Source organism: Grus americana, chromosome 2 (genome assembly GCF_028858705.1).
Source record: "Grus americana isolate bGruAme1 chromosome 2, bGruAme1.mat, whole genome shotgun sequence".
Taxonomy (NCBI): domain Eukaryota; kingdom Metazoa; phylum Chordata; class Aves; order Gruiformes; family Gruidae; genus Grus; species Grus americana.
The window spans coordinates 49,660,380-49,948,737 of NC_072853.1; the positions used below are offsets into that span (position 1 = coordinate 49,660,380).

Consider the following 288,358-nt stretch of genomic DNA (forward strand, 5'->3'; position numbering starts at 1 on the left):
GACATGAGGCAGAGCAATATGCATGGACAAAACTCCAAGTCAACCCAAAGCCTGGCAGTTAGTGCAGGCAACGCAAAGGTACAGCAATGGATCATATCGGTTGTGGGTTGTATGGATAACTAACCACCACATAATTCTTTGGTTTGATGCAACCACGATCCAGCTGTGCATAGCTGTGGCACACCCAGTATCAGCAGTCCTGTTCTGGTCCCCTCACTCTTCAGCTCCTCTGCTGCCACTTCTTAGCCATTGACACAAGGCCCAGATTCGGAGGGATTTCTTCGCCAGTTCCAAAAATCTCATATGTGTTTACAACTTACTGACTCATCTTCAGATAGGATTACACATGCTTCTCTTCAGAAGCCTCGGACATGTTCAAGCAGAATCAATGGGGACATGGCTGCTTTAATGGATGTGGAAACTTGCTATTACTTAGCAGTGGAGTGGGGCACTCCTGGCTTCCCAAGGGCATTTATTTGTAGCGGCAATCTGGTCATGATTACTCCAAATCAGTGGCGAGGAGAGGATATGGACAAATGCAAACTGATGAGCGTGGGATGGAAGCGGAAGACTGCCAGAAGTGGAGCTGCAGAGAACGTATTTACAAAAGCTTCAGCATGAAGGAAAATGAGGATTCTTCCTGGAAAAGTCAGATGCCTGGGAACAAATACTGCAGGGTGTGTCTCAGGGCAAGGAATGCTATTTTGGGAAGCGATGGTTCTGGCTGGGGAGTCGACTGATAACCAAAGCAACAGTGCACCGAAAGAGTTAATGTGATCATTGTATTTGTTAACATGGGAGCATTGAGTAGGAATCTGGTATGTGTATCACTTCTGTTTTTCAAATAAATGCAGCGTGTAGTTCTAGCACCAATATTTCAAGCAGCATGTTAAAAATTAAAGGGTCAGGGAAGAACTGGAACATTTATTAAATGATTGGGGATTATGTGTTTTAATGAAATACTCAAGGACTTTGATTTAGTTAGCTTAATGAGAAAAAGCTTTGACTTATCAAAGGTAACCGGTCTATAGTTCCAAAACAGGGAACAGGCATATGAAAAAGCAACTCTTCAGCTTAGTGCTGAAAGAAGTAACAAGAGTGTGTGCCTGGAAATTAGACAAGTTAGATAAATGCAGCCTACTCACGGCAGACTATTTTAAAGAGAAGGGTAACCATCCACTGGAACAACTTAGTACAGGTGACATTAGACTCTCCATCACCAGTAATTTTTAAATGAAAATTGGATTTTTTTTTTTTTAAAGAAATCTAGTTCAAGCAGCAACTACTTCAGCAGTGTTTCATAACCACTATTACATCAAAGGTCAGCCTATAGTCTTTTGTTCATTTAATCTAGGATATATAATATTTCCAATCTAACAATTTTAAGGTAAATTACAAGCACGCATAAAGAATGCCTGACTACAAACCCTGTGAGGCATATAAGCATTTTCAATGTTTACTTGTTTTTCTCCAAAAACTATTCTTGTCTGTGCAATAACTGCTGTGCAATGTAGATACTACTGTAGTAGCATCAGACCAGGTAGCAGCAGCACAAAGCTCAATACTGGATGCAAAATCCTTCTGCAAATCAAAGTGAATACTTGGGTGTTTAGCCCATGCTGAGCTCCCTGCTGCTGCCTGCAGCTCAGGAACTGTGAACAGACTGGGTTATAGCAGCAGCTGATATTGCATCCTCTCCAAAGTGGTTCAAAGAAAGGACTAGGTGGAAAAAGTGTCTGTCCCTGACTTGTGAAGTAAGACTTTCCACAGAAGAACCGTATTCACTGAGAAAATTTAACCGTAACAAGACTTGTGGTAGATTCTGTCACTCTAAATCAGCTTCCATGTCTCCCTCAAAAACACCTCCTTGCTCTGCACAAGTTCTTGGCCTTGCTAGGAAAATTACTAGGTAATATTCTTAAGCCTGTTGTTTTTGATGAGGTCAAAATAAATGATTAAAACGGTCCCTTCTGACTTCAGAAAATGTAAAAAACAGTGGATATGATCCATTAGCAGTGGAGAAGAAGTAAGAGATTTTAATTTACAGCCAAAGAACTAAAGTAATTTATCTATCTATCTATTTATCTATTTATTTTCAGAATCTGCACGTGTACTGAATTGTGCTCCTTGACACAGAAACAAATGTGGGGCTATGATTTAAAAAATAAAAAATCCTTAATTTCAACTCCCAAATAGTTCTGTTAAAACTCTGGGGAAAAAAAATGGACAAGCTTTCAAACATGATGAGCACGCAGCAACTGCTGTTGATCCTAACGTCAGAAGCAGAAAAACGGGGTTTGTAAGGAGGAATGACCTAGATTTCAGGCTTCGACAAAGGAGCCCTGGCTCATCTTGCCATGGCAGTTGTTAACACCTTAATCCAAACAACCCTCTTGCCCCTTTGCCTCAGAGTCACCGTGCTTTTTTTTTAATCCGCTGCCTGGTAGCTACCTGGGGGCACTGCTCAGCTGTTTAGCTCACACTGCTGATGAAGATGAGTTCGAACTAATGTGGTGGACTGCAAATAGGTGAAGAGGGATACAAGCATGTCTTCCCCTCAGCTCTGGGGATGGAGACCTCTTGAGAAGAGACAAGGTGGGCAGCTGTGAACAGTAGCAAAGCACAGTGCCACAGGAAAAAGCTTTTTTGTGTGTTTGAAGAGCTTAGTATCAGACACAGCTGTACCCACAGAGATCAGCCTTTCCACAGGATGTTCCTGGCACTGTGAGGACAAAACCCCAAGTCTCCGGGCTGCCAGGGTCTAATGTAACAAAAGGAGAGTATTCTTCTGTTGTGAATAGATGTATAGAGGGTCCTGCCCCTAGGGAAGAACAACCCCAGGCACCAGTACAGGTTAGAGGTTGACCTGCTGGGAAGCAGCTCTGCAGAGAAGGACCTGGGAGTCCTGGTGGACAACAAGGTCTCCATGAGCCAGCAGTGTGCCCTCATGGCCAAGAAGGCCAATGGTGTCCTGGGGTGCATTAACAAGACCGTGGCCAGCAGGTGGAGGGAGGTTATCCTCCCCCTCTACTCTGCCCTGGTGAGGCCACATCTGGAGGACTGTGTCCAGTTCTGGACTCCCCCGTTCAAGAAAGACAGGGAACTACTGGAGAGAGTCCAGCGGAGGGCTACAAGGATGATGAGGGGACTGGAGCATCTCTCATATGGGGAAAGGCTGAGAGAGCTGGGTCTGTTCAGCTTGGAGAAGAGAAGACTGAGAGGGGATCTCATCAACGCTTATAAATATCTAAAGGGTGGGTGGCAAGAGGATGGGACCAGACTCTTTTCAGTGGTGCCCAGCAACAGGACAAGGGGCAATGGGCACAAACTGGAACACAGGAAGTTCCATCTGAATATGATGAAAAACTTCTTCATTGTGAGGGTGACCGAGCACTGGCACAGGCTGCCCAGAGAGGCTGTGGAGTCTCCTTCTCTGGAGATATTCAAAACCCACCTGGACGTGATCCTGTGCAACCTGCTCTACGTGATCCTGCTCTAGCAGGGGGGTTGGACTGGATGATCTCCAGAGGTCCCTTCCAACCCCTATTCTGTGATTCTGTGATTCCTAAAGTTCAGGTTAATGATCCAGTCATGCAAATTCAGATAGCATTTGGGGATATTTTAGGCTTGCATTACTAGAAACCAGAAAGAAGACATCTAAAATGTCATTTCAGATATGAAAGCCATTTTGAAGTCCTAATAATGTAAAAATGATTCAGTAAGGAGGAAGATTGTTTTTAATCATCAGATTTTTCTGAAAGTGTGTAATATATTTCTGCATGGCCACTTCACTCTGTGTCAAATTTTAACTTGGACTGAATTTCTGCAGACAAATTGTAAATGCTTTTAATAAGAGCACTACTATTATTAATCTACTTGTCAATAAAAACGATTTTTCAGATGCTTGAATCCACAATTTCCTAACTTTACAAATGCTCTAAAGTTTTTGAATCCTTGGAACAAACCATGTAATAAATTTATTTTAATCTGCAATTTTTTGGGAACATTGACTGTGATCTAAAACTCAGTTTTTGTAATTGTGTTTTCTCTCCTTGAAGCAGAAAAGAGTATCAACAGCATATCAATTACATTATCATGCTGGGGTATTTTATATTCTACCTTCATGTTTCCTACGGAAAACATAATTATCACTATTATAATCCACAACAAAGGAAGGTATCTGTGAAGTGTAACTACAGCTTATATTGACAACAGCTTCTTCACTGGAGGAAGCCATATGTTTCTGTTGGTTCGTGACCAAGGAAATCTTAAAGCACTACAATATTTTTCCCAGTACTGCATCCAAGAGAAGTATTGTCTCAACCCTTTCCTTCAGCTTACCCTCTGATACATGTCAGACCCAGCTCCTCCTCCATGCTGTCGGGGCCTTTCAAGAGGAGCAACAAGCTCATAAAAACAGATGGTCTCTACTATCTCTCTGGTGCTTAATGCAACAGAAAGCATTCGAAACTCCAGAGCAGCTCTTACAGTCTCCAAACAGGGGATGTTGACTTGTTCTATGAAGATGGCTTGTTTGCAGAATTTTTGCAACACAGCAGTTGTTGGGGGAATAACAGGTATATTAGTTGCAGACAGATCCGTCAGGGGATAGAGCTGTGAAACTCGTCTGAACTATAACAACATCATTTTCAGATCTGTAACAATGCCAGATTTTGGTCAACTTTAACAGTGACTGAAAAAGGCGCAACACCAACTTAAGAACCGTGCTCTTCCCAAAATTAAAGTCTATGCTCCAGAGCCTGGAATAAAATCCCTCAGTGAGATGGCAGTAAGAATTTTATAACAAAAATAAAATGACATATATTCCTTGATCTCATTCTTCAAAAAGGACAAAGGATTTTTCTGAAGTTTTCAAAAAGCACTTGGCTTGAAACAGCCAACCAGCCCAGAGAATTCAATCTGATTAACTAAAAAAAAAGGGAAATATTATAGTAAATGAAAATAAGATTTGGGGATAGAAAACATTAGGCAAATCTAACTATAGGTATTAAAAAATCTGTTTAATAATGAAAGTGGCAATCCACATGACAGCTCTTACAATTTCATTAATTACAATTTAATTAAAGTAAATTATTAACTATGCTGGTTTACCATAAACAATTAGGGTTCTTAATTTTTATTACCTAGAAGTCAGGAGTAGTAAGATTGGTCTTCTGGAAATTTCCAGTGTTTCTTTTTTGTAGGTGTTACATACACACACTTTTCGAGAAGGCAACAGGTTCATTCACACCAGTGAATTCTGGCTGTGGCTAAGGAGGGAGTCTGGGACTCCACAGACTACATGAGTCAGGAAAAAGTGACACTTCTGATCCCAAGACAATAAAATGATTACTTGATTTCATTGGAAAGCCAATCAAGAAAAAGCAAATACTTCACTTCAACAAAGTTAATTATCAGCAAATTTTTTAAAAATGATAATAATAAAAAAGACTTATTTACAGAAACTAGCTTTTTAAGAGGCAAGTCCACCTCTTTCTACTGGCTTATTCTATATGAAGTAGTTCTATGAAACTGTAAAACTTTCTTTTGTGGTGATTAGAAATTATCATAGGCCCTTGTTATAAGTCATCATCCTTTCAGCCCTTTATGATTAAGGTCTTGTTCTGGAAAAGAATTTTTTTTTTTTTTGTTAAAGATATCTGACTGAATAGAGATGCTATGCTGATCAGAAGATCTTTTTCACTATCTTGATTTTCAATAGAAACTCTCCAGGCCAAAGAGCTTGCAGGCACTGGGCAGTGATGCTGAATGAGATCCCTGGAAGAATGAATTACAAGCACTTAGCTTGACTATGTTGATTGCTAAATCATTGCACTGAGGGTATAGACATAAAGCCAATTATACAATATGCAAATATATTGTATCACATCTGGATTACATATGCTCAGCTTCTTCTCCACAGAGAAATCCTTTGCAAAAGTTACTAGCAATTAACAGAAATATAACTATGGTGACAGATACGATTTAGCTATCAGAAAAAGGAAAAAAAAAAATCCTCCTCCACCAAATCATATATATATACGCACACATGTATATATACATACATAGCAATAGAAAGAGATTGATGTGGCTGAGCGTCGCTAAAGCAGAAACAGAACTGCTGTAAACAACATTCTTCCATCCTCACCCAGCTGATTTTCAAATTTGAGCAGAACAGCCCACTAACTGCTGCAGCTGTAGTTACCTTTCCATGCCTTACATTGTCTTGATGTAAGAAACAGGCTGGAGAAACATGCAGGGCTATGCATGTTAGGTAATGACAGTACCAGAAAAGCCCACGAGGATAACGTGGTTAAGTTCTGTAACAAATTATGAGATATAGTCAAGTAAATATTACTTACTGCTGGGATTGCCTTTTTTTCTTTTTTTGTCCTAAAGAAAAGGACAGTTAGAGGTTTTTTAGTTCACACAGGTGATCAACACGAAAAAGGATATTTAGAAAAAAACACTCAGACCAGGTAATTCAAAAGGTCATACTTACTTTACTGAAGCAAGAGAATGACAGCAGCACTAACAACAATGTTTTAATTATCCCAATCTTTTAAATGAGCTGTTTTGGCATCTGTGCCTCTCAGTTTTTCTTTCCCACTTGACGCTATGTACGTAAAACTGCATTCTCCCTGGCCATGCATGATTATCTACTTCCTAAACTAGTCATTTTCAAGTGTTGCCAATGACTAACAATCTTACAATTCAGAAAAATCTGCCCCCCCTTAGGAATTTTACACATGTGAAATTGCTATATAGAATATACAAATTTGCTTTTTCCCCATTGCCTGTCACAGACTACTCAGAATAAGTCTGGGGTCTCAAGGGGTCCATAGAGCTCAAGTTGAAAACCACTGTCCTAAAAAGTCACATTTTTTGTTTTGCTGGTGTTTCTTTCTCTTCTGTTAAAAAAAAATCCCAAGGAATCTTGGTTAGCTGACAGTGTGTGCTGCCTTCACGTCATAGTAAAAAACAACCAGTGTTTCTTCCACTGTTGTGATAAAGCTCAGTACTAAGCCCTTAGACCCATTAATTAGGTGGAGTTGTTTTTTTAACAAATAAAAATATTTCCTCATATGTAATGTAGAATACAGGGAAACTGGGTAAACTAATATGCTCGTAGTACTTTTGATCAGTACATTTATCCTTCCATCTTGTAAATACTTAGGCATAGTGGTATGCCTGTGTGCAGTGTGACTCAATTTGCTGAGATCACAAGTATAAATGTTTGTCAGATCAAGGCCTAAACGGTCAGTAAAGTGCTTAATTTGCATCATTTGAATTGAGAAGAGTAGTAGTGGCAGTACCTGGCAGACTAAATGTAAGAATAGGCCCATAAGGGAAAAGGCCTTTTTTTTCTTTTTTCTTTTTCCCCAAATGTTTGAAGCCATGAACAATCTAGTATGTTCCAAATTGAAAACATTATTTTTTTACAGAATTTTTATGAACCCTAGAAATGAAAATTAATTTGGACAAGTTGAAAGAGAGACTCAACTCCATGACTAACATGGGAATTACCCTAATCCTCTCTTCAACTTAATCATGGAATTTTAACAAGGTTTTTCTGGAAGCCCTTGAGATCTCCTAGGTTGAACATTAACGTATGTACTTTTAAACTACTTAAAACACACTCATAAATGCAATCTGTGGCTGAGTTATGAGATAAACCCTTTGAGTTCTAAATCACTTGTTTGAATCTTGGCCAGAAATTGCCACCATTTGCTGGCTGTTGCATGATATATGTGAAAAGGGTTGATGATCTCAATCCAGTATCAGTTCTAACTCTGAATCTCCAGTGATGCCTACTTATTGCTAGATTATTTGGGGGTGGGGGGGGAAGGTGTCCTCTTGGGCTTATGCTAGAGATGAATAGCGTAAGTCCTGAGGAGTCATCCATGTCCAGAAGCAATGCACAAGTTTATCCTCTGCTTTGCTCTCCCAAACATATGCCTCACCCACAAAGAGATGTGGTGCAGAGATTATACCTCAAAAAGTATAAGCCATCCCTGCTCCCTTAGTTTTTCTTTATCACAGTACCCAGAACTAGGAAACTCCATGAGCCAGAGGAAACTTGTGGTTACAACTGTGTAAATGAGGGAAGCCAACTGCTTGCTATAAACTTGTTCAAGGCTAAAAGATTCAGTAAAATAGTGTTGGCGAGAGCAATTTTTCTGCCAGTGTTACTATTTCTGCTAAATAAATTTAAAGGCAGCAGCAAAATTGTAAGAAGCATCAGCCAGAGCTCAGATCTGGTAACCTTTCAGATATACTGCAGAGCCTTTTATTTTTTTCAGACCTTTAGGGATGGATGGGCTGAGGGATATGAGGGGCCAGGCTCAATTTAGATGATAGGTAATTACTCTCATTGGACAGTTGGTTGATGGAGTTGTTTATATTGTGTGCTTTGCATTTTGTAGAACACTTGTAAGAGGGAATAAATGATCAAATGCAGTAATTAGTAAATGTTAATATTATGTCTACCTACCAGAAAATACAAATAGAAATATGTTACTCGGGAAAAGTCACGATTTCATAAGCAAATTCAAGCAAAGACGTTAGAATTGCTGAAGAGACCGAACACATGCTCTGTCAGGTGCAAACCCGGGAAAGTCTTCTTTGTAACAGTATATAAACATCAGCTGTGCCCTTCTTGCTTCCCTCCCCTCAGTCCTAGGCTAGATTTTAATGCAGAAACTCATTACCAGGCGTTGTTTCCCTCATTTATTGTTCTTCACAACTGTTGGCTTCGCTACAATTTCATGGGCTACAACTTTAAAAAGGGCGCGGGGGGGGTAGGGGAGGCTATTTTTCTAGCCGGGGCCGCTTCCCCTCGCCTGAGTCTCGTCTGGCTTTCAGCGCTAGCAGGTGGTGCCTGGCTTGCCCGCTGCCCGGGCCCGGCCCGACCCTGCCCTGCCCCGCGGAGGCGGCGGGGCTCCGGGGCTCCGGCTGCGGCGGGCGCGCATCTTTCCCCCGCCGCTTACTGGCCTTTTCTCCCTCTCCCCTGACTTGAGTAAACAGCTGCATCGCAGGCTCGCACGCTGACCGGTATTTTCAATTTCGAAGCTAATGAAATCAGCATCGTACAAGCATGTACTTACCCCGCCTTTCCCCGACAAAATATAAAAGCAAAGCCGCTGTTTCCTTTCAAAACATGAGTATGGCGTTTTGCGCTCTTTTCTAAAGCAGGGGAAGGAGACAAAAAAAGAAAAAAACCACAAAACACCCAGAGTATTTTTCTTGCAAGTTCAAGTGTAAAATAAGATGCTTTAAAATAAATAATACACCATTTTGAATCAACGCTTCATGAGATTGTCTAGGGGCCAATGCCTACAAATCCTCCCCTTATTATGTCCCAGGATGGGAGCTCTGATGCATGGACACAAAACAACTTTGCTCAGTGACCTGTGGGCGAGAGAAAATCCTTGCCAGCTCTGCAAATGACCCAGCACTGATACTTGCTTCTGTAACTGTTCACTCAGCAACACTCCCCAATTCCGTTATGCACGCTGACATTTTTGGACCCGCGGACTGCGGCTCCGGCCAAGCCTTTGGAAACATTTGCTGATAAAATTCAGCAGGTAGTTTGGGGGGAAAAAAAAAACCAAACCCAAACAAACCAAAAACACGGAGACGAGGAGGGTGTGGGGGAGTAAAAACTGCAGGGGGGGGAAAAAAAAAAAAGCTAACCCGCTAAGCAGTAACGGTTGAGGGAAACTTGCCGTGCCGCCAGCACCCGGGTGACGGCAGGGACGTCCCGGGGCCCCCGGGCTGGGCACCGCCGGCGCCCCCGCAGCTTCTCGCTGCATCGACCGTCCGCTACCGAGCACGGCGGAGACGGGTCCTTCCTTCCTTCCTCTACAAGTTCTCCCCTGGCCCCCAAACAACTGCAGCACACCAAGTTGGTGGGTTGGGATTTTGCGGTTTTTTTTCCCCCCCTCTTAGCTGTCGGCGTTGCTGGGTGAATTGGCGTTGGCGCCTGGCCCGCTGCTCCCAGCGCCGGCTCTCTGGGGACCGAGGAGGGGCAGCACTATTCGCGGGCAGCAGCGATCCCCGGCGCTTGCCGCGCCGTGCCGTTCCCATTGGCCGTGCGGCCGACAGGGAGCGACGGGAGGCGGAGGGGGAGCTGCCAGCAGCAGGCAGGGAGGGAGGGAGGCAGGCAGGCAGGCAGGCACCGGGCGAGCGCATATACACACGCACGGCAGGCAGAGGCTGCTGGGGTATTGTTATCATTGTGCTTCAGCGGAGGGTTTTGCGTGCAGGGGGAGGGGTGGAGGGAGGAGAAGAAAGAGGGAGAGAGAAAGTGCGGGGCGAGCATGCAGCAGGGCTAGGGCCGGAGCAGCGGCTGTGCTGGCGCGCCCGGGCTGAGGCACTGAGAGGAGCCGCCTGCCCGAGCTCGCTGGGGGGCACCGGCGGGAGGAGCGAGGCGGGCACGATCCGGGCGTGGGGAAGGCAGCCAGCCGAGGGGAGCAGCCGCACCGGCCTCGCAGCAGCAGCAGCGACTACTTCTTTCTTATCTCCCAGCCTTTTGTTCGCCCATCCTCCTCTTCCCTGCCCACCCTCTGCACCGCGGAGGGGGCTCGGCAGAGAGAAAAGCAGCCTGACCCAGAGCCGAGTTTCACCCATCCTCCGCCCCTCTCTCTCTCTCTGCCTCTCTCTTCCCCCGCTGCATCGTTGCCCATGAGCTAGAGCGGCAGTCGGCAGCCAGCGCCGCGGCAGCCGGCTCCGGCAGGCCGGGGCAGACGCCGTCCGCAGCCCCCGGCAGCTGCCGCTGCCCGACCCTCCCCGCTGCTCCCCTCGCCCCGCTCCGCGGGTTCCAGCCGCGCTCCGGGACTGCTGGGGGCCGCCCTGCCGCCGCCCCTCCTCGCCTCCATGTGCCGGGTAGCGGGAGCGCCGCCGCGGATCCTGCCGCCGCTGGCGCTGATGCTGCTGGCGGCCCTGCAGCAGGTAAGCACCGCCGGCGGGGAGCGGGGCCGGGCTGCGTCTCTTTGTTCCCCTGCGGGCGGAGGTGCCCGGAGAAGGCGGGAGAGCTGGGGGGGGGGGGGGCGGGGGGCTCTGCCGCCGAGGTGTGGGTCTCGGGGGAGAGGGTTAAGGGAAGGCAGCAGCCGACGCTGCCCCCGCGGCCGGGGTACCCCGGGGTGGCTTGCGGCCGCTTGTGCGGAGCCACCTGCTCGGGGGCAGCCACGCCGCCGGGCGCCGCGCTCCGGGGAGGGGGGAGCTTGTGCCCGGGGCCGGCTGAGAGGGAGAGTGGGGGTTCCCGGAACATGGAGGAGTGGCGGCACCGCCGCTAAGGGGACGCGGATTCCCCCCCTCGCTCCTGGGAGAGCAGGTGCCGGGGGGGGTGGGGGAGCGGGAGAACGGGCTGTCCGCTATCCGCCCGGCCGGCAGGAACACGGGATCTCGGCCCCGCGGCGAGCGCGGAGGACAAAGTACCGGAGTGAAAGGACTGAGCGGATCTCTCCCCCTTCGCCTGCGTGGAGACGAGGGGGGGGCGAGAGTGCCAGAGAGGTGCCGGGTGGGGGACAGCCCCCGCGCCCCCTCCTCGGGCGGCTGTGGGCCCCTGCGGGCCGCGCCTCGGCCACCCCTGGCTCCCGTGTCCGCTAATCCCTTCCCGGGAAGAATTTAATCAGCCTCCGCCTGGGCGCCGGGCTTCCCCACCCCCTGCCGTTAACGGGAATTTCCACTGGGACGGGCTCGGGCTCCGAAGTGTTTAATTTATTATTATCGAAGTCCTGCTGCTGCCTCCCCCGGGCGGCCTCGCCGGGGCGGCCCGGATGGGCTCCCCACCTGCCCCGAGCAGCGAGGTCCCGGGCTGGTAGCCCCGGGGCGTGGGGCAGCACCGGGTACTACCGGCCAGGGTGCCCTGGAGGGGGTCTGTCCGTGGAGAAAGTAGGGGTCTGCGGGCCGGTGCCCCTGCGAGGGGGAGTCTGGGGCGATATGGGACTGACGGGACGCTGGGGGGGGGGGGGGAGGAGGACGGGGACGACAAAATGGATCCCGGTTGGGGCAGCGAGGGCAGTGCCCTGCGGGGCGGTGGTTGGGCTAGGCTCCCCTCCGGCGGCGCGGGGTGTCCGGAACGAGCGAGGAGCCAGGGGGACCCCGAGCGGAGGCCGGGGGTAGGTGGGGAGGGTGGCGGTGGGTTCTGCCCTCGCTTTGTGCTCGCTGAACTCCTATCCAGCGCGGCGCCGGGGGTGGCGAGGGCGGTAAGTCTGAGGGACAGATGGCGCAGATCATCGCCTCTTAATGGTATTTACGGTTGGGGCGTTTCTGGCGGGCCGGGGGAGCGGGTTGAAGCGAGGCCGGCGGTGGGGACGGGGTGCCGGGGCGCCCGCGGCGCCCTCCCGCCGCGCCCGCAGCGGCTGGCGCAGGGCAGGGGGAGGTGGCGGCGGCAGCCACTGTCCATGGTGCAGCGCACCCGCTGCCCCCGCCCGCTCCGCCGCAACGGGGGCAGGAGGAGCCCGCTCGTCCTCCCGTTTCCTCTTCTCCCTGTCTCTGACTCCCCCGTCCCCTCACGGGGTCCGCGGGCGGTTGAGTCCTTCCCCGCAGTTTCTCAAGCCACTCTCGGGGGCTGATGACTTGCACCAGGCGAGCGAGGTGCTGAAACGCTGCTCCTCGGCAGCCGGGGGTTTTCCCTTGAGTCCTAAGAGGACACGGGGCGGGCTGGCGTGACACAGGAGTGTCCGCTGGGCTTGAGCCTCTTCCTCGTGAAAGCAGCCGCCCTGTTCAGAAACTTGTGATATGCCACTTCCAGACTGTTGGTGGGTTGGGGTGGGTCGTGTTGTTGCTGGTTTTTGTACTGATTGATTTTTGGTTGAGTTTGGGTTTTGACTTCCCCCCCCCCCCCCATAGCCTAGTATCTCGGCAGATCTGTACATGCAGCTTTTTTCCTTTTTTTTTTTTTTTGAAGTCCTTATGTGCTGTTTATTGTATGTGCTTTCAGTTCTGTTTAGTCTTCCTATCTCAATAAATCTTTAAAGCACAAATTCTGCAGTAAGCTTTTATTCCATCTTTTTTTTCTACCCAGGGCAGGTTTGAAATTAAAGCACAAGCTATGAATTAAGGACAGGAACTAGCCATATTGCTTTTATGTATCACTCAGTGTCACTGGCACGTTACGGTTGGGGAATCCAATTTCCCCCTTGTTTGGGTATCCATTAAATCAGGTTAGGGTTGATTTTTAATAGTGTGTAACAAAATTGGAACTTGGGTATGAAATCAGATTTATAGACCTGTGTCTGTACAACACTTTCATTTAAAAAGCTTTACTTCCCTCCCCCATCTCCTTTCATGCATACTGCAAAGAACCCTCACAAGCTAGATGCAGTGCTAACTTTTTTTTTCTTCTCTCTGTCATCATACCTGCTACTTTTGGTTTCTAGAAGGTTATATGTTTCAGGTTCTTTTGAAATGTTGAACCTTTCTACTTAGTTTTTCCTCTACAACGCGAGAGCTATGTGCCTTTATTTTCTGGAATCATTGATCACTTAGTTGTTTGCCAGTGATGTAGAAAAGCTGTTATTATGGAATTAGTTGAAAGATCGTAACTGGAAGCAGGTTTTAAGGCAGACCTGTGGGTGCTGTTTATGTTCAGGAAATAGGGCTTTAGATTTTTGGCAATATGTAAGTGTATGGGACATAAGAGAATGAAAACTATGCTTTATTTTGCTGGTTAACAGATCAGTATGAGTCTGAAAGTATTATGTGGAAAAAAAAAAAAAAAACCCAAACCTGACAGAAGAGAGGAAAAAAGGAGCGAAGCTTACTCTTCTTGGCCAACAGTTCCAGTTTTTGGAACCTGGGGTAACAACAGGATTGAAGAAGGAATGGGAAAGCTTTACAGGAATGAAACTACTGTTAGTTAGAAATGAACTGGAAAGGAGAGGAGAAATTGCTCAAAAAGGGATTTTTTTTTTTAATGTATAAGGTGATTGGATCACTCTGAGGATGTTGTCCATTTCTAAATCAGAAACAAGTAAACAGTAAAGCAGTTTTGGAGCCTTTTGGCTGAGGTGACTGGTTTGAATTTGAATTGCGATGGCAGAGGATGTAAGTTATTACTCTCTGCAGGCACTTTTGGTCTTATTCCAGGTCTTGGTGAATGTATCCAGGTGATAAAGCTACTACCCTAAATGACATTCCTGTTAAGCTGCCTCTGCTGAGAATCTGGCGATGGCATTTCTTGCCAACTACACCCCTCTCGTAATCACCCCCAGCAGCAGTTGCTGGCAGAATCAGGGGTGAGGCATATTAACGTGGGTTTGTGCAGAAGTGGCAGTGAGATCTCCTATTGTGTATGTATCTTCTGTCTTTCATAATACACCTGGGTCTTACATTATTATTTCTTGAAAATCAGTCTATTTTAAGTAATATAGTAAATATGTGATTGTATAAGTACAAAAATGAGTTTCAGGATGTCTCTAACAAATCAGACTCCAACATCATTAACTCCTGTCAAAGTGAACGGAATGCATTTTACGATGCTTTTCATAAGCCCCGGAACAGGATAGTTATGTGAGCGGCTCAGCCTTTCTGGATGTGGATCCTTCTGTTCTGGTTTTGCTTTGTCTTCAAAGAATCTATCTGAAAAGTTAAATGTGGGATATTGCAGCAGAGAGCTCTCTAATCCTTGTCTGTCTGGTGTAGGTGATAGTGATACCACTGACACATTCTCAAAATTCAGATAATTGCAGAACTGAAGAAAAAAAAAATTAGAAGTATCTCTTTGGATATTAAACTGGAGATATTATTTTAGAAATTATTTTGTGAAAATAAATTTTTTTAACTGCTTTTTACATCTATTATAGGACAGATAAGGTCGCGTAAGTCGACAATGAATTTTTGGAATTGAAATCGGTTGACAAAACAGATAATTTTGTGTATTAAACAAGTTCTGATTATCTGAGCAGATATTGTAGCAAGCTCAGAAATATTTATGCTGATGATGTAACAGAAGGTATATATTCTCTTGTATTGTCAATTTATGTATTTTTAATAAATGTTATGTGTTTTCTAGAAAGCCTTCTACTGCTCTCTCTCTTTGTAGGTAGTACTGCTACCCAGGCATGCAGCTTAATGTGCTAGAAGGATGAATGTATAGATTTTATGATACCAGTTTTTAAAATATTGCCCAAAGTGATATTTTTGAACTACATCTAGTCAAGAGCATGTAATTCAAAAACTTCCCATCTATTATATTTCTTTCTGCTCCCAGAAATTGGAGGAACTCCCAGAAACATCACTGGAAAAGCCCTGTCATGTCCCATCTTAATTAGCTTCAATGATGCTTTTATGTCAATAATTTCATTTATTAGTTTGGGTTTTTTAATAACTGAACGCTGTAACACATAAATCAGTTTAGTTGTGACAGAAGTGCATGTGTGTATTTAAAAATAGCTTGAGGAAATTGTGAGTAAAGTTATTTTTACTCAATACAGTCTTGCGTAAGGGACTTCTTGTCATGTGGTAAGGAGCAGGAATTATTGAATGGCTTTTCTTGCCTGATTAAGAGGATCATTTACCAGTTAAACTCTCTTTCTGTCTCTCACTGTTTTTTGTAAATGCTTTTTTAGGTTAAAAACCAAAAAGTTTAGAAAACTTGCAGTCGTTTAAGTAGTTCACCAGCGCTCCCATTAGGATGAAAATTTAATTTATTATTTCAAACAGTGTACACATACAAAACACGAGTCTGGTCCCCAAAGGCTATGTAACCTCTAATGTTCCTGGGCATTTTTATTTTAAATTGCTTTTTGTTATACAGCGTAGGAGGAACTCATAGTTTCCTTACTGAATATCCTGTGTACTTCTGCTAACCAGCCCAGTGGCACTAGTTGTGCATAAGATGCGATGAGACTTATCAGGGGTGGAGAGTGATGAAAGCAGAAGGAATACTTAACATCTTTTGCAATAGCAGTTATAATTCTAACAGTGTTGCTGCTTAACCACCACTGGACCGAGACTCACTGGTTGGCCGAATTAATACTGGTGTATGTAGAGGTGAGTTTTGAGAGGAAAAAAGGTGGTGTACCTTATCGCAGGACGAGTTTAGGGAGGATTTGTGTTTTGCCAAAGCATGTTTGTAGTTCGTGAGTGATCTAAGAGGGACATTTTTCACCTGGGTGTTGGGCCGCGCTGCTGTTCACCTTGAGAGCTATATAACCAACTCTGCGTGATTCATCATTTGATTCGATCCTGCAGTTCTCACTGAAAGATCATGGGAGCTCCGTCTGAGTAAAGAAGGGAAATTAGGCTTTCTATTTTTAAATGGCTTATGAAAACAGATACGGGGTCAGCAACCTCCAAGATGGACGGTGTATCACTGCCAAATCTTTTCAACGTTTCACTTAAGCTATTGGGTTTTAGTCAGTATTCGTGTAGTTAATTAAATAACACGTTTCCAAAAGGCGCGTTTATCGTCTCCTCTAGGCGCTCCTTGACATATTTAAAAATATATTTTTATCAACAGACTCCTCTAGGGACTCCTCCATTCCTTATAATTAGCATATAATTATCACCCACCAGCTGAAGACATAGTTAAAATTTTGTGATCCCCCAAAAGAGTTCTTCCAGATAGGCCTTGCAAGGGCTCCCCCAAAGGTTGGGAAAACGCGGCATCCTCCTGTATGCATTAGCAGCCGTTTCCATGGGCAGAGATGTTCAGCGTGAGCAATACAATGGCTATTATCAAAGTAGAGAGAGGTCGTTTCCTCTCTTAGAGAAGTGAGAATGTATAGTCAAGCAGACTTGAGGGTTTTTTATGTTAAGAAATGTGACTTAGATTTACAGATATTCCATTTGGTTTTGTTATTGCAGTTGGAACTTAAGGATGTCCTTCTCTGATAGGAGCTGTGGCTTATCTGGAGAACTACATGTCTTCGAAGATGTTCTCCTAGTTGGGGGAAGGGGAAAGTCCAGAGCGGGTTACGGCTTTGTGCTATGTCAGATATGCCAATACATGTCTCTGTGTTTTGTAAAGCAAGTGAATGGAGTCCATGTTGTCTCTCAGTTGCAGTTAACAGAAGAGGTTATGAACATGGTTTGTGAGACGCTCTAATTTGTAAAGCTACGGTAACCTGTGGTAACCAGTGATGGTTTAAGGCAACTCATTTGAAACCAGATGGTGGCGTAAAAGTTGCAGATCTTGCTATTTTGGGAAAGTGTTGGAGAACTTTAAGTGTTAAAGCAGCTGGATTTTCTGATCTGAAATCTCCTGGCTCATGAAGTAGAGCACTAATTAGGAGTGAAGATAGCATACCGAAAGCCCTTTCTGGTGTAACTGAATGACCTCTGGGAGGACATAGCCTGGCACCCACTTTGGAAGCTTTTGGCTTCCAGAACAATTTGAATGAAAGGCACTTTTCTTCTTCTCCAGTTGCAGTCTATGGTTGAAAACAAATTGTACTTGACTACATTTGCTGGAGTATTAAGTACCATGAGGGTATAAACTGTTGCAGCTCTTCTTTGCAGCAAGTCAGAGATTAAGAGGGAGTTGCTGAATGTTTTCAAGTTTAGCATCTAAAGCATTTCAGACATGTCTATCGCCCTGCAGAGTATCTTTCATGTGCCTTATGGTAGTAAGTAGAAGCTCATCATAAAATAAGACCCACCTTGCATAGCATATCCGGCTGTGTCAGATGATGTATGTACACAAAATTAAAAATGAATACAATGATCCCTAGAGTTACCGAAGTTGTGAATGAGTATTGGGTACCATCTTGGCCTTTAAATTAAGGAGGAAACACCCAGTCTTTAAACACAGTCAGAAGTGTTTCTGTGATCTGGGCTTAAGTTGAATATTACTGTCATAATTGCAAATTAATGTTGGTTATTAAGGAGGGAGAGCTCAAATACCCCGTTCCTGTTTTGTCATACATATAATTATGTCGGATCTTGTTTTGAGCTTCGCACAATAATGCCCTGTGAATTGGCTGGACTTGGCAACTAGCAGCTTTACGATGTCCAATTATAACTGTATAGTATGATATTTTCTCAGATGCTTACCCCTCCATTTCTCATTTTACTACTTAGGCTTGTTTTCCTATAGGAGTAAGCTACATTGTGCATAAAAGAAAGCAGTTTTTCAAAAACAACTTGCCTTGCATTTTGCTACAATCAATATTAAGAAATCTAATGTTGTACATGCAGATGCAAACAGTGGAAAAACAGAGACTTTGATATTTTGGATTAATAGCTGCTAGTGAACTCCACTGGTGTATGGCGTATGCAGAGAGAACAAGATCAGCCCTGTTTGAAAGGTGTGTTTAAGAGCCTAATTCTGCAAATTTAGGATGCACGTTGTAATACCAAGTTGCTTCTACAGTTGTGTGGTGAGCTTGCATTTTAAAATAGATGTTTCTTTACAGATTTGCATTCTAAATGTGGCTACTTTTTAGAAAGTATGGAAATTGGAAAGAGGTGTTAGTCCAGAACTGTCAACACTGGTGAAGCAATCCTGTCTGGCTTTATTCTTGTTTTAATTTGCAATCTTTTCACAAGTGCGAGGCCTATATTGTTGGAAGACTCTTACTGGTGGTGTTTAGAAAAAGATGTAAACATGAATCCATTAGAATTGTGACGTTGAGGTTGTCAACAGGTTTTTGTTTGGTTGTTTTGTTTCTGGGGTTTTCTGTTGGGTTTTTTTTTTTTTTTTTGTTGAGGTGGAATACAACCTTGACATTAAACTGTGGTTTTCTAGATACTCAGATACGAAACTAAAGTAACTGAGGAGCAGGGTATGAAAACTGCAGGCTTAACTGCCACAAGTATGTCGAAACGGCCAATTCTTTTAATTGATTGAATAATAACTTTGACAGAGGACCTCTAATTTACATCATGTTGCTTCATAATTGCACTTTGACTATTGCATTTAAACTCAGTACTGTAGATCTCAGATTATATGCATGATCTGACACCATGTTTGACTAGGTGTTAGCTCTTTAGCATCTGGAGATAGTAATGCTTGTTACTCATTTTGCAGTTAAAAATGACTAAGTAAGCCATAAAGGAGGAGGAAAGCAGAATAGTTTTTCAGTAGTAACCCTATTTTGCTTTAGTGAAGTCTGTTAGTACTTGAGAGGAGAATTTTCCAAGAGCTGAGCTTGTTCAAAGCTTTGTAACTCCATTAAGTAGGTTTTATATGGGTACAAGCTAAGGTAATTGCTTTCCATCTTAAAAAACAGGTTTTTTAAGTAGTGTCCTTCTGTAGATGAATGTACAAGTAATATTATCTTATGTTTGAAATAGTCTTGGGAATTGTACTAATCACACAAAATCCTATAAATTACAATAATGTGCCCCATAATCTTCACTAGCTTTCCCCTTTTGCCCCAGATAAGGGGATAAAAATATTTCAGCATCCTCTTTTGCTTAGAGTTAAAATGGTTTAAATCTTGCAGTACTCTCAGGCTGAACTTGATATGACCCAGTGCATCTGAAGCTACAACTTCTACTTAATTCAAAACGCTTAACATAGGGCGATTAAGAATTGCTGAAAATTTGAATTCTTCCTTCCCTTGTGTTTTTATTCTCAAACAATCTTTACAAAGGGCTGTTTTTGGAGAGCAGAGTACAGTCTTTTGTTTCTGGATAAAATTGATGGCTGCAAATAAAAGAATAAAGAAGGCTCTCTATTCATGTCCCCCAGCCTTTGTTTCAGTGGGCATTGTTTCAGTTTATAAGAACTGTTTAGTACATATAGATTGCTAGAAAGGCTGAAAGATTCCCAGGCGCATCAGTGCAGACTTGTTAAAAATCCTGCTATCTCCTCAGCTGCCCACCCAGGACCTTTTTGTTTCAAAGATACCATGAAAGACTATTTTTTTTCTCCATCACATTTGAGGTCACCTTTTGTACAGTAGTTTAAATGAGTCGTACTATTTTTCTTTCAAATTATGGAAACCTTATCAAACCTGTGATTTGAGTTCTAAAGCTGAGGAAACTGGCAGTTGGAATTGTAAGTATTTTTGATTTACCATTCTTTTATCTTAAAAACTCAATGTGTAAATGGACTGTTGGGGCTTAGCTACAGATCCAAGTTCCAGCTTTGCAGGTAACATAGCCCTGGAGTAGCTTGAACTGTTGTTTTATGTTTGCTTTCTCTTTAGGGTCCCCCATATAAACGTTTTCAAGTACATGAGTAATTGTACACAGGTGGGATACTTGTGTAATACGTAAGTCACAAATAAGTCCACACCACAGTTTAAGTTAACCTGACGCTTGATAATTACAACCTCTCTTACTGGTTGCTCACCTGGATAGCGCATTAACTTGAGAGTTAGATAGTAAATTAAAAAAAATTTTTTTTTTTTTTTTGCTAGCATCAGTGTTGAGCTGCTTAGTTAGGACCATATTGGTGTAAGTGCAGCACAATGTGTTAGGAATGCCTCCTTGTATTAGTGATAAAGTTATTCTAATAGGGGTTGGCGTGCCAGTCTTGGCCGTGCATGTCACAGAAGCGATTACACTTCTGCCCCATCCCGCTTCCCTCAGGAAACCCCTGTGGTTTCAGATGCTCCTGTCCCACCTCTGCTCTAATGCTCTCTTTCCCTGCGGTTACTGTCATAAACGGGTACAACACCATCGTCTCCTCTTTCTCCATCCCTTTTTTTTACTTCTTCCTGTAGGGCTTTCTTTGCCAAGTGTATGCAGACATGCTTACATGGTCTTGAATAGGTCTACTTGATGGAAGCCCATCTGGGAAAGTAAAAAGGAAAATATAATTTAAGTCTTGATCAGATTTAGGTATGATATAGCAGCACAGTTGCTCGTGCTGTCAAAGACCATATACTACATCTGGGCATGCACATGGGCAGCCTTTACTTGGCATGTAGGCGTGTTTGAGATTTGTGCGAGGGCTCTCAATTTCTCGGATGTATCTCAGCCCAGGTTGGCGTGGGAGCTGGCCTCTCCGCATTGTGCAGCGTGAAAGGGGTTTTGCCATGTATGGTCACTTAGCCACATGTAAGGTGGGCTGTTGTCTTGTGCAGCACTGAAACGAGACAAAACCAATCTACTGAAAAGAAATCTTTGTCCTTTGCCACAGAAAATTAGATTTTTTTTTTTTTTTCCCAACTAGGCAACAAACTGTCCTGGAAATGAGTTTAGCTATCAGAAGTATCTTCTGAACATGGAACACTACAGAACAAACAAGTTTCCAAATGCTGTATTATATTTCTTAATAAAAAGGCATTTATGAAACTCTTTAAGAATGTGATTTGAGGGGAAACTTTCTTAACAAGTGAGAGAACAAACAGTTTCAGTGGCTGGCTCTTCCCTTGTTGTGCAAATTTAATAATGAGCTGCTCTCCTTTTAACTTAACATCCCTTTGAAATAGAAAGAGATTGTATTGGAAACATTTGGCTTTATATGGTATCCGTTTGAATGCTAACGCAAATGTACGTTCTGCAAAGTTACTGCAAATGTAGCCTTTTATCTTAGTTTACTTGTTCTGGTGCAGCCTCCTATAGAAGTACTCTAAATAAAGCATTTTAAATCAGCAGTTGAAGTCATTCCTCTCAAGTAATCTGGCTATGAAAAAGTTGCCGATGGGTTTTGTGCAACATTTATTTCCAGAGGAAGGAATGTTTTTGTTCCCCCTATGATTCCCCTCCAGTCTTGATGGCTGGTTTAGTGGAAATGTTCAGTTGTCAGAAGAATCAAGATTGTGTATTATTTAGATCTTACCAGACAAGTGGGATTTGTTCCTTCCATTCCAGTTATCAGAGAGATTAACCCTTTGCCCTCGCAGTCCTAATTGCAGTCGTTCTGAAACAAAGACGCTGCTTGTACAAGACCGCAGCAAAATGGAGTATGTGCCAACTGGAATGTTTCTCTGGTGAATGAGGGTTGCGAGTATTACATAAATTTTGTCTTGCATTTCAGGCACCGATAAAAGCAACCTGTGAAGATATGTCATGCAAGACTGGATTTCCTGAAGATGTGCACAGTGCAGTGGTGTCAAGGAGCGTACATGGAGGACAGCCTCTTCTCAACGGTATGGTTAGAAAAGATGTTTTGATTTTTTTTTTTTTTTTTTTTTTACTTCCTCTAGCTGTAACCATAAATCATTCTGGAGTATTTTCATCCTTAAATAGGCCACAGACTCTTGCAGGAAAGAACATCAGCTGCTCTGTGATTATTTTTTCATTACTGTCATAGGACTTGGAAAATCTGTTGGCATTAGTGGTAGCACATGCACCTCTGTTGACCGTAATTTGAAAATACTGAGCGTTGCGAACCTTCCTGTGATTGTCCACTACTTCTCTTTCTCAGCACAGCATTCACACTGTTTCTTATTACCACTGACAATACGTGCCATCAGTCTATACTTAGAGCCCATATATGAATGACAAGATAAAGAAAATTTCCTGTTACATTTCCCATAGATGTCCTGCACTTACACCCAGTCCTAGCGCTCACGTTAATGCAGAGGTAGTTCCCTTACTGCTTTTTCTTGGTGACCTGAGGAGAGATGCCTGTGGAAAGCAAGACAGGACAGGCAGCAACACGAGAGAGCGGTTGCCTGTGAGCCCTCGGTCGGTGATCAAGAGAGGCAGGACAGTGCCCGTGCTGTCTTGTGGGTGGCATGCTGCTCTCACCCTGGCACATACCTGCATCAGAGTGGCATGGTGCCCAGGCCGAGGATGACCCTTTCCTGAGCTCACGGTGTGCTCAGCTAGTGCAAGCCCTTGCCTCTGCTGGGGATGTGCTGCGGTCAGTACATCTGTCCATGTGTCATCCTGGTTGGGAATTTGGTTTGCTGCTCTTTCTGGGCCTATTTGTCAGGGATAGAGTAATCATCTGTAGGACACAGAGGCATATGCTCTGAATCTTCCCTAGATTTTTCCAACTAGTTAAGTTTCAGTATACAAATTTGTAGAAGTAGAACATTTTTTAAAATGTGTATTAACTTGGCTGTTTTCTAAACTGCTAACATAGTCAGTTCCACAATTTCCAAATTAGATGGAAAAAAAATTTAAGAACATCAGTTTTAGACGGTTTCAAATACATCTTAAATAAAGACTAATTTAATTTGTTGGTTTTTTCACATATAAATATGGTTACACAGATCAAGACATTTGAATGAAAAAAATTCTAATGAGTCTGCAAAACAAATGAAGTGAAAGCTGTAGTCCTGATTTTACATGCTGTATGTAGCAGTCTCTCTTCTTAATTATATTTTTACAGACCTGTTTTTCTTTTTTTTAGAAGTATAATGGAAACATGAATGCAGGATGAATTGATTAGCTTTAGTGTATTTAAAGTTGAGTTATTAAAGCTTTTTCTGTTCAGTTTCAAGGAAGTATATTCTCCTACCACAGACTTCTCTTTTATTAAAGAATAGCTTAGAAATTCACGTATTAAAGTAAATGTTCTGCCAATTGAGAAAATAATAAAAGAGGAAAGAGAATTTCTGTTACTTTCCCACCAAATGGGAGTTAATAGATGACTCTGCTGTAGACACCTGCAATAGCCGTCGGCACTGGGAACTCCTTTGGTAGGTGACGCACAAACCTGGAGAGAGGGCCAGAGACAGAGAGCTCAGCAGGCAAGTGCTTTCCAAAAGTGCTGCCTTGAAACCACCAAATGTTTGTTACTGGTTAATTATCATTCTGTCGGTTCATCTTAAAACAGAGATCACACAAGTTTTGAGATCTACCCTGCCCCATGAAATTTCTCTTCACTCTTCATCAAATTTCTGTAATTTCTCCTTCTTCCCCGCCCCCCCCCCACAGCTAGGACTGCCCACTGATTCCGTGTCAGCATTGCTCATACGAGTCTGATGATAATGACTGACCATCCTTAACTGGTTGTGAACTAGTAATGTAGGATGGCAGACTGACTTCCTTTCTCATTACTCATTGCATTCACACAGTCCCTTGTCTTGCTTCTCAGGAATGAGTGAAGCATGACTGTTGGTTTGCCCTTGAATGGTATTAAAATGCACAGCATTTTAGGGAAGTAGGAATTGGAAAAACTGTATGAGGCATGCAGTATGGATCAAATCGTGTCATCTGGTTGAGAAATGACCTGGGGCAGTTTTGTTTCCTACCACTTTTTCATCAGTTGAATTACTGCAATGGTTAATTCTTTTGAAAATTCTGACATGCTTAAAAGCATATAATTTGCTGGTTACACATAAACATACGGTCCGTCATTGCACGGCTTTGACTTAAATTTAATTACACTGTCATTTTGAAATACTATTGTTGTCAAAAGCCTATTTTCTGGTTATTAAACTAGATTCAGATGACGCTGCAATTTAAGTATAGTTGTGTGACATTTGCTTCTTAGGGATAACCATGGGCCTGATTCTGATCTCGGTTGCCTTGCCTGTCTAGCCGCATGCTTATATCAGTATGAATTCAGAAGTGAGCCATGTAACTGTAGGTTTTCTATATGGTTTGGAAGTGAAAGCTTTAATTTTCTTTGATTTTTGTGCATTGATACCACAAGCACAGAGGCTTTATGGTTCTCTCAGACAGCTGCGGAATAATTTGAACCTGACTAAATGCTTTCCTGACAAGTTAGTTCTTAAAATACTGACCCAGAAAATGACCATATGTTTATTATCTGCCTTGTTCATTTGCTTTTACCTTGCATGGTGGGCGACAAACCTCTTAAGGTCTTCATTTTCCATCTTACCAAAAAAATAAAATTAGAGTTATCATATGACTTGTTGATCTGTGCCTTTCAGTTGTTACAGTAATACAGGATAGCTGAGTTTTAAAGTATTATCATGAGACATAGTTACCTTAGAGTATGGGGCAGGGTTCCACCATGCGCTGCAGGATACTCTTGTTTTCTGGAGACGTTTCTATTTCTGTATTCAGGTGGTGCTTGTTTTTGAGGGAGGGTAGGACTTGTTCCTATGACATTAAAAGAAAAAAAGTCTTTACAGTCAATAATGGCTTTGTCTTTTCATTCATATGGCTAGGATAATATGTCAGCCTCCACTAGTATCTCCTTCTGTACATGAGGGCATGAGAGGCCACTACATGTTCAGTTGTCACAATATGTGAAAAATTGGTGGAGCAATACGTTCAGAGTAACATGAATTGGAAAAGGAGAAAAACCTCACCTTTATTAATGAGGGTAGAGGGAAGGAAAAAGAAAGATAGCTGCCCTTGGTCTCAGGATGAGGAAACAGGGACCCCTTTGTAGGGAAGAGATGCAGTTAGTTGGGAAGGCACAGCAAAAGAAGTTGGAAACTACTCCTTCAGTAGGTTGAGACTGAGCTGTGTAGGAGGTAGCCTGCAGCATAGGCTATGTCCTGTTGCCTCCTCCTGGCATAGTGTCACCATTGTCCCATGTTCCCTGGTGCAGACTTCACCCATCGTAGCCTTGGAGACTCTTCAAAGCTGATGTCTTACACTTTGTCTTCTACAAAGTCTGGCAAGTCTGACTTGAAGATGCAATACGTTCAGGTAACTAGACACATGTAAACTAAGTATTCTAGGTCTGAATTTGGATTTATTTGTAATGTTTTACATGTTGTTCCACTTAGTACGAGTCACTTCAGTGAAGTTATGGTAATGTTTACCAAGGAACTAGGTGAGCTCAGAACTACTACCTTCATTCCTGTAAAGGGAGGAATAAGAAAGTAATAATCTCTGAAACTAAAAGAAACTTCATACAACTCTAAAAAGTGTCTTACTGATAAAACTGTGGAGTTATTTGGGCCTCCACATCTTTTAGAATTTAATAGACTTCTAGATATTTTAGGACTAAATGTTCCAACATTAAAAAATCCAAAAATAAATCATATGCAAATATCTCACCAGCTATCACCTCGTAGAAGTAGATACCGAACCCAAATTTACAGGCACAGCTCTTCTGAATTGCTTCTGTAAAATAAAATGTGAGGACCATAAGTAAGATGTAGTATTTGGAGAAGAAGAGGTTAAGTTGAAGAGGGAGTTATTTTTAATATCTTAAATGCCCTTGCTTGTGCTGGTTTTATCGCAGTTTTGTAGTTCATCCAGGAAAAAGTACTTGTGGCAGTTTGATATGTATGTCCAGCCTGTTTATCTAATCTTTGTTCTATATCCTGCAAATTTTAAGATACAAATAATGCATTTCTGCTAAAATCATTCACCTAGGAAGGTTACTTGAATGGTTATTTGCAGAATCATATCTTAAAATTAGAGATTCTTACTCTGATAATTTATTTTAGTGGTTTCTTATCTTTCAAAGACTTTATTTTAACATTGTCCTGTTACTAAATGCATATTAGTTCTGTGCTGAGCAAATTCATTGCCTAGACAAGATTCTTAAATGTATCCTTTGAGTGTTGTGTAGGTATAAAATATTTCTAAGTTTTTTGAGTTGCACAATGATAAAGAAAAAAAAATGTTTTGGTGTTGATCACCGAGATAAGCGGTGATTATGGATGAGTAACAGTGCAGTTTCATGAGCCATTTGAGCTGGAGCGAGCTGACAGCGTTGCCAAAAGAGGCACGCTTACGCTTTCCCTCCTCTTTGAGCCTGGTACCAAGTGTTCATGAAACCATAAAATGAATGGGGTTAGCCAATTTATCTGGGGTAAACTCCCACTCCCACTCCTTGGGTTCTTGCTGAAAGATGTTGTATGCTTCAACAGAGCCACGGTGTCCCTGCTGCCTTTTCTCTTCTAGCAGTGAAATGCTTAGAAAATAATATTTGTTTTGATGCTTTCAAACTGAGTGACAAAACTTGATTTTGGCATTCCCACTGACTTATTTTGTAGTTTACCACTGAAAATACCAGTTGGTCTGAAACAATCTAGAAACGCGTTGCTGGGAATGTGGTGCTGGGGAATTGCCTGGCATTTAAAAGTAACCAATGTTTCTTCGTGACGTAGGAGGTTACATGGGTGCTGCCTGTCCCAAGTGAAGCTGCTCGGCTTTTTTCTGTGCTGCTAGTGGTGGTTTATCATTCTATGTATAAAAATGCCCATCATCAGCTAAGAATAAAATTCCTTTTAAAAAAAGTTGTCATGCTTAAAGCTGAAGTCAGCAGCGTATCTTTTAAGATTTATGTCTTGTTCCTTTCCATAAATAATTTTTATACAATTATATTCTTACTATGGTAGCTTTGATATTCCCATACACATTACCAGTAGAGCCAGGGAAAGTATTTTTAGCAGAATCATATTTTCCAAGAGGGAAATTTAGTCTTTCCCCATAAAAAAAAAAAGTTAGACTTTTTTTTTTCCCCTCCATGAAAAAAATGAAAATGGTAACCACTTTGTTTGAAGTCTCCTTGCCTTAAGCAAAAAGACGATTTGACAAGTTCCTTCCAGGCAGACAGCCAAAGAATCTCAGATGGATGGGGTCTCTCTATGAGCTGCTGGCAAGCTGGAAAAAAATGTTTCAATTCTTCGCAAATGTACCGTTTTCTAAAATTCTCTTCCCGCACCCCCCCCCCCCAAACCCAAACAAAAAACCCCAAGAAGACAACCTAGCAACCCCTAAACACCATCCTTCTAGTTATTCTTTTAAGCCTTAGTGGGAGTGAGAATTATTTTTTTTTTTCCAAGAAGATTATGTTGGGAATATATTTACATTTTTGCCCCAGTCCTGCTTAACATTTAGTAGGTTTAGTTTTGCCCTCTTCTATGTGAAGCAGAGTAAATTTTAATGCCGTTACTTGGTGATGCTGTGCCTTGTAGAGTTACTTTATGTTACAGTTGTATTCCAATTCTCAGTCTCTTGCTTTTTTAATCCTTTTCCTCTTTTCTCAAACAGCTTTGCTGTTTGTCCTCTTTCCGTACCCCACTGCATCCTAAATTCTCCTGTGTCAGTATTGAGCTCACTACCCTGGATTGGAAGAGCTGCTTCTGTTTGCTTTTAACTACACCAGCACAGTGCCTGTTTTATGATGTCTGTTGTCTATTCACGTACCAAGCTCTTAATGTATTCTCAGATACTTGTCCCCTGAAAATTGGAGCTTTCTTTTGCTGAAGCAAGAGATTGCTTTTCTTGAGATGTGGTTTCCTACCTCCCTTTTCCCAATTCCTTAATTAAACATAGAATATATCCTAGAGTATACGTAACATATGTTCACCTTACTGAACCATGGTAAAATAATTATTTGAACGGTGACTCTTTTTTTTCCTCACTTTAATTTCTATAAAGTTCTATCTGATTTTTACATGATTTTACTTTTTAGTATTAAGATACTGATTAATGTTGGTATTTTATGATTGTAAGCAAAACATTACATATATAAAACGGAGAATAAAGGTAAATAATGAAATTCACCTATGTTTTGGATGTGGGCAAAGGACAAACATTTCAGAAATGTAACTCCATTATTCCTTGCTAGACCCTCAATCTATTGTGGAATGGTAGTATTTGGATCAAGTTGTATATCCAGTATAAAGGAATTTATCACCTGAGTTCTAGATAAGAAGCCATTCATTTTAAAAGAAACATGTTAACATCTACTAAACTAAATGTTTTCCTTTTATGGAATATTTGGATTAGAGGTGGAAATATATTTTGTAGTTAAAAAACTCCTAAATGTATTATTCTGTTAACTTTTTCCAGAGAAGAAACTTGACTTACCTTTGTTCCGTGCAAAAGGAACACTGCTTCTGTTTCCGGTGTTGACTCTTTATAAATACATCTTGATAAAGAGAAAAATACACTTACCGGGAAATTATACAAATCCTGAATGGTTGCGGTGTTCTGGGATGTGTAAATTACTATCTATCTTAGCTAATTAGTCCAGCTCTGCTAGTCATTTCTGTTTATGGTGCATTTACTTGGAATGCACTGAATTAATTAGTACTTATTCCCTTTTTCTGCATTCAGCTAGCTACTTCCAAGGATCTCAAACGTAGTGTCCTTTTTCTGTGCAGAAATATGAATTATGAGAGCGGAGTTGTCAGCTGCCCCCGTAAGCTCTGGGTATGGCTGAATGGGGGACGGCAAAGGAGATGTTTGTTTCTGCCTCTGAAGCTGGGTCTAGCTTTATACTATTTCTAACACCATTTAGTGCAGCCTTAGCTCAGTTTTAAGCTATGCCATCTGGCCTTGATTCCCAAGGGACCATTATTTCTCCTGGAATTGCTATAGTTAGAGCCTTCTCCAAGGCTGACCCCTTCTCTAGGGGAGTCTGGCAGTTGCAAAGCTGTGCGGAAAGCCTCCTCAGCAAAGGTGCCCTTAGCTATGGGAGATCTATTCAGTGATAGAAGAAATGTCGCTGTCGCTTTCAACAGCTCCATTAAAATATATATTAATATTTGTTTATGTGGGTGGATCAGTATATGGAATACATGGAGCAAAAACTCAGGTGAGGCCATCTCTGTTAGTAATAAGGTGAGACACATGGTATGTATAATTAAGCATTCAAATTCTCACTTGAGACTACAATACATCTTTTGTTGACTTGTCATCTTTCTAACAATCCAGAAGACAAATTTACCAGAGCATCCTATTGAACTGATATTATAGGAGAATGCCCTTTATTACAGAACATATTACCATGTTAAATAGAGATAAATTTCAGTAGTATTTAAACACTTAATAACTGCATTAAACCAAATACTACTGTATGAAGACTCAGATGTCAATCAGCAAATCCAAGTACAGTTTGAACTGCTCTGATTTTGGTTGAGTGCAGTGAAGCAGATTCATTGCTTTTGGTTGAGCCTGTGACACTCAACATGGGGGCATTTTTTAATCTGGAAATGGTAACTTTTGGGAGAGTTCACTTCCAGACTTTCAGGGCATGTCCTAGGTACGCATCAGAGGCAGTCCTGCTGAACTGAGAAGACAGGAGGGGCAGAAGGAAGGTAGAAGGGAACCATGTCAGATTTTGGATGAAAGGGAAATGACTAGAGTTGCTATTATCTTTTAATTAGTCTGTAGAAGGAGTAACTGGCCTTTGGTACCCTTTAAATCTCTTTCCAATTTAACGCAGCACAGGTGTTTTTCCACTCCTCTCTGTATAGCCCAGCTGGGTGATTTGCCCTCCAGAGGGCAAGGAGAATAATGTTGGGAGATGAGTGGGGGGAAACTCTGGAGTGGAGAATGGGGCTGAGGCTGGGGAGAGGATGGAAGCAGAAGAATCTGGGTCATGAAGGATGCTGGAATGCATGGAGGAATGAATAGAGACCCTGGTGTAGTTCAAGGGGGAAAGGAAAGCACAGGTTTTCCACAGCTCTAGAAAGAACAGAGAAACTTGGCATTGGTTGAAAAAAGAAGGCAGAAGCGACCTAAGGTAGGAAGGAAAGTATCCTGGAGTACTTTCAGATTTCCTCATGACAACCAGTTGGGCATCTGATACCCATCCTAAAGGAAATGCCAGGGACCCAGTGGAGCTCACCAAAGAGAATTAAGCGAGCGGATAGTGCTGAAGAGCTTTTCTAGAAGAAACTGCTAGGCCTTTTTGATGTCAGAATGACAACATGATGCCCACATCTCCCATTTTTTTGCAATTTACACTAATGCCAAGAAAATTATCTGAGTATTCAGCCAAGATCAGAACATGCACAAGGAAGAGCCTTTTGAAGATAACTGATCTTACAGCCAGAGTATGGAGGTTCACTAAAGAAGTACCCATAGCTGCACATCATGGCTTGTCCACTGTTCTGGAGGTAGCGTTGGGTTTGAGTGCTCCGAGTCCATCAGTGTCTGTAGAGTGGTCTGGAAACCCACTGCTGCTTCTTGCTGTGAGTGAATTGGTACCAGTAATGTTTTGGGGTTTTTTTTCATTGTTTCTCACCTTGACTATAGATGGACAGTTTAAGTGCATGTAAAAATACTAGCCTTAAGTAAAGCTAGGAGAGGATGTACCAAAAATGCAACTTTATTTCCTTGAGTTATAAATACATCACAGTGATGTGGCTGCAGGATGAGTGAGTTATGTCAGCAACCTGATCTGACACAAAACTACGCAGGCTTTTTGCGGTGGGCTAGTTCTCACCTGGGTCAGCTTGCTTTGTTGATTTACTGGGACCTGCTGTGGAAAAGGAGTTAAGTTAATGAGAAAAGGAGTCTGTTAGGGGTGGTGGGAGAAAAGGAAGTCATAGCTGAATGAGACTCCCTTGTGTTAGATTCTCCATCAGGCATTTTGTTTCTTCCCTTTTCTCCCTCTAGTGCAACCGGGAGCTTTCTTCCTGCTGTTTCAATTTTTTCCAGGGTTGGGCAGCTGAGGATCAGGTCCCTGCCTGTTCCCTGCTGCATCCCAGCCCCATCCAGGCATAGTAGCGAATTGCGCTGGCGGTTCTTAGCTGGGTTGCAGATGACAGCGAGCAATCCCATTAACCCGCCAGCCTGGCTCCAGATAATCCCAGAGAACCAGGACACCCAGTGCTGCTGCCCACGGCTGCCGTCCCTCGCCCTGCTGCAGGCCCTGCCTGCCCATGGGCACTGATGCTCCGGGCAGAGGAGCGGCACAATGCGGCTCGGGTCCATCTCCTCCTTCTCCGAGCTGCCCACAGAGCTTCAGAAACTGGCCCATTTTGCATTTTTCCTCTTCCCTGTTTTACTGTCTGCTGCGTTTTGGCAGATCTGTGAGCAGTGGCAGATGATATGATCTTGTCTGCTTGCCTGCAGGAGCAAGCTCTTTCTTGTGCACTGTGCTGCCTTTTAAGAAGTAGGTTTTGTTTGGTTTTGAAAGTTAATGGCACATGCCTCTCAGGTTGTAGAGAAGAGGAATTATTTAAGACCCTCTGTGAGTTCCAGTTTAACATTCTCTTAAATAGGAAAGTTACGAATTCCTAAAAGCATAATTTGTTACATAAAAGCTATTAAAATAGCAGTGCAATCTGTTAAAGTGCTTAAAATTTTGATTCTCTGCAGTTTAAAATGTGAAATAAATGTACACTAATTGTTTTGAATGGAGATGAAGATGGTGTTTGAAGCCAGTCTTTAAAGAAATTAGTGAGATAGCACTGCAGTTAATGGTAGAGCACTATTTTTCTGTAATGGGCTCAGCAATGTTCTTTAATTAGCTTGCAAATTGATATTCAAATACAAGTAAACTGGCAATCAAATACAAGCAAAACATCTATGTAAATAGACTTTGGTTTCTGCATTTAGCATACCTGTATCAAAATTAAGTGTGGGTAGAGGGGTAGCTCTTAGTTGTTTTTCAGCATGGAGCTTTTATTAATGATGGCTCACTGGCTGTATTAGGTCAATAGTTTGGTTAAAGCACATGAAAAGAGGAAAAAAAATCGCCTTTCTTCCACAAGTGAGTGGCTTTTAAGCATTAGTAATATAATACTGAGCATGTATGAGGATTTTTCCCCATCTTCATTTCTTTCAGGTTTTGTCAACTAGTTGTACACATAGAATTTGATGCGTAGCTGAGTCAGTGGAAATTATTCTGTTGGCTTTCCTAGATTTGGATCATGTTTATGTTCATGATTAAAATTATTGCTGTATGGTACAGCCATTGAACTTTCAAGCCTTGTGACAGAAACTGGATGCATAAAACGTTATTGGTGGTTGTGTTGTAGGTTTTTCTGCTGCATATAGAGTGCAGGTTCTTCAACTTAAATTTAAATTAATGCCTGGCTTACGTAGTTTGTAAGCTTATTTTTCTACAAAGGAGAATCACATAGCTGGTGCATAAGAACTGTTGTGAGGAAAGGTAAATAAAGATCATACATTTTAAATTTGGATTTCAGGGTCTTTTAAAACTCTTTATTTTCTAATCTATAAAACATCTCTCAGTCATTTACACACTGATAACTTGCTAATTACCCTAAGTGTATTGTTTCTTGACAGATGAAAGTGTGACTGCATCAGTGTGTCAGCTATGCATTTTTATCATCCCCCCATAGTATTTGTTGTTCAGCATCATCAAATTCTTATCACTGTGCATTCATTGGTAGGTTATGCAAAAAGAGCCTTGGTTGGTTTGTTCCCTTCTGAAGGTGTTCATGTTGAAAAGGGTACCTATTGCATAAGAGCAGAAATACTGCTGAAATTAGTGGAAACTGGGGCAGCACATGCGGGCAGAGAGCATTTGTGTGTATGAAGGGAGCTGGAGAAGGTCGATATCGCCGTGTTTTCCAGGCTGTCTGGAGGAGAGTAGCAATGGAGTGAAATTTTCACCTCTTGGAGTGCGTTTATGCAGAGCTGAGATATATTAGGGCAGGAGTTTTAACAGCTTGGAGCAAAAAGCACATCTAGCATTTCAGGTGTTGGAGGTGTTGTTGCTTACCTGGGATTGATTCAGCGTGTTTCCCAGAACCAGAATGAAGTCTGTATCACATTGACACTTCAAAAACAAACAACAACAACAAAAACCCCTCTCATTCTTACGCTGCATGTCGCTATCTGCGCTTCTGACTGTGTCAAGTCTCATTTAATTAAAAACTCGTCATTATGCTTGTATGCAAATTAAATATTTAAGAATGATACGTGTCATTATTTGTAAAAATGGATAATTTTCTCCTTAGAGAAGGTGACTTTATCAGTTGTTACAACTGCAAATGATCTGTTAGTTATTTCTTCCTCCTGATTTTTGCAACAAAGGCTCTGTAACTTACAGATACTGAACAACAGCAACAAAAAAAAACCAAAACCAAAGTAGTCACTACAATGGAAGATTTTGTTAGCCTTCAGTGGGTTTGTTATTTAAAGGAAACAAAGCGTGGTGAAATCACAGGTGCACCTGGCTTTGGGGCCCAATTTTGCAAGAGAGAAATGTGTGTTGTGATCTCAGCAAAGCTTCGCATGGCTACTCCGGCCTGCAGGTCATAGCGCCCGGATGAAGTGTGGCTTAAGGTGGCCACCGTCTTGGAGTCTGTGGGTTTTATATTCCAGCTGATTCGATAACTTTGCTTTTCATTTGCAGTCATGCGTGTTCCTCTGAAACCATCAACAAGCTTTTTGTAGGGTAACCAAGAAAGATCTTGGAAAAAGCTGCCTTTGAAGACCGTCCGCTCGAAGGCAGGCAGTTGTGTGACTTCTCTTGCATACCGTAGGAGACTGCTCTGCCTGGGTCGGCCAGGGAGGAAAACGCGTTGTGTCGCTTGTCTTGCGGAGCTGCGCGCCTCGCGTGGCCTGGCAAGCGGCTCGGGGCTCGGCCGGAGCTGGTCGATGGGCGTGGGCCCCGTTGTTTGGTAGATCAGTACGCTGTAATGAACTCGGTGCTCCAGTGCCCTGGTAAGGATCACTGGGGGGGATAGGAAGATGCCTGTTTTTCTGGAATGAATCAAAATGAAAATTATGTTTGAAGATTTTTTTTTTTTTTTCTCTCTCATGTAGGTATTGGATAACCTTTCTTAACTTCCTCCACAAACACTGAAAAATCCCTGCAATATGAACTCCTAGGTTATCTGTGAAGTGGAAGCTATGTGGTTTTTCACGATGACGTTTTTTTGTAAATACCATGAAATAAATTGATAACTGCTTCAGTGTTTAAAAGGAAAGAAATCTAAAAGAGTTTTGGAGTACTTTGTTGTTGATCTGTTTCCTGATTGTTGTTGTTGGAGGTGGTCTGTGTTTATTCCTCTGGGTCAGAGTTGATGTTTTTAATTTGCAAACAAGTAAAATACTGTGGATGTGAGCCGAGCAGAGTCTGGCAAGGGTTTTATGTAGTTCCCTCTATGTATTATTTTAATTGCGATAACTTCTTGTAAAGCGTAGCTTTGTAGAAGGTGTAGAGATAGATAAACGGTTTGATAAGCTGTTACACAAATGTTTTAATAATGTCTGTCAGCCACACGTATTTATGATGCAGAGCATTTTCCAGGCTATACGTAGTGTCAAAATGTCACTGAAGGTCAAAACATGCTGTGTTTGCTTAGAGGTCTTTTGCTTTTATTTGGCACTAGACTTCTCAAGTCTCTGTTTGTATTATTGCTTTAGTAAGAATCTTACTGTCTTTAATTTTAAAATTTTTGCTAGCCATGCAGTGATCAGCCACAGGATAAATTGAATTCTGAGAGTACAGTGCCGTAAACTAAGAGAGGGAAAAGGTCACCTTTGTGTGATAAATGCAAACTGTGTTGATACCATTATTTATCTTATATCACATACTTTAACTTCACTAATTTTACCAGCAACAAAAGTTAAAATGTTTTATTAAGCAAATGGCAGTATTAGACAAGTCTTTAGAAAGAGCTGGAGATGCCCAGAGGACAGTCAGGTCTGTTGTACTCTGTGACAGGCAAGTGATTTTGGGTTGTTTCAGAATGTACATGCCCAGTTTTGATAAAATGACCAGGGGTCAATACTAATTTATACACAGTCTCTTCACTGCCTTCCGAAACCCCTGTGTGTGCAGATGAATGTGGTATTTCTCTTTTTTTTTTTTTAATTGATGCTTCTACAAAACGTTTGAAATAAATTTTCTTTAGTATAGTGAATATGAAAATTAAAGTTTAGCTTATAAAATGTTTTTTGCTGCAGGCTGCAGAATTTTTATTGGTTCCATGATTTGAATCATCAGGTGTCTGAAGCCCTCCGAGATGGATGTTGCAGGTTCCAGGCAGTAGCATGAGTTTTTAAAAAAGGCAGTTAACTCATGTATGATTGAAAGACTTAAAAGATGCTGTCATGTGGGGTATTGACAAGGGCCGGGAAGATTAGGAGGCCAATTTAGGAGATTGATTGCCCCAAGCTCTATCACAGTAAGAGTACAGTTCCCCCAATTTAGAGCATATAAGAATTGCAGAGCAGCAGCAACAGCTCCCAAATAGCAAAGCGTATCTTGCTAGCGAGAGACTAACATAAAACAGATGTGCAGTAAAATAAGGTTTGCTGATACTAGTCCTGCTTGTGCCTCGCTCTCCCAGACCCAAATGCACCACGAGGTTTGGTGCAGAGGCACTTGCATTGCTGTGGGTGAGGTGGCTAAATTAAAGCTTGATCTCTGAAGCTTTGGTATTGTAAAAGGTAGCAGGACCAAAGGGTGGGGGACTGGGAGGTGGTGGGAAAGAGCTGTTTTGATGAGGGACTGAATGGCACTACTTTCCTGATGCAAGTTGCACGTCAAAGACGACAACCCAGTGCATCTTCACTGGTGACGGAGGAGCTTGAGCAGATTTGCCTTCTCATGTCTAGGGCTGAAGTTTTGTATAACAAAATGATCGAAGGGTAAATTACCATTGGAGAGGGCAGTTCCATATCTCTTCCTAGCCCTACCTGGCATTCCAGATGCTTCTTTTGCACTGGGTATAGCAGTTGTGCAGCCTCAGTGCGAATCCATGCGTTGGGCTGATCAAATGGCAGGCTTTCCCTGGAGCAAAAGAGGAATGATATTCCCATGGATTGGCCGGATGAACCAACTTGTCCTGCGGCTGCACTGCAGCGGCTTCTGGGAGACGAGGGAGATGGGATCATGGGCTGCAAGACCACCTCCTTTGGCAGCATCTTCTGCCTAAATCATTTTAATTGTCATACCAGAAGTGCATCCTAGCTGTGTCTGTAAATATTCCTTATCCTCTACAGAGGTCTTCATCCTGCGTCTGGCCAACACTATTGCTTTGCTGTCATTTTAGATCTGCAGAACCAGAGTGGTTGATTTTAGCATCTAGTATGCAAATGACATGACCTTTTCACTGTGATTACATTTTTTTATGAATGTATAAATCATGGATATTTCACCATTAACTCAAGCCCTTCTGTGAAATATGAAAATGATGTGCAGCATTTTAATCTTTTCTCCAGTCTGTCCAGTTTCTCTCCCTCCGCTGTGACAATCCAGCAGTAAACCCCTAAACAAACAGTAGTCTCTAGAGTCATAGGTCTTACTGCAAATCTACGAGAGGAAACAAAGCAAGCAAAGCTGACTGCCATCATTGTAAGTCACTTTTGCGTGCACCCCTTCTTGAAGTCTTTCTTTAGTCACCTGGGGTCATGTAAAATGACAGTCTACCTGAGCTGCCCCAGGGGCTTCAGCGGGGATGCTTGCTCCTCAAACTCTTCTGTGTGAAGAGCTTTGAGGGACGGCTCTGCTGGAGCCTCCTGCTGCAGCTGAGGCTGCTGCTGCCTCCATGTATCCATGCTGGCTCTCTGCTGGAGGCTGCCATCCTGCAGCAAGGATGATCACGCAGGCTTCCTGCCTGGGCTTCGCCTCTGAGGGTCAAAGCCTCCTGTGAATTATCAATAAAGATGTGCTGATGCCAAGGCAGCCACAGAACTAGAGCGGCAAGACAAGGATGCATGTGCCCTTCTGTCAGGTCTTGCCAGGCGGTCCTCAGCAGGGAGGCAAGGTCGGTGGCTGGGGATGGTAGCGTTGCATGGGGGAAGGCAGAAGAACCCCAGGGTTCCACATTTGGTCACGGAGACTTTTGAAGCTGTCTTCAAGAAGTGGTCTACAAGCTGTTTTCTGCATTAAGTTCCTGTGGTGGCAGGGCTTGCTGTTAGCCAGCTCAGGCTGAAGTGTTGTTCCAGGCGTTTTTCCTGTGGCAATTGGGGTTAAAAAAGAAAGAAACATTCCCTGTGACTTGTAATAATCAGTTTGATTAAGTTTGGGTTGAGTACAACAGGAATGCTTCCTTTTAAGCTGAAGACTGTGATTTGTTTTGGACAGCACTTTTAAAGCTTTCCATTAAGGAGAAAAAAAAAAAAAGGCAAGCAGCAACCTTTTAAACTATCTACTCCAAAGATCTTTATATAGCACAATCTACTTCTCTTAAATTAGTGGTCAGGATAAAAGTAATTCATCAAAAGTGGTGGATTTACATAAGTATAAATGTGGTATGAGAAAGAGGAAAATTGGTTCCAGAGTTTCTGAGAATACTTGAAATTCAAGGCAAATCTGGCTAGTCTAAAATCAACCATGAACTTAGTATTTAGAGGTTTTGCTTTTTTGGAATATCTCAAATGGAAAAGGGAGAGTTTGTATAATCTTCGGTAGATCTTACGTTCTGGAAAAGGTTTGCAAGTTATTTTTATGTATGGTATGTGAATGTTACAGGGAATGACACTTAAGCTGGTTTCCTGTTCAGGAATGAATGGGAATAAGGGTGTCTCCAGAGACTAATGATTAGTGCGCTTTTGTGTATGATGAAGAACAGAATGTATCTGATGGCATAGGTGTGTTTCTTCAGTTAAAGATTTTTTGATACCTGATTTTATTTTAAGCTGAACCAGTAGTCAGGAGTTTGCTTGCTTTTTATTATGACATAAATGTTTTCTTAATACGGGTTTTCACTTAAAGTTGAATGTTTGTTAGTACCTTTTTTTTTTTAAATTACTGATGTGCAACTGCATAATCTAATCATTTAAAGTTACATTAGTGTTTTGTGGTGGTTTACATGGATTATTTTTTTTATTTGCCCTTGACTTTTAATGAGCCTATTAGCTACAAGCTATCTCTGTGCCCATGGGCAGATCTTGATTCTAAAAGTAAAAGCTGACAGCTGTGGCCAGAGGGGCCTTTTCAATGCAATACAGCGTGGCTTTGCCAATAATTTTAATTTCCTAAGCAGACTTTAAAAGGGAGGGGAGGACTTTCATTGTCGAGTCAAAAAATTAATGGAAGAGATGTTTCTTTTTTATTATTTTTCTTTTACCTTCAAAATATTTCGTACTTTTATGAGAACGTTGTGAAAATAGCTGTGCAGTATTTAGACAGGAGTATTAGAGAATGATTTTCTCATCTAAATTCAAGGATCGCCTGCCTTGCATGGGTGAATACTTGTCATGGTTCAAAATTTCAGAAGTAGACTGTAATACCAGAAAAAGTAGTGCGATTTTAAGGAGCAGCAGAAACTGGATAATGTTCAGGTTTTCTGGAATCCCGTATAAGACACCGAATGTGAATATTCAAAGATGACAAAAAGCAAAGCATACATTTTAAAAGAAACAGTTTTGATATACTTGCATCTGTGCACCTATTAAGCAGAGATCAGTAAATAGCTCATGATAGTTAACGTGTATCTCAGTCTTACTGTAAGTATTCTAGGGGAGGAAGGAGGAAAGCACAAGGAAAAACAGACTTGACGGACAGTTCTCAATGATTTGATTGACTTCACCACGGGTTTTTCTTTTATTCCAAGTCACAAGTTGGAAAATTTATGGTGAGACAAAATATGGAAATCTGTAGTTTCCTGCATACTTACCATTACAAGTTAAGACTGATAGTTAGACATTAGTTGTGGAATTTTTTTTGTACTTCTGTTGAGCTGCAATAGATGTGAAAACAAGGGGCATCTGTTTTTCTCATGTGATAAATGCAGTACCTCGATGGCAATTAAGTTATAAAGGCTCAGCTCTCGTTAGATACATTGTTTTGTTTCTTCTTATTTACATTCTTGAAGCAGCAGAAAATAGTAAAATGTCATCATTTACAGTCAGCATGGAAGTTGCATTCAAAGCTTAAAATGAATTTTACTTTATAGAAATTCATGGTTAACACTGAAGATGAATCTTACCATGCAGTGCTGAAGAGCAGAACATCTTGTCAGCTGATCCTAGCGTAGGACCTGCAGGGAACTAACTACAGGGAACATCACTCTACTTTTTGGGAATTTCTCCACTTCCCAGTCGCTGTGTCATTAGAAATGCCAAAGGGCTGGAGGTGATTTGGAGGTAGAGTACTTGCTGCGCTTGATGTAGGAGAGTTTGGCTGGGAGGCTGGCACCTGCCAAAAGGTCTCCTCCTTTGTTCAGCCACCCTGCTCCTTCAAGAGTGTTTCCTGCCTGCTTTCTCAATCTCTCCAAAAAGGAGAGCCAAGAACTGCCTGGGTTGGTTTTTGGTTTTCCCTTCCTCTCTCTACTTCATTGCTTCATGCTTAGCCAGGTAAAGCCTTGTAGGAGCGAGGAGAGCGGCAAGCCAGGCTCTGATGATTTTAGCATCTCACCACGTCTGTAAATGATCTGTGGGCTTTGCAGAGTGCATATGCAGTGCTGTTGCTATCACTTACCTTTTCTTCTCAAGAGTTCCTTTGACGGTTAAGGTGTATGTCATTCATAACTGTATAACAAAAAAGAGATAAACTAGTGCAAGTATTCATATTTTTCCCCCGTCACACAAATTCAGCACAGGTATTAGTGTTGTCTGCCTTTATACTTAAATTCCTCACTACCTATATTTCAAAAGCCGGTGGTGGTTGGTATTTGGGAATGCTTTTAAAGCTATATGACATCAACTTACACGGTAAGCACAACTTTGGAGAAGTTGGAGGAACAGGATTTCTAGTGTGGGATGCTAAGAATGACTTAAAAAAATGCAGAGCAGTGCTCACAGTTCAGAGCAGTTATGCCTGAAAACTTCCTAGTAAAAATGCTAAGATATGTGGATGGACTTCTCAATAATGCAATAAAGGTATTATATACTAAAGGCTTTGATCTTAAAAAAAACCAGACAAAAACCCTAAAACCAAACAACCCCCCCCAAATAAACAACCAAAAAAACCCTCCCCTTGGGTTTATATAATCTGCTGTGCAGCCTCTGTCTTTTGTTTCATGCTGTTCAACACCTTAGTATGTAATACTGGTTTTTGACACCTAGTCCAGTCTGCATTTCCTATGGTGCAGTTTTTGCTCTTAAAAAGATACCATTGTGTGTACAGGAGACTACCACGTGGACTTCTCACGGAAGACAGATTTCAGTAACCGCTGACCTTTTACTGTCAGTATTTCCAGTATGGAGAAAGCTGAGGATGATTGTTTAACCTTTTTTCTTTTTCCTCCTCTTTCTTTTTTTGTCTCCTCTAGTTTTTTAGCCTCTGTTTCTCTAGTGTTACACTTTGGAGAAGGAAGTTTTCTGTTGCTACTAGTTAGTGTCTGTTCTTTAATACAGGTCTTACGTTTTTTAAGTCATGGAAAATAAAGACAAATAAACAAGTATTGAGTGAATTCAGAGTGAGACCAGACAGTGCACATGCATTGAACTTCTCTTTGAACGTTGCAGATACCTAGGCTAATTAAAGCAAATGACATAAGAAACGTGGCAGTGAGTTGATGGCCCTTATCTCTAGCGGTCGCCTCAGTGTCAGATCCGATGGGGCTTGTGACACCCAGGCGCATGTGCCATACGCCCGGCTGTCGTCCTGCCACAGCCGCAGGGAGGTCAGATGCTGGAGGCATCTCTGGTCATCTCCAGGCAGCTCCCAGGATGGTAACAGCAGAAAGCGGCTGTGGTTTATTTTGATCCAGTGACTTTGTCTCTGGCCACAGAGCAGAGAGATGAAATAAAAAGGACTGTGTGCCTCCAGGAGCCTGTAGTGAGTGTGATTTAAGAAGTTATCTGCAGGTGACAAAGTTTTCGATAAACTTCAGCATATGGGTATTGGCTGTCCTTTCTGCTAGATCTATTATTAGTTGGTAGTCATTGTTTTGTACATTAAGCAAAGTTAAAATGTAAAAGTGAAATTTTCAGTTGAAAGTGAAGCAGAGAGTAGGACACCAAGGGAAAAAAACAGTGCAGATTTGAGTGCTGAATACTTTTAATAGCACAGTGACTAGCTGAGCATGTTTCTGCAGACATCCTTTACAGCTAAAAGAGGAAGAATTGGGGTCAAATCCTGCCATGCTGGATGGTGAAGTCATTTGTTTCTCCACTGGCACAGTCTGACAATCAAACATGCAAAGGTCATACCAAAAAATACTGTTAAAAGAAATAACGTAATCTTAAGGTGGAAAAAAGAAAAAGAAATAACAATGTGAGCAAAAGTCTTGTGCTTCCCATTTGTTTGTCTGTCTGGCATGTAAAATCATGTAGATCTAGTAATTTAAAGTTACCAGACAGTAATACGAAGAATCTTTGGTCCTTAAGTGGTCAGACCTGACATGTACTCTTTGCCTGCTAAATTAACCCAGTTTTTAAAATGCCCAAAGAAAATATCTAAGGGGAAGAAAGTACTACACTGAGGTGCAGCACACTGGAAGTTATTTTTGATGTAGAAAGAACAGAAAATAGAAATCGCGACAGTTCTGGTAGGGGGATTGAACTTTTTAGCAGTTGGTGACAACTGAAGTTTTTGTGGGTGCAGGGTTTTTTGGTTTATTGTTTTTACAGATCCTGGTTATTGGATTGGAGGGGATGGGCTTTATTAAGTTGCTTCTTATACCAGCTGTACAGTGCTAATTCCGTAGAGCCTGCTTTGATGTTCCCTGCCCTAAAAGAAGACTGAAACCCTCCATTTCCCTGTTAGACCTGTGAACCACTGGCAAGTGTGGTTCAGAGGTTTGATATAGAATTAATACATGAGAGAATTAATGTGCCATTGCATTAAATAAAGATGGTCTTCTGTCATCTTTTACACTCCCTGAGAGCAAAGAGAGTCGAGTTGGCATAGTTATTTGCCAGCTGAAGTCTAAAGAGGGATGTGGTCAAGAAGCGAAGTTGGGAGGAAGATGTCAAGGGTTTAAAGCTCTTTCATATTTTTTCAGGCAAAATTTTGTTAGGAAGGACCTTTGTGATGATGCTTTTTTTTGTTTGCAAAGCTCACTGACAATGAAAGACCTGTGTAGCGCAGGCTATCATTTTCGTTATCCGTGGTCTAACCATTGCACATTACGCATATTTTGTGATGTCTATAATCTTCTGACAGGACAGGGCTGTTGAAATGCCACGTAAAGTTCATTCCATTCTTTTTACTAGTTAGCTAAATTATCTTCAAAAAGCTGGTTTTGCTTTGTGGCGAACCTTGGAAGACTTTCTCTAGTGTTTTCTTTATGTAAGAACTAATGACAGTGTTACAAAAATAGCCCCAAACTCCTCTGATTGAATTGTCTTGCCTCACTTTTCATTTTCAGAGTAGTTGCACGTAGGCTAAACTGACCTTTTTGACTTAAGTTTGCACCATGCAACAAAAGGCTCTGGAGTTATTTGAAGGACTGCCTAATCTGTCTTCTCTATCTTCCCACTATATTCCTCCCTCCCTGAAAGCAGGACCCAGCTCTGCCCCTCTGCACGTTTTCATCCTGCTTTCCTAAATGCCACTGTTCCTGGTGTTGTCCTCCTCCGCATCTCCAACCTGCCAAACCAGAAAGAACTCACCTTTTCAGTGCGTACCTCAAGAGCCAAATGCACCTTTGCTTCAGCATTGTAGGAGCGGTACTCTCCTATGGGAACAGGTTACTGTTGTCGCTTAGCAGCTGGCAACCTCCTTGCACATATGCTGAAGTTGCAGCACATCCAGAAGGTGGGAAACCAAAAGCTACCATCCGTTGCTGGTGTATGCCAAAAACATTTGTAGGTGTAAGGTACGTATTTCTAGTGATATTGGTTCTAACTAGATCATACTGCAAATCTACCTTTCCTTTCTTGTGCAGCCTTCTGATCTCTTGTAGACAGCCCTATGAAGTGTGTGATGTTGGGACATCAGGCCAACGTGACGTTTGTGTGCTAAGAACTGATTCATCTCATAAGGCTCACAGTGGAGTGGGGATTGGTTTTTGTTCTTCCTGAAGAGTTATATGTAAATGATGTATTGAATAGTAGAATTATTATTAACAAGAGATGGCGTGCATTGTTGAGAGTGTAATGAAAGACCAGAAGTGGAGGGGTTACACAGCAAAGAGGCATAAATGGTTCTTCAGGAATAATGAGAAGTTATGCTGCAGTTGTCTCCTGCTCTCTTGGGATGTGGTGCAAGACCACAGTTAATTTATTTTGTCATAAACTCCATAATCTGTCAAATTACTTAAATGTTTGTGGTTTTGCTTTGTAGGAAGCCATTCCACAAGATGCGGTACTCAAGGGGCCGTGTTCATGCTCCAAGTGAGATTATAGGGTGGGGAGAGGTGGTGTCAGCTTAAAAACAGGGAGGGAAATTCACTCCCCTTTTTAACTTTCTTTGTAGCAACAATAAGCCTAACTAGACTTTGAAGTCAGCCTACATTTTAAGCTAGTGGTTTGCTGAGGGCAGAAAGTGTTGACTGGTTGATTTTACTACCGAGGTGACCGAGATGACCAGGATATTACAAGTTTTGAAAAGTTTTTAGATAAACACTGTACTTTTTAGAGTACAAACAAAGCGCAGGAGCTCAACCCTTTTCCTGCTCAGAGCAAACCCAATTTTTAGTAGCTCTGCATTTGGCTTTGCTGCTGAGGTCTCTCCTAATGGGCTGGAAAGAGTCGGGAAGCAGCCGTGGGGTGAAACCCTGAGCACCAGCCCATCGGGGTGCACTGGCAGAGCCCCAAGCGTGGGCAATTGCATTTCAGCTGCTCACTACCACAGCAGCTGGACCTGTTCAGCTGGGTATTTCCCCTCTGTTCTTCAGCACTGGCTGGAAAAAAAATAAATAAAAATCTACTGACTTAGATTGCAATTAGAAGAAAAAGTTAATGAGGGCATATGTTAAGAATGAATAAATGTCCAAAAGAAGTTTATAGTTACAGATGTTTTGAGCAGTCGGTAGCTTGCAGGGCTTTATTTCCTTGCCGGGAAGGGACCTTTTGGTCAAACGCCAAAACTAAAGTGTTAGAAAATGAGTCTGTTTATCTCTTCACCATTTGTCATGCTCACTGAACATCTAGATATTTTTTCTTTAATTAACTGGCTTGTAAGCCCCCTCTCCCCCCCATAGTTCTCACTTCCCAACCCCCTCCCCCTTTCCCCCCGGTGCTCTCCCCGCCAGTTGCGAGTTATTGCTTTGTTTGTCGACCAAAATGGCCCTAGTGGATTTTTAAACAGTTTCAATTAAAAAAAAAAAAAGGATAATTGGGTTTAATTCATGGAAGAATAATATCTGTATTGTAAACAAGGAGTTCTTTCAAGATAAATCTTGCCAGTGGCTACAGGAAGGATACTAAAGGAAAACCTCTCTGTGAAGGTCCAGCATGGGAGGATTTTCTTTTGGTGGACGGTGAAGGGTGAGCTACAGAAGATGTTAACAGTCTGTCTTTATCTTCTCCCTGGTTTGCAAGCTGGCTAATTAAAATGTACGAAGAAAGTTTTTTGCTTAACCTTTTCAAGAAAACGTTGCCTCAGAATGAGGCATTTGCAATTTTCTCTTTTTCTGTGTGGAGGTGAGCTAAAGAAGCAAGTTGTAGGTTGTGTACAATTTTTGGAACATAAATTAATCAATGTACATACATAATTGTGAGGCACATTCTTAGATGCATACAAGAATTAGAAATGTACAAACAAACATGATTTCTAATACTGTAAAAGATCATTTCCTTAAAACTAGTTTCTTTATACTCACTTGTAAAACATTAAATGACCAAAAAGCATTCTTGTTGCGTTTTTATAAATTATTTTGCACAAGTGTATTAATTTGAGAAAAGATAGAGGATTATAATTTCTTTAATGGCTTTGCAAGTATTTGCAAAACTGTTCAAGAGGGTTTTTTAATTGAAGATTATTTGGATTCTGTGATGGTCATTTTCATACCAAACTGTGCTTTCTTCAACATCTACGTCAGCTATTTTGGCATAGGTTACGGCTCCTTGCTTTCCATGAAGACTTGAGATGTTGATCATTTAAAGGCAGAGACTTCATAATCCAAAAAGCAGGTGGCCAAAATGCTGTGCTATGTGGTATTGCAACTACTGATTTTTATTTTCTTTTTCAAAAAGCAAACTTGAAATACATAATGTTAGTGAAGGAAAGCACGGGTCTATTTGACCAAAAAGACCCTCGATGCTTTCTTCCCTTTTCCATTGAGACTCAGATAATCTCGTTTCTGATGCTGCTCAGAGTTCCGTAGCATAATTCTGAGTAGACTAAATGTTCAGCTTCATCTAATGACTTCCGTGTACTTTTGAATTGGCTGCATAAATTATATAGTAGAAGATTCATGCACAAAATATACAAATACCGAGCAGCAGTAAATGGGGTTTGTGGATGAAATTCACTCCATGCAGACAGCTCATTTAAGACACTTCTACTTGACCACCTCTGCCAAAGGTACATTTGCGAAAGGGAGGGAGGGCAGTAAAAGGATGAAATGTAATCCTGGCACCATCTAAAAGGACAAGCTGTAAGTAAGCATCGTGACAGCCTGTCCAGGATTTGGGGATCAGATAAGTTGGGTGCAGTTCTTTCTCTTAGTTTTGTGTTTGTTTTGGAGACTGCAAACAAACATTACTTGAGTAATAGAAAGAAGAGTAAAATAACGTGGTTTTTGCTCAAGAACTTCATTATTAAAGAGAGCAGCAGTCAAATTAAGGAGTGGTCACCTGGTAGTCTGAGTGCCATCCCTCAAACAGGGTAAAATCTAATTGCTATCTGGTGTGCAGAGCCAAGGGACACTATATTGAATAAAGATTTAAAATTAGATTCCAAGAAGGGAAATGTAAATTCTGTAAACTGTGTCTTAGTTACGGGGGAAAAATCAGAGGAAACAAAGACTCTGGGCAGGCTGACGGCAGGGCTGTGGGGGGTGCCCTTTGGGACAGCACCCTGTCCTAAAAGCAGTATGCAAAAATGATTACGTTGCGTTGTTAAAATAAAATTGACCTTAGAAATAAATATTTTTTAAAATTTTTTAATTTTTTTTAAGGAAAAAAGCATCATAAATCTGACATTATTTGAGGCCCTTATTTGTATTTATCAGTATTAACAGATAGCTATCACATTTAGAGGGAAGTAACGATGCTTTTCTCCTTTTGAAAGATAATGACTGTAAGCAGCAAACATCAAAGGTCAGTGTTGCCAGCAAACTCTTGAAGATATTCAAACAAGCTGTTAACCATTTAGGAGGCTATATCCCATACCTAAGAGGTGGGGTTTTTTAATACCTTCCCTTACAGTGGAGGGAAACCTTGTAAAAGGTATTGTAATGTCCTATTATCTAAAATCAGAGGCTCTTACAAGCATAGTAACATTTCATAGAATGGGACTCATTCTAGAAGTTGAATTGAAAGCCATGGTATGTACAGGATTCAGAAAGTGAACAACAAAAACTCATCTGAGGATGCTGTATTCTGTTCTCACACTAAAACATGTGTGTTCTGGAAAGTGTGTCTATAAAAATGGCATTGTACTTCCCAGTGTGTTGTTCATCAGTGAGATTTACATCAAATACGCTTACTATACAAGTTTGTTTATGTTCCCTCTAATTGCTAGCCTTGCATTTTCAGTCTGGAACCTAAGTTTAAAGTGCATTTTTTTCTTTATCGTCTTCAATATTAAAAAATTTGTGGATTCAGCTAAGCCTTTATTTTTGTAGTTCTAGTTCTGGCAAGTTTGTGCAGTGATACTGGTGCAGCCATGTTGTTCATATAGTTATAAATAAACTGCTTTCTCCTGGTACTTAGTCAAAGCACCTCATCACCCTCCAAAAGTAATTTTACTTACACTCTCATAGGTGTATCGGCTTTTTGCATTTGGCTCACACTTTATAATCAATGCATTACTTTGTTTAGGAAAGCATCTTTCTAGAAAGGATGCTGTAATGCCATTCTTTGTCTTTCCTTTTGTGTATATATGTCTCCTTCATCCCTATGAAGTATGTATCCAGTGATGCATTGATGCATTTGTTTAGTTGTTTCAGGTTGGCTGTTTTTTCCTGGGCAATTAGGTAACTTATGGCCAGATATTTTTTGAAAGATTTATTTTTGCATCTTCCTTTCTAGTTTAATAAATTTGAGAACCACAGACCCTTTCAAAAACTAGATGTAAATTTGCTGTCCTGGAGCGTCAGTGTTGCTAACTTTGACCCTTAGCAGACATCTTGTCCTTGATCTTGCAGAGTCGTGTACAGGCTTACATGAGTGAGACATAACCAAAAAAATTGGCTTTTTCTTTTCCAATGACAGTTTTTCTAAACCGATGCCAGTTAGAAAGCCAACGTGAGGAAACTCCTACATAGAAGTACATGAACTGCTGGGATTTAAACCTTTCTGTCATCTGCTCTATCTTATGCTGGTTTGACTTGTGAATTGAATATGCAGGTTCAGCAACCTTACTGGTTTGCCTCTACCCTATTCACTGCTGTCTCTGGAAAGTGGTTCATAAAATGGTTTTATGGATGCTGTTCAGATGTTGATGTAACTGAAAAAAAGACGTGCTAAGATTTAGTAAATCTTACTCAACACCTGAAAAAGGAAAAAGGGATGTGCTTCTCACCCCTTTGTCTGTGCTAAGGTGTTCATCCCTGGAGCATGTCAGACTATTACCTCAAGATTCTTCTGGGGAGGGAAGTAGGTGGGGGTTTTGGTGTTTTGCAGGTTTGATGGGATTTTTTTTTTTATTCAAAGGTTTGGGGTTTTTTAATGTTTGAGAAGGATTCTCTAAGGGCTTTCTTGTTTTGCTATTTCTGCATCCACTTTCCTTATCTAAGGAGGCTGGTGCTCTCACAGCACCCACGTGACTTATGCAGCCTTATAGAATTCCTCCTCCCTGTTCTGTGTCCTTCAAATACTTTGCAGATAATTATCATGACTCTCTCATTTGTTGCTTAGCCCATATATAGTATGTTCAGCTCTTTAATCTTCCAATACGAATCGCTTTTGCCAGGTTCCTTCTTACATTTGTTGTTTAACTTCCTTTGGTTTGTCTTTCAAACTTGGAAAAAACAAAGGATTTGGAAGACTGGTAAGAGAAAATACTAGAGTAGTCTGAGCCTTTATCACTAGCTATCCTGCCTCTAGGCTTCCTGAACAATGTAGCCACAAACCATGTATGCCATATTCCTTTTCTCTTGTCTGTCATTAGAAGAGGAAAGGCGTCTCTAGTATTACTGTATTGACTTAAAAGGGAGCGTCAGTATGAAGTAGATGCAATGAATGTAAGGGTTTTTTGGTGGAGGGAAAAATGATTTAGAGTAGTGTAGCAACTTAGCCATACACCAGTTATGAGAGAGGCCGGAGGTTTGTAGTCCTTTTGTAGCTGTATTTTCTTGACCTGGTAACCCTTAGTCACTTGGTACGTTTGAATGGTGTTTTTAAAACAAAGATCAAGGAGCAGTTGATAGAAAGGAGGGGGTTGTTACAAATGTGTAAATGATGACAGCCTTTATTCTAGTGAGAACTAGTAGAATTTTTACAGCAAGTTACAGAAGAAATATGTATGACAGACGTTTTATGTCAGACAATTAAAATTATTTAGGAAAGCTGGGTATCCGAAACAGAATCGGAAAGCAGATCAGTCTAGGGAATTGTCCCATCTGGCAGCTGGCTGCAGGAGATCACTGCAAGCAAGAATGATCTTTTCTTTCCCCCAAGTAATACATGCTTTCTCAAATTTAACAGCAGCCTTTTAAGAAATATGTGTTTTGAGTTTCATTGCCCCCACTGGGTGCAACTAAGTACCCAGTGAGAAAAGATGGATCTCCAAACTGAAGCAAATAAAAGGATCATTGCCCTCCAGAAGTGTTATCTAATAGGTAAAATCTCTCAATCTCAGATTTTTTCTAGCATAGCAGATTTTATTTTACTTTTTTTTTTTTTAGAAAACGTCTTATGGCAGAGTAAACCAACAAATGTCATAGGATTTGAAATGCATTGAGCAACCATAACTTCCTTGTCTCTGCAGCCAGCTGCCTTGTGTCAGTTCTAGATCTCACTTGTAACGAAGATAGCTATTTAATTACTGTGTTTTCTGTCTGTTGTTTGTAGATCTTGGAAGGTCTGCTAGAGCTGTAATAAGAAGTTCCGCTATCAGTAAGCTGAAGTTTGTTAGATGGAGATGTATGTCCAGTGGAAAATGTTTGGGCCTCCACAAAAGGGAAAAAAAAAAAATCCAACAACTTCTTCTTCCATGTGTTCCTAGCTCTTTTTTGATAGCCTGAGGAAAGAAGTGATGACTCTGCCCATTTCCCCGCACCCCTCCATGGAAACTTGCTTTTGGATTGGGGAGGGGAAAATAAGAAGGACAAAAAGTCATCATTCTGGATATTCTTTATGAATTTTTAACTTTCTTCCTGAAATTAGTGCCTCTCTCCAAATCCTATGTTTCCTTTCTTGTGACTTGAAAGAGGTATTTGAGAATGTATAATCATTGACAGGTAGTCTTCCCTCTGACAAGCTTGAGTGGGTGGTGTAATACTTTACAACCCTATTGGTAGTACGATTTCAAGTGTTGTGTTCATCAGTAAAGAATTGTTGGGGGTTTTAAATGTAAATTGCCAGATACTACAGTTCTATCTGAAGTATTTTTCCCTGTGCTTGGAACAGGCTGCCTGGCTGTTAGATGCTGGATATTTATTCATTACTGAAATAATCCTTATAGATACAGTTTAACAAAGGCTGTTCAGGATAGCAAAGACTTATTTGCAAGCACAACCATTTTCTTTACATGGGAAATATTTTTCCTGTACAACTCATTTGCCATGTTTCGGCTTTCTCCAGCTTGATTACTTCCTTTTGGAAGTCATCAACGTTTTATTGACTACCAGATGTAGAGTAGAATGATCACTTACAGTAAGAAGCTGACTGGTTAGATTTAGAATTATTTCAGCCATAAACCTTGGCTCTGTATAAGTGTATATGATCACACCCAAAAGACTCAGTATTTAGGGAAATAATTTGTATAATAGAGAACTATGGGGGGAAAAAACCTCGCAAGTGGTGGACCAAATAAATTGGTGCAGTTTCTCTGAAAGTTTGTAGTTTTTCAGTATTTTCAAGATGACAGGTTTTCTTTACAATCATGGGCACATCACTTTTTCTCTGCTCTAACAGCATGGAGATGATGTCATACTGTTGTGGTTTAGCCACTGAAGAACTGCAAAGATAGAAACCCTTGGCAGAAGGTTAGGCTATTCTCTGCATTGCAAAGACCGAATTTTAGTATACATAACTAGTCTACCTAACAGCAAGACAAACTGGCTTACCTAATGAAATCAGCACTCTGAGATGCTTTAAAAAAACATGAACGAATAATAATGTAAGCTGGAGAATGATCTTCCTGGAATCCTTTTCCTATAAAATAGCAGTACAGTTTTAGTAGCAGTTTGTTGTATTCCGTTCTTGTTCTCATACTGCTAGAAGTCATGCTTAATTTTGACCAAAATGAAATACTTCCTTTTTTTTGTCTTTTTTTTTCTTTTTTCTTCTGAAATGAGCGCCAGAGAGAACCATGTATTATGCAGTGTGTTTCTCCACCTCAGTCATATACCCAATGTTTGTGCCCTGGCTGTCCCTTCAACACATACTAATGCTGTACTGTGCTCAGTCACATGAGGAATTTTAGCTGTTGTTATGGAGCTATGGGACTCTTTAATTGTGACCCAGGATTTATACTGTGGTCTGCAGTACTATGAAAATGTTATTCAGTGGAGTCCAATACTCATAAAGAAATGTGTGCTGGGATGTGAATTCTGCTCTGAAGGGAACAATACCTTGCTTTTCTGAAAAGGGGTTTTGCTTGTCTCTGTTCGTATAATTATTCAGAAATGAAAAAGAAAAAAAGAACAAAAAGGCAGCCCTTTAGTTCACCATGTCCCAAGGTATTGAAGTAATGTGGTTTTAAATGCCTTTAGTGTTATATTTCAGACTTTTTCCAATTTTAAGTTGGAGTCCCTTCCAAAGTAGAGGAGATTGGATGGCTCAGTGGTCACCATTATGACCTTAATAAAAAACTGAGATGAGCACCTTTAAAGCAATATTTGGTGTTGATATTAACAAAAAGTCCATATTTATTTAAAATATTTTAAATGTAACTGTGATGGTGAACTTCTTTTGATCAAAATTTATTACTGTTTAACTATCCTTGAACTGAGAGATAATGTTTTAAAGTTGGATCTGATATCCAGCTCTTGGATATTGGCTCTTTATTTATTACGACTATGTAAACAGCTGCAAGGTATTATCTTGCAGTGTATAGGAAAAGTGCATATTTCCTTGTTCCCAGAAATGGAAAAATGCATCTGCCAGTGTTGCCCTTCAGAGCATTTGCACATTTTCTGCTGAAACCGTATTATGCAAAGATAAACTCCTAATAACACACACACACACAAAAAAAAAACCAGATAGCCTTTGTCAAACACTTAATTTACTTGAAATTATTTATATTTCCTAAACAGAAGCCTTGTAAAGACAAAAAGTTAAGGAGTTGGGAAACAACGCTGATGTTTCATTGCTAATCCTGTCCTGTAATGTTGTAGTAATAGAAATGCACATGTTTTGCACTGCTGTAAAATGTTGCATACATTATGTTGTGTGAGCTTGGCATCTGTGCAGTTGCATCGGCACACGAACGCAAAAGAAAAGAAAAAACTGACTGAGCAATTAGAAAGACCCTCTGTAGAGACGAGGCCTAAAACTAGTTCTCTCCAGCCTGAATTTTTGTTGCTGTTATTGTTCCTGTTGGGCATTCTCTAAGAATAGGAACAAAAGGGCTTTTATATCTGAGTAAAGAATAGCATTTCTAACAAGGTGGAACCAATAACTGAGAATTAAGAACCTGGTATTTGGAAGAGCCAGAAGAAGGGGGGGCTTCCCGTGAGAGACATCTATTAACAAAACAAAACACATGCAATGCACACACACACACACACACGTTTAATAGCAGTGTTCCAGCCGTCTTTATCCCTGTCTCAAAATCAAATTTCCCATAGATTCACAAGTTTTGCTTTGGCAGGCTGTTAAATGGATGACTACATTGCCACATAAATTAAACAAATTTGAGACTTAAATTGCAAAAATGAATCCTGTCTGGCGTCTTTGTCTAGCATTAAAATTTCGTTGACCACCACTGCTAAATTTTAGGAGTAAATTCTTATTATACTCAAACTTTTATCTACAGGAGGAAGTAGGCTTTTACATTCAGTTTTCATAGTGGAGGAGAAGGTGAGATGCTCTCGGGTCTAGTACAGCACATGCTGAAGCAATCCAAGTTTAGCACAACAATGTCTTCCATACTGTCAGTCAATCATGGTTTTCTTCATAATTAAGTTTACTTAATTCCATAAGTATTTTCCATAAATGGTGTTAAAAATTACTAAAATGGAAGTGTAAAAAATAATGCTAATAAAATGAATGTTAAAGAAGCCAAATTTTATATTATGGAAGACCTTTGCAAGTACTGAAGTAGAAAACTGTGTAGCTTTGTTGGTCAGACTTTTTATTTGTTTTTTTCAGGGAAAGATTCATGTAATACATGATGCACCTTGCATTGTACTTTGTAGATAGAAACGCTGTGTATATTATTTCAAAAGTATCTCTTCCAGGCAGTGGTGCTCTGGGAACTTCTGAGAAAATGTGGTACACATCAGCCTGAACCTTATGCTCTTAGGAAACAAAGTGGTCTCGTCAGCAGATCACTAATTCTATGCTCTAGTTGTGTGCTTATATGGATTATTGGGGGGAAAATGATTATGGAAATAGTTTTTCCTGTTTGGTGTATGTTTTTATTAGCAGTTGCCCTCCCCCTTGTCTTTTTATCTGCCCTGTGTACTCCTCCAGTAAAAATGCATTTTACATGCAAATGGTGATAATCAACCTTTGCAAATCTGTTTGACTCAGTTTTAAAGGAGCAGAACAGGTTTAATTGAAGAAAAAGGAAGAGGATCCTCGACAAACTCACGATACGCGGTTCTTGATATGTCACCTTTTTTCTATGCTTTCGTATAAAGCAAAATAGTATGTGGGGGAAAATGGAAAACTACGTATCTTGCTTAATGTGTTTGGGTTTTAAAGAGACTACAGTAATTTTCTTAGAATATTCATGTTTGATTAACCAATTTTTTAATTGATTGAGAACTCGTATTGCTTCTGAAAGCGGTTCCACTTATGAACTTACTTCATTACTAGTATTTTTTCAAATGAGGATTATTTTTAATATAGTATGATGTACTTAAATTGTTTTCTTTATATGGGAAATTTCTTTGAATACTACATTTAATAAGCCATTAACATGGAAGAGTAGAATAGTACATTAACAAAATGAATGTTTGACAAGCATGATTTTTTAAACGTACATTGTTTTTTCTTCTCATATGATTGTAAAATTAAAAGTGCTTTTAGTGTAATTCAGTTTCAACAAATGGTGCTTTTAACCAATTGAAAAATAGTATTTTTTCTTTCTATTAAGCAATTTAAATATTTTTATCAAGCAACTAGATTATTAGCTTGATATATATCAGTTATTTTGACCAACATGGGGGGGGGGGGGAAAGAGGCTGTGTTGTTCTTACTTAACATATTCAATTTGTTGTAACCAAAAAACCCTGAAAGTTTATGCAGTAAATCACATTGCATTAATTTCCAAGTATAAAAACTATAATTTTGTCTTACTAGCACAAGTTTGCATAAAAAGAATGATGTAAAGGGAGTGTGGAGGTAAGTTAGAACAGTTGAAAACTGTTTAAGCTGTTGTTTGCTCCATGACATTTTTAGAGAGGGTGGCTGCAAAGTTAGAGGCAACAATATGTATGGAAATGCAGGTTGCTTCAGGTAAGGTGACCACACTGTCACAAAGTGTAATCTCTGAATGTTTCCATACTAACGTGATTTCAATATTAATAACTTTAGTCTGAGGTTTTATTTTTGCTGTCACAACTTTGCACTTTTGGTGAACTACAGATAAAAATGAGTAGGTGGATGTATAACTATTTACATGTCAATTGACATCCGGCATGATAGTTTAAAGAAGATATTCTTCTTAAAATTCGTTTGGAAAAAAATGAGGTTTCAAGCTGTTGCAACTAACACATAGAATTACTTTAATGAAGAACGATTAACAAGATCGTTCTGAGTCTTTATCGCATTTGGTAGCCCACAAAATAGTCTTCTGATACAGAGAGTCTGTTATTTGTAATTTTCTGTTTCTCTCTGTAGTTGTGTGGATGTGGGGAGGTATCCGTGCTGTGCAGGTGGAAGGGCTGCTTCTGCTTGACTACTTCTTTTCCAAAGTTCTGGTACCTCACACGGACATGGAAGAAGGAAACTGTCCAAGGTTGTGGGTTGGTCATCTTCCTGGTCCTGCTTAGGGTGGTTCTCGTCTTCCTGCTTATAGTAACGTATTAGTATTTGTGTAATATATGCACCATCAGCTTTATTTATATAACTTAAAACACAATGATGAAAATAGAGTAGTTCAGAAGAACAACTTGGCCTGTCTTTTGGGATGACTGGTCAGTATCTTTAAATATTTTGTTCATTTGTTTTGTATTAATGTGGTTTGAGTCTACTAAATTGGCAACAGTTTCCTCTTTCCTGGCATTAGAAGCTCAGTTTCTTTTCTTGTTATATTTTTGTGCATGCTTTTGTTTCCCCCTTTAGTTAGTTTCTTTGATAGCCTTGATTTACCTCTTGGTGGTTCATCTTGGATCAGCAGCAGAACTGCTTTACCACGCTTTTCTCTGGGCAGACACGCAGCCCTTTGTGCGCCTGCCTTCCAACTTTCATCCCCCTTTTTGTCTCTCTGGTGTGGAAATTGATCCCTCCTGAAAAGCGCTGTCAAATTCAGCCACTGTTAAAAGGATGCCATCTCAAAGCTGGAGGAGAAAATCGACAAGGTCCCAAAGGATGAGCCTGTCTCAACGTGGCTGCTTAGCTAAAATATTAAAGCTGGTGGCGGGCAGCGAAACCCCTCTGTGTGTGCCATCTTAAGAATTTGTCAGTGTGAATAACCCCCGACCCTCCGACTGTATGCAAAGCAAGGAGGCCTGAATAACAGCTTTGTGCTGCAGAAACTTAACACAGGCAGCAGGACTAAAAGCCGGGTTTCACTGGTTATTTTGGACATTTAACATTCAAGTCGAGTGAAAGAAAGAAGCTCCTTATGACTCAGTTCCGTTAATTACTGTCTTTAGTGCCTGAACACAAAGGAAGGTAAGGGGGGTTCTGCAGCACCAGAGGATACAGAAATTGCAATTAGAGGGGGGCATGGGCTGGGAAAGGGTGGCTGAGCACAAGCCCCCCCCGAACTTGGGGAGCTGACACTGAAGTCTGCGTGTGCAGGGACTGAAGTCTCAATAATCACTTTTTAACTTCCACCCAGATTGGTTGTGTTTTAGTCTTAAGACAAACGGTGTGACTGACTCAAAATGATGCAATGAACAGATGTAGTTCATCTAGTAAAGATTGTTATCTACTGCGGAAGGCTTTAAGCAATCTCCCTTTTAAAAAGGAGATTAGCATTTAATTCTTAAAAGTTCAAAGGGAGATCCAAAATATTTCCTGACTTCTCATGGTCCTGGGATAGCCCTGGGCTTCTCATAGTATTTAGCATCTCTTTATCATGTATAGACTAAAAATATTATGCCTATCGTATCGTCTAGCATACCTTGTCCTGAAAAATTTGTTTTAGAAGCAGGAATGTAAAAGCATTAAGGAAATAAATGAATATACTTGTATCTCTATTCCAGAAGAGATAACAGTTTGAGTTGAAGCTAACAATCTGTACATTAAATGCTGGGATTTTTTTTCCATTGCTTGCAAAATTAACAATACATAAAATGTATGACTTAAAAGATGCTTTAATTTACTAAAAAGGATTTCTAAAAAATGTTTTGCAGTTTTGCTTGTTGATTGCTTCACATTCAGAGCTGAAATGATTGTTTTCCATAGTGTAAACACGTGAATGTTTCTTGTCCATCTTAATAATGAATAACAATAGCCACAATCTTCCTTCTTCACTAGGGTTTTGTCCAATGGTAGCACTAACAAGCCTCTGCCTTGTGCACTTAACAGTCATTGTAGTTTTGTCCCCCTCTCTTGAGCAGAATTCAGAAGTAACATGTTAGTGTAACGTCTCAATGATCTGAGGCAAGACAAGTGAGCAGTTGTTTTGAGAGACTAAAAGAAATGAGTACTTAAAGCAGCATTTGATTTGTTTTTGAATGTTGGTATCTAATGAGGAAAAGCTAGTTGTAGAGAAATAATATAAAATGACAGGGAAGACATCACTAGAAGATGGACATGGTGAATATTTTTATGTTGTTGTTATTGTGTTGTTACCTGACTGTTCAATGAATACTTTCTAGGGCCAAACAGTAAATCTATCTGTAACTTTTATGCTCTTTCTCTAAGAATAGTTTTCTGTTCTTAGGATAATAATGTTGGTAAGTAACTAGGCTGGATATATGTAGAGAAACTGGGATTTGTGGTCTTGCCTCCTGATTTTTAGACTTTGTCTGTTCAGTGTTCAGTATTAAAAAAAGAAAATAACAGGTTGCTTGGCACCACTCAGAAGCCAATATAGTGGGGGGAGACAAGGGGAGCACACAGGACAACTTGTAAGTAAATATTAATGAAATGTAAAGTTTCAGGCTTCCGTGGAAAAAAATGGGAAAGAGTTTAAAACCAATAATGAAATGGTCAGTTTGGGCAACTGACACCTAATGTATTACAGACTACATAAAAAGCGTGTACCATTTGGAGTATCATAGTTTGAAATGCAGGAAACACAAATGTTAGGTTTCTCTGAAGGCTGCTGTTAAAGCGAAAGTATGATCTGCTCTGCTCCTAAGAATTACTTTTGGGTTTATCTTTAATTGATACTCATTTTCTAATCCTTAAACTACCTTTGAAGTAACAGCCTAAAAGGACTAAAACAGTTTCACAAACTTTCATACTCAAGAGGCAAATCAAACCCTTGGGCACATACTTATCTGCAGGCATATTTGCTACTGGAAGCATCTGTCTTGCATCTCTGCTATTGTAGAACTATAAAACCTTAACTTGTTCTGAAGTGTCCTAGAAAAAGCAAAGAAAGTGATTTCTTTGAAGAAAGTGAATTCGTTTGTTCTTATATCAAACTGTTAGGCTTGTAAATCCCATTTTAGCCTCATCAGTTACTTGAGCAAGTTGACAGGGAAACATTGTATTCTTCACTGTGGAATCTAGTCGTTAAGTGTGGTCACTGTAAATCATCATCATAGTCGTCATCTGTTAGTGACAGGATGGAAGATACCATGTTTGTCCATGCAGCTGGTAGGCCATAACTGTTACCACTAAAGGTCATTTCTGAATGCAGAAGGAATAGTGGATATTTATTTTAATAACAATTTTTGCATGACCAGTGTTAAATGTTTCATATATCCAGATTGTAAGAATATTTTCTACAGATAGAAAACGCGATTTTTTTTCTCATTGCAATGCTGCCAGCTGAGAATAGCCTTATAGATGTTATTGATGTGATTCTTGTTTTATGCAGAACAGAATTCTGCACTGATTCTTTCTGGTCAATCAATTTACCATGTAGGCCATTTAGTGAACTGCTTATTAAATAAGAACTCTTATGAACTATATAAATCATTTGAGAAGCAAATCTTGGAGTAGACCTAGGAGCCTTGCTGTAACAGCCTATGGCCCTCATGTCCCACCTTCCGCATCATCTGATGCTAATCTAGTATACTGAAGTACATAAAACATAAGCTTAGTTAAGTCTGTAGTTATCAGGTTTCTGTCTGTGGAAGGACCAGCCTGGCACTTACTCCTCTGTCCTGGCACATGTTTTTCTCCCTCATGTTATTCAGTGGAAAGTTGACTTTTGAAGAGGTTGAGTCAAAGTAATTAAAATTAGGAATGGAATAAATGATGAAGTATTCAAACATACATGATTTCTTTCTTAAACTCGAAGCACAAATAGCGGGGACACCTCTCATACCTAACTTGAACGGACCTCCTTCTAAGCAATGGGTCTTCCACAGTTAGATATTTGTTAAGAATAAATATGTGATCTCTTCTGCCAGCTTGTCTGAAGGGCTCAGCTTCCAGCTCCCTTCTGTCTTTGTGCATTTCTTACCTCAAATCTCAGAAATTTTCAGAGAATACAGGCTCCTTCTCTAAAGAAGGAAATGTCTTTCTTGAAGACTGGCTTTGGATGCATAGAGGGGTTTCTAGGAGTGCCAGTTAGTGTATCTTAATTAGCCAGTATTCAGCAGCTGGTAGAATCTAAACCTGGATGGGTCCTGATTGGGAGGTGCCTTGTCATGTTTGTCCAAATTCATGTTTTGGTTGACTGCTTGGGTATTTTGAGAGAAATGATGTGCTTGTGGTAGCTTCAACAGTTGTATAAGATCTTAACAACAGGAAGGGAAGAAATATATCCAAAGGTTCAGACAATTCAAAAAAAGTGTACAGCATCTCTTCCACATCTTACTAGATTTCCCTCTGTATTCACAAATCACTCTTTCCCATAAATGGTAAATCATATAATAGAATTGTTTTGGTTGGACAAGACCTTTAAGATCATCAAGTCCAACCATTGACCTAGCACTGCCAAGTCCACCACTAAACCATGTCCCTAAGCACCACATCTACACGTCATTTAAATACCTCCAGGGATGGTGACTCAACCACTTCCCTGGGTAGCCTGTTCCAGTGCTTGACAACCCTTTTGGTGAATAAATTTTTCCTAATATGCAATCTAAACCTCCCCTGGCCCAAGTTGAGGCCATTTCCTCTTGTCCTATCGCTTGTTACTTGGGAGAAGAGACCAACCCGCACCTGGCTACAACCTCCTTTCAGGTAGTTGTAGAGAACGATCTCCTTTCAGCCTCCTTGTCTCCAGGCTAAACAACCCCAGTTCCCTCATAAGACTTGTTCTCTAGACCCTTCCCCAGCTTTGTTGCCCTTCTTTGGACATGCTCCAGCTCCTCAATATCTTTCTTGTAGTGAGGAGCCCAAAACTGAACACAGGACTCAAGGTGCGGCCTCACCAGTGCCGAGTACAGGGGGACGATCACTTCCCTAGTCCTGCTGGCCACACTGTTTCTGATACAAGCCAGGGTGCTGTTGGCTGCCTTGGCCACCTGGGCACACTGCTGGCTCATATTCAGCTGGCTGTTGACCAACATCCCCAGGTCCTTTTCCACCAGGCAGCTTTCCAGCCACTCTTCCCCAAGCCTGTAGCATTGCATGGGGTTGTTGTGACCCAAGTGCAGGTCCCAGCACTGAGCCTTGTTGAACCTCATACAGCTGGCCTCGGCCCATCGATCCAGCCTGTCCAGATCCCTCTGTAGAGCCTTCCTACCCTCAAGCAGATCAACATCGTGTTGTCTGCAAACTTACTGAGGGTGCACTCGATCCCCTCATCCAGGTCATTGATAAAGCTATTAAAGAGAACTGGCCCCAGTACTGAGCCCTGGGGAACACCACTTGTGACTGGCCGCCAACTGGATGTAACTCCCATTCACCACAACTCTTTGGGCTCAGCCATCCAGCCAGTTTTTTGCCCAGCAAAGAGTACACCCATTCAAGCCATGAGCAGCCAGTTTCTCCAGGAGAATGCTGTAGGAAACGATTTCAAAGGCTTTACTAAAGTCTAGGTAGACAACATCCACAGTCTTTCCCTCATCCACCAAGTGGGTCACCTTGTCATACAAGGAGATCAGGTCAGCCAAGCAGGACCTGCCTTTCACAAACCCATGCTGACTGGGCCTGATCACCAGGCTGTCCTGTACGTACTGCATGCTGGCATTCCAGATGATCAGCTCCATAACCTTCCCCGACACTGAGGTCAGGCTGAGAGGCCTGTAGTTCCCTGATCCTCCTTCCAGCCCTTCTTGTAGATGAGTGTCACGTGGCTAACTTCCAGTCAACTGGTACCTCCCCAGTTAGCCAGGACTGCTGATAAGCAATGGAAAGTGGCTTGGTGAGCACTTCTGCCAGCTCCCTCTAACGTATGAAGTGGAAACTTAGCACTGTTTTCTAACTGAGCTTAGTTCGATGTCCTTTAGTGTACCAAGAGTGAAGCAGAGGGTCTGTGAAGTGTAGGCAATGCTCTTTGTGAACATGTTGCTTCCCAGCCTGTTTGTAGTGCATGATGTCCAGTTCTTAAACCTCAGACTTACGTTTTAGAGATGTATCCTACAGGTTATAGAAAGAGGAGGAAAAGATAAAGCAACCAGCAGTCTGTTTCTGCGTGAGCCTCTGCAAGTTTGAGCGTGGGTTTGTGGGGACCCTTTGTTGGGAGGGGAGCAGAAGCTGGTGGCACAGTGTGCTGCCATCTGCTGAGAATGAGGCAAGGAGCATGGTGAAATGGTGTGGCAGCATCCCTATGTACACGGTGAAGCTAAATGCATCTCAGACTAAACATGATGGGAACCTGGTATTGTTATCTGATTCATTGCTCTAAGAATTGCGTTGTGGTCTCCTCTGTCCAGCGTTAGCTATTTCCTGCTTCCAGCTGGCACATCTTCTCAGATTAGGCCTTATGCCCTTGCTTTGCAATCTTCCGCTATTATTTCTATTGCTGTTTCACACTTAGCTCATCACAGTTTTCTTCAATGGCCTGTTAAAACTTCCCTCTGGATTCTTCCTGCTTAGTTGGGTACCGCTCAACAATTTATGGGAAGCTTTTTGTTTGTGCCCATCAACTGCAGTGCCAACTAGAGAAGTTGTTACTCCTTGTCAAGTGGCAGCGCTAATTGCGACCCACACCGGGAACATCGTCAAGGCTATTTCAGATCCGGTGGTAGAAGCATTTGCCAGGCCAGCTGGTATCCATTCAAGGTCAGGACTTGTGTACGAGTCCCCAAGGGACAAGTACGCAGATATCTAGCTCACTGGAAGGGTTATATCAGATCAGAGATTTCTGAAAGACCAGTCACCCTCAGACACTAATTCTCATCTAGACTATTTACCTGTAGGCAGTCTCAACCTCAGAACAGTAAACAAATTTTTCAGCAATTTTCCCCTCTGGATATCTGTATGTATAAACCACTTCTGATCTGTACTGACTCACTCCTTTTCAGAAACACTGCTGAAAAACAGGCTCTTATTTCAGTCTGGTTAATCTTATTAAGAAAAAATCTGTTTCAGTGTGAGGTTATAATTTTTATTAAAAAAACTCCATGAACAAACAACAAAAAAAACCCCAAAAATCCTTGTTCTGCCTTGCAGATGGCTATTCTTTGACTTTGTGGAAATACTTGCATAGGTGGATTAGACCATTTAAACATACACAGTGTTAGCAGGGCATGGGGTTTTCTTTTAACTTGAACTGGTTTATTTTATTGTCAGTAGCCAATGTATTCATTTGGTGGATGACACCAAAGTACCTTAATGATCTGAATATTCCTTGGAAAAACTCACTTAAGGCATTTTCACAAGTTTCTCTCTGTTCAGCGCAAGCACTCCAGAAGCATCAGAGAAGTGATGTTAGCTGGGGAAGGAGCCCCCCAAATGTACATCCAGGACCACTTGATCTTTGATCTTAGTTTACTGGTGGTTTGCACAGCAGCTGTGGGCAAATCTTTTGACTTTGTACATTCACCTTTCCTCCAGAATAGGAATACTTGCCCAGCTGAGAATAACATTGTGAGGATTTTTGAAACAAAAAAGGGTTTATGCGCCTCAACTCTTCTGTTTTGTTTTTTTTTTTTTAAACTATGCGAGTTGGCCTAATGAAAGTTACTTCTTCATATAAAACTTCTCCTTCATTGATAAACATCTCGTGTATGTTATCTGGCTTCTGGCCTCTCCAGTGGAGAGGGAGTTATTTTTAGATGGCAGTTTGCCCAGCCTGTCTTAACCCTTTAGGAAAGCAATTTGTCTCTCAGTTGAGTACAGAAAGCATCCAGATGATGAGACGCTTGGACTCACTATGAAATGAATTCCACCATCTTCAGCCAGTCATTGCCGTCTTGAAAATGTTTATATTTTATTTGATAAATTGAATAGAAAATGGGGTAAAAGATGTGCCAGATACTTTCTGGAAGTCTGGTTCTTTGGAGGATCAGCTGAAGATATGACCATTTACATGAACGCTAAAACATCAGCAGTATCCCCATATCAAGGATTTAAATATAGAGTTCACTTAGGGATGAGATAAATAGCACTCGGTGTCCTAAGGCATTGAAATGCATCCATATATATTTATTAGTATGTGTGCTTAGAACATGTGTGTATATACACACAATGCAAGTGTTCTAAAATACAGGAAAACCTGTTGCTTTACGTTCTGAGTACACTCTACATTTTTCTGTATCCCTGACTACTAATAGTATCAGTTTTGTTAGGGGTAAGCTGTAATTCTGAAAATAAGCTTGTTGACGGTCCTTTTGAATGTGTGTAAGGTTCTCTTACATATCTAGTACTTGTCTTTGGATAAAGGCTAAAGAAAACATTTTTTAATGGAAACAGGTTAATACAAAAAGTTTCAATTCACTCTTGGTCTTTTAGTCTTTTGTTCTGCTATCAAAATGGAAATGGAGCTTTTAATATCAATTACAGATACAGTCTTTGAAAAATCAGTTTTTCAGCAGTGTTATGAGTAAACTTTGGCTCTTTACCAGAGAATTTCTAATGGAGGAATGTGACCACTTTGGAATAAGTGTAGCAATAACCCATCTATTTTGAAGTCTCAAATGTTGAAATTATTTTAAAAATAAGATTCCTGTCCATCAGAAGCTTGAATGACTCTCCTGTGAGAACTGAAGTGGTTCTGAGTCTATTTAATAACTTCACAGGCAACCAGATCTCTTCTGTGAAGTGTACTTAGCTGTGTCTTTAGCTGAAAAGGAACTTGTCAGACTTGATGTTATGAATTTTGCATTAGAGGGGAAAAACATTTAATTGTTAATGTATAGTTTATTTGACATTACTGAATTTAAGCAATGATTTACCCCCAGCTCCATGAGTTATACACACCTATAATTTGGAAGCAAATTGGAAGACCGTTGATTATAGAGCTAGCACTCCTGTTGCTTCTGCTTAGCAAGCTGTTATGCACGCAGTCAGTGTCTGAAATATTTATTATACACCAGGATTCCCATTTTGCTTCTCTCCCCCATACATATTTTCTGTATGCTAGAGCTTTGCATCTCTTTTCCCTCCTGTACAGTAAGATTCTCCGTGAGCATCAGTGGGAGTAGAGCAGAGCTGACAGTATATAATTCTAGTGAACTTCCTTCTGCTTCAGTGACACAATCCCGCAGCAGGCATACAGGCTCATTTTGCTATTGTGGTGTGGTTTTTTTTTTTTTTTTTTTTTTTTTTTTTTGCATCTGCACAATAGAAAAGGGATTTAGCTGGAGAAAATGGGGAAGGGATATAATAAATACACAGATTTAAAAAAGTAAGGGGAAAATGAGCTAGAGGAAATAATGTTAAAATATAGTATTAAGAGCCTGCTCTGATGGGCTTGCAGTGATTTTTTTTTTTTAAACTTTTTTTTTGCTATTTTCAAAGCAGATAACTAAATAAAGCAATCAGTCATAGATACCTTTTTACTCACATCTCCTACCAAATTTTTTATCCTGCTAGTTTCTACCACAGGAACAGCATGGAGGTAAATACCAGCTGGAGCTATAAAAGTGATCTTAGCAGCAGGAGTATAAAACTTGTACTTCAGCTACTGTATGAATACAGAGATATGTTAACAGTCTAGGACTGCATCTCCACAGGGAATTTACATATGTCCAGTTTGAAGCATGTAAGTAGTCCTGTTGACTGAGGGTATTAATATAAATACAAAAAAGATTTTGCTGGTTTAAGCTTTGCTTTCCAGTCAATCAAGCAGATCCTACAAATGACCTCATGGTGTATGTATTAGCTAGGGCTGCAAAGTACGTTTTTTGATTGTGTGGTGTCATACTGTGTATGTTTACATTACAAACATGTCATTCCTTCATGATCGCCCTTTATCCCTGTGATTCTGACTGTGTCTGTTAAGATGGAGGTTTGGATTTGGAAAATTGGAAACAGACCTGGGTTTAGAATTGTATCATAAACCATGCAAGCACTTAATGCTGAAGTCTAAATAAGGAACAGAATTCCCATAAAACAGAGTAATGGAAGCAAGTGGCTCCTGCTGCAAAGAATGAGAAAACCTGTTCTACTTAGTAATAAAAGTTGCAGTATGTTGGTTTGCAAATACTTATTTTGGGCATCAAATCTTGTGAAAATTTAGTCCATTGGCTGATTATTGCTGATACAGAAAACATACAGAAGTTTATTACCCGTCTGGTAGTAGGTGTGCAGACTTTCATTCTTTCCTATAAGAAAAGGAAGGAAGAAAATACTCCAGGTTCTCGTTTTCACAGTTATGTTCCTTTTTGTTGGTTTTAGGTTTTGTTGTAACAGGACCTAGTAGGTGGGTCAGTGGTAACTTTGAAACTTGACAGTCCATGTACATCAGCCACATGGAACACAGACCCTTACAAAAGGTCTGAGACACTGAGCTGCAATGATACTCTAGATTTTGAGCTGGGGCAGAGGGGAATGCTCTCTAAGGAACTAACCTCTAATTTGCTGTTTCCCAGCTTTGCTATGGTAAAATAATTTTAATAGACGTCTGATATGCTGAGGGCACAATGGAACAATTCAGCTATCAGTAAAAGTATGTTATCTTTTCAACTGTACCTAGCTATAAATAGATGTGGTAGATGATCTTAATTATAGTTTGTCTTAAATGTAGGATTAGAGCTTTCAGGTTTTTTTATGGGAGTCAAGAGGAGGCTTTTGTGTGTGGTTTTTGGTTTTTGAATTGGATGTAGGGAAATACAAAAGGACTTGCTAAAAGTCTCCTTACTATGGATGTACATTATGGTCATGTAATTGTTTTACCAAATGTCCATGGATTCGGTGTGTAAAAACATCTCGTGTGTCCCAATTATGAGCTGCCTTTGAGATCATTCTCTGAGAGAATGAGGTAGGCCATGGACAGGCATCCAACCTGAAATGTGATTTTGATGCAAAAGTGCATGCAAGTGTCTAGCTTGTTCATTCTTCAGCTGCTCTGCCTGCCTGTTGGAATGTGTCTCTAGTGCAACATTTTGAAATAGATGCAATATGAATCTCCTGTAATATTTTTTCTTTTTTTTTTTCTTCACAAAATGGAAGTGGATGGAGAAAGAATGTTGTATAGTGTATTCTGCCTCATGCATCATCCTTAAAATGTACTCCTGTGTTTCTAAGCCTAGTCTTTACTGTTGGGATCAACATACGAAATAGTGACAGCACAGCTTGATTCCTGTAAACTTCCTATAAACTTTTGTGGTGGGTTGACCCTGGCTGGGGGCCAGGTGCCCACCAGAGCCGCTCTCTCACTCCCCTCGTTCACTAGACAGGAGAAAAAGTATAACAAAAAGCTTGTGGGTCGAGATAAGGACAGGGAGACATCACTCACTAATTATCGTCACGAGCAAAAGGGACTGAACTTAGAGAGGGAATTCATCTAATTTATTACCAAGCAAGACAGAGTAGAGGAATGAGAAATAAAATCAAATCTTAAAACACCTCCCCCCACCCCTCCCATCTTCCCGGGCTCAACTTCACTCCCAGCTTCAACCTTCCCCCCCCCAGCGGCACAGGGGGACGGGGAGTGGGGGTTACGGTCAGTTCATCTCACGGTGTTTCTGCCGCTTCTTCATCCTCAGGGGGAGGACTCCTCTCATCGTTCCCCTGCTCCAGCATGGAGTCCCTCTCATGGGGTGCAGACCCTCAGGAGCAAACTGCTCCAGTGTGGGGTCCCCCACAGGGTCACAAGTCCTGCCAGCAAACCTGCCCTGGCGTGGGCTTCTCTCTCCACAGGTCCGCAGGTCCTGCCAGGAGCTTGCTCCAGCGTGGGCTTCCCACGGGCCACAGCCTCCTTCAGGTGCCTCCACCTGCTCCGGCATGGGGTCCTCCACGGGCTGCAGGTGGAATCTCTACACCCCCTCATCCTTCCTCCATGGGCTGCAGGGGGACAGCCTGCTTCACCATGGTCTTCACCACGGGCTGCAGGGGGATCTCTGCTCCGGCGCCTGGAGCACCTCCTCCCCCTCCTTCTGCACTGACCTTGGTGTCTGCAGAGTTTCTTACATCTTCTCACTCCTCTCTCCGGCTGCAAAAGCTCTCTCTAACTGTTTTTTTCCCTTCTTAAATATGTTATCACAGAGGTGCTGATTGGCTTGGCCTTGGCCAGTGCGGGGTCCGTCTTAGAGCCGGCTGGCATTGGCTCTGTCAGACACAGGGGAAGCTTCCAGCAGCTTCTCACAGAAGCCACCCCTGTAGACACACACACACACACACACCCCACCCCCCCCCCCCCCCGCTACCAAAACCTTGCCATGCAAACCCGACACAACTTCACAGCAGGAATCATGATACCATGAACGTGGAATTCACCTGTGTCCATCTTAGAGGCAGGATCTTTCGCTCTACCACTGGTGTTCTCTAATCATCTTGGATAGTTTGGGTTTGAAATTTAGTAACTGAGGGAATAGAATATTTTTTTCTTCATAAATCCTACTGAATTGTACTGTCACGGATGCTTCAGGTACACAAGGTAGCTAAACCAAGGAATAGGTCATCTGTACATAGAGTGTATCGATTTTACTCATTATCAAAGAATCTCTAAATGATGCATCAAAGAGGCATTTTTATTCTGCCAGGTTGGTCCAGTCTGGAAAACCAACACAGTTTTCAAATTTGTACTTGCACTGCTGAATTTTTTTTAAGGCAATAGTAGCAGATTTGCATTATACATAATAGATGTACACAGTATGCACCCCTTTGACTTCAGGATGTTTGACAAATCAAAGACTGCACTTCATAAAGAACAACCAAGCACTGGTCATTAGGATGCTGCAGCCATAAGTAGTCAATCCACATTCCTTGGATTTTTGGCTTGTACCCAAGAAAAAGCTGGGATGTTGGGTAGATCTTGTTTGTATCAAGTACAGACCTATGACATTACAGACATACAAAAAAGAGACTTGTCAGCGTCAACCAGTTAAGTAAGCTTCGCGCTGTGGGTGCAAAGCAGCATAGGCAGTATGGATGGCATTATGTCCTATTCGTGGCATGCCTCTGCAAGACAACATTGCTGCAGGATACTGAAGCCTTAGCAGAAAAGCGAGCACCGCAGGCTGAGCACTGGGAAGGGTACAGTCAAGTGGTGTCCTGAGTGGCGGTTGAGTTATGCTTTCCAGGGGGACAGGATTTCTGTTTGGTTTTTTTTTTTTTTTGTTGGGTTTGTTTGGTTTTTTTAAACCCTGCTGAAATCACAGGCTCTCCAACTGAGGGGAATTCTACCTTGATAACGTTTGGCCTGGCCTGGATATGCCTAAGCTGTGATGCCTGAAATGAGATTCCAAAATCCATATTGTGGCATCTATAAATAGTTTGGTTTTTAGCAGTACCAAAAAGTGCTGCTTTCAGCACTTCAGTTAATATACTGATTTGCATTTAGTGGCAAGACAAATGGGCTGAAATTGAGAGAGATGGTGATCTTAATGCTGCGTTATTGCATAGGCAGATCTGATTCAGAAAGACACCAGCAGCAGTTAATCCCATCAGGTGGAGTGTCTTTTGCATCATTTGACCCAGGCTTTCTGCTGTTGCCAGTCATACTTCTGAGAGGGCAGCAATCATCTACTACAGATGTGTACTTCTACGTAAAGGTGTTGAGAGGTCTTCTAAGGTGTGATGGTGGTGATGCTGATTATTCCAATATCCCTTTGTTAGGTACCTATTATCTTCCATTTTATAACCCTTCAGAACAGACTGGGAAGGCAAAGAGTTAACACCTATCTTTGCGTAGCCTCACTCCTTCCATCCTTTTCAGTCGACTGTACTGACAAAAGAGAGGAGCAGCTCGAAGGAAAAGGAGGTTATGGTGTGGAAAATTATCAATTTTTCCCTGTTCGTCTCATCTTCACCCATCCTACTGTCAGTCAGAACTGAATGTTGATATATCATGCACAATTTTTGGTGTACTCACTGAATTTGAGAGTGGGCATATAAAAGTCAGCAGCCCGTGAAATCAGGAAATTTATAAACATTCATGCAAGCAGACGACCTGTGGCAGGGTGAGACCTTCCATCTTTTTTTGGTGAGAAATAGCTACAACCCCTGTGCTCTCTTTGCAAGTAACAGTCAGTATCACGCCTGTCCTACAAGAGGTTTAGATGTGGAGACAGGGAGCCAGAACCCTTGCAGCATGTATATTTAGACTTGTGTTGTCACACTATCCAGCTAGACCTAAGTGTTAGCACTTAATTCAAGGACTGATAGGTGCGTGTGACAGCTTGTGTCTAAAGCCAGTAGTTACTATTGTTGTCATGGCATCCTCTGATGCAGATCTGAATTACATTACCAATGAGGAGTACTGCAAATTGCAAAGATCCTTGTACACGCTGCACATATTACTGTGCAGCATAGAAGAGGTCCATTCAGACTTAGTGCTGCTTCATGGTAATAGCCTTCCTCTCCAAGCAGGTTAAAGGGGGACAAAATTACATGCTTGGCCTATCTCTTCACAAAGCTAGGATCTGACGGAGTTTGGTATGGGAAGTTATACACATTACAGAGTTACAAGCGTTACTCGGTATTTGGAATAGGAAGGATTCACTATTCATGGCCTCTTTAAAAAATAAACTTCCATGGAAATTCTTTTCTATGCGTATCTCAATTGCAGTGAGACAGAAGTTGCTGTTTTCGTAAGTTACGGCCTAAATGCCACAAACTGTTCCTCTGCTAGCTGCTGGAAACTCTCTGGCTCTGTTACCTCAAAGTATGTTGCCGGATTTCTGCCTATAGTTGGGGAGGAGCCTCACAGAAGACCACTCGGATAAATGGTGAGAGTCCCCAGGGCAGCACCAGAGCCCTTGCACAAACCAGGAGATGCTGCTTGCTTTATTTCTCTTAAAGAGCTAAACTAAACCCTTACGTGGAAGGGTTTAACGCTCGTGCAGAGCTAAACCTTCAAAGTGAGCAAATATGAGTCTCATTTGCTGGAGCTGCTGTGTTGGTGTTCCTAGGGATAAAGGGTGCTGTGGGGCTGCATGAAATGCTGTCCGAAGCAAGCGCGGATTTCTACCTCAGTGAGCTGGTCCTGCTGCCAGCATTCTCCGCATACCCATCCCAGGGAGGCCCTCCGTAAACTACACATGAAAGAGAGCAGACTAAAAAGCCTTAGAAAGTGCATCCAGCTTTTTGTTTCCTTTGTCATCAATACAGTGTGTTCTGGTGTCTCCAAGACAACCATGTCTAAAAGGCTGACTGCATCTTTCACTGCTGCTCTATAGTGAGCTTGCCGAGATGGGCTGTGAAGGCCAACCTCCAGGCAGTTTTTATCCATGAGTTTTCTGGGTAGTACCTAAGTACTTTACGTGCTTCCTTCGGTTTCAGTTTTATTGCAAGAATTAAGCTTTGGTTTGTTAGTTTTACTATTTTGGGATTGTCCCAGCTCATCTTTCTTTGAATAATTGTAACGAGCAGTTAGGATGTTCCCAGTAATGCCTGCAACAATGCTGGCTTTCTTTGCATTTCAGGCCCATTCTGCATCTGATAATAGATGCCTTCCTGCCACTGAATAGAGATGTACTGAATCTTGTGTTCTGCGTGGTCTTTGTTGCCCATGTGTGCCGCCTTCTTGAATGATTGCTGGTTTCAAATTTAAGTTTAGATAGTCAAAATACTTACAGTTCTAGGATTTCTGTATAGTTGTCAGTTTGCAGATTTGCAAATCTGCAGAGTTTGGGGGCAGGGGGAGGGGATCGTTCATGGTGTGTGTTCTCTGAGCAGCAACATTGCATGTCTTTTCCAGTGCTCATCTGCCCCACAACTGTGGCCTCTATATCCCTTCCTGTATAAGGTACTTCTCTGCCACTTGCTTAGAGAAAACTGGTGATGAAATATGGTTTCAAGGGCAGCCCGTGTTGTCTCCCATGAGGTTAGGGGCTTTGGGAATTACGGTTGTTCTGTTTCCTTACAGTTGTCTAGGAGAAGCTGGATCCAAGACTGGTCTCTTGGCTAAAGTGAAGAGTAGTTACAGATAATGTAGCTATCTGTAGTTTATAGCTGCGACAGTCAAGAACACCATGCCATCCCTGCGATGGGCTGTGTCAGGGTAGTTAGCATGGGCATCTGTAGGAGTAAAGCAACTGTTTTTCCTACTGTCGCTTTCAGAAATGGCTGAGACCCATATGCTGAGGCAAAAGGAAAAGACAACTCTCTCATGGCAAATTCCAGCCTGAGCGGCTGCTGTTGTATTCTGCTGGCAACCGGAATGTAATGTAAAAATATAGAGATAAACATCTAAATAGATAATACTTATATATGTTGGGAAATCTTTATTAAGGATCTTTTGTCAATTCTGCTTGTGTTATATATGCCTTCAAATCCACCTGAGATCCTCAAGATGCTGCATCCAGTTAGTGTTTGTTGTAGACCATTAATTTATTTGTATGTCAGAATACAGTATCTTAAAGATAGAATTGATTTCTGCAAGCATTGTGTTGATACAGTTAAAAGGGTTAGTAAGGACTTGCCTGCAGACAGCAAGAAAGGACTGGGCATAAGACAGTATTAGTGGAGCTGTTGTCTGCAGCGGAACAAATGGGAGCAACCCGTGATGTGTATGACCAGGGCCATAACTAACTTGGCAGAAGCATTTCCCCCTTGCTTTGTGCGGCTTTTGAGACCAGTCGTGTATTCCCTTAGCACTGTCTGTTTAGAAACATTTCCTCTGGTTTTCTACCAGGGTCTCTGCAGAGCAGCCTAATTGAGGGACATGGGGATATGCTGTCAAGGAGGGGGGGAGACTGGGACATGCGTCATGTTTTGTCAGCCTTGGGGGTTTTTGTGTTTGGTTTTTTTGTTTGTTTGTTTTTTTGTTTGTTTGTTTCTTTTTTTTTTTTTTTTTTTTTGTGTTAGCCATGAGAAATTTTAGGAGAAGCCACAGGAGCAAATCCTCCCTTCAGTGGAAAGATTCCAAGCATCAGAAACTGTGTCATAGCTCCTTTTCATTTCCCTGGGATGCAATCTTGCAGTTCTCATGCATACTAGACTCTCCCAAATCAACACCAGTGTGTAGTACTGAGAGGTTTCTGGTATCGACTTGTTTCCCTTTAGCACTTTCTTTGCAAACACGATGACTTTATTCTGGAAAAGTTGGTCTTTGGTTGTTGAAGTTTTATTTATTTATTAAGTATCAATGTGAGATGCATGTCCAGGAAGGTTTTCTGTTTAACTTTTAAATGAAATCGCAAGTGAAAACTCAAGCATTTCTTTTTTATGTAGCAGTCTCTTCATTTTTTCCTCTTTCGCCTCATTTAAAGCAAGTATAAATAATACCAAGATTACTTCAACGCTTTCAATCTTTGGGTTTTTTTGGAAAACATGAACTCAAATTTCCAGTAGACACCAGCAACAATTTTAGCAGAGCAGCACAGTAAATAATGCTTAAAAGTTGGAGGTGGAAGGGGAAAGGAGGCTTATTTAATTTTTCTTAATTTTTTTATGGTTTTAGGGTTTTATAGAGACTTTTAAGAACTTAAGTTTGATTTGATTGGACTTACTACATTAACAGGCTATGGCTGGTTGGTTCAGGCTTTTCAGGTTCTGCTTAAATCCACCCTAATATTATGTCTGCCCTCCTTGAGTTGTTCAGTTGCACCATCAATCATTTGTTTCATGTGTATGTAATGTTTTTAGTAAATTGACTGATGTGGGCATTGAGTTACATAATGATGATGACCTTGAAACTATAATTAGTTTTAATCTACTGTGTGCTATCAAAATAACCTAAAAGACAAAGCACTTTTTCCTGAGTTATTGTTAGTAGTTGCGTTTAATAATCACAATTCATAATCTGTTAAATTTTTAATCATTTCAATGTTTCGTGTTAAATGAACATTTTCATTTTGAAAGGTGGATTGTTCCTCTCTGTAAATGGATCAGTATTAGCCAAAGTCACCTTCTTATTCTTCAAAGAATGTAATATTTTACAGTAGACTTCAGTTTTAGGAGTTTTGACAAAAATTGCACTCTTTCCTAGATAAAGGTTGGGGGGAAAGATAAAATGATTGTTCAAGGTTATTACTGAAATTCCCAGTTGTCACCAGTTGTATTGTAATTTCTCATTTAACATGTGATAGCGGTGCAGCATAAACTACGTAATGGTCCATAAATAAGCTTTTAAAATCCATATTTCTGTTTTTATTGTTGGTAATGCCTACTAGTGGGCACTGTCACTTAACTTCTGCCAACCTGTAAATAAATTATTTTTCAGCCATTTTTTGCTTCCTTCAACTTGCCATGGGAATCTTTAGCCTGAGAGAGATTTTTCTCATGAGGAATCTGCATGGCATTGTGTTTTCCTATGAAGATGAGGGCAAATTCTTGTTCGAATTGTAAACCTTTGCAAAAGCAGCTTGCTAAATACTGAGTGTCGGAGGGATTTGTTTGCCTGCTTTTTGTTTGCTTTTTAACTGGCATGCTTAATACTCTTTCTGGACACTTTACGTGGAATAATTGGGGTGGGGGGAAGAGAGAAATAAAGATATAAAAGTGTGCCACATGTAGCGTACTGCTTGACAAACTTGATAAAGAAACAGACCTGGGACTCAGCCTGATTTCCCTAGACACCAGTCAAGAACAAATGCTTTTATAGCTTTCACTGCCCACGGCAAGCTGGAAAGAATTACCACCCCTCCTAGTCAAAAGCCACTTGCACAGTAAACAAAATAGTCACTAAACAATTTGCTGCCCTTGATATTTTGCTGACCTGCGTGACCCCTTGTCCTGGCTGCATGGCAGAGCTGCCCCTGCAGCGGCGTCACTCGAAAACTCAGGGCTATGGCATTTCTGTGTCATTTGATGTTGTGTTCTCGAGCTGTGTGTTTGTGTGTCAGCGCGTTAATTCCTCACCAGAGGAGGAGAGGCTGAGATGGACGGCTTCTCTTGTTGGAAAGACAGAGGTCTGTAGCGATTATAGGAGGAGTAGAAGCTGCTTGTGGTTGGGCTCAGATGGTGCTTGCCATGCACTGTGTGAAACTGCCCGGCTCAGCTCTGTAGCAGTGGATCCTCCTCACCTCTCATCTCTCGACCTCCCTTTTGCTTCTGCAGGGAAACTCCTCTTTGACCAGGGAGAGATGTTCCTTGAGTTACCCAGTAAAACAGCATTGATGGGGGCAGGGGTAGATGCTATGCCCCATTCCTTGCCTCCTTTACTCCACCGTTTTTATTTACCTTAGATCATAGAATGGTTTGGGTTGGAAGGGACCTCAAAGATCATCTAGTTCCAACCCCCCTGCCATGGGCAGGGACACCCTCCACTAGACCACGTTGCCCAAAGCCTCATCCAGCCTGGTCTTAAACACTTCCAGGGAGGGGGCATCCACAACCTCTCTGGGCAACCTGTTCCAGTGCCTCACCACCAGCCTCACAGAGAATTTCTTCCTATTATCTGATCTAAATCAACCCTCCTTCAGCTTAAGGCCATTACCCCTTGTCCTGTCACTACACTCCCTGATAAACAGTCCCTCTCCAGCTTTCCTGTAGGCCCCTTCAGGTACTGGTAAGCCGCAATTAGATCTCCCCGGAGCCTTCTCTTCTCCAGGCTGAACAACCCCAACTCTCTCAGCCTGTCCTCACAGGAGAGGTGCTCCAGCCCTCTGATCAGCTTTGTGGCCCTCCTCTGGACTTGCTCCAACAGCTCCATGTCTCTCCTGTACTGGGGCCCCCAGAGCTGGACGCAGTACTCCAGGTGGGGTCTCACAAGAGCGGAGTAGAGGGGCAGGATCACCTCCCTCGACCTTCTGGTCATGCTTCTTTTGATCATGTTCTGTATTTGATGCATTTGAAGCCACCCAAAAGTTTGTCATTTCTTTTTCTTTGAATTTATCACCCGTGGTAAAGAAAGGAAGTAGTCAAATCATTACTGCATGTGCACAATATGTTTCTGAGCAGATGAGAAATGTAGACTTCTCTATTGGTCCAGTAAATGTAATAAAGTACTATGTTAGGAAACATAAATACACCTTTTAAAAACTTGGTAAATTTAATTTTGGAACACAGCTATATTTTATAGCACAGCATTAAACAGTATCAAAACTGTATTTAGTTTTGATGAGCCAGTCCTCTAATTCAAAGTCATATAAATTTGTTGACTAGGCCTTCTAAATGTATTTCAGACTCAGGTGAAAAAAGTAGAGGACTAAGCCTTCATTCTTACATTAATGAAAAACCCCACATAGCCTTCTACAGTTGATGACCACAACAAAGAAAAGTATCAAATATTATTAATAAATATTTAAAAAAACCCAACAACCTGCTACCTGACTGAAAAGACATTTAGGGAAAGATGGATCATTTCCATTTTCATCTAGACAAATGACAGGTTTTTTGTTCTTAACTATTCGGTTTTCCCTTCAGGTCAGCGAACACCACAGGCTCGACTACGCTTGTGACCTGATGAGGCTACAAAGAGAGAATGGTCCTATTTGACAAGAGAGGAAACATTTATATGAATCATACTAATTTATTTTTTTTAAAATAAGAAGACAAAGATTTCTATCTATACCTTAAGTGATGTCAGGTTTTCAGGACTGTGTTTTTAGAGTGGTGTTTTGTTTTTTCTCATTCATTTTTATGGTTACGCAGAATTACGTTCCAATTTTTCTTTACAGACCTTTGTGCAGATTTCTGATTCCTTTGTGGAAGCCTTCTGAATTCAGGTCTTGCCTGTTTGTTACAATGGCTTTAAGAATTGTTTCTGATAGCATGAGTTACATTCGCTCTTCATCCATCATTAGGTAAGAGTATCTCTAGTTGTGATGGAGAGAATGCATTTGATGGAATAGTGTAAAGAAGCGATATGTCCCACATTGTTATCTCCTAAAATACCGTGTGGTTAGCTGTCCCAGATGAGGGAGATCCATTTCCTAAGGCATTGCTGTTTCTCTTGGCTCTGTCACCCTGCATCAAGATTTTGGGAAGACCATTGTGTCTGCTACCTTTGAATCTGAGACTTTTTTATTCTCTCCCTATCCTTCCCATTTGGGAGAATAATAGAAGAGATCTCACTGGCATCTAAGGGACAAGGATTTATGTAGCCATAGTACTGCCCTGAACAGCATGGACTCATTTTATAGCAAGCACCTCATGGAGGCATCTAGTTGAAAAATGTGAAGGCAGAGACTCTAGTTGTGTCATATGTAGAAGGCAGGTTAAGAAAAGACATGGTTGAGTCAAGATATATTAAGGAAAGGGAGATTAATTAATACTAAACCAAGTTAACATTGCAGTACTTGGCAAAAAAAGCAGAAATCTTATCGAATCTGAAGGTAAGCTAAAGTAAAAACAAAGCTATGCAGCTGTACGTGAGACAGTTGAATGTGATTTGTAAATAGATTGAATGCAGTTACTGGTTTTTATCCTGAGGGCTTTTTGAGTACCACAGATAAATCACAGTTGCATGACTAATATATCAGATGTCTCAAGTTATTCTGTTCCCTTGGTCTTCAAAGAAAAAGTTTAATTGTAGTATTGGACACATCCAGCAACAAAGGAGTTAAGGAAAAAGCGTGTAGATTGGTGATACCAGATTTTTTGAAATGGGTACGTTAGTCTATAATGGGCAAAATGCCAACAGTTGCGCATTAAAAGTGACATCTCTGCATTTAAAAAAAAAAAAAAGCACTGTAATGAACTTTATAAAAATGTTAACTTCTAATGAACAACAGCAGCTATGTTGTGTGCTCGTGATCTAAAAGTCTTTTTAATTTTACCCAAATGCCTTTCTGTATACCCAAGTTACTGTACAAAATTCATTTGTGGCATCACTTATATGTTCCTTGGTAATTTTTCTGATTTATGACACTACTAAGCATAAATCTGTTAAGACCTTTATATGAATATTATTTTATGACATCATAGTCTGTTGTCTTTTGTAATATCCTTAAGTTATGTACACAGTATTACAAGGATTGTTGAAAAATGAACGTGACTTCTAAATGGAGTTCAATTTTCAATGGCTCTTTGCTTTCCCTTGGCAGCATATCAAAGCAAAGTAATAATGTCTCGGTGCCAGTATTTTAAAATGTAGCTCAGATGTTTAGTGTAAGGTCAGATCTGTTCCATTTCACTTGCTGCTTCTTCCTGCTGCTGAAGAGGCTGCTTTTAGTTTGCAGAAAACCCTTTCTCATGGGAAGGTGAGCTTTAGATACCACTATCTGAGCCCTGAGAGGCAAATCAAAATAACGCATCACTCATTTACCGTAGGCATTGCCTAAGTTAGTAAGAGTTATTCTGGACTCAGAGCACTCAACTGAGATGGCTGTTCAAATTGATTATATTCCTTGCTAACTTGTCCGATTACCTCGTCAAAGTGTTAGGCACCAGCCATGTGGACTCTCTCCACTGGGCGGGAAGGTCTGCAGCACCATCCCTGTGAGCAGCCTGTCCAAACAAAGCCGAAGACGCATGATGCCCCATGTTCTGGATAGTGCCTTTCCGACAACTGCCAAGCCTGTGTTTGCGGACGCTCAGGCTGTGTTCGTTGGGAGCCTCCTCCTGAGGGCAACTGAATTCCTCACCTTTAATGTAAAATGAGGTACGGTGATGTGGATATGGGTCCATTCTCCAATTACAGTGTGCACAATTTAATAGAAAGCAGATTGTAGTGGAGAAGACCTGCACTGAAGTTACTTGAATAGAAAACATGGAGCCTTGGGTTTAGTTTTGTTTGATTTTCAGGGCGTGCGTGTTTGAGGAGGGATTGTTTTGTGGGTTTTTTTGTGTTGGGTTCGTTTGGGGTTTTGTTTGTGTTTTGGGGGGGGTTTGGTTTGTTATGTGTGGGGTTTTTTGGTTTGGGGTTTTTTTTTTTTTTTTTTGTTAAACTTCCTAGAACACAGCCCTAAACCCTAGTGAAATAGATCCTAAACAGTGTTGCGGAGTTTGACTCCAGTCCTTGCCTGCAGGACGTAGACTGGCCAGACCTGCATGCAGATGGCTGTCAATTCCCTCAGACATAGGTGGGAGGAGAGGGTGGTTTTAGCTGCCGCTGATGAACATCAGACTCCCAACATCTGATGACAGGTTGCTATTTCACGCTCTACGGTTTTGTTTCAACAGAAATTCAGTATGTTGTCTCGCTGAATGATTTCGTCTTCTCTCGATAGGTGAAACTATTGCGTTTATGGACCGAAAGCATTTTCATATGCATACAAAGACATGTCTTGGTTATAGTAAGTGTCTGAGATTTATTGGAGAGGAACTGCACATCATGCACCAGGAAAGGAAAGAATTTTGCCATGAGTAACTTTCACAGTCATTTAGATAGATCATGAATCTGCTTATATTAGCTATCAAAGTACAGCATTTCGGTGATCTTTGTACAAGATGTTCATGATAATGCTTATCCTAAAAATATCTCTGCATCAGCAGTCATTACTGTAGGCCACACTGGGTAGTATTTTTCTGAAGTACATGGCAAGCGTAGCGTGGCATTCTTTATTCTCTTTGCAAACTGGCATTGTTTTTGGGGAGAGGAAATGAAAAGAGATGTTTGTTCTCATGAGTGAATGCCACAGGTGTCTTTTTGGGGAATTCAAACATTTGAGGAGAATTGAGAGGAATACAGATGGCAGTTGAAATAGCCATTGAAATGTTTATTACAATGGGACTTTTCCACTCAGATTCCTTTTGGAAACAAATATTTAGTATTTTGTTAAGCAAAGCGAGGAATCCCTTCCTCTTGGAATAAGACACTACTTGGGTTTCCAAAGGCAAATTGAGTTTCGTTTTTGTGATGTGTTGATTCTGGAAGTTGCCACTGAATGTTTCCATTATCCAGGTGCTTGGACCTTGTTTGATTCATGTAAATGTTAGAAGTTATTACTATTTTCATCTAGTACCTAGGACTCTCAGTCAAGGATCAGTCCCATTATACTGACTGCTGTAGGGATAATCCCCAGACACTTTCCAGTCTGGGAGCTTGGAAGCTGATGCTGCGTAATCTTTAGTAAGAAACTTAGGATGTCGTGACTAATAATTGAAAAACCAAGACTGCATGGAGTACAATACTTCACTGCTTCTCAGCAAACTAGTCTTGACTCAGACAGTAATAGGTTAATTGCCACATCCAGAAATGAATCCTAATGATTCCCTTTAGGAGCTATTAGCACATGTGGGGTTTTCATTGCGATATTTATAACTGTAATCTTTGGTCTCGAAGCTCAAGTAACTGTTGAACCTAGCAAAAGGGTTCAGAAAGGTAATATCCTACTCTGTCCTTAGGCTTTCCTAAAAGTAGAATTTTCAGTTCTAGTTCAATCAGTCAAGCCTCTGCCATTTTCAGGCATTATTCCAATCTAACACAATTTGAATGTCAAGTGTCTTGTGTTTTGTGCTCACAAGGCCCACAGGAAAGTCTAGACACGCGCACACAAAAAATAAAAAATGCTGCATTTATCATAGGAAGCGTATCTTCAAATATATCAGAAGATCTGTTCTCTTTCTTTTCTGTTCTTCTGTGGCTGGACTGAATCACGATTGTTAAATGAGAGTCTGTTCAGCCAGTTCTGTCTCTGTCTCTTCCCACCTGGAATAAATTGCATAAATTTGCACAACATTGTCTTGGCATAGGATCCTAAAGTATGTCTTAATTTTGCAGTGGTTGTATTGGAAGTTGCCTCTTGAATGCAGTCTGTCTGTACCGCTCTCATTTGTCTGCATGTTGTATCCAAGGATACTTTTTTTTTCCCCTTCCTGTATTAATCCAGGTACCATGTTGTGCTGCTGTCACGCTTGCCTGAGTTTTGCAAAGAAAACAGGTTTTATCAGTGTTTTTTCCTAGCATAACACCTTTTTTATTCCTGTAAATTTTATTACCAGCAATTTGAATTTAAGTGGATTATTTGAGCCTTGTAATTTTGTAATCCCAAGACAAGATATGCAAAGAATGGTAAATGTTCTTAAATGAAAGTAGCATCATTTGAATTTTGACTTAAACTGTGTCAGCTGTACATAAGTGACCTCATGTTGGTCATTTAAAAGAGTTTGCACTGTATAGTGCAGTCAGACGTTATGCAACAATACCACTTCTGCTTGCAACTAGTGTTTCTCCAACTTACCTAGAGCCGGGTGGACCTTACCTGAAATAAAACAGTAATTTGAAAAGACTCAGGTCTGAGGTCCTGAGTCCGTAGCTCAGACCCAAAGCAGCCAGATTTCTCTTCCTCTTTTGTTTTTCCTTTTGTGCTGTTGAGATTTGGAAACGTTGCAATGATGGACAGTTTTCATCTCATTGAGAATATAGTTTAGGTAATCAGCCAAGAAGATGAAAGTAATTAATAATCATCTGTGAGCATTCACTAAGTGCCAGTCACTAAAATGTATTCCAGCACTGGATTATTTTTTTTTCTGATGATTGTACTTATTTTAGCTCAAGAGCAAAAACATGTAAAATATGTACTAATTACTTTTTGCTGCTATGTGTAGGACTGAATACAACTTTAAGGTTTCACTATGGTGTTGCAATGTTTTAGGTGAACTTCCGTGGTCAGCAGTGTCAAATGATTCCGTATATATTTCTAATTCATTTAAACAGGGTAGCTAATATTAGTGGTCCTTTGTTTATTGTTAAGGTGTCCACACACATTTATTGCTTCTAGGGGGAATGAGAGATGCTATAACAAGCTACTGAATTGAAGAACCCAGGTGATAGAGGTACCATCAAATATATGAAATTAGGCATTTTCCTGCCAGTTCTCTTGGTATTTCCTCTCTTTAATGATTAATTAATTAATGATTAATTAGCACATCACCTTTGCCATTTTGAATGATGGTAGCGATACACAGAGGAAGAGAACACCCATTTAGACGTTACTTTCACCCACAGGTACTGCCTTATAATGAGACAGATGTACTGACTTAGCTTTTTGAGTCCTCTGCTTTCTTAGAGGAAGTAGTACCGTGGCCTGGCTGTGAAATACACTGTACTAGCCTGCACCAGTCACCACGTGCTTTTTTGATTTTTAAGATCAGATATCTGTGAACATTAATAATAATAATAATAATAATAATACAACCTGAGGTCTGACTAGATAACATTAAGCTGCCATGGCAACTAGTTTTTTCTGCCTGAGGCCTACTGGACATGATCCAGTGAGAGTATAATCCCTGGGATTTATGATTTTTATTGCTATCTAACACATCAGTGTAAGTACTGTGAGGCTGTCTCTGCTCTTCTTCCACCCCGTTCAGCACCTGGTAGGTTTCTTGCCCCTTTTTTGATAGAAAAGCACGGCATTCAAGCAAATAGGATATTTTTTCGCCATTATCCATTTGCTAAGGCAGTGAGCATCCCTGTATTATAGGGTGTTTCTGCTTTGAGATCGGCTGTGCCCGCTGTTTGCTGTGGGGACATTGGTGCAGTTGTGTCCATGTGTCCATGTCCAGCTCCACTGGCTGGGAGGTTCTCCAGGTTCCCCCCCTGGAGGTAACAGAATTCGTCATTTAGGAAAGAAGCGGCATGCAGAGCTGCCACGGTACCTTGAGGGCAACTAGAGACCTTTTAAAAATCATTAAAAATAATTGCAGCTTTGGAAAACTAGACTGTAGTGTGCCCAGAGGAGTGACCTGTGGGGGAGTGACAAAAGCCACCAGTGCTGGATAGACTAGACAGAGGAAGGAAGGAGAAGAGAGAGGAAAAGCAGCGCTGATGTTTGTGGAGGGTCACCACGCTCAAATGTTTGTAAGGTTAAAGAGCAACTTTAGGGAAAACTGTCCCCTTTCCCCTTGCTGCATCCATAGCCACCTGGGAGGGACCACAAAATGCGCTCCCAAGTGATGTGTGCTGGGTATCCTGGGGTATGCAGCAGAATACAGAATATTAAATGGTCCCCCATGTGTTTGAAGACACTTTTTTTTTTTAATGGAAAACAGGGGTGTTGGCAAGATTGCTGCCATTTTGTAAGAGATTGGAATTTTTGTTTGTTGCAATCCAGTGCAAATACAACACTTGCTTCTGCCTGAGCAGTCCTGTAATTTAATAAGAGAAAATATTTTATTTGGGTTTTTTTATTTCTTTTAATGGTAAGAAGTGACATACAGCCTAAACGTGATATATGCATGCTTCTCCCCTATGTTCTGTTGTTGTTCCTAAACCCCTCTTAGTGTGGGAGCTTAAGCCACCATGGAAAACTGCTGACGGGTTGAATTGGTGAAACAGATCATCAGCTCATTTGAAAGCACACACCCGTTTGGTATTTCAGCAAGTCCTGGTTCTTTACAGAAACTCCAGGAGCCTGCATTATTCTTTATTTAGTTAATTAGTTTATTTTTTTGAAGACAGCCTTCCAGTGACAGGGTCTTTCTGCCTAGGTGTGAGCTGCAGCTGTAATGCTTCGGCACCTCTGCACCTCCAACAGGAGCACAGTTGAAAGAGGGGGCAGGAAAAATGAGAGCATCAGAGAATAAAGTAAGTTTAAAAACATCTAGAAAACAGGAACACCTAGAGAGAGAGGGAGGAGGAGGGATAAAGAAGAAAGAAAGAAGAGCTAGAAAAAAACCGTGAAACCTGAAGCCTAGAAGGACTTTGGGCCAGGAACAGTTAGCAAAGAGAACGTATAAAAGTGTCTGTTCTCTGTTCTTGCTCTCCTTATTGCTAACAAGGAGGGAGGGAGAAAAAAAGAAGCAGCTAACTTTTTTTTGCGTTTTCTAAAGATAGACTAAAAGGTGAAGCTGCTTATCTAGGTTTTACTAGATATTTAAGTCATTACTGTAGCAATAAAACTGCCCTTTAATTGCTGCACCATAATTGTAGGTATTTGTTTCTTACACTGCTTAAGGTCACATAAAAATGAATAGAGGTAAAAATAGGTTTGTGTTAAGTGCCTGAATTTTGAAACTGTTTTCTGCTAGCTATCTGCAGAGACAGTACTTTCCCTTTAGTCTCCTGGTTTGACTGTTCAGTAGATATATTTTTTAATTACCAAATTGGATTTTAGCAGGTGTAGTCAGTTGATGCATTATGGGTATAAGAGATTAGTGTTTAATCCTTCTTTTTATTACTGTGTAGCTTGGTATACTTGGGAAAGTATTAAAGGTGCATTGCGTACTCCAGAGTACAGAAATGACATTTATTACCGAGTTTTCTTTCAGCTAGTATCATTTAGAAAAAAAGCCGGTGCAGAACTCTGCAGGGGCCTATAGACTCATCTATAGTGAAACTGCCTAAACAATACAGAGTAGAGGAAAAGGGAGAGAAACCTTTTTGTGCTTTAAAACAAAAGCAGTTGTCGAAATATAAGTACTTCCCCTTCTCGAAGATGCTTATTCTCTTTTTCTGCATTTTATTTTTTCTAAAATAAAGACAAAGGGCGTGTCAAAGCGCAGAAGATCTTTGTGTCAGTGAGTGGTAGAGGCAAGGACTGAAAAGGATCAGTGAATCAGATATAATTTGGACTCTGTTTGAGATACCAGTCCTGTGTTTTGCTGATGGCTGGTATTCCCGTTCTGAAAAGCTGCGGAGGCATTTCTATCGAATAGAAAGAACATTATCCTCATTTTCATTCTGGCATGCCTGTTACGACTTTGTTCTGTAAACAAAGAGGATTATGGGAACTGGAAACTAGATGGCATTTTATTAAAGACCTGTGAGTGCCTTTCACTATGAATGCAAGAATCGGGCAGTCTGGTGATAGATACCTGTGAAAGAAAATACTTCAAAAATTGACCTTAGTGTTTCAGTTGGATTTATGAGGTGGCAGTCCTCTAATTTAGGACTGAGTATGCACTGGGCTTTAATATTCCCCATTTGCACCCTGCAACAAAATACTTGGGAAAAAAATTTCAAAATGGAATTGTACAAATTAAGAATGCAAAATATATGCTGCAGCAATAGGGAAGGGGAGGTCTATGTCCACTGGCCTGCTGTTGTGTAGACTGCCAGGTTGCTTTGAAAGTATGTTGTTATAGGATATATGTATAGCCATCTATCTTGAGCTAGCAGGCTGAGATGTGGGGCAGGGAGGAGAATTGCATTGAATGAACGTCGGTTGCAATAACCACCACAAATTATTTTTACCAGCATATCATATAACTTTACAGCTTTTCTGCAGTGGACTACTCACTTAGCATCTTAATTCCATAGAGTAAAGTCGTATGTTAGTACTAGGTTTTACCTAATGCCTGCTGCAGATCACTCTGGAACTGCTTTCAGTTAATGAAATAAGTGTACAGTATGAATTAAACCATAACTCTTGGAAATCACTTTTCCTTTTAATTATTGTTTTCCTAACTGAATAGACAAATGATTAAGCAAACAGCGCAGCACGGAAATATGGAAAGTTAAGCTGCAGTGAGTCAGATCATGAAACACTGAAAGTTGGTAAATAGCTTGAATGTATCTCCAGTTTTATCTCAGTTGAAACTTTTTGGTCTGACTGGGTTTTTTTCCCTCTTGCAAGCTTCATAGTCTGGCTTTCACTTGGCACCAGGTTGTAAAGCTTGTGAAGTCAAGTGAAAATGGGAATTAGAAGCAAATGGCCATATTTGGCCCTTAGTAAGTGGCAAAACTCCAGTTGGTTTCGTGTCACCCACTGAAGTAGCCTTCTACTCGGCATGGGCTGGGGTGGCAGAATGCCGTGCTCGGCACAAAGGCAGAGGTTTTCAAAAGCAATTACTGAATTAGCAGGCTTGCTTTTCAGAAAGTGGTAAGCAGCTGCCTTTTGACAGCCGAGCTTTCTTTTTAAGTGTCACAGGTTGGTTACTCTAAAAAGGCTCAAATTGAGTAGCGCTTTGAGATTTTTCTGGATGGTCTGGAGTATGGGATAAACCACAGTGCATGAACAGAAAAGTAGAAAAGAAAAGGGGATTAGAAAAAAGACTAGAAGAACCTATTAGAAACAACACCGGTGTACTGAAGTATCTCTAAAGGATATGATGACAAATTGAATTATAATACAGATAGGAAAATACCGTTGTCTAAAATAACCTGATTATATTCCATATTTATTTTGCATCAGCAATTTCTGTAGCTAATTTTCACAGCTTACAGGTTGAGAACAAGACATTTTCCTGGCTCATGTAGACCACCTATGTATCAAAAAATCAAAAATTAAATAATATTTTTAAGATGGTCTCACGAAGTTCTAAAATCAGACCCACTTCAAAAATGCTGCTGGCGATGGAAAAGACAAGTTAGAATGTAATTCAATTCTGTGTGATTGTAATAGTCCACCATGATGTCAAAACCCCACTTCTCTTGAAGCCTATTTCTAATTGTAGTAAAGGATGTCTCATGGGCATTTCACATGCCACTCCAACAACCCATGAGCTGAAATATGAGCATGTGCATGCTGTTAGTAGGACTAACAGATCATCTTACAGATACAGAAGTAACCAGTCTGAAAAAATGACTAATTCATAAAGTAGTTAATTTTTTTATGTGTGTTAGTGTAGCTTTCTCCAGTTTCTCTCTCTGAAAAGTAGGAAGACTTGTTAAATAGTGTTCTTGGAGAAGGCAGTGTGCAGATAGCTACACAGTTCAAGCAGAATGTTTCCATATTTTCTCATTCTGTCAAAGGTAAAAGTCATATCTGGTAGGTAGTTGTATGTAAGCTACTTTCTTATTCTATTTATTTTATCTGCCACAGAGTGATCCTGAGTGGATTAAACGTACCTCGGTTTTCCATTTTATGATACACACTCTTAACTGGATTGCTGGAGTGCATATGTTGTTGGCACTTGGAATTTGTTGCAATTTCCATAATGTCCTCTAAGTGAGTCTTAGCCTTGAGGTTGATGCCTAGGCATTGAGAATAGCATTCAAGAGGAGTAATACTGTTCCAGCAAATTTACAGGAGGAAGTACACTTTTTTGTTTGTATGCATGTGGATGTTATCTATAAGCGAATTGGATATTTTCAAAGTACAGAAATCCAGATGGCAAACTCAATGCAACTGTCTTGGGAGAAAAGCGAGTAATGAAAATTCTGTATTAATATTCTATATTATACATGAATATTTTAATGAAAAATTGATGTTAATAATATAGCCCATTATATCAATGCTCAGTCCTTCGGTCAGGTAATTCTGGTGTTATTTGCCTAAGATAAAAAGAGCAGAAGTGGGTTGTCAAAGAGTGCAAAACAACATGAGTAGCTGAAAAAGGATTTTATTGTCTGAGAAATGGTTCTAGGTAATTGAAGATTACTAGTAAGGTACATGAGGTTAGACATGTATTTTATATATACTGTGAATCATTCATCTTGTCAGACCTGAGTGTGAGTGATGTAGCTCTCTAGTGCACTCTAAATGAATTTGCATGTTTAGTTCTTAGCATTTTGTACACTACACATTATACATACATTGTAATTACTTCCATGCAAGAGCATTAACTTACTTTAATACCACAGAGCTGTAGATTATTATTTTAGAATGTTGTAGTCACAGAGGTTCTCTCTTTTTCTTTTTTAAGCAATTACACTTGTCTCGGTTTTATGACAAGAAAAGACTCCTAAATTAGGATACTAATGGTCTTTGGTCTTAGGGTCTAATGTTTAATAATATGCTAATACTAAATACAATTTTTATTCTGTTTAAAGACCTTGTTTTTGTAAATACCTGTGCACAGCCTTATTTTGAGCATATGAACTAGTTGCATTTACTCCCATGCACCAAAGCTGGTGTGCATATTATTGTTCTGAAAGGACCAAAGGTATGCTTTTTAAAGCCAAAATAGTTATATTTCAGATTATGATTGAAGGGCTTCCTAGGATTTTCAAATGATATACTTAGAAATCTTTTAAAAAGCAGATAGTTTTCAGAAAGTGCAGAAGATACTCAAAGGAGATATATTTAAAAACCAGCAAGTTATTTTTACAGATTGTGAGATACTCGTACCTGACCACTTTTGTGAAGAGTGTTACTAAAAAGCAGTAGAATAAGATACTTGATTACTCTTTCTATTGCATATAAAGTGACTAGATGCTGTATAGTACATCTGGTTGACCCTTTTAAAAATGAAAAGAATCCATACGATTGATCTGTCAACAGAAAACGATTTTTGGGAAGCATGCCTCCTTTCCATGTGGTTGTTAGAAAGAACATGGTTCGTATAAACAGTCATTATACTCAGTGGAAAAAAAATTTCCTGTTGCATTTTACAAAAAAACTTTGCCTAAAAAGCTACAGTCACAAATCACTCTTCATACCAGTTGAACACTGAAAAATGAAGCAAAGTGATCTCAATCGAATTTACAAGACTGATAACCATGCAACTGGGGGGAGAGTAGCTACTGCACAACCTGTACTCTGTCAAGGTAATTTAATTATGGATGGTTATACTTGAGTATAATTTGTTAATGTGTGCTCTTTGCAAGGGGAGAATAATTCTCACAAAGCATTGACAATTTTATACATTTTTACCAGGATGCTGTCAAAGGAAAGGGATTTCCATTGAATTTCTTAATATACAGTGCCCTGGAGGAGGAATATCAGTGAAGTGGCTAGCAGGGTGGTTTTGTCTTGGGTTTTTTTGTTTGGGGTTTTTTTTTATGGCTACTGGAGCCTATATGTAAGAAGATGGAGGGAAAGAAATCCTCTTCTTTTATGAGTTCAAATATCTAAAAAATGAATATATTATGTTACTGTGCAATAGTTGGGAAATAATTTTTTTATAAAATATCATTGTGGTATCTTAGTCCTTTGGACCATAATGACTGTAATATTAACTTTAAATTTCACCTTTTTTAAAAACAGTAATGATCAAAGTTTAGATTAATATTCATTCTCTTTCCTGCTCCCTGCTTTTCAGAAGTTATTCTGAGGAGAGCCAGAGGTGAATCTTGCTTGCTCTTTGTCCTTTCGGTCAAGACACTCTTTTGAAGAGCCGAATTACAGAGCAGCTGTAGCTGAGATGAGAGGTCAGCAGAGGCACAGAGCTATGGGATATATTGCTGGCTGTGTTTTGGTTTTTTTTCCTTAGTCTCTTAGTATGTCAACTGTTTCTAACGGAGAGTTTTGTTTGTGAACAGAGATGATGCTTGGAGGAGGCCCAGCTTTCTCCATGCCTGGGGTGTGGGTGGTCTGTGCCTCTGAACCCAGTATGAGCAGCACTGTTTGGTAGTCCAGTCATTAAGTTCTTAAATCATTACATGTAGTCACTTCTGAGTAAACTCTGCTTGGACACCTCTTTATATTTGTGCTAAACAATACAAAATATCTAGCTCTGACGGTTGGCTGATGAGAATTACGGAATTAGGACTGTGGTAATGATTTCTGGGTACCAGTATAGTTGTTTTTACTGGTAGTTTTATATCCGTGGCTTAGAATCGTGCATTTTCTCAGTTGACTGTTGCGTTTCAGCGTACCGTCATGGCAAGCTGACTCAAGCCATGAGGCTCGGTGTTGAAAAGAGTGGGATATCAGTGGGATTGTCAACATCTGGGAGGTGGACCTTCTGCCTGTCAATTTTCTCCTCCCATGTGAACAGCAACCAGAGGTTCTGTCACCTTCTCCATATCTTGCAGACCTGTAGTCTGTAGATCCATAGGAAATGAAGCCAGTCATGGAGCAGGTAGGATGGACTTGAGGAGCAATAGGGATTGCCTAGAGAGTAATATATATGGAAGCTTATGCTAGAGGCTGAGTATTAATTAGCATTTCACTGAAGCACTCCACTGCTGATGAGGAAGACTTGAGGCAACATCTACAAGGAGGACCACAGGAGGAGCTGTAGCAGTGAGGCTTCACCATTTTACCCAGGTAGATTTGTTCCTCCTGGGCATGCTCTTCTCCCCAAGGTGAGGCTGGCGTTTCACAGAGGGAGACTTTCAAACTCTGCGAGCTGGAGCTCCTTCAAACTCTACTGGAAAGAGCAGTATCCCTGCCCATTCTGGCAAGAACAGTATTAAGAATGTTAATGTTTTATCATCTGTTTTGAGGAGTGATGTACTTTGTCTCATTTTTGTATATGGTAGACCCTTTTGAAGAAATACTTTGCACAGTCATTTCTGTCAGGAGAGGGCAAATGGGGGATTCTGGATAACTGAAGGGTGCAATAAGGAAACAAGTTTTACATGTCATCTGAACATCGGTTCAGTCCTTGAAGTTCAGATACAAAAAGGTATGATTCTTCTTCTCAGTACCTTCCTGGAAACAGTGCATTACAGAAGAAAGCATATGATGCATGACATTTAGTAGTGATTTTTCTTGAGAGGGACCTTTAGGTTTTGAAGCTAAATAGTTTGTGCATGGTTTAGCACAATATAAAAAGTCCAATAACTGAAATGAGGCATAAAGCCTCATTTCATCTTCATCTTCACTATGTGCATTTCAGCACAACCTTGATAATGATGTTTTGCACTTCTATTGCCCATACAATCGAAATATTTCATAATGCTTTGGAAACATTAAAGAACGATCATTGGTTATAAAAGCACACTTTCATTTTTTACCTACTATTATTTGCAGTAACCCAGAAGATAAGTGGTCATGAAAGTAATTGGGTAAAGAAAGCAGCAACCTGTTATCAGTTCTGTTTTGTGCATTTCACATCATTATCTATACAGTCGGTTTTACGGACTTCTTGTGCCAATGTGCGTCTTTCAGATGGGACAAAATGAAGGAGAGGGAGTATTAAACAAGAATGGATAACTCCTAAGTAGATGAATGGACACATGTGGTACATGAAATAGCTTTTTAAAAAAAAAATAAAAGCGAAGTCTTTAACTTAGATTTTCTCTGTGAGGTAAGTATTTACTGCTGCCTCTGTCTTGTAGATGGGGGATGAGGAAACTGAGACCCAGAGCTCACAAGTGGCTGAGCTGGGCACAGAAGTTAATCTCTTAACAGACTTGGAGATTTCTGCCTTAGTCCCATTGGCAGAGAAGGCTCTGGAAGCACAGTTGTGTTTGTGATTATGGTTGCAATGTAATTAAATTTGTTGAATGTTTTTAATGAATTGACTTGACTGGATCTTTATGAGGCTTGAGGTGCAAATTGAGCCATTCCACTGGAAACTGACTGAAATGTAGTGTAGGACATGGAGGGAAATGGTTTTCTTGCTGGGGGAGCAGGTCTATATAGCATTAAAAACTCTACCTAGCAGTCCACAGAATGATACCGCTGTTATGTGGACTGACCCCTAAAGTACAAGTCTTTAACTCATAATTGCAAGTGATAATAGCAGCAAGTTAAGTCTTTCTGCTTTTGAATATTTGTTCTTAATGTATTTTATGTCACACTGAGTTCAAGTGGGCTTCTTTTTCATTTTTTGGTCTTTATTTTGTGTCTGGTTTACAGTGAGGTTTCGAAGCTGTGATGGAAACAAAAAAATACACTTTGGAAGCAGTGAGCCAGAAGATTTCAGAGTAGGTGAAGATGGTGTGGTCTATGCAGAGAGAAGCTTTCAACTTTCAGCAGAGCCTACAGAGTTTGTTGTGTCTGCTCAAGACAAGGAAACCCAGGAAGAATGGCAAATGAGAGTGAAGCTAACTCCCGAACCAGCCTTCGCAGGGGCTTCAGAAAAGGTAAAAGAACAACTAAATGCTGCCTGTAGAAATGTATCTCTGCAAACAAGCCTAAAAATAGGGATTTGTCATGTACCTCTCCGTGAGGCATTTTATTAATGGACAACTAGTGCATGTAAAGCTGGAGCCTCAGGAAGAATGTTTTTATAGCCTGTTATTCTGTAGCTTTGCTAAGGCATGGAAAGGCATGCCTGTTTAAGTATATAGGATTCATTTATGTTTGAGCTTTTTGTTTGTGTAGTTTGAGATTTATACCTGAATTCAAGTTGGACACGGTCATTTCTTTATTTTAAATTGCTTGAAAGTATTATGGCATTTATTCAAGCAGTTAAATATAACCACAAAATAAACAAATTTGTGCTAGAATGCATCAGTCGCGTTTATTAGATGGAAGCTGTAGATTTACAGCAGTAGTAGGAAAGCATTTCTGGCAGGGAATATTGGCTTTGTCTTGTCCCTTCATAATCAAATTGGAGATTGTAAATTATTCATGATTCCAGCAGTACTTGATAAAGAAGATAGTCTCCCTCTGCTGGAAGCTGCCATAGGATAAACCATGTACTATTAACAAAAATCAAACCTAGCAATATACAAATAACAGCACATTTACTTTAGGAAAACAGTATTAGGTCTACTACCTTTTTCTGTTATGTGACTTGCTGCCTGCTGTTTCTTATCTTCTCTTATAAGGTGCTTAGTTTACAGGTAAATAAACAAAATTTATTCATAGATTTAACATAACTGTAATAGGTACACACTGCAGATTTAAGCGTAATGTCAAAATAGTGTGGTTACGCAAGACATTTTTCCTGAGAACACGCTAGAGACCAAAGCTGTGTAACCCTCATGTTTTTGTTTGCTTACTTGCTGATTGTTTTAAATCTTCTAAGGCATGTTTTTTAACAAAGGAAATGGCTGTCATTTCATCTGTAAAAGTCTAGTAAAAATAGCAGATGCTTAGGTATGCCAGGGCATGTCCTGTTCTTTCCAAAGATCCAGTTCAGGCATCCTTGCCATCAGCAGAGTGTAGAGTAGTAGAATCTGGCCTTCGGTTGGGCATCTGTTTTTACTCTGTGGCATATTTGATTAGATTAAAAAAAAAAAAAAGTAAAGTTTTTCTCTTAAAAGATTTGGAAAAAAAAGGGTTTTGTCGCCCCATTTCCACCCTTAAGCAAGCTAGCATGGCTGTATGCGTGCTGGCATCCGAAGCCTGAATTGAGTGCAGATGTAGAAGGGAATAGGAAGGGAATGTTGACACCCAGCAGAGATTAATGCCCAATGTGTAAAGTGGGTCATCTACTGCATCCATCATGGCTGACATAGGTTTAAAATAATTACAGCATTAATTCTATGGGATTTAATAGGGTCATAAATATTTGAGACATTCCTTACCAGTATGTATTAAACTTCTCTTAGAACTCAAATTATATTTTAGCACACCCAGATCTAAATTTAATGTACAGTAGCACATTACCTGAACTGAAGTTCTAGCTAATGAGAAATACATAAAGGCATACTATTAAATTCTGCAAAATAGTAACTACTTTTCAGAAAGTGCAGAATAGTTTACACAGTAGTGCTATGTTATAAATGGTTTATAATTCCATTTCTCCTCCAACTTGAATAAGGAAAAAAGAAAAGGAGTTCTTTAAATTTTTGCAGTGCAGTTGTAAATAATATTAGTTATTTTCATACTGCACATTGAATGCAAATAAAACAGTTCTACCAACACAGAGGAAAGACAGCCTTTCTGTCAATTACATAATTGTATCTGAGTTATAACTTCTACTAGTAATTCTCCTTCTAACATGTGCTTAATTTTATCTTGTACCTGGGAAAGAACCAAAAGAAAATTGAAGACATCATATTTCCATGGCAACATTACAAGCACAGCAGCCCTCTGAAGAGGCAGAAGAGAGATTGGGTTATTCCTCCAATCAACCTACCAGAAAATTCCAGAGGACCTTTTCCTCAGGAATTAGTTAGGGTAAGGAAGTTAATAGAAATGTGGTTCCAGTGTCCCTTGGAGACCTCTTGAAGGGATTTTGTGTGAGTGATGTCTTGTTCATAGTCTGAACGTTTATAAGTCTTCTGGGCTGTTTTCTGTTGCTACCTCTGTACATAGCAGACTGGTCTGCATTTACTGGGGTTTTTTAAGTTGTCCCTATGCTCCTGTACTGGTGGAAGGTCACCTTGGTTTGGGTGGCAAGTGCTGTGATGACTTCTTGAAGTAGTTCAGGAGAACCTCCACTGGTTCAGGAGTTCTCCAGTCTTTTACACTGGAGTTTTCCACCTGGGCAAGGGTGCAGGGGTGATGGGGAGGAGCAGTGAACCAGGAGGCAGGAGGAAACAGGATGTTGAGGGGTGAGGACACCAGCTCCTCCGCAGGACTCTGCAGCACAGACGTGGCCATTGCCAGGAGTCCAGCACAGAAGAGGGCTTCCAACCATGCTACTGTTTGGTCATGACCAACTTCCATGAGGATTTGTTGGAACTTGGTAGAGCATTAGCCCAAGTTGATAAGATATCATTTTATGCTGTTTTGTTGTTGTGCATGCTGGTGAGTGATTCACCTGCTCCTCACAGATGTACTGCCCTTGAGTTTTTTCCTTGGGAGATGAGAGCAAAGTTCAATCTTTAAACAAAACCAGCCAGTTTCTAAAGGGCTACTGCCAGTAGTGGAAGAGTCTGTAGCTTTGGTCTGGGAAGATACTGGAGGGGTGGGCAGGAAACAACCCAGATTTTTTATTTCTTATGTATTTTTATGGTTGCATACATTTTTTTCCCAGGATCTTAACAATTCTGTTTAAGAATACTTGTTTTGGTTTAATACAATTTATCCTATTATGAGAAATAAGCAGGGATAGTTTTATGTTCCTGAAAATTGACTGACCGACTTTCTGACAAACACAAGATTGCAGTTGAAAACCTCAAAATTTATACTAACTTCCATTTCCATAAAAATTATTTTTACAAGTTTAGCTTAAAGATGGAAAAAAAAAAAAAAGAGCTGCTGCTTGTCTCAGCAGCAGCCTCATCCACTGGTTGTTTGTAGCTAATGTAAACGTTCTCTTTTTTGACACATAGATTAGGTCTGATCGTGATAAAAGCCTCTCGCTACGGTACAGCGTGACTGGCCCAGGAGCTGACCAACCTCCAACAGGCATCTTCATCATCAACCCCATCTCAGGACAGCTGTCTGTAACAAAGCCTTTAGACCGGGAACAGATTGCTTCTTTTCATGTAAGAGTTTAATTTACCATAAATCAGATAATCAAATTGAAGATTAACATCTGTTTCAAACATGACTTGAGCAGCCAGCATTTAGTTTTCTATGAGATATGATTTGAGGAGTTTGTAGCCGATTTGTATTTACTGTACTTACTAAGGCTAACTCTTACTATGTTTAAGCAGCTTAAATACATTAATGTATGTAAACAGTGATTAAATGTATTTAGATAAAGCAATTTTAAAAGATTGAAGTATGGGTACTGTAGCTTATATTTCAAATACAGACCACTGATCACAGTCTCCACTGTATTGTATATTTTTCAAAAGTTTACTTTTAATTCAGCAACTTAAATTAGGACGTGACTGCTATTAGAATTGCAGCAGCTGTGATTTGAGAAATGGATGGGAAGAATAACCTACCAATTTCCAGTTTCGGGGCAAATCTAAGCATTTTAATGGAATTGTAAATTAGGTCTGTCAGCTTATGAAAATGATATTCTTTGCTCTAAAGAAACTGACAAAGTAGACCACGGATTCCAGTATTAGTGGAAAAGAAAGGTTTGAAGGAAGAGGGGAGACCCGGCTGTGACCTAAAAGTTGTCTCTGCTTTTGAGAGACCACGCTGAAATAGTTATAGAAGTCACTCGGCTCCTAGAGAGAGTTTCCAGCGTGTTGTGCATTAAAACACTCCTTGCCTCACACTCTGGGAAGCCCTTGAAGTGCTGCTCCCGAACAGAGGAGGCAGCAGGAGGCATTTGGGGGGTGCAAGGGGAACGTCTCTCACAGGAGCACAACAGCTCCAGCATCCACGAGATTTTTACTGAGAACTTAGCATTGGCAATTCAAGATTTACTGCCTTAGGAATTTACATTTATATGAGTCATTTCCAGACTGGTGAGTTAATATTGCCCTCTTGCTCCTTTATAGTAGGTTTGTAGCCAGAAGATATGTGTGTGTGTGTATATTTAAAATGGGCTTCATCAGGACTGCTATAGGAGAGAGTTGCTCTTTTGCCTAGCAGTTAGCAGGCTCTGGCCTGGATACAAAGGTTTACATTTTCAGAAACAACTGTGTTCCTTTTTTTTTTTGACTGTCCAATTTAAGATGATTTAGGTAAACCTGACTGTCAAAGGTAGTTACTTGGTCCTTTTTGACAATCAGGGCATTAAATTTAAGTGTGTCAGTATCTTTGAAACTCAGTCCATAAACTTTAGCTTAATTTTAGCCTGGAATTTCAATGTGTTTACTGACAGTTATTTATCACAAACCTTACCTTGGTGTTCCAGGTAACACGAATCTATTCTGTACGCTTTTCCTATGAATTCATATTTATTCAATATCCATAACATCAGTAAAGAATTTTTGAAAATGATGCATGTTCATACCGTATGGGTTGTTAAAAGTTGCTATCTGTTTAATATAAATCTGCATATTTCTAGAGTCTGTTTTCTAATAGTCATTATTAAAAACAGACTTATATATGACAGTAAGCATTGGTATTAATCGAAATTAGATGATTCAAAATGATTTTCAGCAAATCAAGTCAAGTACTAAGCCTGCAACTTAGAATAGTTCAGAAGTCTGAACAGCATTTCCATTAGCAGCCTGAAAACTCAAGTGGTCGATATAAGGGAGTAGTGGCAGATAACAAAATACATTGAGCTAAAAATGTCTGGCCCAAAACTTCCTGTCACCATTACTGTATCTGTTTGTGCCTGTATGTCGTGCAAATTCTAATACTTCTAATGATTTTTGCAGCTGAGAGCGCACGCAGTGGATGTAAACGGAAACCAGGTGGAAAATCCTATTGACATTGTTATTAATGTCATTGATATGAATGACAATAGACCTGAATTCTTACACCAGGTTTGGAATGGGACAGTCCCTGAAGGATCAAAGCCAGGTAATACATGGGCTTTCAAACTGGGGGGGAAGGTATGCGGTAACATTTTGAAGGTGATGAAGGGCGTGCCTTCAGACCTTGTAACACTTTCAAAAGTGTCTTATTAGTGTGATGAGCACAGTCTCAGGTACTGTCTTATTTTTTCAGCTTGTTTTTAATTCACTTTTTAGCATGCTAGGATTAATTTCCAAACGAAGAAAGTGTTATGTGCATAAACTAGAACAGAGAAGTCTTTAAGAATCTGACTTTTAAGTTCCTGGTTTTGAAAATCCTATTTATGGTGTGCCCCAGTTCTTACAGTTATGTTCGTAATGGCCATTGACGTTCATTTAGTTGACAGCTCAGGGTATAAGAGACTTCTGAAATATCAGCAGATCCAGTTCTAGTTGTGAATCTCAAAGGCATTGGAAATGCTGGGATTTGAAATCAAACAATTTCATGTGAATTCTCAAGAAAACCCTAAATGTTGTTCATATCTCATTAAAATTCTAATCTGCTTAGACTAGAGTTTGCACTATGGCTGAAACCACTTTCTTAATTTGTCAGTAGTGCAAAATGAATTTTTTAGAAAGGTTAGCACAAGAAATGTATTTTCTCACTTTGCAGCATTGACATAGCATTTGAGATGGAAAGAACATGTGTCTCAAAGACCTTTGAAAGAGTACTATTTACATTGATTTTCAATCACTATCAGTATGTGCACCAATTCTGAAAATTAAGTATATTTCCTTTGGCCCAATTAATAACATTTTTATCTAAACGTGAGGAGTTCTGTTGTTACAGAAATGTTATTAATGGCAGAATTATAGGATTTCATTATTTATTATAAGCAAATCCGATATTTTATAAACACAAAGTATTTTTGTCTCCTCTGTATTTTAATTACTGTGTTGGTGAGTCTTGAGTTTAACCAGTTTGTTTTAAGTAAGAGAAGGAATGTGCAGAGTTTACCAAAAGAAATACATGCTTTGACCGTTGCTTGTAAGTGATCTCGTGTAATCTGAGTAAACTGTATATATAACATCAATTATTTATCCTGCTGCTAGGAACCTACGTGATGACTGTTACTGCCATCGATGCTGATGATCCCAATGCACAGAATGGCATGCTGAGATACAGAATCTTGTCACAGGCCCCGAGCAGCCCCTCTCCAAACATGTTTACAATCAACAACGAGACTGGTGACATTATCACCGTAGCAGCTGGACTTGACAGAGAGGTATGGCAGGTCTTAATCCTGTAGGCTGGGTTGTACTTAATATTGTGAAGAAGCACATTTTTCGCTAGTAACTTACAAATACTTCTCTCCCTCCCCGGTCTGAAGTTTCTCCCTGGAAAAGAGGAAATTAGCATGGGGTAAAAACTGGACCCACGTTTTCTGTATGTGTAATCGTTCTTGGTTCCATGGGATTGTGGAAACGATCTTGTCTTAAAAACCTCTTTGCTTTTAAGGAACAGGTACACACTAAAGCAGAGGGATGCAGATAAGGACCTCAGGTGCTCGGCCTAGTTGCTGAGATGGGAGGTGTTCCTCAGCTCCAGTCCTTTCCTTTTGCTGAGCTCCATAGGCAAAGAGTATATGGAAAATGGAATTGCCTGTATGTTTTATTTATTTTGGAAGCTCCAGCAGAGCTTCTGTCTTCTTCCTTGCTTTTCACAGAGAGGTGTTAAATATTTGAAATCTTCTGGATGCTGTGTTGCTAAATTTGCAGTAATTCCCTGATCTGAATTTTGCTAATCAAAATAAATCAGGAAAAACATTACTAATTTTAAAGTTTTAAAAGCACATTTCTAAGAAATAAACCAGTCAGTATTGGAAATTTCATAGATCGAGACTTGTCTTGAGACCTGGACACACATTCAAAAACTTAAATCTCTGTCAATAATTCATAGAATCATAGAATGGTTTGGGTTGGAAGGGACCTTAAAGATCATCTCGTTCCAACCTCCTCCAGTCCTCTGATCGTCATTGTGGCCCTCCTTAGGACTCGCTCCAACAACTCCATGTCCTTCTTGTACTAGGGAGCCAGAGCGGGATGCAGTACTCCAGGTGGGGTCTCACAAGAGTGGAGTAGAGGGGCAGAATCACCTCCCTTGACCTGCTGGTCATGCTTCTTTTGATGCAGCCCAGGACACGGTTGGCTTTCTGGGCTGCAAGCGTGCATTGTTGAGTCATGTTGAGCTTCTCATCCACCAACATCCCCAAGTCCTTCTCCTCAGGGCTGGTCTCAATCCATTCGCTGCCCAGCCTGTATTGCCCCGACCCACATGCAGGGACCTTGCGCTTGGCCTTGTTGAATTTCACGAGGTTTGCACGGGCCCACTTCTCAAACTTGCCAACGTCTGTCTGGATGGCATCCCTTCCCTCCACTGTGTCGACCACACCACACAGCTTGGTATTGTCAGCAAATTTGCTGCAGGTGCACTCGATCCCACTGTCCACGTCAGCAGCAAAGATGTTAAAACAGTGCCAGTCCCAATACCAACCCCTGAGGAACACCACTTGTCACTGTTCTCCGCTTGGACATTGAGACATTGACTGCAACTCTTAGAGCGCAACCATCCAGCCAGTTCCTTATCCACTGAGCAGTCCATCCTTCAAATCCATGTCTCTTCAATTTAGAGACAAGGGCGGCATAGTGTCAAATGCTTTGTACAAGTCCAGGTAGATGACGTCAGTTGCACTTCCCTTATCCACCAATACTGTAACCCCATCATAGAAGGGGTTAGCCATGTTGGTTGTCACCAATCACCTCCTTATTTTCCATGTGCCTAAGCATAATTTCCAGCAGGATCTGCTCCATGATCTTTGCTGGGCACCGAGGTGAGACTGACTGGCCTGTAGTTCCCCTGGGTCTTCCTTTTTTCCTTTTTTAAAAATGGGGGTTATGTTTCCCCTTTTCTAGTCAGTGGGAGCTTCACTGGGCTGCCACAACTTCTGAAACATGATGGATATTAGCCACTTCATCCACCAGTTCCCTCAGGACCCGTGGATGCATCTCATCAGGTCCCATGGACTTGTGCACCTTCAGGTTCCCTAGATGGTCTCAGACCTGATCTTCCCCTACAGTGGGTGGGTCTTCATTGTCCCAGTCCCTGCCTTTGCCTTCTGTGACTTGGGCGGTGTGGCTAGAGCACTTGGCAGCGAAGACTGAGGCAAAAAGTCATTGAGTACCTCAGCCTTCTCCATATCCCAGGTAACCAGGTTTCCCCTTTCCTTCCAGAGTGGGCCCACATTTTCCCTAGTCTTCCTTTGATCACTGACGTACCTATAGAAGCTTTTCTTGCTGCCCTTGGCGTCCCTGGCCAGATTTAATTCCACTAGGGCTTTAGCTTTCCTAACCTGCTCCCTGGCTGCTCAGACAATTTCTCTGTATTCCGCCCAGGCTACCTGCCCTTGCTTCCAGCCTTTGTAGGCTTCCTTTCTGTGTTTTAGTTTGCCCAGGAGCTCCTTGTTCATCCATGCAGGCCTCTGGGTGTTTTTGCCTGACTTTTTCTTTGTTGGGATGCATTGCTCCTGAGCTTGGAGGAGATGATCCTTGAATACTAACCAGCTATCTTGGGCCCCTCTTCCCTCCAGGGCTTTGTCCCATGGTGTTCTACCAAGCAGGTCCCTGAAGAGGCCAAAGTCTGCTCTCCTGAAGTCCAGGGTAGTGATCTTGCTGTGCACCCTCTTCACTGCCCTAAGGATCTTGATCTCCACCATTTCGTCGTCACTGTAGCCAAGGCTGCCCTCGAGCTTCACATTCTCCTCCAGTCACTCCTTGTTGGTGAGAACAAGGTCCAGCATGGCACCTCTCCTCGTTGGCTCCTCTGTCACTTGGAGGAGGAAGTTATCATCAAAGCATTCCAGGAACCTCCTGGATTGCTTGTGTCCCGCTGTGTTGTCCCTCCAACAGGTATTGGGGTGGTTGAAGTGCCCCGTGAGGACCAGGGCTTGTGAACGTGAGGCTGCTCCTATCTGTCTATAGAGGGCCTCATCCACTTGGTCTTCCTGGTTGGGTAGGCTGTAACAAACTCCCACTATAGTGTCCCCTGTCCCTGCCCTCCCTTTCATCCTGACCCATAAGTTCTCGGTCATCTCCTCACCCATCCCCAGATGGAGCTCCATGTACTCCAGCTGGTCACTGACATAGAGGGCAACACCCCCTCCTTGTCTCCCCTGCCTGTCCTTCCTAAAAAGCCTTCCATCCCAACACTCCAGTCATAGGAGCCATCCTACCACATCTCCCTGATGCCGATGAGATCACAGCCCTGCAGGCGTGCAGACGTCTCCAACTCCTCTTGTTTACTCCCCATGCTACGTGTGTTTGCATAGAGGCGTTTAAGTTGAACCCTGATAAAGCTGAATTACATTCCTTCGTGCTGCACTCCAGGTGCTCTCCTACTGACCTGTGATCCTTCTCCTGGCTCTGGGCATCTGTTGCTGGCACCGGCATCAAACTGGTAGGAGTGGGATGGATTGAGGTTCCCCTCCTGTGGCAACTTTAGTTTAAAAGTCCTTTTTGCCAGCTTGGCAAGCCTGCTACGTTGCATTCCCTGCTACATGCTGGGCAAGTCCCGTTCTGTCTAGACAGTTCTTCGCTGTTCCCACCAGCGGAGAAGGAGGGTGCCAGATCCTCTGCTCTGGTTCACGCATCTGTGAAGTGGGAAATATTTCCCTCCCACGCCAGATCTGTCACATGGACTAACTGTGCTTTTGAACCACTTGAAAACTTCAGAAGAGATAAACGTTATTTTATAAACAAACTATAAAATGCAAACAAACCTTATTTCAACACATCTTGTTTCAACTTCTGTTTTACTAACCTCATTTTAGCTCATTAAATCTGAAGGTGTTTTTTAAACTGGATTTGCTGTTCAGCTTTTAGCTGTTTGCTTATACTTATTTAAAACGGAGAACAAAAATACTTTCTGATGCTCTGGGTTGGCTATTGGTATTCTGATGCATTTCAGTTTGAAAGGGGCAAACAGAAGATTTGAAAAACTAAACAGACTGTTAGTTACTGCAATTAATTTTTAAAGTTTTATTAACATTCATTCTATTTAAGTTGATTTTGAAGAGGATGGATTTGAGGAAAGGAAAACCCTGAACTTTACGATATTGCCCTATTAAATCAAAAGAATGATGGGCAGCTTTGCCCTTGTTTTTAAAATCCCCTGGTCATCTTTGACAGGTGAACTTTCAGAAGGACGTAGCAATAACTCGTGAGTTTTATTACTTAGTGACTATCTGTAGCAGAGTGATTTAACTTGGAAGAAACCAGCTGTCTGTGGAACTTAGATCCTCGCATTAACAGTTGGAAAAGCCTTGTCATTTGCCATCAGTTTTCCTGATGGATCACTGGACTGATACCCAAATGAGTATTTATAAACATTTCTTGCACGTGTTGAATATTAATAATTAATGTTAAATCATTCCGATATTAAATTAGACTAATATGAGACAAAATGGTTTCCTTCCCAAGCCATTGCTCTGCTTCCTTCATTTCCTGAGTCATTTTATGGAAGTCAATTAAATTAAAATGACCAGGAGTCTAGAAAGCCAGATCTGAATCAAGCGGGTCTTCTGACAGTGGGCTGGAGAGTGCCTTGTTGCACCAAGGTTCCTTCTTGTCCAGGAACCTCAGCAGGGCTGCCCATTTCTGCCATTCTGCCCTTTCCTCCAAGTCTTGGCTCTTTAATTAGGCTCATAAAATACTACACAAAATTTTAAATTCTTAAATTATGTGACCCATTATTTATGGGAGCGTGCCGTACGCGTTCCAAAAAAAAAAAAGAAGAGAGTGGTTCCTCTGATAGCATTCCTCATCTGCTAATATTTTAGGTTAACATGCACAATGTGTTATCTGTGCTAAAATACACAGGAGGAGAGTTGCTTAGGCAGGGGACTCGGCTAAAGGCAGAAGAAATCTTTCACCTGCTATCACAAAAGTTGCTTTTTCATGAGATCCAGCTGTTCTTACTTATTCTGCTATTGCTGTGGAATTCACTTCAGCATTAAAACATCTGCCTTACTGCTGGAGGTGCCGAAGAAGTCAGGCAGGGTACTTAAATTTACACCCTGACATTCCTGCCTCACGTGAGGTTAATTCAGTGAAGTGCTCTTTTATTTGGCCTGTGTTGAAGTGGAAAGATGTGACCTGATGAGGTCTGCGTTCTTTCTTGAAGCTGCCGGTTCATTTTCGGATGTGTTGCTGCAAAGTCTCTGTGCAGGCTGCTGACACGCGCTCCGTGGCTTATTCCTGGCTCCTTCTCAACCTGCAGTAAAAAGAGGAGAGCCACCTCCCCCCAGGTCCCCTATGCTTGGAAAGCTGTGTGCTTGTTAATTTCTGAAATTTCATTCCCAGCAGTTGATCTTCTGTATGTGAGTGCTGGGAAGGGGGAAAACCAACCAACCGACCAAACCCACATATACGTTTTTGGGGCACTTTTTGGGGCAGTTCCTAGTGCGCTGCTTCTGTTGGAATTAAATAAGATCATACAGAAGTTGAGTCTCCGTGTAATAATAACGGAGTTTCCTTAATGAAATTTGCTTCTTGGGATCAATGTGTTAAGACCCAGATGAATCAGAAGCACCTGCTCTTTCAATAACGTAGAATCATCTGGCTGCAAGATTTGTTTCAATGGTGCTGTAGATTTTATTGCTTCACAATAAGTAAAGTATATTTTTTTCCTGGATGAAAGTTGTAAAAGTATTTCTTTGATTCCCTTGTGACTGCTTCTCTCATTGGTGTCATGAAGGAAACCTTTCGGTTGTTTATTTAAGCCTTTTGAAGGTCACTTCTGCAAGTACGTTTTCCAAGCCAGAATTTGTATGCATATTTATGTATTATTAAACATATATATTGCAATTTTTTATAAATAATATTAGTCTTCCTTTTTTAAAGATCTATATATAGTAATACATATTTGGAGTGTGTTGTAAGGGTTCCTTTGTGAAAGAGGACATGAGCATCAGCAGGAGATAGAGAGTCATACAGCTTATTTTAAAAAGTTTTTTTATTCAATAGCTCATATTTGCTGCTTGGAAGCGTGCATAACCATTAAATATCTAATGTCTGCCGTAGTGTCTGGCCAAAGTTTGAAAGAAAGTTTGACATCATCAGTGCAATTGTCCTTGCTTATTTTTGGTATTGATATCCATAGTCCCTTTTTGTAAACAGTTTCTATGAGTAGCCATCTGTCATATACCCCAGTCTTTAAGTTGTAGGAGAAAATAAGGTACTGAGTGAAAAGAAAGTATGCTTTTCTTTAAGTATTATTTTGCCAAAATGTTTTTGCCAGCGTTACTAAACCGTTCGTGAAAGTGATATTTCAAAGTAATAGCAACTCCTTATGTTTGTGCATAAGAAAGAAAGAATGGAATGACAACACCTAGCTCTCTCTAAGCTGGGAAACCGAACTGGGAAATGAAACGGCACGCACAATATTTACATTTCACAGTAGAAACTGTGGATGAGTTAAAATCAACTTCTCAGCAACTCTACACAAAAAACAGTGTTGGGGTTTTTGGGTTTTGGTTTTTTTTTTTTGGTTTGTTTGTTTTGTTTTTTTAATACAACCTTGTTAACTTTGTTTTAAACAGCTAACTGGTTTGAGGTCAGGTCTCCGTTGGGCATTTCTTGTGCATGAGGGAGCCCTGGCCCCGCTCCAGCCCTGAGCAGGGGGGAGGCAGCGGCTGCCATCTTCGGCCGGGGTGTTTAACATTTATGGAAATGGCCCGTGTGGCTGCTCCCTCCCCCTTTCTCCCAGTGCCCTTACTCGTCTCTGTTAGCCTTGACATCTTTGGTTTCCATAGCGATCGCAAGAAGTTGCAACAGCGGTTTTATCCTTGGGCTCGGCTGAAACAAAACCTTGGCAGTTGCAGCCGTTTGGCCAACAAACCTACCTTGGCTCAGTTCTCTTAAACGCTTTTGAGAACTTGCCCTGTTTGAGGATAAACTGCACTCTTGTGTTGTGGGTTTTTTTTTTTCCCCCATTTGAAAAGCGTTGTTAAATCTGTGATACTAGCATTAACTGTATAATGTGGTTTTGATTTTGAGAGTAGAAAGCAGGCAGTCTGTCCTCGTCTCAGTGATACTCGAAGAAAATCGAGCAGTAGTTCAATACAGCGAGATGCAACCTGGTGCTGTATTCCTGCGGCACAAACTTTGCTCCTGTCATTTCGGGTGATGCTAACTAGAAGAAACAGTGTGATAGGCTCCGTTGCTTAGCAAAGTGCAATTTCGGAAACACCTGCTGTCCTACAGTAATGTTAGTTTTGTCTAAAACTTATGTTGATGTCATTTTGTGTTTTAGAAAGTACAACAATATACATTAATAATTCAAGCTACGGACATGGAAGGAAACCCAACATACGGTCTTTCAAACACAGCAACTGCTGTCATCACTGTGACAGATGTCAATGACAATCCTCCAGAGTTCACCGCCATGACTGTAAGTACAGGGTAGGAGTAACTGAAGGATGTGCATATTTATAACCATTCCACGCTTTTCTCATTATATTCACAGACGGTAAATATTTATTACTTATTAAATAGCATACTGGCAGGCAGGATTGAAATATGAGCAGAATGTATATCCCTTAGATAATGCTATTCTTCTTAGGCCAACAGGCAAAAGCTGACAAAGGAATCAAAGCGTCAGTTTTCTGGGTGGCCTGAGGTAAACTTCGTCAGATAAATTGTCGGAGCTCCAGTGAAGAGAGATGCATTCCCTAATGTTGATGAACGTTCAGTATGGCATAGCTCTCGTGTGCTTCCGCAGCCGAGGTAAAAGGTTTTCTTCTTTTTTGCAGTTCTATGGGGAAGTACCGGAAAACAGGGTGGATGTGATCGTAGCGAATCTGACGGTAACGGATAAAGATCAGCCCCACACGCCTGCGTGGAATGCGATGTACCGAATGACCGGAGGAGACCCAACAGGTCGATTTACCATCCTGACCGATCCCAATAGCAACGATGGGCTGGTGACTGTTGCGAAGGTAAGAGGTGCTTGCTCTTCAGAGAATTAAGCAGAGATGGAAGAAGTGGAAGAACATTGGGGGGGGGGAACGTGAACTCTTTGAGGCCAGCACAAGGCTAGAAAGTAAAATGGATGGGCACTGCCTGGCTTGTAGAAGCCAGCCATCCATCTTTTGGAAGTGTTTCCTTGCTTACGCTATCAGTAGTATTCCAACTGATCAGTTTTAAAAATCAGGTTAGGTTGTTGAAAATGGCAAGTTTTGAAGCTTTATTTGCCAAGGGATAGGGATTAGTCTGTGAAAAAGCATTTGCTTTGTATTTATTGCTGGTGTAAAGGAACAGCTTCCTACTTCCTGGCCTCCATTAGTAGTCACGCTTGTTGTGTGCGGGTTTTATGTCAACATGTTCCCATTCAGAACAGATGCAGGCAGTCAAGGCACAATCAGAGAGGAAGAAATGGTAGGTGGGAGGCTACTTCTACAAGAGGCTTTTAAAGATTGGCTATTTTTAAAACCTCACTCACATGCCTTTTATGGAATAACCTGTCTGTCTTCGCTCGCTAGCCAACACAGCTCTGTGTTGAGGGGTGACTTATTTCAAGTGATAATAACAATGTGGTTCTATAATTAAACCTGCCAGGCACCTTTCCTCACGGCCCACTGATAAGCGTCTTGTCTCTGAGTTGGCCTGTTCTGGTTTTGGCTGATCTACTTACAAAGTCAAGTGTAGATGCCAGTGTTCTCTTTTAGAAATTAGTACGTTAACTTCACCCTCCACCACATTCTTTTCCTTTTTTTTATTTTTGTTTTTTAATCTTCTTAGCATCTAGGTGAGAAAAAGATACAATTTTTGTACAGCTATGGTGGTAATTCACACTAGGAGGTTTTTTTAAGAACAGTCTCTGTTTTATAACTGCACTTCCCCAGAGGTACCAATTGTTATATTGCAGTCTTCCAGCAAGAATTATGTGAGTGTCTGTGCTTTGTAATTAGGCACATAAGCATTTTTTTTCACATCTAGGAATGGTATCAAACTAAAAATGCCTGGAAAAGTTAACTTAAAAAATGCAGAGATTAAACTATGGTATTATACAGAGAAGCAAGTCTAAGATTCCACATCTCTAACCTGTGTGATACAGCTTTGCTCACTCAGAATTTGTAAAAAAATAAATTTGTATCCCATCTGCTGCTAGAGTATCTCGCTGTTTTGCTACATCTGACCTGGTTTAACAACAGAGTAGCAGCGCATGGGAGCCTCATTGGAAAAGGAACCCTTTCCTACAAATATAAGGGAACGATGGGCCTGTTCAGAAGGGGCCAACCATACTGTCTGAAATCAGAGTCTCTCAAACAGTATAGGAAAATCAGCCTGAGGTGGTAAATGGCAGTTCTGCGGTCTGGCCAGCAGCACTTCTGTAAGCACGCAGACATGGGAAGAGTTGGAAGCCTGCCTGCAATGCACTGCCTGGCACTGCAATGAGTTGATCTGTCAACCTGTAATGAAGATTGTACTGTCTCTTGTCCCTGACTTCATCCTGTCATGCGCCAACTACCCCTGTAAGGTACAGGGTTCCTTCGAGTGTAGAGTCAGTGCAAGTAGTACAGTGCATACTACTAGGATGAGGCAGATCTCAGGGAATGCCTCACCCCTGTGCAGCACGACAGAGGAACTCTAGCCTCAAATGGTTTTTACTCCTCTTTAAATTGGACTTCTGGCTCAGTGAGGAAGTCCCCAAACTGAAGGGTGTCTGTCCCATGAAGATGGGAGCTATAGGTATGCCAGCAGTGGGCATTAGCTGGGACTACAAAGAGCCTTTTTAATGAAACATGTAAGGGCATGGGAATCTCTGATCTGCGGGGGTAGTTATGGTCATGATCTTGTTTGAAGGAAACCTTCGTCCTCATGTCGGAGAGAGGCAGTTATATTTCTCTCCCCAGGAGAGCTCCTCAGGAGGCACATCTGCTCGTGTGAGTGCCTGGCACAAAGCTGTGAGTTTCTACATCACTTTCTGATGAAACTACTTGTTTCCTCAGTTACTGCTAATGGCAGTATCGGAGTAAGTTAAATACAGGAATGACAAGGTTTCTAGTTGCTCTGACTTCCGAACTGCTGCTGGTCTCACGTTGAGGTGTTACATTGATTGTGTTCTCTTCAGGCTCTGTGCTCATTTTTGAGAAAAGCAGTACAAGTAACATTTAAAAATGTGCTTTAAAGTAAAAATATTACTGTGTGTCCATCACTATTGTGAGTACATGTTAACACTTCCTGCTCTTATCTTTTCCCAGCCTATTGACTTCGAGACCAACAGGATGTTTGTACTTACTGTAGCCGCGGAAAATCAAGTGCCTTTGGCTAAGGGGATTCAGCATCCTCCTCAGTCAACAGCAACTGTGTCCATTACAGTCATTGATGTGAATGAGAGCCCATATTTTGTTCCAAACCCTAAGCTTGTACGTCAAGAAGAAGGGCTACTTGCTGGCAGCATATTGACAACTTTCACTGCTCAGGACCCAGATCGTTACATGCAGCAAACCTCTCTAAGGTCTATATAAACATTTTGCAGTTATTTAACTATTGGAATGCCATATCTGTGTTACAGAGTGGGTGGGGAGCAAAGAGACTGCATATGAAATGACCACATTTACCATAGCACACAACTATACCAATACTTCCTGTAGCTTTTGTGCAGCGTTCTCTAAAGGGATTTTTGGCTGTGACCAAGAAAGTGACCTGACCAGCTTTCATAGATCTGTAAACTGGGTCATCTTCTAATGCTAAGTCCCACTTCATCAAGGTAGACTGAAGTTATGCACCTGTGCTAAAGTATACGTGGCATCCCAACAAATTCGGTCAAAGCAGACACATTGCTTGGGTGAACCAAGATGATTTGCGATTTAAATTAACCAGTAATTTTGATATTGCAGCAAAACCATGTCAGATTGTTGACCACATCTTAAGGATTTTCTTCTCATTTTTTACGCAGCAATGCAAAGTGCTGCCACTGTGCATCTGTGAACTTTTGTACTGATGGCTGTGATCATAATTTGATCGTAATTTGCCTAATGTCTAAAACTATACTAAATGAGAAAAGTGAAGAGGATAAAACATGGAAATCTTAAAGCATGCTTTTGCATACTTCATTTAAAACATAGTTACTGACTTGCAAGACTAAGGCACAGTGACTACCCTTGCAACAGGAATCAGATTCCTGGCTTATCCAACAGCTTTTTTTAGCTCATGCAGAGGAAACTCCAGAACTTACTTTCTGTCTTCTCTTCCAAAATCCAGGTTCTTACAGTTTTATTTTCTCTTTGTTTTGGTTAGCTGCTGCTGACATTTTGCTGGTTTCTGGGCATAACCATCATAGACATGATAGCATGAGGACTTAAGGATATATGCATTTTTAATGACCTAAAGTAGCTTGCACTTGATTAATGTCAAAGGGAAAATTTATCAGATAGAAGGATGGCTTTGAAAGACACTCCTCTTTCAAATTAAGATGAGGAGCATGCAGTAAAACTAGGGCCTCTAAAAAATTTTTAAGTGATATTGGAAGTACTAGAATAATGCAAGTTAGTGCTCTAGCACTCTGTTGTTACCTCTCTCCTGCTCTCAGTGCCTTATCAGGTAAAAGTTAGTATGAACAGCTCTGTAGGTATAGAACAAGCAAGGTGGATCCTTAATGAAATATTTTAATTGAATCTGAATATGAATGTTATATAGTTTACAGTAATTGTATGATTTACTCCAGTTACATAATAACTTCCATGGCAGGGCACTTCAAGAATCTAAATGTAGGACTGTTTTTAATAAGTGTTTTCAAGATTTTTAGCAACAAGGCTTAATAAATGGAAACTTGTGAAATATTGTCTCCAAATTTCCACAGTTGTGTTCAGAATACAAGTTAAAATACTAATATTGTCTTTGTTGTCAATATTTATGTTGGCAGATAAATAACACATTTTTGTGATCAACTACACAGGTACTCAAAACTTTCAGATCCTGCAAACTGGCTGAAAATTGACCCTGTTAGTGGACAAATAACTACTACAGCTGTTTTGGACAGAGAATCAATATATGTGCAAAACAATATGTATAATGCAACGTTTCTTGCCTCTGATAATGGTATGTATCAACATTGTATTTGTTTACAAAAACCTTTCTTCTCTGTGGTTCAATGGCATTTGATTTTACTGGGGCAGAAACCAAGATATGCTTAGAATACATCCAGCTGGAATTCTGTATTAGTATCAGACTTTGTACATTTCCCAGCTACTTGGGAAATGGGCTGAAAAATAATTCTACGAGTTTGGAGAAAGGCACTGCCTTAGTTACGATAGTCAAGTTTGCAGAAAACTGAAAAAACCTGCAGAGGCATGCAATAGGCTGAGTGAATGCACAGCGTGAGTGAACTTTATGGGGAGTAACGTGTTGGGGGAGGGATATTGTATTTTTCCACATTCTGGCTACATCAGTGTAGAGAGAAAAGTGTCTTTTCGTTGTCAGTTTAATAATGAAGATCTCTGCTCAGAAATGAGTCCTTTGATTTCGGCTGGAGTGCTGTACTGCTTATTGCTGATACCGGAAAGATGGGCAGGTGTAGTTACGAACATCCTCGCATTAGGGTAGAAAACTGAAACATTGAGGCTATTTACCACAGAGAGAAGACAAATGGTAAAATTTTGTGAACTGATACAGTATAACAAATCTAGAACAACTATTCCTATCCTTTTGGCTCTATTCTGGAGAACAAAATTAAATGGAACTGGAAGATTATGAGAGGGAGTGGAATGAGAACCATTGCTGATTATACTGGGAAATTCAGTGCCACATGCTCATGTAAATGTGTGACTTTAGCAAGGTTTACGGAGGCATCACACATTCAGTATGGATAGCAAGAATGTCTAGAAGTAGTATGCTGAAAATCAATATTAGAAAGAATTTAAATGGCACGCTTGTGGTAAAGGGTGATCATAAGTCTTCAGAGTTACAAAATGATTTCTCCAGAGGATAAACTACCCAAATTTTGCACCTTTCTCTCTGAAGCATTTGATGTGGACTGTCTCCAGACAGGAACTAGCTTGTCTGGTCAGTAAAGTAGTTGAGCCCCTTATCTGTGGATCTGCAGTTATTTGATGAGTTTTGCTGGCTACGGCAGTTTTTCTGAGGACAGACTACATAAGAATTTGTGTGTTAGCAAGAGCAGTGACAGTGTTAGATTGGCTCGGCAAAGGCAGAATCCCAAAACTGAGGTGAACACATGTACATGGTAATTGAAAAGTGTTGGTATAGCTTCATTTAAGTAACTTCCTAATCGGAAACAGGCTCAATACTTTTTTTTTTTTTTTTTTAAGGAATCCCGCCAATGAGTGGAACTGGCACACTTCAGATATACCTGCTGGACATCAATGATAATGCCCCCCAAGTGAATCCGAAAGAAGCCACGACTTGTGAAACACTGCAGCCTAACGCTATTAACATCACTGCTGTAGACCCTGACATAGATCCAAATGCAGGCCCATTTGCCTTTGAGCTGCCTGACATGCCTGCTAGTATTAAGAGGAATTGGACCATTGTTCGAATTAGTGGTAATTAACATTATAGAAATCTTAATCATTTTAAAGAAACTGTTGCATGTGCTTTTGTGTACTTTACTTTGGTGTTATTTTGCAATGTACATGAATTTGGTTAATGTGAATAGGAAAACACCTTAGAGTAAGTTCCCCAAAGAACAAGAAATTTTAAGAAAAGATGTTCACAGTAATAAAGCGGTTTGTTATCCTGAGTGTCATGTAGTGGGTTGAACAACCAGTTAACGCAGAGCTCAGAAATGAGCCATTTTTGCCAATGCTATTTTAAACCCATATGAGCGGTACATTACTTTTTAACAAGTGCCTTGTTTTCACACACAGGCGATCACGCCCAGCTCTCTTTAAGGATCAGGTTCCTGGAGGCTGGTATCTACGATGTGCCCATAGTAATTACAGATTCTGGAAATCCACATGCATCTAGCACTTCCGTGCTGAAAGTGAAAGTTTGCCAATGTGACATAAACGGAGACTGCACTGATGTTGACCGGATCGTTGGTGCAGGGCTGGGCACTGGTGCCATCATTGCAATTCTGCTTTGTATCATCATCTTGCTCAGTGAGTAGATAGATCTCTCAATCCTAACTCTTTTATTCTTGTTAAGTACCATCTTAGGTTTTAGTCCCGTGTACTTTGTCAAAGGCGGGGGCACAGTTAAAGACTCAAGTGCAAGAATTGTTGCTGCTTAGTTTAATGTCTTGGACAAGTATGAAACCTTTCTGATGGTAGAGGATTAGGAGTCTGTGAGACAGATCATAACTAGCACTTGCACGGCAGTCAAGCCCCACAGTGGGTTTGTGGAAGAGTTTTTCCATCTATGCCCACGGGCACTTGTTAGGTTACATCTGAGTGACTGGGTTGAAGATGTGGTTAGCCCCCAGACATCTAGTCTCTCTTGTGCTGCTGGTACTGTGTGATTTGACGCCACCCACAGCAGGTAACAGTGCCTTTAAGGAGCACTCCAGTGTTACTACTGTAGTGCTTCAGGTTAATGTAAGTAGGCTATTTGATGATTTTGGAAAGTAATAGATCACAGCCCTTCATATAAGGCCCGACAAGCAGGCAGCCATGCAAGAACAGAGATGTGTGTGTTTGTTTAAGTACTACATAAAGCTGTGCTAGTATTTCATTTTTGTGTCAAGTGCATTCAGTAAGGGAAATGACTAAACATCATGACTAAGTGTCTGTCCAGTGTAGTAAATTAGATGCTAGCTCCTACACATTATGGTTAACTGATTTCTGATTGTGGTGGAACACAAGGAAGGGATTAACCTGTTCAGAGTATACTGTGCACCAGTGCAGAACATAGAAAATGATGGAAAGGAGTAATTTAAAAAAATAATAAATAAAATAAAGTATTTGAGTCTGGCTAAGCCCATGGCTCTACACAAGCACAGTACAATTACTTTCCTGACATAAGATACTCTTAAAATTTTACGTATTGAATTAACAGAGCCTTATTGAAACTATCAAATCCTTTAAGATATTCTTCATATGTTGACATTCTAGATACACTGGAATTTCTTTCCTTGAAGGTGGTTGTAATTGGAAACACGCCTATTACATTAGAAATTAATTTACATATATTCTGTTTTATTTCTCATTCAGTTTTCTTTAACAGCTTTAGTTTGTAAACAAACAGTATAACATGAAATTGTTGAGATTAAAGATTAAAAATATATAGCTCTAAATACCACTGCGTTTTCCTCAACCTTGGTTCGGGTCCTGTTGCTTCTAAACATAAATTTAAACTTAGACAACAGTATGGTCTGTTCTCATGGACTGTTGAGATATATGCCAAAATGCCCTAAACTTGGTGATGTTCAAACATCAGAACTACCTAAACTATATAAATTGCTATATATTCTTGAGACATAGCAGAAAAAAAAAAAAAAATAATATAATCTTTTAGAATTCTTGCCACTACTGGACAGATTTCCTTCTGATTCCAGTGGTTTATGAAGCTTGGTCTGTCTTACTTCTTTTCACAACAAGTTTATTTTGCAGATGTGGAATGGATTTGTGGCTTATGACCTTGAATATGTGATTGATTTCCAAATCAAATTGCCTATAGTAGCCTGAGTTTAAATATCTCTTGCTTTTGCTGCCTTCCATAAATTTTTTTATTTAAAAAAAAAAGAACCAAAAGCTTATCCAGAACAGTCAAAGAAAACTTGTTGAGCTTTTTTCTTTTTTCCTTTTTTGCAATCCTGGTGTTAAATTTGTACAATTTTCCATGGCTGTACTTCAGAATCAAGATGTGGTTTTGTGTCTTCCCTTTTTGCCATGTAGTTTTAGTTTTAATGTTCGTGGTGTGGATGAAACGCCGTGATAAAGAGCGTCAGGCAAAGCAGCTCTTGATTGATCCAGAAGATGATGTGAGGGACAACATTCTGAAATATGATGAAGAAGGTGGTGGAGAAGAAGATCAGGTGAGGAATGATTAATGTTTTTTATATAGAGATTTGTACTTCACTCTGCACTTTATCTATTTTGTTTCCATTGACACATTATGATAGGTAGCTAATTTTTGTATTAAATACTGAAGGCAATAAGTAATGTTCTAAAAACCTGAAATACAACATTATTTTCTTGGGGTGTTTTGCAGTTCCAGAGATACCAATTGCTTGCCTTTTGGATGAGATGTATAACAAGTATCTTGTCCACTTCAATCACAGCGTTCTGACCACGTTCCAACTAAGGCTGTTATATGTAAATGAAAATTAACATCCACTCTCACTGCAGTCTGTACACATTCTTCACTCCTTGTCTGAGATCCTGTTGTACAGAATCACCAATGCAGAGTGCCTAAATAGTCTGTTCCAAATATGACCCTTTTTTTAGTGGTGGGTGAATGCCTTTCTAGATGTACAGTAATGCTGGCTATTGACAGATTGGCTGCTACTGGGATTTCAGCTTGGAAAGTATTTATGTTTCAAGTAGCTGTCAGGACACATCTGTGTTTATTCAAATACCTTTCCAGGCAGGTGCCATATGCATTTACTCTCACGTCACCTCTGGTTGAACCACTGCTGATATGTCAGAGGACTAGGAGTGATGTGTATATGCTAAGAATAGCTTCTTGCTCCTCTCTCTCTGTCCAAGTTAGTGAATTTCCAAGCAGCGTGATTTACTTCAGAGGAAGTTTATTAAGTGCTTTACGAACATGACAAACAGTAGATTTTATGCACATTATTAGTGGTAGAAGTAAGTGTAATAATTACAAAGGGAACAGTGCATATAATAGAGCCTAAGAAATTTTCCAGTAAAAAGCCTTGAAAAATTAAGTGTAATTCTTCCACATATCCCCAGTCACATTTATCCGGTGCTCGAGTTATCTGAAAAGTGTCTCCCTTCACTGGTACAGACATTTATAGCTTCCCTCTGCTCATTTGTTTGTTTATCTGAAATTTGTGTTCCCCTTAGTAATTTCCATGCTTCCTGCATTTCCCCAAGTACTGTTCCTACTTCCTGGCTTTTCTGCATAACTTCCTTTTTAAGCAATTTGCAAAGGAAACTTCAGTTTATGCAGTTTTGGAAAATTGCTTATGTCACTAAATAAATTGAAGACCACCCTTTGAGTCTGTACGTATTACAGCTGTTTGTACATAGTGTACAAGAATTGCATCTAGTTTGTGCAGCTGTTATTGCGCAGAAGAGTTACAGGCTTAAAAAAAACTCAAGAAAACTCAGTCCTGTGAGAACTAATTTTCCAGTTCACATATCCGCAGCTCTTGTTCACCCACAATTCTCTGGAGGATCTGTTCAGCAATTTTCATGTGATTTTGGTTTTGTCCACACGACCCTCAGAACAGAGTCAGTAAGACTCTTGGAGTATGTACTGTTCATTGGGAAATCGTAGGTGATGCTACAGTAGTTGGGAGAGGTTGTGCCGCAGATCACAAACTTTAAGCATCGTTGTAACAGCATACAATGAGAGTAAAATACCTAATAGTTTAGAAATGGTGCTGAAGTCTTTCCTCTGTCCATCTGGTACTGTGCTCCTCTCCAGTGAAAGTGCTGTCTTTGTGAGAGGTATAGCCAGGGTAGTGCGGCAGGAGGTAACATTGTGTGAATGCCATAGAGATTAGCAGGATGTAAACCACCCATAAATGCAGCCTTTCACCAGCAGTGAATGAGCGCAGTGCACGCAATGAAAGGAAAAACTGTCAATGGGTGGAGTAGCAGTAAAGTGGTAAGAAATGTGAAATTAGGATCATTTCCTCTCACAGTGAGCAGAGGAAGCACCTAGATACAGAGAGGTTTAAGGGTTTTATAGAAAATTGAATGATTTTTAGCCACAAAAACCCTGCTTCCTTTCTAAAGACAAATTTTAAGGCCACTGTTGCAAATTAATTATCTTAGCTGCTAGCCACATAGTTCAGGTGCACTACTCCCTTCCCTGATCCGTTGAGCAGTAGACCGTAGTGTCTGAGGGTCTAAAAGGTCTTTATACACTCCAAACGTAACAAACATTGCAGGAAAATGAAGATAAAAGCTCCTAAGAAGTTTAGGAAGCTTTGATAACTAACCACTTCTGTAGGAAGAGTTTTGGGCCACTGTGTAGGCAAAAAGGGGGTAGGTTCTCCCAGACCTCCAAAGTTAGGAATTTGTTCTGTCCAGAGTGGCTAAATAGAGCACAGACTTTTCACGTAGGCACTTTAGATTTTCTGTCTGCAATGGATGATGGAAATAAGTTCTGTCTTGCTTTTCAGGGAGACTGTTTTGCTTTATTTTGCTTTGATGTTTTCTAAAATCTAATTTCTGCCTGTGCTTAACTAGATGATGATAGTTCCTAGGTTCATTTGTTCTTGGTTCCCTCCTTGCCCCCCCTCACCTCCTGTGCCCAGAGGAAAGAGGGAGGATTATATTTGGCTGGGTTTTATTTGGTTTTGCACGCATTTTATGTGAGATTTAAGAATGTGGAATGCTAAGCTTTTGAAATGTCCCAACAAGTTCCCTACAAGTAGTAATCTCATTTTCGCAAACTGTGGCTTAGCAAAATACTGTACAAGCAAAGCTGTGTGCAGAACGTTGTGGGCAGAAGGCACTGGCCATAAAGATCTTTGCATTTTTGTCAAAGTTAAAGTAAGCGTTAAAGTGTCAAAGTGTTCTAAAAAAACATGAGACTGCCATCAAAAATCTATTTTCAGAATGAGGCCTCATAGGGCAAAACTGCCACTGTTCTATTAAAATCAAGAAAAATTATTTCATGTCAACTTTGCATCCACAAGTCATCAGCAAATGACAGAGGAAAATGCTCTAGGTCAATATTAACTTTTCCTGGCGCACTCTCCCCAAAACTACCAGGATTGATTGAACAAGCAGCTTTGGTAGAAGGCAGTGCACAAGGTGACTCAAACACAGAACCATCCAACTCAGGGTGCATCTCATGCAGCAAAATAGAAGAGAATGCTTACAGTTTCATGTGAATCTCAGTGAAAACAATATTTTAAAAGCTTTAGATATTTCATCATCTGTACCTTTTAGAATTACTTACTTCCATTTATAGCAAGCAAATTACTTAGGCCTTTTTAAAATCACCTGCTTTCGTAGATGAATACTTGAAGATTTACCCTGTGTGGCCTCATATTTTTCTTCTTTATCCCAGATATTTAGGTGACTTGAAGATGCAGTTGGTAGAGCTTGAAGATAAGTGATAGAACTTAGGACTCTCTATATCCTGAGCCAAACTGCTTTTAGCCTTGTGGTTTTGCTGTTGGAGTAATGTATTTATTTAAAAGGCTTTATTTATTTATTTGGAAACTATGCAGTTGGGTTTCTTAGCTGTCATGGCAGACCCAGAAACTCCTAAAGCATGTTTGGCACGTTCCTTTCAAACTCTTTGTCCATGCTATCAGAGTAATGTCTCCTGCAACAAATGATGAGTTCCAAATTCCATCTAGTTCCTCTGAGTCATAGCAACTGTCAACAACAAGGTGGAATTCCTGCTTGGGTTTTTTTTTCTCCTCCTGTGCTAACATTTCCAAGGAATTATGTGAAGTCTGTCATAAAAGAGCATTTTATTCCATTGTAAAGGTCTCCTGTTAATCCCATCTGAGGCCATCTTGGCCCGCTTTGTTCCCTCTGACAGATTGAATGATTGTAAAATAAATTGAGGTTCTTGAATGATTCATAGTCTTCCGCTAGCCTGGCATGATGTACACAGGGTTGTGTGATCTCCACAGCAGTTGAGAAAACTGTTTTTAATTCCCTAAGCCAGAAAAGCTCTTGAGCTGTGGGGCATAACTGAAGTCAGCCTGCTCCCCACTGAAGAGCTTTGTCAACACTGCAAATGTTCGGGACTTTCTTCACCTGAACTTCCATTTCTCAGAAATGTGGGCTGAAAACCTGGCTCTGAAAGCTGTACAGCACTCCTGTCGTTCTAGGCAGAAATGTTTTTTCCTGGCATCAGGAAAGATCACTGTACTAGCAGAAGTTGGGGACGAGGGAGGAAGGAGAGGAGGCAGAGGTATTCCACATAGAAAGTCTTCTCAGGGTTTTGTTTAATATTTTCTGGTTTGAACAATTTGTCTAGCCGACTTACAGGAGGTTGGCCATGAGAGGCTTTGAGTCAGCATCATGCCACCACAGAAGTCCGTGGGACTAGTCTGATTACTGGTTTGGGGAGGGGGAAAGTGTTGTGGGATTACTTGTTTTGGTTTTTTGTTCTTTGTTTTTTTTTTTTAATTCCATCTGAATGTTTAACCCAGCAATTGGGGGGGGGGGGTAACACAACAGTTTGCTATATTCTGAAATAGATGTGCCTATTTTAGATACAAATTATGAAGCTGGTAGTGACCGTCTTGGTTATTAATGGACTGCATGATCTAGAGCTTGTAGTTGTGTAGCGAATGGGAGGTGTGAGATACAAATGACGAATATTCTCCCCTGACGTGATGTGCTCTCAACTGGTAAGACTATTGTCAGTTCTAAATACCAAAACCTCATGTTGGCTGAGTGTTAAAGCACTTAGCACATGTCTGCAGCATGGTTCACGCACAAAGCAGATCACAACCCATAAGCATCACTAATTCGTTTTCATCACATATCTCAGGCTATTCGTGTAATTTACATCAAGGCAGTGGGTGCTCAACTGGGATACGTGCAGCATATGTCAGCCTCATAATTGTGATACATTTTTTCCATTTAATTGCTTTTGTATACATCTCATTGCACAAGATGATCCTCTCATGTCCTTTGAGCGCATTTCTGTAGTGTTTTCTGAATTTTAGTGGTACCTTCTCATGCAGGTGGTCCAGTTGAAGCAAGTTGCCGAAACAGCTGTGGGTGGTAGGCTTTGAAAGTGTTGCAGATCAGCTGTTTTGAACCTGTATTTCAATTTGCCCTCAGTTCTCTTCAGCACAAGAGTTTCTAATGCAATGATTTTACTATTATTCAAAGTATTATCCTTTGTAAGGATTCCACTTGTTCCTTCCTCCATCACCTTTTTTTACAAGCGTATTCAGACATTAGTCAATCTCTTGCTTTTCGTCATGTTTATTACATGTTTATATAGAGAAAGAAAATAGTAGCATTTACTTTAAAGGTGATAATAGCATTAAAAATAAAACCATAATGGTTTATTTTTATGTGTATGGGATCTAAGATTCTGAACAGAAATTGCTTCTTTATAGGAAGGGTAGCTTTGTTCCAGCATTTGTATGTCATTGATAAAAATGAATTGAGTAATCCTTTGGATTTTTTGTTTGTATTTTCTTACTGTCGTAACTTTCCATATACCTGCATTTTAAGATTACATTGGTCTTGTGTGCTAGGTCGTGTCATAACCTCTGTTGTAAATACGACAATGATCCTTGCCTACTGGATGAGCTTTATACATCCATTTGATTATATTTTCACCACCCTATCTGAGTGTTATTCAGATCATTTACTCTCACTTTCTAACCTTTATTTTGCGTTACATTAAGATTGGAACATACTTTATGTTTAGAAATTTTAATGATAATGAAATAACTGTTGCTAAGATATCCCTAGGAATACACAATATTATAATTGGAAGGTAGTTATTTTGGGGATTGTGTTTGCTTACTAAGACATTAACTTCATTTTTTTGAATGACTCATGCAGTGCTCCTGTGGAGGGAATTACTGTCATTCCTTGGTGAATCTTTATCTCATCATACGAAAAGTAATGTTTCCATAATTCCATTACAAAATTGTTTTGTGTTTTGTTTTATCCTATCTAGAACCTACGCCTGTTACTGTGTTTTATCTGCAACTGGAGTTTAACTTTCACCTTTTTGTTATTAAAAAAAGATAAGTTAGCTTCTTGGTTATGTTAAAAATGATTACCTTGTAATACTCCAGATGCATCTATAATAGAAACAAATGGGAAAAGCAATATGGCAGAAAGTAATCGAAAAGTGAGTGGCAAATAAAGAGCAACTGTTAGTGCAGGCATTTTAACTAGCCTCCCACCTGCAGCCTACATCTACTCAGTCCTCTGTGCTTTGCTTTTTTTGGAGTCCCATTATTTCAGCAGATGTACGATTTAGGGTAGGTTGGAGTGTTTTGCAGAACTCAGGCAATATTTTATGTGCAAAATTCTCATAGTTTTTTAGGGTGTTTGGTGGGTTTGGGGGTAGAATGGTAAGATGTAGCAGGATTGATTTTTCACTTCCTTTGTTTTTAAAAAACCTTGGCAGATGGGAACATTCAACTGCGTAAAATATTTTTTCCCTTGCTTCTGCATCCCATTTCTCTATTGGAGTAGACAGGAATTGTCTTTGGAACACAAAGGCAAAGCAGAACATGTGTTTTATCCATAGGTATTTCAAGTTATAGTTTGCTCTATTCTCTTAAGCAAACATGAAAATTGGGTTTATTCTTAAGGCATCACCCTGCAAAAGGGGTGGGTGAAATGCAATCTTAATCCTATGTTGCTTTACATGCACTTAGGCCACTGCAGCTGATTTTGTAGAGTGATTGACACTTACAGCACTCGCCATCAAATTAAGTGATCAGGTGATAATTAAATTGGTTATTTCTTGCATGGGGATAGATGTGAACGTTCCTATTTCTTTGCAAAGGCTGCATCCTTTGAAAATGAGAAACGGGTATAGTGTTTTTGTTATATTATTCATATGTCCAGACCTGTATTCATGCCTAACCAAAGCTTTAGTTCTGTACAAGGTAAAAAACCAAGTAATCCCTAAAAGTGTATAGCACAGTCTAATGAATGGCCAGGAAATATGCTGAGAGCTCTGAGATAACAGAAAAGCCAGATTCATAAATCATTAATGAGTATGTCAGTCAGGTTGTGTGTACTAGGATGTATCGCTGTTAGTGTTAGAGAAAACTTGTTAGTAGTGGAAAGCTCAATTTAGATGTAATATATTCCAATATTTTCAGAGTTTTCCTATCTGGAAAAAAGTCAGTCCTCTCTATGCATAGCAATTTATAGTTTCAGTGAGTCGTGGTTTGATTCTGTTGTTTGCAGTTCTGCTTTATAATATTCCAGCATGCATTCATAGAAAGCAGGTCCAGTTACTGTGAAAATTTTTACTTTGTTAAATTTTTGCCAAGAACTTAAGTAAATCTTCTAAAATGCAAACACAACCAGAACAGCTAATCCAGGAGAAAAAAAAGTTAACTTTATAAAACTAGAAGCTTCTGAGAAACTCTGTTTCCTGGCCTATCCCCTAATTTTTATTATTTTTTCAGGGATTGCAGAATGTGGTAACTGTCAGTCAGAATGCAAGGTACTTTTTTATAAAAAAAAAAAGTCTCCTGCTGTAACTGATGACTGCTTTATGAGGGATTATTACTCAAGTGCTGTTAAATGAATGGCTGCCTTGCACAAGAGGAAGTTCTTTAAGGGAAGAGATTTTGAAGGCTGCATTATCTTGTTTCTCTGTAAATTGGTGATTACTGGGGAATATAAAATGGCCTTTTCTTCTGTTCTGGACATTTCTTCTATTCAAGTTGAGATATTTGGCCTGTACTTCCAACTACTGTGTTGTAGTTCTTAAGTGCTTTTTGGGGTTTTGGACCCTTCTGCCTACACATCTGGTAAGGTGGTTAATTTGTAGGGCTTGGCTAGCTGTTTTTGACATTTATCACTGTCTCGCTGGGATCTCATGTTTCAGGAATGGGAGCTACTAATGGTGTAAGTCTTTGCTTAAAGCTGTCTAGAACTGAGTCAGTAGCTAATAAGGTCAATGTTTGTAATCAGTTTGGAGGGGAGAGGGTTGGTGGGATTTTGTGGCGTGTTTTTGAGATTGCTTAATTTCACAAGATGCAGCTTTTGATAAAATGGCCTTTTAGTACATCATGACTTTAATTTCTTTCTTAAAAGCAAATCAAAACCAGAAGTTTTTCTGCTTTAGTAGCAATGTCGGGATTTTTTTTTTTCCAGCAAGAGCAAAGAGTGATGCCAGAGATGCTAACCAAAGAGACAGAAGTGCTGGTGGTTACTTAAAGAGAATTATATTGATAAAGCATTAAGGTTGTCGTCTTTTTAACCACCAGTTATCTAGAAGGTAGCTGTATTGTCTCATCCAGTGATATCAGATCCCTTTATAAATAAGGGGAAAGACAAGGGATCATTCAACTTGCTTCACTTAAATCCCTGTCATAGAATGGGAGGTTTCCGTTTCCCTGTTGACTTGGACAATCAGAGTAGTCTAAATTTCTGGTTTCTAAAGGCCTGAGATGCAAAATGGGAGCAAACTAATATGTTTTAGTGACCTTCCAATAGAGAAAAACTAATATTAGGTTCTCCCTTCCTTCAACAATCTAACCTTGTCCAGAAGTTTGAGGAGAAAAACTCAAATCCTCTGTTTGGATTTGCTTAAATCCAAACTGAAGAAAGGGAAAGAGGTATTTGTTCTAAAATTGCTGGAATTAGAGCTAAAATAGCATAAATAAATAAATAAATACCTCTGACAAAAATTGACAACCATACAAATTAGATGCTCACAACTTTTGCTCAAGTATGTTTCCAATGGAGGGCCTAATCTTGTTCCTCATGGATCCATCAGCATATTTTAATTATGAATAGGTTATATGGAAAAAGACTGGAGTAAAGACAAAACATCATTGACTTGCAGTCCTAAAATTAAGAGTAAAAATAATGACCCACAATGTTGTTCCAACCTGGCTGTCCCAACCTACCCCAGCATGTCTTCTTCTGTTTCTGATGTGCCACAGTTTTCCATTTAGCTGTCACTTCTGCAGTTAACTGTCTTGACAAACTCTGCCTGACACTAACTTTAAAGTCTGTTCAGGAGCTTTAGGTAATATATGAAAAATTTTCCCACTTTTCTAGCTGTGAATTCAGCATTGAATGAAGAGAGGGAATTTCAGCAGCTGTAAACAGCTTACACTCTGGCTCTTTAAAATATTTTTCCTTCTTTTACTTTGCAATAATTGAGTTGACTTTAGACAGAATGTCAAAACAGCTGGAGTCATTGCATGATGCGGCACTAAGCCAGTTTGGGGAGATGGTGGATGACTTGCCATACCTAACTGATGTACAGTTAGTATTGATTTTAATGATACGAGAAATTTGAGTCTGTGGTAATAAGCACAATGGATTTTCTCTTCCTGTCCAGACACTAATAGACCTGCAAAATAAATTTTCTTTGATAGAAGGCTAGATGCCAGTGCTGTAAATTACCCTAGAAAAGAAAGCCAAAGTGGGAGTCCACATAAGGACACATTCTGCACTACTGTTGCCTTGCAGATGACAACCTTTGCTGTCTTTTTGGTGTAGAGCCTGGGGATGTCTCAAACTGTATGTACACACAAGAGGATGGCGATGGCCTTAGATATGAAGATACTAGACTGACTGACTTGGTTCATATTCCATTTATATATGACCACTAATCAGAAAGATGTGTATGCGTGTGCGAGTGGGTGGAAAAAACATTTTATCTTTATAAAACTGAAATGATCAGAGAGGCTCTCCTGGTTTCAATATAATGTTATTTAACCATACTTGCTTGAATTTCTCCATAATGAAATGCTTAGTATAAAAAACCACAGTATTTTTCATTTCTCCCTGTTGGTATTTTCCACCTTTATCTTTTGGGTGGGTATGAAAAGTACTGTTGTGTTACATGTTTATAAATTCGAAAAAGTACGTTCTTCTCTGTTTAATAGGATTTTCTGATAGCATGTCTCTAAACTGTTTTGATTTATTTTACGTAATAAAAAGGGAAAGGATAAAAAGTTCTCTTCTGTTTACTTCTCTCCAATTCATACTGTTTCATGGAGATCACTTATTATTCTGTTTGGTACATGAAGAACCAAAGGATAAAAGTTACAGCTCTGCCCCAAGGAACTTGTAATCTAATTAAAGCATATGAAACTGCATTCTCAGATCTCAGTGGAGCTGTTCCACCTTTTTTGACTATATATTTGTGTGCAGTCAGCTGAGGACCTGAGTAACAAATTAGAAGGTATAGTGGATTTGCTAGTCGGTTACAATTCTCCCAACAAACTGCCTTCACTGCTGTCAACAGACCTCTCCTCCTGTCAAAAAGTCTGGGTTTGGGGTCACAGTAGGTCATACTCTCAAAAAGGACCTTCATCTTGTGAGGTGACAACAGAAGTAAATGCTTGCGTTCCTTCCTTTAGGAGCTAGTTAGGAACCAATGAAAATGTAATTGTCTGCACAGATAGCTTCCAGCAATTTGAGATTATAAATAAGATTTTTACCAGAACAACACTGTTGAAAAATAAAGACTGATGACAAATGAGCTTGTTTAGTTATCTGTTAGCTACATCTTGGCTAGCTATCTATCTTTTTAGCAATCAACTACTTAGATTATTTGTGGGGCAGGATGTCTGGCATACAGTAGAGTTGGCATGAGCCCCAGTCTAGTGGTAGTTGTGAATGGCTTTAGTTTAAGCCTTTAAAGCCCAGTTCTTTATTCTGCTTTTTTACCAGTGCCTTGTGCAAAGGCATCCTAGAGCATGTCTACCTTCTAGACATGACGACAGTGAGGTGAATGACAATGCTGCAGTGCATCACACTGTGCAAATAGTATTCAGGCATATCTATCTTAAATGCATAAACATTCATCTAATTAAAATTTTTATATACATACATATTGCTTATTGGAATTCATAGTGCTATGCTAGCTTCATCAGTCTGCCAGAATTTGAAACTGCGGCATCGAGTACTTAATGAACGGATCCACAAGTGATCTTTAGAAAGTGCTTAGAATTAAGGCCAAATCTGAGGAGCTTTGTACTACTTATGACATTTTTCCCCTTTGGCTTTCATATTATGGAAGCCACATGAAATCAGCAAGGAGTCTTAAATTCATTCTTTGAAGGTATTATAAAACACTGCAGAGGAGTGCACTTGCCTCTTAGAATGAGAAAGTCTGGAATTTATTTGCTTAGAAAAATAAGAGTTGGATTTGGCATCTTTGCTCTATGCGGTAAATCATTATTACTAAGCAAAGTGTTTAGTCTCTTAATAGTACTACTCAAATCCTTGCTTCTCAATAGAAAACTTATGAGAAGCTCTACAAATCTGATGGAATAGAATCAAACCAGTAGATTGAGGGAGCATCCTGTTGGTATGCAAATAACAATGTTACTGACTTATTCTCAGTAAGCGTTACAGTCCTGAAAATAGGACTTCTGGTGAAATGATGTTTGCATTTTTCCTTTTTTACTCCTCGTGTTTTCCCCCTGACAGATATTGTTTGAAATTCTCCTAACATACTGTCTTTGTTTCATATTTTGCAGGATTATGACTTGAGCCAGCTCCAGCAGCCTGACACTGTGGAGCCAGATGCCATCAAACCTGTTGGAATCAGACGTCTTGATGAAAGGCCAATCCATGCAGAACCTCAGTATCCAGTCAGATCAGCTGCTCCTCATCCTGGGGACATTGGGGACTTCATTAATGAGGTAAAGGAGAGAAAGAGAGTTAACTCCTAAGATCTGATAAGCTTTTATATTTTGTTTATTATACTCTGCATGAGTAGCTGTTATGCTTGAACATAACAACTTTTTAAAACTTACTTAGACAATTAAAATTGGCTTGCTATATAGAAGTAAATATGTTCTTTTAAAGCGCAGACAAATTTAATTAACTCATTCAAACAGAAAGTGAAGATATATCAATTAACTTCTGTACATCTGTATTAATTACATTCATAAAACGTTATCAGCTGCAACCACAGTATCTCCAAGCAGGATTATTCTATGGGTTCCAAGTAATAAATAGACTAACAAAATTATAGTTTAGCCTAAATTCATTTATTAATTCACAGTAATTCAATAATGGAAGAAGTTCATTTTCATTTTCCTCATACATTACCCTTTGAATCCAGATAATAGTGGAAATGCGGTACCTTCAGTAAGACCAAAAGGATTCCATCAAATACGATTAGTGAGCAGGGCAGCTAAATTAAATGTTATGTAAGTGCTTTTAATACTTGTCTTGTCATAGAGCTTTAAACGTCTTTGCATTATCTTTGATTCTTCAATCTAATAAAGATAAATGTAAGTAAGATTCAGACTATACCAGATTACTCACAGTTCTGAAAGAAATGCCTCTACAATTATTTGTTTCATTATGTCTGTCACTGGTCAGTCTTAAATCATTGTTTTGTGGTACTTAAGTTAGAATGTGTTTCTTGTGCTTGCTGGTTATAGAACAACAAATACTATCTCAAAATTTGCCACTTAAAAGCAAGCTATATTCTGTAGATGAAGAGTAGTAGTTAATTATTTCCTCTTAATTTTCACATATCTTCCTTGGCAGCTAGAGCTGGACAAGTATTACGGTATTGCAGAACTGTTTTTGCGAACATGTTTATTCTTGTTTGCTTTAAAGAAAAGTCAGGCTAATACACTAAAGTCTTTTGTGTTAGCAAGCTGCAGAAAATTGACTTTGCAATGAGGTATGCAATACAATAGTAAAAAAATGTACAGGGAGGTGACTAACAGGAACCGTACAAATATTCTCATAAGACATTGTATTTTAAGAGATTCCAGGTTTGGGGAGATAGAGATGTCTCAATGGAGAGGATTTTTGCATGCCTTGCACTTCTAAATATTACAATTATAATCAGCTTCTGGAAAATAGTGGAGACACGGGACAATAGAAGGCCTACATTGTTGGCCAAGGCAGCGTCCACACAAGAACTTCCCCGTGCTTCCTCGTCATTTTCCAAATAATCAGAGTTTCCCATCCTACTCTCACACGGCTGTGAACAGACACTGCCCACCTGGCAGGCAGGAAGAACCCATAATCCTCAATACCCTGGTTTTTCTTGTGCTCAAAACAGCTATCCAGCTCTCTTACAGAGCCAAGACAAAGAATGAGTGTGATTCTCCTGGAAAGCCAGAGAGGGGACAGAGTTTGTCCAGCCTCCTACAGTTTTTAGATTACTTAGCAAGCTGTTCTTGCAATACTATTTTTCAGTAGGTTATCACTCTTGAAAATTATAGCATCAGTGTGCACACATGGAACTGTAGAAACAGTACATGCTGTCTTGATTTAATCCAATATGTTTGTATCTCAGTATAGATGAGTACAGTCATTTTCTTACTGCTGTCTGTTGTGTTAAATCAATACATCCCTTTATGCTTCCTCTTGCCATCCACTAAAAGAGAAAGTTTCTCCCAGTTATTCTTACACAGTAAAATAATGTCAATAATGTCATTGACTCTAAAATACAATTAACCTCAGAAATATATATGAAATTAAAGAAAACAGGGCAATTTTCTTGTCTGCAGTTTAGCTCAGAATTAATTATATCCTCTGAAGGGAACTATATCAGATAGTTTCTGTGTTTCAAGCATTATGTATTTAGCTTCTTTTTTCATAAAGTATTTCTTTCTTAGGATTTCACAGCAATGTGTCATTTTACTATGGGGCATTCCACCTAACCCTCTCTCTAGCAGACAGTAGTCACCCAAAGGTTGTCTGTGCTCTGTTTTGCCAGAAGTCTGAGCAAAATGGAGATTTTGTTTCTCTGAACCAGTTTCACCTTAATTTGTGTTTTATGTTAAAACTTCCCACAGCAAATGTGATTCTAAAAAGTCTATTGGGGAAAAAAATTTAGTCTTTCACAGTAGTACTTACTATTACAGTTAAATTTCCAAATTATCAATGTCTACAGTATAAACATGCAGGCTGCACAGGTTTTTAGACTCTCTTCAGAGAATTGCACCTGCAGTCCTGGCAAAATTATACCCAAACAAACTATTAAGTTTCTCTCAGTTTTACTTGGAGTAAGTGGAAGAAATATCTTGAGTAAAACCCATTCTGGACATTTCTTAGGGCAGTTCATACAGAAGATACGCTGAGCTGTGAAAACAACATAGGCAGATAAGAAAGGGCAAAGTTCATATCTCTTTGCGTCCAGCTTCAACATCATTAGGCAAAGAACTTTCTCCCACTGTAACTACAAGTCACACCGTAACTTTTCCCTTCGGCAGCGCTAATCCAAACCACCTGCAAAGCTAGCCCGGTGGCTAGCTGAGCGGGGAGGGGCTGCCTTTTAGTTGCCAGTACCTCGGTAGCAAAGTCTGCGTTACCCCCTTGGTTTGAAAAGATGCAACACTTTCAGAGATCAGTCTGGTCTTTTGGAGGACTTGGCCCTATTCCCAGAGATGCTGATGAGCATAATCCTTTGGGATGCTGGCCCATGCGCGGGAATTAATTTAGTCTGCTGAATGCTCACCAGCACCTCAGATGCACAGCCAGCATTGTTCAGATTAGCCTCTGAATTACTCCAGCTTTGACAAAGAAGAACTATAGGTCATTGATTTCAGATATTGGAGGATTTAACTGCCATTGCTGAGCAAGCATGGGTGGTTTTTTTCTTCTTTCTTTTATTACAAAGCCATAGGAAAAAAACCGTGAAAAATACCTAGTGGGTCATTGTGTTTCTTTCATTTTGACAGTAGTCTGTTTCTTCTGATATATTATTTTCTAGCTGTCATCAGTTGTATTAAATTTACTTAACTCAATGAGACATACGTAAGTGTGAGTACTTTGTAGCATTCTAATGACTTCTCCCTTGAAAAACAAGTTGCAAGTGTGATAAAAACTTCAAATATGTTTATAACACTTACAAAGTTAAGATAACACATACAGAGCTATGAACTTTCTAAAATAAGAAGGTTCCAGAGGTGCCTTATAATCAAAGTATGTTTTGCAGGCATAAGCAATATGACCTCGGGGACTTTCTTGTTTTGTCTGTTTCAATGGATAGATGAATCTCTAATTTAAGGAGGGAAGGAAAAAACCTCCTTTTCTTCCAGTCCAGTGTATAAACAAGTCAGTGAAATAAGTCATGTGTTATTAAGAATCCTCTGTAGACCTTGTTTTCCAGTTTGAGCCTTTTAAAACATAACCTGCAGAGTATGAAGCATAATTAACACTTAGAATAGTCAGGATTTGCAGGACAGTATAAATTAAGCCTGTTTGAAGTAGCTTTGTTAATCCTGTTTTCAAGAACTACCTATGTTGTCCCTAGAAATCTTAAACAAATTATATTGTGGTGGAGAGTTTGTGGCTAAGAATATATTTCTAATCAATAGAGGACATAGCCTGAGGTAAATTAAATTTAAATTACAAACTAAAGGTCTCATCCCATGAGGACATGGAGGACCCTCAATTCATTCTTAGTAAATGGTTATTGATACAGTGGACCTCCAAGCAGAACAGGGTCCCTCAGTGTTTTCTGTTCTCTCTTGTCAAGTAAAAAAAGGTTCTGGATTTAAACAATTTTTTTTATTTCCCTGTAGGGTTCTGTTCTTCCTTTCCTTCTCATCGAAAGTCTGCTGAATCTGATTAAGTAGTAGGATTACTGAAAATAAAAGCATTAGATTTTGTAACGTGTTGTGTTAGTACAAGATTTTCAGGGGTTTGCTTTCCCTTGATTTGAGACCAATTGAGAACGCCACACGTACTAAGGAAAGTGTAACTTACGGTTACCATTGTTCCTCTGTCAAGGCACTGTAGTTTCTCCTCTCTGCTCCTTATCTCCTCCTTAGTGAAAGTTGCCACGACATATGTAAAAGAGGAAGAGAAAAGAAGTGAGATTGCTACTCAGGCTGTCCTAGGTATGAAGCTGACCTTTGTATTGCCATGGCTCTTCATTACTGCTGTTGTGAATTGGGGCAAGGAAAGGTGACTTAGTTCGCTGTCTCCCAGCAATCGCCTGGTCCCAAGTGTGTACCCCAGCAATTCTGTTGTTGAATGAGCTTCTCTGTCTAGTAAAAACTTTGGGGTTTCAGATCAGGGAACCAAATAACTCTATCAACTCTGCTGCTCTGTGATTCTTGAACTCATTGGGAAAAAATGAGAGATCTCTTCAGAAGCGGTTGTCAATACCATGGCAGCAAAATCAGTAGAAGCAGTTCTTGTCAGCTATTTGTTGCCTTTTCAGTTGTGCCAATACAGCAGGTTGTGGTCCCACCCACTGAAAAAGGATGGCATAATAAGCAAAAAAGGTAGCAATACCAAAAGCAAAGGGAGCTTCATGGCAATGTCACTGCCAAAGCTGGCATCCAGTAACTCCAGCTTCGGACATGCTATAGAACCCAACAGCAAAGCTGAGCAGTGCACGGGGTAGGTTCAGAGTATATGCTTAGCAGAGGAAAAGTGAAAAAATTGTAGTATTTCTTTGTCATTTTAGTATGTAACTTGCCACACAAATATAGCAGAAAACTTGGTTGTCATTTGAAGAGTTAGCTACTAAGTTCAGTCATTATACTATGAATCTGAGGAATTTTTAACCAGAAGATAGGTGCAAATGTCAGTGTAACTTGGGCTGTGCAGTTGAATCAGTATGTCCGTAACATGGCCCATAGCTATGTTCTCTGAAGTGGATTACACAGTGAGCACAACCTTTGAAACAGTGAATTTGTTAGTGAGATACTATCTTGTAAGTCAGTAGCTCAAAACCATTTTTCTTTTTAAATGCTGTCATGATACCAGCAGCAAATTGGAAAAAAAAAAAAAAAACCACCCCAAAAAAATCCCACAACTTTCCCTTTGGAAAAAAAGATGGAAAGAGGCTGCCTCTGCCTTCTTGCCATGGATGGCTGATAGGTATCAGAATTTCTGCAGTTATGTAGGAAAATGGTTTGTTCACTGATTTTTAATGAATTAGTATCCCATGGTTGGCTGGCTGTTACTAGGCGGTACTACATGGAAATAGCATTTCTTCTTCAAGGTGGCTTTCTAAAATGACTTTTACACACTGATACCTGAGATTCATACCTCAGCACTCCTTAAGCTCAAGTGGTATTTATTCTCCTTCTCTGTCACCTGTGCTCAAAAAGCATGGGTGTCTGTCATCCCAAGCAGGCTTAAGGGGAGACACAAACACCGTAAGGCCAGTTACTGCCAAAGAAGTAAAGTTGTGTTTCTGCTTCAGCAGCAGAAATTGAGAGAATGCCTTAGAACTATTTCCAGCTTTGAAGCTGGATAAGGGGAGTTTTCCAGCACTTGCTATTGCCTTTTCAGAATCTCTAATCTTTTGTCCTTATTATGGCCATCAGGATGGAAAACTCCGAAGAGAAAGATAACAAGCATTACCAGTTATTCTTATCAGATAATTCAAAATTGTGCTTCTAATGCGGGCTATTAATAACCTGCTTGATGTTGTTGTACTACATGAAACGATTATTTTAAATCCAAAATGTATTCTTGATTAGAGGTCATTAGTTTGATAAATATGCTGGGTCTTTCCACCACTTACTTGCAAAATTATTTTAGGTACATTTTGCACACTTCTGAAGGATTTTAGATAGGCAATAAAGAACCAGGATTCTCTTCTACCTTATCAGTGTCATATCCTTTAATTAATGGGTTTTGCTGTAAACATATTTCTAGAAGAAAAATCAACATCTGTTTCCTTTATGTCACATTTAGACTAAACACAATTGAGAGTAAAACATACTTTTCTAAAACCAGAATACATTAAATAATTCAAAGGAGGCACACTCAATCCTTCAAATAACTGGGAGTATAATAAAGCCATTCTTTAAATAAATAAATATTAAAAATTAAAAATAAAACCAGCACAAATAGCACTTGTGAAAATTAACAGTGAGCAATTTAAAATCTTAGCTCAGCCTTATCGAATTCTGGAAGATACATTACACCTTGTCAGTGGCTGCCAGAGTAGATCCTATTCAGAGTGGAAGATCTTGAAAAAGCATTGTTAATCCTGTGGAAGAAACTATGAGGCTGAAAAATCCAAAACACAGGAGAGCTTTTTAACTTCAAGCTCCAGAGCCTTTTATATTCAACTTGTAAATCTTCCCAGGATAAGCACAGAGCAATCATCTTGTATTCTAAAATTAAACTTACCATTTAGGTTTGGACCTGGGTAAGAAAACAGGGAGGGAAGAGACTTTTCTCTGGAAGAAGTGTGGTTCTTTCCCTACTTTTCTCTTGTTCAATATGTGTTTGTTTTTATTTTGGGTTATTCAGTTCTTAAAAGTAGAAATTTAAAATTCCTGAAGACCGAATATTTGTGTGTTGATAACTTGAATACTTTGAAATGAGGAAACAAAAATGTTTGTAATCTTGTATTTAGCTTTGATGACATTGTGTGTGTTTGTGTGTGTTTCCTGAAGAGCAGGTGGAATCTTATGGGTGGTCATGGCAAAGCACACAAGGCTTAAGCCAACATATTGTATCTTTTTCCCACAGCAGCCTTCAGAGGTACATGAATTTTACGGAACTAACTAAATACGGCTTTTGGCTCACGCAGATGGACTGCAGGCCAGCAATGTCAGTGGATATGTTATTGGCCATGTGAGATGGCTGTTAAAGTGAATCTTTGCAAACGTGCCTATTTCTCCTTCCCCATCTGTCTGTTTAACCAGTCCCATATCGCTCGTGCCAGAGGTTGTGAGCTGTGTAGCTCTGAAATTGTATATGTATTAGAATCGGTCCTAGCGCCGTGCTGTTCTCTTAAGGTTTTGTCAGAGCTGTATTTGCAGCTACATTTAAAATGTCCAGTGCTCTAATGCTGGAAACCTGGCCGTTCTAAAAGGAATTGAAGTAAGTTCTTACTTCAGTTAGAAAAACATGAATCCTGTTTTGAATTGGTATTGCAGAACAAGAACTTGGTTTTCTCAAGTAGCGATTGATAGATAACTGCACTGCGATATTCCAGTTATGTTTTGTCTCTCTCTCCACTACAGAACTTCATCTTTTTTTCTCCCTCTCCTTCTTGCAGGGACTTAAAGCAGCCGACAATGACCCTACAGCCCCACCATATGACTCCCTCTTAGTCTTTGACTACGAAGGAAGTGGCTCCACTGCTGGATCCTTGAGCTCTCTTAACTCCTCAAGTAGTGGTGGTGAGCAAGACTATGACTACCTAAATGACTGGGGCCCACGTTTCAAGAAACTCGCTGATATGTATGGTGGAGGTGATGACTGAACTTCAAAGTGAACTTTGTTTTTGGACAAGTACAAACATTTCAACTGATATTCCCCAAAAGCATACAGAAGCTAGGCTTTAACTTTGTAGTCTACTAGCACAAGTGCTTGCTGAAGGCTTTGGCTTAGGCTGCAAACCAATTTGGGCTCCGTGGAATATCAGTGATCCAATGCTGTTTGGAAAAAAATATTGAGCTCAGTTACACTTGAATTTTACAGTACAGAAGCACTGGGATTTTATGTGCCTTTTTGTACCTTTTTCAGATCGGAATTAGTTTTATGTTTAAGGCTTTAATGGTACTGATTTATGAAATGATGCATTAAAGAGACAAAATATGTTGGGGTGGGGAGGAGTAAGGTGAAACACAATATGCTTCAACATGCTTTTGTTACATCGCATTGCTTTTATTAAAATAAGGAGATTAAAAATAAAAAAAATCCTCATGGAGCAATTTTATTATCTGGGAGAGAAGACCATGAGGTGGAACAATGTACATTACTTCTAGTTTTAGATGTTAGGGGATTTTTTTCACTAAAATTCTAAAACTTATGCAGCTGGTTGCAAATAAAGGGAGTTTTCATATCACCAGTTTGTAGCAGAATTGATTTTTTTTTTCCTTATGCTAGAATGTTAGACACATTTTGGTCTTAATCCATGTACACTTTTCTTTTTTCTTTTTTTTTTAATTTCTAGTATTTTTTTCCCACTTCACTGTAAAAAACGGTATGTGTACATAATGTTTTATTGGCATAGTCTGTGGAGAAGTGCAGAAACTTCAGAACACGTGTATGTATTATTTGGACTATGGATTCAGGTTTTTGCATGTTTATATCTTTCGTTATGGATAAAGTATTTACAAAACAGGTTGCAAACAAGTGACATTGATTCAATTGTTGAACTGTAGTTAGAGTACTCAATATTTTTTTTATTTTTATTTTTATTATTTTTTTTTGTTTGGGGAGGGAGAAAAGTTCTTAGCACAAAAGTTTTACATAATTTGTACCAAAAAAAGGGGGGAGGGGGAGGGGAGTTGGCCTGATACTGGTGGCACGAGTAAATATACAACATGTTTTGGGGGCGGGGAGGGAAGGGGGAAGGAACTTTCAAACTTGAGAGACTTCTGAGAACAGCTTTGCCTCTGTATTGTGTACCAGAATATGAATGATACACCTCTGACCCCAACGTTCTGAATAAAATGCTAATTTTGGATCTGGTGCTTGGTTTGGCTTTTTTTCTCCTACCTGGGCAGCCCTGACTATAGTAAATAAAAAGGGGACAAAGCGCATTAGAGTTCCGTGAGAAGTTGTGTGCGCTTCCTTAGCATTCGATGCTGCTGAACTGAAAATAAGCTGCATATAGAAGAAAATTTGGCACAAATTTGGAAGGCAAGTTCCCAGGTGAAAGCAAAGTGATCTCTGCCATTTCTGGGAATTCAAAATTTTCAGTGCCACATCGATGGCTAGCTCTTGGGTTTAATGTACATTATCTAAATAACAGAGTTTACATCACTTTTGGCTCATTTCTAGACTGACAGTTTAATGATTGTGTGATTATGCCGTGGGTTGCATGAAATAAATTGCAGATCATGGCAGTCATCTGCCGCCTGAACTTTCTTACGCTGAAGTAAAGACGAGCCCGTGTTAACTTCAGTGCGCATCAGATCGTGTCCTTCAAGGAGGTGCTTACGGTCACAGAGCTATATCAAAAAGTCCCGTTAGGACATCAGTCATCACTAAACGCGTTTCTAAGCTGGTAACAATGATTTATTTGCAAACGTGGCAAACACAGTAGGCACAGCAGTTCTGCCTTCTTTCACTTGCAACTATCTGCTCAGGTCCAATGTCTACATTTATACTCGTTAAGGACCTAATTGCAAGCAGTGCAAAGCTCAAACTCCGCAGAAACGGCGCGGTGCCGCAGTCTGCTGAGAGAACTGGAGCAGCGGGGGGGGGGGGGGTCGGGGTGCTGGGACTGGCGCAGCAGCCTCCTGCGCTGGGACGGCTGGTGCCAGGGAGTTGGTCTGCGGGCCACGCTCTTCAGCACGGTGTGGCTTCAGCGCTGCCTCGGCACTCGAACCATCATTGACATCACCTGACTGTGACTTCTTCCAGAGGGAAATGCTGAAATCTGAGTTGGGGAGCGTAGAACGCCGCATATGAGGTATCCCTTTTCATGGGCACGTCGCCTTTCTTCTCGTGTTCCTGGTGATGCCTGCGAACGTCGAGAGGTAGCGATCCCTTCAGACTGGCATAGAGCATTTCAGCATCTGCGCACCTGGCTGTTACTTATCTTGTGCATTCATAACGATCACTCGATACTGTAACAAAGCCTTGTTTTTTCCAGTAATGTGTCAAAATTACCAATGACCTTTTTTAAGCTATTTCCATATTAATTAGCACTGTGGGGAAAAAATGAAAATCGGCCTATGCATAGTTAAGTAAGGCAAACTCTTGGAAAGGGCAGGACTTAAACTGGAAATGCATGTTAAATAAGCAGAAGGCCGCTTTTAGCACATTGATTTTTCTGTCTTCCGCAATTTATGCAAAAATGTATTTTAAACGTAATAATTCTATTATTGTTATTTGGCCAACAAACTGGAAATGCCAGCTGATTTTTATTTAATTGACATTGAATATTAAAAGATACAGAGGGGGAAAGACTTGCGAAAGATTTCCAGTTTTGGCTATAGCACATTTTTTTTGTTACAATGGAGCAGAGGTCATCTTTTATGAGCACTCAGCTCTTTTGGACAGCAATAGGAGCTTTATCTTGATCAGACAATCTTCCAGCTCTATCTACAGCTGCTTTGAAATTGTAGCAACGATTCTCAAACCTAGTGTTAGGTCAGCATTAGGTCTACTGAACAGAACAAAGGGTAAATCACTTTTATGCATCTCAAATGCTTTTGCAAGAAAGAAAGATATTTGAACTGATCCTCTTTCATCCAGCTTCAAGTTAGTTCTTATTCCAGAAATGCATGGCCAGGTTTTGTACCCGTGATAGATACTTAAAATCCCTGTCAGAGGACAGCACTGAGAGGAAGAGGATGGCTGACCCTTCAACCCTACAGTTGTTTTGGGAAATTCTGGCAGCCTGCTTTGGAAATGGGAGTTGGCAGTGATACATATTATTTCTGCCCTGCAGACATTGTATCCAAGGGAAGTCAGTGGCAAAAAGTGCAGCCTTAGGAACTTTACCATCTCAGCCTTTCTACAATTTTTTTTTTCTTCCAATGACAGTCCTTCATAGCCTATGTCCTTCTGAACTTCAGGATGAAAAAGGTGGAGAAGGGTGGTTTTGGGGAATAAATGTCTCAAATGGGTACACAAAGCCTTACATATGGGTGGATATCTTCCTGTGTTTCCTCTGGGATTGCCAAGTATTGGTGAAGGATGTTAATACTCATCCCGTAACAGTCTAAAACATACTTACACTCCCTCCAAGTAGTTGGTTTGAGTGACGTTTGAGTTCTCACCTGGTGATTTTACTGGTGGTGATGTGTTCTTGGCTGTGCTGTAGCACTGTTGCAAGCTGTCTATAAAGCTCACTGTGATCTTTCTGAATACAAAAAAATTCACATAAATCAGTTTGATAAGGCAGACAATGAGCACTGACTTCTTACCCTTGTTCCAGGTTAGTTTCTGTTGGTTGACTCTTTTATAAAATGTTCATAAATTCATGTAAATTTTAAATGGAAGATGTTTGTGTCTGGGTTGCAGTGGTTTGCAGTGGTTTGCAGACAGAGCATGTTTCTCAGTTGTGAACAGAAGTATTTTAGCCACTTACTTTCTTCTGATGCCAAAATAGCAAAGTCACTCTGACGCTAAAAGCCACATGAAGTCTGCTTCTTGGGAGTTCTGTTTTTTGGTACATAGTATTTTTTAGAACCCTACCAAATTCTTTACCCTAAAGAACATTTGTATCTACTCTGCCATGGCCCCATTCACCTTAACACACAAGGGAAGATGTCTTCTGGCAGGTGATGGGACACACATCCCCAAAAGAGTCTCTCAAACCTGCTGTAGTCATTCAAGATGTCTGACGTAAGCCACTGCCAATTCTTCCCTTACACAGCTACTCCCACCTTCCTAAGGAGCTTTCTTTCTAGCAGGAGTAGCATGGTTTGGGCAGATTTACCTTTCTGGATCAGGAATGTGAAAGCAAAGTCCTCGCTTTTACTTCAGTCAATACTAATTATTCCAATAAAATGCAGAAAAGTCACTCAAGTGCCTTAAAACCTAATCCACCAAGGCATATTTTACACATGGTTTTCCTCATTCAGGCAGAGGTGATCTAGATTTGTATGACGCCCTTTTTTCATTTTCTTTACATTTCTTTACATAAGCTTTACTTTTGACTCGTACTGTAGGCAAGGATCTTTCCTATCCCTAAAGCGCAGGATAGTTGCCCTTTACTTAATATACGCCACAGGAATAATGAAAAATTTTCACCTTAGCAGCAAAGCCCAGCTGGGAAATCGGAAAAGAATGGCTAAGGAAAAAAAAGCTAAGTGCTTCCCACAGGGACTTACGGTGCCTTCCATCATACGGGCAGGGAAAGAGCATCCCATTTGTTAGGGACCCTTTGATCAATCAATGCAAGGCACTCCCCAGCCAACCTGCTGCTTCTGTACTGGCCAAACAGTTCCTTTGGTGTAATGGAGAACTCGGAGATGCCTCTTCTCTGGAGCTCCTGGTGTAATGCGGCTGCCTTTCCTGCTGGGGTACATTCCACCACTGAGCTTTCCCAGTTTTTCCCCTCAGTTTACCTAGATAGTTGACAGTGCCAAATCTCAACTCAGGCTCTACACATTCTTCTTTTTACAGCCTCAAAGAATCAAGGTCTTAGTCTTGGTTTGGTTTGGTTGTTTTGCTGTAGAATTGAGGATGTATTCTCAACATAGCAATAGCTGGGAAGACCTGTCTTCCTTTTCCAAGTTTAGCGTCCCAAACAGTATGTTTCCCCTGCAATAGGATTTATAGAACATCTAAAAATACAGCAATAGCCAGTAATACTCTAGCTGCTTATAATCATATCTCGTATTTGTATGCTCTTTTGATTTTTCTGTCACAGAAGGGCATACAACCAGTGCAGTGACAATGTGAAGTTGCAGCCGCCATAGAGCTCTTTGGAAAGATCGGTCAGGGTGAGGTGGTGGGCATCTGCTCTCTGAACTGCTCTCCCTGTAGCTCTGGCTGCAGAGAATGCATCTATGTGTGCATAACGAACTCTTGGCACTCAGAGGATTTAAGTGCAGTCGCAGTTCTCTTGCCCCTCTCCGAGCACACAAAAGCCACCCACGTATGATGCTGGGACGCAAAACCTGGACCTCCTGGGCACCTACACGTCTCGTCTCATTCCTCCCCACTGTTCCCTCATCACCTTTACAATCAGCCACTACCTGGACAAGGCAGTCATTATTTTCTCTTTGCTTTCATCTTTTTTCTCCTCCCCTCCACCTTGTGAGAGACTAACTTTTAGAAAGTTGTGGTGGGTTGACCCTGGCTGGGGGCCAGGTGCCCACCAGAGCTGCTCTCTCACTCCCCTCATTCACCAGACAGGGGAGAAAAGGCATAACGAAATGCTTGTGGGTCGAGATAAGGACAGGGAGAGATCACTCACTAATTGTTGTCACGAGCAAAACAGACCGAACTTAGAGAGGGAATTCATCTAATTTATTACTAGGCAAAACAGAGTAGAGGAATGAGAAATAAAATCAACTCTTAAAACACCTCCCCCCACCCCTCCCATCTTCCCGGGCTCGACTTCACTCCCGGCTTCAACCTTCCCCCCCTCAGCGGCACAGGGGGACGGGGAATGGGGGTTGGGGTCAGTTCATCTCATGGTGTTTCTGCCGCTTCTTCATCCTCAGGGGGAGGACTCCTCTCATCGTTCCCCTGCTCCAGCATGGAGTCCCTCTCACGGGGTGCAGACCTTCAGGAGCAAACTGCTCCAGCGTGGGGTCCCCCACGGGGTCACAAGTCCTGCCAGCAAACCTGCCCTGGCATGGGCTCCCCTCTGCACGGGTCCACCGGTCCTGCCAGGAGCTTGCTCCAGCGTGGGCTTCCCACGGGCCACAGCCTCCTTCAGGTGCCTCCACCTGCTCTGGCATGGGGTCCTCCACGGGCTGCAGGTGGAATCTCTACACCCCCTCATCCTTCCTCCATGGGCTGCAGGGGGACAGCCTGCTTCACCATGGCCTTCACCACGGGCTGCAGGGGGATCTCTGCTCCGGCGCCTGGAGCACCTCCTGCCCCTCCTTCTGCACTGACCTTGGTGTCTGCAGAGTTTCTTACATCTTCTCACTCCTCTCTCCGGCTGCAAAAGCTCTCTCTCTCTAAGTGTTTTTCTTCTTCTTAAATATGTTATCACAGAGGCGCTGATGGGCTCAGCCTTGGCCAGCGGCGGGCCCGTCTTGGAGCCGGCTGGCATTGGCTCTATCAGACACAGGGGAAGCTTCTAGCAGCTTCTCACAGAAGCCACCCCTGTAGCCCCCCCCCTGCTACCAAACCTTGCCGCACAAACCCAACACAAAAGTATTTAGGACCATTTATCTCTTATTAACAAAAGGAATGCTCCCTGGTTTATGAAATAGTGTTGTTGCTTGCTGCATTTCCCACTTCTAGTATACATTTTTAAAATCCTTTTGGTTTGCATTAACAAATTCTACTTACCTAGTTCTCTTGGTAAGACTGAGAGAATATTTCTGGTTTCCCCTTCCCCATTTTCAGTGTCTGTAACCAGCTCTTTTGCTGGTGTTTTCAGCCCTTTGATCAGTCTCCTGTAACTGAACTAAATGGTCAACCTCTTCTTCCCTGAAGTGGCTGATGGTTTGTTGTTTTTTTTTCCTTCTAGTGCTCTAGGGGGAGCATTCTTGTTGACTTGGTATTTTCCTTTGTGACACCCAGAAAAAAATAGATTTTTTCATTGTTTGATATATTTGTTACTATTTCTTTTTTTTTTTAATTTTTTTTTACAAACACCAATGCATTTGTAAACCTCAGGGTGATATGCATTTATGTAATTTCATGAAACAACCTTCAGGTGGTTCACCCCCTCCCACAGAGCCTAAACAGTGATTCTGAAAGCAACATATTTTGCTCTGGGTATGAATAATGAATAGTAGCATTGTGCAAATTACTTTTATACTCCTGCTTCTGAAGATAAAATTTGTTGATGTGGTATGGGTATATATAGATAGACAGATCTGTGGGCCCACCCCTTCTGTGTTCCATGTTACAGAAGTTTGATTATTACATTACATTTGTTATCTGCAGTACTGCAGGGCGAGCTTATAAAAACCCAGCTGTCTCTGTGCTCCATAAATCAAAAGTAATGGACAGATAATCAAAATTATGTTCCAATTCTAGAACATTCATTACTGGTAGCATTGTATAAAGCAGATATAAAAGCAAGCAGAGTTTTTGTGTTAGGATGATAGAGGGAATTACACTAAAAATGTAGAATCATTACTGGTATGTTCTGACTTGAAGTTAATAAAGAGCAGTTTGCTCAGCGAGGTTATTTTAAGATAAACTGAGAAATAAACAAAAATGAATCTTTTAGCCTGGCCTAGTCAGGAAGCAATATTCAGTGCCCTATCTTTCTGAGAAATGATTTTTCCTCATTTGGGCAGAATGAAGGCAACCAAGAAAAATGGCCAAAAAAAGTAAACCCAACCCTTAAAAAACTGCTTATGGATTGGGAGAGGCAACTTCAAAGACCTGCTCTGCTGTCGTGTCTTATAACAGAAGAATTACGGGCTACTGCAGATTTTTTTGATCTTCCCATTTTTTGTGCAGCAAGAATTCACACTGACTAGAGCCCAAGTAATCTGACTGCAGAGCATCTAAGTCCAAGCTCTAACTTTGAGTTAGTTGCTTTGGTGTTTCCTGTTGTTCCCTGTTGGTATGACTAAATATTTGCTGTTCCCAAGAAAAGACTTTAAAGCCTAAACTACTGTTTGGGGTGTAAAAAGTTCCAGTCCATGCTCAGGAACAGGGAATTGTGCTTTGGTATTTTATATGCTGAGTCAATGCCCTAACCATTATTTTGAAAACGGTCTCTTCAATTTTGCCATGAAAATCTCTGGAAAGCTCTAGATTTTATCCTGAAGGAAACCTATCACAAATCCTTTGCATTTATTTGCAAAATAAATTGTTTTCTGGACATTCCCATTCAGCCTGCAGCTCTTTGAACGCAAGACTCAAATGGCAATAAAGTTTTCCTATGGGACAAGGACCACAAAGAAACATTTGGAGCACAAGCCTTCAGGGTTGTCCTTCAGAGACTGGAAGGCAATCCTTTGCTGAATAGCAGTCCATCAGGTCAAGTTCTCATGACAAATCTTGCCGCTTTGAAGCTCAGTAGTGTCAACATGTCTACTGGAGCAATGAATTACAGATCATAAGTAAGATTGGCAGAATACAGCCCTTCAAAAATGAGTTCAGATACAAAGCTCCTGAGTCAATCGAGATGCTTCCATTGAGGATGCCCTCAAAGCAGCATTCAGCGCAGAGAAAACATTTACACCTGTAGTATTCTTGCAGCTATAGTATATGATAGTATATGAAGCTAAACAACCTTGAATAACCAGTAATATAAGCATGAATACATTTATTTCAGAAAACAGAGACTGACATAACAATTCCAAGTTGTTATGGATTGTCAGTTGACTTCTTTTTGAAAAAATGTCCTTTAATGACCTTATGTTTATTACAACTCGTGTTCACTAAGGTGCTATGTTTGCTGAACTCTGGACCGTGCTGTGATGACAGGTGACTCTGTTTAAATGAGCTTTTACAGAAATCTGTTTCAGAACTGAGTATCTGGAAGAGAATTTTGATGGTGATTTTGTTGGTTGCCGGTCTCAAACACCACTAGGCACTCAGACCTTTAGTAGCTGTCACAGGAATATGAGATCAGCTACCATTCTATAGGAGAGGGAAAAGATCACTCTGTGAAATTAGGTTTCAACACTGCTCCAGTCATACATAGAGTAGTAAAAAAGTATATAGTAAAGTGCTGGGTCATGAGCTATATGCTATATACATATTTATTGTAGTTCTGTGGGCCACAGTCCCTGATCATTCAATACACCTGCACAGTCACTGTGATTTTACAAGGACAAGATTCATAATCAGTGCCATATAAAACATATCAGGCTTCCTTGAAGACCATCACAAGGTTATTGGTCCCTCCCAACTCACATGAATATGCCTTACCTATGCATATTTGTGCATCTGTACTGCAGGGGAGATTTTTCCACTGAAAATCTTTGCAAGTCTTAAGAGTGCTAATTTTTGTTACTTGAATATAACACTGTGTGGGATCCCACACGCAAAAAAAGTGTTTGTGAATGTCCATTTAATAAAGAGTATAATGAAATTAAAGTAGAAAAGGGCAAATTACCTCATTGACAACAGTATATAAATTTGCCAATTTGCCCATTGCAGACAATTAAAGAGGTGATTCATGATGGCAACATCTTGTTGTGACCTTTTTTAATTCTAAAGAAAAGAGGTATCATTTTAGAACCAGAGAAGTAGGGAAGGAATGGCCACTTATTCTGCGGTCGTGAAGATTTGGGACTTGTGACCCCCCTCAGAGAAAATGAAATTGCTAATGTCAACCCATCTCTGGCAGACAGCACTTCGCATTGATTTTATACATAATTCAGTGCAATTGACAGCCTTTGGAGGACATGCTGGAGACTGATATGTTATGGAGGCTAAATTGCTTCTCCCTTCTGGAAAAGAAAGCCCTTTGAGGCCACAATTTATGTTTAATGGTGTGACAGTTGGGACTGTGAAGAAGCAGGACTACATTATGGCTGATGTGAAGATACTCACAGTACAGTACTGGCACAGTAAAAAAACTGCCTCCACTGAAATTGTTATTGCCATAAGATATCCAAAAACCCCTTTTCCTCCATCTGTCTTGCCCCCAACTGTAGTAAAAGAAATTAGAGCACCTTACTCATGTTTAGTTTTGCATATGGAGTACCAGATGTATTGTCTGTGCAATCGGCTGGCAGGCCAGCCATGGTGAACAGAATCAGCAGAAAAGAAAAGCTGACAGGAAAATAGTGCAGCTTCCTTGCTCATGCTCTTCTGCCTTTTTCACTGGTTGTGTTGCTCAGACAAATGAGCAGCTGTGGGATAATCTAAGAAGCATGACCAGCAGGTCAAGGGAGGTGATCCTGCCCCTCTACTCCGCTCTTGTGAGACCCCACCTGGAGTACTGTGTCCAGCTCTGGGGGCCCCAACATAAGGACATGGAGCTGTTGGAGTGAGTCCAGAGGAGGGCCACAAAGCTGATCAGAGGGCTGGAGCACCTCTCCTGTGAGGACAGGCTGAGAGAGTTGGGGTTGTTCAGCCTGCAGAAGAGAAGGCTCCGGGGAGATCTAATTGTGGCTTACCAGTACCTGAAGGGGCCTACAGGAAAGCTGGTGAGGGACTGTTTACAAGGGCATGGAGTGACAGGACAAGGGGTAATGGGTTCAAGCTGAAAGAGGGTAGATTTAGATTAGACGTTAGAAAGAAATTCTCTATGAGGGTGGTGGTGAGGCACTGGAACAGGTTGCCCAGAGAAGTTGTGGATGCCCCATCCCTGGAAGTGTTCAAGGCCAGGTTGGATGGGGCTTTGGGCAACATGGTCTAGTGGAGGGTGTCCCTGCCCATGGCAGGGGGGTTGGAAGTAGATGATCTTTGAGGTCCCTTCTAACCCAAACCATTCTATGATTCTATGATTCTATGGTTCTATGATAAACCTCAGCATAAAACTGACATGTGTCTATTTTCTTTAACAGTCCGGGACTAAGCTTCCACTGCAGCTCCCACGTGGTTATGCTGGGATCTCTCCAGGGTAAGACCAAATGCACAAGCATTTGTCATGAGCCAGCTGCTAATCCCCACCCCTGTTCACACCACATGAATTTGTGTATTGGCCCCACAATGCCAGGAGCAGGCAAATCTGAAATAATAAACCTAAGAATGCATTTTATTTTCTTCACCCTCTCATAGAAAATCTTTTTACTCCAAGAAGCACTACCTCTGCCAAACAGTCAGTGCACAGCTCTCATCATGCTGCCCTGGTTTTGGCCATGCAGACGGCCAGTCTCTGGCCACCACAAGCCTCGTGCAGGGTCAGAATTGAAACAGAACAAACTTCTATTCCTGAGCTGGATGTACCCAGAATGCCCACTTTGCTGGAGAGGTTTGTTATTTCAAAGTACTAGCAAAAATATCTCTGCTGTTTGGAAACAATAGTAGCTGAAACCCATTGTTCTATCTTATTTTCCTTTTTTTTTTTGTTTGTTTGTTTATGTGAGTCAGTGATGAACACAGTCTGCATTCGTTGATGGTATGCAAAATTCAGTACATGTAAGAAACTATTCTTACAGCATAATCAGATAATTAGATGTTTTGTCACTGTCTTGCACTGTTTAGTATAAAAAGTACTTTGAATGACAATATGGCAGCTCTTTCCAGTAAACTTTACGGGCTGCTTGTTGCAAGCTGCGAGTGAACTGTAATTGGGTGTCCTGAGATTTACTACAGGGAAGGTAATAACCTCCGTACAGTAGCAAGAAGCTACATCTTTTCACTGCTGACAGTGTTGTAAATAAAGGCTAATTTTCCAATGGACTCCTCACTCTTTCTCCAGTGATCAGGTTTACCGAAAGAGGTATAACCTGATCCCACAATTTCTGCAGGCTCTGTAATATGCAAACACATCAGTGGTCCAAGTGGCACTGTGTATGAATGAGTATGGGGGCGGGGGGGGCTGACAAAGGAGAACCACGTTTTGAAATAAAAACATGAATTTTATTGAAACAGCAATGAGTTGTTTGCCCTTTTATTTAGCCTTTATGATAGCAAATATAAATGATTTGGCTTGCCAGTCAGACCTAGAAATGAGGGGGGGGGGGAACAACCCAAAACCTCAGTGTAATTTTGAGTCAAATGATGTTTGGATCAAACTCGGTGCAATTTATTTTTATATACTGTCCTCCATACAGAGTATTACAAAGCAGTTTACAGGGAGAGTCAATCATCAGAAGCTAAAGGGAAAAGGAAGGTTTTAAAAGCAAGAATAATTTGGTAGCTGGGAGGAATCATGGGTTTTTTATTGGAGTTCTGAGAGAAATGAGAAAAGTTCTAGGTAAAATACTATTTTTTTTCTTTTGGTACGCAAAGTATTGTATTCAGTTGTGTCAGAAAATGGCACATTCTTTTTAATGACACCACCTCTGAATGACTGTGGTGGGTTGACCCTGGCTGCAGGCCAGGTGCCCACCAGAGCCGCTCTCTCACTCCCCTCATTCACTAAACAGGGGAGAAAAGGTATAACGAAATGCTTGTGGGTCGAGATAAGGACAGGGAGAGATCACTCACTAATTGTTGTCACGAGCAAAACAGACCGAACTTAGAGAGGGAATTCATCTGATTTATTACTAGGCAAAACTGAGTAGAGGAATGAGAAATAAAATCAAATCTTAAAACACCTCCCCCCACCCCTCCCATCTTCCCGGGCTCAACTTCACTCCCGGCTTCAACATTCCCCCCCTCAGCGGCACAGGGGGACGGGGAGTGGGGGTTACGGTCAGTTCATCTCACGGTGTTTCTGCCGCTTCTTCATCCTCAGGGGGAGGACTCCTCTCATCGTTCCCCTGCTCCAGCATGGAGTCCCTCTCACGGGGTGCAGACCTTCAGGAGCAAACTGCTCCAGCGTGGGGTCCCCCACGGGGTCACAAGTCCTGCCAGCAAACCTGCCCTGGCGTGGGCTCCCCTCTTCACGGGTCCACCGGTCCGGCCAGGAACTTGCTCCAGCGTGGGCTTCCCGTGGACCACAGCCTCCTTCAGGTGCCTCCACCTGCTCCGGCGTGGGGTCCTCCACGGGCTGCAGGTGGAATCTCTACACCCCCTCACCATGGACCCCCATGGGCTGCAGGGGGACAGCCTGCTTCACCATGGCCTTCACCACGGGCTGCAGGGGGATCTCTGCTCCGGCGCCTGGAGCACCTCCTCCCCCTCCATCTGCACTGACCTTGGTGTCTGCAGAGTTTCTTACATCTTCTCACTCCTCTCTCCGGCTGCAAAAGCGCTCTCTCTCCAAGTGTTTTTCTTCTTCTTAAATATGTTATCACAGAGGCACCGATGGGCTAAGCCTTGGCCAGCGGTGGGTCCGTCTTGGAGCCGGCTGGCATTGGCTCTATCAATCAGACACAGGGGAAGCTTCTAGCAGCTTCTCACAGAAGCCACCCCTGTAGCCCCCCTGCTACCAAAACCTTGCCACACAAACCCAACACAATGACTCATCTGGTCAGAGGCATGTCGGTGTCACCCAATCTCAGATCTGTTCCAGTCCAGCTCTGAATAGTAGCTGCATGGACTTCTTGCCATAATTAAGAAGCAGTATTGCTGAGACAGAGCTTCATGCATTACAAGTTTTTTCCCTGTTGTTTTTTTGTTTGGGTCGTTAGGGGGTTTTTTTATAAAACCTGGTATCCTCGAAATATGATCAGCTTGGTCCATTTTGAAGTTGAGTTTACAAAGGGTTAGAACAGAGTGCTGTGATAGTATTCTGGTTATATGGATGTGAAGACACACACACACACACATGTAATATATTTTACTATTTACTATTTTGGATATTGGGGTAGATTCCCCTATCTCTTGTTTCAGTTTTGCATAGCTACTGACACCATTCAGGCTAGGCTAATTTACACTAGCCGAGAATTTTATTAATTTAACTTGCTTTATATTTACCGGTATCAATCAATTAGTAGTTCTGAGTGTGTGGTTTTAGTGACGCTGGATGTAGAAGGGCCATCACGGTAACCAAGCCAGCCCTAGGATGATGGGTACCCATGCAGCCAGCATTCCCAAGGCTGACTGCCCCTCCAGACTCTCATGGGCACCCCAACACACAAAGCGTTTTCCAGACCTTCAAAATGCCCCAGGCAAAACAGAAATTTCACCTGATGGCTCTTCTTCTTTAGCTGAGGAAGTCCTTCCCCGAAAAAGCAAAGTAATCCCTACTGCACTGTGTTACTTTCACTGAGAGGTCTTTGTCTTAGTCTCTTACACTGACAGCTCAGCCTGGAATATACCTCAGGAAACAAGAGGGAATTGGATGTGGGGTTTTTCTGGTTTGTTTTTGATTTGGGGGTTGGTTTTTGTTTTTTTTTTTTTTGGCTAGCACTGGGTGTGGAATAGCCCCAAAGCCCCCAAGCAGCACATTAGTGGACTATAATTCTCAGCTTACAAGCTTAACCAAGCCAATCATTTGTTGCCGGTCAAATTCTTCAAATTCTTCCAACAGTTGTGTGTATTAAGTGTTCTGTCAAAGAATTTGAGGCATGAGTGTCAGCCTGGCAGGGAGACAGGGTCCTGCCATAGCCTGGAAGCTGTTCAGCCACTTTCGGGAAGGGAAAGGAGGTGTGAAGTAGTAGGGGTCAATTACAGCCCCACTGTAAACAGAGGAAAGGAAAGGGAAGAGGTGTAAAGCCAGACACACTGATGGGTGTACAGCAAGGCAGGGTGCTGCCTGTTAGATAGCAGCTGTCAGGAGAGGAAGCAGCTCTCCTTGCTGCACCCTGGTGAGCTGCTTTATTTCAATGTGCGAGTTGGAATGTGCTTTATTCTTATCGACTGGAAGTATGTGGTAGGATATTGTGATAGAAAACTATTAGTCTAGCTCATGTAAGAGGAAAGAAGATGCAAAAGTTTTTTCTTTAACGTGGGTGATATGAAATGCTGTTGTCATGCATTCATTAACAGTGTCATTTTAGAGAGTGCTGACTCTAGGAGATGCTATGCCTCAAGCTCCCTTCAAGAATACTTTTAAGGATTATTGTGATTCCATTCATCACTTTACTGAATGACAACTTCTATCCACACAGTTTTTACACAAGCGTAACTTCACAGACCTTGATATTCATGCTCACTACTGAGAGGCAGAACTTGAGCCCATGATTGTCCATGTAAGAGAATGATGGTGACCCAAGACACATATGGTATGTGATACTGTGTTACAACACTTGTGGGTTATTATAACACCAGCTTCTGAATATTAAATCTCTTCCTAGTTCAAACACTTTTTTCTGCTAAAAACAATGCTCACCTCACCCTCCAAATTGCCCTTCAGGCTGAAGGCGCTAAGATTTTTTTTCATTCACACGTTTTCACTTCAAAATATGGGTGTTTATTGCAAAAGTTTGCAGCACTTGGGAAACAAAAATGTTTGACCATAAAAATCAAGTAAGAGTATGCTTACGATGAACTTCCTAGTTCAGAAACTTCAGAAATTTACCGTTGCCTCATATGTGCTCTGTGGCCACCAAGATCTTCTTGTAAGGCCAAAGATGCACAAATAAATACAGGATACCTCCATTCACTTCTGCTGCCTATTTACTCTTCTGATGCTTCAGCCCTCACTTCTCTGTCTCCTGTAATTCCTTTGTTTTTCATACTTGTGAACTTCCAGCTGTATCTGATGCATGCAGTACAAACTGGTCTTTAGGAAGGTGGTAGGGCTGTGAATTACTTATTCAGGAGGCCAATCCTTCTTGATTTAACAAGAAAACAAGACACTCATGAACTGGCTCTTATTGTCAGCCTGTTACTTTTCTTTTAAGATTCAGCACAGAGTATTTTGATACCAATGACAAAAATCAGATTTCTAAGATTTTCAAAGGTGTCCTTGATGGCTACTACATTCCAATCTAAATATTCTTTTGAAGTTTGAAAAATAAAACAATTTATTTGGTTTACGTTGTGCAGTTTTGGTACCTGTGGGGGGGCTGGAGGAGCGGCTTCTGTGAGAAGAGGCCAGGAGTTTCCCCCATGTCAGACAGAGGCATTTCCAGCCGGCTCCAAAACGGACCCACTACTGCTCAGAGCTGAGCTCTCAGCAACACTGGTGGTGCCGCTGTGATAACACATTTAAGAAGGGTAAAAAAACCGCTGTGCAGCAGCTATGAGAGAGAGAGAGAGAAGTGTGAAAAACACAAAAGAAACAGCCCTGCAAACACCAACATCAGTGCAGAAGGAGGGGGAGGAGGAGCTCCAGGCACCAGAGCAGAGATCCCCCTGCAGCCCGTGGTGAAGGCCATGGTGAAGCAGATTGTGCCCCTGCAGCCCATAAAGGACCATGCTGGAGGAGGTGAACATGTCCTGAAGGAAGCTGCAGTCCATGGAGAGGAGTCCTCACAGGAGCATGTTTTGTAGGAGGAGCTGCGGCCCATGGGGCACCCACGCTGCAGCAGTTCTGGAAGAACCACAGCTCGTGGGAGGGACCCTGTGCTGGAGGATGGAAAGTGTGCAGAGGAAGGAGCAGCAGAGATGAAATGTTATGGACCTACCACAACCCCCAGTCTCCATTCCTCCCTCCTCCCCTCCTCCACTTGAAGTAAAGGAGTGAAATTGAGTCTGGGAAGAAGGGGGAATTGGGGGAAGGTGTTTTAGTTTTGTCTTTGTTTCTCATTATCCTACTCTATTTTTAATTGGCAATAAATTAAATTAATTTTCCCCAAGTTGAGTTTGTTTTGCCTATGACAGTAATTGGTGAGTGACCTTCCTGTCTGTATCTCGTCCCTATCCTATTTTCTCCCCTACCTGTTGAGGAGGGGGAGTGATAGAGCAGCTGGTTGGGCACCTGGTGGCCAGCCAAGGATAACCCACCACAAAAGCATATAACCAATAATATAGAATCATAGAATCATAGAATCATTAAGGTTGGAAAAGACCTTTAAGGTCATCAAGTCCAATCGTTAACCTAGCACTGCCAAGTCCAACCACTAAACCATGTCCCTAAGCACCACATCTACACGTCTTTTAAATACCTCCAGGGATGGTGACTCAACCACTTCCCTGGGCAGCCTGTTCCAATGCTTGACAACCCTTTTGGTGAAAAAAGTTTTCCTAACATCCAATCTAAACCTCCCCTGGCACAACTTGAGGCCATTTCCTCTTGTCCTATCGCTTGTTACTTGGGAGAAGAGACCAACCCGCACCTGGCTACAACCTCCTTTCAGGTAGTTGTAGAGAACGATAAGGTCTCCCCTCAGCCTCCTTTTCTCCAGGCTAAACGACCCCAGTTCCCTCAGCTGCTCCTCATAAGACTTGTGCTCTAGACCCTTCCCCAGCTTCATTGCCCTTCTTTGGACACGCTCCAGCACCTCAGCATCTTTCCTGCAGTGAGGGGCCCAAAACTGAACACAGTATTCATAGAATCATAGAATTGTTTAGGTTGGAAAAGATCTTTAAGATCATCAAGTCCAACCATTAACGTAGCACTGCCAAGTCCACCACTAAGCCATGTCCCTAAACCATGTCGCTCTAGAGACAGTATCACTGCACTACTAAGTTTTCAAAGCATATATAGAAACACATACACTCACTCCTTAGTTTTCTTAGCTCTATGCAGCACAAAGAGTGAAATACCCTAGGAATTTTGCAACCTCAAGGCTTTGAGACAGGAGAGGCCAAAAAACAACAAAAAACCTCTGAAGAGAAGCTGATGAAACAGAACCAGGGCATTGAATAGATTTAAAAAACCAGCAAGTGGTTTAGAGCTTTAATGAGGAAAACAAGTCTGGTTCAAAAGCAACTACTTTCTTGTCCATTTACAGAATAATCAATATCTCATCCTAAAACATCTGTGAGCAGATATAAAAAAGAAAGAATGCTTTATTCTAGAAAAGATTTGCTGACCAAGCCCAAGCTCCATCAGAAACGGAAGCATAACTAACTACAGAATATTGATAATGATTCTTAGGGAAAAAGAGCTGAATAAACAGCACTGAATAAAGTGTAAAATTGCATTTTATCTTTCTGTTTTCTTGTAAACCTCTGTGCTAGCAGACATGAACAGTGTCTGCCTCTAGCATTTGATCAGAATTCTCAGTCAGCCTTTTTTTGTTTCCCTCCCTTATTTTAAGCATAATTATCGGATTGATAAATATGTGCGTCAAGCATAACATTAGCAGAGCCTGTGTTCTGAATTACTGCGGGATTGGTGCTTTTAGGGAGCAGAAACAATTTAGGACCAGAAAATGAACATGTTTCACTGAACAGATTATCTTTTTCAGCTAATAATAGTTCATATCAAATACCATTTTGTGAAAGATAGAGACCAACTTGCACACTCTCTGTAAAATAGAGTGGAAAATGTTCCCTACAGTACTCGCATATTATGAAATCAATTTTGCCTTAAAGGACACTTTTCAGAGTAGTTTCAATCCTAAAGTAGGTCTGTATGTTGCTGTGCTCCTTATATATTTATATCTCAGTGAGCAGTACAAGGACCCAACAGTGCTCCCATTTCAGGCCCTGTGTAAAATTATGCTTAAACTCACAGTACTGATAATGGAGAGTGAATTGTTCAGATCCAGAGAATTTTTGTCTTGAAAGTTCCAGTTAAACCCTATAATACATGCACTGGCTTAAGCCAAGCGTCTAACTCTTTCAGTAGGTCAAGGTACTCTCTCTTTGCTGCTCCATTATAGAGTGCTGGTCAATCTTCTTTCCTGCTCCAAAAACCCAGGCTTGCTTTCCATATTCCTAAAAAATATCTTCTCCTTATTACCACAGACTTTCCCAAGGGCAAGCTTAGCTTTGGCACTTTTAGGAAGAGTTCGGCCTGCTACTCGCAAGCGTCCCAGGGAGTGAGAACTTTATTGCCAAGAGAAAAAGATGAGCTATCTGAAACAGCATGCTTCATTCAATGAGCTCAAATCCTGAGTGCAGCCTGATGCACATAGTGCTTCTTCCCTCCATTTTTTAATCACGTCAGATTGGCAGCGACAACAGCTGTTCAACGGTGCCTTCCAACCCCTTTGGTTCCTGCAGCATAGAGCTGGCTGATGTTGCCTGGTGCCGGGGAGGAGCCGCTCTTAGGTGGTGAGAGCACTGAGCTGAAGGCTACTTAACAAACATGAGAACAACAAGTTTCTGAAAGGGATCTGTGTTGGCTACTCACAGGTCCCTTTTGGGTCTCAAAAACAGCTGGTCTTAAGCCGCTTGCTCTAAGGAGTACAGCATTTTCAATCTAAGCCTTTCACAGGGCCATTATTACACTCACATATTGTATCTAGAGGCTTTAAATGGTCCAGCTGCAAAGTCATGGACAGGCCTGAGTTGCAAGACTGGAAAAAAACCCAAAAACCAAAAAAACCCCCAATATTTTGGATTTGCTAAAGTCACATATAGGACTATCTTTTGGAGGATTTTGGCTTCTCCCTTGGGTGGGTAAGGAGATGAGGTATTTTAGCAAAGAGATACTGTGTGTTCTCAACCACTGGGAAACTGTCCGCAAGATTGTATACCTGATTTAAAGCATTGTCATGTGTTACAGAAACAAGGAGAATATACAGCAATGTTGTCCCTGCTCCAGAAGTTTTTTTTCAGTCTATGTAGGTTACATTCAGAAGCCGTACACACTTCTGTTGCCTGTGCAACCATACAGACTATGTTACTGTGTGTGTTTTCCAATTATCCAACTTCTGTGGGAACAGAAGGTCAGCAGACCATTCTAGATAAATATTTTTGTCACCTTGTGCGTGATAACTAAGCTTGCCAAACGGTAAACAGCTATGATTTCATCATCAATCTTGGAATGACAAGGTTCTCAAGTGCATGGAGCTCATGGCACGCTGCTTCAATGATAGGGGCAGAAGATGAGCATTGACAAATGGAGCAGAGGGTGATATTTTGATTGATCATTTGCATAGGAGCTTATTGGTGAGGCCTGAGAACTTTGGTGTGATGCAAAGATGATGATATAGAATTCGAACTCAGAAACTTACATTTCTGTTGCAGCTCCAGGGAGATATGTGGATAGAAGAGAGTTTTGAACAGTACAAAAAGACTTTCAAGTCTCTAAGAAAGGAGTAATTCCAAATGCAATAATAAACTAATTAAGCACTATTAGAAATACAGTGAGACTAGCACTGAGCACTGCCTCCCACAGGCAACCCACTGTCTTAAATAAGCACTTAAATAATCCCCATGTGTATTTCAGTACAATTTTGTCTGACCTTTATTTAAAGACCACCAACAGGGCAATTGATTATGGTTGGTCAACCTATGTGAATTGGCTCTAACCTAGAGTCCATTCTCTTTATTTCTTCACCTACTTTCATCCTCCTTATTTTTAAATACAGTTATCCTTTTAGTTGTGGTTTGTTGTTTGTTTGGTTTTTTTTCTTTATCAAAATCTATTGCATTTTTCTATCCTCCTATGGCTATTTGTCTCTTGTTCTCCCCAAAGCTTTTGTAACCAGCTCCTGATATTTAGAGGTTTTTTTCTTTGCGTGAATCAGCTTTTAAAACCAAAACCTTTGCTGGCTCTCCTAAAAATCAGTCTAATACCTACTAAAAAAATGCAGGATTGAATTCACACTCTGTATAGCCACAGTCACATTCAATGTATCTTGGGGAAGGAATTTTTTTTATACTCTAAGTGTGGTCGCCCAGCACTGCCACCATATCTGGGCCAAGAATTGAGTACGTGTACCGAGATCGACAGAGATGAGGGTTTTCATCCTTGAATGCACAGCTCTGCCTTTTAGAGCCCGCAAGATCTGTACTGTTGAGTAAGGACTGCAAGATCAGATGAGTCAAACTGAAAATGGAGGCACAGCTGTGCATGGCCAGTTCAGTTGGTCTCTTCCCGGGTTTCCCCCTCTTTAAAAGAAAAAAAAGGTGGTCCTTCTCTCCATTATCAAATATTCTGAGATCCTTAACAAACTGCTGCTGACAACCATAGTCACCACACACAAAAAAGATCTGTCAAAAGGTAAGAGATTTTGGAGTAGTAGTTCTTCAGTTCTAATTCATACCTTTAAAGAAGGGGGATACATACAGCTGCTTTGCTGTCAAAGACATGAAGATTTGGAAGGTACTTTTTTTTCCTCCCACATTTAGCATATGCTTTAACCATGCATAAGACTTTTCCAGGGTGGAGGGAACAAGAGAGGAGGAGGAGCAGGGAGGAGGCAAAATTGTCTTCCTTTCTAAGATGCAATCATCTGAAGTGATTATAGAAATACTCGTGTTAGCTATACATATTTTTGAAGATAAGACTTGTTCATATCAATCAAAACCGAGTGGCAGCAGCAGAGTGACTGTGCTTCAAGTAGTTCTGCTTTGCAGATTCTGATGCAGCCCTTTGATATGTTTGTTCAATTGTAGAGGGGCCCTAATGTCATGGGCACAGCTGGTTTCCCACTCAGCTATCACACACAACAGTGGGGGGCTGTCCTCCACTGCTGGTGCCTCTAACATCAGTACTACTGGTCTTCCAAAGGCCACAGCTGTGGGCCCATGGCCTCTCCCATTTTACCTTTGTCTTACTGAGCTGGTAAAGAAACTGTTCTTAAGGTTTCTTTTTTAAACTTAGTGACTAACTTCCAGCAGCTGGTGATTCCAAGCAAATAACACCTTGGAAACTAGCTCTTTTGAAGGAAGACCGTGCAAATCTACTAACAGTAGGGGTAAATAAAGAGTGGTGGTTGAACCGGGAGATTCCTGGCCAAAGAGGTGAAGGCACTGAATGACATCCAGGTGGAAAGTGCTGCAGAGTTAGTCATCTGCAGAAGTAGAGCAGTGGAAGAGGCATGGGAAATTCCAATCTTCTGCTTTCTGAGCTGATCTTAACCTGTTATATCCAGTGCAGCAACTGCTAAACCATTTCCACTGACAGCAGTGCCAACCATTCCATTGCTTCCAGCGAGAATATCAGCTGGGCTGATATTGACTACCCTTACCCTAGAAAGTAACATTTTAAGGCACTTTTAATTTTTATTTTAAAAAGTATATTTTGTGGATGAACAGTCTTTATTTGCATCTCTCTGGGTTGCAGCTGTCTAAAACTGAAGCACTGCTAGTTTTCTGATAAGAGGTCCATGACTACCTTCTTTTTAGTTAACTGTAAAAGATCAGAAGAATTTTGGTATCATTCTTCTGCCTTGAGTAAAACAGAAAACACAGAAATAAATATTTTAAAAGCTGCCTTTTTTATTTAAAAATCATGGTTACTGCAGGTTTGGTGGTAAAATTTTTGGCAAGTTGGGACAGTATATGAATTGTTTTGCACCTCCTTGTGTAGTAGAAGACAAATGAAGAGATGGCTAGATATAGTTTTAATCTATAGCTGGTGATGGTGGACAGTCAATAGATACCATAGAAGATAGTTTGTTCATATTTCTGTGACAAATGTTACCTCTTCTCCTGGAAACAATTTCTCTATATCCACCATAAGCAGTGCTGGTTATCCTCCAAGGTCTGAATATTTAATAGTTTGGTAATGGGACTGATGCAGAGCCATACTATACTAGATTGACTCTTGACTTGGAGATCACAGAATCATAGAATCATAGAATGGTTTGGGTTAGAAGGGACCTCAAAGATCATCTAGTTCCAACCCCCCTGCCATGGGCAGGGACACCCTCCACTACATCACGTTGCCCAAAGCCCCATCCAACCTGGCCTTGAACACTTCCAGGGATGGGGCATCTGTAACTTCTCTGGGCAACCTGTTCCAGTGCTTCACCACCCTCACAGTAAAGAATTTCTTCCTTGCATCTAATCTAAATATACTCTCTATCAGTTTAAAGCCATTACCCTTTGTCCTATCACTACATGCCCTTTTGAATAGTCCCTCTCCAGCCTTGCAATGAAGGACCCATCTTCTGTTGAGCATAGCTAAAATTCCACAAAGGAGTTAGGGACCACTATCACTTGTGATAGAGTGGCAAGCTCAGGTGGCCAAGTAAGTGCAGCATGCAGAAATAGCGGCACAGAGAGTCTGTCAGTTGATAGGGAGCTCTGAAGCACCTTCAGATGCTGTGTGCAAATTAGCCCCTAACCATATAAAGCCAGAAATCAAGGACTAACTTTGGAGAGAGCCTGGGACATGCTCAAAACAGGACTTTCAGGCATAGGAAGGACAACAGGGTTTCTGTTCTGAAAAGTATTGTAAATTCTTTGGGCATAGTGTGGCATCATCATCAACTAGGTACATTTAAGTGTGTGTTCAACACCAAATTTAGCGAGACAAGCTTCTGCATGCTATGCAGCCACACTTTCACAGACTGCTTATGCCTTCCCACCTGAAAGCTGCTCTTTGGAGTGTTGTTTTATCACTTCCTCCCAGCAGCTGTGTAAATTCTACAGCCTGGTGTTCCTGCACAGGAGAAAGGACTAGAAGAAGAGGCCGTTTGGAGCATACTAGTCATTCAGTGGATAAATGTGTTGGCAGTGGAGTGCATTGAAAATTATCTGTCTGGAAACGGTCCTAAGAAAAATAGAGATACTCAGGTGGTCTGCAGCTCCTCACAAAGCTCTTCCCTCCTCAAGATGCTGCAAAACAAAGAAGTTGCATCCTTGGGATATGGACTTGGGAATGAAGTATGCTCAGGAGAAAAGGTTACAGAAGCCAGTGCAGTTGTGTCCAGGTCTAACATGATATACAGCACGTGATTTTAGCAGGCAGACAGACGGACAGAGCTAGTTTGTATCCAGCCTTTCTTGGCAGTCAGAGGCAGACCCCCGACTGTGACTGCCATTCTAAAATGCTGCAACACATAATAATAAATCTTAAGTACAGAAAAGCTGCAGTAATCCATATTACTTGTGTCATCCATACAATGGCTGCTTACAAGGCCAGAGAAAGTGTAGTAAAAATAACAGGCTTGCCAAGTTGTTCAGAATTAATGTCCACATAGCCTTAACTCTCAGACATAGACAAAACCTTCATATATGGCAAAAAGTAATAGATACATTGCACTAAGAAGTGGTCATCAGCCTCTCTAGGAACAATCCAGGCTAAATCCAAGATGCAGATGGCATAATCTTCACTAAGGCCAGTAGCCAAATTCACATATAGGACTGAAGCTAGGTATAGCAAACTTCTCTGTGTACTCCTAACTAATGTTTATAGGCATTGTTATTACAGTAACAGAAGGATCAAACTGTAACAGAGAGATGTGTTTCAGCTTAAAAATCGCCTATGATTTGTGGTGATCTCCGAGCTAATTACCTGACAGTCAGGATGGAAATACATATGTGAAGTAGATAATTTGTTCAAAGTAGACAGCTAGAAAGGTTTGGAGTGCGGATGGTGGTGGTGGGAGGGAGGTACTTTGCTGACTGTCCTTGTTTTTGTTAAGTTTAAAGCAAGAGAGATGCATCAGGTCATAGGACTGATCATATGCTATTAACGTCATTGTAACAAAAATGGAGTCAGAAGGAAAGGCAGGCTTCACATGACTTTCTCAGCCACCTACCCAATTAAAACTGGGCTAGTTAAAAAATCATCAGACATTCACTCTAACAGCTGCAGACATTTGGAAAAAAATTCAGTGTGATCCTAGTACTTTAATCATACTATTGATCTCCCTTTATCTATGTCATTATTGTATTTTGGATTCACTTTTTTTCCTGTGTTTTTTTTACACAACCTGCTAAGTTATTACATTCAGCCTTTGCATGAAATACAGAAGGCCATGTCTGTGCCCTTTTGTACAGCTACAGGCAGCCCACGCAGCATTAAAACGGCCATCATTTTGCTGGTCATGTCATGTGTGGGTGGTAAGATGTAGAAATATCCCTTAAAGGGTATTCTCCCTAAGTTACCACAGGATGGAACAGCAGACCAAAATAAATAGATAAGTTCTATCTAACATTTCTGAGAAAAAAACCCAAACAATAAACCTATAATAAATTACAGAAATGACATTACAAGTATGAAGATGGCAAGTGAATAACTGAAAGAAATTGGTTTAGTCCAACGGATTTATGTTTCTAAGGACTATTTCACATTTTTTTTGGCACAAAGAAGTTTTTGTTAAACTTCTAGATCACCTATTTCTTCAATTAAAATCTGAGATTTAGCAGTATATATTTTGTGGCATTTTTAATAAAACTTTTAGCAGACCACAAAAGATCAAAACCAACAATTAAGATAGTTTTATGAGTAGAATATTTTGGCATTTATACATCACGTGGAAGACATCAAAAACAAAGCCAATAATTGTTTTGAACAGTTTTCCTCCTCCTAATGCACCAAACAGGGCCTGAAATTATTCACTTTAAATTCAGTAAAAAAGCCCCATTGCCTTTAATGAGTTGCATCAAGTTCCCACTGTGGTAGTCACTAAAATGTCAATATTTACAGTTGCCACCAAGAAACATCAAACTGTCACAGCGCTCCCTTTTTGATAATGCAAAACTAGCTCTCCTCGGTTAACACCGCATGGTAAGTACAGGGAATAGCAGTCACAGTAGGGATAACAAAACGTTTGATGAAATCCAGGCACTGAAATCCACAGTGCCTTTCTCTTCAGAGGCACTCAAAATGCAATAGGTCTACAGTGGCACAGTAAGTAACTCCCACATCAACCTCCATTAGATAAAATAATTAAGTCTACACCAATGATTTGGAATAACATGCCATTGTCACAGGATCAGCGTTGTGCGCTTTGAAGAAGAAAGAACCTGAGCTGCACCATGCCATTTATTTTCCATAAATGCTTTGGCTTTGCCGTGCTGTTCTTGCATCTGCAGGAGCCTATTATCCTGGAGAATACTCTGTTCCATTGACAATTATCTCCTAATTATTTCTGTCCTTTAAGTAGCCACTACTTTGAGGTTTTTTCATTGTGCGATGCAATTTTCATCACTGAAGCGCCTTTAACTTTCACTGACGGGAGAGCATTTTTATATTAACCCTTGCAAGTACCCAGCAATACCACCTAGGAGTCAACAATCTGGTAGAGTTTCGATGGGTGCAATAGGATGATCACTGTACAGAGCCACTGCTTGGGAACCAAGTGATTTGTATTTAAGCAGTCAGCAGGGAGAATAGAAATCCCAAGACTCCGAAGAAACGAGTAGATTTAGGCTTTTCCCACATGCTGTGTTCTCAATAATACAAGCTTTCACTAAAAGAAAAAAAAAAAACAAAACCACGAAACTTCTAGTCCTTCCAATTGCAAAAATAGTCTTCGCTATGTAAATCCCATCACTGCTGTTTTGTTGAGTCTGCAGCCAGCCAGACTGAAACAATGGCACCCAAAGAGCCCACAGCTCCCCGGTTGCATCTTAATGGGCTGTTTGTTAACTTCAAAGCTGACCATTTAAATGCTAACATTATTAGGCAAGTAATCCAAAACATAAGCACCCAGCTTGAATCATTAGCATTTAATTATCTAACATTTTCTCTTGCTTAATCTACAATGCTGTGCAAACTGGTCTTAATTTTTTTGAACAGTGGAGCACTCACGTTTATGTCTCCCTATGTGGAGAGCCATAGCCTCGTGAAGAAAAAAAAAAAAAAAATTGAGCCTGCAAAAATGGGTCTTTTAACGCCACGAACAATGCAATTTAACTCTAAACTTTTCTCAGAATTTATTTAGGTTATTTCTATTGACTGGGATCCTTGTTACCTGCTCTGGACAAGGACTGTTTTGAAGAAGTAAGTGAAGATTTAGCTGCTAATGAAAGAATTCAGAGTAGTTTCCCTCTTCTTTCTTTGAGCAAATGGGGGGGGGGGGGGAAGGAGTTTCTGTTGGTTTTTTCAAGGAAGTGTAAAGGTCACTGACAATAGCTCCCCTATAGATGCCAATGTGTGACATTTCGCCTGAATACAACAGAAACATGATAAGCTACAAAAAAATTCAAATTCCTTTCTAGATAAAGCTGTTCCTCAAACGTGACTTGTTCCTTAAAATAAAGTACAGCATTTAACTCTTATCTTATGATCTTACCCGAAGCTTAGAGCATGTCTCCTGAATGTTAAAGACTACCAAAAAAAAAAAAAAAGAAAAAGAAAGAAAAGTAACACTATTCATGTAAAATACAATGAGACCTGGACAAAGACAATCTAATGTCTATAAACTGATTATTAAAGTAAACAGATGATTCAAAGTTGCAGTTTTTAACAGTTGATTCCAAGTCTGGAGTACTAGGCTGGATATTCCATCCAAATCCACAGATAGATACCCCCTCACCAAAGAATAATCCCCAAATTCCTTTTTTATTACTGAGGGACTCCTAGTTGTGGATGTGGGAGGTGGTGGTAATCCCCAGCAGCGCTGAAAGCGCCTACGCTAATGCCAGGCACAGCGGCACCTGCAGTCAATAGTCAAGGCTTGCCCCAAAGAATAATTCAGTTTTTCCTGGGCAAAGATTCACATTCAAGGCACTACTACCAAAAAGTGTTCTTATTTATGTTGTTGTTAGAAACGCAGAAGCTGTGGGTCTTTAATTCAGTTATATTTCAGAGACCGAAACCTGGATAATTATTGCCAGAAACCTAAGCAATTGCCAGTTTTGTGAACAAAAAAGAGGTGGTGATAGCAGAAGATGAGAAAGGTGACAAAACCAAGCAATTGTGGTGTATTTTTGACATTTTGTCCTCTCAAATTTCTGTTCTGCTATTAATTTTTTTTTTTCAGTGCTTCTCTGAGGTCTGGTCTTCATTGTTAAACAAGCAGTGCTTTTTACCTTGATCTAAGAAGTATTGTCTATCCCCCAAAAAAGCATAAGAAAACATTATGCCAAAGTTTCATTTCAAGGTAAATTCACCTAGAACAACCCCATTCCCCACTTGAAGTTAAGCTTGGAGTAAATTTACCTGGAAGAAAATATAATACAACTTGTCCTCACTGTATTTTTTTACCTCAGGGTGGTCCATTTGTATTCATTTCCCTGCAGTTAGAAGTACAACTTTTTTGTCTGGGAAGAGAAGCTCTGAAGTATATGGACTTATCAAACCTCTGTATTCAGGAGAACAAAGCTGCCATGAGGCGCTTCTACATATATCTTTTACATAATATTTTCATACAGAGACTAATTTATGGAAGATTATTTTATATAAAGCCTGGAAAACTCCATGCATTCACCATTATACAATGTTACCGTGTGAGCACTGAACTGATCCATGGTGAAGAATTGGATATAAGACTATTCTCATCCCTGGACAAAGAAAGCACTACTAGACAGATTTACCATCCAAAAGAGTTATAAGGTGGAGCTGCCAGATAACCTTCAAGATCACCCAAAAAAATTGAAGAAGATCACTGTAAAAAAATTGGAAAAAGACATTGAAATTGGTGACTGGAGGACCAGAGTTTGGAGAAGAACTCAGACAAGCAGAAGTTAAGCAAAAAGGATGGGGAGGCACAAGCTAGGATCCTAATGACAGGACAGCATACTGATTAAAGTGCTACTTTGTCCCTGGCTGCCTGTAGACCTTTTCCTTTCTCTCTTTCATAACAAGTAATCAGACAAATCATAGAATCACAGAATGGTTTGGGTTGGAGAGACCTTAAAGATTATCTAGTTCCAAGCCCCCTGCTGTGGGCAGGGACACCCTCCACTAGACCAGGTTGCCCAAAGCCCCATCCAACCTGGCCTTGAACACTTCCAGGGAGGGGGGCATCCACAACCTCTCTGGGCAAGAGTCTCACCACCCTCATAGTGAATCCCTCAATCATTCTGTAGCAAGTTACTCTGGGTGGCAGTCCATTTCCCCATTCCCAGTCACGGCTTTCTAAAATCTCTTGTGTGGCTCTCCAGGCAAAAATATGGGCTGAACTTTGCAAACTTATCTCAAGCTCTGGTGGCTTCACACGGATTTGGCCATTTCCATTACACTGACATCTTCAATCCACTCTTTTCTAAACACAGTCATGGGAATTATATGAATCATCTTGTTGAAGTTATAGAGTAACATAATATTGCAATGCAGTAATGGAGGGTACCAGCAGATGGTGACATACGTAAAATACTATAAGGCTTAGGTGCAACAAAAGTCTTTAGAAGTTGCAGACACTATGTAGTTCTGCTCCCATTTCTCGTAATGCTCAGGGAAAAAAAATAAAATCTTCCTTTCATTATTTCTAACTTGGCCTGCTACAGCTGGTGGCAGCTGTTTGGGGACTTTTTTCTACCACTTAGATAATTTTGTTTGGCATTGATGCCTGAGTAGCTGCTGCAAACCATCTTGGAAACTCCTACAGAGTGTGTCTACATTATGCTTTTTTGTTGAGGGTTGGTTTGTTTGGTTTTTTTTTTTTTTTCCTTTGGAGAAGTTATTACCAAGCGCACTGTTTACTGTTTATTGTCGATATCACAGGGGAACCAGAATGCAAAATAGATGGCTGTAATAGCCACGGGTTAGCATACTGGGGGCTAGCAGAGGAGAAATGCTAATTCCCATTGCCATTTCCTGGCCCAGATGGTCAGGACTTCAGTACACGATGGTTTGAAATGCTATTATGAGTACAAGCTAATATCGATTCTGCAGAGAAGACTTTGGCAAATCTATTACCAGTTCTTTTAAATTGCACCTCACTAACAATTTAGGGTAGCCGTTCATCCAGAGAAAAGAAATACAGCTCTGGGCTTGCTGAACTCTTCTCTGAGCTGACCTTAGGAGGGAAAAACTTTGCAAAGTCACATTAGTGCTTTTTCTTGGCAAGAATAAACCGCGGATCTGTTCTGCAGAAATCACTTGCTCAAGCAGCAACCCTGTCCATGTGCCCCATACAGATCTAGCTTGCTCATTCAGTGAGAAAACACTTGCAGCCACTGCACCAACTGTTTATTATAGCCCATCCACTGGAGGCTGTCACCTCAAAATAGAAAGAGCCATGGTTTGCCACTCCACATCTTGCCAGGAGTCCAACCCTTCCTCTCTGGTGGATCAGATGAACATGTAGGACTGTGAAGTGGGTGCCACTGAGGCACAGGAATGTTCTCTGAGGCCTTGGGTTGGACAGCTGGAGGGCAGAGCGGGCAACTGGAGGCACCAATTACACCCCTCTTGCAAAACAGGTCTCAGCTCATCTATTGGAGTTTTGCCAGGCTACAGTGGTGTTGCCCATGGAGTTGTTCTTTTTATGTTAACACCAACTGGTGCCATTCAGAAACAGTGAAGAAAATGGAGCAACTGTGAGACTATGGTAGTTGAGGAACTGTCCTGGTTTTCAGCTGGGATGGAGTTAATTTCCACAAGAAGCTGGGAGGGGACACAGCCAGGATAGTTGACCCAAACTAGCCAAAGGGATATTCGATACCATATGATGTCATGCTCAGTATATAAGGCAGGGGAGTTGGCTGGGGAGGAGGGGTTGCTGCTCAGGGATAGGATGGGCATCAGGTTCTGGGCAGTGACCAAGTTGCTTTGTGTATCATCCATTTTGTATGTTCTTTTATTAGTCTTTGCTGTCCTATTAAACTGTCCTTATCCCAACCCACAAGTTTTACCTTTTTCTTCTGATTCTCCTCCCCATCCCACCGGGGGAGGGGAGTGAATGAGCAGCTGCGTGGTGCTCAGCCACCAACTGGGGCTGAACCATGACAGGAACCAATAAGATTTGCTGAACTAAAGGAAGGTTTGTATTCCTACCAAGCGTTATCCCACATATTCAGACCAGGGAGAAGACAACTAGTAAATAATGGAAAAAGTCTAAGGCAGTATACAACACTAAAGCAACCAGAATGGAGACAATTTTGCTCTCAGACATGGTCAGAGTCATCAGTGCATCCAACCCATGCACAGCCCTAATGTGATTCAGGCTGTTTTGAATTTGCTTTTCCCTAGCCAGGCCAGCTTTCGCTGCCCCAAAAGGTGGTCCTTTTCCAGTACTAAGCTATATTGGCCCCACAGGTGCCAGATATAATCAAGAGGTATTCTCAAAGCTCCTCTTCTTTCTCCTTAAGGTTCCTCAATCATGCAGTCTCCTTCAGGCTGCACTTCATTTGATCAGACTATGTGAACATCAGGCCTTCTCCATTTCCAGGTAGCCCTAGAAGCTCCATGTGTTTCTTCAGTCAAGAGCTGGGATAAGGCAACCACTGCTGCCACTTTAGCACAGATTTAACTATAACCATTTTATTGTAGAGGAGATCCATTTTAAAAACGTGGTGTTAAACAGGTGTAAGCTGTGAGGAAGTTCAAACTTAGAAGCAATCACTGTGATCTAAAGCCATCTCTTTTATTTTGGAATAAGTAATTTTCAGTTCTTTGTGACTGAATTTTCCTTAATAATACAAAGTGTGTACTTACAGCTCTGGGATTATTCTGTCTGGGATGATGTTTCTTGCAAAACAGTCACTTGTTATGGCTTACAGTCTTTGTATCTCTAGTTTGACTGTCCCTAAATGCCATTCACTCATAAGGCCATTGCTGCATACCACGTGTTCTGCCTAGCAAGCTCTGTGTCCATTATCACTGATATTTTTGTACCACTCATCATGATTTCAGCAGCTCTAGATTATCCTGAGCTTTTGCCTGAGTGTATAATTTTCCTGTGTCAAAGGCTTGTTGTTTTCCATTTATGACCCTTATAATGCATTTTGGGGTTGGGGGGTTTTTGCTGCATAGCCTTGGGAACAAAGACACATACATACAAGGTTGTTTGCCTGCAACAGGCAGGTCATTGAAGAGAGACATATCCTGTTATGAGGTTATGGAGCACTGCACTATGGTCATCATGTTGCCCCGTTCAGAATACATCAGAGAGGAAAGTGTATAACTAGGAGCCTTGTGTGTATTCAGATGACTGTGTATAGATACTGATGCTGGAAAGCCTTGCAGAATCTGTAGTGTGAGTAGGAGCACACTCTCCTCTTCAGATTTACTCTTCTTACTTGGTAGGAATTGATTTGGTAACAGGGCTGGCTTCAGGCAAAAAATCGAAGCAGGTGACTGCCTGTATGGGCAGGAAAGCAAGCCTCAGAAGGGGCTGAGCATTGCCCTGCTGGGTAAAAGCAGCATCGCTGGCTGGACCGGGGGGTGCGAAAGTAAATGTGTCTCTGGTGAGAAGTAATAGGCAATGACAGGCAGGCTGGCTTTGTTAGCTGGGCCAGGCAAGAAAGAAGGCAGCAGAGAAGAAGTAAGGGTGGCAACTGCGTTTGTTTCTCCCATGCCAACACCTGCCTGTTCCGCACGGCCTCACCCGTCTGTCGTGCGCTGCCCTGCCATCGAAGTTTGCCTCTGCTGCTGACAAGCTGTGAGCCTGCTCTGTCCCGCAGGCACAGAGCTGTCCTTTCCTTGAATGTAAAGCTCTGGCTCTCCTCCATCCTTGCTCGTAACTCTATGTCTGTGTTGTAAAGGATCAAGCCCCTCAGACCATATTTTCTCTACCGTTCTCATTTTCCAGACCTCTCCTTCACCATGTTACAGTGCCATCATGACAGCATACAGTGCATGAGAGCATTGACTTTAGCTATGCTGCGTAAGGCTTTGTCACAGAATCACAGAATCACAGAATCACAGAATGGTAGGGGCTGGAAGGAACCACTGGAGATCATCTAGTCCAACCCCCCTGCTAGAGCAGGATCACGTAGAACAGGTTGCACAGGATCACGTCCAGGCGGGTTTTGAATATCTCCAGAGAAGGAGACTCCACAACCTCTCCGGGCAGTCTGTGCCAGTGCTCAGTCACTCTCACAGTGAAGTTTTCCCTCATATTCAGATGGAAGTTCCTGTGTTCCAGTTTGTGGGCGTTGCCCCTTGTCCTGTTGCTGGGCACCACTGAAAAGAGTATGACTGCATCCTCTTGACATCCACCCATTAGATATTTATAAGCATTGATCAGATCCCCTCTCAGTCTTCTCTTCTCCAGGCTAAACAGACCCAGCTCTCTCAGCCTTTCCTCATACAAGAGATGCTCCAGTCCCATCATCATCCTCGTAGCCCTCCCTGTCTTTCTTGAACGGGGGAGCCCAGAACTGGACACAGTCCTCCAGATGTGGCCTCACCAGGGCAGAGTAGAGGGGGAGGATAACCTCTCTTGACCTGCTGGCCACACTCTTCTGAATGCACCCCAGGACACCATTGGCCTTCTTGGCCACGAGGGCACATTGCTGGCTCATGGAGAGCTCCCAGGTCCTTCTCTGCAGAGCTGCTTCCCAGCACCTGTACTGGTGCCTGGGGTCATTCCTCCTTAGATGCAGGACCCGACACTTGCCGTTGTTGAATTTCATTGGGTTCCTCTCCACCCAACTCTCTAGCCTGTCCAGGTCACTACTACTTAATTCCTGAGTTCAGAGTTCTGCTGAGGACCAAAAGCCCCTACTTTCTGTGCTCATTTATCACACAATGGCTTGACAACATACGGGTAGAGCAGGATAATTTTGAGATCAATTGCAGATCTAAATTAACCTTGGTTTTAGGATATGCTTTCACAATATGTCCAAGTTGATGTACAAGTTCACTAATGACAAAAGGGGGAAGCTGTGGTAACCTTTCTTTTGATTCCTTCCTTTCTCCATCCTTTCTCCCCTTTCCACTCCCCTTCTCTGTCCTCAGCCACCAGCTTTCCATCCTGATTCCTTTACAATGGCTCAACTGATCTCAAGTGAAACTGCTTCATCCTTTTGCCATCTGACTGGGCTGGTGTGGCTTGCTGTGTCACTCACACAAGTATGAGAATCACTTCAAAGTGAGTGGTGGGAGGGCATGGCTAGGAGCAGGAGTGATGGAGATATTTGGGAGTGGAGCTGGACCTGCTCCTAAGGCATATCTCAAGCCATATCATAAGGTAAGACCCCAATTGTGCCCATGTGCTGGACAAAAATCATCATTAATTTTATTTATTCTTTAGTCTGAGCATTTCATAAAACAATGGAGTCACTGAATCAGCTGGGTTGGAACGTACCTCAGGATGTCTTTCATTTTGCTCAGAGCAGGGTCAAAGGGACCATTAAAGGTCCCTTTGGTTGAATGTGTGCAAATGGACTTCAAGACACCCCATTTTGGTTGTAAGATTTACCTACTGAAAATCTGTAGAGCATAAAAGTACCTAGACTGACATGAAAGGAAGCAAGTGGATTCAGCCTCCCTGCCATCCCATGAAAGACGTCCTCTGTGTAAGTGGCATTCATGGCTTCATATTCTCCTTCTGAATCTGCAGGTTTTCAGAACGGTTCTCCTGGTACACACTTTCTTCTGTAAGATGTCCCTGGAATGCTGTTTTCCACAGTAACTCCTGGCAGGTTCAGCTGAGAGTAAATGCAAAGATGTACTTGCCTTATAAATAGATAAGGCAAAGGATGTCAGGGAAGGGAAATATTATCTCCATTTTATAAAGGAAAGCTTTGCTGAATCTTTTTTCCCCTCCAGAGTCCCAGAGACCATGTGCAGCAGTGTAGCAATGGGGACACCAATCTCCTGAGGCTCAGCCCAGTGCCTTTCCTGTAAAACTATTTTTCTTCAAAGCTGTCATCTATGAGGATTTTGTTAGCTGCTCACAGCTCTGAGATTTGTTGGGGACTTTTGCCTAAGCTCATTCTCTTTCTTGAATACAAGAGTGCATTTGTTTCCTTGATCTGCTATCATGCAATTTCTTTTTAAACAGAGCTTACTGTGCAATTTTATGTCAGCCTTTGCATTTGTTCTTGTGCCATGCACAGAATTTTCTTTGCCTGGTGTGCTTCCACGCACTTTATGGAGATTATAGCTGCTCTAGTTTGTGCTATCACTGCCTTACCCACCTCACTTTTCAAACCATCTGTAATTCCATTAAAAATTAGTCCTTCTACAGGATGTTCCAACATTGATATGAAAGATATTTGAAAGGCTGTTACAAAACAATCAGATGCCTTGCCTTCATTTGCCAACTGTTGGGAACACATGGAGACCAAATGCAGAGTTTTCATATGGGTGCAACAATCTTCAAATATTTTGATTGGAACACTCATTTTGTTCACTCTCTGCAAGTTCAAAGGTGAATGAATTATGTTAATCCCATTCTCCTGCACAGTGTGAGTTCAGCTTTTCAGCTTTTCTCCACTGCAGTCTTTTTTTCTCTCGTGCTGATGTGCACTGAAATATTCTGTCTGTCTTGTTCAGCATTTCCCTAACGTCCTTCTAGTCTTAGCTGCTTGCGTGGATAATTTCACCCATTCACTGTTACTACTCTCACTTACCATTTGAACTCTGACGTCCTTTGCCTATCATCATTTACATTTTCTTTGCAACTGGTATATGAAGAGACTCTTTTGACCTCTGCTGTTTGCCAAAGTTTGTGGGCCTCAGAGCTCTGTGTTACGAGTAAAAATGGATGACAGAGCTGGGTATCTTTGAGGTAATCCATTTCTACTCATGTAGCCCTTAAAGTGTGTGGCTGGGTTGACCCTGGCTGGGGGCCAGGTGCCCACCAGAGCTGCTCTCTCACTCCCCTCCTTCACTAGACAGGGGAGAAAAGGCATAACGAAACGCTTGTGGGGCGAGATAAGGACAGGGAGAGATCACTCACTAATTGTTGTCATGAGCAAAAGAGACTGAACTTAGAGAGGGAATTCATCTAATTTATTACTAGGCAAAACAGAGTAGAGGAGTGAGAAATAAAATCAAATCTTAAAACACCTCCCCCCACCCCTCCCATCTTCCCAGGCTCAACTTCACTCCCGGCTTCAACCTTCCCCCCCTCAGCGGCACAGGGGGACGGGGAATGGGGGTTGGGGTCAGTTCATCACATGTTGTTTCTGCCACTTCTTCATCCTCAGGGGGAGGACTCCTCTCGTTGTTCCCCTGCTCCAACATGGAGTCCCTCTCACAGGAGACAGTCCTTCACGAACTTCTCCAACGTGAGTCTCTCCCACGGGCTACAGTCCTTCACAAACTGCTCCAGCGTGGGTCCCTTCCATGGGGTACAGACCTTCAGGAGCAGACTGCTCCAGCGTGGGGTCCCCCACGGGGTCACAAGTCCTGCCAGCAAACCTGCTCTGGCACGGGCTCTTCTCTCCACGGTGCCACAGGTCCTGCCAGGAACTTGCTCCAGCGTGTGCTTCCCACAGGCCACAGCCTCCTTCAGGTGCCTCCACCTGCTCTGGTGTGGGGTCCTCCACGGGCTGCAGGTGGAATCTCTACACCCCCTCATCCTTCCTCCATGGGCTGCAGGGGAACAGCCTGCTTCACCATGGTCTTCACCACGGGCTGCAGGGGGATCTCTGCTCCGGCGCCTGGAGCTCCTCCTCCCCCTCCTTCTGCACTGACCTTGGTGTCTGCAGAGTTTCTTACATCTTCTCACTCCTCTCTCTGGCTGCAAAAGCTCCCTCTAACTTGTTTTTTCCTTCTTAAATATGTTATCACAGAGGCGCTGATTGGCTTGGCCTTGGCCAGCGGCGGGCCCGTCTTAGAGCCGGCTGGCATTGGCTCTATCAGACACAGGGGAAGCTTCTAGCAGCTTCTCACAGAAGCCACCCCTGTAGCCCCCCCGCTACCAAAACCTTGCCACACAAACCCAATACAATGTGGAAAGAATTAAACACTGGGAGGCAATGTATTTGCTCACAGCTCAAAGTGGGTTTCGGTCAACATTCAGTTTCAAGCTCTTGACTTTTTCTCAGGGCAGTATTTCTGTTGAAAAAAGACGTGGATGTATGTTTCTCCTGTTGTTTCACAGATACCTCCACTCAAAACCAGCCACACTCACCCATGTAAAATTTCTGAGTGGCTCCATCTTGCTGTCTCTGTGGGGAGGCAGAGGTCTGTGTTATGGTTGGAAAGCAAGATGAGTTTTATCTGAGAGATGTACGGTTTTACTACCACAAAGAAAGAGCAGCAACTGAATTCATCAGTGCCTGTGATATTTCCCCACCCTGTCATTATACTGTTGGTGCACCTAGAGTGCCCTTATTGGAAAACATCTACAGTGCCAACTCTAAACCACTAAATTGCTGATTATCTTCCAGTAACTGGTCCAGTATTTCACTGAGGAATCAGTTGGAGCAGGTCCATCTTCTGCAGCCTTAAGAAACAGTGATATATGATCCAGGAACAATAATACAAGTGCATCACCAGTAGAGACAGTGACATGATCTGGCTTTTCAACCTGGCTGCTTTTTCTGCTCATCTTTCCTGATGCTAATTCCCCAAATTAACTTTGCAGTGAACATATTACCACTCTGGCAATATGGCCGCATCTGCACTCCTAATTATCAGAAGGTGTGGCCAAAACATTTCCTGAATCATTGCCTGGTCTCTGTGCTAAGGATGTGTGAAAGGATTTTGGAAGGTCAGACACTTTCTACGTAAACAACATCAAATGTCCTAAAATACACTGGCTCTACTGTGAATTTTTAAACTTTTCTTGAGCACTTATGATAGCAAAATTTACTCAGAGGCATGGGAAAGACACAAAGTGGGTTAGAACTTGGCTAGACCTGATTCAATTTTGTATTTAAATTATTATCCTCAGGAATTTTTTATTTAGTACTATGAATTTTAAATCTAATTTCTTAGGAAAGAGGTGGAAAAAGAAGAAAGGAATTTATATAGAAAATATTTTAACACCTACTCAAGAACTACTGGGACACTGGGATGGAGCAATGTCAGTAGATAGATAGGCAGTGCAAAGATGTCTGAGCACCTTCTTTAGTGCTTGCAAGTAGGCTGAACCTTAACTCCTCATGCTTCTGTTTAAATGGGCTATTCCACAGGTCATATTTCTCATTTTCTGCAGCCAGCTTGTCACCTGGTTAATATTGCAAAGATTTACACTAAATTCACAAATGCCAGTTTGAAGTGTCAAAGCTCCTTTAAAAGAAAAATAAAGTTAACCTGGGCAAAATGAATAATACATATTTTATGGCCAAAAAGCGAGTTTCTTTTAAGCTTCAGAAGAACTGCTAGTTCCTACAGCCTGTGATTGCAACAATATTTTTTCCTAAGGAACAGAAAGCATTTATACTTTGATATCCAATTCCTTAAGGTATGCCTACACTTATAAATTTAAGTACATTTCTTCTCTGTTCATTGTGTACTCTGATAGAAATTGGGAAAGATGTAAATTTTTGCTTTATACTTGCCAAAGCAACAGCAAACAGTGTCACCCCTAACAGTTCCTGTGAAGCAACAGTCCTCGATTTTTCTCCAAAATTAAACAGAAAGAAGAAGAAACACTTTTAAATTGGTGCCCCAAACTTTGCCAGAGTTGCTTTTCACAAGAAAACAGTACCTCACTGCTGCAGTCCCTAACGTCCATGCTGGATTACAAACAGTGTCATACATGATGTTTGTATGCTGAAGTTCCTGGAATGCAATGTAAATCTCATTTCCAGATTTTAATTAATGAGAAAAGATTGTAGGAACTGTTAAGGAAGACTACAAAGGGTCTAAAGATTGCCGTTCAGTTATTTCCAATAGATGAAAGACAGGTAGAAGCTCTTATCAAACCAGGTCATACAATGCCACTCATGGACTGGAATTGAAATTTTCAGTGATTTGGAAGATATGCGACCCTGTTGTCCTGGGATAACATGACTATGATTCACTGCCTCAAAAGCAATCACAGATCAGCAACTACTTTCTGCCCCCAGCCACTCTATCCCATGTCAGAGTGAAGGTCATAACAATTTTCAGCAGGCTGGTGAATGCCTGGGGATTTTGTGGCTTGTGTTTGTCAGGAGTATGTGAACACAAGTTTGTCATCTAGTTTACAAGTGCACAGGGCTTACATCCGCACCTATTATAGGTTAAAAGTAGTTAGGGAAAGCTAAGGCATGGAGGATAAGAATGCATCCCCTGTCTTTGTCTATATACACTGGAATTTGTAAGCTGGAGGTCCCATGGGCAGAGTGAATTGTGAGGGTGTCCTGAGCAAAGCTGTCTCAAGTGAGGAAATTTTACTTAATTCATTGCCAATAAACAATAAATATAAGTGTCTTACTCTGTTTTTGTGGGGTTGTGCTAGGCCTTTGGCTGAGATGCCTACATAGCTCTGGTCTCCCTTTAGGTTGTCCCGTGGGGATGGATCCACTAACCTGGGGCATTTAAAACAGCAAGCTGTTCCCACGTGTCCTAGAGGCCACGGAGCACTTACCTTGGTGTATATTACATCCCCTTGTACCCTGAGATACATTAGATACTCCCACTTAATCTGCTCTTAAATTTGTAGTTTTAATTAGCCGAGTTTTCTGCTTTTCATTTCCCCCTTCCCCCCCAAGAAGTGCTGTGTAATACTACTGCTGCAGAAAGTCAGTGGGTGTCCCAGGTCTAGAGCTATCTGTACCTGAAAGAGGTCAGGGACTCGTGCTTAGGAAACCTCTTTGATCTGAATTGCCCTAAAATTCAACTGAACTGCAAAAAATTCCTTGATTATGAAAGAAGTAATTGGAAACTTTGGCAGAACTTTGCCAAAACTTTACTGGTCTCCCATAGGGCTGCTGGTTATCTTCTGTAAAACAAAAAATAAAAAATAAGTGCTTTTCCCTATGTATTCTGGCATTTTTTGTGGCAGAACATACATCCTTGCACATCCTTTGGTGTAAATTTGGTTTAAAATTTTTCCAGTGACTGCTTTGAGGTAAATGCTACTATGTACACTTGCTTCCCTCATGAATGTCAACATCCTCTAGGAACCATATTTCTGTGTTTATTGTGATGATGTAAAGTGAGTGTCATTGTGATGAGTAAAAAATACAAGAGTACAGGTAAAGGAAGAAGGTTCTAGTAGAAAGAAGTCAAAACCAGAAAAGAAGCTGTAGGAATTACCAACTCTGAGCAGAGGGAAGTTCCAGAAAAGCTGAATACAGAAGGGGAGCAGAAAGGGAATCTCATTTTATCCCCAATAAACTCTGCAAAGATGGTAGAGGAAGGAAGCAGAGGGGCCTCCAGTTGGATAGCAAACACAACACCCGTATTTTCTGCTGTGCCATCTGTTTCTACCTCTTGCAGTGCATTGCTACATACAGCTGCTGCCACCAAATGCCCAGCTAATTTTAGGGTACTTATCTGTGCTTGAGCTTGGGTAAGTGGTCTCTCATCCTTCATTTGCAGGAGATGACACATGAGCTCTCCCACCTGCTGTAGATTTCCTGACAATGTCCCTTGGGAGACCATAAAGGCAGCTATGCAGTTGTGGGATAAGAAAGAAGGGTCATATAATTGGTTAGAAACTGCTAAGTTGTCAGCAGCATTGGCTATAGCAAGCAGTTTGTTTTCAGCCTGGGGAGGGGTTGACTTGCAAAATAAATTAAAAAACCCCTTTGACTGGAAGGGTGCAGCATATTTATCGATGTTTGTGTAAAGAAGCGAAGGAGGATACGGCAAAGCTTGAGAACAATAAAAAATAGCACTGTTACAGCAAAAAAAGGAAAGAACTGTTTTAAGAACATAGAATGTGCCACGTGTCTGGACAATGGAGCCCCTTACTCCTGGGTAGGGGAACTTACTGCAGCAGCAACAAGAAGTTGCATCCTGGGGATGTGGAGATCTGTATGTGTAGGACTTCTGTTTGTTTTCTTGCTTATCCATATGTATTGTGTAGGGGATGGAAGGGGAAGGAAGTTACCTACCTATATTTTCAATGGGACTGTCACCTCAGCTGGATGTGTGTGTGGAGAATGACCTAAGCTGTACCAGGAAACAGGTGAAGGAAGGATAAATTAAATAGTAATGCAGCCATGATTTCGCGTGTGGACGAATACCAGCATTTCTCCAGGTTTGAACCTTTGGGTTGAGAAGGGCCTGGGAAGGACATATTTAAACCCAAGACAAAATGCTGGTAGCCAAAGAATTTGAAGGGAAGCAAACTGACAGCAAAATACTGAACTGTCTACAGACTGATCAGTTCTAAGTAAAAATAGAAGGCTTCGCCATAGTCTCCTAGATAAAAACCACCTGTTGATGGAAGCAGATATTCATGTTAAATAAACAAGAGTCTGTATTAAGAAAGAAAAAGAATGCTACTAAGAACCTGTCTAAGGTAAACTAAGAGCATACATTCACCTTGAATACTGTTTACAATTCTGGGCACAACACTTCAAAAAGGGTAACACTAGAAAGCAAACGGGTCCAGAGAAGGGCAAGAAAAAAGTATCAGAGGAATAGCAAGATGTCTACTGTGTGCATGGTGATTATAAAGGTGAATGCTTTAGAAAGAAGCAAATAAATTATGACATAGCAGATATATATCCCATACTGACTAGAACAGAGAAGGTCAGAGGCACCTGTTTGCTTCTGTAGCAGAAAAATACAGTGTCGCCATAAGGTGAAAAGGAAACCAACTTAAAACTGTTAAAAGGATGTTTTTGGAAGCATAAATAGCATGCAGCTGTGTATGAACTGCTGTAAAATAGACTGAAAAAAAGGGATTAGTAAGATTCCAAGGAGGAGACTTAAGACCAGATCTCCAATGGTATTTAGGTGGCTAACTCCTACTGAAGCGCATATAGTAACTTCAATAAGCTATGAGCTCAATTTTGGGAGGTTCTGAACACACTGACTATAATCTAGCAAGACACATGCTTTGCTCTCAGCAGGTAAATGGTGTCCCTGATGAGTGCAGCAGAAATTATACTCCTGAAGTTAAGCACATGCTTATATTCTTTACTGGACTGGTATAAGCATGTTCAGTACGGAGCTTTCCATAAATAAAATACCCACAATTATTTATCCGGGGGGAAAAATTGCTTCATTGAGGAAACAAATACCCAGCAATCTGCATACTTTAAACAGTAACAATAGCACCCATATAGTAATGTACAAGGGCTGACTCAGATATGAGGAAGAATTGAGCACCAGCTGGAAATATATGTTAGTTGTTTATTCCACTGACAAGAAAGATGTTACATTAAAAAAAAAATTCTTTTAGCTTAAAGCCACATTTCACTGTCTGACACTCTATTTTGGAAGAAATTAATAGTGTCTTGTCAGTATGCCTTAGTGAAGAAAAAAAAAAAGAGAAGCATTTTTAAAAAAAACTACACCCACACCTAGAATATTTAGAGAGTGAAATACATGAATCAAGTACAGTAAATAGTTTAGAAGACTTGAAGCTCTGGTTCATTGTTGTAGAGAGCTGTTAGGATTAGTTATATGGTATGTATTTCTTGGTGGTGAAATGAGCTGCCCTTCCTCCACTGCCCTTCAGCCCTTTATGCCTGCTCCCACTCTCATTGCAATGTGCCAGTACAACTGCTTGTGGGATCATTTTGTGGACCAGATTAGGGAGATCTGTGTTAAAAAGCCAACAAACAAACAAAACCAAGGACAAAAGCCTTTTTTTCTGGAGGTTTTCTTTTTGCCCTGGACTGTCTCAAGGATCTGGGACACAGAGTGTTCCACAAACAATTGCATTGCCTCCATCAAGGAGACAGCAAACTGCTGCAGAGGGGCAGCAGCTGGGTCAGGGCGCTGCAGAGAAACTTCCCAACGCAGTTTTGTCAGCAAAAATAACATTTAATTGCCCCACAAGTCTCTCTCTGGAGTCAGAGTTACAGCAGGATTTAATTCCAAAGTTGATATTCATCTCATCTCTCTGTCATTGCACTTTTATACATGTGTATATATGTATATAAATATATTAAAAATATTATGTGTGTATCTCTGCATTTGGAAAATATCAAGTTAGTGTCTCATTAAGACGTGAGATTTGTTTCCTTTGAGAAAAACAATACAAAGCCACACAGGCAAACTGATGTGTTTGCAGACAGATTTAGAAATGCCTGGGAAACCACGCTGCAATGTTTGTAAAGACCTATACAATAGAGTCCTAGCTGCCTGCCACACAAACATTCCTCTCATGTGAATGGGCACTGAAGTATGCAGCAACAGCCCATAAGCATGGGCAGAGAAGCAGATGGCAGGTCACTCTATTAATATGGAGAATTCAAGCAATCCCAAACATTTTGTTGTGCTTTTACCCCCATGATCTGCAACTGTATTACAATGAAGTGCTCGTGGCTCCATTTGAGGGATGAGGAATCTGCAGACAGACCTAATCAGGTATTACCCATTTTCTGCCGGCTCCTATGTACTTGCACCAAACCACTCATTCCTCCCTGCTTGCTGAAGTGTGTTCTGTGTCTGTCAGCAAGGTGCTTTGCAGAGCTTCTGCGTGCTGAGGTGCAGGAGCATTTATCCCCAGGATAAATGGCAAAACAGCCTGCCCAAGATGATGACACAATGGATGAATCTAGAAAGAGGACCTGGGTCTCCAGGATCCAAGATAGCACAGTACATGCTAGCCTGTGCCAGTGACTGGAATGTCTCAGGAGTAAAGTCTTCCTGAGACCTGATGGGAATTGTGTCCTCCTTTAAACTATTAGATGCCCTGCACTTTAATGTGGTTAAAGGGGTTCGGGTTTGGGTGGGTTTTTTCACATTTTAAATCTTCTTAATGTTTTGTTACCTGGGGAGCTTCATTAACATTCACCTGTCTGAAAATGATTGGTGTAATGCAAATTACTTCCAGACAATGCAAATACGTGGCATTTTGCAAATGAACCTTGCAAGACTTATCCACATGTAAGAGCGTATTCCTGATGCAGCCACTATAGTCAATTAAGCTGGTGATGACTATAATATGTTATATTGTATGTCAGAGGTTAATTGCTCTTGTCGGTTTTGTCCTCATCTCAGCAGGTGCTCCTATGCACCACCTTCTCCTTTCCTCTCCTCTCCTGGCCAGTGACACCACCAGTTGGAAGCTGCTGGCTAGTTTGCTATCTTGTGTCAGATGTGTTAAATGCTGGGTTGCTGAAGGTAGCAGCTCTCTTCACTCCAGGGGAATATGTTGAATATCCAGAGACTGGTTTTGACCCCTGGACTTCTGTGCTGTGAGGTATCTAGCTTTGCTTTTTTCTTACTTCTCCATGCAAGTAACAGCGGACTTGGAGGGGCATCCTGTGAACTTTGTGATATAGGAGCTGCCCCAAGGTTTCCTGCCTTCAGCTTGCCTTTTGGTCTGCACTCACACCTCTGAATTAAAATTGTGGTGCTTCAGTGCTTCAAATACGATAGGCATTCCACAGACAAAGGAATGAGCAGCTGTTCCCTGGAAAAACTTCAAAAACCCAAGTAGGTATCCAGTCCACACTGAAAGGCTGATCTTCAAACATAATTGTGCATTAATATATGAAAGCAAGGAATGTACCGTTTTTATCTGTCAATATAATTTACTTTCAGCCACAGCTCTATCTGACCACTATTAGATACACTCATTGTATTCTGCACTGTACAGCAGAAATGGGACAGGGGGATAATGAATGGATAAATTGAGGTTTACACAATCACAGAGGCTGTGGATACAATGAATGCAGAACTGTTACTGACCAAATTTGCAATATTTGAACTAGGGAGCACTCATGGAATGTTAGTAGGAGATAGACTTAAGACAGGTAAAAGAAAGTACTTTTTTAGAGTGTGATAACGACCTTCTGGAATTTGTGGCCACAGAAGTTGTAGAGGCAGATATTTTCAATACGTTCAAAAAGTGGTGAGACATTGATGGACCACAGGTCCATAAACAGATGCTAAGAGAGCAGGCAGGGATGCTCCCTCTGACACCTGAAGCACCAACTGTGGAAGCTAAGGAGTAGGAGAGGAGGGAATGCACTGCAGATAGTGGTGTGGCTTGGGTGCGCTCCCTAAACTACACTAACACTAGATTTTTTTCTGACAGATCTATGGAAACAGTTCACTCCTTGCTCCTCCCTGCTTTGGCCCCCTTGAAGGGCCAACCCTTCACAGTTGGCTTTGATGTTTTTCTCATATTCAGAGATAACACAGGCTTTTCCTACTTCTTCCTCTCTATAAACATTCCTGACTGATATAACTGATCCATTATCTGAGTTGCCATCTTGAGTTCCTCGGTCTCACTTCTTAAGTACATCAGAGTACCCTTAAAAGACTGGTGGGTGTCCGCTAGTATAGCTTGAGCAGTACTTCTTCAGTTTCTGCAAAATGGGTTGCAGAATCTCTGTGTACTTGTTGCATCTCCAGGGACTTGAAAGAGATTATGCATCAAGACCTTAGAAATAATGCATGTAAATACCACTTTCCAGATTCTTCACTTCCACTTCTCAACCACCACCATCCTCAACAAACTCGTGAAAACTTTCCACACACTGATACTTAATAAATGGATCCAAATCTTCCAGGATGATGTAATGTATGCATCTAGAATGTCCCCATAAATAAACCCATCAAAATACTTTGATTTTACACATACTCTTCTTGAAAAGTGATATCCTATGCAGCCAGTGCTGTCATTTTGAAACTGAATAATCAGTGTGCAGAAACAAGAACTTTTGCAGATAATCAATAAAGGGTAGAAATCTTAAGTTCTAGTATTTTCCACAAAGCATCTCTGACTTCTCAGTAGCAAACCTCAAGGGGGACCAACAAATCCTTTAAAATAATAAGTCTAGAATTAAAATTTGTAACTCCTCTGGATACTAAAAAGGGAGATAATGAAGATATTACATTATGTGCCATTACAATTTGCCATCCAACTCTATTTCTATGGACATGAATGGTTTCTTTTTTGTGTCTGTTCCATAAGATCTGTCAACTCTGTCCCTGCTAATGTGTGTCACATCTCTGTCAGTGCTTTCCTCTAAAGTGAGCTAATCAATTAGCAAAATTAGATTAAGCTATGAGCAAATATATCTAACTTGGTTTTAGGTTTCTTTTTGATGTGATGCTTCTTAACAGACCTCGTAAAAGAACTCCAAAGTCTGTACTTATTTTTTTCTCTAGTTGTTTTGTAAATCTAATAAAAGAGAAAGCTTCTTTCAGCCCTACATCTTAACAAAATGCTGGAAAGATAGTCAGTCTTATATTTTGAAGATTGTCAGTGTGGAGATGTAGGAAACAGGGAACAAAAGAGGGGTTTTTTCAGATTACATTGATGTGGAATATTTGATGGTGCTTCAGCATCAAGAAAGTACATTTCCATGTTTAGCTTTTTCATAAGACTAGGAAGATGACTTACTCTGCCTGCTGATTTGTCATCTCTTCTGGAACTGCCAGGTATATTGATTCTCCATTGGCGCAAGCAATTCAGTTAAAGGCTGTTACAAATGCCTGTTAACCAGTAACAGGTTTTGGTAACTAATAATTGCCTATGCTGAAATATATAGCAGAAAAGAAATTATTTTCTAGTGTAGTTCCCACCTTCTATGCTATATTTTGTAGATAAGGTTTCTGTGACTTAGAATTTAGAACTCCAAGTGATGTATAAAATAGTGTAAATAAAATCTTCATGCAGAATATGTTGAAGTTGAAAGATGCCGTTTGACCTTTTGACTTCACTAGGCTTTGCATCATCTTTGGTTGTCATTTAAGAAATAAACCCCCATCTTTTAGATATATGCACATATGAATTGGGTCCTTATATAGCCACTGCTTCTTGGTCTTTCCGTCAGAAAAAGCAGAATAGACTGGGGAAAAGACAGGGAGTTTTTTACACCACAGAAATAACTTCCAGTGTTTCTTAGATCCCTGTACTAATATGAGCAATATGGGAAGAGATTTCATTATTAAAAAGGTCACAGATCACTGTTTTTAAGTGAAAGACTACCTTGGAAATGTAGTAGGCATATTTCACTGAGATACGTTTCTAAAGAATGTATTTAAGGAGCGATGAAAACACTCTACTCTTGCCCAATCTGTGAAGGCAGCTGCTTTGGGAAAGGGAATGGTAACAAGTGAGAGGGAGGAAGAGGGAAAAAAACACGCTATGCCAAACAACTTAATATCATTATCTCTTTGTTTTTTATCATTGTTTTTAGGTATTTACTTTGAAACTAGTGTGCTTGGTGGACTTCCCTGGCTGTGTCTGAGCTGAATATCACATCAAGCAGCCCAGTCCAGCAGTGGTTTCGCAACCCTGTCTGATATTCCCTTTGTGCGTCAGGCAGAGAGAGATCTTGTTTCATGCATCATTCATAAACTCACTGCTGGGATTCTACAAGTCGCTACATCTCCCAGTCCTATTGCAGAGACTTAAAACAAAAAGAGATGACCGTACAATCTTCTTTTGTGGAAACTGGTCACAGGTGCCACATCATAAGCTGTTGCTGATGGCAAAGACAACACTTATTTTGAACACAAGGTAAAAAAGTAGCTATTTACTGTTGGGTCCATGTCTTGAAAGTTTTGCTCAGTCATATTGTGTGCTGTCTTGCGGTATTATTTCGCATGCTGACAGAGAAGTCACCTGTATCCCCAGCACAGAGAACAGGAGAAAACAAAACCTATCCTTTCTGTGGAAGGCTTCTGCTTGAGAACTTCTGCACATCACTTAATCTTCCAGTCAATCAAAACCTTTTCTCTTAACCAGCTATGTCACAGTCAGACCTCCAGCCCCTCGAATTCAGCCTATTCTTTGCATCTGTTGGACTTCTTTCCTCTCTTTTTTCCTCCTATATTGCTCCACAGTGGGTGGTAGATCCTTTCCTCCTGCTCTTTCCACCATCTGGAACAACCATTCTGTGACTGATCGAGTTGGGCTCATTTCATATCTGGTCTCATGGGACATCTATTTTCACTGTCTTATGCCTCCTTTCCCAACTAAAAAAAATAATAAAAAACCCATAAAACATTCATTCCTGAACTTCTTTGCATTCCCCGTATGAAAGCATCTGAAAAACAAAGATGTGGCAGCAATCACCCTTACTTCTAGCCTAGACCAGGTGTAAAATTCATTGTAACAAAGGATATTATGTATTTGTGCTGATAAATGTAGCCCACAGAGATGTTCTCAGATGTTTCTGGTAATGGCATATATAATCTATCACAGTGAATTTTGGAGCAGGGCCTCAGAATGGGTGATGAATCCTGGGCTGAATCAGTTTATAGCAAAGCAAATGTGTGCTCCTATCTGTTGCCCAGAAATTGTTCCCTACAGATGGCTAGTCACATCTTTCACTGTGTTTTCACCTGATTAGGCAGGAATATAGGAAGTCTCTGATGCAGATCCCATTCAATCAAGCGAAACAGAACAGGAATTTGATGGCACCCAGGAGAAAAATCCCATATTCAAATATCTGACTTCACATTCCTCAAAGTTCCCAGCTGATGGAGGGACATTAGCTTTGATCTTGCAATGGTCCTTGCTGCCTACCCCCATGATCACCCCCTCATCGTAACCTTATGATTGCTCTTGTTTATCACACCCAATTTGTGCGTAAACGTTGAAGGATTCAGGTCCACACCAGAACCCTGAAACATGCCATACTTTTCATACCATCCTTCAAATCTTTTTAATAATGTCTTCCTCTGCTGACCTCCATAGAGCTTGAAATAGATGCACTTTTCAATACACTGCAATACAGTATAATATAACACATAGTCTGCCCCAAAAGCTAGCTGAAGTGTCTTGGTGCCCAGTGTAGAATGACTAAAGGAGTCTTCAGAAATAAACCAAAATGATGAATGTGTTAGGGAGCACAGGCTCAGAAAAATGCCCTGCTCCTCTCTTGCTTTTCATTGAGGCTGAGGTAGCAGTTTCTTCCTGATAGGGAGCTAATAAGGACAAAAATAATAATAGAACCAGTATTAGCTTTGTGCTGCCCTGACCTTTCTGCACTTTTCGCTTGATGACCACTGAAGGAATTTAAAACCAACATGTTCACACCATTGATGTCACGTTACCAGGAAACCCAGACAGACATTCAAGAGCACAATTACATAGTCTTTTCCTTTTTCTCTCTTGCTCACTTTTATCTCAGGTCTGTTTGGGGAAGGAATAGCAAGGGTGTTGAATAATGAAGAGACAAGTCCAGCTGAACCTTCAGGCAGTTATCTTTCAGGTCAGATTGAAGGATGCTGTGACTGAATATTATTTACATGGTGCTGAAGATTAAGTTTTGAAGTGCACTATTTTAAGTATTTTTCTAATCAGTCTTCTACTACATTTGGGGATAGATGAGATATTACTTGGATATTGGTTGTCTGTAGCACCACGTAGCTTCTGAACTTAATTCTGTTTTCTTTACATGCAAACTCCCTCTTAGACTGTGAATGAACTAATGGTTTTTGACAAAACTAATGAAAATAAAATAAGAGTGGGGACATGCATGGGGGGGTGTTATGCTGACAGATATCATGTTTCCCAACACACAGTGGAAGTTGCTATGTGCTTTAGTTTGTGCACAACATGCTTTTTCTTGCTGCCACAATGAGCCAAGGGTGATAATGCTCTGGGCAAATTGGTACAGAAGAATTCACGTCTATCAGTTGGAGACATCTCCACTCATATCATATTAAAGGTGTGAGAATTTTTGTGTGATGGTAGAATGATATCTTCTGCTATCATATAGTTCTTGCAAATGTCTGTGCAATATCTTTAAAGCTTTATGTGAAGGCTTTTTGCTCTATGTGATGGCCTTGCTCCTGAGTGTCCCTCCACATGCTGAAAATGAAGACATTTAGCCCTTTGCCCTACGAATTACCAGCAGCCTTTCACTCAGTTCGCATTTAATTACTGCGCAAGTCTTTTCCTGTGGGTCTCTGCACCTCATTCTGTGCTGGTATTACCCCTTGTGGAACAATTTGCATAACGTACATTATCAAAAAGTGTCATTTTGATTTAGTCTGCTTCTGTTGAGGTGTAAATAGCCACTCATGATGTGAGGCACGGGGTATTCCCTGTTCCTTCCTTGTGTTGATTTAGAACCTCAGTAGCTCTTCAGGCAGATGGATCAACATTTTTCATGAGGGAAAGTGAAGGGCAAGAAACACTACAAATGCCTCCTTAAGGCTTGTATGGTATGTGAGGCAATTGGAGCTTTTCATAAAGCAGTAATTAAACTGAAGCACATACTCAGTATAAGCAAAATCTCCGTAGAGGAACTTTAGCCCAATCTATTCTCTCTTCGCTATTTGTTACTTCCATTTGCCACATCCAAAAACAGAAATTGGGGGTCTTTTGTGCAAAACTCGTTTGCTCTGGGAAATGTTGCTGTAAAATTGATTAATTTTAGGTCTGCTTTTATTAGTTGTCGAGGGGACATAATAATCCCTTTTAAATTTTGTAAAGGACAGGCAGGGAAAGGAATTACTGAGGACTCAATTTCTGTCACCGTAGCTCAATTGACTTGCTTTCTCCGGTAGCTACACCACATCAGCTGCTTGCCAAAGAGCCTGTCTTCCCTTCATTACAATTTTCTAAATCTGCTCCTTACCTCCTGAACTCTCTGGCATTTTATCTGGAGGACATATCAGTTCAAGGCAAGGGACAGGACTGTAGAGCTTACTCTCCCTGAAGAAATTTAACCTTTGTGCTGGATTGACACATCTGTTCTCTTAAAACCATTTTATACCTAAATCATGTCCAATTCAAATCCCCCACCCTTCAGTATTTCAATTCTGAGGGAAGGGGGGCTAGTTACATCTACTTTTTTTTTTGGGGGGGGGAGGAATGGTGCCAAGAAATATGCCAATTATGAACAGGACAAGCTGTTTTTCACCTGCTTGTTGAGGCATATGCATAGGCAAATCCTTAGCTGCTGTAAATTAGAGTAATTCCACTCATATCCAGAGAACTATCTCCATTTTCATTATCTGGATCTTTATTTTCAGGTACTGAGTGCATTACACAATTTCCTGTGTGAGGTAATTTGCATTCAGGCGTGCTCCAGCTGCACGGTTCTATAATGTTTATACGCCTGTCATTATAAAATGCTGAGTGAACAATAACAGGGACTAAACAGGAGCATATGAAGAGGAGAAAAGACTCGGGATGAAGTGCGTGCCTCGCACAGATATTCAATGCGTTAAACTGCTTTATTAGTATTTTCAGTTATTTCTTAGCTAGACATAGTCAGTCAGCTGTAGTGGAAAAGAAATAGTCTCTCCAACAACTGTAAGAAATTTAAAAAATAAAGCCATGGCACAGCTGTTTTTTTCCTGCTGCAAGGGCTGAGAGAAAAATGCACTTTGAGGCTAAGCTTTTCAGTGTAGAGAAAATAAAAAAAAAAGGAGCCAAGGACAGTATAGGAAAACCTCATTGTGTGCAACGAGGTTAACCCTGAAGAAAAAAGATGTTCACGAAATGTCTCCTTGCCACCTGGTCTATGTGTTTTACTTAAAAAGCAGAACATCCGACGAGAGAGGAACTGGGAGGCAAAAGTGCAACTGTCAGAAAGACCAAGTGAAAGTAGCCCTTGAGATGAGAACAGGAAAGAAACAAAGGGAGAGAGAAGCAGCACTAGGAAACCTTCCATTCCTTTATGCAGACAGTCGCTTGCAGTCTCCCTCTCTGCGAGCGTCCGAGGCATGCTGAATTCTGGCCGTCAAAGCAGCCTAACCAGAACCTTTCAGAGACATCAGATGATCTACCCCGCTGGCTGCTGGTCTTAGGTGAGATTTTATGAAGCTGTCATTTGAAAGCCACTGATGATGACACATAATAAGTTAACAAGAGTCATCATTTAGAGCTCCAAGTGGTTTTAACACCTGGGTTATGAAGTTTACTAGAGAAAAGAATTATTAACCGTTCGAGCACTGTCACGCTGTCTTTTCTCCTTCAGTGAGAAGTTTAGCCTTCTGATGAAGGGCTAGTAGCTATTAGTACAGCCTCTAATACAAGTAAAGTTGAATTTCAGAAATAAAATATTAGGCAGCACTCATACTTTGTTAAAAAGTGTTAACCTTGAAAAACAGATCAGTCCTTCAGAGCGTTAAGAACTCAAGCATAAATAATGTTAGGTATCAAAAGAGTTCCTTTACTCTTTCCTGCTCAGATTGCAACATCGCTGCCCTCCGATGAGGGAGCAGAAGCAGGCTCTGCCGTTCAGTTAACCAGTTACAGAGCTCAAGTAACTGAGAGCACGTTGCTTGAGAACAGCCCACATTCTGGGAATTACTCATACAAGATGCTCAATGGATATTTATGGACAACAAATGTTGCAAAACAAAGCCAGGTTACTAAATTAAAAAACATGTATTTCTGTAGGAAAATATAAGTATATGCAAAAATTCAAAATGGTTGAGAACTACTGAATTCTGATTTTGAATTACTACCATTGAGAATCAATCTAGAAAAACTTAGGAAGGCAGAAGATTTTAAAGAAAGAGAGTGCATATTCTTTAAATAAACATTTAAAACCCAGTTCCAGCTGACCCTAGGGAGCATGCCTTTGAGCAGAGGGGTTGCAACCAGAGTCAGCCGAATAGACATTAAACAGTAATAAACATTACATATTGCTGACAGTCTATGACGGACTTGGACATGGTGAAGAGATGAACATAACGCGCCCAAATAAATGGGTTACAGAGTATAATAGGTCTATGTCTGAGCTCAGAGACATTTTATTCAGGCTTAGTTCAAGCTAGCACCAGAACTGGAAGCAATATTCCTGCATCGAAATGTCACCAAATGCAGAAAAATAGATGCTGTGGACTGATGCAGCCATACAGCTCTCCGATCCCAGCTAGCGTCCTCCCACGGAGTGACACTGCACACTGTGAACGTGCCACCTTGAATCAACAATAGTTGAAGGGGTAGGAGTGCAGCACAGCAGAGCAATAGCAAGGGAGGCCACCATACCTTGCAGCACCTTTGGGTTCACCCTTCATCTGCCCAGCACACTGATGTCACTGAAAAAAGTCCACAATTTTTTCACACTTGCACAGTATTGCAATGAGGCTTACTGGTTCTTTTCCCCCCACCTTAGGAAAATAGGAAGTCTAAATTCTAAATACAGAGAGGACCAATAATTTACCTCTCTAAAGGAAAGAAAATAGCTATAAAACGGGTTTTCTATTCATTACAAAATCTCTTCAGTGAAAGTCATGTTTCAAAGTCCCAGCTGAGATGCACTTTGGTCTTCCTTCATTTTCAGCCATCTAAATGAGTCTCACAGTTTTCAGAAGATCAAGAGAGGGTGCCGTTTCTTATCTAAAAGTGGGGCTTTTACAGTGGGATGATTCTACTCAAGTCATTTTATTTCTGAAGACATGAGAATTGACCAGAAAAACAGAAACCTTAGCCCGAGCAACTCCAAACATGCTTTATGTTGTGGAGGGAAAATAAAGTTTGAAACCCTAACCTCGTGAGTGCCTCAATTTCTAATGAACCAACCAAAAAACTGAGACATTCCAGATGTTCTAAGACTTTGGGATTCAGATACAAATTCCACAGTATCAAGCCACTTTTAAAAATAAATATGAAATGTGGTACAGATTTAGACAATTTAATCCACTGAATTCTACTCATATCCTGTATAGACAAGTTGTTTTGCTATTCCATCAGTAATGACTTTTGTAGTTGGATATGCTGTGAAATTCAGCTCTTCTTCATAGCTCCATCTACTACCAGTTTCTCTGTTCTCTTTTTGATGCCCAAATTATCTCATATTCATCTGGACTTTGTCAATGCAAAGCTGTTCTTATTACTAGCCTTTGTTGTTTCCTGACTTGATTTCGAGTCAAATTCCTTTCTTGTAAATATGTATCATTAACATACTTGATTAACTTATTAAACATTGCAGCACAAGCTCATTATGTGTTTGTCTGATGTGATTTAACTTTCATTTTTAGAGAGTTCATTGCAACGGAAAGGCTGTATGATGCAGAGGGAGTGCAGGGTATTGCATAATGCTCTCTCCCTGTCAAGCAGTGGTTCAAACCCAGTCTCCTCAATAGCAGCTGTAATTATCACTGTCTGACAGTTTTGGAGAAGGATTGTTTGGTTGCTGCCTCATAAAACTAGGAGTTGTTTGTGTAAAGACTTTGTTGCAAAAAGTGAAGAATCACAGAAAAGGTGCTTTCTTCTAATATTGAATAAGGGACTTTATTCTAACAAAGAAAACTGTTATTCCCCTTGGTTTTTCTTATATCTTCTCTTTTTACTGCACTGTAGAATTTCTGCTATGAACTTTTTCCTGCCTTCCCCGTGCTTATCTTCTGCTTATGAACTAAAGCAACTGTAAGTTTGTTTACGCCATAGTCTGACCCTGGGCAAGTCACTGTGTGAGCACCTAGCCTTTTTCCAGCTGCAGCAGCGCCAGCTGAAAAGGTTACCAGCCCGACCTAGCTACCCATCCTCGCCAGAGGCAATCCAGCCTGAGCCACTTTCGGTAATGTACTTGAATTCAGCTGGGTTAGCAGAGATTTACTCACTGCCCTCTTAAGCAAGGCCTGCTTGTTTAGGCTGAAATGGGTTGGGGAGCTTTGCCATGAGCAGCTGAGGTAGCCTGGAGGAGCGGTAGCTTCTGCTGGGAGAGTGGTGATTAGCCCCGGGCACTGGGTAAGCTGCAGTAGCTCCTTCTGTCAGCTTAGGTGTAGATAAAAGATGACACATGTCCACTCTGTTTTGGTCAGCGTACTTTGCCTCTCCTTTCTGTAACATGGGGTTGATACTCTTTCCCGCATTTCATGAAAGGTAGAGTTCATCAACATGTGCAGGCTACTCCAAGAATAAGGGTGGAAAGCACAAAGAAAAGTCAAAGCATGATTACGAATTGGTATGTCAGATCCTAACAGAGAAGTGATGGTGGGCATAGCTACTGCATTTTAGCCATGAAATTAAGTAAATGGCTTATTTCCATGTTAGCTATTAATGGCAGATAAGAATTGCATCTCCCAGTGTCCCTGGAGGAAAGGTCTCACGTGGCTGTCCAGCTCTGCGTGCCAAGTGCATGCCAGACTACAGGTCACAGCAACCCCTTCCACCCCCACTCCCAGACTAGAGAGGAGATGATAGGTCATTTTTGCCTCTTCTGTTTTCTTGTCTGTACAAGCTCAGTTGGGTTTGCTACTACATTAGGGACAAGAGGAATGGGCACCTTTGTGTCTGCCTGTTTACTGCACAAGACATAGATTGCTGGTCTCCTCTAACAAGAGAAGTCCCTGGGGCAATAAGAGATTTCTCTACCTCCCCACCACGCTTCCCTACATGGATGGACAGGCCAGGTCAAAATGCGATTCTTCATGGTCAGTGTATCTTTCTGTTGGTGCCTCATCTGTGAAGCAGCCCCAGGGCTCCTGAATGCACTTGGCCATCAAACCACCCTATAGACAGACAACACTGGTGCACAATTCCTGGCATATCAGTTGTTCCCTGCCTGCATTTGAAAAAGTGTTTCATTGCAATGCAGAGGGTGTCCTCCAAGCAGACTAAAGTAGGCCTATTAGATCAAGTTTCTGATGTGGGAATTTGCAATTAAGTCAAAAGTGTGATTTATCTACAATGTCTGTGTATTGAGAAAAGCACTGATATTCCTGGGAATAAAGTCAGTCTCTGTGATATTCTGAGGAAGACAGCAGAAAAGGTATGTCTGTGTTAGGAGGGCTGGGACACACTGTCTGTATTAATTAAGAACTGAAATTTATGCTCTCCAGTAGAGATCCCTGTTTCAAGATTTACTCAGCTCCAGTTCACACGATCCATAAAGAATCTAAGAATTACTTTTGTAAAGAAACTATTCAGACATTGTTTCAGAAAAAAAATGAGGCAATACGGTAGAAGGTGGCACTGTCCCTTTGCTATCTCATAGATAAAATAGCTCTCATGGTTCAGGAAGAAAAATTCTCTCCTCTGGAAGAATTAGTAAGGGAACGTATATGGTCTGTATTGTGTGGGAAATCAGTCTCAATGATTGCCACTGTCTCTGCTGGCTTTAAACTTGTCAATCTCTGCAGCTGATAGTCTGGCATCTTGCACAAGTACTAAACTAGTCTTCAAAAATTGTAGAGCAGTTGTATATGATACGCACCACAGGACAACCTGACTGTGTCAGTGGCAGATTTTCAATTTGCAATATGTCCCTTATAAAGAATCACACTTTTTTTAGAACAAACAGGGGGAAAAATATTCTTGTGTTCATCAAACTGTTGGAGCTACATGACAACAAGCAAGAAGTCTGGAAACCATGGAAAAGAGGGCATCATAATCCATAACACTGCATAATTAATCATTTTTGCAAAAACACAATCTTAAAAGCCTTGAAGTGTTTATAAGCTTCCAGTGGCCTATTAATAACACACAGTCAAAATGGAAATTAACTCTTTAAAATATGATGGTAGGTAAAATGAAATTTTCCACAGGATAAAATTATTCTGAGGGCATACATCTCTTTGTCTCGTGTTGCTTTAGAAAGAATCACTGAATAAATCTAACTTTTGATTTAGACTGAAGGTATGTACGATAGTGTATGGGATGGTAATTAGTTCTACAGAGCAGGAAAAATGTTAGCACAGGAGCCATATAATCTAAAAATAAAACCGTTCCAATGGTTTAGCAGATTGGCTAAACAGCACAGTTTCTGAAGGCAGGAATTATCAAGAAATTCAAGCATTTCTCAGTGCTTCATGATATTTTTCCATTGCCTATCACAATTTTTTTTTTAAATAAAGCCTAATTGGTTTACAATACACACTCATCATTTCACATGCCAAAAATACCATCTATTAGAGGAACATTAAGGCGATAAAATAATCCCACAGAAGCAAGAAAAACTGTAGTTGCAGATTAAACCTCTATGGTTTAATATAAAGGGCACCACAGGAAGACATTAATGTGGAACCTAATTTTGGAAATGTAATGATAATGATTACTCTCCAACAGCTAATAAGAATAATCAGCATTTATACTAGTGTCTTGCCTCCTGTATGATCTGGATGCGTTTGGTACTACTGAAGTGAAGCTACCTTTTGGGTGAATGAGGAAAGTGGGGGAAAAGCAGGTCTGTGGCATGCTGTAGAGGAGCAGGGGTAGGAGCGTTTCACACAGGGTCCCTCCACTTGCCATGAAAAGGCCAGGGATGTTTATGTGGGTGGGTTCTGAGCTTGGGGAGCTAAGCTACAGCAGTACTGAGTGCTTTAGAAAACCTCAGGCTAATGTCTACCTAAAGTGAAAGGAGCTGGGAGTATGGAGTCTTTACAGTGTATTAATTCCATTTGTGCTTGGGGAATTTTTTTCGTTTTGCTTTTAGCATAATAAAACCAAAAAAATTAACTAAGTATATACTGAAAATAGATCGTACTATTTATTTGGTAGTAATATAATAACAAAGCTAATGTAAATTTAGATAAAATTGTATAATAATGATGTGAAAGCTCTGTGGTGGGTTGACCCTGGCTGGAGGCCACGTGCCCACCAAAGCCGCTCTATCACTCCCCTCCTCAGCTGGACAGGGGAGAGAAAATACAATGAAAAACTTGTGGGTCGAGATAAGGGCAGGGAGAGATCACTCACCAAGTACCATCATGGGCAAAACAGACTCAGCTCAGAAAAATTAATTTAACTTATTACCAATCAAATCAGAGTAGGAGAATGAGAAATAAAAACTAAATCTTAAAACACCTCCTCCCACTCCTCCTTTCTTCCCTGTCTCAACTTTAGTCCCGAATTCTCTCCCTCCTCCTCCCAGCAGGGGGGACAGGGAATGGGGGTTGGGGTCAGTTCATCACATGTTGTTTCTGCTGCTCCTTCCTCCTCAGGGGAACTCTTCCCCTGCTCCAGCGTGGGGTCCCTCCCACGGGAGACAGTCCTTCACAAACTTCTCCAACGTGAGTCCTTCCCATGGGCTGCAGTTCTTCACGAACTGCTCCAGCGTGGGTCTCTCCGACGGGGTGCAGACCTTCAGGAGCAGACTGCTCCAGCGTGGGTCCCCCACGGGGTCACAAGTCCTGCCAGCAAACCTGCTCCAGCCTGGGTTCCTCTCTCCACGGGTCCACAGGTCCTGCCAGGAGCTTGCTCCAGCGTGGGCTTCCCACAAGGTCACAGCCTCCTTCAGGTGCCTCCACCTGCTCCGGTGTGGGGTCCTCCATGGGCTGCAGGTGGATATCTGCTCCACCATGGACCCCTATGGGCTGCAGGGGGACAGCCTGCCTCACCATGGTCTTCTCCAGGGGCTGCAGGGGAATCTCTGCTTCGGCGCCTGAAGCACCTCCTCCCCCTCCTCCTTCACCGACCTTGGTGTCTGCAGGGTTGTTCCTCTCACATATTCTCACTCCTCTTTCTGTCTGCAGTTGCTGTTAGTGGGGCTTTTTTTCCCTTTCTTAACTGTTATCCCAGAGGCACTACCACCATGGCTGATGGGCTTGGCGTTGGCCGGTGGTGGGTCTGTCTTGGAGCCAGCTGGCATTGGCTCTGTCAGACATGGGGGAAGCTTCTGGCAGCTTCTCACAGAAGCCACCCCTGTAGCCCCTTGTTACTAAAACCTTGCCACGCAAACCCAATACAAGCTCTTGTTAAGCTTCAGAGAAAGAAACGTGTATACATGTTGAGCTAGTCCAAAGGCTCAGGAAGTTAGTCATGTCTAATGCTGCTATTTCCTCAAAATTACAAAAGCTGCTATTTATTGATCATAGACTGAGTCAAAAACTGAGTTCTCACAACAGACACAGTGGATTAGGGAACGATGCTGGCCATCACTAAATCACTGTGCCTGAATTTTCAAGCTGCAGTTCCCCATACACTTTAAATTACCATCAGTGCTGCTACAGCAAGTTACCCTGCACTCCTCACAGCTCCCACGCTCTCGTCACTCCCCCATTGCACTGGCATCAGCTTTTGCTTGTGGATGAGGCCATACGTGTTCATACAGTGGAGGGGAATAAGATTGGGAACCCAATCGGGTTAAAATTAGCCAGTTTCTTTTTTTCCCTGCTCTGGGTTAGTTTTACCCAGGATCAGTACCCCACTCCGTGCCACTGTGTGCCTTCACTAGCACCCATGCTCTCTCCACAGAGAGGAAAGAGCCGTTCAGCCACCAGCTGCTGGACCTGGGGAAGAGCAGGACCGTGTCCTTTGGCAGCGGTGTTCAAAGTGTGTGCGCGACACCCTGGCTGCCACCGCAGGACATTTGGTCTTCCCCCAGGAGCTGAGCTGACTGCAGGTGGCACAGTCACGGTGGTGACCTAGTTAACCAGGATCTTGGCCCAGATACAAGCTCAGCTTTCTGTCCCTAGGGAGCCTGGTTTCAATACGAGACAGGTAAAAATGGAAATGGGATTGCTCATCTCAATGTAACCCGTCTAACAGGTCATGGGCCACAGTTTGGCCCAGAAAGCAGTTTCTCCTCAGGTGCTGTCTACGCTATCACATATAGATGGTCACAAACCACCTTCTCCTGTCCTCTGCGCTAATCAGATACGAGCCAGCTCTGGCCCCACAAAGGTTAGTTGCCTACGGTTGTGCTCAAGCCAGTAAGTTGTACTGACAAGAGCTTTGCAGTATGTGCTAACGCAGCTAAATGTCGTGCGCTCCATCAAGGGGGAACACAGGCAGAGTTAGGCCATAAATAATGACATCTGTCTGGTCAACACGTAAGGCAGGTTATGAATCAACTGGTTTGATAGACACTGGCACAAGACAACTCCTCCAGTACCCGCTGACTAAATGCTGGGCTCAAAGCTGTCTAATGCCATGGGAATGAGATTGAGTTATTGCACTTGCGAGCATTAATCTTGGGCTCAGATGAGTTGTGTAAGATCATAACTGAGGGCTTGGAAACTTCCAGCTTGCTCTTTATCTTTCTCTGCTATAAAATGGCTGAATGATTTTTGGGACTTAAAAACAAAACAAACAAAGAAAATCACTGCTGTACTAAAATCTGTATTCCAGATTATAGTACAGAGCATATTTTTATGGCAGAGTTTAAAATAGAAATGAAGGTAGAATCTTAATCAAAAGATTGATGTAGGACTCATGTTATTAGTTGCCAATAACTATCATACTGTATATGGTTAAATATCATCTTCTAGGCCTGCATTTAGCAATATCGCCAACATGTAGTGTTTCTTTTTCATAAGTACAACAAAAACCAACTTTAATATGTGAACTGCATATAACCATATTAATATGTTTACTATGCTATTCTGATTCAGTTTCCTCATTGTTCAGGTAAGGTCTGTGGAGAGAAAGGAGATGATTCCAGGGTATTTTACATACACACAATAATATCAACAAGGTATCAGAGAGTACATTGCAGCCCGTTACTTAAAAGTATTGTTCCTTTATTGTCTGCCTGTGAAATCAGAATCATGTGTGTGGATGTGAAATTGCCCCAAAATGGGGTTATGACATAAAAAAAACCTGGGGAGAATTCAGAAGCGTGATGTTACTGAGTTTTATTCTAGTGCAATGCTGCATGTTTAAGAGGATGTAGTTGGGTGAACAGAACACAGTCTGTAATGGGAATATATTGGTTAATGAAGGCTCGTAGCACATGGGGCCAGACTCATCAAAGGCCTAATTGGACACAACAGCACCGATCTCAGTGGTGTTGTACCCACATATGCTGGCAGCAAATCTGGCCCCATGCCTGTAGGCAATGAGCAGTAATGTTAGAGCAAATATGAAAAAGAACAACTCTACTAATGATTTTGAACTGAGATCACTGGTGACACAGTTCAATTACAGCATTAGTTCCTGGTGTCAGAGAGGGGTTAAAATGGAATGTAATGACTCTTTAGCAGATAGATTTGGAGCAATTAGAAGTCTGAAAATGTCTCTCCGTGTAACTAAAAATATAATTGCTTTTGAATAGCTAGGCTATAGAATCTTTTTTCTTCTTTTTTCTTTCTTTTTCTGCACTGAAAACTGTGAGTTTTACTCCTATTACTCATCTACATGGACTTAATTGACTGAGGTTCTAAACCCCAACCCTCTAGTGAGTACTGATGAGGTTTTAAATTACTCTGAATTGCAAGCACTTTAAAATACAGGCAAGGAAGTGTGCTAAGGCAATACGGCATACAGAGTGAAGTGGTGGGTTTAGATTATCTCGGTTTCACATCTCTGCATGGAATCCCACTAAGGCCACCTTGGAAAGGGCAGCATAGCCCACTGTTAATCACTGTGTCGTTCCTATGCTCTGTTGTCTGCAGCAATTTCGAACCGGTCACCAGGAATGTGTAGACCTTGTGTTTATTATCCCTGGCCACAGCAGTAAGATGACTGAGGCTGAAATATTTTCACTGGAGGATGACCTTGCTATCTCTTCTACACTTTAGCTGAAAACATGCATGTCAGGAAGGAATGGGTGGGAGTGGGAGAGAACCAGTTTCATGGAGGAGTGTGACACTTCCCCACCAGGCTCTTCCCTATTTTTCTGGCTACATTCTACATCACAAGTCCAGACCTACACAGCATACACCACAGCAACCCTTTGGTAGATATCTTTCTGTTTTCATTTCCTTAATTCTGGAGCTTCTGGGAGTGACTGGGTTTCTGGGATCTTATGTCCACAAATGGTCCAGCTTATGACAATCATAGCACCTGCAGCAGGAGTTCCTGAATGCTGAATAGAGACATTTGCACTGTACTGAAATGAACAGGAGTGCTAATGGGATACAAAGCAGTCATACTGTGTAGATGGACCATGCTGTACGTGTATTTCAGGCAGCTTTTCATCCCAGCACCACTCTTCTGCAGTGCTCCCCTGCCTCAAAGGGAGGGGAAGCTCCTCTAAGTTCTGCACTAAAGACACTCTGAACAGCAACGCTGCCATATGACAAGGAGCTGGAGAGCCAGATCTTGCACTTCCCTCCTTCCACACCTCAGATGTGTCAGACTTCAGGAGGGATGCAAAGCCAGAAAGCAATGTCTTTCAGCTGTTAGTGTGTCATCATAATCCACTGATGCAAAATAGACCCAGAACTACTCTTAGCAGAGTTGGAGTCAGGCAAAAAAACAAGAGGCTGAGTAAATTCCACTTGTGCGCCTCGAATGAGCTAGAGAGGTTCCTCCTGAAGGGATTGGTGAGAGGCTGCTGCCCTTCCATGCCCTCCAAAGAGTCTGAAAGGCACACTGCAAAGCCACTGGGGCAGAAACTCATCAGAGGGCAGCAGCAGAGGAGCACAGAAATTGTCATGCTGCCAAGCACCCACTCTTCTTCCAGTTTTGTAACTCATTTTCATTGTGGTGAGCAAATTTCATCGATAGACATGACGACAGAGGAATACTGATAGCTCTCCAATAAACAGCTACTTCCCACGTGTCAGACACATGAGAAAATGCATATCAGATTGGGTAAGCCATCTTTGCCTGAAATCCAATAGGGCTGGCAAGCAGTAAGAGATGCCAATCTCAGTATCCCCATGATTTTGTTTTGGACATTGGAAATTGCAGAGACCAAGAAATCCTTCCAGCTAAACCTTAAGCACTGAGATTCTAGCAGTTCTTCAGAACATTGACCCAAAATGGGAGCACAGGCTCAATGTTGGCATGAAGAGCTAAAGCAAATATACATACATTTTTATCATTTTTATGGCACTACCAGATGTTCTGCCTCATCTTCTACAGTGCTAATGTGGGTAATGAGGCTGCCTGAAAACATCAGGTCACTTGACCTTGAGTGGATTTTTCCTCATTCCTATGAGCAGCAAGGTTGCATTTGTTAGCTAGGGAGGCAATAAATGTTTATGCCCAATTTAAGCAATCGCAGACAATACCTATTATGTTTGGAGTAGTGGTTTTTAACAGCAAAGATGAATTGAAAAAAGAAAGTATAACTGCCGTTTTATTAAGACATAAATCCATGGAGGTTTAATTGGAAGGAGACAGGTGAAGGAGAGCAGTACTCCACCGCCTTCCAGAATTTCTCCCACATAACATTCCCAGCAGAGCAGTAAGTGCCAGCAAATTCCACCAAGGAAACAAAAGGAAGAAAGTCTTTATCACAAACAGTCTTCACTGGGCATTCAGTGATGTACAGGTAAGATGTTATTACTGACACTTGCCACTTATGAGAGTTGATTAATTTTTCTGGTGGTATCAAATATATCTCAGCAGAGTCCAGTCTGTTTGCTTAGTAAGTGATCAGTGTTGGATGCTTGTTAGTGATTCCCAATAACTCAATTTTTTTCTCCTGACCACATTTTTAATTTTCACCTATGCAACCCTTACATCAATTTTCAAGTGATATTATAGCACTCCAGAATTGCGGGAGAAAACACAGTCAATTGCAGCAAAAGTCTAATAACTAGAAGTTCCTGGATTCAAACTGTGATTAGTCATTAACCTGTTGTGTGACCTCAGACATGTCTCTTAATTCTCTTGTCCCTCAGTTTAGCTATCTAATTTGTTTTCAAACAATTACAACACCTAGCCAAAAGATTAAGAGCCTCCTGTGAACAAGCTATCTTGAGAACATGGAATTAGAAAACAATGACAAAAGGAGCACAAAAGCAAAGTAAGAGGGCAATGGATGCTAAAATAGTTACCAAAAAGGAAGTAAAAAGGTTCATCTCCATTCATATGAGTGCCTTGTTGCACTGTCTGCTCTTTAATACTAAACAAACCTTTTTCTAATCAATATCTCATCAACTTATGCTTCTTGGGAATTTTTTTTTCTTCCAGATTTGTGGATTAATAAATCTGTCATCCGGGTTCCTTTTAGAATTAACGTAATCTTATGGCTAGAGCAGATGAGAACAAGAAGCTCACTCAAAGCTGTGATGGCAACTTCAACTCCCATCAGTGATTTCCCATCCATGTAAAGTAAATCTGCATAGTAATTAAAAATGTGGAAGACACTGTTTTGCAAACAATGTGAGCCCAGTTCTGAAGCCCTTTTACACCATTCTAGACACAAGAAGAAATTTCTGACACAAGGAATTTCAAACACAACTAGATGCAAGACCTACTTGCAGTGATGTAAATACTGAGACCTCCAAGTACAGTTGCAAGGTGCTCACAAATTCAGTTGTTCTGCTCATTTTGGGTGAAAAGTAGAGCAGAGGGTGATCCAGGGACATCCCAGCTGGCCAGAGAAAAGTCACTTGGAGCTTGGATGTGCTCTATTGCCACACCCCAGCAGAGTCCTGCACACTCCAGTTTCACCACATCCAGAGTTAAACACATAATTTTGATACAGTATGGATTACACCACATTAACCATAATGCTTGGATCATCATTTCCTTAGACATCTTTCTGCCAGGGTCTGTTTTGCGTTGTCTGGGCTTAGTCTTGTCAGTGCCATTTCTACTTCATTCCCTGCACTTTATCATTGTGGCAGATCAGTAGCCACAGACCTGCCTTTGTACAGACTTTTATGCATATTGCCACATGTAAATTCATCTCCAAAGGAAAAAAAAAACCATCACCAAAAAACTAACTCACAATTAAAATATTCTGTATCTGGACTGATTGCATCTTGTCCCTTAATTACTACTGTTCTCCCACTCCCTGTGGCTAAGATCCCTGAAGGAGGGCTGTTGCTGGTCACACATGCATTCCTGTGTGCTACAAGCCATACGATGAGTTGGTGCTTTACCCTTCCACCTTTCTGGCCAGTCCATGGCACTGACACTCCTCCACCATCACCGCTTGAGTCTTGTTAGTACCCTTCAGCACTCCTAGCTGAAGTGCTGCTGAATCACTTTGCTGCGTTTGTCTCCTGTCCCTCCTTGGCAGAAAGGAATTCCGAAACGTGTATTTTCTTTCCTTAACGTGTATTTTCTTTTTCCAGAACCACCTCTTACTATGTGCCTGGAGAGAGCTTGCCTGTGACAATCCGAGGACACAGTCAAGGCAAGATTTGTTGGTACTAGCATTTAATAACCCCACTGGTATATTCTAAAAAACAAGCTCTTGGGCACACGAGTCCTTTTCCAGGCCAGCTCATACATGATGCTTTTCATGTAGGCCTCAAAGTGCTTGACAAATGAAAGCACTGTAATTTTGCAGATGGGGGAAAGAGGTGTGGAGCAGGAGCCTAGCACAAGAAGGGCATGATCTCATGGCTTTTAGGAAGCACTGAAATGTAAATAATGAAGTGAAAGGCAGAAGGCTGCACACCTAACCCCTTCACCTTGGCATTATGCACTAGGATCTCCCCTGCCTGACACTGTGAACGCAGCGTTATCTTCCATGAACCGGGTGGTAATTTGAGATACAACATTTTAATTATTAATAAAAGGCGCTTGGAGACATCATGCCCTATTAGAGAAACCTCTTACAGTGAAACTCTGCAGATGGGGCAGAATGTCAGCTTAAACGATACGATTAATATTTATGCAGCTTGATAAGCTAGTTTAGATCCTGGCCCTCACTGGGTTCCTGTGGACATGTTTCCCTGCTTGCATGTCTTCCCTCCGTCCTCTTCCTCCTCCTGCCCCCACCCTGGCAGTAATTGTGTGGCTGCTGCTGCTGCCATAGCTCTCAGACTCCAAGGTCAAGTTTTGAAGCTAGAAGGGGGCTGAATGCTGCTGAGCCTTAAACTGCAGCTCCTGCCCACCCACCCCACCCCCTTTTCTGCACCTCTTCGCAAGGAAGAAGAGGAGGGGGATCTGCTGGCATCTATTTAAGCGCAAAACAGGATATATGAAAGCACAAAGCTCAGACGGTCAATCTTGGATTAGGATAGAGGTTTTAAGTTTTGACAGGGTTTTAGGTGATGCAGAAGGAGAACAATAAGAAACTCAGGGTAGGGAAGCACCTGAAAAAGATTAAGTGATCCTGTGAAATGGTTCTGCAAGATATAATAGACCAGGGAGCAACATTTTTATACGCTCTAAAATTTAAAGGAACAGGAACCTAACACGTCTATCATGATTCTGTTCAAGAAAAGTTCCCCTATTTTTTCCAGTTGTGCTGACTTGCCTTATTCTACCTCCCAGTGACAGTATCAGCCTAGGGCCTATCAATACATCACTGTGGGACAATTCACTCATGGCACACTTTAAATGAAATATCCACAAATTGGATTACAGCCCCAAAGCGCTCAGTAATTCATGCTTTCACTGCGTAATAACAAGTGTGCTTGCATAGGAAAAGCGACACTACATTTAGCATAAAGCCTTGCTTTTCCAATTTTATATGACGAGAGCAGATGAAAAAGCGGTATTTTGCCCATTCAGCGGCACTAACCTTAAACCTCCCCATCCGTGAGTGAATGCAAGGCTGTGAGCATTAGAGGGCAGCACAGTAACACTTTCCCACCCGCAAGGAAAAGGATTTTAGGATGCCATCACTTCCAAGTGGTCCAGTTCAGCCAGTTCTGACAGACCTCCAGGAGTTTCAGATATCTCCCATTAAAAGATCTCTTTTCTTAAAGGGCTGAAGAACAGAGGATGGGGACAGTGTTGGTCACAGGAATAGGCAAAAGAACAGTAACTTTTACATTCTGGCTGCTGATAAAGCTCCTGACCTTACAGTCTCTCTGTTGGCAAAGGCTTATTTGTCCATTTGTGGCTTGCTTTCTTTGTTCTCACTTCATAAAGCTTTTAATGCTGTTTTCTGGGAGAGGGCAGAAGCAATCCAGCGCAATGACTAACATACCAGTTGAGTTGTGATTGAAGCATATTGTATCTTCCAGACACCCAAAAAAAGTCTGTCTTTGGAAAGGGCAAGTTTAAACATGAAAAGAACTAATGATCTGTAATAATGACAAATCACCCTGTGTGTTATCTAATTTACTAGCGCCAGGCACCTTGGCAATTTTTGTGCTCTGAGTAGGAGACTGGATCTTGGTAAATAATCCATAATTACACTACCGTCAGATGAAGATTGATTCAAGAAGGCCATTTTTATCCTGCAGGATCTGCAGGATTTATTCTTTTCCTTTTTTCATATGTGACTAAGTCACTTTAGTTGTGACAAGATAAGTACATACAGTATCGGAATACGCATGAAAATGCTACAGAACTCCTCCATTGCCCAGACAAGCCAGAAGACTGGTCCAATTATAACAGGATGAGACAGCCCCAGCTCCTGACTAGGTGTCACGACGAGCCCAGCTAGAGATCCAGACCAGCAAGTGACCCCCAGACTGTCATTCTGCAGGCCAGTGGGCTGGAAACACGCCTAATGAGGAGATGATCGGCTCCATCCCCGAGCAGCCAGAGCTCCCGTCCCTGCCTCATGCCCGCCCCATCCTCCCCACGGCACAGCAGCCAGCTCACAGAGGACCAGCGCTGATCAGAGGCAAACGCTGAGCATCTCACGACTTGCTGTACCAGGCTGTGAGTGTCCTGAGGCGATGTAGCTGGGGTTTAGGAGGCATGAGCGACACAAAAAAAGGCATGCCCAGAACCAAAGGGAAGCAAGAAAACTCTTTGACAACTAATTAGAATGGCGCTGCATCCTAACTCCATCTTTCAGGCAGGTGAGAAGCTTTTTCTCTGTGGTAAGGAAGAGAAAGCCTGTGAACAGATGCCTGAGGCCTGCAACACACATTCAAAAGACAGGAAGGAAAAAGAAAAAGAAAAAAAAAGTCTGCTTGCATACTTTCAGCAAACCAGCTGAGTGAAGGCTTGTATCATTGAATTAGCTTTTAAATCAACCAGACCTTCCGTAGTCAAGGCCAATGCTTTCATTCTTGTACACTCAGTTTGACATCCTTTACCCACTCATTCAAACACTACCCGCTATCACTGAACTGTGCTGCAGGGTGCTTGACAAAACAGTGAAAAAACAAAAACATACATAAATAAAACTTGGCATGATATGTCTTTCTGCCTATGTAGATCAACAGCCTTGCCTTTGCCGTGAATTTCTTCAAAACAGCTTTCCTTTCCAATAGACAGTAATTTAGCATTGTCCAGGGAAAACTCTCTTTATGTCATGCATTTAATTGTACCACAGATGACTGGAATCTGAATAAGGAAACAGACACTTATGTGAATAAACTGATTATGAATAGTCTTCTAAAACTTGGAGAAAAAAAGATACAATGGTTGCTTCTTCATTGCCTCTTGGAGCAAGCTCTGGCTCCTGTTTGACCCATGCATGTGCTTTTTGTTTATGTAGAGACCAGATTATCTGGAGGGAAAGAGCGTGTCAGGCTGGTTATCACCATACATGGAACTGGGATATAACCAAATACACATATGGATTTTATATATATATATATATATATAAAAATACATATAATTAATCCATATATATATGTGACTGAACTTCCCTTATTCATTTGACCCTCTTGCATCTACAGACCAGTTGTTCACAGACAATATCACCACTCTCTATTGCATGGGGCTTTCTCCAACAGGCTCTACCCCTCCATGGTAAAATCTTTGGAAATACTAATAGAAAACTAACTAAAACCCAAACATGGATGTAAATTACTATAAGATGCTGCTGCAGTTATAGTGACAGTGCAGGACAGGAATGCAAGGAGACTTAAGATGGCCTTAAACTAACCAGCCCAGCTACCAGCAGCTGTGTAGCTGCCCAAATATTTACCCATCTCCTTAGTTTGCTTTTTACTTTGAGCAAGTTCACAGATTCAAGGTATTTTGAGTGTAGATACAAGCTGCAGTCACAGCAATAGAGGCAGATATATTGTTAAGGGGAGAAAAATGGAGAAGAAAGAAATTTGAAGAGAGAGAAAAAGAGAAGGAAAGAAAAAACATGGCATCTGGGGCCAAAAGAAGAAATTGCTGTCATGATAGGCTGTAACAAGCTCCTTCACTCTTGGCCAAAAATTCAGCAGCACTATATCTTATCTGATATTTCCACTCCCCCTTCCCTGTTTCACTCACTGTCCCATTCATTTTGGTTCTCTATGGAGTCCTGCAGTCTCCTACAAGACCTTCAAGAGCAAGTGGTGAAACAATGTAGGCCATAAGGGAGCTGAGGTTCCCTGAGGGTTCAGAAAACCACCCTCCACTGGCTGCCCTGCAGCGAGAGCAAGTAACTGGTGTGACAAGAAGAAGTTCAGGGCCACAAAGTGTCTTATTCCCAAGCCCATGAGAATTAGACTCAAAACCCTTGAAGGTCATCTAAATATTTGCTAAGCCCAAACCATGGCTGTCAGTCAACACTCCTAAGATTGACCTGTGTCACAGGCCACCTTGCAGATAGCTTCGGACCAACCTATCAAGCGTACAAGAAAAATCAAAGCAGGAGCTTCAGATGTTATCTGGCAGGACTGTGGGCCCTCTCCCAGCTTTTCTTGCTCAATTGGATTGCTGAACATTGCCCATATCCAGCACATAACAGTGGGACTACAGAAGTTTCATTTACTTTCCTTTTCATTTAGGTCTACAAAAAGCTTCAAAGTACAAAATAGTATAGCAATAAAAGAAGTGAGCCTCAGCGAATGGCCTGTCAGCTATTAAAAGTCTACTGCTTCTTTTTAGAAGGTGAAGACCCAGCCGTCTGCCTGTCTGCACCATCCAGCCAGGTGGGCTTGGCCGGGCGAATGCAAGGTAATCTTTGACGTGTGATCTGCCTGTGGGTCCTTTCTGAGGCACCAGAAGGGGTGAAGGAATGTCAGACATACCATCTTTTACATGGGACCAGATAACTAAATGACAAAAACCCAAGTCCACAAAAGGACTTTTGTTCCAAAGACTAGAAAAAAGTCTTGCCTAAAGCCTGTCTTATTCTGCATATGAAAAATTGTAGTCAATTTTGGTTTCTTGTGTAAAGTTCTCCAGTGCTGCATCCAAATTTAACATCATAACCCTAGGACACAGTTCCCTGATTGTCCCGATAATTCATTATTTTGCAGCTGTTTGCTGGACTGTTTCTGTGGTTGGAAGGCACTCTGGGCCTGTACCCTGACCTGGAATTTGAGAACTCAAATGCAGCTTCAGTGATGAAACTTGCTCTGCACACTGTCAGGGTTTCTGCTATATTGACAGCTCCACTTCAGCAGCTATGTCTCACACCTAAATCTGGTCATGAGCTAAAAATGTGGGAGTTTTGTGGCCAGCCCCCCTGATGTACCTGTTTTTCACATTTGCTAGCAGTGTTGTGTTCTGTGCAAAACACAGGGACTCTGGCAAACCTTTCTAAAAAGTGTCAAGGCTTTGAATGCTGCCTCAATTTTACACAGTTGCATAGTTGTGATAGCGTCCACCCAGGAGATCAGAAGCCTGGGTGTAGTGCATTTTTGAAGAGTTAGTGATTTCAAATGCCTGCCTCTTGCAACAGCACCTCAACAAACAGACTGTTTTGGGGATAATATTTTGTCTCTCTTGTTGAAGAAAGAAATAAGATTTCTTGGGCAAGTGTGACTCCTTATGCAGAGAAGGCGGCACATGACTGGGAAAGGAGCTTCTTGGGTTCCTGATTGTAAGAATACAGCAGATATGCTTTAGGCAATGATTTAATAGTACAAATGGCACTGACAGTCTGCTTTTCTTCTCAGTGTGGTCATAAATAATTGTAACACAGTCATTTTCTTGCTATTTCTTTCATTTCTAACTTTAACCTAGCTTGGGGAGTGCTTTGATAGAAGAGCTCCTTGCTCTGGTTTTTTGGTTCTCTGATTGGCATGGACCAGTCCACACAGTTGGAAGAGGCAGCAGAAGATACGCTTATTCCTCTTCTCCTGGGGTGTCGTTGTGGTCTTCATGATTTGCCTGAGGGTGAGTTAATAAAGCAGTGCTTAGGAGTGGAGCTGCTTGTTACCACAGTGCCTGTGGAGTTGCTTGGAGGAATGTATGGATGCACGATTTGAAGTGCCCTTTGCCTGTAGACCTCAGTAGCTTTGTATGTGCGTTTTGCCATCTGCATGGAGCACTCTACAAGTCTGGGATGAACTTCTGGATGAGTTTGCCCTTTATGTGAGATGTAGCTGAAGTGGGTGCTATTGATTGTGTAGGTTTTCAAACTGACAACATTTGTCCTTGTTTATGTTGGAATATACTTCCCCCCCCTTGAGTATCATCCAAATGCAGAGGTATTAAAAATAGGTATAGTTGCCCCACCGTAGCTACTGAGTAGCAAAGCATCCCTCCACTAGTTTTTGGTAAAATCACACAGAGTTTTGATGCCTGGCGTGTTTCATGGCTTGTAAAGACACATGGGTTGTGTATTTTGGTGATTAGATTCTGGTATACTGAGGACTCACAAACCTTTCCTGCTCCACTGGACGTACATGTTCTGCATAAAGCATTTATGTACTGCAGACAGGGGGAAAGGGCTAATGCTTTTTCTTCTCTTAAGAAAAACACATACACCCCTCATAATTATGGAGGCAAAATCACCTGACAAAGACATACTACAATGAACTCTGCTGCAGAACTGCACTATATAGTTTTGGGGAAAAGATACGCACCATTTATGAAACTTCAGTTTTAAGGTGAAACTTCTCTCTGGAGTATTGAATATATTTTTTTCCTTGAGAACACGACTGAAAATATCTTCAGCATAGTATAATCTATCTCGTTATAAAGGCAAAGAGAGCTCATCAGAAATATATTTTATGAGCTCCAAGTATAAAAGCTTCCTCAGAGGGGGACAATATTACAGCCAGCAGACAAGCAGCAGACTCTGTCAGAAGCGAAGAAAGCTACTCAACTGTTCTTTAAATTGAGTAGTAGGACTTTTAACGAGCGAGGCCTCCAATCCTCATGGTAATGTGTTTGGTACACATAGCTCTGCCATCACCTGTCCTTGTTTGAATGGTACATTACTGTGATCAGTCTTATTTTGGATGAACATGCAGTCCTCTTCTAATCACTCTCTTGCAGAATATCATGTTTAATTCCTGGATTTCACGGTTCTGCGTGATGCAGTTGGGTGTCGCTCTGCAGAAAGACGACTGCTGTGCGTGTGAAGTATTTGAGTGATTGGGGCGGCAGGGCATAGTTGTGCAGGCTGCAGGAGGTGGGGAAAGGTGTGAACGCAGCATGAGCTGAGGCAGCCACTGTTCAGGAAGGGTGAAGCCAATCAGTCGGAGCAAGACGTTTAGAGGACAGAGAGGAGAGGCTGGGAGTGATTGATGAGAAAAGACCACATTGGGAAAGAAAATGAGTTCCTGTGGAAAAAGATCCTTAGGAACATGTCCTCTTATGACAGAACTACAGTGACGTTGGAGATAATGGAATGAGAAAGAAAAGGAGGAATTTCCTTTAATGAATCTTAATTCTTAAATATGCTTAAATGATTCTATTCAGATCAGCTCTCCACTCATCACTCTTAAGGCAAACTCTTGACCTTGTAACTCCTCGGTCAAGGCCTGTGTACTATTACGATGAAATTCTCTTATTCCCTGGACAGTTGTCTCCTCCATGGGAGGTAAGAAACAAGAGTGTGTGCTTTTTGCAGTACAGCAAATTACAGTGTTATAGATGTTTCATTTCTGTCGTAATTTTCTCTGTATTAGTCCTTTTCGCCACTCCTCAGCTGCTTCTTTCTACCAAGAAAGATGGCCAACTGCCTGACTAGAGGAAAGCAGCTTGAAATGCTTTGTGTCAGGGACCTACCTCAAATCACAGCTTGTGCTGAGCATCCAAACAGAAGTGGTTCCCTTGGAATTTGGCAGCCCTCTCCCTTCAGATTCCTTTTGAAGAGGAGGTGATGCTCCAGACTCCTCTGCTTTGTCTTGGTTCAGTGTTTCTCTTAGTGTTATGATCCCCACACTCTTCTCATCATTTTATTTCACTCCCTCGTGGTTGATTCTTTTCTAGGCCTGTGGCAGCTTCTCAGTGAGGAGATGGGCTGTTAATCTCAGGTGGATCATCTCTAGCCTTTGAATATGGCCTGGGGAACTTTGATATTGGCTGGAAATAAACCAGCATGGGAATCTCGATGACACAAGGCCAGGCTGTGCTTTGTTTTATTTTTCAGCTTTATGTTTTCATTCCCTTTGATAGTTCTCCCCCAGCTTTCCTTTTTCCTGTTTTGTTATTGTTATGTTTTGGTTTGGTTTTTTTTTAAGAAAGACCTTGCCTAGAGATGCCACTAGGAGGACAGGGAGGGAAAACCACAGCATGAAAGGATCAAACAAATAGATATCTTGCTAGGAGCATAGCATATAAACATATAGGAGTGCAGCTAGGAGCCCCTTGGCCAGGGAGGTCAAGCTGAAGGAAGGCAGAGCAAGTTAGGGCAGAAGGTCCTATTGCATTCCTTGCATTAGAGACTGTGGCATCTACATTCACCTCTCTCTACATTTCAGTGAGAAAGATCTCTGTTGCCTCAAGAAGTTAAATTGCATTTGCTGTGCTGAAAGCAAGGAGGTAGTTTTGAGGAATGAATTGCTATCATCTTTTACATGCAGACTCATTAATTTCTGTGATGTGCTAAATCTGATCACTTGGTTGATGGTTAGTGCAGGCATTTTCTAATTGCTACCCATAATGCACTTCTAACCCCAGAGAAGCTGATTTTGCAGCTTTTATTTTTGTCCCCTTGCCTTTTGCTAGGTGGGATTATGTTGATATCATGTAAATTTACAAAAGAAAATGTCTTCTGCTCTATAAAATTACTGTCTGGACATCCACAGCAGAGGTGAGGGCTTCAAATGCATATGAATGAAAGGAAGCAATGGCAGCAAAGCCAATACATTGTAATTTTAGTATAAAGTCTTCTGCCTCTTCGATGTTGACAATATATTAGCTTCTTTCAGATGCTATTTTGTTGTGTTGTCCAACAAAGATATTTACAGTTCTAAGTTAAATATATATCTCAGGACCTTTCAAAAATGACTGTTTCCCCTCCCTCCCCCTTAATGCTTTCATTACTGAGGTAACTATCCAGAGAAATCCAGAAGGAAGTCAGGTTTTTTAGAAAGGTGGAACTTTTGTCCTTGTTTATAGAAAAGCAAAAATAAGCTGGGAAACATAATGTCACATCTGCTTTCCACAAAAAGAAGTAATCTAGCAGCAGTGGCCATGCATGAAGAACTGGAATTTATGGAAGTACCACCCCAGTGTCTCATTTGGTGAGAGAGGTCTTCCACGTCTGGGACAGTTGGCTTCTCCACTGGCTTCGCACATGGCTGTTAGCGTGGGTGCAGAAGTCTGAGTCTTCCAGATGGCATTTACTTTGAAGAGGAGTCTCTGACTACGACTTGAGTCAAAAAGGAATTAAGCCTGCAGCCTAAACTAAGCTTGTATTAGTTAGTTGTGGTCTATGCTGTTGAAGAGCTTCCTGACGTATTTTCCCTCTTGCGACAGCCCGCTGTGGGGTCAGATGAATAACCAGAGCTGATGCAAGGGGAGAGATTCCAAGAAGGTAGGGAAAGCCAGGGATTGCATTTTCAGTATCTGTTTGATCAGTTTACCTCTAACATGAAACTTTGTTTTCCACCCGCCTCTCTGAGCAGCTAAACGTCAGCCAGATCACTCCATAGGTATGTTATGTTCGAGATCTGAAGGTCCTTCTATTTTCACGTGTCCCGTTACACACAAGCACAGTGCTGTTAGGCTTGTTGGCAGCAAGTAACTCTTCCAAAGAGTGCAAGGTATCGCCTCAGTTATGGCCCAGAAAAAGGAGCAATGAATCAGAAGCCAGGAAAAACCTCAAGCACTAGGTATAGGAAAATAGGCTTGAACATGGACTGCCAAATGTACTGCCCTGCGCTGCAGCAGCCTTCAGAGTGGCCTTTGGGGAAGGATTGGTCAGGAAATGCTGGACATGAGTTTATAGTATCTTTTGTTCACAAAAGGACATTTCACTTTGGAAGAGAGAAGTGACTCGGATGCTGGGTCTCCTCACCTGATTTTAAGGGCTGCAGGCAAATGTCTGCACCTTTGGCTGGGTCCTGCCCTGCTGTTAAGCCAAACGAGTGGGATGTTCAGCGGAAAAGGATGGGACATGACATGAGAAATTGCTGGATGTGACAGATAACCGCGTGAGAAGCTGACAGAAGTTAGAGATAGTGCCATGAGGGATGGCTGGACTGCAGAGGTGGTTAAGAGGGAGTTACATGAGAAACAGCCAGGCTTCACAGAAAACTGAGCGGGGGGGCGCTGGGGACCTTCCTGGCCGTAGTCTTGTAAGGCCACCAGTGCCTCAGTAACCATATCGGTAATACTTTATTTGGGTATAGATGTAGCAAAACTGGCACCCATGGGAAAAAAAGGGCTGCTGTTTATTTGGGAAGAGGCTGCGGCACGCAAAAGGTGGTATGAGAGAGGCAGAAAGGAAGATCAAAAATAGGACAGGGGGTAATAAGGCGCACGAATCCTGTGAGCAGTGCTGCCTGAGGGGGTACCTGGTGGTCAACCCGGCTCGAATAAACCAAGTCTGTTCTTCTGACCATACCACAGGGGTCCAAGCTGTGGCTGGGAGGTCCAGGATGGGAGACGGGGTGCTCCGCTGGTCCCACAAGGGGATGCCCGGGTGAACCAATGGGGCATCCCGGTGTCACTCTGTCCGTGCCCATTCCATTTGTGATGGTGCTGGCAGCTGTCACCACTTCTAACACTGACAGGCACAGTCCTGGGGCACCTTACCTAGGACAGGAACAAATAAAACCCCTGGCCCAAATTATGGACTGGTATTTTGTCCCAAGAATATCTAAGAATAAAAAGATAATCATCTTCTTTCAAGTAAAAACAGTTGAGAATGTTCTGTAAAACTAACAAGAATATATCAGAAAAGGAAAAATAACCCATAAAAGGTTTGTTGGGAAAAAATATTTCTTATTTTAGTGGGGTGCAGGGGGTTACGTAGGGACAAGAGTACAGGGGGTTAATTTCTCAGTGTTCTTATGCTGATCAAGTGGAAATTCTTGGAGGACTAATCATAAATAATCATAATCATATCCTGCCTAGATGGATACGGGTTTAAACATAGATGCAGTTGCCTGCAAACTGTTCTATAAAGATACTGAAGGCAAAGAGGGGATATGTGAAATTAAGAGCAGAATGGGCTAATTAAGATCTTCAGATAGGTGCTTAAAACTGGGTTATTATGTAGAATGTTGCTTACTTGAATGTGCCTTCTAAAAATGCTGTTTGCTTGAGTGTTGGGTGGGGTTTTTTTGTGGTGGTGTTTTTTTTTTTTTTAACTTAAATTCCCCCAACACTTCTGTCTTGACCTTTCAGGGACACACAGGTGTACAGGGGAGAGTCTGATCTAATGAACTGCAGCTGGAGAACACTGAGCCCACCCTGCAGTTTCTCAGTCCTGCTGCCTCCGATGTCTTTTGCCCGGGAAGCCTCTGGGAACACACTGGCACTCAATAACACTGAAGGAAAAAAACTTTTGAAGCAGCACTTTTTTTGTTGTCTTAAGGGTTACTGAGCAAGTCTCAGTCCACACATGCTGAACATTGCCTTCTGAGTGGGTCTTGTGGTTGGTTAAAAACTCCTTATATTTTGTCCTGAAATACTCACTGTCTCTGCTGCAGTTTTCCATTTCACCCAAGGGCCTCTTGGCTAACTCATGAATTCATTTAGTAGAAGCAACAGGAAGGCTGGAAGAAAGTGGACATGACAGAGCTGTTAAAAAAAACCATTGGCTGTGGCAAAGGAAAGGAAATGCTGCGTCTCTGCATCAGCACTTCCACATGAAAGGATAAAAGGTACAAAGCTAACCAGAATTCATCGGCTGCTTCTTTTCCATAAATAATTTAAGTTGTTCTCATTTTTTCAGAAAATAAAAATTTTCTTAAGATCTAGAAGGGTTCTGCGCTCATGCCAAAATTGTTGAATCTTTCCAAACTTTGTGGCAGATAAGCAGCAGTTTTGATTCCTAGGGAACTGCAGGTACCGTGTTGGCACAAATATTTGAAAGGTACTTGTCTGGGACACTACTCTGGGAAGCAAATGTTCACATCTCTCCATACATGGAGGATCAAGTCTGATCTCCAAAGGGCAGCCATCAGCATTAGAGGGAATGTATCTTCTCAGCTGCTTTACTACCACCTCTTTTAGTGTGGAAATGCTTTGCAATACCCCTAAAACACAAGCACATGAATTCACACACTTTGCTTTCAGAGCAGATGCATTTTTTTATTTTTTTTGTCAGCTGTGCCCCTAACGACAATTGATGGTTCAGGTCGAATGCATGTTGTTATGCTATTTTTATGTGTGGTTATTGGAATTGCTTCTTGTTCGCGTGATGGTAGTTGCCTGCCAGCTGGTGGCTAGATTCTGCTGGACAATTAGCAATTTTCCCCATCTGGTGAATAGATTTACTCCACATGCATTTTGCATGTGATAATATCTGAGGTTCAAACAGAGATGTTTTGGTAGAAGGCTGTTCTTCACTGTCCAGAGCAAGGGTTTCTCCTGTGTGTTTTGCATATTTTCAGGGAACTATTGCCTTTGAGAGTGATGGAAGTGCTGTTTAAGTGGTTTATGATGTTCCAGTTAGACCCTGGTGCTTGCAGTTCTTCTAGAAATGAAGCAAAACTACAGAAATGGCATTCTTAATTTGGCAAATAATAAATATCAAGAATTTTTTTCTGGTTTGCACAAACTTTGTTCATAATTAAGTGTTGAGGTCTTTTGGTGACCTGCTTTGTTTCCACCTCCTGCACAGCTCCAAATTAACAGATACCTTGTAAAACCAATCACTGCAGGATGAAATTGTTTCAGAGTCCACTTCACTACACCTCATCCTGCCAAATTCCAGCTGATCGTAGAAGTCATGCTGTGCACCCATTTAAATTGAAAAGCTCACAGGCTTGGTTGGGCCATTTCAAAGTTTGCAGAGATTTAGCTCTAATCCTCTTAAAATATTAGGCCATGTGACCTTGCATACCATATTGTCAGTGGGATAAAGATCCCTTTGATTTTTATTTACACTTCTTCACATGGGAGGAGGCAGGTTAATTCATTACATCTCAGTGCCACCTTTGGCTCCCCATCCCCTCCCTTAGGTCACTCATGTGGATGCAGGAATGCTTCAGCAAGTAGAGTTTGCATTTTTCTGCAGTTCTGTGTTCCAGTTTATTCTCCAGAGGCATGCTTACAAGATGTCAGCTTTGCAGGCAAATAATTCTTTTATTTTTGCATAAGAGATGTCCTTCCACCTATCTTTATGGAATGGAGTTTTTCACTATAAATGTTTCATGAAGACAATTTCAACAATTCATGTACTTGCTTTTACTTTATAACTTTTCAATTAAACCATGGTTTTTGAAAGCTGGCAGTAGTTCCAACCCGTTGTTGTTATGAATTTTGCCTTCAAGTATTTTTTTTTTATGTTTATAGTGTAGAAAAGGAAGGCATAAGGAGTGTAGAGAAGAAAAATGCTGTAACAATGGAGGATAATGAGTTTGAAAAAAACAGAGTACACAGAAGTCCCACAGCCCCTATCTTCATCACTACTTTGCATAGTTACGTACACACATGCAAAAGTAGTAAAAATATTTGATTTACTAGTGGGCTTGGCTAGGAAAACTAGGTTCCACGCAAGGAAAAATACGGGGCTTTTCTGTTTAGGAGAGGAGGGAAGGGGAAGGAATACTTTCAGAGATAAATTGAGATATTTTTGGTGCTGTCCAAGCATTCAGTATTTTGACAATGAAAAAAAAATGCAAGAGGCTGGGTACTTTCTGTGAAAATTTCATTTTAACTGAAATCCTATTTTTCTATCCATTACTGCATTCAAATTTTGGCTAGCGTTGTTTCCCTATAGTCTTCCATAAGTCAAACTAAGTAAAACAGGGATGGTTTCAGGCCCAGTGCTAAAAATACACTATTTGCCCATAAAGTTCATGAGTTTAAAGTCAAAATATTTACCTGCCCTGCCACCTGCTAGTAACCAAGCTATGCTTACACCATACCAATATTACAAAGGTCAGATTTTGTCCATTGTCTCTTCCAACGTATCCTTCCTTCTGAAAGAAGTAACTCTTGTTACTTGTGTCCATACTTCCCAAAGCTTCATCAGGCAACAGGGTAGTTTGTAAATTATTTAAAAACATAAAAGCCTGTTAATGTCCTTCTATGACAAAGTAACCTGCTCAGTTGATCGGGGGGGGAGCAGCGGACATTGTCTACCTGGATTTCTCCAAGGCTTTCGACACGATTCCCCACAGCCTCCTCCTACAGAAACTGATGCATTATGGTCTAGACAAGTGGTCTGTGTGGTGGGTGGGGAACTGGCTGGCAGGCCGCACCCAGAGGGTGGCGGGAAATAGCTCCTTTTCAAATTGGCAACCTGTCACGCTTGGGGTCCCCCAGGGTTCAATACTGGGCCCAACACTGTTTAATATCTTCATAAGTGATCTGGATGATGGGATCAAGTGCACCCTGATGAAGTTTGCGGACAATAGCAAACTGAGTGGGGAAGTGGACACTTCAGAAGGAAGAGTCACCCTGCAGGAAGACCTAGATAGGCTGGAAGAGTGGGCTAACAAGAACCTTATGAAGTTCAACAAGGACAAGTGTAAGGTCCTGCACCTGGGAAAACATGATCCAGGACTGCAGCACAGGCTGGGATCCACCTGGCTGGAGCTCTGTGGAAAGGCACCTGGGGTTCCTGGTGGACAGCAAGCTCAGTATGAGTGAACAGTGTGCTGCAGTGGCAAAGCAAGCCAACAGGATGCTGGGCTGCATCAACAAGGGCCTCACCAGCAGAGATGATGAGGTCATTATCCCACTCTACTCAGTGCTTGTCAGGCCATATCTGGAATACTGTGTTCAGCTTTGGTCCTCGCTACGCAAAAAAGATGTGGACAGGCTGGAGATGGTGCAGAGGAGGGCCAGCAGGATGATCAAAGGACTGGGAAACCTGCCAGATAAGGAAAGGATGAGAACTGGGTTTGTTCACCCTTGAGAAAAGAAGGTTTAGGGGAGACCTCATCACCACACTGCAGTACTTAAAGGGTGCTACAAAGAAGATGGAGACTCCCTTTTTACAAGGAGTAACATGGAGAAGACGAGGGGTAATGGGCGCAAGTTACTCCTGGAGAGATTCCGATTGTACACTAGAGAAAATTTTTTCACAATCAGAACAATCAGCCATTGCAATAATCTCCCCAGGAAAGTGGTGGATTCCCCAGCATTGGACACTTTTAAGATTTGGCTGGAGGAGGTGTTGGGCCATCTCATTTAGGCACTGCTTTTGTTTAGACAGAGCTTTTGCCCAGAAAGATTAGACCAGATGATCCTTGAGGTCCCTTCCAATCTGGTATTCTATGATTCTATAATCAAAGCAAATTTACCAGGTGATCTAATACAATGCAACCCCAATCCAAACTTTATCTGTCCAGCTGCATTTCCAAACAAAATGCCTGTTCCTACAAGAAGCTGTACATCCACAGCCTTTCCCACTGGCAACAATGCATGAGGATTTCTGTGGGATTTAATAGCCCTTCAAATGTGTAAAACTCTACAGAGGTAAGTTTAAGGGACATCTTCTAATTTAAGTATCACCTTGATCTAAGAATTTTCCAGCTCTTATTATTGCAAGTAGTACCTACATGCTCAAAATGACAAACATGAAAAAAAACCCTGGTTTGGTTTTGGTTTTGTTTTTTTTTATTGTACTGTTTATTTTATACATTCAGGCGCATTTTCTATTTCCAGGTGAATCTACAATGCATAAAAGCTTTAGAAGAAATACTTCCATTTTTGGGGTCAGGGGCAGGAGAATGAGACTAGGCAGATAGCTATAGCAATTTGGAGGCCTGGCTCAGTTTCTGACTGAAAAGGAAGAGGTCATACTTAAAACATGTGGAAGAGTCGGCTCTGCTTTACTTTTCTTTATATACAGCTGCAGCTAAACCGATTATCTTCTCCCTAACACATCTACTCCCAAAAGCAGGAGTGAGGGTTGTAACAAGGGCAGCTAACTCCAGGATAGATGATGAGTCAGAGGCTTCAGCTGTGATTTGTGCAGCCTGGCGTATTAATGTAAACTGATAGCAGCTTATAATGAGCATCTGCTATTGCCTCCTGTTAAAGACCGGGTACTGGACTTGCTGGACCTTTGATGTGACCCAAGTACAGCTGCTCTGGTGCTCTTTGTAAGGGCTCAAACCATTAGTGCAGCCACTCAGGAGCAGAAAAAAACATGCAAGAGCTGACCATCGCAAGTTCTTTGGACGCTTCTGTGTAAATCAACAGAGCTTGGGAGGCCAAGGAGAGAAAAGTTAGGATTAGTCCTTTGGGGAGGAGGGGAGGACATATGCACTAAGAGATTCAAAGCTATAGATGAACTGCACCCCTGGAGTAGGCTTACATTTTTTTAAGCTAGGTTGGAGTTTGTTTCTGTTTGGACCCTGAAGGCTTAAAATGTACCAGACACGGTGAGGTGAGCCCCGAATAATACCGTGGGGGCTGTGCCCCATCAAAAGGAAGGCAAGTTGGTGTCAGGTATGTGTGAGAATGATCACTCACATGGTTTCTCCCTGAATAGTCAGGTTTAATTTGTTATCTTGCATCTCTTGTACTGCAAGAAAGGTGATATGTGTGAGAAGGAAAAAAAAAAAATGTGTCTGAAGAAAACTGAGGTTGCAAATTTGCAAGGAGATTTGGGAGCAGATGTGAAAATTGAGGCTGCTTTTAATTCATTTTAAATAGCTGGATGGCAAGTCAATGGTATTTTTCTAAATGCATGGTTATATGCTGAACAGGTATATAGCACATATCAGAGTGTTAGATCTATAGATCGCTACTCTGGAATGGTATATAACCTGTGCTGAAAATTAAATGTCATCCCACATTTAGTATTTGATACAGTGAAATATGACTTTTGAGACCTGGGTAGAGAAATGAGAACTAAGTGAATACTTTGAAATCCTGCTGCTGCCACGTGAAGGAGGAAGACAAAAGGTTCATGCTGGAGCGGGTGGGGGTGCCACAGCCTGTTCCTTGTGATGAAGTGACTGGATTAGACAGTTTCCACATAAACAGATGCGGGGAAGGTTATTACTATCTTAAAGCTCTAGCGGCAGGCAGCAGCGATGTGAGAGAAGCACCAGGTTATAAACAGAGACTTTTTCCCAGGATTCAAGCTGTTGCTTTTCTAGCTTTCCATCCTTTCCCCCTTCTGAGTGATCTGATGAAATTATTAGTTGCTGTGATAGGTGGTAAGTGGAGGGGGATGGGAATGGCATTGTCTAGAAACTAGGAGCAGGCTTTATTTTTTTTATCTCCTTCCAAAACTGCCTCTTGCTCTTAAATCCTTCCTCCCTCTTCCTCTCTGCAGAGGTTGCCTCTTCTCTCTGCTTATGCACTTACCAGCAAAACTTAGTCCCCCTCTCCCTTTGCCCGCAGGCAGGCTGAGCCCCGTTGTCCCACCTGCGCAGGGCTGCGTGCCCAGCTGCTGCCTGCACGGCAAACCGCGTGCCCAGAAACGCGCCGGGGGTCCTGCCGTGCTGCCGGTGCAGCTGGCCGGGGAGCAGCTGGGGACAGCGAGGGAACGGGCTGGTTTATGGGGTGAAAAGAAACTGTGGGCAAAGGGAAGGTAATTCCCTCACTGGGAGCTCTGGCTTATTTTGGGAAGCTTGATAGCTGCATGTTTTAATTTTGAGTGATGCAGTGCAGGGGGTTGTCTCACGTTGGCAGTATGGTAAATTGGGGGGTTGTGGGGGGGGTTGTGGGGGTTTTTTCATTTGAAAAAACAAATTCAAAATCGAGACATATGAAAATGTGCCCAAACATTCATATTAGGAGTACAGAAAGTTAAAAGGAAGAGGAAGAAAGCAACACTACGTGACATTCACTACATGCTGGACAGAATGACCTGGGGAGCGACCGCGTGGAGAGGGAGCGGGCAGCGGCCCCTCCGCTGCTCACAAGCAGGCAGTGAAACCTGGGAACAGGGGCGTGGAAATGGGTGGAAAGCTTGAGATTAGCTCGCAGGGACTGAGAGGACAAAACTCATTAGAGATGGGAGAGGAATGGTAGAAAGGAAAGAGCTGTCAGATCATACACGTTGTTGCGGTAAGAACCAGTTGAGTTGTGTGGTAAACACCGCCAAAGAAAGATTATTACAGTGAGTCCTCACTCCAGCATAAACATCACCTGACAGGCTCTCAGGAAAAGGAGCAGATCTTAAAAAAAAAATGTACCTTTTGCTTTTTGAGTGAGAGTGGAGAGAACTATGGGTATAACAAGCACAAACTGCTTTAATTCAGTGCTATTTAAGAGGTGATCGATTTAGGTATAGCAATACCTCCTGGCTGTACAGGAGTCCCTGAAATCTCAGAGGCTTGAGAATGCAAGGTTGCTGTCGTTCAGTGCAAGGAGTCCTCCCTAAAGTCTCTGTCCGACTGTGCCAAGGAAGCGATATGATGGCTGAAACAAAATGTTCCAGTAAACACAGCCACCCAGGGAGTGAATCCCTGTCGGCAGCAAATATAGCACCCAGAATGCTACCTTGGAAGGTGAAAGCAGGTTAGATTATAAATGCAACAATAATTACAGTATCACTGAAGACAATTTCGCTGTAAATGAAAAATTCGGATGATACAAAGGAGTCAGTGAGGCTATGAGAGACTGCTTTGAGATCTGAGGGTAAAATGAAAAAGACCGACTCTGGAAGAACACCGGGTCCAGGAAAACTAATGTGACAAACTGACTGGTCAGCACTTTCAGGGAGGAGATGCAAGCAGACAAAACAAAAAATGAATAAAGGATATTCAAAGATCTGAAAGGAAAGAAGGCTCTTCCAAGTCCTTGGGGTGAACAAAATAAACATTGTGAGACAGGCGTACTAATGAAAGGCCCGGGAAATGCGTAAAAAGTTCCACTCTGAGTAACTAAACAGATGCTTTTTATTTCTGCTACGGCTAGAAAAAAAGAGACAGCATGGGGAAGAGCCAGACTGAGGCTTGGTTGGAGGGGATACCATCGAAAGGGGTGAGCCCTGGGAGGGCACAGAGGAGTGCTCATGGCTGTCAGGACACATGGGAAGGGGATCATTGCTTGGCAGGGGATCCACAGTTCTAGCTTTGCCATGCCTCAGACACCAGCAAACAGCTACGAATCCTCCGGAGGAGGAGGTGGGTGTTTGCTGCTGCTGATCTAGTTACCGAACGGCCAAGTCATTTCTGAGAGCTGTTTGCTGAGAGCTGAGCTGCTGTTGGTGGTTGTCTGGACTCCAGAGCACTGATAACCTGTGCTGCTGCGGCCACGGAGCTGCTTGCAGGGATTTACGTCTTGCTGCGATATGGCTCCAGGGTCCTTCTGCGCAAGTGTGCAAACTCTCTCCTTTGGGAGAATGATGGACCTGTTACTCTCACTGGCTGTGCTGAAGGCTCCAAGTCGCTTAGAAGGGTCTGTCCCACTCTAAAGATCCTGTATTTTATGTGTGGATACTCCTCTGTTTGGAAAAATGCTGGATTAAATATAGCAGTAGACAAAATGTAACAGCACAGGCTTTGACTGTGCTCCTTAGTTCTCTGACTGGAGATCTTGGAGATTTTACAACCCCACGCCAAAACACTGAGCAGATAGGGTTGCACATAAGATCAAGGGTGGCCATAGTTGATACTGCTGAAGTAAAAGTCCTTTAAAGATCTGGGACCTGTTTGTGTGACTCTTGAGAAATATCTGCTGGCTTTTTAATTTCATCTCACTTGTTAATGCAGAAACCAGGAGTGTATGGTAGCGGTGGCTGCACGTGCTGTGTTGCGGCCCCACGTTGGAGAGATGCGGTGGCAGTGCCTGCCTCCCTTCTCACAGCCCCGTTTCTGGGAGCAGACACCCACTCCTGCGTGCAGACTTTAAGACAAGTCTGCGCTCCAGCCTGGGTGTCTGGATGGACGACAGGAGGAAACAGGGTGCGAGGACACATTTTGGTGGATTGCTGTGCAGCCTCGCTTCATCAGCTTGCCATCTTTAAAACGGAGAGAATATAAACTCCTCTCTAATTTAAAGATAAATTAACTTCTGCTTCTGAAGCATTCAAGTGGCATATTGAGGAGCACCACAGGAGAGTCCATGAAGAGATAAATTATTTTATACAGAGGGAAGGGATTTGGTTAGTGTACAGCTAAGCAGAGCCTGGAACTAGATGGTAGGTGAAGGGAATGAAACAATATACTGCACAGCTGTGCATTGGCACCATCTATTGCACTGAATGAGGCACAGGGTTTCATCAGAAAAAATAGCATGTGGCCTTATAATTAAAGGCTGTATTGTAAGCTGAAGGGGGGGGGCAGAAGATCTTAAACCTGCCATTTCCTAACCTTTGAACAGTTGACTTTGCACCCACAATGTTCTTCTACTGTTGGGTTTTTTTGTTTTGTTTTGGGTTGGGTTGGGTTGGATTTTTTTGCATGTAGCACAATACAAAGCAGAAAGGGCTTTTATTACTAAACAGAAGTGACAACAGGATGGGTATCTGTGGCACCAGGCTGCACAGGAATGTAGTGGAGTCAGCAGTCCAGTCCATGATTGTTTAATCCAGGATTTAGGCATTCTCCAGGAAGTAATACAACACACTGCAATTGCTGTTCATCAGCTTGCAGGTTAGAGAGAAGGTAAGGGCCGCGTCTCTGTATTTGCCCCCCAATTATTTTATTTCCCAGGTAGACGCTTGTACCACTGCAAATCAGGTTAATGCATGAAACGACTCAACGTTTTGCTTGTACCTCACACGCTGTCCAAGAGGCAAGCAGTGAATACACCTGCTTCAGCATATACTCCTTGCTCCCACCACGTGTTTTGTGCTGTCTTGCAGAACTCTTTTGTGTTAAACAAACGTGAAACGTTAACACAAGGATAGTGGAGAGGTAAGTTGGCTTTTGGTGCTTAGAAGCAATAATAAATGCTTACCTCTCTATGAACTTTGTGTCACTCAAGCTTAACCTTTACATGCTTGTGTAGGATAAGAGATAGATTAGGTTTGCAGGAGGACTGAAGGTTAAAAAACAGAAAAAGACCTTAAATCCCAAAGGCATGGAGGAGAAGCCAGAGGTCTGATTGCATTGTGTCAGATGGTAGTTGTTCTCCTCCTCTTTGAAGCAGCTGTGATACACAGAGGATAGTGTAATGCCATGGTGTTACAGCCTCCTCTATTCTGTGAACCCTTAGACAATGTTTTCAGAGGAGCAGGAGATCCTCAGACAGCAAATTTAAGCCTACAGCAATATGCCCTGTTGCTTAGGCTATTATTTCATGTTCGCTTTCAGACAATGTAAGACCAGTACCACAGTTAGATGAAGCTGTGCCATCCTCAGCCACTTGGTCCTGCTCCTCCATCACCTCCTTTCTTGTGCCCCATGCAAAAGAATAAATGACGTGGGGATGGATAAGAAGCCCAAGTGGGCAGATCTGCTGCCTTAGTAATTACCTGGTGGCAAGACAAGTTTATGCTGACTTAAGCCCTAGAGACACAATTGCCTTGTGGACTATCATTAAGTGTTTCAGATTGCCAGGTTTCTGCAGATCATGGGATGCAAATTGCTCTAATGGATGGGTCAGTAAATGTAATTGAGAGAATTTATAAATAAATTCTAACAGCAATTGAGTATCCCCAGGGTGGTAGGTATATGCAGGTAAGGAGAACTGCAGGACTAGGGGTGTACAGGCAAAAACAGTGCAGATGCCTTTCTGTATCACACACTACACCTCTCCTCCCAGACCGGGGGCACCAACTGCCACAAAGCCCTTCACTCTTCTCAGTGTTACCAGAAGCCTGGTTCTGCAGTCCAAGTCAGACCATTCCCTCAAGGGTGCACATTTGTTGACATCTGGAGGCATGAGGGGCCCTGATGTGGTGAGGTGTGGGGATTCTGGCATATGCTGAAGTCTCTTTGCCCCCCCAAAAGCAGTGTAAGTGAATGCCCTGAAGTGAGTGAGAATGTGATATTATGCAGCATAAGCGAGTTTAAAACAGAGCTGCTCTGACTCCTCCATCCCTTCTGACCCCAATTTTATGTTCCCACCCTTCCTTTTTTTTGCTGCTGCCTGTAAGGTCATGGTAGGAGGTCTGAACCAACTAAATGCTCCTGAAGCTTTTTTTTTTTTCAGTTTTACACAGTTAGTTTCAGCTCCCCAAACAAGCTCTTCATGCAGCTGTGTGGGTATCAGTCCTGGTGCGAAGGAGGGGGCAAGGGCACAGCTGGGGGCAGAGCCACTGGATGCAATGCCGCCTGGGGCACAGCTGACTCGGATCAACCTCACCTACTACGGAATCATTAAATATTCTGAGTACTTCATGTTGCTTCTGGCCCTGCAGTAGTGAGCTATATATAGCCCTTGATTACAGACTATGCCTAAACAATTGTCTAGCCCAAAGACATGCCTAGAAATCTCTATTACTCCCATTGATCCAGAACGAAAAGCCCACTAGACCTTACCTCCACCTTCCAAAGCAGTCCTCCGCAGTGTTTGTTGTTGCTTGCATGCGTTAATGTTTATAACAACTTGGAGCCTTTTATAGTCATCATGTGGGGTGGTAACAGGCTGTGGTATAAATGTATGACATATTTGTACTACAGGGATTGTGCAAATTAAAACTAATTCTAGGGAGGTGAGGAGAGTAGCAGAAAAAGGAGGCGATGAAGAACTAGTAGAGGAAATGATACAAAAATATAATCCAAGCCATCTTTATAGATCAGCCAGTATATTTACAGCTACTGTTGAGAGATGAGTTATTGAATGATACCTATTTTCACCCTGGCCATAGATTTCAGAAATGCATGCAAGTACAATTATCTTCACCCAAGCGGTGAACATTTGGACAGTTATCAAATCTAAACATTGTTTATGAATCGATTTTTTGCCTCCTTAAGTTCAGCTTGGCTATCCTTGCAGCATACCAAGCGCCGTAACCAGCCTGACGGATTACACAGGGGTTACGTTTTGCATCTGGAATCCTGCATGCAGCCCTCGTCCTGCAGAAATGCTTTCAGATACCTGCACTTGGGGTGGGAAGGAAAAGGCTACCATGGGAAGATGTACCCTTCTGCCCTCTAAATGTAATTCTAAAGGCACTGTTCTTTAAGGACAGTCCTTTGTTATTGTGCAGATAACTCTAGTTATACCTCTGTGTTTTCATTGTTTATTAGTAGCATAAGCTCTGAGTGTAACGAGGGCTTGACATTTTCTGCTAGGCCAAATCCGATGGTCAGCTCTCAGCTTTAACTCGTGCAAACTCCCAATGTAAAAACTGCAGGGATTTGTCTGCATGCAGGCTTTTAGAATTTTATTAGCTGTAAAATTGTCTATAATGAGGACTTCACTCCAGTCTCTGAAGAACCTGTGCTGGCTGCTGTCAGGGACAGAAAGTGGAGCTGGATGGATTAGTGGAGTAATCTGGTAATGCAAATTCTTTATATTTAATCAAGGGAGCATCTACTCTGCAGTCCCAAATGCTTCTTGGCAAAACAGACTGGCAGCACTGAGTTCTGGCAAGATGGCAGTACTGTTATTTCTCCAACTACCTCCCTTTCCCTCTGGGAAAGGCTATAAATAGGGGTCTACCGGGAGCCTGATCTCACGTTCGCAGAGGCAGCTGCCGGCTGGGATTGCAGTTGACCGACCCTCTATCCCTTCTTCATCTGCGCTCTTCCCTTCCTTGATGGTATTTGTGGGATTTTGAGGTGAGCTGGTCCAGGGAATTAAACCAGCTGAAAACTAATCATAGGAACAGAAGAGTCTGACGCTTGCACATATTGCACGTTGCTTCCTCCACGTTCCTGGCTACCTCCAGAGAAGCTGACTCTACCTTCCACACAACTTTCTGACACGCTGGGCAACGAAGTAAACAGCGCACAAGATGGCTTAGGGATTTAAGTTAATTCCATGTCTACGTAGTAAACTGCCAGAGAAAGACACGTATTATTCACAAATACAGGGTGAAACTGGAAAACGTCAATCACATGCTATTTACTAACTGCAGTAACAGTTACTATTTCTGTTCCTGCAAACCACAAAAAGAATGAAACCTTATAGGTTAAATTAATGGAAACCAAGACAGGCAGCAAAACAATTTGCTCAGAACTATGGAGCGCACAAGATGCAGTTAGCTCATAAGTCACTCTGAACTCGTGAGCCCCTGCCGTGTGCCTGCTTCCTTGAGAAAGAGCCGCGTTTCCGTGCAGGGGGGAGTGAGTCCTCAGGGAAGGGCACAACCTAAGTGAGAGCAGGAGCACCAGCTAGGGAAAGCAGCGCTGCAACAGATTTAGTCAGCTATGAAGATGTATCTGCTGTATAAATTTTTCCCCTAAATGTTTAGCCTGTTAAAAGCTACTGCCTAATAAAACCGCAGGAGGAGAGGGATATTTTTTAACTGACCAATATTACATGTACCTTTACTAAAGATGCCCCCGGTGCCATGGATTTTGCTGGAGGGACCAAGTGACATCTGCTTTATCAAGATGCAGGAAACGCCACTTCCCGTCTAGTCGGGGGCATCAAGCCAAATACTGGTCTCAGTTGTCAGCCAGTCAATTATTTGATTACTGATGTACAGCCAGCTTGTGTTTGTGGATCGTCCTCCAGCTAGACTGCAATGATTACATATATATTTGACAGTCAGTCTCAGGCTTATTTTCAAGCTTAAAACCATTACTTATCAACACAGAGGGCTGGCCTCATTGAAGTGAATTGTTCCCAACTCCCCTGTTGTTCGAAAATTTGATGTGCAGTGATGAGTTTGCTCAGGTCCTTGTTCTTTTTTGTGCAGTGAAAAGAATCAGTTTCTTCTTCTCAGTAAGATGAAAGAATTAGTATTTTTTGCCTTTTTATCCTGAAATAAATTAAACAAGGTTTTCTGGCAATGGTGTTCATTTCACCCCTTGGTTTTGGGAAATGCTATTCATCCTGAGAAAACAACTCTCTGTCTGTTGGCTTGAGGATCCAGCTGCTTGTCATGTTAGACCATGTGGAGACTGCATTTGAGTCCAGCTGTATTGCCAGGATCAGTGCCCTAGGGACTCAGCACAAAAACACTTTGATCCCTCCCAGCGACAGGGTTTTTGCTAACAAGCCTCCAGACATTTCAGTTGGTATGTCATCACCCTTGCTAAACTAGAGCAGAAGGATGAAACAAAAGTATCTCCAAAGACCTTTAATAACATCAGTTGAAGGGGAACAAGTAAAACATCCCAGGTGAGACACTTCTGTAAAAAGCGTAAGCATCGGCCACATGACCATACAGAGGACAGAGAGGCTTTTTTCCCCCCTCTTTTTTTCTTTTTTTCTTGTCTTTCTCTTCAGAGATGAAAGAAAGGAGAGGAGCTATGGACTGCGAATTGCAATGAACAAAGCACTTAACATCCTTTAAATAGCTAGGTAGGGTCAAAATAAGGCAAAAAGTCTAAAATGCATAGAAGAGAGAATGAACCTGAAAAATCCTAACACGTTTTATACTGAGTGGCCTCTCTGCAAATTGTACCTTTCAGTAATGGCCTGATTAGTTAAAATTTTCCACACATTTAACAGGGACTAAGTTACATAGCTCCTGTACCCGGTGATAGGATGTATGCTTTTAATTCCCACTGTTATAAAGCTGCAGATATAAACTATTGCTTCTACCTTATAAAATCCAGACTGCGCATGCAGTGGGCATGTGAGTTGTGCAGCCAGGATTTGAGATGAGTGCCCCAAAAGAGCAATCACCTGATGCTCTTGTGCTAGGACAATAAGTAAGAAGTTAACTAGTACCTTGTGGCGGCGAAGTGCTCTGGTTAGTGAACAACTTGCAGATAGTGTTGAATTTTGTGCTAGACACCTGAAATCCAGGGTTTTTACAATCCAAGTGCATCACTTGAGCAGAAATCAGATTAGCTGCATTGTCAACAAGGCGGTATGTGATTAGCATTAGCAGAGCGACTTTCAATAGATCATGTAAATGAAGCAGGGAGGGCAGCAGGGCCAAAATCATTGTCTTAATGAATAGAAAACATGTTTTGTAGATGATTTGGTTGCTTAAAGAAAAAGAACTGTGAAGGAGAGAGAGAGAGCATCAAAATGCAAGGCTTTTTCTGACATGCCCAGCCGTGCTCCTCCCACTTCTGCAGAACAATTTTGCAGAAGACAGGCAATTTGATCTGAAAGCCTGACTCTGCATCCAAAGGCGTGGGACGTTGTACCACTTGGACGATGAAACTTTGTGCAGTCAGATAACGATCCAGCATAACCTAGTGAAGCACAAACATTTAAGCAGGTGTTTAACGTTTAAGTACATCAGCTGGGCTATACTGCTTAAAACATACAATCCTTAGAAGAGTACATTTCTGAAAGAAAGAGCTACCTTGACGGTTTTGTAGCTAAAAGTCTAGGAAATCGAGGCACAGATATCTTTTCAACAGTCTGATAGAGTTTATCAGTTCATCTTGTCAAGCACCATCCAGTAGTTTCCTTGACTACTTATTATCATTAATAATGTTGTTCCAGATTATGAGCATTAGTGAAAAATGACCAGGTATTAGGATCTATGCAAACCAAGCAGTAGATTATTTGTCTCTAAAAAGCTGATGTTTCTGGAAATGCACCTTTTGTCTTGTTTCCAAGATATTTGTTTCAAAAGATTTATTTTATTTTTTTTAAAATGGCAAGGAAGCAAAGCTCCTCTTTCCTCCTCACCTTCACCAAAATATTTCTGTCTCCCTTTTTGCTACAATTTGGAACTGTAGAATGAAGAAAGCTTCTTGAAGCAGTAAGTCAGCTTTGCCATGCAGGACAAAAGGGACACATTTTTCTCCTAAGATTCACTGGTTTTGGCTCCCCTTTGGTCTCATCAAAATTCTGTTTTCCATCCAGAGCATCTCGGTGTTTTCAAGCTGGATAGTGTTTGCATTATGGTTGAAACAACACAGAAAAGTTGGATTGCTTGTTTCATGTATTTCTTGGTGAATGGCACCCTAAGAAACATTTTCCTGCCAGAGCTCCCAGCTGTCCTCTTGACAGAAACTCTTGTGGCAGTGAGTGCAAATAGCTCAGTAAGTGGTTTGAGGGTAAATGTGAAAAATCTCCCCCATGCCAAAGGGAGATTTCTCAGGAGCATTTGACAATGTCACTCTCCACAAACATCAAGCCATGCCTGGTGGCAACCAGACTGACATTGCCTCAATATTTCTCTGCTCTTCATAGTACTTTGACAGACTGTTTAGTTGTGGGTGGGGTTTTTTTTATTTTATTTTTTTATTTAATGGCAGTGTTTGCAGGGTTGGTTTGTGCTAGCTAGGTAGCAGCGTGCCCACTAGTGTATTAGCCAATCTTTCCTGCGTTCACAAGGCAGGGATGCAATCAGCTCTACTATTGTGCTTACAGTACACCCTGATCAGAGCTTACTTCATGGTAGTTTTATTTTGCACTATTACACTTGGGAATATGGGCACATATCAATCATGTCAAGATTCCTGAAGGCATTGTATCATCCTTGCCTGTCTGCTCTAGCTGTAAAGCAAAACAGCACCATTATATACTGCCCTCCTACACGAGCCAGGTGATTCAACTTCACTGGCAAGAAACCAGTTCAGGGAACATCTGAGATATATTGGTCACGTCATTGAGCTGTCCGATATTGTTATACGGCTAAAGAAGAGGGAAAAAATCACGCCTGAGAAGCCAGACTCATGTCTCAAATGACCTTGAAAAAGATCCTGGTGATGTGCAGTGTAGAGAAGAGACAAATAGTTAATTTTTCCTTGCAGGTGCACCTCATCCTTTGGCATGAACCAGACAGTACCCCTTCACTGGAAGACTCCTAAGCTCATATTCAATGAATATGGATGGATTTGTTAGCTCCGTCCTGCTTGTTCTAGCCCAGTGTCACAGCCATCAAACAGCACTGACACAAGGAGAAGGCTTAGCAAGAGCAGAGGGAATTCCTGTCCTTTGTGTCTCTACTACATGTAGATTGATGCCCTTTACCTTTTGGGTTGTACCCTGAAGAGACACCTTGGAGCTTGCTCAGTGTTAGCTGAGGAACTCTTGCCTGTTGTCCTATTCTTCAAATTGTGTAACATACCTCAGATTTCCTTCTTTCAGTGAACGGAGCGGTGCTTGGTAGCTTACTGTCTATCTGTGAAGTCTTTCGGCACTAAGTCACTGCTTTATTTCCTCTCTTAGGTTCTGTTAAATGCTGCTATGTTTCTGATCATGCTTTTGCAAGACTCCAGCTTTTTGTTAAATTGACTGTTCTGGAGACTGAGCATCCTTTGGTAGCAGTTGTGTTTACAGGCAATAGCTGAGTCAGCTGAAATACTAGACAATAGTAATTGCAGAGAATTTGTATTTAACTAAAAAGTTCAATTTTATGTGAGCTTAAAAAGCTTTTTTTCTTCATTCCTCTGAGGTACTGTGCATGTTCTCATTCTACGTCTGTCCCTGAGAGACTCTAAATTTACTCTTTACTGGCTTTTGAGGAATAGACAGCAAGATATCAGGGCTTGATGGAGGAGAAAGCTCTGAAAGGAGGGAAGAGAGAGAAGCTTACAAAAGAAAGTTACTTGTCTGTGTTTACTTGTTTATAATAATAGTCTGCAGTGTCTCTGAGGGTACATTGACAAAGCTAAGTGCAGGAAGCATGCTGTGCTGTGAGTAAGCTGGGTGTGAGTCAGCTCTCACATGAAACCCATGTAATTCATCACATTTTTGTTAGTCTGACTGTGGTGTCGCGCAAATGGTGCTGCTGCGTGGCTTTTTAACGGGAATGCAGTCATGGCTGCCCAGCAAAGCAGGGGCTCAGCAGGCTGCGTGCCGTGTGTATGTGTGGACGTGCCCAAGAGGAACAAACGCCTTGCGCGTGATTTTTGCTATCCCTATGGCCTTTGCAAGGAGCTTTAAAACCAGCATGCACTAACTTCTGCTTTGAGACTCCTTTCTTCTGCCGCAGTTGTGCGAGGGCAGACTCTCATTTATGCAGAGGCCTCTGCGAGCAGCAGGCCCTAACTTTTTTAATGAAAGTACCCGCAGACAAAAAAAGGAGTCCTGCTTTTATGTTTTTGTGTCATCTAGGCTTTATTCCTCAAAGGTGTTTTCCTGCCAGTAAGAACAAAACCATACACGCAAATGTCTATTTCTGTCAGCATCCCTTGAGGTGACGTCCCCTCTGTTCCCTCCTGGCTCTGGATGCAGTGACAACCGGGAGCAAGCCATCAGGAGGAGCGCAAAAGCTCTCCTGACCTGTCCTGCCTGTTACCTGGCTGGAAGGACACACTGATGAGGGATCTGTTTGGAAGAGAGATTCTGAATGTCAGACTTTTTCCTCTTTGGTAATGGCTCCATCTAACTGAAGTGCTGTAATTTTTCAAGATTTTGCAAGCATCACTGTGCTTTTATGAAAATGTGGCAAGTTGCTTCTCTTTTTTTTTTTTTTTTTTCCCCCTTTCTATTTTTTTTCTTTGAGGGAGAGCTGACTGAGTCCTTCTTACCCTTCAGGTCAATAGCACATCAGGAGAGCGGTGGAAAATTCAAACCCCTCCTTTTTCTTCCTTGAATGCAGTTGACCCAAATCTTTTGTTTTACAGACTGTAAAGCCATATTCCTTTACTCTGCTTTAACTCTGCTGGTATAAGGGCTCAAGGCCGTAGCAACTCCAAGCGTAGTTGTGTAACAGGGGTTTGATATGCTGCTGAGCTGCAGCAGCTGTCCATGAGGACACCATTGGTTGTTCCCAACAGCACAGCGACGCTTACCTTAAATATCAGTGATAGCATTAGACACGGCATCAAGTTAATAAGTGCATGTGGAGTCAGTTGTGGAGAAATACTGATGTCAATTTATAAATGAAGTTTGATCAAAATACAGAAGCTATTCCTATATACTGAAAATACCAATCACATTACAATTATAAATAAATGAAAGAGGTCTCTGTTGGTGGTGGCACAGGTGCAGACATGGATAAGATATAAAACCAATTTACACTCTTCCTCCTGTGGGAACAGCTCTATTGGTATGAAAGATTTAACTGCATTCACATTAGAGAAGCTGTGCTGGTTTTAGTCCAGTGTAGCTACCCAGACTGTTATACTAGTGTAGACGAAGACTTGAGGTTAAGGCTTGATGAGGGACAGAATATCACTTGTATTTTCTCTGTAGTTAACATAAAATATACATAGAAATGAAATGCTGTGCATTAATAATTTCCACTAATTTATTATGTCAAGTGTGGAATAAAAAGTCTGCTGCTGATCATAACATTTCCACTGTACATCACTCTCTAACATAAAAAGTTCATAAGCCATTAGGATAATGATTTCTACCATTACTTGTCAGTAAAGTGTGAAAATATTTTTTATTATCCATTTACATTAATTTCAGCATGCATGCATTTAGTCAGAAACATGGACTTTTGAAGTGATTGCTCCCCATTGATTAATGTGGCTAGAAGCTTCCTGATTTACCAAATGACACAGAACAACATTTCATTAATGGTGTCTGTTTTGTGTATAAAGCTTTGCATCTGAAGAGGATTCATCTATTAAATAGCAAGGCTTAGAGATACTCAGAGTTAAAGGAGAAAATGTATTTGTAGTGTGATTGCTGTGTGGAGGACTTCACTCCTAGTGCGTACCAGTACTGAACTTTTGCCTTTCGATGAACGGTAAGTTTGAGTCTAGAGAGGCTGAATTTATGTGGTCTCTAAGGTGAAGAACCACCGTGATATAATGAACCACCTGTATGCAATGCAATTTTAAAATGCTGTTTGTCCTCCTCTGAGAAGGAGCTTTCCCTGCCACGCTTACATTCATTCAGGATTGGGTGGCAAAATCCACTGGTAAACTTGAGGTTGGGAGTAACGAGAGGATCTTCACATAACTCACTGTCTCTTCCCTTTAAAATAGTACCTATCTGACAAAACTGTCTTGTGCTGGGAATTTTTGATTCTTCTGGACCAAAATTTTTAAAGGCAATAAGGAGTTTCTGGAAAGAACAAGGCATGTGTCCCAGGATAAGCAATAACCCTATGCTAGAAAAAGGACCAGGGGCATAAAGTTTCTGGATTTGAATCACTAATTCAAATCAGTAACATAATCCTCTGCCACCAGCTGTGGTGTGACAGGAGCGACTCAGCTCTTGCTGTAGTAGTTCTGTTTTGTAGAACTAACAAACTGGTTACTCAAACTGAGACTCAACCTGATCCCCCATTACCAGAGACCCTCACCGCCATGTGTTGAGGCGTCTTTTTTGTCCTAGTTTGAAATGTCTTCTTTCCCTCCTAATCCAGAAAGAGGAAATATTTGAAATCTTGGATTTGAGACAGTAAAAGCATTTTCTGTTTACTTACTGTAATGTAGAGCTGGGTTGAAAGCAGCAATGTTTGCCTCTATTCCTTTTGTTTTCTCTTTCTGTGAACATTCAAGTGAAAAGGATTTTGTCCTCCGCATTTGTAGAAAAGCAATTTTAGCAATTTATTTAAAAGTGTCCTTGGAAACCAAATATTATATTTTGCCCAGGCAAGCACTGTTGCTCAAGGAGCTTGAATATGCACTCAGCTGGGTAATAGGAACAACACCATGTGACTAATAAAATCAATGTCTGCTAAGTAATGCGGTTCAAACTGGAAATGTTCTCGATCCAGGGGTAATTTTTTTTTCCTGACTGAAGAATAAAATGGAACTAGTCTAACAGCAGATATTTTGCTATAGAAAATGTTAATTTATATAAAGCGGGATATTAATAGATCTGATTAGCTCTACCTGAAGATAGCATCTCTGATTTAATGCTATCTTAGTCAAAGTAGCATTAGACCTTTTCTTCATATAAAGTGTTCCATGTGATTAAACCAATTTCTACCCTTGGTCCTGACATGCTTTGTTTTTACAATGCACTTTGAGTATTGAAACGTAGGCTTACCTGTCATTAAACATAGCTGGGAAGAAATCTGGCATAATGCTATACTTTCTTATATAGTTCTTATGCGGAACTAACTGCTACGTATTAGCACTATAAATTGCCGACAAACTGCATCAGGAGGGACACCGCAAATGTGGAAAGGGAGCTTGAGGGAGTAACACTGGTAGAAGTAAACACTGCAGAAAGAGCTCAGGAGCTTCTTCAAAGTCAGGCAAGGGTATTTCACACCCAGGTTTAGATGTCACCAGATGCAGTCTAGCTGAAGAACAGGCCTGTCCCAAGGCAAGAATGAGAAAAACCACAGCTCACAGCATTCATCTTTCACTCATTGAGAATCATTGAGAATAACGCTCCTTCAGGATCTGTCTTTTCATTTCTACTCAGCCCACATGCTAGTAAAATACACCAATTTCAGTCCAAGCCCTCTGTTTAAGGACTGAAGTTCTGATTCCCATGAAAGCAGATGGAGGGAAAATCTCTAGTCTGTAGAAAATAAAGCAAGTTCCCCAACTATATCACCGCACTGATTCCCAATTCCACTGTGGCCCATCTGAGAAAGGCCATTAGGAACCAAAAAAAATCGAGGAACATTTCGCTGGGACTTCACACCCCTGTGGAAGGTATCTGCAGGCAGCCAGGCATGCGGCGTGCCTGGAAAATCAGGAGATACTCAGGAAACTGAAGTTGTGTGGCATTCGGTGCAACGTTGCAAGGAAAAAGAGAAATGTTTGAACAAGGCAAGTAATCCTAAGCAGGGACCGCTATGATCAAGGCAAGAACTGAGTTTCACAGCACAGGGAAGAGGCTCAGTGTCAGAGCCCCCACCTCTTTGGCGCTTGTCACTTGTGCAGGGCTGCAGGACGCCCGGCAGGCAGGCAGGAGGCTGTGGGGCACAGGCAGGAGGCCTTGGGGCACAGGCAGGTGGCCATGGGGCACAGGCAGGAGGCCTTGGGGCACAGGCAGGTGGCCGTGGGGCACAGGCAGGTGGCCGTGGGGCACAGGCAGGAGGCCTTGGGGCACAGGCAGGCGGCCGTGGGGCACAGGCAGGCGGCCGTGGGGCACAGGCAGGTGGCCGTGGGGCACAGGCAGGAGGCTGCGGGGCACAGGCAGGCGGCCGTGGGGCACAGGCAGGAGGCCGTGGGGCACAGGCAGGCGGCCGTGGGGCACAGGCAGGCGGCCGTGGGGCACAGGCAGGTGGCCGTGGGGCACAGGCAGGAGGCTGTGGGGTGCAGGCAGGCTGTCTGTAGTAGGCTGATGAAACAGCGTGTTCTTTGGTAACTGCATCGAGGAGGGGAAGATAGTATTTACTTACCTAAATGCCACCTGCAGTAAATGTCTTTAATACATAATGTTAAACAGGCAATTAATAGACAAATGTTTCTATATCTAGAAATATGGCAGTATTCAAGTTAATCCCTAATGGTACAGAGCAATCGCACTAAGCTTATTAAACTTCATATCCAAAGGCAGTATATTTACTACAGGGCTTTCATATCTACTGGTGAAATTCCAGGCAGTTATATCTTTTAATTTGAAGGTAAACACTGATAGATCCATCACTTGGAAACAGCCAGTTGTTAACTGAAAATGAAGAAACAAAATGCTGTGGATTAAATGTATTGCCTGTATGATGCTTTCTATCACCATATACCAGGACACTGCTTCAGTATCAATGAGATTTGGCAACAAAAAGAAAGAATATGGAGGAACACATTTGTTTTACGGAGCGATGCACTACTAGGGCTGTGTACGGAGTACAAAGCCAAGCCAGTGAATTTTTGCACCAAAGTCAACAAATAAGCTGATCAGCAGTGTTTGCTGATAACAACCACAGTGTCTCTTTTACACCCAGCCAAAGCAATCAAAACTCAGTAAGCATGAAGGGACAGTATGAGCAAGACCTACAGTTAATGGATGAACAACAGCAGCCGCTCAAGCTTGGAGAGAGCTTGCTCACTAGAATTTGAATCTCCTTGCTACTTGTGGTAGCAACAGAAGTGGTTTCTTCATGCAGCATTAAAGATAACCCCCAGAATAACTGGTAAGAAGTGAATGTTAGTCCTGGGGCTGTTACACTGTGTTTCAGCTTGTTTTCCTGGCAGTGTTACAGGGGACTGTAATTCTGTGAATCATGAATATGATTCATACTAGCCAAACTGACCTTTGAAAATTGGGAGTAGGCAAACATATCAGAAAGAGATTCAAGCTCTAACAAATAAGCTGATAAAATGAATGAATGATATTTACAGACCCTGCCAGTCTATTAAGAGGTCACTTTGACAGCCCTGTGGGTCCAAATGTGAGAGTTTCCACTCTCTCCTGCATACCTGAGCAGCCATTCATACATACCCAATAAGAAGGTGTATTTTCATCATTTTTGGCTATGCACATAGATGGATCTACGATAAACCTGTGTGCACACTGCAGTGTGTGGTACAGAAGACCACACGTGTTTTTGCAGGTCTGAGTGTTCATGAAGTTCCTGACAACCTTAGAAGCCCAGTTGAGACAGAGGGAGAGAGGTAAAGAAAGGAAAATTATGGCAGCTGTATAAAAACTTTGCATTACACCTACATCTGACCTTGACCTAGGGTTGGACAAGGACCATGCTTTGAGCAGGCAGTATTGCTAGATGACCTCCAGAGATCTCTTCCAGCCAGCACATCCCTGGCTCTGTGCACACACACAGGAGGAACCTACCTGAGCAGATGCGGTGGTGAGCAGGGTAGGTGCAGGAGATGGCCGTCAGCTTATTGCAAAGTAAATGTCCACCAAGAGTCACTAGAAAGTCACCATTTTTAAAGACTTGATCAGTTAGTGGCTGTAGACAGTTTCAGTAATGTGGTTTGCAAGACCTGCGCCCTAGCTCAGGTTTGCTTTGTGTGAAATTGTAGACATCAGAAGTGCTGAAGGAAATTTAAATGATCTCTTAGCTGGACTATTTTCTTAATCAAGGGAGCCTTGACACGAGCTGAGAACATGACCTGCCATAGCCCTGGAGCCCATAGCTTCGTGCCTTAGTAACAGAATGTTCTTCCAGGCACCCCTGTGATAACCTGTGCCATTACTGAGTTTATAACTTCAGTTTTCAGTTAAGCATTTAGAAAAATTGGCACAGTTTGTGCATTTCTGAAACTGTGGCTTCGCTCCATAGCTGTATTTGATTGCTGTATATTAGCCCTTAAAGCATTTTGGAATCTCTCTAAAAGAGAGAAGCTGTTTAATATAAAAATCTGTTTCCTTTTTTTAGTCCTAACAGCAAGGTAAATAAGAAGTGTCGAGAATTGTATGTGACTGGAAGATTTGAGGTTTGCTTAGAGCCATTTCAGTGGTTATTTTGAACCTTTATAGCAAAACAATATAATTTCCTTTTTTTTCACATTCATAACTTACTAACATGTTTACATTTTCAGCTGAACATTTCCATTCTTGGCTCTGCTGAAAGGTGATACTCTGTTTACTGGATGTAACACTGAGCAAAATCCCTTCAACCTTTTGAATTACCTCAGGTTGAAAAGTATAATCCATTATCCAAATATTCTCCCTATGTTTTTCTAGTACAATAATATTGCACAACAAGCTGAAGATGAAAGCTTGGCTTCGATGTAGCAATTGGTAAGGATTTCTTTGGCTGGAGATGAAGGAAGAAGGTTTAAAATAAGACCACCTCTGTGTGTGCTCAAGGAGTGTTTTGCTTAGATTGTAACTCAGTGCAAAGAACCATTTGCAGCCGTCTCTATAAAAATTTCCTCTGCCTGTGTGGATGAGAGGCTGGTACTGGGACCATCACACTCAGACTGGGATTAGCTGCTTAAAAACACTGTGAAGATGTAAAGTCAGAGTTCTTTAATATCATTAAAAAAGAAAAACAAACAAACAAACAAAAACCTCAGAAACAAAACCCAAACAAAATAAAGCATAACTTTGGTACAATGTGAATGTAGCCTTGGTATATACATGGAAACACTACATGTATTTGCAGGCAAGCACACACACACAAACACGCCCCTTCTCTATCTGGGAAAAAAAAAAAAAGTGAAGGAAATCATGATTTAAGTTCTCTCAGCACTTTGTCCTCCATTATTCTTCATATAACATTGACTTTCTTTTATTGTGAGGCTACAGCCATGTGCACAGATAATTTGTCTCTATGCAAACAGCAGTCAAAGAGGGGACATAGCTTATTTCCTGGAAGATATGAGCTTTAGTACACAGCTGGAGTCATTTAAATGCTAACATCTCATTATGCATGAGACTTTTTTTTTTTCCTTTAAATAATAACAGTTTAAAAAAAGTTGTAGAAGGCTAAACATCTAAAACTCTTCCTTTTTTCTTTTTAACTGCATGTTGTGGTTTAACCCCAGCCGGTAACTAAGCACCACGCAGCAGCTCGCTCACTCCTCCCCCTCCCCAGAGGCATTGGGAGGAAAATGGAGAACAAACGTCGTGGGTTGAGACAAAGACAGTTTAATAGGATAACAAAGGATAATAATAAGAATAATAAAAAATAAATAATACAAGTGATGCACAAATGCAATTGCTCACCACCTGCAGAGAAACAAAACCCCAGATACCCAGTCTGTTTCCGAGCAGCCTAGCTTCCCCAGTTATACATGGAGCATGACATCACATGGTATGGAATATCCCTTTGGTCAGTTTGGGTCAGCTGTCCCAGCTGTGTCCCCTCCCAACTCCTTGTGCACCCCCAGCCTGCTCGCTGGTGGGGTGGGGTGAGGAGCAGCAAAGGCCTTGGCTCTGTGTGAGCACTGCTCAGCAGTAACGAAACCATCCCTGTGTTATCAACACTGTTTCCAGCACAAATCCAAAACACAGCCCCATAGCAGCTACTGTGAAGAAAATTAACTCCATGCCAGCCAAAACCAGCACAGCGCAGTTTAAGCTATGCGATGTAACATGATCATTAGAAGCCAGTAGCATTTTTTCTTCTGCTAAAATGTATATTTAATATTGTGTTTTGTCAAAAATTAGAGAATTAAGAGATCATCCCATCCATCCTTTTACCCACAGCAGGATCAACTATACTTACATCATTAGATGACAGATGCCAACCTATTTTGGGAGGCTTCCCAGGCAATCTATTCCTGTGCCTTGCTATACTTACCACTGGAAAGTTTTTCCCTGATGTCTGTGCCAAATCTCTTGTGTTGCAAGTTGGGTCTAATAGTATTCACTTTTATTCGTTTTTCTTCCCCCCTTCCCCCACCCCTTTCTAACACAATACCTAAAAATGAACACAGTATTTCATCTGAATCTTTACGATTGAAAGAAAAGAAAAACGCTCTTTTCTTGCAGGTTTTTCTCCTGTTTATATAGTGCAATATGCTGGCTACTTTTTTTTTTTTTTTACAACAGCCTGATATTATTTAGTCATGTGACACATAGCCCAAGTTCTTTTCTGCAGAATTCCTACCTGTCCAGACGTTCACCAGCTGTGTTCATGCAGGTGATTGTGTCTGCCTAATTTAGAAACTTCTACTTGTCCTTAATAAAGTGGACCTTGTTTTTTCACTTTGTGTTTCCAGTTTGTCAGAATTTTCATTCTTTCTTCACTTTCTTACTTTCCATGTTGGTGTAACCTGTAGATTTAGGAAACATTATCTTTTCCATCATACAGCCCATTAACAATAATACTGAAAGCTGGTATGCCGTTAGTAATTCCCCTGAATATAGGGATTTTTCAGCCTGTTTTGTACTCACTGCCTTATTTACAACCTTATCCACATGTTGTGCAAAGAGCTTAATATTTGCAAGCTTACATCTCACCCCGCTGGTTATCTTCTGTGGGTGCACAACATGGACCCCCATCTGAGGTTGGGACTGGAAATTCCCATGTGCAGACTGACATTACTGCTACCATGCCTATATGAATTGCTGCAGAAAGGGACCGGAGGAGTCAGGTAGCCCTCACCAGTTACCCATTCTGAATTAATACTTACAGATTCATCACAAGAGGAAGTTGAACACTAGTAGTTTCCATGGAAGTCTGAGGTTTACTTGAGGAGTTTTAATCTACTCTGTGTTGCTATGCCAAGATACTGCAGTTGTTAGAATTTTTCATGCATGTATCTACACTTTTGCATGAGGGTGGTATGAAACGTCCCTCCCCTGCATGGGGTGGTTTGTCACCATTTCTGGGGAGCTGGGCATGGTTGGACAAGGGCTTCAGCTGCCAGAAAAGCCCCAGGGTCTGTGTGGGGAGAGACACTGCTGGGATATCTACCTTCTCACAGGTGGAGCGTGTGCTCTCAACCTGCCGGATACACAGAATCACTTCATTGCAGCTTCACAGATGTGAAGGACACAGAGGTTTGTTTGCTTCCTTGCTTGTTTAAAAAAGAGATAGTAGAGTGGTTCTGTTTATTTTTTCATGGCAGAGCTGTATTAAAGTTCATGTACTCCCTGAAGGTCAGAAAGACTCGCTTGAATCCAGAGGGCTCTGGGTCTTGTCTTGCGTGCACATGCCATGTGATTAGGCTGAACATAACACAAAGGGTCATGGACTGAGCAAAAACTGCAAGTCTGCTGGCCTGCCAGTCAGTCATGATAGCCGTCTGTGAGACAGACCGCTCCGAAATCCACTCCTCCCTTTGCTAACAGAGAGCTTACACAGAGCTACCTTGCTCTCTTTCTTCAGCCCTTACTGCCTCATGGTTCTACGACGTGCACGCAGAGGATTGGGATGCAGAGCTTCTCCTAGCAGCTCTCCAGCCTAGAAATACCTTATTTGCTCTCCGTGGTTGGGGCAGGGCTGCTTGCAGCTTGGGAAGTGCCGAGGGAGACTGATGTGTCCTTGCCCTACATCTGTCACTGCTTAGCCTCCAGTTGGGTAGACAGGTACATAGGATTGATTCAGGGCATTTTTATGCTGCTTTCATGATCTTAGTATAATCTAATGCAGTTGCACTGTCAGGTTTTTGCAAATGCAGCCTGACTTTGAGATTATTTACAGCCTGGCTAGCTGGATGTTATCCTTCCTGTCTTCCTCCTTGTAATTCCCAACAGTCATCTCTTATCTCAATATTATACAATGAAAACCCACTAGATTGGCAACAATAAAGTGAATATCAAGTTATTGACAGTAATTATTCTGCAATTTATCTGGAGTCTCCTGCCTTACTTTATCTGATGTTTATTTTTTATGATGCAACTTTTTGCTCACTTGTTTTCTTGCTTGAGCAAAAACACCCTTAATGACTTTTTCTTGTCTAGAAAAGAAATTTCTTTAGCAGAAAAAGAAAGGCTGATCGAAGAACAGCTTTCACTGGCATATTTGTTGTGACTGCTTTATAGTCTGTAACATATGTGGGAATAATATGTAAAGCAATGCCACTAATAATAAGGTCTCCTACAAAAGCAAGGTAGGGAAGGTCTATGACACATTGAACAGACATGAAAAATAAATAGGCAATGCATTGTAGAATAATAATTTGCCACAGAGTATCAGGGTAAGCTCAATAAAACAGCTGGGACAAATCTAACAGTTGGTATTGGGTACTGCTGATATATCAGGGAATGAAGCCCAGTGGGAACAGATCTGTGGTATGAAACAGCTGAACTAAATTACTAATGTAGACACTCACCATGACCAAAGAGAGGAAGCAGAGCAACAAAAAATGAGGAAATATATTAAGTCTAAAAATAAATAGCTGAGCTTAAATTATTGCAGCACGTAATGAGGCTTTTGCTGCTCTGGATGACAGAACGTCACGTTGCAGTGACTTCATTAAAAGAATGTGGCAAATGCGCAGTAGCCCAGTGGTACTTCAGGGTGTCTTAGAATCATCTCAGGCTATTTTGTTTAAATTTTTTGGCACCTCAGATCAGGAAATCAAAATAATGCCATGCCAATAGAGTTTCAGGTGTGTAGGCAACACAAGTGAAGTGATAAATGAAGCCACTTAATGCATTAAATATTGGGAACATGATTCCAGTTTCCTGAAAAAAAAACCCAAACCAAACACCCCATAAAAATCAACCTCTAATTCTATTTTCTCTTCCACAGAGACTTATATTTCATTTACAACTGTGGCCTCTAAGCACCTTCCCGTATTGTCTAAGTGCTGTGTCTAGCATCTGTCATGTATTTGTTTTGTTCTTCTATAGAGAGGCATGGACAGTGATGTCTCTTCTTTTTTTTGGTTACTGAGGAATTTTAGTTTCATCTTTTACATACAAGTTACTATGCACATCTTAGGGGAGAACTGAAGGTGCTAGGATTCATAGTTGTCTGTAGTTCCTTGGGAAACCTATTCAGATAGGCTCCTGAGAAAGTTCTGACCTTTGGGGAAAAAAAAAAAACCAACAAAAAAACCACACCACCAAAAATTACTGTTGGGTATTTTATCAAGCTGCATTAGCAAAAAGCTTATGCTTTTGTGGGTAGCTGGGTATCTGTGTATACATTACCTGGGAGCAGGGGGAGAGAATTGTAGAGCTTTGTGGGAGATGAGGGTCTTAAGGGAGTTTGCAGTCCAGCAGTGACCACTTTTCCCCTCCCTCCTCATTCTCCTTGTGCTTTTCTTCTCAGGTTGCTGCTACCTCAGGGCTGAAAATAGGTATAATGACACTGCAGTGAAATTCTCATATCTGTCTTAAAGAAGACTCATTTAGTTTGTCTCTATTTGCTAATCTTCTTCCGCAGCCACGCAAGGCAATCAGAGCAGCAGTGAAGTAGTGGGGAAGGTGCAGAAGGGAAATGAGAATACCCGGGTGCTTGAGGCACTTGCTGACCAGCTGCATGCAACCAGCATTTCCAGCCCATGAAACGAGGAGTGAGAGGTGGGTCCGGGCCGTGTTGTGAATCTGCAATGAGCAATAACTGCTGCTGAGCTTTTAGATGGAGAAGGGCATGCTCTGGGAGCTCGTGTGCTGAAATCACTCCAGCTTTCCAGCTTGCAAATGCTAAAACAAGAGCTCCCTCAGTGGACCAGTGAGTGACGTTCAACCTAGCTGCCTTGGAGAACTGGATAACTGCAAACCTCTGGAGCTTCTCCCTCATGCAGAATGCCATAAAGTTGAATACACTTGCTAAGCTTTACCACATCTTTATGTTGTACTCCCCCTTCTCTGAGCCACACTGTTTTGTTTTGAGCTGGCAGAAAATGGAAAATCTGTGTAGGCTTCTTATATGTTTCCACAGCTGCCTAGGCACAAATATGACAAACCGTAATAGAGTTTTCATAAGAACTAATCCTTGCCGTGACAATACTGCAGTAGCCAACTCACATTTGTTCTGCAGTTGCCACTGCTGTCATTTATTTCTCTCAGAAAATCTGCCCTTCTGAGGATATTATATGAGCACCTGTTTCATCAGGGCTACGTGTTGCATTTACTCACCTATCAAACACACATAAGGGAAGAGTAACACAGAAAGAGAAACCAGTTGCACGTGCTCTGAAGGAGAGAGTCTAAACTCAATATTAAACAATGCTGAGCCAGGCTGGTTCCAATCCCATTTTCATATTTACACTTAGTATTTAGCAATAAAATAATATGGCTTGTGACTGGCTGTGCTGGCACCATTTAGGAGTCCTGCTATTAATAGTTTATGTGACAGGCATTAAAAGTAAGCGTGGAAGTATTTTTAAGGAAGCAAGAGCTCATGTTTTAAAAAGCACATGATGGAGGACTTAATCAGCTTTGCTTGTGGTGTGTGAGTCTCACCTACAGTTGCATGTTTGGAGGAGCCGGAATTCTGCATCGGAAAGTTTACTGTGGGCTCACAATGTCTTTCTAAAGGGTGTAATTTTTGCTTTCTAACTTTCAAAACTAAAAGTGAACATTACTGTGAGCTCACACAGACAGCAAAACATTTTAAAATTCTTGCCTTAGCCACACAGACTGCTGCTGTTGTTATTATCAAGTTTCACATGGCTTTTGTCATCTCACTTTTCTGTCTGTCCTCAAAGGAAGTGCGAGTTTTGCTTCTGTTTATCAGCAAATGTGGATGCTAGATCTTAGCTGTGATTTAGAAAAGGTCTTGTTCTTCCTTTTGCAAGTAAAAATTCCTGCCAACACGTGAGCCAATTTTTTAGATTTAGAGGAAATAATTAATACTGGAAGGTAATAAAAAAGAAAGGACAAATTAGTTAGTTTAAAGCTCTGGTAGCAACTGATTTTTCATGCAATACTTACTATAACCCCCTTTTCAGCCCTTTTCCTCCCCACAAGATTTACTTCCTTATCTGAAGAACATCAATGTGCAAAATTGTCCTGGTGTCATGAACTGTTCTTGTCCTCCCCTGTTGCATTTCTACCTCTTTGTGCTCTGTCCAAATACGTCTCCTGGTTATGTTGCTATGGCAGGAGCGGTCTAATAAGTGGTAGCCAAAGCACTGGTGGGAAGGAAAACAGCAACAGCAAAAGCTTGCAGCCATGCTGTAATGGTTTCCCCTAGTAGCTGGTTTTGTACATTTTCCTCTGCTAAATGTTGACTGGAAGAAAGCTTCGCAGCAGCATGACTTAGCAGTTCCTTTTTGGGTTTTGCTTCCCTCCCTCCCCCCTCCCCCCATCTATTAGTCATCTTTTCGTACATGCACAATAATTTTGTCCTAGGAAACCTGCCTGTTGATAACAGCATCTAGGCAAAACCTGGAAAATTATCTTCCCTCCCTTTAAAAGAAACACCTAGCTCATGGGGAGCTGTGCATATACAAGGATTTGTCAGTTATTCTGATGCAATTCCTCCATTACCGGGGTATAAATTTCAAGGCTATTGTTATTGTTGGCCAGTCCTCTGAATCTTTTGAACAAACAAGTAGATCCTTGCACCTAAATCCTTGAAGTTGAATTTTGAAACTGGTGACCAGTCCTGCAAGGGAAACATCTTTTAATACCCTTTTTCTTTAGTTATGACAGTCTTGATGCATTTGCTTTTTCCTTATCGGATTACTTTTAAAAATATAATATGTTGTTGTCATCAGTATAGAAAGGCTGTGAATAGATTTGAGATTTGCTACTAGCTTGAGAAAAGAGACAGATTGTATATCCCTGTTTCTGTAAAACCAGGTTTCAGTTGTCCTGGTCACCTGCACTAACACCCAAAGGGACACCTTTATTGGTACGGAGGAGGTCACAGTCAATCAAACCCAAGCCCATCTGGAATGGAGAGCAGGGTTTACTGCTAATACCTGCAGGGTTGTGGGTGGATGTGAAGGGAGTCTGCAACACCTGTGATTTATAAGGAAAGCAAGAGAAATGCAATCTGCCTTCAGATTCAGGAAGGCGCTGATCCTCACTCAGCAGTGTAGGGGTCCTTCTGTCTCAAAAGCTATCTAGAAACTAAATGCCGGGAGATTTCTTGTGCATTTAATCCAGTTCTGCTAAACAGGGCTTTCACTTCATAAAATGTAGGACAGCTCTTAGAAACATGGACCAGAGGCTTCTGCATTTTAAATAATTAATTTGCTACCTGTTTATTTTCTAAACTCATTGCAAAGTGGCCTCAGTGAAGCATTGTGGCAAAAATCTTGCAGCTTGTTTGTGTACCACTAACATAGGAGTGATTTATGGGCGAGTATAGAGACCAAGGAGGGACAAAGAAGGCAAAATGAGCCTTTGACACTTAAGAAGTGATGGCAGGTATGTAACGAGTGGCACAGTGCATGCTGAATCCTAAGGAACACCTGTGAGCATCGTAAATTGAGTGGAAGAGCTACGTGTTGGGTTGAGCCGGTGCATAATTGGAACCCTGGAATGTATTTGTGCAGTCTGCAGCAGACGTACGGAAATATGTGGACTTGGCAAAAGCAGTCGGTAGCGTCAAATAATTATGAAATACTTGAAAGCCCCAGGTAAATAAACTCTTCAGAATTGGCAGGCGTCAATGGGTCATTAATTATTTTGTTATTTCCTTCTTTATACAGTGAGCTGTTGCAAATCCCTGGTGGAAAATCCAGTGAGGCAGACAGGGGAGAATGCAATCAGTAATCCAAGCAGTAAGAACAAAAAGAAGAATGGCACTTACAAATTTTCCTACAAACTCCACAGTCCTTTCCAATTCCAATCTGGTAGAAAGGATTTAGCTGAGTAGCTTGGCTGGGTGAAGTGTAGTTTTTACAAGTCTAGCACAAAGGACCAATACATTTGGTTTGGTGGATGTTTAAGCTCTAACAATAATATTCAGCAAATTCAATTCTTTAATCATTGTGACCATAAGAACCAAGTGTTTGTAATGTTCTCAGGATGTGTAGAGAGTAATTACATTGGATTTTAATAAGACTTGCTGTGAATTGTTGACCAATGATTCACTTTGGGGGAAAAATTAATTAAATTTTAATGTGAAAAGTTATTGTTAATTAAAAGTTGTATGAAAAACAGCCATAAAAAGTAGGGAAGGTGGACAGGTTTTGAAATTACTAAGAGGGCAAATAAAAGAAGGGAATAAGATATGCTTTTGGCCTGGATTTTACCCTACGGGACATATACCTGAAAAGACATATCCATGTGCAGATTCTCTTCTCCAGCCATGAAAAATCTGTCCCAGGAAGATGCACATAGTTTGCACCCATGGATGTAGAGACAGGAGCAGGCTGTGGGATCAGTGGATGGGTCGGACGCAGGAAGGACGTTTACTTTCACACTCTTCTATATGTTTGCCTCTGCAGACCTTACAAAGAAAAAGACCATGCCAGCTGAGCAACCGGTGCGGGAACGGATGCCTGGAAATAATGCCACTGCTGCCTCAAGGTGCGTTCCAGCCCAAGCCCCCACCAGTTACGCTTCTGCCTTCATCCATGTTTCCCATCCCCTGGGCAGCCTCTGCTTTCTGCCCCCCATGGTGGCCTTTTTACAGTGCCTGTAAAAAGTCCTCCAGTTATGTGGAAGCTGGAGAGAAAATGCCAGAAATAAATTTAGGCACAGATCCCAAAAGTGACTGAAGTATAGTTTACGGTTCTCAATGAAAAATTGCAATCCTCAGGACTGCGGCTGAGCTGCCACCCAGCTCCACTGTACCGGGGCTGCTGCAGGCTCCCCGCACGTAGAGATCTGCTTTTGAGCATGACCAGAACACGTAGGAGATGTGGTTAAGCAGACCAGAGCCCAGTTCATGCCCAAGCCTGATTAGGATCTACATTTTCTTCCTCCTCTGAGAGGTTTGGACAGAGCCTGGTGCACTCTTGCAACAGCTACCTGATCAATATTAACGGACAAGAGAGAAATAACATGGGTTTTTTTCTGGATTTTTAGGGAGAGGATTACATGAGGCAAGTTTTATCTGAGTGGGAAGCTTTTTGTGAATGTCATTCTTAGGCACCTGGTTTCCCTGCACATTGTGTTGTGTTGTCGCTTTAGTCAGGGTCGTGGACCAGACTTGGAGGACCAAGCACCGTAAGTTAAATAATGTAATTAACCCCACCGCTATGGCAATGAAGTCCTCTTTAGACTCCAGATTTTCCTCTGCAACAAATCTATGAGGGATCAGCAGGGTCTCAGGTTGGGGGGGTGGGGTGTCTCCTCACCAGGCTCTTTTTACAGATTGCTTTCTCCTTTTACAGTCCAGAGATTCATGGATCTTAAGTTACTTCATCATACATGTCTCATTCAGATCATTATAATGAAAGCAGCGGGGTTAAATCACGCATTACAAAGTGCTTTTCTTTAATCATCAGTTTATCCAAAGGGCTGACAAGTGAGCTATTGCACTGGATAATCCAATGCCCATTTTCCCCTCAAGGATTAGGATTTATTTACTTGTAACTGACAAGCATCTACTAGCTCATTTTGATGGTATTTGTGCAAATGAAAATTTAAAGTCTTCCCCATTATACGGTAAACTCCTATGAAAACATCTTCTTAAATTTTCAAATAAATGCAGCTGTATATCTATAGAGTCGGTTTTAAAAAATCTCAGTTCAGTGGTCTGAAATATATTGGAATATAACACATTATTTGTGGTGTAAATGCTTTACGGTAAAATATTACTCACTTAACTCTATCAGGGGGTCAGTGACTGAAAATGGAGCTATAATTGTAGTCTAACTACTGAGATTCATTTTTCCAAACAAAAATGAGCTTGAATTTCTTCCTAATGCTCAATATTTCTTAAAGGGCAAATACATAATTAGAATCAAATCACAATTTTAATTTAGCTTTGTGAACACTGTACTCGCAGTTCTAAAAGAAACCCATGTGGAGCTTTTAAAAGATGCTTGCGGAATCCTGTACCTCTTGATTGCTGAAAGCATCTCTAAATATTAAATCAATACACACATATGTATGACCTTTCAAAGAGCAGTTTGTATGTCATTCTCAGTAGCCCCATGAAAATGTTCCAGATAAAATGTCAACAGTGGGATCTTTTTTCGCATATCCACTGATCAAAAGTTATGGTTGCTACACAGTGCTGTGAATACAGTGACCTGAGCCACACAAGTGTAGCTGCACCAACAAATTATAACATTAACCAAAAGTAACAATTTGTTTCATCGTTATTCTATTGCCTAAATCACATCATTGTGTGACTGTTAATAAGCACAACTGAAAAATTAAATTAGCTGGAAATTTTATCTCACAAAGAAAGATCGTAACTACCAATACACAGCCCAAAATACAGAGAACATGGCCTTTGATAGAAAGGAAACTTTTGAAGGCAAATTATTTCTAATACTGTAATTCCCTCATATATAATTAAAAAAAATATGACAAGCACTTGCACAAAAATTAATGATTGATCACTAATCAGTGTACACTGGCCTACAGCTACGCAATTGCATCCGATCTACTCATCAGAGCACTGCAGTGCCAAAATAAAGCTTCGGAGCAGGTGGCCACCCAAGCTGTGCCTTCTCCTGCCACCCCTTGCCAACTTGCTGTGTGAACGCAAGAAGCTCTGTACCAGCGCAGGGCCGGCCACCCTGGGGACTCGTTGTGAATGGGGCCTTTCTCCCAGAAATAGGGAAGATGGGGGGGGTGGGGGGGGGGTGGTGTATCTTTTTGGTAATGTTATGACTTTAGCCTTTGAGACGCTTTTGTTCCTGAATCATGCAGGACCCTGAACCAAATTCTTTCTCATTTTGCCCGATTCTGTATAATGCCTTCAAACCATTTGTACCTATTCTTCGCTAGCAATGAACTGTCAGCCACTGCACCCATTTTTGTTGTAATTCTGCATTTGATTGTAATCATACTTCTTAATTTGACAAGTACCTAAACATCTACAGTCTATTCACTCATTCTGTGCCTATAATCAATAATTCATTCTCTGAATAACTCCATAAAAATGGCAAGGATGATGAATATTTTCTTTCTCTCTCAGTTTAAAATAAAATCCATATTAGTTTCATCAACTGGCAATTATTAATGTACCTTACTTAACCAAGAATTGATTTGATTCTGACAAGTTCTTAATGTCTTTAAATTGTGGTAAATAATTGCTATCCATTTTCAGCAGTTTAGTATACGAACATAAACTGATCTTATTTTAATGGAAGATATAGTTGTAAAACCTTGCAGAATATTGGGTAAAAGCCTTCAATTGCTGACAGTAATTTCTTTCGCTTTAATGCTTGTGCTGGACTGGGTGTATGGGCAGCTACAGCAATAAATGGAGGCTAAACAAAGCTTGGGGCTCAAAAATCAGAAGGAGAATCAAGCTGCAGATGCTTAGGTTGAGACTCAATATATATGAAACATATCTCATCCCGATTTCTATTTTTATTTCCTAATAATCTGAACATTCTTATATAAATGCCTACCTTTTAGAAGTCCTCCCGGGTTTGGCAAACCTATTAATAATTCAGGAGTCTGAAAGGATAGCCTGTCAGTGACATTAGCTTGTCATAAAATTGGTACATTTTATCTTATGGATATGGCTATATTACATATATCTCGTATACACAGTATAACTTCTGTGGTAGATATTTAGCTCAATTATTTAGGCTTCTTTGTTTAGTGCCTTCCCTCTGTAAAAACCTGTGAAGCAAAGGGGAAAATACTGATGATAACTACGAACTAAGGGACTGTGGGTAGGATAGATCTTACCTGAAATGTAAAATGACTGTGGAATAATTTAAGGAATGTGGTTTGTTTGGAAAATGTAGTCAGTTTAAAGATCTCGTGTCTTTTCATTATTCTCTTCCATTTTTGGCTGATGTACAGCTCCATTTGGCTGTCTGGTGATGGACTTCTGAGAAAAGGACATTGAGCCTAGGTATTTCAGATTAAGTATGAGCTGTACTTGTACAGTAGCTGATTGAGGGTTCCTAAATCAAATTTGGGCTCCTATATCAAATGTGACCTTGCCTAACAGTCTGTCCCGGGTCTTATTCAAAGGCACTTGTCCCTTCCTGTTAGAAGAAAGGTCTGTCTTTCATTGCTCAATATCCCAGCAATGAGACTTAATTGTAAAGAGCTGAGCTTGTAGGCATAAGATGAAAAACTTTGGAATGAGGAAACTAGAACTTGTTAATGTTTTCTGTTTGTATGGATGGCATTAAGCTGCCCAGACCTCACGAAAATAACAACGATTGAAAAAAAATAAAAATCCTGTTTCAAATTCACAGAATGCAGGTAGAGAAGTGCTGCATGGATTTAGTAATTTGTTTATTTAAAATGGCACTGCAAGCATGAATTTCAGCCATCCTGCTGGAGTAAATTGTACTAAAGTGGGCTACAAGTGTTGTTTAGGCCCCAGACATAAGCCTCTTCCCAGTCGGACACCTTACACAAGCCTGCTGGAAAAATGCTTGTATTCAACAACAAATCTAAATTCACGTTGAGTAGTAAACCTTGGTATAGTCTGAAACGACTAACAGTCACTTGCAAAGCACATATTATAGAAATATCCCATATGCAGGAGCTCACATTAATCATGTGAGCTAGGACAATGGGTGACCTTTTCTAATAAGAAATGAAGCATCTAAAGCAACCATTAAATTTCGCAGCAGCCCTATTTACTGTACGTCTGTGGCATTCATCATCGCACAATGTAAATGTCCTCAGACTGCAGACGTTTGCCAATCATCCTTCACTGAGAGGAAAATTGGTCTGAAGCTTTTAGAGCACCACTCCCCAAATTCTGGCAACGCCAAGGCCATTATAGCTCCTTTTCAGCCTTAAAATGAACAGAGAGCAGCTGTTGAGCAAGCAAGGTTAACAAACCTTGGAAAAGCATTAGTGCTAATTCGTTTTTAGCACTTTTCGAAGCACAGAAGTTGAAAATTACTGTCTGACATGGGGCCACCACTTTTCCAGGAGTCAAATCTACAAAGTCATTGGTAAGATATCTAGGCTTTGGCTTTCAATAAAATTCTCGTGCTTGCAGATCTAATTCATTAAGGGTTTTTAACAAACAGAGGCTGATATATATTGAGATGTAGTTACTGCTTTCAGCTTTGCAGTTTGGTTTCAAATTCTGGAAAGAGATGATAATTAGAAATCCTGTTGAATAAAGATACTGTAATTCGGTGGCTGGGGAACGTGTTCTGTTGTTGAGTTTGTGAACTCTCACTGTCACTTTGAAAACTTGGATGTCTAGTACTCCTTCAAGACCCTGTTTCACTGGCACATTTCTTTTAGCTACCCTAATAGGGTTTTCTGCTTTTGAAATTAGCCTCAGGCCTTCTCAGCTTCACAGAAAAAATGATGTTAAAACAGCAGCTAGACTTCTGCAGATCAGGCAGTGGCTTTGAAACCATCCGTGGGTTTTCTTGTTGTTTTCCTTGTTGACCTGCCCAGTTCTTAACCGATAGCCCACGCTTCTGACTAAGAAGCCATCACTTTGACATCAGTGCCCTCCACAGCCCCAGACGTGTCTTGTTTGACATCGGCACTGAGGAGCTGGTAGCAAGCCAGGTTTTGCAACTTTAGGCTTCACTGAGTGCCAGAGAAGTTTCATGCTGGTTTAGGCGTAGAGAGAGAGCCCTTTGCCACTGATAGATGATCTGCTTATGATCACCAGCAGGTGAGCCCTTGGTGCTGTTACTGGTTTGGCTTACATGGTGTTTGATGCAGCTGACTTGCCTGAGAGATTTGGGAGACTGGGGAGATCTTGTCCCTTTCAAAAACCCTTCTTCCTTTTCTCTCTGACAAGTCTGAGGCTGTTTATTAGAAACTTCCTGTACCTGCTCCCACAACAGCTCTCACCTGGAAAACTTCTTTTAAATGCCACATTTCTTTGTTTTGGTAAGCATATATGTCATACTGTGTCACAGAAAATAATGTCCGTTTATAGTGTCTTAAATGTCAAACATGAATGATCCTCTAATTTAGTGAAAAAATGGGATTTGAGATGAAAAGGACCTGGTTCAAAGAAATTAGAGTTATAACTTCTTTAAAAGGGGACACCACTTTGATGAGATGAAAAGCTGCATGCATAGCCTCATAGGTGGACTGCTGTTATCCCTTGTTTGGGTTATAGCATTGGATTCAGTCTCAGGTTTTCCTCCATTCTTGGGTGCTTATTATAGTCACTGAAAGGAATGCTTGTGGATAGCAAAGAAACCCAGCTTTGGAGGGGAACCAAGTCGCTGTAATCCAAGTTTGGTTTTCTGTGATATGGATTATTGCAATCCTTTCTCCTTGGATATACCAAAATAACCTCTGTGAAAGCTTAGCTGGTCTATGATGCAGCTGCACATCTTCCAAACCAGACAGCTAAGAGAGCTATCAGTCCAGTCATACTTTGCTTTTCTTGGCACCAACATGCAGTTCCTGCTTGGACTGAAAGTGGTTTTCTTCAGTTTTAAATCCTTGAACAGAATAGGTCCTGGTTATGGCAGTGTCCACCTGTTTGCCTGGGGATTGTGGTGCCAGTGACCAGCAGCCAGACTGGATTCACTGATTTTCAGTGTCTGTGGACAAAATTGAGTTTGCCTTTAAAGACCAAAGTTGACCCTGTGAACACTATGGGCAAGACGTAACATTCATCTCTTTATGTCAGCCTCTCTAGCAGATTGCCAACATTTATGCCAATGGCTTTAAATTAAAATCTCCACCTATTTAACACTATGTAAGGTAGTATGAAATAATGAAAAGAGTTCAATGAGCTTGTAAGTTTAGAGCAAAGGTGGACAGTTTGTGAGTTATGCATGGAGCTTGAGCAGCTCGAATGCAGCCTGTATGCCTTGTCCTGTGGCAAGCAACAAGCTGTTTTGGTCCAGGAGCTGCTGGAAAATCCAGACATCTAGTTATGAAGGAAGCAAGCCACTAGTGAGTACCAGGTCACCTGCATCATCCCAGCCCTCCCCATCCTGGAAGGGCACTGCAGGACCGCAGGCAGCCACCACGATTTTCTTGCCTGGGAACCACTGCTGATGCTTCCCCACCCTACTGGTCTGCAAGTCCTTGCACCTTAAGAGAGACTGCAGGGTGATGGCAAGAACCCTGTCATCCCACTGCACATTTATAAAGCCAGAGTCCTCCGTCAGGAGAAGCCTGAGAGATCGACAGATGCTTTCCGTCAACACCACCTTTAATAACATTTCCAACAGTGGTAATAAGAATTAATTGAAATGAATGTGTGCAAATACTGACTGCAGTCTGCAAAAATTTATAATTAATTGGCTGAAATGTTTGCTTTTGGCCAAATCTGAAGAATTGGATTCAGATATCTTTTTTTTTTTTTATAGTGTGCTTGCGTTTTCCTCTGTGGTTCAGAAATCCTGACTGAACATCCTCTGTTACAACTCCCCAGAGGCAGGGATTTCACAGAGGAAAATATGGCATATGATCATTGGTATAGATCCAATAAGAAGTTGGTTTTGTAAAGGAAAGCAGCTAGCTGCCTCTAGCTATGAAGCTTCATTGCAAGACTTCTGAATAAAAATGTTTGAGTTCGGTATGACCTTTTTTACACCAAAATCTGACTTGCTGGCAGATCATGAATCATAAGCACTTTTTGTTAAGAGGTGGGAAAACATTTTCCAGACAGTTAACGTTTTCCAGACCTCTGCTGCTTTGGGTGAAGAGTGACAAATAACACTACACATCAAAAGACTATTTTCATTTCAGTCCCCATTCTTTCCGGCTTCTCTCTCTCTGTGTCCAAAATACAAAAAACCAACAAGCACTGTCCCAAACACGAGACAGCGGAGGAAGAAAGGCTATCAAACAAAGTGTTTATTAGGAGAAAGTTGCAGAGGCAGGCTATAACAGTGATATAGAAAATACCATTCCTTATGAAAGATTCAGCCGTTGCATCCATGCACTCCTCACTGCATCAGCCACGGTCCCTGCCTGTCCTCAAGCATTAATGAGTGCTGTGAAGTTCTCAGAAGCTCAGACCTTGAACCACACGCAGAAGGCAAGTCCTAAGTCCATATGCAGGATCCATCAGTGCCATTCTTCACTATGAACATGAATGTGTTCAGTTTCTACCTGATTAGTCCACAGAGGGATAGTATTTCTATGCACAGAATTTCCTTATTTTGTAAGAAAATAGTGGGAATTTTCCACATGTGAGTAACAGTATGTTTTGTTGTGCAGTCCTCTAGTCCATCCAGAAAGCACCTCTCCTTTAAATACCATTCTGCAATGTTGGTATTGTAAGTGTTACTTATGCAAGGAAATACTAAATTTGAAAACACAGTATTTTAAAGTGAGATAGGAAAGAAACTTCTTTGTTTTGTTTCTTTTGTTTTGGTTTGTTTGAAATGCACATTTTAAAGATGTTCATTTTACCATGATTTCTTTTTAGCACTTGAAGGAGCTAACCTAAGCCATCAGTTTCATTGTAAAGAGACCATTTTTCTTCTGACAAGCTTGTGAGCATCCTAACCTATAATTCACCCAAATTTGTGAGGCATTAATTCTCTCTGGCAGCTCAATCCATTAAAGACAGTAAAGAATTTGGATCAATTAATACATTCTTTTGACAGACGCAGTAATGAAATTGCTACTTCCATTCTATTTGCCCTTTGACGTACAAGCCCAGATCAATCCCAATCTGTTATGAGGGACCGTTTTTATGTCTGCTGTCCAGCAGTGACTAGCTATTCTCTGTGCATTCGTGAATTATGTCCCTGGGACTATTTATATAATATATATCACAGTAGCATATTAATATTTCCAGAATTGTTCCTTATTTCTATTTGCAAAATTTTACAATTTCACATCTCTTGGATATGAAAATGGTACCAGCCTCAAGGCAGTGAGCGGTGCAATGTAGAACTGTCTTTCCACTGTTGGTGGCAATCAGAGGTCTTCCCTGTAGTCCCTGGGGCACAAGACTGTGACAGGGACTGTTTACTTGTGCCTGAGTAACCCCGGTGTTCCCCCGATACCCAGGTACCCATCAACTTAAGTTTTTTACAATGGAGAAATAGAGGACTCCAGCAGGCAGGACGTAAAACCATTTGGCATTGCGGCTGGCTTGCCGGACCTCTCTGGCCTCCCTCTCTGCTCCTCTGTTTTCATAGGCATCAGTCATAGCTGGATCCAACAGCAGGACAGATCAGCAGTAGTGCTCATATTAGACGCATTTTTTAGAGTTAAGTGACATGTACAAGCATTTTAAGTACTGTATTTTAACCTCTTTCATAATCTCTTATCTCCCTAGGTTTTATGAAGATTAATTAAAATGGCCTATAAACTCAAGTCATAGGGGATCAGAGGTGTTGTAGATCTTGCTAACGATTTATAAACATGTACAGTTGGCTTCGCTAAGATACACAGCATGTTTATTTGTGTTTCTCTCCTTCCCAAATACCCTGAACTTCTGTACCTCATATGTTAGAATTTGATTTTAGCAGAGTGCAGGGTTTTTTTCTGCTATGTTGTTTTATTATAAAGTATCAAATACCTTGTTTTGTCTTGGATTTTTGTCAAACCCAATGAGAGTATAAGGCTAAATGAGGTGTTGAGAAGGAGAAAGAGTTCAAGTGAATAGATATCGTTTTCAACTGATGTCACTGCCAGCAATTTAGAAGTACCTCAATTTTTCTTTTAATTTAAGTAGTTATCCAGATCCATTCGTCCTGATATTGATGTGGTGACACGCTGTCTGTATAGTAACAGCCATCGTGGTAACGAAATGCGTGATAGCTTTTTAACTTCTACAGTTATGCCGGCAGACACTCTGAAAGGGAAATTATTGCAGAGAAGTTATTTGTGGTCTACCTCAAAGCTAGATTTTAGTAGCTCAAAGCAGGAAAAGGTAAATGTACTTGTAATGAGTACATGTGTGGAAGACACAATGCAGGGAGGCACAGGCATAAGGAGCACTGGGTGAGGGGACCAGAGTCATATGCACAAAAGCAAAAGACCTTGAGAATTAAAGTAAGAGAAATGACAGTAAGGAATGCACCACTAATTGTTGCAACAACATCTAAGCTCAAAGTCTTAGCACTTAGAGATGGTAGATTATGATCTTCTATAAGGAGATATGGCTGTGAAGAAAACATGCATAAGGTATATGTGTTGGGCACATTATTTCTGGCAGAGAGAATACAAAACATGACGCTCTTGTGCAAGACACTGGCACAGTTCATCTGGAAAGCTGTACACTGTAGTGGTTTCCTACATGAAGTGTGAAAACTGGAACACATTCAGAGAAGAGCTATCAGCATTATTTTGTAGAGTTAAGCCTCAGGAATTTGTAGAATCATGGAATCACAGAATGGTTTGGGTTGGAAGGGACCTCAAAGACCATCTAGTTCCAACCCCCCCTGCCATGGGCAGGGACACCCTCCACTAGACCAGGTTGCCCAAAGCCCCATCCAACCTGGCCTTGAACACTTCCAGGGAGGGGGCATCCACAGCTTCTCTGGGCAACCTGTTCCAGTGCCTCACCACCCTCACAGTTACAGATTTGTTACAGATTGTTTAAAGATTTGCTTTCAGCAGCCAAAATCTCCCAGTCCTTTCTCTTTTCTGAGAGCAGATAATGTTTACTGAACAGAGCAAGTGAAAAAAACCCACATACATGTGTACACACACACTCTATATTTGCTTTTAGACTTCAGGCACATTCAGACTTTTACTGTAGGTATGTGTGATTCATTCTACATGGAAACCAAGCGAGTTATAAATGTTAAAGTGAAATCAAAATAAGCTTTTAAAATTCTTATTTATTCCTCCTGTTTTGTATTTTTCTCAAAGTATAACTGAAATGACATTCTGAATGAGACTACATAATGCTCCTCTTTGCCTATTGAAAAGACATTCCTCATGTTTTGTACATTGGCTCAGAAAGTCTAATACCTGATGCATTTTCCTCATTTCACTATGGGGATGTACATTATAAAGTGGTTTTAGCTTCGTCTTCAGAATAATTCTGTTTAGAAACAGCATTAATGAACTGCCTACCATCTTTATCACTCGTTGTTAATCCTTTTCCCACTCAGTTTTTGACCTGTCTGGCATTTCAGTATCATAGACATACTTTGTTCTTTATAATACTGCTTGCATACCTGCTTATATAGTGTGTACTTCAAATAACAGAATACTTACACTTTCCTTCTGAAAGAGCATTTTAATAGATTACAGAAAGTTTCTCAAAGCTACTGGAGTCCTGACAGCATCTTTTAATGAATCAAGGGCCCTGGCTCACCATCTACTGGACTTTTGGACACATCTGCATTTTTACATTTTACACTCAGCAGAGACAGCTGAGTATGTTAACAGTGCAGTATTTGTCAGTAAGAAATCCCAAATGAGCCCTGGATTTAGACAATGGCCCAGTAAGGATGGATTTAAGAGACAACAGAAGAAATCCTTCTTTCTCATGTGTTTGTTAACTGGCTGCTTGACTGCAGTTCAATGCATGGGTTTCAACTGGGAGTGAAAATTTAAAATATCTCAGTCGTATTTGTCCTGAAAATGCCATTTCCTTTCCTTTAATGCTTCTTTATTTAGTACCAGTGTAAACCGTGAAACAAGAGTCTTTCTACAGATGCAAATGTATCTCTGGAATGGAAATAAGTGTGGAAATAACCTTTGGTATGTATGGATGTACATAGTGCAAATACGACTTATAGCCTGTGTGTACATTTGGAAAATTGTGTATGAGGCAGAAGATGAGCCATAGTTTTGACGCTGGGTTTTTGTCGTACACCACTGTCTGATGAGAAAGCACTGTCATCTCTCTCACTGAACACCGATATGCCATTCAGACAAGCATTGCCATATTGCACTCGCAGTGGTTTTGTAAGCTGAGGAAAACTACAGAAAACCCTCGAGGAACTGTTTAGCAAATGCAAGGGAACAGATAGCAAAGATGGGATCTTGAGAATGTATTTGACCTGGTATGGGCTTGAATTCTGGGTTGTAGGAGAAAGAAGATAAAGAAGGAAAAAATACGTGAGGAAAAATTAGCCTCTAACAAAGGAGGCACTTCTGCTGGAGTATCAGATCAGCAGTCTGGCCCTGGTGGGACCCAGCCCAAAGCTCTCATCTGACTTTGAAATGAGTAAACCGATTGACCAGGATGGTCTGACAGTTTTATGAAGCGTGTGGTGGCCTCTACTGGTGAATCAAAATGTTACATGGATATTTGTGCCTTAGAATTCTTAAAAACTGGATATTTACAAGGTAAAGCTTAGAGATGTTTAATATTCACAGAGCAGCCAGTTTGGGGTCCTGTCATAGTTGTTACTTCTCTTGTAATGCAAATGTGGTGGTCTATTAGGTTATGTCTTTTAGTTCAAGGGATTTTCTCTCCTCAACTTGATATGGGGTTTGCATTTGTGTGGCCGAATAGATACATTCTCTTTTTTGGGGTGTTACACAGAAGGATCCTTGAATTATTGCTAATCACATCTGACATGCCCATGCTTAGCACAGAATGCCACATTTTGTCCTCTTGCATTTTTATGTCTGTTGATGGATCATAAAGATAATACAGTAAAAACTGATTTCAGATTGTTGCCTGAATCATTCTTTTATTGCAAAGGCTTTGTGTCTTGCTAGTATGAATTCATTTTTGTACTTCTTACCTGTACATCCTTCGTTAGATCATTTGATATTCAGGTAGTTCTTACACAGTCTAGTGTAATTTATTATCAGTGAAGCAATAGTTAATGGGTATTTAAGAGGAGGTTACTGCTTGTGCTCAAACTCTGCTAACACTTTATTTGCTCCTTCATTGCTAATTAATTTGCTATATCATCACAGAGATCTACTGTAATGCAAGAGAAGTTCAGTCATAACATTTGAATTAAATAATGGGAGCTTAAATAAGCTGTTGATTTTTCCTTCTCTGATAGGGCTAACTTGCCATGAAGTAGTAGCTTTTAATTTTATTTCAGAAGAGCAAAGGCTTCTATGGAAACAGTATTAACTGAAAGACTTGCAAAATGAATGAAGGCTGGGACATGAGGCAGGGAAACAGAACTGGAGCTTGTTAACTCCAGGATCCACCCTTGCAGAACCGGCTGAAGTAAGGGAGTTTTCTAAGAGATTTCCTTCGGTCTTTCAAGTTGCTCAGATTTCAGAATTCACACTCTGTTAGCACTAGTCACTGGGGCCTCAGGAAAGACATAGAGGTCTGGGTCTCAAGTTTCCTCCTGTGCAAAACAAAAGGTGGAACTGAGAACAAATACTTCCTTGTAAAACATTTTGATATTTCTGAATAACATTCCAACATTACAGTTTATTCTTACATGAAAATTGACCCATATTCTACCATCTACATTTACACTTAAAAATCACAGAATCGTCGAACGGACTGGGTTGGAATGTCTTTTCTTATCATTCTTTACGTATAAACCTGTCTCTATGTTCTCAGTGCTCTCACTTTCTATCATGCATATGTTTATTCACTTGCCTGCATGCTGTATTCATATTGCTTTGAAGCTCTCCTTATAGAAATACGAGAGCCTCAATATAAACGTTAATATTTCAGAGCTGTGGGAGGCAGGGAGAGCATAAAGGAAGACTTGACTTGCTTTTCACTGAAATCTTAACAGGAACATTGAGCTTCAGCCACTTCTTCGCAGGAGCTGCCTGGGTATATGGGAGCTCTGAGTAACTAGTTACAGGCCACTCTTTGAATTCCAATTACTTGCATTAATGGGCTTGATGTCAGGGTTGGCTACCACATGAAGAAGGAAGAAGGTCACCTTCCTTCTCAATCAGTATTGAAACTCTCCCTTCTATTAGGCTAGTAGGACACGTAGGGTAGCTCTTGCATAACCTGGGGTCCTCTTTGGCATCCATGACTAGACAGCACTCTGGTGACCTGGATACCAGCGTTAGAAAGTATTTGTGACCTTTCCTTGTCAATATCTCTTTTCCTAGGGCTTCTCCCTTGTTTTGCCACATCATACCTAACAGTGCCCTAGGAAATCAGGCTTCATATTAGCCCTGCTGTGAGAAGGGGGTTGGAGCAAATGAGTCCAGGTGTCTGTCCAGCATAAGCCATTCTATGGAGGACATGATTCTCAAGGAGATGATGATTTGAATCACCAGTCAACAGCTTAAACAAGATCAAATTCATTTATTGTAATATCCAGACGTTTCATAGGCTACCATGTCATCAGCACCTTGCTCAGGTCCTCCAGGTGGCTTGTGTGTTCTGTTCTCATATCACTGTCCTCTCTGCAACACCATGGTACCAGCAAGAGGACTCCCATCAGGGCAAGTTATCCTTCTCCTCTCTTGACAGGAGAGGAGAAGGATGTGCAGTTGAAAATGCCCTGTTGTGATGCAGGAGCTGGAAGGGTGGGTACGCTTATGTAAGCTTTCATAAGTAGATACCTTCCTTGAGTAATTTCTTAGCTGGCAAGGTCAAAACAACTCCTGAAAAATTAAACACTCTCCCTGCTGTGAGAGCTGATAATCACCTCCAATCACACAAGCACCAGTGAAGATGTTCCCATTTCTTTGGTGTGGGTGTCAATCTCTGCTCGGATTCCAGAGCCAAATGTAAGTTTGTATTGACAGCATACTCTACTGTAACTTTCTTCCCAGAAGGAAAGTCTTGTTGGTTTTTAATAAAGACATCTCTGGGCAGTCTCAAAAATTCTAGCTAACAATTAATATCTCTGTTTGTAACGAAAGCACTGCTAGTGATGACTGGAGTACTGCGGCAGCAATACTTGCCCTTTGCCTTTGATCTTCCCACTGCCCTTGCTTTCCTTCTGCCAGCTGCAAGGCTCATCTAGCCCTTCTGTGAGCCAGTGCATCTTGCTAAAGGTAACACACTAAAGCAGCGAGCAGCTTTTTGTCAGCCTAGTGAACTGAATTGACTCACCAGAGGATGGACCAGTCGCTGGGGTCAGTGCAAGGGAAGCAGGCTCACTGACGCTGGTGGAAGAGCTGGAAGGCAGCAGTTTGGTTTAGCCATCTGGGGAAACCTCACCCAAGCTGTGTCTCCTGTTTTGACTGTGGCCCTGTCAAATTTGATGGCAGACCTGGGAGAGTCCAGGAACTTGAGGTATCATGCAGTCTAAATTTTTGCTAGTAGTTTTTTAATTGTTTCTTTCACAATCTACAGCCTGTGCCATTTTTAAGGATGATGGAGGTTTCTGTTACAACCTGCCCCATGTTCTAGCAATCAAACAGCTCTGTTATTTCATGCAAGAAAAGCCTGGTAAGCCCTACAGAGCTGAATTTCTCCCCCCTGTTTTTGCATTCCTACATTGCTCCTTCTCAAGAGGATGTGATAGAAAACAATGTTTAGCTCGATTTCCTCTGAACAAAATGAAACCAAACCTGTCACAGAAGAATAACTCAGTGCAAAACTGATAATAATGAGGATGGTCTGATGAGCAGAAGTCTCTCAATCACAACATGCTCCCCACAGAACAGCATTTTAACGGATAGTGCATTGTGAATTGTCTTGAGAAAAGGCTTCTGGCCAAAACATTGACATTCACAAGCAGCTGCTGCACTCAGAGAATGTAGGTTTTAATTATCTTGGGTAAAACAATCAATTTGGAGTGCAAGGCAAGTTAGGCTCCTGAATATTACTGATCACCTGGAAAATCACAATGAATGTATGCTTTTCTTCTCAATCTACCTTTCAACCTGAAGCTCATTCCCTGGGCTGTAACAAATGCATTAGGTTTTGCTTAGCAAAGCAGCACCGCTGAAGAAAATCCATGAAATGAAACTTGAAAGAAAGTGGATTACCTAAATGAAAAAAAGGTATGCTATTGTTAGTCACTTGCTCCTCATTTATTTCATGGGAATTTAATACACCTGGATGTGATTCCCAATTAAATAAAATAGTCCATGTGTTGGTATCTTCTCATCGACAACTGAACAACCACAGTTATTTCCTGGCAGATCCTGTGATTTTTTTAAGACCAGAACACCACGATGCCTTAGATAGCCGGAATCATGCACACTAACACTAAATATGTGCATACACTGCCTTTTCCTCTATTCTCTCCTGCTAGAAGCTGTAAACACCTATCTTGAAACTTGTTGCGTGCAAAGTCCAGCGCTTGCTCCCGGTAAATGCGGGCCAATGCTGGCATAGCAACACCGGGTGGCAGCAGTGGGTTTTCAGCCAGCAAGCTGAGCCCTAGTGAGGCTGTTGTCAGAAGTAATGAAGACGTAGAAATTAATTTGGTTTTGATTTCCGAGTGCTTGGCATGTTATCCAACTCCAAATTTCTTCAGTTTGTCATTTGTTCGTGCCTCACAGTCCTAGATTCCTCCTTTTAACTTAACCTAACATTGTAATTGCTGTAAGAATGACAGACTCGTCGGGGTTTAGGGCACTGGAGGACGTGTTGCGTATATATCATCTGCTGAGAATTTGGGATTTTTGCCAGTGCTTTGTAGCTGGAGGAAAATTGGACAGCGATTTGTCTTAAGGGTATACGTCATGTTTGTCCTGCGCTTTGTCCCTACTTAACATGTCAGAATTGTGACAAGCATAATTGAAGAAACTCTTTCAGAAACATATTTTGCAATTACTGCAAACTTTGCTGGGCAGATGACAGACCTGGGGACCAAACTGCCTGCTAACCGTTGTCTTCTGATGGGAGGTTTTCTTCACTTGACAGGTCCCATCTGAGTGGGCACCACCTGGTACTTGGGAGCAGAGCCCTGGGCAAAGACAATGTGTTGAGCTGTTTTCTTCCTTCTGGGGGAGAGTAGGGTGAGGTCAGTCTCCAAAACCAACATCCTCTTACTTTGTCTGACATATGTGTTGCCTGTTGCTCTGATAATTCCCAGATGCAGCTGCTTTTTAGCAATATGGAGACTGAAATATACTTCTTGTAGGGATACAAGTGGGGGATGTAGAGTTTTGAGAGCCCACACCTCAAAATACATCTTGCCATTGGCCTTAGCCATTAGTGAGACACACTCACCACAAGCTTGAGGCACAAACAGGACTAACTTTGTTTCCTAACATCAGTGGTGCAGTAGCATGACTCAACATAATATTTTTGTTGTTGTGTTTTGTTTTTTTTTTCTCTCCAGGAGTAGGCAAAGGAATTCCAAGTGTCTGACACTCCTCTAGTTGCTCAGACTTCTGTTTCAGTGATTTAGCTGAGCTGGTTCAAAGGAGTAGCACGTTACATCTTGCTTTCACTGCTGATTAATGCCCAAAACCCACCACTCCCAGCTGAAAGCAGTTACAACAAAGACCTCTGCAAAACCAAGTATTTTCATTGTAGCAGGCTCCTGTTCATGCTGTAAACTCCCCTTTCAAATTTGGGGCTTTTAATGTGGTCAGAACATAGTTCAAAATCCAATTAAGGCTTTTTTGCAAAGGTTTGTAATATGTCTGTCTGCGGTGAAAACTTATTTGATTTGGCTACTCACACAGGACCAGTGGTCGGAAGTATGAGCACTTAATTTCCTAATTTTCCTTTCTTTATTTCTGTTGGGTCTTAATGAATACAAATGAAGATGAACTCTGTTGTTTGGTTTGTCAAGTAGTGAGAAGTGAGCATGTTTAGGAGATCAAACTGGACATGAATAAATAGAATTTGCTTATGTTTTACCATCAGCTACACCACATGTACTGTGAAAGTTGAACGCAGCCCCTCATGGGAAAACTGATCCTGTATATCATGCCAAAACAAGATCTGAGGATAGATTTCCATGTCTAAAAGAATAGGAATATATATAATGTATAATATGATAGGATATATGACATATATATATATAATATGTCAGCTATATAGCTGACATACCCCAAAATAAATGAGAGACAAGACTTCTCCCTAGAAAAAATTGCAAACCTTGCAAACCGTATGTTGTACTGTGCTAAAATGGGGCAGAGGGGGCAGAATGTCCTTTCTGCCTCCTCTTTGCCACCCTTAGTAGCAGGTGCACACTGTTCCTCTGTGCCACCTCCTTCCCTCCACCATGCTGCCTGCTTCAGGTACCACACAAATTCTCCCTTTTGTGTGCCCCAGGAGGTCCCCAGAAGCATCCTCCAGTGCTCCAGACTGGTACCTGACCTATTTTGCTGGCAGTGCCACCAGCCCCAGCCATCTCTCCCAGAATCTTCTTTTTTGTTAAGATTTCTCTGGATTTCCTTACTTCGTCCTACTCTACCTTGCCCCTACTGTGCTTCCCTGCTTGTTCTTACACGTGGTGACGTCTCTTCTATGGTGCGAGTTACTCTGTGGCTGCAGGTCCATGCACCACTGGCAGGAAAGGGGTCAGAGCCTCACCGGTGGCTGAAGAGAGGAGGAGGTGTGAAAGGATGGCTGGAGGGATGGGAAGAGCAGGTTTGTAGCAAGCCAAGCTTAAATCAATATAAACCACTGCAGAATCCACTCTAAATCTCCATCTTCTCGCAACACCCTCAAGCCCCTTGTGCAGTCAAAACTGCTGACTGTTTTCAGCGCTGCGGAAGCCACAATGATCATCCGTAATGCATGTTTGCATGAAAGTTATTTACACAGATGCAAAATGCAGCAGCTCGTTAAATAATTTTTCATCACATGTCACTTACGGAGCAGAAGAAAATTTGGCTGCTACATAGCAGTTTCTACTGAAGTGGCTAGGACATATTACATTGACATTCAGCTGAAGCAATCAGCTTGAGAAATTTTGTATTGAATGTATTCTGAAGAGTAATTAAGCTTCCTACAGTAAGCAATGCTTGTTAAATTGGGTGTTGCTACTCGTTACTTACAGCAGATAATGCTACATTGTTTTAAACAGCCTCTCTTATCTTCTCTAAAGAATGAGATTATCATCTCCTCTGTCTTGTTCTTCCCGTTCTCTCATGAAATACACTTGTGTGTGTGTCCCTCAATCTGCTTTTCACGTGGCCTCCCATAGTAATGCTCAGATCTGTAGCTGCCAGAGCAGCAGCAAGCCAATAAGCAGTAATGATATTCCTCCACTTCTCAGGGCCCACTCCGCCACTCTTGCTCACACAGGGTATTTTCTCTTGTTATTGGAAATCATGGGACTGCTCACCTGCCAGGCACTACTCAAAGGAGTAAGAGCAGCAGAGGCACTGAGACAAGGGTAAGATAACGCTGCTGCTATAAAAGTGAGAGGACAGAGTCCTGCAGAATTTACATGGCTAACTTGGTTAGTCAGGGCAGAAGGAACAAAAACTTAAGTCTCTTGATGAGCAGAGATTTGCTGTAACCTCCAAATCTCATTATTTGTTTATCTAACTGCAATGCCCAGGACTTACTCTTATGGTCCAGGACTAGAATGTGTATAAACACCAAACAAAATGAAGCTCACTGCTTCTCCTGTAAAATACTGCTTTAGTATAATGCTATGTTAATGTGATTAGAATTTTCTTCATAATTAGAGTTTACATTATGGAACACGTCAAAGCATAAATGACACTGTTCTTGATATCATGCAAATATCTATCACTTAAACGTGCATTATTTGCAAGTCCCAAAGGAGCAATTGAGTCAAGTAAGCTAATTCTTCTGAGCAGGATTAGTATATCCCATGAGAAGCCTTGTCACATCACAGCTGATCTCTTTTTTTTTTTTCTTTTCTAAAAATGCAGTTGCTGTGGTTTCTAGGTACCGTATATGATCCATTTTCTTATATTTCAGCTCTGGGATAACAGTCACTAGGGAGGATTTTTAATCTCATGACTTTTTTTTAAAACACAAGAGCAGAAGCATAAACCGCATTATTGCTGAAGGAAGTTGGTCTGAGAAGCTGTATTCCCACATGCACGAGTAAGTGAATTACAAGTTAATCTATGTGCAAAAGAGTTAGTTTTAGTGATCCCTGTCTGCCTTCTGTGATTTCAACTCTCCGTGGAAAAATGAACCAAACGACACTACAAACACATATTTTTCCACTGTCAAATATTTCTCATTTCTAGACAGAGTCCCTTGGCACCTCAGTAACTTCTTTTTCATTCTTCAAGTGGATTACTGGTCACTTAGGCAACAGGCACAATTTCCAATGAGTGAGCAGACTTGCCATGAAAACCTGCCAGCTAGTCAGTGAACAAGTGACATCTCCATGACTGGTGGAAGAAATCTCCACATGATCTCCTTTATTTACAGCTTGACAGAAGCTGCTAAACCAGGGAAGATCTGAAAAGTAATCCAAGATTATCAACAGATTAAGACAGGCACTGTGTGCAGCAGTTTATCATCATGCTAAGCTTTTCCAAAATGTAAAAGTGACTGGAGGTCAAACTGACATCCTCTTTTGCCAATTTGCATGCTTGCCCCACAAATCATGCATAATGCTTGGCTGTTCTAGAAACTGCTTGAGCAAATAATGCAGCATATCCCATTTTTCAGCACTCTTATAAAGTCACCAATATTTTGGTCACAATGGCACATTTGCACTTGACAGGGTTTTCTCTGCAGGATCCCCATTTTCAAAAGAAAAGCTAAATTATTTAAGAGTGTGTGAGCGCAAGCTCCTTGAGGAAGAAAGGTGTTTAGCTTTTTTTTCTGGTTTGTTTTTTTCAGCAGGCTTTCCTATTGTGGTATAATCTGTCCCCTAATTTTTGCTGCACAGCCTGAAAGGTCAGATACTAAAGTCACGGCTACTACGGCATAAGTTGAGAAACTGCTGTGGTGAGCCCTGTCATGTATAGTACTATATGTTAGGTTTGGACAATGTCTTCTTGTTGCACCTTTTCCTCTCAATCCTCCTAGTAAACTGGGCACTGGAACAGGCACCTTCCCTCTTATGTTTTGTCCTTGTTATGGTTCTGGTCAGAAATATCTTGCAGGGCAAACTGATGCTCACTGACCTAATTTTGCTAATGGTTGGAAACTGGGGTATTCTGAACTCTTGTGAAATAACTTTGGTGAATGCATTGGGAGTACTGCTTCGGTGCACTCTTACATCTTCTCAGTGTGTTTACCAGTAAATATTCATTTCATAAAATTTAAACTATAATTCTAACTGTCATGGTCAAGAAGTTTCATCAAAATTCATGTTCCAGAAGTCTAAAATTTAGCTATGGTCTATGCAAAACTTTTTTACAGTTGTCTCTCGGATAACTTCACCTGTCACTGCTGCTTTTAGGAGAAAGCATTTGATATGAAGGTGGTGTTGGGTTTGCAAGGATAACAATATTGCTTGCACTTGTCTTTCCTTCTGTCAAGAAATAAGGTTAATAGTATGAGTGACTGTTCAGGATTATCTACAGCCTGGTTTCTTCTTTTTCTATGACCTTTAAAGATTCCTCAGACAGGTTGTCAACACTCTGTCTGCAAATGTCCTCATTCTGAAAACTTAGAATGGTTCATAAAGAATGCATAGCCAGTGGTGTTTTTTTAAAAACCTGTGTAAATATGGCCAAATTTTTACCTTGATGCTTCTGTTTGTTTTTCTTCCTATCCCTTACTGTGAAGTCGGCAAATGAGATTTTCATTTATCTTTAGAGGCAAAGTGATACACAGCCAGTTGGTTTCCAGCCCTCGTAAGGTTCACACTTGTGCAGATTGGATGAATTTGCATCAAATGTTCAGAGGAAGGAGGATGGTTTTCAGCCATTTCATAGAATCATAGAATCACAGAACGGTTTGGGTTGGAAGAGACCTCAAAGATCATCTAGTTCCAATCCCCTGCCATCAGCAGGGACACCCTCCACTAGACCAGGTTTCCCAAAGCCTCATCGAACCTGGTCTTAAACACTTCCAGGGAGGCGGCATCCACAGCTTCTCTGGGCAACCTGTTCCAGTGCCACACCACCCTCACAGTGAAGAATTTTTTCCTTATATCTAGTCTAAATCTACCCTCCTTCAGCTTAAGGCCATTACCCCTCATCCTATCACTCCATGCCCTTGTAAACAGTCCCTCTCCAGATTTCTGTAGGCCCCTTTCAGGTACTGGAAGGCTGCTATAGGGTCTCCCTAGAGCCTTCTCTTCTCCAGGCTGAACAATCCCAACTCTCTCAGCCTGTCCTCATCGGAGAGGTGCTCCAGCCCTCTGATCAGCTCCGTGGTCCTCCTCTGGACTTGCTCCAACAGCTCCATGTCCTTCTTGTACTGGGGACCCCAGAGCTGGATGCAGTACTCCAGGTGGTCTCGTGAGAGAGAAGTAGAGGTGCAGAATCACCTCCCTCAACCTGCCGGTCGTGCGTCTTTTGATGTGACCCAGGATATGGTTGGCTTTCTGGGCTGCAAGCATACATTGCCAGGTCACGTTGACCTTCTCATCCACCAACACTCCTGAGTCCTTCTCCTCAGGGCTGCTTTCAATCCATTGTCTGCCCAGCCTTTAGTTGGGTTTGGAATTGTCCCAACTCATGTGCAGGATCTTGCACTTGGCCTTGTTGAACTTCATGCAGTTCAGTTCACATGAGCCCACCTCTCAAGCCTGTCAAGGTCCTTCTGGATGGCATCCCTTCCCTCCAGCGTGTTGACTGTAGCACACAGCTTGGTGTTGTTGGCAAACTTGCTGAGGGTGCACTCAATCCCACTGTCCATGTCAACGACAAAGATGTTGAACAGTGCCGATCCCAGTACCGACCCCTGAGGAACGCCACTCATCACTGATCTCCACTTGGACATTGAGCCATTGACCACAACTATTTGAGTGCGACCATCCAGCCAATTCCTTATCCACCGAGTGGTCCATCCATCAAATCCATGTCTCTCCAATTTAGAGACAAGGATGTCACACTGAACAGTGTCAAATGCTTTGCACAAGTCCAGGTAGATGAGGTCAGTTGCTCTCTCCTTATCCACCAACACTGTAACCACATCGTAGAAGGCCACCAAATTTGTCAGGCACAATTTGCCCTTAGTGAAGCCATGTTGGCTGTCACCAATCACCTCCTTATTTTCCATGTGCCTGAGCATAATTCCAGCAGGATCTGCTCCATGATCTTGCCAGGCATGGAGGTGAGACTGACCGGCCTGTAGTTCCCTGGGTCTTCTTTTTTTTCCTATTTTAAAACCAGGGATTGTGTTTCCCCTTTTCCAGTCAGTGGGAACTTCACCAAACTGCCACAGCTTCTCAAATATGATGGAGAGTGGCTTAGCCACTTCATCTTCCAGTTTCCTGGAAAGGAAAAAAGTATTCCCAAATACTTTTAAAAACCTAGTCCTTATACTGTCATATTTTTGAGAAGGCTAGAGAAAGTCCTGTAAAGGACTACTCCATGCAGATGAAAACTTTTTGTACTTTTGCAGCAGTCAGGAAAAAAAATACAGGGAATCCTCAAGGAATATTGGGCAGGAGCTCAGAAAATGTGAAGCACAATAAGCAAATTCTAAAAAGTATTATTATGTGAATAAAGGCCAATGATGTCTGTGCTGTAAGTTATACAGACCAAAATAAAAACCTGTTTAGCATTTTCCATCCATATCTTCCAGTGGCTTTGCACCAAGACCTCCCCAAATGTTTAAAAACATGAGCCTCATAATTACTTCTAGGCTCCCTTACAGCCCTCAGGACCTGACAGAAATCTTTCAAAAAGTGCATTTCTGTAAGAAAAAAGAAGAAAACCCACAGAAAATATGATGTGAAAGTTTTACGTTAAGAGGATAATAATTATGTTAAGTAATACCCACTATGTGCTAGACACCTCACTAGATACTTCATAAAGAGGAAAGCCTTTGCTCCAAGGAGCTCACAGCCTCATGACTGCATATTCAACTTTAATGTTTTATTTATTATTTCCTTTGTTTTGAGTCTTACTGTGACTTTAAACATTTTCTCAGCATATTCAGAGGTTTGGGGTTTGGGGTCTGAAATATATAAATACACATTTGAATGATAACAGGTTTTTTAGATTAAAGGCTTTTATCTCAGACATTCGATAATAATTACTCTATAAATAAATATCACAGTGCTAAATAGATACAAGCAATTTAATCTGAACTATTAATTTGTGAGCTTAGCTAATCAAGCTTCCCTGGCCAAAATGTGCCTTGCATGTATTCAAATCTGAAAAAAAAAAAGGAATAACAGGACAGAATAACAATAATTTTGGGGCCTGTTTTTCAAGACACTGGCTCAGACCAGCTGGAAAATCAAGGCCAGAGCAGACTTAGAAGGAACTCTGTAATGCTAAAGGGGAAAAGCATCTATTATGGTGATATTTCTTAGTGTTGAATACAAAACTGTCCTCTGGGGTATTGTTAAGTTGGAGACAAAGACGTCCACATCTCTGCTGTAGCTCTCATACAGCAGGGAGCATACGTTTTGGTTCAGGACTGTCTGCCTTTTGGTGTTTGCTGTTTAGACTAGGGATGACAGCACGTGTTGAAGTACTAAAATAATTTGGATCACGCTGTCTCCTTCTGCTAATATAAGTCTTATGTCTTGTTTTACCTGCTTTCAAGTCTGCATGTAAGAATCAGGTCAGTGCACTCAGCCCATGCTGAGAACAGTGTGCCACCACAGTAAGGGAGGAGAAACGCGATGTTCAGCATCATCGGCCGATAGTGACTACAGGCGTGTCTTTAACGCAGTGGCCGGTAGGGTACAAAGTAAGCTGCTGGGAATGACAGCCTGGTCACCATTTGTGGCATTCTACACAAAAGGTGGTCCTCAGCTCTAACAGTCCTTTCAGTCCCCTAACAAGGACTTTACAATAGATTGAGATGGTTCTGGCATCGATTCCGAATGTGTTCCCTGGTGGAAAGTTTTCTTCTCAGGTGTGTATTCTGGTCAAATCCACAGATTGAAAAAGTATGTCTGCACTGCAGGCATGGCGTTAGGAGAAGTCTGGCTGCAGGAGAATGGCAAAAAAAATCTCAGCAAAGACTCATACAAAGCCCCACGCAAAGCCCCACGCTGTCTCAGCCAGACTGCAAGTCAGCTTTGTGTTACCAGTTTGGGTGCTGCCAGGTTGCGCTGTAGCACAGAGACCTGTCAGGCCAGGAGCTGCGTGAGGAATAGGTGATGCAAATCACGGGGGGTTCCCCAAAATACATCACTGATTTTCAATGTTAATGACTGAAAGGATATGTTATAGAGAAGCTGTGGCAAAACTAGAAACAGGCTGCTGAATATTTGGGTTGACATAATCCAGAATACAGCATACCATAGAATTTAAGTGTATTAGAGCACAAAAAATTTCCTTGAACCAACGAATTTCACAATTTATTATTTCTGTTGCAGACCTCTTTTTGTAAGGTTAACTGTCTTTTAACTGAGCTTAATTTGCCTTAGTGCACCTGGTGTATTCACAGCCTTGTCTGTGGATATAGATGCAACAGCTGATTTATTCCAAAATTAAAAGTGCGCTATGAGGGAGTATTATTTTGTGTCCCACACTGAAGGAAGTGTCACAGAATTTCAGTATAGTGTTTTAAGAATCACATCTATGTTGTACGTGCATGAAACAATTCAATAACAACACATAACTTTTAACAATAATGATTTGCTTAACTGTTCCTTTCATTGCTATTAACTGCTTAGATGTTGCATATTATGTCAGGAAACATCTTAAAAAAAGTTATATTCACTAACTGTAGGTTTTTGAAAATTACACTACACTCTCATGCTGATTCAATACTGTTTCATGAAGAAAATGTGACCGCATTGGGAGCAAAGCTTGTGTTTTGTCATGAGGGAAACCAATATTTAAATTAGTTCATAAGCTCAGCATCAAAGAAAAAAATGTTGCATATAATGAATTGCACATTATCTTGTGTATGCATGCTAGCAAGTGGAAGAACACTTTAAACAAAGTAACTGCAAGATACAGGGATATAGGGTATAATCTCTTGGTACAAGTGCTTAAAGGATAGGGAGTGTTTTCAAGACCTACTACTGATTTATAAAACCAACACTAGAAAACAGAATGTGTGTGGGTGAACAAACAGTACAAAGACTGAGAAACATAAAGCTGCTTTAAGCAGAAAATGATACTTGTGGGGACAGTGTTATGCATTTTGTAATTTAGGAACTATTGAAGAAATTGCACATGACCAAATGAGAAAAATCTGCCAAGATCTCATAAGTGCATGTTGATGCATGTCAACCAAAGATGTAAATTGGCATTTTCTGTTTCATTTTGGTAAGATTATTTTGATAACTCTTATTTTAAAAATATAACACATTATTAGAGATGATATTGTGAATATTAAAATTATTTATATTACAGCATATTGCATGTAAATATTGCCTAGGAGGATTTAATTAAATACTTATCGATATTGAAATTAAGGAAAAATTCAGTTTGCAACCATCTAAATTTTGTTTCATAAGAATTTAAAAAAATATTCAGAATATGTTTTATTTTTACTCTTCTAGAATACCTCATCAGAGAAATCACATTTTTCCAGCTGTGGCACTATTACCTTCAGGTTTAGTCTGAGCACTGATTATTCAACTGAAGGAAATTACTTCACTGATATAATTTTGCTTATTATACTGTATGGTGCCTTAAGGATTATTTTTGGCCTGGTTTCCTAAGGAAAGAAGGGCTCTGGTCTTGCTTTCTATCTATACCTCTCCTCAGGTAGCTGTTGAGCACCTGGGATAATTTCAGGGGACGAGGGGACAGACTCAAATGAGGGTCCAGGCTGAGCGGGGGCTGCAGCAGAGTCGGCACCCATCAAGAAGCTGCCTCTCACCATCACTGCATGTGTGTTTGCAGCCTGGCCTCTGCAGGGGCTTTTCCCCACTCAGCAGAGAAGGGGAGAAGGAGGGCATCACCCCTTAGCAGGGGAGATGCAGAGGGCAGCCAAGGACCCCGTAAGGATCTGAGGTGCTACGTGGAAGGCAGTGCTTGGGGAGTGTTGTGGATATGGGAATGTGTGGGACAAAATAGGCAGCAGAAGAAAAGGAAGATGTGTGTGGGGAAGAGAGACCTAGGACACTGGAGACTTCAGGTTCTGAGCACAGTGGAGAACCTCACCAAGCACATACAAGAGAAGTGTATGGCCTGTATGGCTGGCACCACGAGCACATGGGCAGAAGTTTGGGCAACAGGACCAGTTGCACTGGTGCTGGCAGTGGGGTGATATTGCTCCTCTGCTTTAACAGGCTCAGAAGAATTCATATGTGAAGCAGATCACGGATTGGCAGCATTCGTTTTAACTTGTGTGGCTCCTGTGTCATGGGATGCAGCCAGTATCCAGGTCCAGAGACCATGAAACCTCCTCCTCCTCTCATCCCATGGCCAAATACTCAGGCTGAGGTTGTAAAATGAAAACCTGGCAACAGAGAACCAAGTTTACTTCCTTCTCCATACTGACCACCTTAAGGCTGCCACTGCAATCCTTTAATAATCTCAGGATTCGGCTTTATTAAATGCCCTTTCGTATCCCATGTAACTCAGCTGGCTTGTGCCAATCCCTTAGATGAAAACACTGCAGACCCAGGAGTCTTTGCTAGCGCTCGTGGCATTGCACGCTACAGACTGGCAGTAATCCCTTTTGCATTTTTGGTATTTGTTTAGTGAAGAGATAACCGGACTCAATAAGTGAATATACTTTAAAAGATTCATTAAGCCAGAAATACCAAGAGTAAATCTGATTCTAGCCTGCAATGTGAGTCCCAGCATGGGGTGATCTGGGCTCTGTCCCCACTCCTGAGGGCAATTTCTGATGGACAAAACACCCAAGCAACCTGAAAAATACATTGGCCTCTTCAGTGAAGGCAATTAACTCTCATCTCGGTCATCTTTGGGTGGGTATTCTTTTGTAGGTAAGTGTTTTGGTTTTGCATGGGAAGGTTTTGGTAGCAGGGAGGGCTACAGGGGTGGCTTCTAGAAGCTTCCCGTGTGTCTGATAGAGCCAATGCCAGCCGGCTCCAAGATGGACCCACCACTGGCCAAGGCCAAACCAATCAGAGCCTCTGTGATAACATATTTAAGAAGAAGAAAAAACACTTAGAGAGTGAGAGCTTTGGCAGCCGGAGAGAGGAGTGAGAAGATGTAAGAAACTCTGCAGACACCAAGGTCAGTGCAGAAGGAGGGGCAGGAGGTGCTCCAGGCGCCGGAGCAGAGATCCCCCTGCAGCCCGTGGTGAAGGCCATGGTGAAGCAGGCTGTCCCCCTGCAGCCCATGGAGGAAGGATGAGGGGGTGTAGAGATTCCACCTGCGGCCTGTGGAGGACCCCACACCGGAGCAGGTGGAGGCACCTGAAGGAGGCTGTGGCCCATGGGAAGCCCACGCTGGAGCAAGCTCCTGGCAGGACCTGTGGACCTGTGGAGAGAGGAGCCCACGCCAGAGCAGGTTTGCTGGCAGGACTTGTGACCCCGTGGGGGACCCCACGCTGGAGCAGTCTGCTCCTGAAGGTCTGCACCCCATGGAAGGGACCCACGCTGGAGCAGTTTGTGAAGAACTGCAGCCTGCGGGAAGGACTCACGTTGGAGAAGTTTGTGGAGGACTGTCTCCTTTGAGAGGGACCCCACACTGGAGCAGGGGAAGAGTGTGAGGAGTCCTCCCCCTGAGGATGAAGAAGCGGCAGAAACAACATGTGATGAACTGACCGTAACCCCCATTCCCTGTCCCCCTGTGCCACTGCAGGGAGGAGGTAGAGAAATCAGGAGTCAGGTTGAGACTGGAAAGAAGGGAGGGGTGGGGAGAGGTGTTTTAAGATTTTGTTTTTATTTCTCATTCCTCTACTCTGCTTTCTGGGTAATAAATTGGATTAACTTCTTCTAAGTTAAGTCTGTTTTGCCCGTGATGGTAATTAGTGAACAATCTCTCTCTGTCCTTATCTCGACCCATGAGCCTCTCATTATATTTTCTCTCCCCTGTTCACTTGAGAAAGAGGATTGACAGAGCGGCTCTGGTGGGCACCTGGCCTCCCGCCAGGGTCAACCCACCACAGTAAGATCCCTAGGACTAAGTCTTGTCCCAGCTGACACACTGCTTTAATAATACTGCATAAAAAACTTCTTCACTGTGAGGGTGACCGAGAACTGGCACAGGCTGCCCAGAGAGGCTATGGAGTCTCCTTCTCTGGAGATATTCAAAACTCACCTGGGCACAATCCTGTGCAACCTGGTCTAGGTGATCCTGCTCTAGCAGGAGGGTTGGACTAGGTGATCTCCAGAGGTCCCTTCCAGCCCCTACCATTCCGTGATAAAAAATACAGTAGCTCACACTTTGTCCTCTGATAGCCATTCATTTATTCACACAGATAGGGAAACACCAGTAATTCCCCATTTCCTGTAGGTCTCTAGGCCATTGGAGATGTTGGTTTATGTGTTCCAGCAGTGACAGCTTTGGTCAGTAGTTCGAGGAGGAAGGACATAGGAGGGGAATTGGTTTTCTTGATAATGCTTTTTCTCATTAAAGGAAATCCCTAATATTTCCAGCAATATTGTTCCTCTACCGAGCTTTTGCTTACCAAATAAGAAAAGAAATGTTCTGGACAAATAGAGGGGTCTTTGTTTGCACTGTTTTCATCAGTAAAACTTGTACAGAAATTAAGTATAAACTGGCAAATACCAAATGGCTCACTTTCCTTAAAGAGGAGTATGGACATTTTTGCTTAATGGAAGGGTAGAAGGTTTCAATGTCATACATCTCATATTGAATATAATCTTTTGTATTTCTTCCTTTATATGATATAAGCTTCATTATTATTCAGAGTACAATAAGATATATTTCCATTGGTCTAAAAAGTATGATTATTCTTTAAGTCATCCTTGTCCTAGGTACACATGTGCACAACTCCTGAAATGAATGTCAGTGCATCTCCAGTGGCATCGCAGGAAATTTGAAAGCACCATCCCTATGGAGAAGTTTACTTTCTTACTTTTTGTTGGCAATGAGTCCGTGCAGTCTAGCTTATTGAAACCTAGAAGAGCAGAAAGGTATTTCAAATCCCAGGCACTCAATGAATGAGATGTGAAATGAATTTCATGTGGATCAACCCCCTGGAGGCTTGTCACAATAGATAAGGCAAAGTGGATAGATGCTGCATTAGTTCATGTATGCTTCTGAGTATCAGAGCTAATAACTGAATCATAATTTCACTTCAGGACACAAGGCTACTATATACTGTCCTCCTTTGATCTCTTCACCTATTGCAGTGAACTAGAAAATATCATAATAAACATGCAGGAAGAAAAATAGTAAAACCTTACAAAATATCCAAAATATTCCACAAGCAGCACCTATTATTAACTCCTTTAAAGAGAAAGGTGCCAGACATACTTTTTATTTCTAGTTCTCAAGATATGTAAGCTTATTTTCAATTATTTGTATGTGGGACAGCAGTAAAAACTTCATGTGTGACAGACTGTGCTTGTGTTTTACAAATCCTTCCATTTTACTCTTGTTGAGAAGATGATATGGAGACACCTAAGCTGATACCGCAGTAGAAGAGCATACTTTGCTCAGACCACATTGACTCATTTACTTTTTCTCCATGAGAGATTAATTATGTAATGAACGGAGTAGCATTGAGGTGTTGCTTTTCACCAGCTCTCAGTAGCTGAATACTACAGAGGTTTTGTGGGAACAAGAAGGATGAGATGTACTATGTTAGGACATTGATTCAGGAGTCTGAGCGTGGAAAGATGAATTAGCACGGGGTTTGTTAGCAGTTGTGCCAGTATCAGCTCTTCCAAGCACCCATCTCCTGCCCATCAAGTCACCAAGTCGAAAGTACCACTGCTGGGAGCAAACACTAGCTCTGTGGCTGACCAAAACTTTTGGTTTAATACGAGAAAATGCCTGGGAGTATCAGTTGGTTTGATTATTCCTTCTCCTCCCTTTACTCCAGAAGTTCTCTCCAAATCATGCTGAATTACTGTAATCCCAGGACGGGGCAGATCCCAGAGCAGACCTACCAGAAAGATGCTGCTCCCCCAGATTCCTTTGGCTGTTAATGCTGCCTCTGTGCAAGTCACACACCATTTGGCTATGCCAAGAGACCCTTTACCTTTTTCAAGGAAAAAAAATATACGGTTGCTTACTCCTGTAATTTTGGATTAAAAAAAAACTTGTTCTGTTATTTTCTGAGGTATTCACATACAAGAATGTTTCACATTATTAATTTTCTACAAATTCTAGGTGAATTATGGATTGAAACTTTTCATTTTATGACTGATTTTTTCTTTTTTTTTCTTTTATTTTTTTTCTTTGCTTTTTGTGTTCATTTCAGTTGTTTTGATTTATGTCTGCACACACAGAAAAGCCTGGCACAGAGTACGTTGGCAGTGATTTTAGATTGTGGGGTATTTTATAGCTAAGCATTATGGCTGGGCAAACAAAGAATGGATAGTGTATCTGTTCTTATTGCCTCTATTCTAAACTCCCAACAAGTGACTACTAAGGAAATCACTGTCTTTGCAGTCAGAGACAAAATTGCAAACCATCACCACTTTTGACTGGCTTCCTGCTCTGGTTGAGTAAGGAAGGGAGGGACAAGAAGAAAGCTTATAATCTCGATGTGTTTTTTATTTAATATAAAATATCCAACAAGTCGATTCTGGAATAACCACAATCTATGAATCACAATGTAGATACAAACAAAATTACTTTCCAAACCATTTGCATCCATACAAATTAATAGAGTTGTACTTGAACCTTTTTTTGTGAATGCTTCATGAAAGAGGCAAAGTGTGTTCCTTGACTCTGAATAAAAGCACAATAAAAGATGATTAAACACTGATTACTGATTTTTAGGTAAAAGAAAGTAATATATAAATGAAAATCCTCCTTGCTCTTAAGGGAAATGAGGTCTGAAATGCTTTGGAAATCAAGTTCTGAAATCAGAATGCTCCAGTAAGTCATAATTTGAGAGATGAACAAATTGTTCCACATCATCAGCCTATTTTATTGATAATAAGATGATGACATTATAGTAGCTATTGCCCGCAATCGTTCTTCACTATTACGATGTTCTCTTTACCACAGGCTGAGAATTACCATTTCAGAAGCAATCCTCAAATCTATCTTAATTGTTGTTCTGTTAATCATTATCTGTTTTCTGGTTTGTGTTAAAGGACAAGTTTTCTCTGCTACTAACTCCATTTTTTGTGTTTGTTCTCCGAGATTTTATACCACACTATTTTCACTGAGTCAGAGAACAGGCAGATGTGTGCTTGCCAAGTTCCCAGGTCTTTGTTTCCCAAGTCATATGAGTTTGTTTTAGCACAAAAAACTTACTCTGTAAGTAGCCATTAACTAACATGCAGACAAGCAGGTAGGCATGTAAATACGTAAACAAAGACCCTTTGGAAGACAAAGTGGTTCTTTGTTCTAAGAGAATTTTCTTCTGTTTCTCTACTTAAAAGTTAGGAGATGAATATTACTGAGGAATGAAGTGAGCAGAACAAGTAGTTACAATTGTCTGTTCTCCTGGGCCTGAGGTCTCTTGGTGACCTGGTTCTGAAGTTCTGTGTTTTTCAAAATCCAGCCTTTTTTGTGCTCGCAGTGTTAAGGAGAGGATCCTTGCGATTCATGGGTTACTGTCACTGTGTGTGCCTGCTAATGGAAAACCTATAGGATACAAGCAAATGTGCAGTACCTCGGGTGCCTAACAGCTTGGAAAACAGCCATTCACTTGTCAGGTTCTTCATGGAGAGTAGTTGAAAGCCTTGTCAGCCACACTTTGTTCTCTAATGTAACTAATCTTGTTTTATTGCTGCTTTCTCAGATAGACAGGTACAGCTCAACTTGCATAGTGGGTTTTTGTTGTTGTTGTTTCAGGTGGGGGATTTTTTGTTGTTTAGCTTTTAGGGCAAACAAGCATGTCATCTCTGCCCTCCTTTTCCATCTCCAGCATACGGTCTAAGGTTACTGGGATAGCATTTGTGGCAACAGAAAGATCTTAAATAACGTTAGTGGTACAAAGCATTTTACCTTGCCAACAATGAGTTAGAAAGGTCTGGACTTTAAATCAGGCATGTGGTGGTAGTATAGAGCATGCATGCTGTGCAGGATGTCCTGAGGGTTGTAAGATCAATTCAGCTTTGCTCAGCCATGTCAACAGCGACTATCTTAAGATGCTGACATGGCTCAGCTTGATAGGTTGAAGAAATTTAACTGCTTTGATAAGGTTAAAGGGGGAATCCAGGCAAGAGTAGAAAACAAAACAAAACACTGCTTAGAAGCTTGACTGCACACCATAGCAACCCGTTGACGACTGACAACACCACCGGTGCAAATTACCTTTCCTTCAGAAAAAAAAAAAAAAATTTAACAAGCCCTGTGTTAAAAAGGAATCAGTTGGTCTCTACAATCTTTCCTGCTCTATCTGGTGTCAGGCAATGACATCAACAAAACCAATTACATTGCTCTTCCTTTCTGTATCATAAGGCCTGTCAGTGTTACGCAGCTGAGAGCTTCAGAAGAAGAGACTGCCTCCAAAATGCAAAATTGTATCCTGAATTTAGACCTTTCTAGTGGAGAAGAACTCAGCAAGTAGATATAGGGCTTTTAAAAACCTTTTTTGTGGAGGAAATAAGGCAGTCACTTATTGCAAAAAAAGTTGATAGATCTTTAGAGTAAAATTGGAAACTCACTTAAGTCAATGCAAGGATCTTCATGCTAAGACCTTCAATAAATAGGTTTCAAATCTCTTATTGTATGCACGCAGTTCAAGTCTGCTTTTAAATGTTTTAAAGACTGTATCAGTTTGTCAGTCTATTGACTCTTGTTTTCTAAATGAAAGCTAGTTATTTTCTGAATAACTAGTTAATACAATATTGATCTTGAAATGACTTTTGTCTACTTTACTGCCTTAACCAAAAAAAAAAAAAAATCCACTCCAAAATTTGCCATCAGTAGCTATCCGCCACACAATACAACATATACACAACAGGCACAGGCATTATTAGGCATCTGCAATTACCAGTCACTGGAACTAAGCCTGTCCAGAATGTTTCATTACTTTCTGTTTTCACCAAAGCTTGTGTCCTTTGGGCTATTTCTAGGTTTTGTGGTCTGCAAAGAATCACAAGCAAGGAAACCGTGAAGTATTTGGCACAGGCCAGGCTGACTTTTGTGTGACCTGACTCTTATTCCTTGTCTGACAGAATATGGTGCACGGAGAAATGATAACCAGAACTTGGTTGCTGAGATTTACAAAATTCCTGATTAAGTAGGAAACAAAGTTAGGGATCTAATCAGTTGCTAAATTCAAGAATAATTGAGTGATGAGGTGGGATTGAGAAAACAGTATGGAGAAGATCTAGGAGGACCTCAAGATGGGCAGGAAGTAATATTTAGGGAGCTGCAGGTACGGTCAAGCAGATGTAACCTGGCTTGGAATAACTAGTACAGAACTGTGGGCAATGCAATACCCTCTGGAGAGCAGAATGATGAAAACCTGTGCTCTTAGGACTCAAGTGGACAAAATTACATGGAAAGAATATTGTATTGGCAGAGATTCAGGGATATATGCTAACCTATCTCAAATAGGTCTCTGATGTGAAAATCCTTATGAATCTAACAACCTCAAGTAACTGGAAATATAGATGATTAAGACCTAAAAAAAATCAGAAATGTAAAGCAAAACTATGGATTGGAACTAAAATGCATGGGATCGCACAGTGCTATATTTTGTTCAGTATTATGTTTCAAGAAGCAGCCAAATCACTGACATTTCAGAGTTATGATTAGATGTCATTAGTCATGCTGGTGTATAATTTGGGAAAGTGGTTCTTTTTCTGATATAAGAATTTAATGTAGTATTTTTATACTGAACTATCAGACTAAATTCAGAAGTCATGGTGCACACATCCAGTCTATTCAGGCTAACTTTGATGACAAGGTTTAGGGGCTTGTTGTGGGTTGTTTTTTTTTTTTTGCTTAGAGAATAGTGCTTATTGCCTTCTTTCAATGGGTATTGTGGTGCAGGAGGGAATGCAAAGATTAGTCCTTTCACTTAAATTTGATAAATCTTAATTTGGGCTGTTTTTTCTGCTGGAGACTCTGAAGCAAAACAGGTGGCATTGTCCCCCAAAGATCCAAGAGAACCAGAAACCGCAGCTAAGTTTGAATTAGATTTATTAGAACAAATCTGGGGCAATATGGCACAGAAGGAAATTATTCTTGTTTTGTTGCCTTCAGTCTAAAAGTTACAATGGTTCATATATTACACAAAGTGATCATATCTCTCAAATACAATCACCTTTTTTTTTTTTTTTTTAAATCTGCTGACAGCCAGAGTATCATGCTGGCCTTCAGAAAGCAGGCTGGGCATCTAGAAAGAGGTGCCTTGATAATTTGAATGACAACCTTGCCACTACTTCAAGCAAAGAAAGAATAAAGCCTACACCAATGTTTTGGGGTTTATAGCCATTTCAGGGAGCGCATCCTATAGGAACGCTTGGCTGAGATGCCACATCTCATGTTATCAGGTAATCTTCTAGGCAGCAGGAGAGTTACAAGTCAGGACAGAGGGATGTGAGCTCATCCACTGAGGTTCTTTAACTAGTGTTCTAGCATTTCCCTATAATGCAAAGACTCTTCTGATGTTACACTTAAATGCCCTGAAGATCAGTCAGTTTTCTTACTCCAGAAAATGCTGCTGTGACCTGCATCATGTTTATCAAAATGTTTATGTTTCATTTGATCTCCAATTTCTTGCTACATAGAAAAAAAGTGATTGAGGAAATGGTCATTAGTCCAAGTTTCATTTGTTTCTTTTGTTTGTTTGATTTATGTCCTTACTATTGCAGTGTAAAAATACTGTGTTTATATATTGGTGTCACTAAATTGTTTGGTTTTCTTTATAGGTAGCATATATTCTCATGTTGACTTCCTATAATGTTAACCATTAAAATAATGATGCAATTATGACTAAGTGTGAACTCCTCAAAAATGTTTCAGTATAGAAATTTTATATTGGCCAGTGCTACCTAACACGCCTGGATTCTACTGCAATGCTGCCAGTGGTTTTGTGAATAGATTTGGTTAAGTAACTTCATTGCTCTGCATGTGTTTTTCCTCTTGCAAAATGCAGGTCATATTTGTCTCATGCTGATGCATAGTGTTATATTGGAGTAACATAATGTACATAGATACATACACGATAGTAAAGGCTTGGTATTCTCACAACTGAGGGATTCAAGGTGAAAGTAGAATTTAAAATGCAAAAATGAATGTGGAAACATGGGTAGTAACTTATTTAAACACACTTATAAAAAATATAAGATGCAAAACTGCTGTCTGGGTTTTATTATCTGGGAACCCTGGAGATATGCATCAGGAATTTCTGCTTCGGAGAAGAATTTAATTCTAGAAGTAATCTCAATTTCCTTGTCTTGATTTTTTGTGATTCTATAGAGGCATAAATGCACACATAGATATGAAAATTTACAAAAGTAACTGTTGGGAGCAAGGGGTACCAGTCAAACCAACACACATTTTTGTTTGTTTCTATAACCCTTTAGGAAAACCTGGTTTATTTGCCCAATCGTGTGCATTTGTAGGGCTCATATACCACTTCTCACTGTAGCACAACTGCAGTATATGGCACTGACAGTTCCAATTTAATTGTAATGGAACAGCTCTATTAGCATTTTTGAAAATTTGTTCACTTTTGCAGGAACCTAGCTTAGCCTTCTATTCACTTTCATTTACTTAGCCAGGATGAAGAGTTTTTAAATTTACCAACATTTATTTTTTCTAAGTCCAGATTTCTTCGTTTTAAAAGTTATCAGTTTCTAGGTTCCTGTTGGTCTGATATATAACCAAATCAATGGTGTGTTTGCAGAAGTAAGTCCAGGGTATTTAATTTGACATTGTACTTTGTCTAGATTCTACCTCTCCTCCCAGGTTATGTCACTGTTTTGAGTAGATGATTTTAAGAGTGTCTTGAGCTTTCTATTGCAGCAATTGTTTTTTCAGATGATGTAGCATACCTCCGAAGGCTGTGAAACTGCCATTTAAACAGGCATCAGCTACGTGGGTACCCACAGGCACCAAAGAGCTTTATGAAAACTCTGGTTGTTGCATGTCAGATAATATATCCAGGAGGAAAAAAACATGAAAAGATTGCTTAAATGATCAAAACAGAAACGATGAATAACAACATGACACTGAGAATTTCTGAGCATTGAACCAGTTACAAAGCACACTTCTCAGTTCTCCTCAAACAGAGCCTGTCAGGAAAACAAAGCAAGTCAAAACCAAGTAGCGCAGACAGGTCTTCTTTCTCCCAGTTTTGATCTTTTGCCTGCTACTTTGAACAGTGAGTTGCATAATAGCTTGAATGAACAGTTAGCATTTTAATTATTTAAAAGGTCATCAATGTGTAGGAGAGCTACGCTAAAAGCTGAAGATGATTTTTGAAATCAAGCAGAAAAGACAGGAACAAACTGCAGGCAAACCTATAAAGCATAGCTGAAGTGGAGGAACACACCTGACAGGAAAGTCTGCATGAAGACCACTGCCCTTGACTCATTCACTTGCCTGTGACATTGAAGAACTACATTAAATCTAACCATGTTTACAGTCTCAACACTCCTATCTCCTCATTTAATAGAATATCACTTGGTTTTATTTTGTCTATCCATCTGCTGAGCCATTGATTTAATATCCAGTTACCTTTGCTAATTGTGGAAACCATATGGTAATTATTTTTTTTTTTCTAAAGAGGAACGATGACCCACAATTTTGACTTGTGGGATACCAAATGCCACTTTTGATTGGAAATCGGGAGTTAGTTCTAAACCAAAGTATTTTATGCTTTTAACAAAAATCAAACAAATAAAATGTATTTTTTGTGACAAAATGGGCTGGGGCTAGTACTGGCACAAAAGGGTTCAATAGCTGTAGAATTGAATTTCCATATTGCCGTAGAGTACATGGCATTCCTCCTCAGTAACTAGGCTGTCTGCAAGAATAAGATCATGTTTTATGATAAAAGTAGTGCAGCCTGATACCCTGAAATACTTTTGGACTACAGAGAGACAGAAGTTTACGTAGTGCTTGAAAGGGTTTGCTGAAGACAACAGAGAAGTATTAGAAACTCCCTTAAAGTATCAAATAGAAGTGTGGTATTACAGACACAGTTTCAGAGCAATGGTAGTTGAGTGTGCATATCTGTGGGACTCCAAGATTGTCCTTTCTTAGCAATCCCTGGAAACTAAGTTTGAAAGTTTATTTGGTTTCCCCTTAAGACCCAAACACCCTTTTACTGGAAGAGATGCATAAAACTTATTTATAATTTCCTAAAGCTTTGGTTTCACTGTGTTTTGGACTGTTCTATTACAGAGATTTAAGCAGGCAGTCTCAGGCTAAACTCATTCCTAGAGCTCTTCCAGAAGCCTGAGTGTTTAATGTCATCGCTTTGGGTCTGGCCCATCTACCTACCATAATGCTGCCCCTTTTTGTTTTCTTTCCTGAAAAGGGCAATGGCTAGTGCAGAAATATTTCCCATAAGAATTAATGTGAGAGCAGGGCAGATGCATAGAGATACTTGAAAATGAACATTTAAATGCACAGGGAGGGGATATACAACACAGAGGACAGGAAAGCAGGAGCAGGGTCATCAGCTGGAGGAAATGCTGCCTTCTGAGCAGCTGGCTTTACAGAGCAGATCACTGCTCTGAAAGATCTCAGCTGCTTCACCTGTAAGACTGAATACTCAGTGTAAATCTTTCAGTATGAGCATTTGTGGTGTCCCTAACTCCATAGCTGTCATCATCTTCTTCAGATAGTCCATGGGTAATTAAGGGTGAAGGACAGAAAAACAGGGTAATGGTGATGGTTAGCAGAGTGCAGCATTAAGCAATTGGTAGCACACTCTAAAACAACAGGGAGAGAGGCAACTTGTAGTAGGATGCTCTTGTAATGCAATCGCTTGTCTTCTCTCCTCAAATGTAAGCATATTTAAAGCAGTATTTTCTATTGTACATTGCAGAAAACTAACGATATCTGCCCAGGGAAGAAAATCGGTTCTTCACCCTTTTAAGCCAGACAACTATGCACAAGTAGCTTTTGTAGTCTTTCCCTTTAGATTGTCCAGAATGATACACTACCATGCCTTCACTAGGGTTTTGTTTTGGAGAAGTACCCAAATTCTCCCTTTGCAGATATGGGCGGTGTGTTGGGTTTTGTGTGGCAAGGTTTTGGTAGCGGGGGGGCTACAGGGGTGGCTTCTGTGAGAAGTTGCTAGAAGCTTCCCCTGTGTCTGATAGAGCCAATGCCAGCCGGCTCCAAGATGGATCCGCCCCTGGCCAAGGCCAAGCCAATCAGCGCCTCTGTGATAACATATTTAAGAAGGAAAACAAAGGAGTTAAAGGAAGTTTTTGCAACCAGAGAGAGGAGCGAGAAGATGTAAGAAACTCTGCAGACACTAAGGTCAGTGAGGAAGGAGGGGGAGGAGGAGCTCCAGACACCAGAGCAAAGATCCCCCTGCAGCCCGTGGTGAAAACCATGGTGAGGCAGGCTGTCCCCTGCAGCCCATGGAGGAAGGATGAGAGGGTGTAGAGATTCCACCTGCAGCCCGTGGAGGACCCCACGCTGGAGCAGGTGGAGGCACCTGAAGGAGGCTGTGGCCCGTGGGAAGCCCACGCTGGAGCAAGTCCGGGCCGGACCGGTAGACCCGCGAAGAGGGGAGCCCACGCCAGGGCAGGTTTGCTGGCAGGACTTGTGACCCTGTGGGAGGGACCCCACGCTGGAGCAGTCTGCTCCTGAAGGTCTGCACCCTGTGGGAGAGACCCCACGCTGGAGCAGTCTGCTCCTGAAGGTCTGCACCCTGTGGGAGAGACTACGCTGGAGCAGTTCGTGAAGGACTGTAGCCCGTGGGAGAGACTCCATGTTGGAGCAGGGGAATGTTGAGAGGAGTCCTCCCTCTGAGGACAAAGAAGCGGCAGAGACAATGTGTGCTGAACTGACCGCAACCCCCATTCCCTGCCCCCTTGTGCCGCTGAGGGGGGAGGAGGTTGAAGCCGGGAGTGAAGTTGAGCCCGAGAAGATGGGAGGGGTGGGGGGAGGTGTTTTAAGACTTGATTGTATTTTCTCATTGCTCTACTCTGTTTTGCCTAGTAATAAATTAGATGAATCTCCTCTCTACATTCAGTCTGTTTTGCTCCTGACGGTAATTAGCGAGTGATCTCCCCCTGTCCTTATCTCGACCCAAGCCTTTTGTTAGACTTCTCCTCTTCCATCCCGCTGGGGGAGGGGTGAGTGAGCGGCCGCGTGGCACCCAGCTACCGGCTGGGCCTAAACCACGACAGGCGGTCACTGAAGGACCTTTGAAATGGGCCTGGACGCACAGATCCTACCAAGTCTTTTAGGGAGTGACTTGACTTCTTTGGCTGTTAGGTCTTGGAGAGTATCTCAGATAGAGGTTTCATGGGAGGTAATCACAGCATTTTCATAAGAATTTTTGGACATAGGTTTGAATAGCATGTTGGTGTGAGTATTGTCAGGAAACAAAGTGGTATGTGGTAAATGCAGAGTGAGGAAAGGCTGCATGTGTCACCAGAATGGAAGCATGCAGAGTCAGGCGCTGGAATTTGGGAAAGAGTTTAGAGAGATATAAAAGGAAAATACATTTGTTTGTTTGTTTGTTATATACATCTGGGTTGATATATAACAGATACTACACATCTAATACTCAAAAAATTCGTCCTGCCATTTAATGAAAAAAAATGCATAGAAGGCCAGAGAGGTTTTGCTCCTTCACTCTTACCGTTTCTCATTAAATGGCTCATTGGAAGCTACAAGAGGAGTACAAAAGTATTTATCTCCTTACAACTCATGTATGTCTTAATCTTTCTATCACAGACTATTGTAGCTAGGGCCTTATGAATTTCTTTTTCAAGGTGAAGCTGCTTTTCTTACAATGAAATTTAAAAATAGTCATGAACTCCTTCCATTTCCTCTCTGCTAAGCAATCTTACACAGCTCAAAGGGGTCAGTGTGATCATATTCTCCAGGCTGTAAGAGGAAGCTTGCTGTGCCTAGATTTTCTGCCATGAAAAATGAAAATCTTTCTCCTACATTCAGATTGCAGAGCAGGTGCTTTGTGCAGTTCACCCCATACCTCCCAGCCTCCCAGCAGTGCACAACAGGGGAGTGCACCACAGCTGCTTCCCAGCTGCTGCGTTCTTCTCCAGGGAAATCAGGACAAGGACAACGGTGCACAACTGGGATTCTTCCTGACATGGGGACAGCATGTGGCCAGCACATATCGCACTTCTCATGGGACACACATAACAGTGGGTGCACCCTGCACTGTAGTTGTGTCTCTTGTGGCTTTGGAAGATTTCAGACTTCTGCTGATGCAGCTTTGCTATTTAAAGATGAACATGCACCTACTGTCCGCATGCCTTGCCTGCCTTCCAGCTCGAGCCCCTGGCAGACTTGTGTTGCAGGAGCTTCATCTTGATCAGCTGAACCAACTGTTCCAACAAATAAATCAGAAATCTCCTCGTATCACGTGCGATCAGTGCCCTATGCCTGCACGGAGGTGTGCATATACATCCCTTGCCCAACAGCTCCTTCCTTTCCTGGAAGCTGTACCATCTCTGCTCAGTCAGGCACACAGCTCCTCCGTCTCCTTACACGTCAGCCTAACACTACCTAGAGACTAAGACAGTCCCTGCTAGCACTTTGTCTCCTGCATCTCACAGCCCACTGGAATCAGATAATACGTAAAGGATAGGACATGCCTCCCACCTTGTACCTGTAATAACAGGATTTAAGGCAGGAATAAGCACTGGAATAGGAAGACTTGCCCATTTGCAAAGTACCAGAGCTGAACAATGCCTGGGTGTGCCATCTAACCCCTGCTGCTGCTGCTGCATGGTTTTGTGATAAATATTTGTGCCAGAAAAATATTCTCTTCACTAGCTTTGTTTTTTTAGACTTAAAAAAGGAACAGGAACATTTGGGTCTGTGGCTGCTCTTGATTGTCTCCACAAGCCCATAACTGAATTTTCAGGAAAAGCTGCCAGGTCTGGAAAAAGAGATTTGTTTCTTGAATTTTCTGTCATCACTTGAATTCCTGTTACAGCATATACGACCAGTATTTGTCATGGAAAGAGAGGTTAACTATTGTCTAGAAGAATTCAGAAATGGAATATGCTGCACCAAAGGGATGCTGAGAGATGGAAAGGCAGTGAATAATTGCACATATGTTGTACTTTTGCAAAAAGCAATAAAAAGTAGGCATACTCACCAAGGAACATGCCTTGCGGACCTTCTATGTAATGAAGATAATTAGGAAAAACTATGAAGCAAGAAAATTAATGACTGATCAATTAACCTACACGTTGTTATCAAAATGAATTACTTAAACCAGAGTCCCACTCAGCGCAGCAGCTGCTGCTAATAACTATTTCATACTCAGCCTGCTGAAGACCTGGGAGGGCTGGGAGGTTCAGAGGTGCCTCTGAAGCTCTGAGCACCTGGAGGAGCGTGGTGGCGAGCCCAGGAGCGGTGGAGCATGCGGTGATGGCGGAGCTAACTGCAGCCATCGGCTTGGGACACAGTGCTCACTGCTTGGCCACCCGGCTTCCAAAACACAACATGTTGCAGCCCGGCTCTGTTTTCTGCCTGTGAGCTAACTTTGCTGGCGCACTTCAGGAAAAACATGGTCTTGAGGCACTGTTTTGGTTTCCAAGTACCCTTGGGAGGCAAAATTAGGGACTTCTAGGTTTTATTTTTGTTTCTAAGCAACGCTTTTGTCCACAAAGCATCTCAGTATTTCACAGGGTGTGAAGGTCTGAGAGCTAACAAGCTATTTTTAGCCCCATTAAACAGAAAATAAACTGAAAAAAACCAGGCTTTTGCTTAAGAACCATACAGGAAATTTAAGAGAGAAATCCAAATTTTCAGGATTCCAACACACCTACTCTAGCACAGAGGCCTTTCTTTTCCTTAAAAGTTATATCTGGCTGCATATCTTAACAATCCACATTTTGATGCAATAGGAGCTAAAGCAATCAGTATAAAATGGGGGTGCTGTAAGCTTTGGGAGGATTTCTGGTCATCAGGACACCTGGCTCTGCTCCTGGCTTAGCCATGGACCGGCTTTGAACAGAGCTGGGAGTCTCTGTTTTCCACCTTTATGAATAACCAGGATTTCAGTGGCATTTTGCTTTTTAATAATGCTTTGAGTCCTACAGATGAAATGGTATAAAGGGATGATACATTCTTCCAAAACTACTTTTAATCTTGTGGTTATAGCAACATAATATATTGAGGAAGGTAAATTTTCACATTACACTTAGAAACTTTTGATGCACAAGGCTTGGGACTCTGGAGAGGAGAAATCAGTATCACAAGTATGTGTGCAAGTGAGGGCCAAAACATCATCTCTAGCTGTCTGCTGTCCTAGGGGTCAGTTCCTTGTTTGTCCTGGCACATGGCTGCTTGTAAATTTGATAACAAAATATGGTACAGAAAGGCCTATAATTTTGTTTTGGACTATGTGTCACCTTTCCCCTTGGTCACAATATTTTTTTCTGACTAACAGAGCAGGCGATGACTCATACAGTGCAAATGAAAAACACACTGTGCTGTCAGCCTTTTGCTATGTCTGCCAGAGAGAAAAGTGAGCTTTTCTTTACCTTCAGCAAGTAAAGGAGCCTAAAAGGTTTTACATCTACACATACACACCATCTCCAGAGTAAGAGAGAAGAAATATAGAGCAGTTTGCTTCTTTCCCCCAACCACCTTAATTTAATTTTCCTTATTTTCAAGCTGCTCCAGGAGGACTCCCTCTCTCTTCTTATTCACAAGACTCCAGGGTGCTCTCACATATATCTCTGGAAATGATTCAGGCCAGTAAGAGAAATTAAATTTAAACATGGAAAACTAACCTTCCGGTAATACCTACCACATGTGGTAGTGACTCAGTTTAGCTGACACCTCCCGTGTAGCGTGAAGAGGTGCAGACTCTTCCTTTACAGAGACCATTGACAGTTGCAAGGGGAGCCAGGCTGCCCTTTCTTATTTGGAATTTCATATAATAATCAAGATTTTAAGAAACTTCTTTATTTCAACTCTGCCAATTTATTCCAAACTTTCACAAATATCTAGCTGTGCAAGCATAGTCAAAATCGAACCATTTCCACCAAGCAATTTTATTTTGCCAAATTCCAGGGAAAGACATGTGTCATCACAGTTTTCTTAGCCAGTTCTATTACTTGGCGGTGTGTTTCTGCTCTTTCAAAAGCAATGTGACAAGAGTCCTGAAAGCTATTGCTCAGGATGGAACTGTTGACAAACATGGTAATGTGTGTGGGAGAGGTGATCTGAGGATACTGTAAGCCTGAAAACCCAAACTACCCCATCCATTCTCGTGCTGCACTCAGAGCACAGAACTAAATTACGGGTGCTCACTCCATCATTTCTAAATACTGTATTCCTAATGGGTTGATGCCCCTGACATTTCTGCCTATGAGCATTGCTGACATGGCCAGTCTGCAGCAATCTGTAACAGTGGAGGATATTTGGCCTGTCTTCAGTTCATAAACCTTTTGTTATAGACCACTTGTCGCTAGAGTTCAATTAATTTAGTCTGCTGTTAGTAACGTGTGATTTGTTTTTCCTCCTGTTTCACTGGTAGCTGGAGTGCCTAGTACAGAAGGGTTACTTTCATCTCTGTCCCATAACTTTGTAGCTGCTCATTTTAGAAAAGAGTGGGGATATGTTAAGCTAACCATGGTGCCAGCTTTTAGAGAGCTGTAGATTGGCTCAGGGGTTTTTTTTGTTTGGGTTTTTTATTTTTTTTCAAAACAAGATCCATCACAAGCCACTCTTAAAAGAAATCTTTAAGCATGAAAATTTGCTGCAACACTGTTTAGCCCATAGCCAGAAGCAGCTTACACTTTCACAGTCCTAATTTAATTTTGCCCTAACATGCTTATCCTTGTCTGGCTTTCTCAATAAATTCCTAGCTGCTTCAAGTATGTAAATTTTTCTTCAGTGATGGACACAGGTTACCTGGCCCACAAAAATGTTTCTAAAAAGATTACAGGACAGCACTGCTATTGAGATGGATATTTGTTACTGGTGGAAGTGGCTTGGGTAAAAGAAGAATCTGCCTGAATTTTTGACCAGGTACTTTCCTTGCAAGTACTTAATCCTGAACCTACCTTCAGGCATATAGGAAGTCCTACTGGAGTTTGGCTTATTTGAGACCTGAGTTTTACATTCGGTCTTGCAGAATATAATGAATTTCTCTTGTACTGCTTTTTCATTTCCCCTTTATATGAAAACTCTGAATCCATTTGTTTCTGTCTCTGTTCCACCCGTAACTCCCTCTTTTAGCTTTCCATATAATTGATAGCCTTCCCGTTGACCTCAGATATGTACCTCTTGTTGTTGTTGATGTGTAATTAAGGTTTTGAGAAGGATTTGAGTCTGCCGTTATCTAGTTAACTCACCGCAGAGAAGGATTTGAGTCTGCTGTTATCTAGTTAACTCACCTCAGATGAGCTATTGTGTTGAAAGCCACCCTGAAGAAGCGTTTAACTGACCTTCAGCAAGTAAAGGAGTCTAAAAGTTTTTACATCTATATACACACAGATCATCTCCAGAGTAAGAGAGAAAGAAATGTAGAGCAGTTTAACAGGTGTTTCATAAATAGTTACCCAAACAAACAAACAAATGCTGGAGCCCTATTGAAAGGATTTCTACTGAGGATTCCAAAGTGCTGGGGTCTACCAGAGGCTCCAGAGTGATGAGGAGCAAATCACACCAAATTTCCCACAATCGTCTGAAATCCAGAGCCCAAATTCTCTGTGGAGTAAGTGGAGAGGGGTGGTGATTGACAGCTCCAAAGTCAGGTGTCTGAATGTATGAATAATTCTGGGTGCTTCATGGGTGCACAAATTTAGCCTCTCACACTATTCCTGGACCCAACTAAAAACTTCTGAGAGTTGTTATCTGAATGCATAATCTGCTACATCATAAAGCTAAATCCTGTGAATAATCAGACTTATGCATTTTGGTAACTTAAAATCAGCAAAGACAATACCACATCCACCACCTTACCTCTCCTGGAGGCCACAGAGATTAAAGCATTGCTACTTGCGTGTGATAAAAATGAGCTCCACAGAATAGCCTATGCTGAAATACCTACATCTCTAATCTGCAGAACTAAATAGCAGGCAGTAAATAAGTCATAGGATCACATACTGCACAAGACAAAAAAAGGAATATTGTTTATTTGCTATGAGAGACACCATGTAGCATGAACATGTGCCAGCACCAGCATTCATGAGCTACATGAACCATGGTCAGAAGGCGTTCTGGCAAGCTTGTAGTCTTGCAAGAAGGGATGCAGTGGAGAGGGACACTCATCCAGCAGTGGCAAATGCCTTTGCCCAGCATCCATTTGCTGTGAAGCTGGTGATGGCACAGTTCACAGAACATTATGGTCTGGGTGGGCTCACAACTAGATGGCTAAAAAGCTGATTGGATGATGGGTCACACAAGGTAGGCTCTAACAGATTTGCTCTAGTAGTGTACCTGTAACTGTTACAGTACTGTAGGCATCTGTCCTGGGGGCCATCCTGTTATCTTTATCCATATTCTAGAGGAGTTGATGGAGTGTGCTCTCGTCAAGTTTGCAGATCACACCAGATTGGAAGCGACCAGTTGATACACTTGAAGGCAGAGCTTCCACCCACAAGGACCTAAATAGGCTGACAGGAATCTTATGAAATTCAGCAAGGACAAATGCAAAGCTCTGCACCTGTGAAGGAAGAACCCTGTGCAAATGCACAGACTAGGGACTGCCTGGGGAGCATCTCTGCAGGAAAGGACCTAGGGGTCCTGGGGGACGGCAGGCTGAGCATGATCCAGCAGTGTGCACTGGCAGTGAAGAAGGCCAAAATTATTCTGGGTTGTATTAACTAGAGCATAGGTAGATCCAGGGAAGTGATTATCTCTACTCAACAATCATTACACTACATTTAGACCACTGTGTCCTTTTCTGTGCTCCCCCTCGCCCCCCAGTATAGGAAAGACAATATAGTGGAAGAAGTTCAGCAGAGGGTCACCAGAACAGTTGAGACTTGAGCACTCACTGTGTAAGGAAAAGCTGAGGGACCAGGACTGGCTCAGCTTGCAGAAGAAGTAGCTTTGGGAGCACCTAACAGCAGCCCCCCAGCACCTTCAGGGAAGTTACCAAAGACCCTGTGGCAGGCTCTTCACAGCATGACAGGAGGACAAGAGCTGATGCAGATAAGTGGAATCAGGAGAGGTTCCAAACGGACTTAAGGAAAATCTTTTTTACAAAGAGGATAATCAGGCAGAGGAACAGGTTGCCCAGAGAGGTTGTGAGCAACCACATTTTGTCTTACAGCTGACCCTGATTTAAGTTGGATATGAGACTTCTTGAGGTCCCTTCCAACCTGAGTTATTCTAACTTATGAGATAAGGGATGCTGGAGTATGAGGTGGCATTGAACAACATGTACATATGTAGGTGAGCAAATAAATACAAACGTACTGAAGAATCATAAATCATAGAATCGTTTTGGTTGGAAAAGACCTTTAAGGTCATCGAGTCCAACTGTTAATCTAGCACTGCCAAGACCACCGCTAAACTATGTCCCTAATGAGGATAAACCAAAGAACTGAATACCTTCCCATTCACTGAACACCATCAATGCTCTACTCTGAGGAAAGCCTGGGTCCCATGCAAAGATACAGCATGCATTTATCTAATCATAGATTCATAATGAATATTACCAAAAGAACAAAGTTTTGGTTTCACACGCAGTCTGAATTCCATTATTTCAGCCTTAATGTCCTTTTAACACAGTTAAATGTAATACTCTGTAAAAAATACAAGAGGTTTTGCACTGAAAATGTGTTTAGATGTTTGTTTTATCATGTGCAAAAGGTTCTTCTCCTTGACAGATTGTTGTTCCGATATGGCTTGCTTTCTTTGCACTTAATCATGCATGAAGCATAAACAGGGTGAAGGGTGTTTCATTTCAAAGTCTATGAATGGTAATCTTGCTGGCTGCTGCACTGGCCAAGTACATTAGGATGTTATGCAGTCTGTTGGTTCAAGTGGCAGGCTTGTAAGTCCCAGGAGATAAATGCCCCTATTTTTCTATCCTCATGTTGGTCTCTGCCAACTGGACCTGTGTCAGGCTGGTTTTGGACACTATCATCAAGAGATCAATGCATCTGTATTCATACTCACATCAAACATTTTTTCTATTATGAGCTAAGTCCTGAAATCCCTGTCTACACAAAACTCTCATTGCCATCATCAGGAGCTCTCTGGGCTGCAGGTTTTGATAAAACAGTAACTGTTAAAAGCAGGAAACATTTCAATAAAACGTAAAATACAGCTCTATATTTAAACCTAGAAGGTCTCCCAGTACATCAGTAAGAAATTTACCTGGTCTGTATCTCTTCTATACTTCTGCACAATCTCTGCGGCTGGTAACCTCTGGTCACCTTGGCCCAATGCATACATGGAACTGGCGTAATGCATTCCCCTGGCTAAGAAGGTAGATACACAGCATGGCTGTGAATGTTACATTTCATATAATTACTTCTTCATACAGTAAATAAGGGTTATTTGTGTGTCTGTGTATACATATATGTATAATTTAGAGGAAGGAAAATTTGACTTCTAAAAGGGGAAGTAAAAGGGTGAAGATGAAAATGCAACCTATTTTCTAATGTGCAATACGCGCCCATCCTGCAAGATAGGTATATATCTGCTAAACTGAAACTGCTGCATCTTTACTGCCATTACTGTTTCTTCATCTGCTATCACAGAGCAACAGCGATGACAGGAGCAAGGTTTGCGGACTTGATTACTGTAAATTATCTTCTTCTTATGTGGCAGAGTGTCTTACTTACCAAAAATTATGTACACTGGAAAATGTTATTCTTATCATGTTCATTCATCTATCCTCTTTATGATACCAGAAAGATCCATCTATCACAATAAAATCTTTTTGAAAAGATTTTTAATAACGAATTCATTAGACTTCTGCCACGGTCTGCTGCCACTGGTATTGGACAGAAACGTCAACAGGGAACCAACCTGTACTTGGGGGGCCTAAAGCAGCAGAATAGGTCTCATGTGATTGCTGTCAGATGTCACTGAATCTTTGTCACTGAAATCTCTGATCTGTTGGT

At 41.4% G+C, this 288,358-nt stretch overlaps 1 protein-coding gene across 1 annotated transcript; it reads left to right on the plus strand.

The window, feature by feature from the left end:
- The first annotated feature begins 10,143 nt into the window (after positions 1–10,143).
- CDH2 (cadherin 2) lies at positions 10,144–132,246 on the plus strand. Its single transcript, XM_054817067.1, has 16 exons — positions 10,144–10,953; positions 21,884–21,995; positions 89,709–89,935; positions 91,776–91,922; positions 93,023–93,178; positions 94,925–95,069; positions 96,116–96,288; positions 103,371–103,508; positions 103,870–104,055; positions 106,321–106,577; positions 108,018–108,160; positions 109,390–109,623; positions 109,948–110,181; positions 111,916–112,055; positions 123,354–123,518; positions 130,826–132,246. Exons 1-16 carry the CDS (start codon positions 10,879–10,881, stop codon positions 131,030–131,032), a joined length of 2,739 nt encoding a protein of 912 aa, XP_054673042.1. The 5' UTR covers positions 10,144–10,878; the 3' UTR covers positions 131,033–132,246.
- Positions 132,247–288,358: the final 156,112 nt, after the last annotated feature.

What these genes read in the sequence shown, in the direction of transcription:
- CDH2 (XM_054817067.1), top strand. Translation starts at nt 10,879, where the DNA reads ATGTGCCGGGTAGCGGGAGCGCCGCCGCGGATCCTGCCGCCGCTGGCG. An exon ending in ATGCAGCAAACCTCTCTAAG is followed by an intron (nt 106,578 to 108,017) that starts GTCTATATAAAC and finishes TCAACTACACAG; the next exon opens with GTACTCAAAACTTTCAGATC. An exon ending in GTGGTGGAGAAGAAGATCAG is followed by an intron (nt 112,056 to 123,353) that starts GTGAGGAATGAT and finishes CATATTTTGCAG; the next exon opens with GATTATGACTTGAGCCAGCT.